General features: G+C 39.3%; 5 protein-coding genes and 1 non-coding gene across 10 annotated transcripts; 3 read left to right on the top strand and 3 right to left on the bottom strand.

Moving 5' to 3' along the window:
• Window positions 1-297: 297 nt before the first annotated feature.
• Window positions 298-33,743, top strand: Scoc (short coiled-coil protein). 2 transcript variants are annotated; one of them, XM_074041192.1, is made up of 5 exons: window positions 331-435; window positions 19,739-19,847; window positions 30,172-30,243; window positions 30,590-30,673; window positions 32,130-33,743. In XM_074041192.1, exons 3-5 carry the CDS (start codon window positions 30,222-30,224, stop codon window positions 32,270-32,272), a joined length of 249 nt encoding a protein of 82 aa, XP_073897293.1. In that variant the 5' UTR covers window positions 331-435; window positions 19,739-19,847; window positions 30,172-30,221; the 3' UTR covers window positions 32,273-33,743. The 2 variants fall into 2 exon arrangements, with proteins under 2 accessions (XP_073897292.1, XP_073897293.1); XM_074041191.1 differs by lacking the exon at window positions 19,739-19,847 and having other exon boundaries at window positions 298-435.
• A 5,625-nt stretch (window positions 33,744-39,368) lies between these two features.
• Clgn (calmegin) lies at window positions 39,369-84,426 on the bottom strand. 2 transcript variants are annotated; one of them, XM_020171497.2, is made up of 15 exons: window positions 84,287-84,426; window positions 73,635-73,787; window positions 71,241-71,317; window positions 70,537-70,595; window positions 66,198-66,339; window positions 58,184-58,265; window positions 56,503-56,695; window positions 52,868-53,057; window positions 47,000-47,113; window positions 46,726-46,876; window positions 45,270-45,485; window positions 44,096-44,221; window positions 43,743-43,902; window positions 41,942-42,042; window positions 39,369-40,156 (listed from the first exon to the last, which is right to left on the bottom strand). In XM_020171497.2, the coding sequence occupies exons 2-15, from the start codon at window positions 73,776-73,778 to the stop codon at window positions 40,076-40,078; spliced, it is 1,836 nt and encodes a 611-aa protein (XP_020027086.1). In that variant the 5' UTR covers window positions 73,779-73,787; window positions 84,287-84,426; the 3' UTR covers window positions 39,369-40,075. The 2 variants fall into 2 exon arrangements, with proteins under 2 accessions (XP_020027086.1, XP_073897294.1); XM_074041193.1 differs by having other exon boundaries at window positions 84,137-84,399.
• Mgat4d (MGAT4 family member D) lies at window positions 84,320-144,598 on the bottom strand. The gene is made up of 12 exons (XM_020171501.2): window positions 144,505-144,598; window positions 131,293-131,451; window positions 128,352-128,489; window positions 124,064-124,197; window positions 121,223-121,269; window positions 109,979-110,092; window positions 108,313-108,388; window positions 104,084-104,198; window positions 101,263-101,393; window positions 97,653-97,760; window positions 96,250-96,394; window positions 84,320-84,630 (listed from the first exon to the last, which is right to left on the bottom strand). The coding sequence occupies exons 1-12, from the start codon at window positions 144,596-144,598 to the stop codon at window positions 84,320-84,322; spliced, it is 1,572 nt and encodes a 523-aa protein (XP_020027090.1).
• Window positions 140,029-140,148, top strand: LOC141411236 (small nucleolar RNA SNORA28). The gene has a single exon (XR_012436050.1). It is a non-coding gene; the product is annotated as a small nucleolar RNA SNORA28 (small nucleolar RNA).
• Window positions 144,599-153,721: 9,123 nt separating the features above from the next.
• On the top strand, window positions 153,722-173,917 carry Elmod2 (ELMO domain containing 2). 3 transcript variants are annotated; one of them, XR_012435582.1, is made up of 11 exons: window positions 153,722-153,876; window positions 154,921-155,068; window positions 156,895-156,923; window positions 160,114-160,211; window positions 161,444-161,573; window positions 164,220-164,353; window positions 165,934-166,002; window positions 166,689-166,822; window positions 167,410-167,490; window positions 170,246-171,142; window positions 171,691-171,827. XR_012435582.1 is itself a non-coding variant. In XM_020171472.2 (9 exons), exons 2-9 carry the CDS (start codon window positions 154,927-154,929, stop codon window positions 171,834-171,836), a joined length of 882 nt encoding a protein of 293 aa, XP_020027061.1. In that variant the 5' UTR covers window positions 153,722-153,876; window positions 154,921-154,926; the 3' UTR covers window positions 171,837-173,917. The 3 variants fall into 3 exon arrangements, 1 of the variants encoding a protein (XP_020027061.1); XR_012435581.1 differs by having other exon boundaries at window positions 167,410-171,142; XM_020171472.2 differs by lacking the exons at window positions 167,410-167,490; window positions 170,246-171,142 and having other exon boundaries at window positions 171,691-173,917.
• Window positions 173,918-178,519: 4,602 nt separating this feature from the next.
• On the bottom strand, window positions 178,520-185,029 carry Ucp1 (uncoupling protein 1). The gene is made up of 6 exons (XM_020171500.2): window positions 184,681-185,029; window positions 183,953-184,151; window positions 182,475-182,675; window positions 182,270-182,371; window positions 181,358-181,538; window positions 178,520-179,034 (listed from the first exon to the last, which is right to left on the bottom strand). The coding sequence occupies exons 1-6, from the start codon at window positions 184,804-184,806 to the stop codon at window positions 178,920-178,922; spliced, it is 924 nt and encodes a 307-aa protein (XP_020027089.2). The 5' UTR covers window positions 184,807-185,029; the 3' UTR covers window positions 178,520-178,919.
• Between the last annotated feature and the right edge of the window lie 21,601 nt (window positions 185,030-206,630).

Consider the following 206,630-nt stretch of genomic DNA (forward strand, 5'->3'; position numbering starts at 1 on the left):
TGCTTTTTTGGCAATTTTATCAGATAATCCAGCCCAAGGAGATTGTCATTGTCGATTGAAGGCATGGCTTGGTGTGTGGCCAGGGTACAGCAACAATGCCAGTTCAGCCTCAGGTAAAGGCCTGTAACTCTTTAACTCAGGTTGTGAATCATTTCCTATTGAGAACACAGCTCTCAGGTAAGAACTTCCCAGGTGGAAAGCAGGAAGAGGGTGCGGTGCCGGGTTCAGATAGCACCTGCCTGGCTGCTTGCTTATTAATGATTGAACAGGGGTAGTCACGTAAGTCAAGCCCTCCTCCTCTCAGCCCTTGTTTTCTTCACTACCTGGTCTGAAAGGTGAACAAGATGGATGGTTCCAGCAAAGAGGAGGAGGAGGAGGAAGAGGAGGAGGAGGAGGATGGCATCTTCACCAGCATTTCTCTAGGAGATGACACAGGTGAGGAAGAAACGGATGTACTTGCAAACAGACCATTCAGCAACTGCTAGGCAGCTTTCTAAAAACTGTAACTTTCATTATCTTTATTAGAATGGCAAACATTGTAGAAGACTTGGAAAAATATAGCTACAAAACCAGTTTTTAATTAAGAGCTGTTTTTCTTCTTCCTTTTAAATTAAGTGATAATTTTTAAGGTTCCTGTGGTTATATTACATGAGCTTTTAAAACTAAATCAACAAACAAAAACATAAAATGTTCATTTCCTAAAAGTTCTGGAAAGAGGCCCTCAAAGTTGTGACTAAACTTATGCTTTTATTACCATCTGTATTCAATGATAGTCAGTTTCCCCACTTTATTAAATAATTTTATCATTTTTGAAAAATGACCTAGAATATGCTACAACTAGCTTTAAGAATTATTTCAGAAAATGTCTGATTTTTAAGCAAGGACTAAGTTTTCTAAATTGAACACAGGAGAAGGAAGAAAAGTGGGGGAGTGTTTGGAAAATAATGACAGAGGGATAAGTGCAACTCATTCAACACCTCAGAGAAACTAGACAGTGGTGAATCTTACAATGTTAACTGGAGACTCTCTAAACCTATAAGCACCCAGATCTTTCTTGTGTGTGTGTGTGTGTGTGTGGTTTTCTAGCCAAGTGACTTTAGCTCACTCATAGCAAGAAGCCAGCAAGACTGCAGCTCAGTCATGGGGTTACTGATGCTGATTAACAGAGAACAGAGCATGACTATTTAACATCAATTGCTCTTTCATGCAGCCACACTTCTCCGCTTTCTCCCTAAATGCTCAGGTACAAAAAGCATCTTTCTAAAGTGTAGCCAGACAATTAACACAAACCGCCAAACCGCCATCCAGAACTAAAGCCTCCCTGCCAGCACCATACAAGCACGCTGGCGGCTTTGCAAGTCAAAGAGGAGCGTTCTCAGCCTTCTTCAGCGGAGGAAAGGTGCAAGGGGTGGGGGCTGCTGAGGAAATGGGCTCCCATCAGGGAGTTTTAGGAAATGAAGGAGCTGTGGAAGACTGTGAAGGAAACAAAGGCAGAGGGAAACCTGCTTCTTATCTTCTAGAAGGCACCATGAGCTATGATCCTGTGCAAGTGGTTCCTAGAAAGTGTTTGCCTGCTTGAATGCAATTCAGTCCACAATTTGTCCACGTTGTAATGAGGTTGAGCCTGGAATAAGGGACGTTTGGTGGCGTTGAGCCATTGTTACAGCTAGTGCTGTTTTCACAGAATCTTGAAAAGCTGTGGAGTAAATCTTCCTGTTTTCTTTCGTTCTTTTGCAAGATTTTGGAGGGGCAATTCTTGCCTCTATACACATTTCTGTATAAAATTTAGTATATTACATATGTAGGTGAATTTCTGGAGATTGAATGTTTTAATAATAATTATTCTTTCAACCCAAAAAAAAAAAAAAAGTCAATCTCACCTACCCCATTGCACCCCCTCAATCATACCCTAACACATATATTCATATGCTTATCATTTTTTTGTAATGAGAATCCTTAAAATCTATTCTCTTATCAATTTAGAATACATATGTCGTTTTAACAATAGTCATGTATATACAGTAGATTTCTTGAACTTTGTTCTTCTGACTGAAATTTTATATCATGTATTCAACCTTGTCCTCAATCTTCCTACCTGCCAGCCACTGGTAACCCCTGTTTTATTTTCCATTTCTATGGGTGTGGCTTTTTCTAGATTCCATCTGTAGATAAGATCATGTAGTATGTCCTTCTGTGCCTGGCTTATTTCACATGATATAATAATCTCTAGGTTCATCCAGGTTGTAACACCTGACAAAAGTTCCTTCCTTTTTTAAGACTGAATACTATTCCCCATTACTCTACACCACACTTTCTTTATCCATTTAGGTGCCCATAGGCTTGCAGGTTTCGTCTACTTCTCAATTACTATGAATAGTTCTACAATGAACACAGGAGCACAGATGTCTCTCTGACAAATTAATTGCATTTTCTTTGGTTATATACCCAGTGGTGGGATTGTTAGATCATATGGGTAGTTGATTTTTTAATTATTTGAAGAAACTCCACACTGCTTTCCATGATGGCTGGATTAATTCCACCATCACTGTGCAAAGGTTTTCTTTTCTGCATGTTCCCATCAGCACTGGTTACCTTTCATCCTTTGGTGATAGCCAGTCTAGCAAGTGTGACATGAGATCTCACTGTGATTTAATTTATACTTCTCTGATGATCAGTGGTGTTGAACATTTTTTTCATATACCATTGACTATTTGTATTTTTTTTAATGAGAAACACGATGTTTTTGCTGGTTTGAGTTAAGATAGCTACACAGGGAGTTTTCTGTGTTGCTTCCATGCACTTGTGTGGTCAACCCATGTTGGTTCATCTTCACCAGTCCTCTTCACTCCCTTTAAAGTGTCCATTTAGTTACTCTGCCCATTTTTAAATTGCATTGTTTTCTTGCACTTTCTACTTTTGGTTGAGACAAGGAAAAAAAGGAAGAGTTTACTTGCCTCTTAGCTCTGCTGAAGTTAAAAAAACAGGGTAACAGTACTTTTCAAAAGACACCTGGGAAACAGGAGATTCATGTGGGATGGAAGGCTTCCTCTCAACCTTGCCGGCTCAGGTGTGTGGTCAGAGGGAAGGTCTGTGTCCTGGGTTCTTTGTCACATGAAGCTAAAAATGAACTTCACAGACAAGGAAGGGTGAGCATAGAAGTGGGAAAGTTTATTATGAGAAAGAATGAAAACTCCTGTGGGAAGAGAGGGGTCCCGAGTGGGTTGCCAATGAACCTGCCATGTCTAGCGGTTTTTACTTACCAGAGGAAGGTGTTACCAATTTCATATGCCAACTAGGCATTGAACTAACGCAGGTTGATTGGTTCCTTTTATGGCCATGTCCTGAGTGATCCCTGGGATTTGGAGAGGGCTGGGGTCTTAAACTCTGGCAAACAGTCCTCAAACAGCTTCTCCTCCTGCCTGCTGCCTCCCCTTCTGCATAGGCTTTAGATCATCCTGCTTTGCTGCCCCACTCTGGAACACTGCTTTTTGGTGAAACAGGGGTGGAAAACATTCTAACTAACTTTATTTTATTGTGGGCCTCTCAGTTAGTTGTTGAACTTTTTCCCTACTTGTCTGGCTTTCCTGACGCCTCATTTCTCACTAGCTATTTTGATTTCTTTGTGTGCAATGTTCTGACTTTTTCCTTGGGGGAAAAATCATTTTTCATAATTTGTTGTGAATTTTTCTGTTTTTCACTTAATCCTGATTAAAAAAAAACAACAATAAGGGGTCCAAACATAGCACCTATACAGGACAGATGTGACCACGGAAGAAACTATTTTCAGACTTCTGTTCCTGATTCCTTATCACTTGTCTTTTTATCTCTTCTGAATTTCTGATTCATAATCCAATTACTTGCTAGATGCCTGGAGATCACCAACGTGTTATATGACCTTGATCCCAACCTCCCAAATCTGTTCTCACTCCTGTACTCAGAACTTTAACGAATGGTCCCACCACCCACCAGTTTCTTAAGCTAGAAATGCATGCCATTCCCTCCCTGTAACAGTCCGATCAACCACTGGTGCATGTTGACTTGACCCTGAAAATGCTGCTCAAATAAATCTGGCTTTTCCATTCCTACTACCGCTTCCTTGATCAGGCCTTCATTCATTCCCCATAAACCACAGCACCAGCCTCTCAGCTGCTTCAATTCGTATCTGTCCTCCACGTTGAATTCATATAGTGTCACTCCCTGCAGAGAACAATCGATGCCTCTCATCCCTTGCTGGATGAAGCCCAAGACGTTGGACTGGCATTCAAGGTCTCCCTTTTTCTGGCTCTTCCTGTCTCTTCAGTGTCATTTCCTGCCACACGATGTGGGCTCAGGAGGAGACACTTATGTTCTGTGCACACCCTGCCTGGTTCACACCTCTGGGCTTTATGCTGCCTTTCCCTTTGCCTGGAATAATACAACAGAACTTTCTCTTTGCATATCCAGTTCCTACTCATCCTTTAAGACCCCTCCTTAGGCACATCTCCTCCAGGAAGCCTTCCTTGACCTCTCCAGGCTGAGTTAGGTTTCCTCTTTTCTTCCTGAGAACTCAGAACTTACCTCTATCAGTACTGTTCTTCAGTGCATTGTGCTTCTGTGTATAAATACATACACGTGTATGTATACACATACATACTTATATGTATGTATATATATATATATATATATATATATATATATATATATATATATGTCCTAACCAACAGTCAAACAGTCTGCAAGCTTCTAGAATACAGAGCCTGGGGTTTATTTGCCTGGCACCTAGCACAGTGTCTGGAATTCCATGGATTTACAACACATTTTTGCTAAAGAACTCTGGATCAATTTGTGTGTGCTTTGGTGTAAGGGCTAGTTAGGTCAGCCCCAAGTAAGAGTCAACTTCTACTATGGTCCACTTTTGCTCTGTTTTCAGAAAGCATTTATACATGTGTCTAATACATGCTAGATGTGAATGTGATCTGGTTATTCAAAGAGTTGGCACAGGGTAGTGTGGCAGGAAGGGCCTGAGTTTTGGAGGAGGAAATGCCAGGATTTGAATCTCTTACATCTGAAGGGTTATTTAACATCCCTGGGCCTCAGTTCCCCCAGCTGTAAAATGACCACAAGGACATCTCAGTCCCTTTAAAGACTGAGACAATGCAGGTTTCTTGGACTAGTCTGGCATGCACTGAGCACTTGGTGCATTTTATTTTCTCCACTGCCCACTTCAAGAAGCTCACACAAAAGTTTCTTAAAAGGCTCCAAGGTGTGCGTCCATCAGTTCTCATGGTAACCACCATGTCCTGTGGACACTGTGCTGTAAGTGGGGACTGGCTGTTGATGTCATGGTCCTGATAAGGAGACTTGGAAGGGAGGGAAGGCGAACAAACCCGTTCCACAAGAGCACAGTTCTTTTCTGCTAAGTATAATAAAGCCATGCTTTCCCTCTTCATCTGGGCCCTCAGTGCTTCCCCGCCAATGTCCTTCCTGCCGCTCTCCTTTGTGCCTCAGCCTGCTTCCTGACTCTGCTTTCTAAAACCTCTTGAATAATATTCAAAGCTGTGTCTGTGGCTGCTTTTGGCTTCAGCCAATTAGCCCCCATTGTCAGGTTGTAATATGCTTCCCAGACAAGTGGCAATTGTTGTGTGCCTTTATTCAGTGCTGCTTCCTACCACTGTGCAGAAAATATAACAATACCCCTCCATGCCTGCTGAAAGCAGCCAAGGTTTGAAAGCTTTCAGAAGGCCATCTGCCACCTCCTTGGCCAACCCCAGGATCAGACGCAGGCCCTGTATTAGTTAGCACTCTGAGGAAAGGTACCAAGGGCCTGTGGTCCTTTTCATTTGGCCTGCCAGTAAAAAGCTGAGAGAGACCCTGAGCCCTCCTGTGAAAAGGGAGCAGGCCTTTCATTTCTGGAGCTGAATGGGAACACCATTTGCAGCCAGTGTCAGGCTCCCAAGTGTGTGGCTGTCAATAGCTTTGCTTGATTACCCTGGACATCTTGGGAGACAACTTTGCAGATGACAGTCCCAGAGTGGACACATCACTGAGTACGTACACAAGGATGTGGCAAGTGTCGGCTGTGTACACACACACACACACACACACACACACACACACAAGCCAGAACCAGCAAAACTCCCCTGTGCCACGTCTATTTACACCCCCAATGAACTTGACCATGAATATTAATTTAAAAGATTACTCAGTCATTCTTAAGAGTGACCAAAAAAGATCATCTCTAGTATGGTGGGAATGTGATCTTTAGTGCATTCATTGCACCAGCAATGCAGAAAGTTTCAACAAATCTTAACTGGCTTTTGGGGTCCATCTAAGTATGGATAATTGTAGGGAGCTTTCTCGAGCTCAGTTCTTCTGACATAACTGGGGGTGACAGGAGACTCAGAAAGGACAAACGATAGAAGACAAAGCTGGGGCCAGGTGTGCTGGGTGCTCGGATGGATACGAATAGTGGCCTCGTTGCTTCTTTTCTCTATAACTCTTCTTTTATTTCTCTATCCTTTAAGGTCTTACTTCTAAAGTCTTTCTTTAAAACTTTGCTTCTTTTCTATTCTTTAAAGTCTCTTTCCTTAGACTCGCTCTGTCCCATGTTTTATTTAATCTATCTTAAAGTCTTCGTGCTCAGGCTTGTGCTGTCCCATGTTTCCTCTAATCTTTAACATAACTCAGCAGCAGCAGCAGCCAGCTGCTTCAGTCAGTGGCAGTCTCCTCACAAGCTGCCAACCAATCAATCCATCCCCCATCAAAAAAACTCTTGTCCTCCTTCAGTGAGTCTTTTATATCCAGTGGTAAAGAAGGAGGTGGAGCAACAGTTCTCAGAGAGGAGCGTGACATTGTAACAAGAGAAGACTGCTCTTTACTTCTCCCAATGTAAACCACTTAGGAAAAGCAGCTGTGCTGCATTTTGCCTTTCACTCTCTTCTGCAGTTGGGATGGTGCCAGACTCAGCCTGTCAATCATTTGTTACAGCTGTGCTTATGTCACATTCTCATAGGTTTCTCATAATTTGCTCCCCACAGATAATGATGTTGACAGAGTGAAATACCTGTTCTTGGCAGCTGAATATAATGTGGATGGTGGCATAGGAATATAGAGACTCAGCAAGAGAGAGTGGCTTGGCTCTGGGTCACTAGTGTGTCATTAGAAATTGAAAATACTCTTTCTATGGAAACATCTTTAATCAGAAGAAATCCACTTAACTGAAACCAATGATCTAGTATAATGAAAACAACTAGCTTCAATAAACAGCCATAAGAAAAAGAGTGCTAGGGCAAATCTAAATGTTTTTAGTAATCTAGCATGTGCTCTCATTTCCTCATCAAGGATAAATAGTAATGTTTTGACTTTTCCTTTAAAAGACAAAACCATCCATCAGTTGCCTCACATCAGGGGTGTGATTTTTTTTCTTTTTCACTAGCTTAGCAACAAAAAACCGAAACCCAAAACACAAAAGAGCAGGTTAGAGTTCTTTTGATGTGAAGTTTATGTGAAATCCTTCATAATTACATTAAATCTTTTTCCAAAGATGATCCCTCAAGCACAGGTGAATTTTTCTTTTCCCTTGGGTTCATGGGCTAATGGGTGCTGACCTTTCTTGGGTCTGTCTCCTACAGAGAAGGGGGTGAGGTGGCATGACATGGGGACTTTGTTTCACAAAGGACCAGTTGGATTGGAACTTGGGCACAAGTCCCCTCCTGCCTGCCTGCCTGATTTGCTCAGGATTTGAGGGTTAGAGCCTAGTTTCTTTTGAGTCCCTCAAGATAGTTTGGGGTCAGAGAGAAGGAGGACATCACATCCCTTCAACAGGACAAACTAGAAGAAGTAGCTTCTGGTGGAGCTACTTAGAAATAAAAACTTTAAATGATGCAAAAGCTATGAGTGATTACACAGGAAATAATATGTATGTCAATTGCAGAACCAGAGTTATGTGAAAAGTGTTCCAGAAAGACACGTTTTCTTTCCTATATACATTTTTTATATTCATTTTGAATCCTCAACATTAGAAACATTAAGGGCCCAGTGGCAGCACACATGAATGGTCATGGGTCCTTCCTCCAGCAGCCTTCCTGGATTGTACACAGTCCACAGCTGGTTCTTTTCAGGACTTTTTTCCATGTAACTATATTCCCTTGTTTGTTCTCTCTCCACCCCCACCCCAACTTCATTGTCAGCTTAACTGGCTCACAGCATTTGGCAGTGTGCAAGTGTGGTTCTCATTGTTGGTGACTAACGGTACTGAAAGTTGTTTGAGAAAGTTCACATTGAAAATGCTTTTGTCTTACTCTGTCCCTCCTGCATGTCTGCACCACTTTTTCCCAGTCAACAAAAGGCTCTGCTATTATTTGTTCTTCCATGTGAATATCTTGTGTTCATTTTCAACCTTGCTTACAAGGTTAGGGGGTTTTCTAAGGTCTATTTAGAAAGCTTTGTTTGTAAAAAAATATTTGGAAGATTTTTCAGCAATGTTTCTTATTGTCCTTTTTTCTTTTGAAATTCTAAATGACTTAAGCTTCCTGTGACTGCAATCACCCTCAACTTACACAGTGGATTTCTGTCCCTTCTGCTCAAAGCCCCTTAGCAGAGTGTAAAAATGGGATTTCTATAAATAAAGTGACAATTGATGTATAATCTGAGAGACTCTTCAGTTTGCAGGAGTGTTGATTCAAAACACTAAATTTCTCAGGCCGCCAGCGTGCCTGTATGAAATACTCAGTGACCATCCAGCACTCATTGCCCAGGGAGAACCCACATTTCAAAGAATTTCTCAAAGAACATTTTTTTTTGCAGCCTTTTTTTTCTTTTAAGACAAGTACTAATTCCTTTATTTGTCCATTTTGTAATTTGGGGCATTATCCTTAAATTGGAACATTATCCTTTTTCCATAATGTGTAATGGTCTGATTGTGAGAGGAAACAGGCAGGTTCATTGCTAACTGATATTGCCTTATTCCAATTTAGTGTTTAGACTTATTTTGAAAAAAACTAAAGAAGATGTTATAGACAGGTGATTTATCAGTTGTCATTCTAGCTTTCCTGCTGGGTCTCAATTCTGGTGACCATTTAGGTAACCCGATGGTTTCTTTGGAAATGCCATTTAGCTCTTTGGATATTTGATATTATCTAAAAAAAAAAAAATCACAAAACAAACTAAGAGAATCATGGAAGAAAATGTCAGGAGCCCACATTTAATTAATTGGTCATTATCTCTTAGTGGGACGATGGTGATAACAAGCAATTCCTATAAACTTCGCACGTGCCAGGCACTGGGCTAAGAACTTCATCTTCACGGTTTCATTAAATCCTCACAAATACCATGGATAGGAATATTAACCTTGATCTTGGGTTGAAAACAGGCACAGAAAGGTTTAGGGACTTGTACAGAGCAGATCTGAGATTCCAGTCCAGGTCTAAGTGACTTCAAAGCCTTTGTCAAATGACAGCACATCAGAATAGAACTTACTAGATAGATAGCACAACTACCTTATCCCGGCTGGGTAGAAGCAATAAGGTGCCTGCACTGTAGGTATTGAATAATGAAATATGATCCTATAGTTACACTATGGGGTCAGTGCTTCAAAAATGTAATCACAGAATCAGAGGGCAAGAAGAGCCCCAGAGACTCTGTAGCAATATAGGGACATGCTCAGACAAGAAAAGTGGAATATAAAATTGTATCTATGTTGTGATCACAAGCATGTAGAAGTAATTTAGGCATATGGACTAGGATGGGAAGAAAACCTGGAAAATGTATTTATTAGTATGAAGGGACTACAGGTTATTAGATTTTCACAGTGTTATATTTATGCACTTTTTAAAAATAAGGTTAACACTGGAGTTTTTCTAATACAGTGAATGTGGGAATGAAGTATGAATCCTAACATGGGTGTTGATTTTGAGAAGCATTTGAAACTATCAGTCCTTAGATTATGGACATCTATCAACACAACTGCCCTTTGTATTTTTAGTGAGGAATACAAAAAGTTGTCTTAAAAAATAAAATGTAGAAAGTGGGACGTGTAGCTACAGCATACACAGGTCAGGCATAGAGGGTCTGGAGTTGGGTAGGGGTGAGGAGATAAGACACGAAGAGTAAATGCCACACTTAGAACAGTCACAGCTCATTAACTTTAATTTTTTTCTCTTATTTTAAACAATCTCAAACTATGCCAAATTTGCAAGTACCTTATAAAGAATTCTCTTTTTCCTGAATTATTTGAGTGTGGGTTGCCAATCTAATACTCCCACACCACTAGATACATTAGGACTTTCTCCTTCATAACCACCATATAGTTAAAAAAATCAGGAAGATAACAAGCACACATCACTCTCACCTAATCTTCAAAGTTCATTTAAGCTTCACCATTGTCTTGAGAATTGCTTTACAGTCAAGTTCCCAGTTGGGGACTCACACACTGCATTTAGTTCTTATGCCATTTTTTGTCTTCAGTTTGGAACAAGTCCTCAATCTTGATACTTGTGAAGATTGTAGGGTACTTATTTTGTAAAATGTTTTTTAACTTATGTTTGTTTAATGTTTCTTCATGACCAATAAATTTGGCAAAAATACTGCAGAAGTGACACTGTGTTCTTATTGTATCTTGACAGGTGAGTCAGAATTTCTTTCTATCCTTCTACCATTGAAGCTAACTTTGATTAACCATAGGGTCAATGCTTTACTCATTTTTCCTTTTGTAATTAGCAATTGTTTTGGAGGAGATATTTCAAGACTATGTGAATATTTCATTTCATGTCAAACTTTTGGTCTACTTATTTATATCATCATAGACTCCTGCTTTCCTAATTTATTAAGTGGATTATAATCTCCAGTATATCCTAAGAGATGGAGAATGGGGAGAGCTATACAGTGTCTTCAAATCTTTTACATATAATTTTACCTTACAAAATAGCATTTTATAATTTTAAAACAATATTTTAATCAAGTGAGCATAGATTCGATTCCTACTGCCCTGAATTATTCAAATTCTCACTTGCATTCATTTCCTTTCTTCTCTTGTAAATCAGCTTCCAAATTTGCTGCCACCACAGATAAGATAAGTGGAAAATATAGAAGAATTGAATACAAATATTTAGTGACAGTGTGCTTTGTACCAGGCTGTAAATTCAGGGTATCTGGTTTGAGTCTCAGACTGGCTTCTCCTGCCGGAAGCAGGAGACAGTGGGTGTAGTCAGCATTTGTTCCTACACTCATGTAGCTGGATTCCTGGACTCAGGAGATAGGATGGCATCTGCACATGTGTGTTATTCGAATCTTTTTGTTGTTGTTGCTGAGACAAATACCCAAGAGAACAGTTTAAGGTGGTACAGTGTAATTTGGCTTCTGGTTTCTGAGGTTTCTGCCCATGGATCACTGACTCCATTGCTCTTAGGCCTGTGATAAGGCAGAAGGAGAGTGTTGGCAGAGAAGAGGTGATCACTCTATGATGACCAGCACGCACAGAGTGAGACAGGAAGGGGCCAGGCACCAGATATCCTTTGAAGGCGTGCTCCCAGTGACCTACTTCCTCCAACAAGGCTCTGCCTCCCACCACCAAAAAACGAACCTATCAATAGACTAATCCGTTGATGAAGTCAAAGCCCTCATGATGCAATCATCTTCCAGTGCTTGGATCTACCAGCTGGGAGCAAGCCTTCAACAAGTTAACTTTTAGGGAACACTTTGTATCCAAACCTTAACAATACAGACCTCAAATCCAGCTCTACATCACAGGATCACCTTGACTTCTTCACACCAGCTAATACTCCTTTGAGAAAATGGTGGTGTGGAGCCCAGCTGTCTTTTGTGATTTAGCCATGCTACTTTTCCTAACCCTTCCTTCTTCCTGTGTTTCAAGAAAAGCATTTCATCGCATTTGTTTCATTTTCCTCCTTCTAGCGGAGGTTATGAGTGGAAGTGTCTTCAACTTACACCTCATGGCTTCTCATTTTCTCCTTTTTCCTCAGTCCTTCCACACTCGGGATGTCCACTCTGTCTTTTATCTTTACCTGCCTCTTGTACTCTGCCCATTGCTCTCTACAGCCTTGTCCCCTTCCCACCACTGGGTTCCATCCTTGCTCCTGTCCACCTTCCTCCTCATGGCGATGTGTTCTTCAGTCCCCCTCCTTTCATCCTGATCTCAACCTGACCTTTGCACTCTTTCTCCTCTGCCCCTCATTCTCCCCCCCTTCCCGTCCTCCCCACTCCTGATGGCTTCCAGGCCTGGGGGATAAAGCAGCACTTCACTGATCTGAGTTGAATAACTGTTATCTTTATTAGTTTAAGTACCAGTTACAAAGTTACAATCATGGCTGCCAAACCCATTAACTATTCATGTACAAACATTGCTGCAAAGGCTAATGTTTCCTTTGTTTATTATTCATTTGTGGTGCAAACCTTTTTCTTGGGAAGCACCTAGCAGTGATTATGTTTCCAAGAGCTAAACATGAAGGCCCTGGAATCAAATCCTGTTTGGCTAGCTGTAGTTAGTAACACCGCGCAGGTTACTTAACCCCTCCAGACCCCGGTTTCCTCGTTCAGCTGACAATTGCACTGCATGGCTTGGTTTGCCTGTAGTACCTTCCAGCCCTTCTCAGCCTGAGTCCTGAGAGGAAAGTAAGCCTTTCAAGAGCATCTATTGTATGCAGTGATTTAAATTCTCTCTGTGCTAGAAGGGACATAGTTATACGGCATCTTTCAAAATGAAATTTCTTCAATAACCTTTGTTCTGGTGGTTACTGCTGTGTGTAACAGCTTACCTCAGTACCATTTTATTGTGCTCACTCTTTGGGCTTAGCAGTTCAGGAGGGACTCAGCTGCACAGTTCCCCATTCACCTGTCTCCTGTGGTTACTGACAGGTGTCAGCTTGGGCTTCAGTCACCTGCAGTTTGATGGGCTGAGCATTCATGATGTCTCTTTTCCATGGTCATCAGTGGATGCAGGCTGTTGGCTGAGAGCCAAGCTAAGGCTGTCAATCAGAGCACCTACATGTGGCCTCTTCTGGACAACAGCCTCAGGAAAGTTGTACTTCTTCTTGGAGGCTAGTTTGCCCCAGAACAAGTGTTCTAATGGCCACCAGATGGAGGCTGTATGTCCTTTTATGACCAGTCACTCAAGTCACGTAGCATCTCTTGCATCACACTCTGTGGAAGGAAGCAATCCCACAGCTGTTAGGATTCAAGGGGAAGGAACGTGGGAGAGAATGACTCACAGTGAGAGGATGGTGGTCAAGGAGTTGATGGCCATTTCTAAAATCACCACAGTTGGTCCTTTGGACACACTGGAGGGACTATTTACACCCTTCCAAGTTTATATCCTTCAAAATGCAAAATATATTCATCCTCACTCAAGTCCCCCAAAGTCTCATTGAGTGTGACATTAGTCATAGGCTAGAGATGTAGGGTCTCAGGATGCAGACACAGTTCAGTTTGGTTCTTCAGAGTTCTGTCCTTTCTGGGGACTTGAGATCAGACAGACAGATCCTGTGGGGTAGAATAAGGACAATACTCTTTCTAAGATGCCCTGGGTTCATAGAACTGGCAGAGAGTGCTAGAATGAAAGGAGCTTTAGAGTTAGAGTGTCAGTCCCACCCCTGTCATGAGGCTTCAGGTGAAGGCTGAGTCTCTTTCTATACATGGTGAAAAAAACTCATAAGCCCTTTTGAGAGCTCTTCAGCTCAAAAGATCTGTGATTCTGTGAAGCGCCCAAATCATACTACTTGGATATGAACAGACATAAGCTTTACTGCATACATTTAAGGTCATTCTACAAGTAGGAAATGTTACCAAATAAAAGATAGGATAAATTATGAAGCAACAAATAAAATTTTTGTGAAATAAAAACTGATTTTGAATCAATTTTGCCACTAGAGGGCAGCAGTGTACCATCTCAAAAAGAACAAAAAGCAGGCCTGTGCATGGCCCCTTCATAGCATCAGTGGTGTCTTTTCCTTTTCCTGCGAATATTTCCCAAGAGTTGTGAGTGATATGTTACAATGAGGTGCCATCAGCTGTCACTCTAGATGTCTTTCCATATGTGCCTCATTTTCTGTAAGTGTGGAGAGCCATGCTGTGGTAAGGGGCAGTAATTTGGTAGAAAGGAAAATGAGCTGAGGTGAGAAGACACTGTGGAAATCTGGCATAAAATGTGGAGAACAGACATATGTTCTCATGACATAGAGACAGCAAGGAGCAGAAGCAGAGCATTCATTCCACCAGTACTTCTGGATGTTAATGGACAAGACATAGTTTCTGCCCTCCAGGAATTTCAGAAACCAAGACTAGGAGCTTTCTATTCAGATCACCCCATGCAAGCAACTCTGCCTAGATTTTCTTAGCTTGCCTTCCCTACAGACTTACAGGACAAAACTATAATTTTGTTTGCATGGATGAGCATGTGCAGCACAGGAAGGGCCAGTGGAGTTTTAAGGGCTACCATTTTTCTCTCAGGTGATGCTAAGAGGACATGACACGCCTTTTACACTTCACTCCCCACAGAACCACAGAGCTGCTTGCATGAAAATGTTAAAATGTTGAGTTGGGTTGTGTCCTATGATGCTTTTTAGGAAAAACTTGTTAAAATTTATTTTTACATCAAACTCTGGGTGGAAAAGACACTATTCCAACTGACACCAATGTCCTGAAATACAACAATGTATGGGGACATCCTCAGAGGGGATTTCAGTAAGTGAGAAAACACAGACTCCAGCAAATCTCAGAAGGCTGTGTCAATTTTCTCCACCAAATGAAGGTTATGTGATTCTTGCTTATAATTTGTTTCATGGTGTACATAAAGAAAGCCATCTTTCAACTCCAGAGTTCACAATTCTATCATCAGCAGTGAATCAGAGGAATTCTGGGCTCTTTCTATCTCAAAGAGTTATTTCTTCTATAGCTCAAGAGGACTTGAACTGAGTTAAACTAGTTGTCATCGGCCCTTAGACCAGATGCTGGGGCTGGTTCTGAGCAGGGCAGGGGCAGAGCCTCTCTGCTTTAGCAACAAAGCTTTCTTTTATTTTCTATTTCCACAGAGCAAGTAGAGGGGAGCCTGGCCAAATCTGTCCTTTGAGCTGGGGAGGCCTTGCTCTGCATTGCTGTGACAAATGTTACTCATTGTCCAGCAGTTCTTAATTTTTAACCAATTGTTTTAAAACACACTTGACACAGTCTTGCCTTTCTAATTGTTGCAGAATTTGATCAAACAGTGAAAAAAAAGGAAGGTTAGGAGTGAGCTATAAACATACTGCTTGATTTAGTTGAAGAAATGTTACTAATGTGTCATCTACCGACACTTCTTCAACCTCTAGCTAGTGTCGTTTTCTTCTCTTGAACTGTAGACATCACACTGATGCTTTCTGAGATGTCTTAGGATACTCTCTTGAGATATGTATAGGGAAGGTTGGAGAGGAGTAGGAATTTGTCACAGAACATGGTTATTCTGGGTCAGAGAATTCTGGAAGAGGTGCTGTGCCATCAGCCGTCAGTGTCACTGCATTTCTTGTTGACACACCAAGAGCACCATGCCCTGATATAGACTTTGATGGAGTGTGTTTGCAGAGAGCAACCTTAAGGGCTGAGGTAGCGCCTCCCCCGGTTAATGAGTGAGGTTGCTTCCATTTGCTGTACAGCATTAGATACCCCTGGCTCAAACTTCCCCTTCTGAGCCACCCTCACTGCATATCTTCACCTCACTCTCCTGGGACCTGAGGGGCTGGGGACAGATGCTCATGCTGCTTGTGAGCTTTGTCTAATAGCTCTTGGACTCTGACCCAGGCATCCCATGCCTTCTGCCAGCATTCATGAAACAGGACACTTGTTAGCTTGTGAGTGTCATAGAATCCCAGATCCTGACAAAAGCCTGTGGAGGAACTTTCCTGAGCTGATTCTTTTTATCATAAATACTTAGCAGGGATACAGAAGACTATGAGGATTAGGTTTGTCAACAGAAATTAAGAAGACCCATTAGCAACCTAGCATTTTAGAGCCTTGTTAGCTACTCAGAACATTCTATTATAAAGTACTAGTTATCACTGGAACCCTGATTTCTGTGCCCTTCAAACCATCACTCTATGCTTAGTAAAAACAGAACCCAGATCTAAATGATTAGCCTTCATTTTTAAAGACGGATTATTTTATAAAATTTTAGAGGCACATGTACCCAGGTAAAATGATGGAAAATGTAGGTTTGTGTACAGAATCACAGAATCAAAAAATCATGAAATCCGAATGGGAAGTTCAAAGATAACTCAATAAGGAAACATGCTCTGAGAACCTGTGTCAGGTAGGGTGCCTAGAGCTGGGTGGTCGGAGACAGTCAAACCACCAGAGGTTGGCTCTTAAAAATGGGGAACCATCCACCAAGACTCACTGCTAGTGCTAGATGCTAAAATTCTCAAGGTTCTTCTATATGGTGTTAAAGAAGCTACATTGTCTCTATTCCAAGCCCTTGTTTGAGGAAACAAGGGTTTACAGTAAAGTGACTCACCTCTGCCACCGTCTTATGGTTGACCTCAAATATTTGCATGTCCCATAATACCTAGCTCTTCATGGACACCCAACTAACCTAGGTAATTAGCAAATGAAGGAAGAATTGGACAAAGATCTCTAGGCTGAGCCTGGGCTGAAATCCAGCTTTCTTCTTCTTGCAACCAATGCTTACTGCACTGTTGATAGGGTTTTCCAAACCAGTTATTTGCATAACAATATTAAAATTTTGCCACATTAGATTAACCATTCAGTTAAAGTCATTTTTGAACTTGGCTTTGTTCTAAGCAGCCACATCTAAGAAAGAGATTTAGTTGTGTTATTCACGTATTGTCTGTTATTACAAAATAAATGTCACTGTTTTTAAAGCTCATTTTGTACAGCTAGAGGTGTAAGCACCAATCTTTAGAGAGCGCTGATTAGAAAATATTTTGTCCAGAGAAAAATAAGCACCAAGACTCACAGGATGATTTCCAGTTATTTTCATTTTTTGTTGTAAAGTTCAAAGCTTTATCCCATGAAGATCTTAAGGTCCCTTTGAATTTAGAGAGCTTGGAAACTCTTTAAAAATATTTTGGCAATTTCTTATTGCCTCTACCTTTGGTACAAATAGATGACAATGCTCTTATCAAATTAACCAATTATTGGTTATTAAATTATAATCTTGAGATAAGTATACATAGCCAACTTAATTTACCAAATAGTAGTGTGGTATACTGTCCAGTATTGTACACTACCCCAAAGGATGCTAGTATAGTATTAAGTCTAATTTTCAAATCAAGTTTCAACAAGTAGGATATATTCCTTAATCACCAGATTCAAGACAGCACTCATTCTCCAATGAATTCAATAACCTTTCAAGTGCAAAAAATAAATGAAAAGGAAAATGTGAGTTCTTATTTAGGAAGGAGATGAAACATGTTTTGCAAATTAATGAGCTTAAAGTATCAGGGAACACACCTGTCTACACTTGAAAGTTATCAAATCCTTTCATTTAGCATATTTCACCTGAAAATATCCACGGTATGTTTAGAACCCTCTAATTACTGCAGACAAGTCAGAAGTTTTTGTGTGCATGACAAGAATGTGTCAGACTGGAGCATCAAAATGATCCTGGAAGTCCACACTTTAATTCTGTATGTTCCTTCTGTTATTACACTGCCATGTCACAGCTTCAGTTTGAAGTTCCTCCATTGTCTATGAAGAAAAATTTAATTTTGTGCTTTCATTTAAATGAACTATACTATCAATATTCACACATTCCAGAACATATAAATGTTGATCCTATCATCAAAGTTTCTATGCAATCTCCTTGGTTACTATTTATACTTGTATCTGTTCCTTATTTAAGGGAAGGGAACTTTCACAGCCAAGAAATTTTTAAACCATTTTTAAATTGAAAATTATAATGCAGATATGGAATCTTATATGAAATAACTACTTAGTTTAATGAATATTCACTTTGTGACCTCTTTGCCAAAATTTCAACTCCCCCCACCCCCGACTGTTTTTTAACAACTTAGGCAAACTCTCCTTTTATGTCACCTCTTTGTCATTTCAAGTGGTTCTCACTCAGGGGCACAGCTTAATGATCAACATTTTGATAGATCTGAGCATTTGCAAATGATGTATCACTTTCTAGACCTTATGATTATCTTTTTGTGCTACTGTTTTTAGATAGTTTTCCTAAACTTCTTCCTCTTCCTCCTCTTCCCTCCTCCCCTTTTCCCTCCCTTTTTTCCTCCCGTTCCCCCCTTTCCCCTTCCTCCTCCTCCTTCTTCTTCATTCTCCTCTTCTCCCTCCTCCTCCCCTTTCCTTTTCCCCCTCCTGTCCTCCTTCTTCTTCTTCCTCCTCCTCCCTCTCCTTTTTTTGATATGGAGGTCTTACTATGTTATCCAGGCAGGGCTTGAACTCCTGGATTCAACCAATCCTCCTCCTTCAGCCTCCTGAGTTGCTGGGACTACAGGCATGTACCACTGAACAAGGCTCACATATTTAAGACATATTCTCAATCACTTTCTCCCGCTATGAAATTGTCTTTTGCCAAACTTGGAAAGTCACTGTTTCATTAAACATCTTCCAGTACCAACCTGCTTTTCATTCATTTCTTGGACTGATGACACAAACATAGGATCTTTTTAAAATTTCCTCTTTCTTTTCCATCCTGCCATTGAGTCTTTGTGGGGTTTTAAATTTCATTGAAATTTAAAATTTTAATAATAATATTGTTTTTTCAGGTCTAAAATTTCCATTTGATCCTTATGTATAACTCCTACTTATAATTTATTTCAGGGTTTTTCATTATCACTTGTTCAGCTATTTTTGTAATAGCTGCTTAAAATAGTTTTCAAATAATTTCAATATCTTTATCATCATAGTGTTGGTATCTGTTGTTACTTCCATGGGAATTGAGGCTTTCATAGTTCTTCATAAGGTGAATAACTATGGCCTGAGGCTTGCATGTATACATATACATATAATATATTATATACATTGCATATTGTGTATATAGTATATAAATAATTTGTTGCTATTGTTTGTTTTGTTTTTGAGACAGGGTCTTCCTATGTAGCTCAAGCTGGCCTCAAACTCTTGATCCTCCTGTGTCAAATTCCTGAGTGCTGGGATTACAGGTGTGTACACCACACCCAGTTTTATCCTGGATATTCTGACTAGTGCATTGTGAGCCCCTGGCCTCATTTAAAACCAGAATGTTCATATTTTGGTTTCAATGGGAACAGGAGTTGGTTATGTTGAGGTGACAAGTTCCAACTCCTCTTCTTTGGGTTGTGGTTCCAAAGTGCTTTATTTGTACTTGATTCTAGCAACCCTAATAACAGTTGAACAGAGCACTCACTGTGCTTCTCACCGTACAGGTGAAACAGTGGGTCTGAGTCTGCCCTGCATCTCTAGCGCTGTGGTGTTGCACAGGGCGCTCTGAGCCTTGATTTCTTCAGCTGTGGAATGGGGTTGCTAATTCCTAGCTGATCAGATTGTTTGGGAGTGAGTAAAACAACACATGCAGCATGCTTGGCACACTACAGACCATAAAGAAATTCAGGCTAGTTCTCTTCTGAATTAAAGAAAACAAAACATGAATATTGAGGAAAATTACAAATTGCACACATATTTTATGTTACAAATGATGACTTTGACAATCAGATGACAAGCCCAGTCAAGAATTCTAGGACATTTCCGTTACTCCAGAAAGTTTCCTCATGCCCCAGTAAAGTCAGCCCAATTCCCACTTTTTTTCCTTTGGCAGTACTGGGGCTTGAACTCAGGCTATGTAGGTGCTCTACCTCGAGTCACACTGCCCCACCAGCTGCTGCCTCCTGGACAACCACTGGTCTGACCGTGCTCTATCACAACAGGTAAGTTTTATTTGCCCCAGAATTTTATATTAATAAGATAATACAGCCTATATATTTAATGTTTACCTATTTTAACTCAGCATAAATGTCTTATCTTTTTTTATGGGACTGGGATTTGAACTCAGAGCTTTGCACTTGAAAAGCAGGCACTCTACCGCTTGAGCTACACTTCTGGTCCTGTCTAAATACTTTAGAATTATCCATATCAAGGCAGTTCCTCCTTCTGCGTGCATCAGCATCTCTTTTTTTTTACTTATAGTGTTCCATTGTTTTGTTGGGATGTTTTTCTGATTTTGATTGAAAGAATTCTTAGATATTCTGTACTCAAGCTATTTGTTAAATAATGTATTGTGACGTTTTTTAAGTCTGTGATTTATATTTTTCTTATCAGTATCTTTTGAAGAGCAGAAAATTTTAATTTTTACAAAGTTCAATTCAGTTTTTTATTTTCAATTATTGTTTTTTGCGATCTTTCTAAAATTTTTTCAACACCAAGCAGGTGAACTTTCCCTCTCTTGTCCTAGAAAATGGATCATCTTAGCTTTATTTTAGACCATGACCCACCATAAATTAATGCTGTTGTCTATGCTGTGAGGTGGGGTTGAGGTCCATTTCTGCCCACATTGATCTAGCACTATTGTTGGAGAAAATTATATCTTTTCCCATGGAATTACCTTGGTGTCATTATGAAATGTGATTGGTCACATATGGATGCTTGTGTGGGCTGATTTCTAACCCTGTTATTTCATTTCTGTTGGTGTTTATGTTTACACCAGTATCCCCATGATTTTATTGCTCTAACTTGGTGTAGCTTGTAGTGTGCAGCTTCTTTGTTCCTTCACAAAGTTGTATGGCTATTCTAGATCCTTTGTTCTTCCTTATGAATTTTTAAGTCTAGTGCTTTATACTAGAATCCCTGAAAGAAGTGAAGCCACAATCTCTCACTTTCTGGTTAATTCTGTCTAGAAACTTCTTATTCCTTTGAAAGAACCATCTTGGGCTGGGGGGAATAGCACATGCTAAGCATACATGAGCCCTGGGTTCAATTTCTAAGTCTCACATTTAAAAAAATTCCAAACCCACCTTTTAGTTTCGTTGCTTTTTTCCCATTGTTTCGTGGGTTTCCCATCAGGTCTTGACTCAGTATTTTCTTCTGTCTGCTTGCGTTGAGTTTGATTTGCTCTTCTTTGTGTAATTTCTTAAAGTGAACACTTGGGTTCATTTTTGTAGGAACTTTATATTTAATTTGAAAAAGCATTTTTATTAGCATACACTAGTTGTAAGGGGGAGTTCATTGTGACATTTCCATATGTGACAGCAGTGTTACCCTCCATCCTTCTCCCTCACTCCTCCTTAAAACAATTTGAACAGATCTCATTGTTCTGTTTTCACTCAAGAATGCAAAGTACATGAACCACATTTACCCTCCTTTACCTCTCCACTCCCCCTTCCCCTCCTACTAGTGCTCACCCCCGAACAGGACCTGTTTCACATTTCTGTCCTTCAATATTTTAAAAGGATATTAATTGTTCAAAGGGGTTTCTCTATTGTGTTTTGCACATGCATGTATTATTCCTTTTCTCTTTTTTCTTTTCATCGTCATGCTGGGGGTACATCGTGGTATTTACAAAAGTTCTTACAACATATCAAATATACCATTATTGAATTCACTCCCTCCATCAATCTCCTTATTCCCCTTCCCCATTCCTGGAATAGTTTTTCTTTATATGAAACCTTCCTTGTTTTCCCATACAAGCACATATTAGTAAAAAAAAAAAAAATTCCTTCTAAGTCCTACCTTACTTGAATCCCACAAATTTTGTTATGTTTATATTTTAATTTAGCCAAAATAGTTTCTAATTTCTCTCGTGACTTTCCTGTGATTCATGAGTTGTTTATAAGTGCCTAGTTTGATTTCCAACTATTTGGGGAGTTATAAATACCTTTCTATTATCAATTCAAGTTTAATTTCTTTATGAGAAAATATTTTGTATGATTCCAATTATTACAATGATTTTAAATTTTTGAGATTTGTTTTATGATTAGATTTCATGTAAATGACTGTTACACGGATATTACATAAGAATGTCTTCATCAGGTATTGGGAGAATGTTCTGTAAATATCAATTAGATCAAGTTGGTCAATAGAATTGTTCATGTCTTCTGTATCAATAGTTTGGACATTTGCCAGCTGTTTGTTGAAATCACCATGGTAGCTTTCCCAAATTCAAATGCCTGTATCCTAGACATGGTGATTTAATTAATCTGAGGTATAGTCTGTTCTTTGGAATTAGTAAAAGATTCCCAGGTGATAGTAATGTGTAGACAAGTTTGAGCCTTGTGTTCTATATCTTCACTGGTTTTCTGTAGGTTTGTTTTACAAATTATAGACTGGGGAATGATGGATTATCCAATTATAGTTGTGGGTTAGTTTATTATTTCAGTTGTATCAATTTTTGCTTTATTGATTTCGTATCTTCTTGATGAATCGATCCCTTTATCTCATTGTTTTAATATGAGAAGGTAAAACAAAAAAATCACCTTTCAGGCCATTCATTTTTCTTCTTCAGTCAGCTGCCTGTTTATATTATTTGCATATATTTATCTTGAGTTGTTTTTTATTTACTTATTTGTCGGGATTCTTATAGTTTCAGAGTTTTATTATATTCTTTCAGCTTGTGGTTTATTTTTAACTTGATTAAGGATGGCTGTTCTTCTGATTAAAAAACTTTTAAATTTAAAGTAATCAAAATTTAAATCTTTCCTTAATGACTAGTGCTGTTTTGTCTGGTGATGTCATAAAGACATCTGTTTTTCTTCTAAAAGTTTAGAGTTTAATTAAGACATTACTTAATTTAATTAAGGTATTACCTCATCTGGAATTTAGTTGGTGGTGTGAGATTAGGATCTAATTTCATATTTTTATATGACTAAACTACAGAACCACCATAGTTTTTTTTCAATAACCAATGAAAAGTTATGCTACAAATTTATACTCGCAAGAGTAGTGAATAAGTGTTCTTTTCCACTATTCAACAAATACTCCCATCAAACATCTTTATCATACACCAACTTCAAGGTATTTGCCTGCCTAATTTTCTTTTTGCCTATGCATGCCAGTACCACGTTTTAAAAGATTGCTTTAAAATACAGTTACCATATGCAGCAATTCCCCTACTGGGAATATACCTGAAAAACTGAAGAGGGTCTTGAAGAGGAATTTTCACACCCCCATGTTCAAAGCAACATTATTCACAACAGCCAAAAGGTAGAAAAATATTTAAGTGTCTGTTGCTGGATGAATGGATAAGCAATGTGTGGCATATACACACGAATATTATTCAGCCTTAAAGAGACATTCTGCAACACGCTGCAACATGGGTGAACATGGAAGAGGGTGATTCCACAGTCTGGAATATGTAGCAGTCCAGCTCATGAATAAAGTAGAATGGTGGTTGCCAAGGGCAGCAGCCAATGGGAAATGAGAATTGTTTAATGGGTATGGAGTTTCGGTTTGGGAAGAAGAAAAAAGATCTGGAGGTCGATAGGAGAAAAATAGAACACACTTAATACTGTTGAGCTTAAAAATCATTAAGATGGTAAATTTTATGTCATGTGAATTTTGCCACCACCACCACCACAAAAACAAAAGATTGAGCAAAACAAAAGTTGTTTTTAATAGTTTTTCTTGGTCTTTGGTGTTCTGCAGTTTCACAGCTGCATGAATTCTTCAGATCAATCCAGTTTAAGAATAAGTCTCTTGAATTTGAGACTCAATTATTTCACAATATTTGAATCTTTTGACTCCTGCTCACATCCATTCTCTCTGCTCTTTTTGGCACTCCTGTTAGACTTGTGTTGATTTTTTCTCTTCCTTAATTTAGTTTCTGTATTGCATTCTAGCAAATTTCCTCAAATTATGTATCGTAGTTCCAGCCAAATGCACTGTTCTCAAAGACCGAATGAAAGATTCCTTTTGTCCATAGTCCTTAATAGGATCAAGGCCGGGTGAGTGCAAGTTCTGCCAGAAGTAAAAAGCCAAGGTACACATACGGCTCACCCTACAGCTCAGGAGACTGTGTCAAAGGCAAAGCAAGAATGTGAATGTCGCTGGTGGAGTGGCTCAAGGGCTAGGGCGCCTACCTAGCAAGTGTGAGGCCCTGAGTTCAAACCCCAGTGCTGCCAAAAAAAAAAAAAAAAGTGAATGCCCACCCTGCCAATGAATATTAAGTCAGTGGGATGCTACTTTGCTTCAAGTGCTAGATCAAAACGCAGCGCCACGACGGTCACGTGGCCTGGAACAAGAAAGAGGTACTCTGAAGCTGCGGGTTGCTGTGGGATCAAATGGAACAAGGCAAGGGAAAGGGCTGCACCGCGGTACCGTTAGGGCTTTTTCTCAACCCTAAAGCTTCGCTAAACGGCCCGGAGCACTAGCGATTTCACAACAGTCTTGGGGCGGGAGGAGCTGATTTGGGAAATGGAAAAACAAAACGCCCTTTCCTTGAATTTGAACGGTGTCTCTCTGGCTTAGCGTTTCGTTATACCAACTTCCTCCCAGACAGCAGTCAGGGTTTCCCTCCAACTTCCCAACGCAGATTCTGGGGCTCCAGAGGAGACAAGGGCTGCTTGGGGAGGGTCTAGTTTCTCGCTCGCAGTTCTGAGCTGTCATTGGCTGTTGCTTTCCCCGGACCCGCCCACAATCCTGATTGGGCGTCAATGCCCTTTTGTTAGGCCTGGGCACTTGGAGATGGGAAGATTGAGGCGGCGGGCGGCTAATGCGCAGGCGTGCACTCTTGAGTCAGGATTGGCGGGCGGCGGGGCGGGGCGGGGCGGGACGGGGCGGGGCTTCCCGCTCGGCGCACGCTCAGTGGGCGAGGAGGGCGGAGCTGCCAGTGTCAGTTGGTCCCAGTGTCCCGGCTTCAGGCGTCCTCGGGATCCCACCCCCTCCCGGCGCCTCCAACGGAAGGTGAGGGCGGTCCTGGTCAGCGGCACTCCTGGCCCTGGTGACTGGGGTGGCGGCCTTGGTACAGCCGAGGGCCTGGAGAGCGGGACGGGGTTCGCGGCCCGGCGCCCCGGGGACCAGGGGGCGCGGCCTTGGGTCTGGGCGTTTGTTGGATTGCCGGGGCCTGGCTCCTTGCAGAACCCCTGCGCGTTCCCTTTTCCTCATGATCAGGCGCAGCGGTTCCTTTGGGGAGGGGACACCGGCGGCCCCTGATGCAGACCTCTCGCTCTCGGGTCGGGGCCCCTGGCCACTGTCGACCCTGGAATGGTGCTGCAGGAGGACCTGGCGGCCTTGACTGGCCCAGGACTGCCTTGCGAGAACCCGGATGGTGGGAGAGGCCGCCGGGGTGGGCAGGGGGGCCGGCCTCACTGGCTAGCCCCGAAACGTGAGATGGGACGTCTTTCCAGGAGCTGAACGCAGCTTCTGGCCCTGTGTCTTTTCTCAGGAGTCCTACACAACAAATTTGGGGGAGTAAGGTTTGGAAAGGACAAAGAGCATCCATTCCCGAAAGGCAAGACTTCTATGATACAGATACAATGTGTCAACCTAAGACTGTGATGTAACAATATTAAAGATAGCTTGCTACATTGTGTCTACCTATACCGGGGGAGCCAAAGCTACGCTAGCAGCTAGCAATCCTGGTGCTCCGGCTCCTCCCTGATTAAACTGCGTGCCGCTAGCTGCTCTCTGGGGATCTAGCTTAAGTTTATATTCCCATTAACCAAGTGTTTCCTTGATCTTGTGGAATTTGAAACCCAAAAAAGTCAAAGCAGAACTTGAACAGATCTGAACAAGCTACATTGAAGCTGAAGCCACTGAAAGCAAACGAACACCAAGGAAATTTGATTAGCAGGGTTTTGGTTTTGTTTTTTGTTTTTTCAAAATCTTCACCAAACTTAGATTAGGACAATAAAGTTTCTTCATTACATAATGAGAAAAGCAGGGACTGTACAGACTGATTTGAGGTACAGACATTGGCTGTGAAATGTGAGGCAAGATAACCTATCCTTTTTAAGGTTTAGTGTGCACATCTGTAAATTGCAATTTCCTTCTGTTTATTTGATGAAAGACTGCATGTAAAGTGTTCAGCATATTAATGCACGGTGCCTTTAGCAGTCTTACTGGTTCACTAGCAAATGGCTGACTGAGGATGAAAATCAATTTTAGATGCAGAAAAGTTGGGTGTTGGAGATTGGATGTCTCAAAGCCTCATATCGGAGTTGTGAGCTTAGCTAAGGTGGGAAGAAACAGTCTGGGCTGTAATCTTGGCACTGTGGGCAGCTACTTCTGTGATCTTCAGTATGTCATTTTCATCATTGGCCTTGGTTTCTTTCTTTATAAAATGAGACAGCTGGACCAGAACGGTTTTTCTGAAATTCTTTCTGTGGTCCAAATTAGAGCTAAAAGGTAAAGAAGAGAAGAGCGAACAATTGTTAAATATCTACAGGTCTGCAAACGCATTACATGATGAATCTATTAAGTTCTCAGGACAAACTCACAAGGAACATGCTGTTATTGTCTCCTTTTGACAGATAAGGAACTAAGGCTGAGATTTTTAACTTTGCCTGAGATTGAATCCTATATCTAACTCCATGTTCTTAGTCACTGTGCTGAACTTCTTGAGAAGAGGAATTATTAAAGAAGATAGAGGTATATTTGATAAGATGGCAGGGTGTGAGCATGGAAAAGATAATTTATTTACTTAAATGGATCATTTCCTAATGCTTGTTACACTTCCTGACAGGTGTTCTCTTCATACTCTTTGCTTTCTGGACTTAAATTATCAAAAGTCATTATAGATTATATTCTCTTCCACTAACCAGTGCTAGATACAAATAGGAACCTAAATGTTCTGTGGTTTTTGAGAAAACTTTAAAGGTCTGACCTGAAGAATCTCAGAACCATGCTTATTTCAGAACCAAGGCAGGATTCGGATAGGCAGAGCAGCTTCAGCATCCCAAATTCACTTAATTGTTTCCATACTTGAGATGCTTGGGTCTGGATTCTCCTCTCAGATTTACATTTATGCATAGGAGCACACAGTTTAAAATGAACGCTTAAAAGCATATCGACCTAGAATTGATATAACAACTACAGGTTAAAAAGGGATTTTATGTGATAGTTGTGATCTTGAACTAAATATCTATTAAGGCGTAGTACACTGGTGATGTAGACATTACCAGCTTGACATTGTGCAGTTTGAGGACTGATCCTATTTTGAAAGAAAATTAAGTCAATCCATGACTGAAATACTTTGACGTAAAGAACTCAAACCTTTCCATTCCATATGAATTCATTTCTCTAAACCTACTGGACTTTGAATGTATACAATAGTAGCATTTTGTGGTTCTTCTTATTTTAATAATATCACAATAAAAGAAAATCACTTATTGTTTACTTATTGTTGTGGAGAGGCATCAGTAATGCCCTGGGCTACTTTCTTTAGTAGAATATGGCTTTGCACAGGGCTGCCACACAGAGTTGGGCAGGTTTGCATTTTGCAGAGGGGTGCAGGCTTACATAAGACTGTTGTGAATGGTGTTCTCCTGCCTTGTGGTGTCTCCTAGAGCACTGTCCTTGGCATTGCTTTCGTGCTCCTGCCCCCACTTTATGTTTTTTAAGAGTAATTTTCCTCTAATAGGTCCTCTTGACCTTGCTTTTCTGCTTTCTTTCACTTTTTCAGATGAATTCAAACCATTAACAAGTCATGCGCAGATTTTTCTATTGTCTGTGTTATATGTGGCCAAAATGTCAGAAACTGGCTACTTTTTCTTTCCCTACTGCATTTATCAGCTTCAAATGCTGTGCTTTTGTAGGCTTTTTTGCCCTAATTTTAGTATGTGAAAACTGAATACCCTACTCCTGTTCTATATCAAGATGTATTGATTTCACACTACATTGTTGTGTTGGCTTGTATATCTTACATTTCTTCTCAGCTATCAGGAAAACTGTTTTAATTGTATTCTTAAAAACACTGGGTGTTAGGAATGTTTATTATTCAGCAAGGGTGGTAGCCAAGGTGCAGCCTACAGTTGCTGAGCAATCCTAAGTCACTCACTGTTGTTGAGGGTGGCCTCTATCTTCTTTGCCAGACCTGCTTTAGCCAGATTGGGGCTTGAAATGTTATGAAAAGTGGGGGTGACTGGTACCTTATTATCCCAGGGAAGTGTCCAAACAGGTTTTCATTGTCAATGGAAACTGAGTGTTCTCACCACAAATAAGCTGTGAGGTAAGGCATATGTTAATTGGCTAGATTTAGTCATTCCACGATATATACTTTAAACCATGTTGTCTTCAATAAGTCCATACACTTTTTGTGTCAGTTTAAAAAATAATAAAAAGACATGTTGATTGAATTGAGAGAAATAATTTTTGAAGTGTGATCTTTGAATACTAAAAAAATTAGTAATTTGTTTGAGTTTACATAGATGGACTAACATACAATTTTTCTGAAGTGCAGAGAGCCTAAGAATGAAAGCCATGTGAAAACCAGGTGGAGAGAGTAGCTTTGGTGCTTCTTGCATAAGGGAAAGATGCTAAGAAGACTTGGAGCAGGTTTTTGAAGCATCATTGCTATCAGGATGCAGAATAGCTTTCTCTGCACTGAGTGATGTCTTGCTTGGGGAGCATTCAGTCTCCACACTCATGCTAGGATTATACCAACTGTAGCTGCAGAGAGGGGAGAGCAGAATACACCATGTCCCTTGACTGTGAGTCTAGTTCTAGTGTGTGGTTTTGTAGGCATATTTGTTGGACAGGTCTGGTTTGATGGTTCCGCATATGGGAAGTGGGCATGGGGGATGTTCAGTAAATCCTTGTGGAGAGAACACACTGGCCAGACAACGCTCAGTTCTGTCAGTACAGAGTGCATCGGCTGACAGGCGTGTTTTCCTGCCATTCCAGTAGTGGTTATACATTTTTAGACACTCTGAAAAATGGTAGAGCAAAGCATGCATCATAGGGATTTTGTGCTCTAATACTTTGGAGTCTTACTGAAATGTTGATATTTATTTACTTATCTATATCCCTGAAACTCTTGTTTCGACTTAAGCATAGCCAGGTGACCAATGAACCTGTTTTTAGTCATTCCATATTAGGGTTCCAGATGCCTAGTATTTTTTATGTTTCATATTTTATGTATTAAAAATTAAATAGTACATGTGAAACAATACTTAATGAAGAATGTTTTGAAAAATATTTGCCTTCTCTATGACCATCCCAGTGTAAGAACTGTTTTCATTTTCCTCTTTTTCTCCCTCCCTCAATTTTTTTCTTTTTGTTTTGTCTCCTTTTTTTGTTTGTTTTTGAGACAGTGTCTCACTGTGTATCCCCAGCTGACCTAGACCTGTGATACTCCTGCCTTAGCCTTGCAAATGCTCTGAATACTGGGATTATAGGCATGCACAACCATGCCCAGCTGCTGTGTTCTCATATTTTTGTATATTTTATATACCTTATGTTGGTGAATATGAAATTTTGTAAGGATTGTTCCAGGTTATTATCATAATCATACTTATTTCTAGTAGTCTATTAGAAAGTAGAATTGCACTTTGCTAGACTGAATGAACAGTTGTTTCTGATTTATTGAGTTATGGATAAGATTGAAGTAGAAACTTTTTTTGTATACAACTTTTTCCATTATAATTTTCCTTAGGCTAAATTTCTAAGAGTAAAATTCTTAGTAAAGAGGATTTAAAGTTTTTCTTTTTTTGGCAGTACTGAGCTTTGGACTCAGGGCCTTTCTGCTTGCTAGGCAGGTGGGATATGATTTGATACAAGCCCCTCCCCACCAGCCTGTTTGGCTTTAGTTATTTTTCAGATAGGGTCTTGCAGTTTTGCCCAGGGCTGGCCTCAAACCAGGAACTTTTCAATCTCTGACTTCTGAGTAGCTGGGATTGCAGGTGTGCACTACTATGCCTGGTCATTAAAATGTTTTTGTTTTCTGGATCTTGTTTATTATTATACTGCTTTGCCAAAATATGACATGCTCAAGATTTGTGTCCAATATTTGTGTATTTGGTTTTCCATAACTTTGCTAGCATTTGATCGCTGTTACACCTTTGAAAAATAATTAAACACACAGTGTTTAATTTTATATATTTCTTTGGTTGCTGAGAAGAACATTTTCTCTTTTTAATGCTTCTCTTTATAAAACAGTATTGTTTGTATCCTTTGCATATATATCCATGGGTATTTGCTTTTTCCTTTGAAGCCGTGAAACATGTGGGAGGGTTCTGGGTCACATCATTTGACTAAGCCACCATCTTGTGAAAGTTAAGCCTGTCTTGTATTGCTGTAACGTGTCTGTGTTTCTTGTTGCAGACCATTCATCAAGGATTTTTTATCCAAGGCCTAAAAGTTTGTTATCCAAGATGATGAACGCTGACATGGATGGTAGGTTCTTTCTCTTTCTCTGTATGTCTCCGGTTTTGTGGATGCTTTTGCTTTGGTGATGGGGAGAGCAGAAAAGGTTTGGGCATTGGCTAATTTCCTTACTTGTATCCCATCTAGTTTTAGAAAGGGTCTAGGAAGCCTCCGTTCCTTCACTGTGCCACATGCAAGTCATTTTTAATCTTTGCCTCGGTGTCTTCATTTGCAGTGTGGCAATAGAACTTCACAGGCCTCTTGTATAAGTCAACTAAAACAACGAGTTGAAAAGGCTTTGTGGATTTTGAAGTGCTGTGCTCCACAAGTGGTACCTGATGTTAATTAATAGTAAATCTGAATCTTTTCATTACAGCCGTCGATGCTGAGAATCAAGTGGAACTGGAGGAAAAAACACGGCTTATTAATCAAGTATTGGAACTCCAACACACACTTGAAGGTTCGCTTGCATTTTGTAGTTTTTATGAGTTACGTCTAGTCAATTGAAAAATGTGAATTTCGTTAGTGTGTATAATGTTTAAAACCATAAGGTTCAAAGTCCAGTTAACAGTCATTTGGTCTTTGTCTTTTTCTTTTTTGCCTCCTGCCTATTGCTTTGGTTTTAAAGAACCAAATAAGAGAGTCCAACACTGTTCTTAGGCTTCACTCCGTTAGGTCTAACACCATGCTCTTTATGGCCAGACTCTTTTTAAGTCCCAGCCACATGTAAGGAAGTACACCCCAGTCAAACTTATGTTCCGATGAAAACAACATTAACTTCAGAGATTAAAAGGACATCTGAGTTTTTTCAATTTCTAAATGCCTTGCATAAAATCAATACTACCATGGAAACGTCTTTTGGTGTTTAGTGAAATTAAGAGGTTGTGTTTTTTTGACTTTTGGCACCAGGGTGAGGAGTATGTCACTCACAACCTTCCAGTGGCTTCCCGTTTGATAGAATTAATAACTCCCAGTGTCTGTGAGTTCCCTGGTACCTTTCAGAGTGAAGTCACACTCTTGCTTCCTACACCCACCTTGAACTGTCTAACCCCTTACTGTTCTTTGACTTTGCTGTGCCTGCTTCTGCTCCAGAGAGCTGCTGTCCTCTGCTTTGACCCTCTTCCCTTAGATACTTACCTGTGTGGCTCATTCCCTCACCACCTTTAGGTCTCTGGTCAAATTCCCCTTATCAAAATAGCCCTAAGTACAGCACCTTCTTATGACCCGTGCTATTGTTGCTTTTTCTCACTGTGTGCTGTGCTGTGTGTTTACACATTTATTTACTTGTTTGCTTTGGACTTAAGCTCCACATCCTCTAATACACACATGCCCACACATACCTTTTTTGTTTACTTTTGCTTCTAGAACAGTGCCTAGCAGTTATTTGTCAGTATATATCTGTTAAATGCCTGAGTGGAAGTCATTTTTTTTTTTAAATGTGGTCATTAGAACCTGCATCTTTTGAATTTTTAGCTAATATAAAAATACAAAAAATGATCAGTTGCTTAGAAACTGATACCAATATCCAGTACCTGAATTCATTTCTGTTAACCTACTACATATCTTAAATATTTATAGAAAAGAAATGGTTTTATGCTGGTGAGACATTTACACTTTAACCATTTTAAGAGTTAACTGTACAATATAAATGCGACTGATTTGCACTCAGTTTACTTTGTTTACCCGAACCTTTCTAAAGTAATCTAAGTTTAAAATACAAAAAAATTTAATGATTGTGATTTTTTTTGGGGGGTGGTGTGGTGTTGGAGATCAAACCTAGGGTCTCAACATGCTAGGCAAACTTCTACCTCTGAGCCATACCCTCAGCTGACCTTTAAGAATGAATCTTAAATATTTTGTAGCATGGGGTCATTGCCATCATTTTACTGATATTGGGCATTTTTGTTTTTATATAGATCTCTCTGCAAGAGTAGATGCAGTTAAGGAAGAAAATCTGAAGCTAAAATCGGAAAACCAAGTTCTTGGACAATATATAGAAAACCTCATGTCTGCTTCTAGTGTTTTTCAAACAACTGACACAAAAAGCAAAAGAAAGTAAGGGATTGACATCCCTGTGTTTCATGGAATTGCTGCTCTCTCTCTTTTTTTTTTTCTTTAAAATTTGGATAGATTCCAAAAGTTACAGTACCTTTGTTTTGTTTGTGGCTTCATTGAATATTTATGAAGATAATGTCAGAACTAGGCAAAATTAACTGCATAGCAGGAGACTTCCCTGAGTGTGTGGATTATGTTAGTCTATGGAAATGTGTAAATGTAGACACTTTATAATTAGAATTGCATATATTTATGAAACTTGAAGATGAATGTTTTACTGAATTTTCTTTGCTATATAAAGTTAGCAATGTCTTTTACTATAGGTTTACTTAGTAAGACATACAAGAAAATAACCATGTTGTGGAAAAGTGACCAAAACCATGCACCGAATGCACAGCTTTATGTATCCTGTCTGCCATCTTGTGCCTCTTCTCCATTTGCCTCCTCCTTCCTGTTTCCCTCCCCTAAAGAAAAAAAATCAAAAAACAGTTTCACATTTGTAAAAGTAATTTTAATAGTTAATCACCTATGAGAGTAACCTAAACTGTAATTGTTGAAACTTAACCAAAATAAGGTACTTTCCTAGCTAAGGCTTGTCAATATTTAGTAATGAGACAGGATTCTGGTTTCTCTTTAATCAATTGAAATAAATTAAGGCTATAAAAAATGAGGATCTTTTCTTTGATGCTGAATTGTCAAAGTGAGATTTGTTAAAAACTTCTTTTTGCACAAAATAACCCACTGGGTATCTGAAGAGATAGGAACTGTGGTCATATTCTTTAGAAATGGAGAACCTTGAGGAAACTAGAAGTAGGGTGGGAAAGAACTCGGTCAAAGTAATAGCCACACTCAAATGTTTTCACTCCAGATTTCTGTGATCTCTGGCACAGAGCAGAGCTTTTGGGGAATAGGTTTGAGTGGATAGAGTTTGACTGACCTTACGTTGGCCACATTGGAGAGACCAGTCACAGAGTTTGGTCTCAGATTTATTTGTAGCACTCAGCAGATTACCTTTTGCAGAATCCATTCAGAGAGTTAGTATCAGAATCTTGAATAAATGGGAGAGTTTTATATGTAGAATAATTGTAATCTTACTCAGTATTTTATCTCACCTATTCTCCCAGAATTTTCTGTAACTTCAACTACTTGGTTTGCAGAGTCTTAGTTATTCTATAACAATTTTTAAAAATATAGTTTGCAGATTTCATTTGGTAAAGAAATCAATATCAGAAATAATATTAAAATGTTATAATAGGAAAAGATTCACTTAAATAGCTGATGGTTGTTAGATTTGAGCTACTTTTAATCATGGAATAATTATGTATTAGTGTAGGATTTGATGAATGACTTTAGCTGTATGAAGATGTAATGGTCATACTGCAAACATTTTGCATCCCTTTTGTGGCCTAATATACAAATATTTAAAATTGTGTTGCAATTCTGCTTTGCCGTTTAATAAAAATCTGTTTCAGAGATTTGTGTGTTTATTTATTTATTTATTTTATTATTTTTTTCTTTTTTCATTTTTCTTTTATTATTCATATGTGCATACAAGGCTTGGTTCATTTCTCCCCCCTGCCCCCACCCCCTCCCTTACCACACACTCCGCCCTGTGTGTTTTGATATAGTTGCCTGAGTGAGCTGGCTGTATAGGCGTCATGGCATATCCAAGTTTGTTCAGTGACACAGAATAGTGTATCTTATTTAAGTACCTGGTTACTGAGTGTTAGAGAAATGATACTTTTATCAGTACCCACATTATAGGATCTTCTACATTAGATAAAAAAAATAAAAGCCAAGTGTTGAAAGAACAGGATCCATGATATCTGGGGGAAAGGAAGGCTGTATGCTTTAGGTTAGGCTAAGCTTTGGTCACACAAGATCCCGCGATTCAGAGTATGAATGCAGATGCTCCTTCCTCTGCAGTGGCCCGGGCTCAGCATAGCAGGCCAGCAGTCTTAGCTGCACACACTATTTATAGTAACTGGGTAGAATTTGGCTCTTCCATTTCAACTCTGGCTTCTAAGCCACGCTGCTTACTGTTATTCTAGTTTGCAGGCAAAGAGAGCAGAAGTGCACATGTGCACAGTTTTATGGGCTGGGTCTGGAAATGGCCTTTATCTTCTTGCACCACAGTTGTCAGGAGACTTCGCCACACCGGAAAGCAAGAATGGCTGAGAACGAGTCTCCTGGCTGGGATACCGTATTCTGGCTACAGCTTTATTACTGTGAAGCAGGTGAAGGATTTTGGTGGCCACTAGCAGTCTCAGCCACAACCTTGTCTTGTTACTAATTATCTGTGCACAGCCCTCTTCCTCACACAGAAAGTGCTCCAACACTTCTCATCTAGCTAATGAGTTAGCTCAAAATCCAGGATCTTTTTTTTTTTTTTTGGTGGTGCTGGGGTTTGAACTCAACTCAGGGTCTTTGCTAAGCAGGTGCTCTACCACTTGAGCCACCCTGCCAGCCCCAGGATCTCTATTAAGTGCCATCGGTTTAGATGTGGCTTCTAATAGACTGACAGCCTCTTAACTCATAGGTAAAGTAAGTGCTCTCACCTCTGTCCCTCATTTGTAATGTGGGATGGATAGCCAAAATAAAATCTCCCAATTTAGAAACTGGAATAAAATCACTAGAATTCAAAGCAACTATGGAAAGCAGCTTGGAGGAGATCCATCCTTACTAGTGAACAGGTTCCTTGATTAGACCTTGATTCTGATCTCCCTTGTAAGGACTTCCTTTTTCACTGACCTCCATGGCTTCCTGTCTGTAGCTGTTCTGTATGTTTTCCCTCATAGAGTTGTGAAAGTCCGCTTCAGCCTGAGTTTGTGCCCATCATTGCAAAGCCAAGCTCATGTTTCTTTGGCAGTACAATTTCCTGGAAAACTCAGGTCTTTTCTTTATGCTTCTCATGCTGTGTGCCAGAAGCCATAGTCCAGCTCTTTTCTAGGTCAGATTTTCAGGGTATGCTTTCTTGCTTCAGGACCCTGCTGCTTTTCAGTGGGCCAACTGAAAATATGACTGCCATGGGAACACCATAACCAGATTATTGCTGCACGGCCGGTTCCTGAGGCTCAAAAGTTGCCAGGGAAGTCTTACGGGGCTTCCCCTTTGCCTCCCACACCTAAAAATTACCATTTTGAACCTTTCCTGCTATTCCCTGTTAGGGTCCTAGTAAACCAAACTTTCTCTTCTCTTCTCAGTCATTGGCAAGTTCTTTTTGTTTGTGCTAACTTGCTAAAAGCATCATGGAACAACCAGTTCATTTCTGCCTTTTTTCCAGCTACTACCCCTAGTGCTATCAGCTTAGTAGGTGACAAAATGCTGCCCTTGAAATTTTTTCCCCACTTTCTTGTCACATGAATGGGCGAACCAATGGCATATATTTGTTTTTGTGTGGCAGTACTTCACTTCACAACAACAATTTCTGTGTTGAAAATATAAGCACGAAATAGTGTACGTAGAGACTGTATCTAGCTTGACAAAGACTCTCCCTGGTCAAATTCCACACAGGCTCTTCTGAGCTCTGTTCATGTGGGCCTCAGTTTTGGTCCGTGGAGTACAGATTTAGCAGGAATACTGCTAAATCAGTTTAGAGAGTCTCACCACCAGTGACCACCCTGGCCTGCCTTCGCAAGAATCTAGTAATTTCCCACCCACCAGCCCTCTCACTCTGCTAAGCATAAATTTCTGGGTGTGTTTGCTATATTAGGAGTTGGGCCTGGTCTCTTTGCCCAGAGTGACCATCTTGACACCTATCACAATAGTCCTGAGTACAGGAAAGTATCAAAATAATTTTTCTTTCAATACTTCCACCTCTGCATGCTGGTGGGGATGGTGATTGGCAGGAAGACTCAGCAGGCTACTTGTAAGAACTAAATGTCTGTGTGCTTCCAGAAGAAATCCTAACATACATACAATGTGATAGAATTAGATGGGGCTTTAGGGAGATCGTGGGGGTGGAGCCCTGAAGACTACAGGCTGGATGACATGGCACATGCCTGTAATCCCAGCTACTCCAGAGGCACAGGCAGGAGGATCGTGCTTGAGGCTGGCCCTGGGAAAATGAGAAGCCCTATCTGAAATATAATTAAAGCAGCAAAGGGCAGGATGTGGCTCAAGTGGTAGAGTGCCTGTCTAGTAAGCACAAGGCCTTGAGTTCAAACCCCAGTATTGCTTTTCCCCCAAAAAAACCCCCAGATTACTCTCTTGCTCTCTTTCTGCCACTTGAGGACACAGCAGGTAGACCGCAGTCTGCATCCAGAGGAGGGACTTCACCAGACCTAACTACTGTGAGCTGTGAGAACTGGGTTGTGGTGTTTTGTTAAAGCAGCCTGGACTGACTGAGGCACCCCTTTTCTTTCCCAGGGCTCCCTAGTAGGGCTTCCTTCAGTACTGACACTGCCGCTCCATCCAGAACATCCTGTTTCCCTTTGGTCATCACGTACAGCAAGTTACTACAGACCACAATCAACTGCAGGGCAGCTGTCTGAGAGTTTGGCATTTTTCAGATTTTATGAAGTAGTATGACTTATCTACCAATATGGTTTGGGGGAGCATCTGAAATCAAATAAACTAACACTTCTGCAGCAAATCATACGAGTGTTAATACAAAGTGGGGTGAGGAATGACTGTAGGTGCATAGCAAAGCCCATTTCAGAGCTCAGGACTCCCTGCCAAGTGAGTTGTGCCACCCTGGTGGAAAAAACCTTTCTCCAGAGATTTTTTATTTTAGAATTGCACTTGTAACAAAACCTTTTGTACAAGAGTAACCCGAATCATGTAAGCATTTACCTGTAGTCAGTTAATGTTGCATTTTTATTCCTGTTATTCCGCTCTTTGATACTTTGTTCAATGATGCCATAACCAAGATGATCACCAGTGAACATCAGAGACTGTAAGTCATGAAGGCACAGAGATTGTCATTACATGGAAGACTGTTTAAAAATTGGAAGAATGACTTAAATGCCTCCTAGCTACTGTATCCAGAAAACCAGCTACACTGTTTCACTAAAATCAGATAGGTATTTAAAAGACGAATTTACTATAACAAAGACTTCGTGTTGTCCGTAGAACATAATTTATCTTATTGAGGGCAACACTGAGCCGTGATGACAGAAGCTCAAGTAACAGTATAATCAAGCGTACAATGTATTTGTTCCTTGTTTTAAATTTCATAATTATTTATAGATGGCTTATCAGTGTCTATTATGAAAACTTGAAAATACTACCCTAACACATTTAGAATGGATGTTATATTCATTTAACAAACACAAAATATGTGCTAAGATACTACATGAGGTGTTAAAAGGTCATTTTCCCATTGTCCTTCTGTCCATCTTCCCCCAAACCACCCTTATTCTTCTGTGCACTGGGGTCTTAAGAGACAAAGTCTGATGTTTCCAAATGCATCCTCTCCCTCCCATCAACTTGCCTCATCTGGCCTGTCAGAATAGGAAAATTTTATTGCCTAAGCTTCTCATAGCTGCCCTATTATGGAAATGCATGGGAGCTATATTCTTTTGGAAGAAATTATTGAAATTTATGGAGAAATGCCATTCTGTTTCAATAAGTTACTTACATGAAAGATGTAGTTATCTTAGTCATCTGATACCTCCTTTGCAAATCTTGCTAAAGTTAAAACAGTCAAAATTGAAAAGAGAACCCAAACCTTCTTAAATGTGTAGTGTAGTATACTTGTGCTCTATTGTGAATAGGTTTTACTGAAATCAAAACCTCTTTGGGACTAGAATTCTCAATGTTTATGGTGCATTATTCATTGGCAGCAGTTTGTTTTAACATGTCAGCCCTTACATCCCGTGTCTCCTCCAGATGAGGACTTCAAAAACCCCCTACATGATGTCTTCCCAGAGAAATAATCACTGGAAGCAAGGCTGGCTGAAAAACATTGTCAAGAAAAGGGAAATTACTTGAGCCTGATAAAGTTAAAAACACTCTAAAAAAGTATAACTAAAAGGAAAGCACAATACATTTATTGTTCTACTTTTTAGAGAAAAGGAAAAAGAAGTCATTTTAAGCAGTAAACTTAGATTGGGCCACTAAAGGAAGAAGCCACTGACAAGGACTCTGCATAAAGCACACATGTGATCACAGCGTTTGAGTTTTGGTTCAACTATCAACTGTGGTGCATCCAGAGGGCAACATGCACAGGAATCAACAGTCACCCGGCAAACTGGCTCAGATACTGCCACTGCAAGCTCTGGAGTTTAACCAAATGTTCAAGGAAACTGGATTTACAAATAAGAAAGTAAAAACGGCTTTAGTCAATCTTTAGAAAAAGTGTTCACATACAAGACACTCATTGGGCAAGGAATTCATAAAGTTAAAAACGGATTTATCTCCTGAAGTAGCTGCTTACTTTGAGAAATAGTCTCACCTAAATTATTTAATATGTCTAGTTCAAAGCAAGAGAGGGGACCGGGTCCTTGCAAGATGTGTGAAGTTCTGTTAATGTTAGTAAATACCAATCATGGTTAAGCTCTGTATTAAACTTGCTAGCACCGCTCTGTGAAAGTGAGAACCTGGGAACCAGGGATATCTTGCACCCCTGCACTTTCAGTCCACTATGAATTAAAGAGCAAGAGCTGTTGCTGACCGAGCTCAGCTTTGGTGAGGGACAGAACTGGAACCTCACTTTCCCTACATGCAGGTTCTGAATGTACTATGGGAATGAGTTGCCTGGGAACGTGGATGGGGCTTGTCCAAAGATGGGGTGCAGTGCCCAGAAAGGATCCCACATCTTCCCCAGCTAGCCTAAGGTTTTCTGGAGACTTAGTATGAAGTCAGAGTATTGAATCCTGTAGGCTTGAAGATTTAAATCACCTTCCAAAGGGTTTACAACCTGCTCCTCGAACATAGCCTGTGAGGTAGTTCAGAGATTCCTGATAACTGCCCTAAATGAAGAGCTAAAGGAATAGCTGTTCTTATGGGAGAACACCATAAAGGTGATAGTAGGTTTAAGATAGACATGAATTTGTAAGGGGAAAGCAAGATTCAAAGTTAGCCACTAGAATCTCATGATAATTAATAAAATAATTTAAAGCCTTCCCAGTAATAATCTATATGTAAACAGGGCCTAATTTAGAGAAGAAAAATGTTTAAATTTTATTTCCAAGAGCAACGTAAGCACAGAAACTTTGTAAATGGGAGAAGCCACCTTGGCATGAAGCATCTAAAACAGTTTGAGAAAACTCTGTATGCCATTTGGTTTTGACAAGTTAGCATATTCAGATGTAAAGTATGTTGCAAGATGACCTGCTGACACTTAGACATCTCTTTTGTTGACATGAGTGCCAACAAAGCACGCTTTTAAAGGAATCTATAATTTAAGTGGATTAACATAAACTAGGTGGATGTGGAACACTTGCAACACCTTCAAGAGAACCATAGGAAACTATCGCACTTAGCTCTGTACAACAGAACATTCTCGGTTGTACAACAACTAGATGTCTCCTGTGCAGCCACTGAAGCAGAAATTCCAATAACCGATTTTTCCATTACTAGTGAGGCTGCTGCTCTGTAAAACGATCTTCAAACTGTTAAAACTATAATTTGTAATGATATGAATCTCAAATTTGATATGTAACTCTTGCCACTTTTATTCTAAATTCAAAGACCAGGTAACTTCAAAGTTGCTTTTCCCCCCTTGAAAAGAAAGACTAAAATATCTGGAAGAATAAAATTGCTAGGTGGTCAGCAGGTTTGCACAGGCTGATTCAAGGTCAGTCTGGCACTCCAGTCTTATAGTGCCGAGTAGCACTCAGGAGGCGGGAACGCCTGGGTTCAGTCAGTCCTTCCGCACCCTCCTCTTGCGTACGGACTTCACAGGCCCGTCTCCAGAGCCTGTGCTCTCATCTGCTTCTTTCATCTAGCAAACGAATTATAGAAATGTTTATTTTAGTATGATACAACTCAATTGACCATTTTACTTACGAGTGAGAACTTGGTCTCAGCGGCATGGCTAGTTAAGAGTCATGATTTTCCGTTGTGGCACAGTAAAGCACGCAACGTTCAGCAAGATACTTCTGTAAGGAGTGAATCGCTGAGCTGCTTGCACAGAGACTTAAAAATTTTTGGCACATAGTACTTCCAGAAAAATCAGCAGAGGAGAAAAACAAAACTTAATGGCTTGACTTTTTTCCTTCCTTTAACTCTTTTCCTTTCACAATATGTATTGGTACATAAAGTGAACTTTTGGGACACTATTATATAGCTTTATATAAAATAAAAGCTATTTCACGAGGGTACACTATGCAAAAGTCAACTTATTTCGTTTCAGCTTACTGACAAATATGTGAAAAGACTAAAAAACTGGAGGATGGAATGAAGGTATTGTTAACCTACATGTGTGCGCGCACACACACAACACGAAGAGAACATGACTGTATGGGTGACTCTATGAGGGATCATGGAGGTGAAATACTGAAAGACAACCTTAGAGTGAAAGACGCTGAAACATAGCATCTGTGCATGAAGACAACATAAGGTGATTCGAGTAAGCTGCTGAATAACAGGACAGCAGGGAAGGGAAGCAATGGGGGGTAGTCTGAGTAAAGCACAATATACACATATCTGAAATGACAAAGCAAACCCCTTGAGCTGTCGATATACACTTTAAAAATATGAAGGACAGGAAGGGAAAACAGGTTCTGTTGGGGGTGCATACCAGTGAAGGGGATAAGGAAAGGGAGTGAGGGAGAATCTGGTGGATGTTTTGTATTCATGCACTGTAATAGAAGAATGAAACCTGTTGAAATTGTTGTAAGAAGGGGGCAGAGGGGGAAGGAGGGCGAACATGGAGGGGGCGAATCTAATTAAGATATATCTCAAGCACATGTGAAAATGTCGCAGTGAAACCTCCCTATACAGTCATTATATGCTAATAAAAAAAGAGAAAAAAAGGTATTTTTAAAGTTGCACAAAATGCTTTGTGGACAAATGCACTAGAATAGACTGGAGTGTCCTTGCTAAGGGCAGGCTGAGCAGTGAGTGCCCAAGGCTCTGGCTGGAGGGAACCCTCTTCCCTCTCCCGTACGCGCGATTCATGCCACGTGGTGACCCTCAGAGTCTCTTTAAGTTCCAGAGGCAGTTAAGACCACAACCACTATGAATATTGTGAAAGTTCTGGAAAATTTACTGGGGCTGTCCTCCAACAGACACAACAGAAGGCTCATTTCCTCCCATGCCCTGGACCAGGTGGGGCACACCTCAGGTCAGCAGCAGCATGGCCACTGGCGACTGGGGCAGGAGCAGCTCTTAAAGAGCATAGGCTGGGCTGATGCTGGCTGAAAGAGAGCTGCCGTTCTCAGTTGGACTTGGATGATTTATGATTCTGTAAAACTGGTTAACTTTAAAAAGGCACTGTGGAAGCTCCATCTTATATCAGGAGGCAAAGAGGGGTAAGCATGTGAAATTAGTCAGAAAAAAAACGTAGGTCATTAAAGATTTGAGAAAACACTATCAGGCAGACAGTGCTCAATGTCCAGTACACAAAATATTTCAACAGGTGAGGGCACTGAGACAATAAAACAGCTTAATATTATAATATGAGCACGTTTTAAATGTTTACACATTCTGCTTTTATGGAAGTGGTATTTTGTGGATAACAATTAGACATACAAACCAGCTTGTTTCCCTTTAAGGAGGAGCTCACCTCATCCTCAGATCCAGATTTATTTGACTTATTACCCTCTTCTTGCCCTTCGACAATTTCCATTTCCTCTTCACTCTTTTCCTCAGGTTCACCTTCCTCTTCTAGAAGACAGATTTTATTAAACGTGAAGACTCAATGAATTAGAGTTTTGCTACCAGAAGGTATTAAATACAAGAAGGGGGATTTCTTTAATTTGCAAATTTTAAAAGCAACTTTTCCCTTCAAAGTTAAATGAATTGCAAGTATTCATTATGCCCCATTATAAACATAAACTATTTTTGAGACAAGGGACAAATTTATAGAATTCCATATGTAATATGAAAACCAAAGAATAATCATCTATATTATTATGTTCATGTCTCAGTAATGAGGCAGGCTATAATTAGGAAAAGTTTGGGACTCATAGAAAAATCCTGCATTTCAGATTGGCCATGCTTTGGCCCAGGCACCACCCATGCTCCTCCCCGCCACCCCCCCAGCCCCCCCCCCCCGCATTGATTATTGATGGGAATCACCTGGCTCCTTCCTTTTAAAAGCACCTGGAGAAGAGAAGCGCCCTCTCCACCTCCAGATTCCACCTGTGGCCACCAAGCTCCCTTTTGTGTTTCCCTTCCTAACTTTTAATAAACCCCATTTATACCACGTGTCCCACCATGGACTCTTCCCGGTGGGACACAAAGAATTTGGAAATCTGATTGCAGGCTCCACCCTGCCGACAACAGTAAGATCAAGGGAACTTCATTTTTGGTGTCCTTTTTGTCCTTTGACATGCTGTTCATTTATGTTTGCACTTTATGACATTGTCACCATCATTACAACAAGCCCTAGGAGCTGCATAAAGTAAAGACTCCTACTCCAGCACAACTGGGATGAGGGGAAGCTGACTAACCATCACAGCTGCCTCTTCCCACGTGTTTACACAAGGTGGGTGTGTACTTCCCAAAATAAAGCCCTTGTGATGCTTAAATATCCAAAATGAGGTATTCAGAGATGCCCTCCGAGGCTCATCAAAACATCAATATACAAGCACTGGCATTTTACAAAGATGGGCTCTGAGAACTTACAACCTAAAGGATTTGTCTTACATCCTGTGATGCACAAGCACGAACACACACAGATATATATGCACATCTGCACACACGTACATATACATATGTAAATGTGCATTTTGTTTAGAAAGTGGCTTTAAAATCAATGTTTCATCAACTACTAAGTTAAAAATAATGCTTCAAGATATAACGTGTAAAGGGCTCAATTTGGAATTTGGCTTGGGACACCTGGCACAACAATAATTTTATTTCTACCTAGAGGTGCGTAAGGAGGCCTTAACTGATAAGATACTAACAGCCTCAACTCCTCAGTTTGAAAACCTTCAGGAGTTCAGTGTGGGGTGGGAAGGGGCACATGCTTCAGCGACACTGATAAACTATCAGATAAACCACAGCCACAGGAAGACCTGCATTGACTTCATTACCATAGTCATCTGTCTTTACCTTTTCCTCTTCCTCAGAGGCCATGATAACTACCTTGAATGTCACTTGCATTCTCAGAAGCAAGTAAAGTCCTTGCAAAGAGCTATGACATAAGGGATTCAAAGTGCTAGTTCTAAAGCCAATTTACCTTCCAAAAACACTGGGCTGATAATGGGTGGTGGGGAGGGGTGCTGCCCAGGACTGTTACTTCTTGCTGAGGAAGTTGTGCTCCTGGGAGTTCAGTCATATACATTTCCTGATGAGTAAGTTCAACATCTAGTAATTTCAAGACATGAGCTTGGTCCAGGCCCAGTCACAAACAGTCTCACCTTTTTCAGGAACTTCACCATCTCTGCGCTTTTTTTCCTCTTCTGAGTCCACTGGTTTCTCCAGCACTGGTTTTTCTTCCTTTACTTCTTGTTCCAATGCACCCTTTGTTTGTGGTTTGCATATGTCAGTTTTTTTATACTCTGTGACTTCATATTTTTTCTGTGATAGTTAAACATAAGATGTTTTTACTAAAACCAGTATTTAGAAAAAACAACTTTTTTTTTTAGCACTATCAGCAAAATCTTACAGGAAATTTGGTTTATTACAATTAAGAATCACTTGTTCAATTCAAAGAACTCTTAAACATTAACAAATTTGAAACAGAAAGTTAGGCAAAATTCATTTTCTTTACCTTTCCTTTTCTTGGCCAACAAAATGAAGTGATCAACACTACTGGCAATCCTGCTGCCACAAGATAAATGAGCCAAAGCCATGGGCGCTCTCTGGTAGCTTCCAGTAGCTGCTGGAATACCCCAGGCTATAGGAGAAATAAGTGTAAACATGCAAATCAAAATTTACAAAGCTCCACTGGGAAATACTGCCTACAAAATACATCCTACCTAGGTATTTTATACTAGGGAGTGATAACTTGTAAGCCAAAAATTTATTATTTTCTCACATTATACTCAGTAAGGGCCAATTTAACTATTAGCCTAGGAACTATGGTTGTACATACATAGAAACTGCCAGCAAGAATAGCGACTTTTCTTTTTTGGGGTAAATTTCAGGATAGCACTATTTTTTATGGGTATATTATCTAGTTCATTTAGAAATATGACAATTTAGCAACTCTGACAATTCATTCTATACTTTAAAATCATATCTCAGAATTATTGTGTCTTTTTTCCTTTATATATAAAGAAATTTCACAAATGACCCTAAGAAAACTGTTTTTCTATTAAAATCCAAGTGTTTTAGTTCAAAAAAAGTTTCAAAAGGAGAATTCCTTTTTGACTCTTTTGATGACCAATGCCAGTGTCCAAAGAACCAATGTAAGATAAGAAATTTTCTTTACAGCTGACTGACTCTAAAGATGCACTGCATGTGCTGAAGATTGAGCTTAACCTTTTCTATAGTCTTTAGGACTTGGAAAAAACACAGAGCACAATTTAATAATGTTAATTTTGTTTTGTATTTCTCTAAGCAAAAGGTAGTAAAAGTGAGTATTGATTACTACTACCACTTAGGCCTTCAATTGGCAAGGTGATGAAGATATAAGGAGTCTTATTTCTATAACCAACAACTAGGCATTAAATTCCATTAAAGCTATCATAATTCAATGAATACAATGAGAACTTAGACATGTGAATACAGATATTATTACATAGTCAGTCTATAATGAAGTTGAATAACACAGAAAGGCTAACTTTATTGTCTTCATTAACTCAAGTACATTTCCATGGCATTTAGTAATTATTGCACATTGATTTGCCATTATGGGGGCCATTTGTATAACCTATAGCCAGGACCACGTCCTATCACTACTGTACATAGTTACATCACTACCACCGTGGTCACTACCATACCTCATTAGCCTTTGCTACCATTATTTTGAATCTCCACCCATCAGTAGCCCATCGATCTGCTACTTCCTTTTCTGAACAGATAATAAAATTATCAAAGTAGATGTCAGGGGTCATAGACCAAAGCTCTAAACCCAGAGCTGTAAAAGAAGTCAGAAGAAATGGATGATCATCTTCAAAGTAATCCGGATTTGGAATTTTTTGTGGACTCCAGATTCCCTGGAAGAAACAATAATTGAAGACGTTTTCAAATGAAATAATTGTATTATAAATACTGCTCAAGAAATAGTTGCTGCTGAATGAAATTAGCAATAAATAAGTGAGGGATAGGAAAACTGTCAATGCTATCAATTCGTTAGTGATTTACTGGACACAAATCTTGTTTCTTCTCTTCTTTTCATGATGTTCTTCATGAATATTACTAACTTTAAACTCTAAAAAAAAGCAAAGTAAATCCAGCACACAAGGAAACATAGGCAACTAAATTTCACAAGTTAAACTATTTTAAACAATTTGTTAGATTAAATAAAGTTAGACAAGGCAAAATGTCATTAAAGTTGCCCAAATCACATCATTTTATAGCAAAGAATGCAGATAACTCCTCTTAGCATGTACCCACGACAGACATCACTAATCAGCATGGTTGAGTCTCAGAATAATTATTCAATACAAAAGTCTCCTTAGCTCTTAATTGACTAAACAGTCAGTTAAGGCAAATAAATTCAACAACATAATCATTTCTCGACTCACTCTGTCACCAATGTGTCTATTCTGTGCCAGGTCCTGAGCCAGATGCTCGGGATGCAGAGGTAATCAAGACAGACATGGTTCCTCAATTATAGCATTTAAGGTCTCGTGAGGGAGACAGTCATTAAACAAAGGCCCAAAGGAAACATTTTGTGACAAACGCTATGAAGAAAAGCTCTAGTGAATAATTAGAAGATGTAATGGGATGTATGATGTTAGAAAATGTCAATGAATACTTACAAAGATAAAACTAGAGGGTTAGATGATAACACAGAGAATTTTAACATAAATAGCCAGGTCTACACAAAAGATGTCTGATTCATATTTTAAAAATTCTGAATTTTAATAATGTTAAAAATAAGGAGCACGTTAATTAAGCACAGGCACTAATTATTGAAATGTACCATGTGAATCCTCTTGATCAGAATTCATTTACTTACTTCTAAGGAAAACTTTATTCCAAAGTGAGCACCACTTGATTATTAGGGGAAATATAGCATGAATTGGTTTATCTTCAGTGCTTAATTTCATTACCCTACAAAATTCTATAAACACTGCTTTACTTTTAAACATAAACTAGCTGAGGTCTGTTTTCTTTGACTTCATACAATTACATACAATCAAACCTATAAAAGCTAACTGAATGTTACTAATAATGAAAATACCAAGGTGTTTTTAACTTTACTAAGGAATTGGGACAACTGGTTATTACCTGGTAGTCAGGATTATTGACCATTGGCGGCCTCCATATTCCTTTGTATTTTGGGTTATCTATCATGGGAGGTTTCCACTCACCACATCCAATCTGACAAGCTGGATTAAGCATACGAGGTGCCTCCCATTCCCCATCCAGGTCTTCATTCCTTAAGACATTAGAACACAACAAATAGAGTAACTTTCAACTCTCCTGCAAGCTACATAAGCTCGTAAACAAAAAGCAAGTAAGAAACTTTTGCAGCTGACATGTGAAGATACAGAATGCCTACCAGTCATCAGGTTTTATAGCGTTAGGATTCGGGATGAATTTTGGTTCATCATCAAGCCAGCCATTAGGTTTAGTAGCACTGAAGTCTTCTATTTGGGCAGGTTCATTTTCATCCCTGTTGAATACATTATTTTATGTTAATCAATAGTTATCCAGAAAGTTCTAAAATGCACATCATGAAATTCAGAATGTACTGTAACAGCACTTACCACAGGCCACAAAACAAGGGAGCCATGCAACCGTGGACTGAAACTTCTGACACTGTGAGCCCAAATCAAACTTTCCTCCTTATACTGCTTCTCTGAGGTATTGTGTCACAGTGATGGCAACTGACTAAAACAAAAAACTGTACTGAGAAGTGGGGCCATGGCTGTGATGATGCCTGACTATGTGGTTCAGACCAGACTGCTGATCTACAGGAATAATTTGGAAAGGTTTGGAGAAGCTGGCTAGGAAAAGCTTAGAAAGCTGTAAACAGAGCTTAGTGGATGATTGTGATGAAGCTCAGAAGACCAGAGTGTTGACAGGAATGCAGACAGAAAAGTGTGCTCATGAGCTTTCTGATGGGAGTAGGATTCTCTTGAGGACTGGACTAGAGGCCATTCAGGTTACATTCTGGCCAAGAACTTGTCCACATTCTTTTCATGCCCTGAGACTTTGTGGGAGGGCTGACTTGAAAGGTTACTGACTAATTAATCATGTGTAGGAAATTTCAGGGTGGCTCAACATTTAGGCTTTGGCAAGGGTATTACTGGCTGCTTTTAACCAGACTTATAGTGAGAGTCAGTTGCAAATAGCAAGCAGAAAGATTGGAAAAAATTAGCAGTTTGGCCAGAAAAGAAGTCTATATAAAGTTGCAGCTAAGGATGGTTGCTAAAAAGGTTAGTATCATTAAAAACAAGTCACATATTTTGCATCAGTAGAATAGGAAAGATGTCTTGAGGGCAGCTCTGATATTAGCAAGATGCCACCCATTGTAGGCTCAATGGTGAAAAACTGTAAACTTGTTTGAACGACTTTGCTTTGAGAAGAGAGCCCCAGGACAACACCCTATCGGCACAGAGCCCCAGGTTGCACCTAGGGAATTGTTTCCCTGGGATTTACTTCTCCATGTTCCTAGGCCCTGAGAAGCTGCTGTAGCTACAGTCCAAGGGAGCCTGGCTACTGCTCCTGCTGATGACAGACCTTGGCGTTAGTGCTGGCTTTGCTGGCATGCAGAATGCAAGAGTTACAGGGTCATGGAGGCTTTCTACCATGACTTCAAAGGATAGCCTGAGCGTCTAGACAGTCTGTGTGTGGCAGGGTTGGAGTCCCTGCAGGCAGCCCCTGAGAGGGCAGTGCATGAAGTTGTAAGAATGAAGATGCAGTGGAGATACCAGGAGGCTGGAGATGCCAGGAACAGGGGACACCTGCTGAGGGAAGCTGCAGACGGCCATCAGAGTTAGCCCAAGAAGGATGCCAACCAGCACAGTCACATAGTGGGGGCTGCCCAAGTCTTTTGGAGTTTGCATCACACCACAATGTGCCCCAGGTGCCAGAGACAGAGCTACAGGGTAGTGTTTTTCCTCCTGGGTTTCAGTCTTGCTTTAGGCCCCTATTCCTCCAATTGAGAATGGAATATTTACCACATGCCATTATATCTTGGGGATATGTAACCTATTCTTTTGACATTTTACAGGGGCTCACAGGCAAGATTCTGCCTGAGTCTCAGAGGAGATTTTGGGCCTGGACTTTTGGGGGCATCTATTAAATTGTACACAGTGAACTTGGACTTCTGAGCAATGCTGGAACTGTTAAGACTTCGATGACTCTTGGATACAGACTGAATGCATTTTGCATCGTAAGATGGACATGAGACTCTGCGGCATAGGGCAGAATGCTCTGGTTCACATCTTAAATACCCTCCAAAAGCTCAGGTCTGGTCCCTAAGGCAGCGAGGTTCCGAGGTGGGACTTTGGGAGGTGGCTGGGTCATGACCTCACGATTGGATTAATCCATTTTCAGAGGCTTAGCTTAATGGGTTTCAGGGAAAGGACTTTGTTACAAAGACAAGCTCTCTCCCTCTCCCTCTTTGCTTCCTGGACCCAATGAGGTGAGTAGCTCTGCTCCAAGATGCATCCTTGCCATGGTGTTCTGCCTCAGAGGCCCAGAAACAAAGGGGTCAAGTGACTGTGGGCTGAAAACTCTGAAACTGTGACCCAAAATAAATCTTTTCTTTGTCTAAGTTGATTATCTTATGTATTTTGTCACAGTGGGAAATCTAAAACTTCTACTATGTGTCAAGACTGTTCTAGAAACTCCATTTTTCTACACACACACACACACACACACACACACACACACACATACACACCCCTTCTTCATGACTTTCCAAATAAAATTTGAGTTGCAAACTAAACTGAAATCAACTCTCCAGATATACAGACTTAAACTTGCCTGCTGATACCAATGTTGAGTCTCTGAGTGCTCAGAATAAAGAGGTTAAAATTTGAAGAAGCCTTTCTTTTATCACCTCATAAAAGAAATCTAACACATTTCACCACCCAGAATAAAGCTGTTATCTGGACTTTCTCAAATTTAAGGAGAAATTTGCTGTCTGTAAGCAAACAGATGTGAAACAATGTTAGTTCAAATGGAAGGGGCAGCCCTACCTCTTCTGATAGAATGAATGCATGAAAATGATGCACTCAAAGCAACTTTTTATTAATTTTGTTTAAAGTCAGACTGCAATTCCTATCTCATACAAACTACTTTGCCTTAAAAAAAGACATTTTTACTATAACCAGTCTTTCTCGATCCATACAAGAGTTAACAAGTTCACATGTTTGGTTTTCCTGGAACAACACACTACATTCAGAGCAGACAGTAACTCCAATGTTTACAAACAAACAAAAGCATAGTGAAATGGGAATGAAATGAAGCACAAAGGGAAAAACTGATTTAAAAACAGTGAGCAGATCCTCAGTGATGTGTGGGACAATCTAAAGCAGTCTGACATATTTAAGTGCAGTCCTCTCAAAAAGGACAAAGAGGAATGAATGAAGATTTGAAAGAATAATGGCTAAATATTATTCAAACGTGATATAAACTATAAGCCAACATTCCAAGAAGCTCAAAGAACCCAAAGCAAGATAAATATAAAGAAAACTACATCAAGGTACAACAAAATCAGACTGTTGAAAATTGGTAATAGTGAAAAAAAATCTTAAAAAATCAAACAAATGACAAATTAGTTAGAGGAGAACAAGGATGAGGGTAATGGCTGACCTCCCTTTAGAAAGGACAGTCTGTTTAAAATAGCATTAATGTGTAGTTGTCAGTGAAAAGCCCTTCAAAAATGAGGGCACTGTAAAGAGGCTTTCAGACAAATCGAAGCTCAGAGAATTCAGTGAAGCAGAAACACACCACCATGTGTCAAAGAGGTTTTCCAGGCAGAAAGGAAATGAAAACAGATGGGAATTTGTGTCCACACGAAAGGAAGAAGAGTAGCAGAAATGGTACATGTGTGGGTAAAGTAAAACCCATTTACCCTCATGTTGAAAGGACGCTGAGTAGAGGTGGATATGTGTGGCTTCCACAGTGCAGGCAGATGTAAATGTAGGAAAACAGTACAAAGGAGGTAAAGGGGAATTATAAGACTCATTCAAGGTTATTTACATATGAAGTCGACACTATTTGAAGGTAGATTAGATCAGATAAAGATGTACTGTAAACCCCAAAGCAACCACTAAAACAAACCAGGAAAAAATACTTAGAAAGTCACCAGAAAAGAAAAAAATACAGAATACTACAATAAAAGAAAATAACTGAAAAGTAGCCAGGAAAATTTTTTTATAAAGGACTGTAATTCTGTATGGTACAAATAGAAACAAGTAATGAGATGGTAGGCTTGCATCTAATTATATCAATGACTACACTAAATGTATAAAGCTTAAACACTCCAATTGAAAGGAAATACCCAATTATAGGTTGCCTACAAGAAACTCACATTTAAAAAAAAAGGCATGTATAGGTAACAAGTAAGGACTGTGAAACAACATGCAACGTAACCAGGACTTAAAAGAAGGGAGGACTGCTGGTTTCATGCCAGGCTTCAAGATAGAGGGTATGGTAAGAGTTTATAAATAAACATGTTTTATAACAATTAAGGGTCAGCTCCTCAAGAGATTATGAAATACTGTGAGTAGATCTAAGTAACTGATGTTCAAAATACAGGAAGCAAAAACTGTCAGAGCCCAAAGTAAACAAAGACAAATCCATAATTACAGTTTATGATTTAAATTTTCTTTTCTTAGTAAAGTGATCAGGTGAAAAATGGTATGGATACAGGATCTATAAACAATATTTATCACCCAACCTGATGTGAATTACATTTATGAACAAAATTTACAAAGCCTGGAATTCTACAGAATATTTTCTCCTCATAACAGAATTAAATTGAGAGTCAAAATAAAAATTGAAAAATCTGAAAAATATTATAATAAAGGAACACATTAAAAAACACAGGCATCAATGAAAAAAATCATTAGAGAAATCAGAAAACAATCTGAACTGAATGCTATTCTAAATGATGTATTTATGGAATGTAGTCAAAGCAGTAGGTTAGAGAAAAATTAACAGCTCTTTCAGTTAGAATAGAAAGATTTACTGTCCTAAAAGGTAGAAAAAGAGCAGCAAATTAAACCTAAGGTAAGGATGGAAATCATGAAGTAGACAAAGGTCAAAGAGGGGAAAAACTAATACAAAAGCTGGTTCTCCAAAAAAGATAAAATTAACATACCTCTATCTAGAGAGAGAGAGAGAGAGAGAGAGAGAGAGAGAGAGAGAGAGAGAATACAAATTACCATACTCAAAATGAAAGCAAGGATTCCAGTGAATATCATTATAGACATTAAATGGATAACAGATGCTAGAAAAATCAGACATCTGTGATAAAAAAAAATGTATCAGGCCAGGGGCCTAGCAAGTATGAGGCCCTAAGTTTAAATGCCAGTACAGAAATATATATATATATATATTCATACTATATAAAATATAAAAAATACATATATATTTCATACTATATAAAACAGTATAGTGAAAATTACTTACTGCAAAAAAGAAAATCTCTGTGAACTTCATTTAGGAAAAGATTTCTTAGGTAAGATGCAAAAAGCATGAATTTTCAACAACAACAACAAATCTGACTTCATAAAAGTTTAAAACTTCCATTATCTATTGAGAAAATAAGACAAGCTCCAGAATAAAAAGAATGTTTTTACATATTATATATCTGTACTAATGGCTTATTGCTGCTTAACAATTGGGCCCAAATTTACAAGGTTAAAACAACAATTCAGTCGCAAGAGAAATCTTGCAGGAGAACCACCTGAGTGAGATTGAGCGTGGGCCCAGCCCAAGTTGAGCCCTAAAATAAATACAGCCCTGGAGGATACCTTAATTGTAACCTTGTGAGAGATACCAAGCTGGAGGACCCAGCTAAGCTGCCCTCAGATTCCTGACTCATAGAAACTGTGAGAAAATAAAGGACGCCTTAAGCCACTAAATTTTAGGGTAATTTGTTACATAGCAATAGACAACTGATACAAAATCTATATCCCCCAAAAAGAACTTATGCAAAAGTTAATTCACCTTCATGTTTTCTCTCTTACCATCTCCCTTGCCTCATCTATTCTCATTAATAAAAAACAACCCACTTAAAAAATGGTCAAAATTGAAATAATAATCCATCAAAGAAATGATATGAATTGCAATTACATGAAAAGGTACTCACAGTCATTAGTCACCAGGGAAATATAAATGAAAACTATGATAGGATGTCACCACAAACTGGACGGCATGTTATTTTGCAACTGAAGTCTTTGCTTACCAGTCTTCTGGCTTGACGGCAGAAGGATCAGGGATCTTTGCTCTGTCGTCCCACTCTTCGGGTTTTTTATCATTGGGATCATCAATTTCTCTGGGAGGGTTGATAGGAGGAACCACATCTTCTAGCAGGCTTCCTTTGTTCACGACCGTTTGATCAATTAATATTTCAAATGTGTCATCTGGATTCACCACTAAAGAACAATTTAAATGTTTTACACTTACCATTTTGATAGACATTTAAAAGATAGTCTTCTAAATCATAAAAATACCTAAACTTCATAGCTAAGATCTCTCCTCCTTCTGGATAAAATTTACATCTTTGGAAAGAATGATGAATGAAAAGAGCTATCTAGCATTTCCAACCACAAATAGAAGAATAGCCAATGCATTCAGTCAAAATATGCTGTAATCACTAGACATAATGCTTTCTAACATAAAGATAAAATTTTTTTTAAACTGCATTTTTATGGTCAAATGCTCCATTACTTCTCAAATAAGAAATACCCATTAGCTAGTTCTGTTTGGGACTCAGGACCACTGAACTTCCTTTTGTTATAGTTACAGAATACACCACAGTTTTCCTCAGTATTAAAAAAAAATTTTTAAAACAATCTCAAACTTACAAAGTTGCAAGTACACTGTAAAGAACTCAATTTTTTTCTGAACTTGAGAGTAAGTTACTGACACATCACCCCTGAAAAGTGTTAACATATTTTTCCTCTAAAGAAAGACACTCTCCTACCTAAAAAGTCCACCCAGTTGCAAAATCAGAAGAGTACCATTGCTATATTTCTATCATTTTAGAAATATTTAAATATGAGGTTCAATGGCATTTCAAATTCAATGACTCAAACACTGTAAAATTAAAGATTAAAGATAATTTTAAATATTCAAAGTTATACTTACTGGCATCTTTGTTCCCAGGTAAATTCTAAGCCCTCTAAAATCCCAAAGCCAAAAATTTCATAAAGGACTCACTTATCCTTTGTAATGACAAAATAAAAGATCTCTCCTCCTTCTGGATAAAATTTACATCTTTGGAAAGAATGATGAATGGAAAGAGCTGTCTAGCATTTTCTTTCAGTAAGTGAAAGAATGCTTGGCATGGCAGGGCACACCTGCAACCCCAGCACATGGGAGGCTGAAGCAGGAAGATCTCAACTTCAAGGCCAACCTGGGCTACACAGTGAATTCCAGGCTACCAGCCTAGACCACATAGCAAAACTCTGAAAAACCAAAAAGAAAAAAATGAAAGAAGTAGGTGTTATCAGCAAACATTGGGCTCATCCTAACTTAACCAGTTATGTGGGTGAGCACTTTCTGAAGAAGCAAAGATCTTCAGGGGTTTCAACCACAATAATGACCAATTATTTCCATCAAAATCAAATAATGCAATCTGTATACAAACACAAATAATACAAATCCACACTCGGTATTTTAGCACTTCTTTTTTTCTCCACTATTCCCTCTTCTATTATAGCCAGGATTATAAAAAACTGTTTTGCTGCAACAAAGGAAAGAAGCTACAAGACAGAAATAGCTAAGCATAAAATGTGAAATGCAAAAAAATACTGGGCCATCCTAAAGTCATTCTTGAGAAAAGCCTTGAAAAGGAAACTTTCTGAACAAATTTTGCAGCTGAAAGAAATATTTTAAAAGTACAGCTGAAACAAGCATTTGGAAAGCAGGCATGTGTGGAAAAAAAAAAACCTCAATTCAAAACCTTTAGTCATAGGCCAGGAGACCTGGTGACACGCACCTGTAATCCCAGCATTCAGGAGACAGAGGCAGGATAACAAGTTAAGAAGCCAAATTAGTCCACATAGTTACGCCCTGTCTCAAAACCCAAACTAACCAACCAACCAAAAAAAAAAAAAAAAAAACCCCAAACCACCCTTAAATAGAAAAAAATCATTCAATAATCCAAGCTGTTTTTAGTTTATTGTGTTGTATATATTAGTAAGAGAAGCAAACTTTTTTTTTTGGTGGTAGTAGTGTTTGAACTCAGGACTCCCTGTGTGCTAGGCAGGTGCTCTACTGCTTGAAGTCAGACCTCCAGCCCAAGAGAAGCAAATGTTAGAGTCAGACTTGAAATTCCATTTCAGCCCTGCTTTCCAGGGCTACCTAAAAAAGTCAAAGCAAAGTAGAGAGACCACGGTTCACCTCACACGATCATTCCAAACAAAGGGTCTACCGGGGACGGGGAGCATGGTACATCACGTGGTAAATACAAATTAGTCCTTTTCTAGTCTTTTCCTATTGCATTTGCTTGCACTGTTTGCCTAGTGACCACCACAATATGCCTACAATGATCTTGATTTCCTCATTTACTGTTACACGTTGATGATATCTTATGTAAAATATCATGTAAAATGCTGAGACCAGAAGTGCCCTACACTTCAGGGGCTTTTGGATTTTGGAGCACTGGCATAGATTTTATTGATTGAGCATCCCTAATCTGGAAATGTGACATGCTCCAAAATCCAAAACTTTCTGAACGCTGACAGGACACACATTTTAAGTTTTGGATTTCCAGAGAAGGGCTACTCATCCGGATAAGCATTTCCCCTACTGCTAAACTGTTCATGGTTATCATCCCTTTATTGTACCAAAAACTCCCCTAACGGTAACATTTAGGTCACTTCAAATTAGTACATCTCTACACACAGATCATCTTCTTTCTTTGGGTTATTTTCTTTGGACAAATTGCTGAAAGTGGAATTTTTGTTTCAAAGGACATATAGTTCTTATGACCTCTAATGTATACTACTAATTTGCTTTTGATCAGCTTCGTACAAAGCCAAATTAATTTATTCTATTCCAATTGTAATTTATTACATAAAGTATTTCTATAGTTTGTATTCCTCAAAGTACTACTTTCCAACTATTTCAGAAAAAGAGCTTTTGATATGATATCTGTGCTTAAAGATAAAACTGGGCACTGATTTGACAGAAAAATGAATGCTTCTGCAATTGGAAGTATCTAGAATGGATAGAGTTGAAGTTGAGAAAGGAAGGTGATAGCATCATTGCTAGCTTCTGAATCGCTGTGATTACTTAGAAGCAGAAGAAACAACCCCTAATGGTGTTCCTTTCCCCCACATCTATGCAAATTCTTATTTGCCTACGCAAAGCTACATATGTTAACACATGGAGGCTCAATGTTTTCCTTATGTTTTCCTTTAAAAGTTCAGTATGAGCCACAACCTCCAGTTTCTAACAACAATCACAACCGCCTGCAGAGTAAAGTCTTCAACTCTTTAGCCTGGCATTCAGGACCTTCTCCTTCATCATTCCTGCTTGTATAGCAGAATTGTCACAGTGCCTAAAGGGTCCTTTCCTCTCTTCTCTTATGCATTCTATCTGTACTTGAAGACAAGTTCAAATACATTCTTCACTAGTTTTCTCCAAGTCTTCAAACTGGAAGTAATATTGCCTTTGAAGTCCTAATTGTACCTTATCTGTATTCTCATGTAGCATTATTTTCTACTTGTGCTATTATTATGTATAAATTATTTTCTCCAAAAGATAAGCTTCTCACAGGTAGATGAATATTTTCTCCCAAAAGCACTTGCTATGAATACATCTGTAATCAGCAAATGTTTCTTCATTAATGAATAAATTAAAAGGATATACCAAGGGTATAAAGATGAGTCTTCCTGTCTGTAAAGAACTCTTTAAGATCTACATCTGGAGGTTTGGCATGCTTTTCTTCAAAAACTCCAGTTTTGGGATGTTTATGTCTGAAGATAAAATGAAGTTTATAATCTTCTCCACATTTATCTGGTCCAAACATAATGGTATAGGATGTTTTATCATAAAAATTTTCCTTCAAAGAGAGATGAGTGTTGGAATTAGTCCAGAATTACATAGTATTTAATGAATTTCTCTATTCTATCCAAATGGGTAGAGTTTACAAAATGTATTATATGCTAATTTATCAAAGAATCACTTGACACAAATGGCAATAAAGGATATGAATATTTACATATTTTGGCAATACTGGGGTTTGAACTCAGGGTTTTGTACATGTAAGGCAGGCGTTCTACCACTTGAGCCTTATCTCCAGCCCCCCAATTTATTTTAAGGCACACACTATTTTCTTCCTGAAGATGTTGGAGAGAAGCAACATCACAGAAAGCTTTAATCACTTTATGTAAATCTGTATTAATATTTCATGGAGAATTAAGCATTGAAAGAAAGTGTATTTATGACCTTAAGACTTAAATTCATTGCTATTTTTCAGGAAGGCCCTGAAAATGACCTTCCTGAGCACAAAATGAAGAGAGATTTAGACACAAAGCAGATACAGAGATATGCTCCCGTTTCACTACTCCAAGTTTATCTGGCATGGCATTCTGGTTAAGAGTGTGAAGTCTGGAGTTCAATGCTCCCTCCCATTGCCACTTAACCTAGCTTTATCTGGGGAGTAAATGTTCTAACCTCTCTGCATCTGTTATCACCTCGGAAATGTGAAGATGATTGTACCAACTTGCCAGGGACTCTCTGAGGACAGGCTGAGTAAATCAGATAAAGTGCCTATGAAATGCTTGCTAACTGACATCTGTCATCTTACCTGCCAGAATCATTACGTTATAACACCTAAAACAAGAGCTTCAACAAATCCTACAAATGGCCTCTCTTTTACCTGATCCTAAAAGTAAACAGTACATGAGGAAACCTTTAATTGACATTTCATAGCCTGCGCCTGGCCAGGCAACCTGACAAATATCTTGCTGACACCTCATGTATCTTATTTCTGTTACACACTAAAACCCTGACTCAGTGCCTACTGTCACCACTCTACTGTAGGAGAGTACTGTATGAAATGTCCGCAACCCTTAAATGGTCTTATTACAACATCTTAGAACTTTAAAGCTACTTCATTGTGAAAAAAAATTTACTTGTTTTCTCTACAATGCCAATGCCTGAATGGACCCACTTTTAATTCAGTTTTCTGGGTTCTTCATTTCACTGCTTTGCTATGCTTTCTTACTTCTCTAAACAAACATATAACTCTTATTTTATGAAGAACTCTAAACTGATATTTCATTAGCACTTATAAGCACCATGCTATTTTTTATATATTGATGTGGTAAAGTTTTTATGTAACTAAAAATTACAACATTGATGTCTTTGAGTAACACAGCTTCATGTGGAACTTGAAGACAAACTGTAAAAGCTATAGAAACTCATGTTGGAAAAAGACATTAAAGGTTCTTTGCAATTGCAGTTGACAATGAAATTTTCAGTTGCATCAATTATTCCTTAAAATACTGACTTTAATAAAGTTTTCTTAAACATTAAAATATCATACCAGAATCAAATCACCAGTGTCTGCTAGGAGTTTAATGTATGCACCTCCACAATCAATACCATCTTGAAAATTTACTTCATATCTATATGAAGGGAAAAAGAACCACACTGCTGATAAACAAAAATTACTAATTGCTCTTTAGAATCTAACATATTACTCTCAATTCATTTAAACAGAAATATTTTATATCACTAGGAAGTTCATTCGTATAACGCATATCCACAACACATAGGAAATAAGCAGAAAGGCTTTTACATTACTGTAAAATTCAAACATTGTTAGATTATCAAAAATAGAATCATTATAATCGCTTATACAAAAGCCAACCAATTCATTTCAATAATATTTGCAAGAAAACTGTTGAGGATAAGATATTTTTAATTAAAACTATAACAAGAAAATTCAGATTCTGGTAAGGTAGGCACTACCCATGTTCTTTACAAATTAAAAGACCAAAAGCTGTGACACACATGTGACCATGGCTATGACAGCTTTCAAAGAAATTGATGATGACCTCAGAGATTCAGAGCTCACTACTAATCATTTTTAGTTCAACTACACCTAAGCCATGCTCAATGGATTGTGTATTTAACTACATACTGCAGCAAAGAGATTTCATAATTTCAATCAGTAACCTGGAATATGTATTTCATAACTAAACAGCCAGGAGATATGGGAAATTTCAGTTCTTTAGTATAATAGCTAAAAAAAAAATGAGTCTTCTTATGGATTTATAACACAGTGTAATTCTTTCTTTCTTTCTTTTTCTTTTTGGTGGCACTAGGGTTTGAACTCCAGGCCTCATACTTGCTGGGCAGGTGCGTGCCTTTTTGAGATTTTTTTTTTTTTCAAGTTAGGATCTCACAAACTATTTGCCAGGGGCTGGCTTTGAACTGTGATCCTCCTGATCTCTGCCTCCTGAATAGCTAGGATTACAGGTGTGAGCCACCAGTTTCCAGTGCTTTTTTTTCTTTTTCTTTTCTTTTTGTTAAGGAAATAGGCATGTTAAGACAATGAAACACAGACTTAGAAGAGATTTGTGAAAACATTAAAAAAATTATAACTCTGTTAAAGGAACTGACACAAAAGAGATGAAAACTAAAGAAACAATAAGAAATTGTGGTAATTTGAATAAAAGATGATAGTTTTAAATGTTTCTGAAGAAACTTCAATGCCAAGAATATGAAAAATAGCATACACAATTTTAATAGCTTGAACCCAATTAGTGTATACATTTTGGATCAAAAAGAAGAAACAGTAACATTTTAAGTGACTTGCTATCACTTGTAAGACTGTGGGCGGTCCCCCTCTGCTTTCTGTGATGCTGACTTTGTTTCCCATGGTGTCTGTGATAGGAATCCCAAGCACATAGTGGAAGTCAGAAAGAGCTAAGATTCATTCCGGATTCTGCCACTTGCTTTAGTGACACCTTGTGTAAGTACAAGCCTATCTGCTCATCCATAATATAACAGGGCTGGGGACCATAGCCCAAAGAACTGCAATGATGATTAAAGGATGCCATGCACAATGAAGGGCAAATAAATCCTGAACAGTGTTAGCTGCTGTTGTCCTTAGCAGAAAGGATTTCTTTTATTCTTTTTCATTTTAAAAATAAAGGATAACTTTTGTTTTCCTCAAAACTTTATTTTAAACAACTATTGAAAACTTTTTTCAATAAACTTATGTCTTTGAAGACTAAATGTAGAAGGAATGATGCATGATGTGAGTTAAAATTTTGGGAGAAATGAGATAAAAAGATACTACTCCATTCCTGGTGATTTAAGGACAAAGGGTTTTATAGACAGGTAGGAACTGGAAAGGAAGATTTTGTCAGGTGGCTTTATAAATGTGAACGAGCCTTGTTGAACTGTTATGCCTAGCCTCAATCACTTTGTCCATTCCTTTCACTGCAAACTTTCAGAGTTTTGAAAACATTACCTTGGGCCTGGTGTAACACACAGTGGGCTAGAGGATCAGCAACTTTTCTATCACGTGACTGAACTTCAAGTCACACAAACACTGAGAACGAGCAGAGTGCACACCCATTTCTCTAGAGCCTCACTTCCCAACATGCTGTATGAGAGGCCATTATTGTTAAGAGGAAACAGAAACCTATGTGGTCACACATGTTTGGGGAAAACAGCATGAAAGCTACAAATAGGTCTTACTGGTAGGACCTCTCAAAATCATCAAGGCACTGAAAAGAAATTCCAATTATAAATACTATACTCAGAAACATATCATTCAGAAATGAATGAAAAACTAAAGATCTTCTAAAACAAGCAAAAACTAGGGGAATTCATCAGCATGAGACCAGTCTTCCAAGAAATGCTTAAGGGAGTCCTACACCTAGAGGCAAAAGGAAAAAACTACCTGCCATCATGGAACATGAAAAAGTGCAACACTCATTTCTGGAGAACATACACAAGACAAAATAATCAAACCTGTCAATGCAGGAACCACCCAACAACAAAGATGAAAATGAGAGAGAAAGGAACAAAACGACCAGAAAAACATTAACAAGATGACAGAGGTCCTTATTGATCAATGATAACCTCACACATAAGCAGATTAAACTCCCCACCTAAACAATTTAGACAAATCTGGCTGGGCACCACTGGCTCACACCTGTAATCCTAGCTACTTGAGAAGCTGAGGTTGAGAGGACTGTAGTTCGAGGCCAGCTGGGCAAAAAGTTTGCAAGGCTCCATCTCAACCAATAGCTGGGTGCAGTGGCACAAGTCTGTCATCCCGACTATGGTAGGAAGTGTAAAACAGGAGGACTGTGGTCCATGCCTGCCTAAGCAAAAAGCAAGACCCATCTCAAAAATAGCCAGAGAAGAAGGGGCTGGAAGTATATGAAACAAGTGGTAGAGCATCTACCTAGCAAGTGAAAAGCTGAGTTCAAACCTCAATACCACCAAAAAAATTGGACAAATAAATGTTGTCTAAATCAAATAAATGTTGTTTTGAGTGAAACAACAGCAATAAAAAAAGACCAGATAGCACACTCCATACAAGAAACTCATTCACTGGTAAAGACTCAAATATCGAGTGTGAAAAGATAGAAAAAGATATCAGGCTAACAGAAACTAAAAGTGACCAGGAGTATTTACACTTACAACACATAAAATAGACGTTAAGTCAAAAGCTGTAAGAAGAGACAGTCACTATGTAAAGACAAAACAGTTCATTAAATGAGAGAAAATAACAATTATAAATAGGTGTGTACCTGCCAGGAGCAATCCCAGTTATGTAAAGAAAAAATGAAGATGGAAACACAATACACAAGCATCCATGCAATACAGCAAAAGCAGTACTAAGAAGGAAATTTATAGCAACAAGTGCCTACGTCAAAAATAAAAAAGAAAACAACAAAAAAGGACAAATAACCTGTCAGTACACCTCAAAGAAGAAGGCATACAAGAACAAACCAAACCCCAAATTAGTAGAAGGAAAGAAATAATAAAGATCAGAGCAGAATAAAAAAGTAAGACTAGAACATAGAGCAGACTAGAAAAGCAACACAAGTAATCAATGAAATGAAGAGTTGGTTTTTTGAGAGGGAAAAAACCAATAAAACAGCAATACTAGCCAAGAAACAAAGAGAAGAAACAAAGATATAAAATCAGAGTTACACAAGGAGACATTAAAATAGATACCACAGAAATAGAGAACATACATAGGGAATATTATAAAAACTACATGCCAAAAAATTAGAATACCTAGAAGAAATGCATACATTTCTTGACACCAAAATTGAACCATTAAGACAGAAAACCTGAGTAGACCAATAATGAGTAAGCCATGAGATTGAATCAATACTTAAAATCTCCCAGCCAAATAAAAAAAAAGAAAATCCCAGGATTAGACAGCTTTGTTGCCGTATCTCACGGACTTTTTTTTTTTTTTTTTTTTTTGGTGGGACTGGGGTTTGAACTCACGGACTTTTTAAAGAAGGACTAACTCCAGGCATGTTGGCACATGCTTGCAATCCTATCTTGGGAGGCTGAAGCAGGGAGGATTGCAAATTTGAGGCCATCCTGAGCTATACAGTGAGACCCTGTCTTGCTAAAACAAAGCAAAAATAAATAAATAAAAGCATAAAGAAGAACTTAGAAAAATCTTCTCAAGACAAGGGAGCAATCCTTCCAAACTAATTCTACATGGCCAGTATCACTCTTAACTCAAACAAGGACACAGCAAACAAAAAGAAAACTACAGACCAATATCACCCAAATTCTCAACTACTATCCACAAATGTATTCAACAGCCCAAGCAAAGATCACGCACTAGGACCAGGTGGGACTTATTCTAGGGATGAAAAGATGGTTCAAGCTACGTAATCAATAAATGGAGCACCTCACATCAATAGAATGAAGAACAAAAACTACACAATCACCTCAACAGATGCAAGACAGGCATTTAATAAAATTCAACATCCCTTTATGATAAAAAACCTTCGACAAATTAGGCTTCAAAAGAAGATACCTTAGTACAAGACAAAAGGCTACATATGATGGCCCTACAGCAAACATCATTCCAAATGGGGAGGAACCAACAGATCTGGGGGAAGACAAGGGTGTTCACTTTCAACATTCTCATTCAACACTTAGAACTCTTAGCCAGAGCAATAATGCAAGAGAAAGAAAAAAAAAAGATCATCCAAATATGAAAGGAGGAAATCAAATTAGCCCTGTTTGCAATATCATTTTACATATTGAAAAACTTAAATACTCTACAAAAAAACCTTTAGTACTGACAAATTCAATAAAGTTGTATGATACAAAGTTATATAAAAATCAGTAGTATTTTATACACAAATAATGAACTTTCTGAAAAATAAACCAAGAAAGCAATCTCATTTACAACAGTCACAAAAATACCTAGGGATGAATTTAACCAATGAAGTAAATGAAAATTATAAAACATTGATAAAAAAAATTGAAGAGGCCATTAAGACAGAAAAACAAGGGCCAAGCACAGTGACTCAAGCCTGTAATTCCAGCACACAGAAGGCAGAGATTGGAAGGACTGTGGTCAAGGCCAACCCAAGCAAAAAAGTTAATGAGACCCCTCAACAAACAAGCTGCATGGTGGACATACCTGTAATCCTAACTACTCAAGAGGCAGACACCAAGAGGATCACTGTTCAAAGCCAGCCAGGCAAAATAGTTAGCGAGACCCTATCTTGGAAAAAACCCATCACTAAAAAGGGCTGGTGGAGTGACTCAAGGTGAAGGTCCTGAGTTCAAGCCCCAGGACTACAAAAAAAAAATAGATACAACAATCCTTAACTTCATATGGAATTACAAAAGACCCCAAATATTCAAATCTTGAGCAAACAGAACAAATCTGGATAGATTTCAACAGCTGAAAATTTCAAAATACACCGCAAAGCTATAATAACCAAAACAGCATGGGACTGGCATAGAAAGTGACACGTATCCCAGTAGAACAGAATAGAGAATCTAGAAATAGGTCCACATTATCTACAGCCAACTGTAAAAGTGTAAGTTACAGAATGACAGTCTCTCCCTTCAGTAAATGGTGCTGGGAATTGAGACACACAAGAATGAAAGCAGGTCTTACCTCCCTCTGTATACAAAAATCAACTCAAATTGAGTCAACTTAAAATGAGTCAAAGATCTAAACTCTGAACTACTAATGGGAGAACACTACAAGACATCAGAACAGGTGATGATTTTTTTTAAAAAGCAAGAGCCCATAAACATAGACAACAAAAGTACCAATAGGTGTACGGAACTCTATGAAGCCAGGAAGTTTCTGCATAGTGAAGGAACAGCTGACTGACAAGCAACTGGAAAAACCTTTGCAACGGTTATTTGACAAGCAGTTAATATCCAGAATATATAAGAAACGCAAGAGCAAAACCCCAAATAGTCCTATTAAAAATGAGCAACAGACCTAAGCAGACATTTCTCAGAAGAACGGAATTCTGTCATTTGCAGCAACATGGAAGGAACTAGAGGACATTAGATTATGTAAAATAAGCCCAGTACAAAAAGTCAAATACTGTAGGTTCTCACTCATATTTTGGAAGCTAAAAATGTTGATTTCATAGAATAAGAGTGGTCATGAGAGGTTAGGAAGTAGGGGGCTGAGGGGAAAATTGGATATCAAGTACCAAACTACAGTTAGATAGGTAGAATCAGGTCAAGTTTTCTTAACCTGATTTCTAGAACAGTAGGATGACCACATATATATATTAATGAAGAACTGTAAGAGAGGGTTTTGCATGTCTCCAACACAAGGTGTGGTGTTTGTGACAAGTACCCTGTAAATATGTGCAATTATGAACATTTAAATGTGCAAAAAGGTATTAAACAGAAAAAAACATTACAAATTGCTATTACAGGAAGAAGTGATAACAGAGGTTGACAAGAAAAGCTTCAAATCTCAGAGATTTCAGATTTCAGATTTTTGTACTAGTCATGTTCAATATGAGTTAACTTTTGCAGAATTTGAAAAGGTACAGTTCTATCATAAATACATGATATTTGTAGGACTTCATATAAAAATCTTTTCATTGCATTTGGCCCATTTGACTTCTCTCATTATTAAGAGAGGACGCTCTCCTTTGAATTGTTTTTAAGCATATGAAGACTGCTCTTCTTTTCTCAGAATAGTCACTTCACTTTTTTGTAAATGTTTAGACTGATTTTCTGGTCTTTGATTCCACTCTTCAAGTCGCCATCTTCTTACTTCCCTAGTAGTGGCTCATACTGAAGATACTATATTTGATTTGTTTGACCCCAAATTTCATATTATTTTCCTTTATCCTTTTTTAAATGACCAGCGCAAAGGCTCGAAATAGAAAGTGAGATTATATTCACCTTCAACAAAAACCAAACCAAATTGTCATTAGCAATAAATAGCGCCAAGGTCAAAGATTCATCCCAGTAAGTACCTGTAACAATACATTAAATTTATTCAAATAATGGTCATATTCTCTCTGACATTAGTTATTATTTGAAATTCAGTGAGGTGACTAAATATAGAGGAAGCCAAAGCACTGCAACTGAAATGTTCAGCCAGTGACAAACACCGACTATGGAGAGTCTCTAGGGTACTGGATGGAGTTTCAGCTTCACCAGGCGGGAAAACATGCTCAGCATCTCAGCAGACAATGAAGGTTTTCTGGAGTGGGAAGTCCGGTAGTGATGTTCCTTATGCGGTAATTAACTTCGGACAGCCATGTTTTCTTGGTGATACGTGAGCATATGATATATGGTTCAAGCTAACATTTATACATTTTCTGTTCTTTGTTCATAATTTGGATTTTTTGCGTTCTGTAGCTATGTAATTATATAGATGAAACAAGCACAAGGCATTTATCCCTTATTTTGTGATAGGACACACGCAAGGAACACCACCGGTTTATGGCAAACTGGGGGAAGAGGGGAAAGCTGCAACACCAGCCTTCACAGTCCCACACTCTGAAGATGCCCATCTACCTAAGTAAATCGACTGGGGGAGGGGGACAAAGGAAAACAAGGGAGGGGGTGAATTCAACTATGATATATTATAAGAACTTTGGCAAATGTCACAATGTACCCCCTGTACAAAAATAATTAAAAAAATTTTAAAGAATATTAAAAAGGCTAACAAGAAAAAAATAAAATAAATTTGCTGCCTTTGGATCAGAGCCCTGGCTTATCAGCAATATTTACAGTTATGTCCTGAATATGTTGCAATTGACAGCTTAGCAGAAAATAACTTTAAAAATTAACATTAAAATGGCAATTTTACTATGCATTATAAGTTATGGTGGCAGAACTGCATATATCACAGGATATATTACATAAAATTTTATCATTAACCTGTTATTCACTGAAAAACCCCAGGGATTCAGGTGTATATGTGCATTTGTATATTTAACTACACAAAAGTAATTCTTATTATGTTTTTTTATACCCAACACCAAAATCCAAGCTATGTTCAGATGCCAAATTAATGCAAATTCAGAAAGGTATTCAAGAACAAAACTTACTGAACTATCAAAGGCTTATCAGCAAAAACAAAGGGTTTTGCTAACACAGCAGATATGGCATGATGTTTTGCTTTAGATTTCATGACCAGTCCTCTGTCACCAGGTACCTGGTTGTCTTTCAGCTCTTCTAGTTCCCATCTTCCTAAAAAACAAAGAAGAGCAAATTAAAACAGAAAACACTGATGTAAGAATTACTTATCAGTAGTTGGAAACAGCAATTTTTTCAATGAAGCCTGATTCAGAAAAAATAAAACCAAATTATAACTGAGGAAAAAGTTATAACTTTATGTCTCCTCTCATCTCTGTTCTCTGCTTCCCTCTCCTCTCCTTTCTTTTCTTCTCTTTATCAGAAGATGGTTTCAGAGCTGAGCACAGGTGGCTCACCCCTTTAATCCCAGTTACTTAGGAGGCAGAAATTGGAAGGACCACTGTTGGAAGCCAGTCCAGGAAAAATCTGGTAAGACCCCAACTCAATCAATAAGCTAGGCATGGTGGTACATGTCTGTTATCCCAGCCAGACCGGGGCGGGGGGGGGGGGAAGGCATAGGTAGGAGGATCACAGTCTAAGGCTGGCTTGGGTAAAAATGCAAGACCTTACCTGAAAAATAATAATAATAATAAAAAAAGCTGGGGCCATGGCTCAAGTGTTAGAGCACTTACCTAGCAGGTGTGAGGTCTTGAGTTCAAAGTCCTAGTACCACAAAAAAAAAAAAAAAAAGGAAACTAAAAGAAACTGGTTTCATTTCCTTAGATAAAATTGTGAAACTAATAAATAATCTGGTTGCGGCTCTCTGAAGATAGATTAGTTTGGTTTTCTTAACACACATTTTAAAGAATTGTTAAGATTTTCTCATAGGGTCTCTCAACACTGGAATTTTAAAATGACATGAGACAAAAGGCTCCAGCACAAAGCAAGCAGTCTGCATGTCCTTTACTTTCAAATGATGGTATTCACAAGCTCCGTTTCTTACAGCAGTTACTATAGGAACTGAAGTTTTTTTTGAAACTGCATGCTCCATTCACAGCAGCTGGGGGAACTCTGGCCAGGAAGGCAGCGACGCCTTGCGACGCCGGGCGCTGACCACCAGGGGGCAGGGCTCTGCCATCGGATCAGGAAAGGTGAAGCCAGGTGCACTGAGCCCAGCGGTGTGGCGGCTTTACTCCAGTCCTCTTTTACAACAGAAAACCAACTTCTGTTAATTCACAGAACATGTAGCAGTTTTGAAAATTATAACATTGTCTATGAGAACTAAACTCAATTCAGCAAAAAACTGCTTATTTTTCAGTAATGTGTCCATTCAAAATATTTTTAATGGGCACTAATGCTCTTACTTTATACTTTTTTGTTCCTTCTAAAAAACAACAATGCAAGAACCGTAAGTCTTATGATCAAGGAAGTAGGATTTTTAGTTTAGCATTATGTATACTTTATTGGCCTTTTAAAAATGCTCTTTAAAAAAGGTTGTCAGGTTTCTCTCCCCTGGCCCAATTCCAATTGAATTGTACTGTACTTCTCTAGAAAGATAAATTTACTTGGTATTTCTTTTCTCACACTGACAATGAATTGTATTACCATTACTAACTAGCTCCCCTAAAAGGACTTATTTTAAGAAGTAACAACTTTGTATTTCCATTTTCAAGATTTTTAAAACTGTTGTTTTTCTTGTAATTAATTTGTATACATCTATCAGCGATGGCAAGGCACCCCCATAGCACTTTAATTTTGGAAAACAAGGAAATTATCTCTAAGCACAGGCTTAACCCAACTTCAAATAAAATGTTTCATTAACTAGCTCATTTAAAACTAAAATCTGAACAGCACTAGATAATAACAATTCTCTTATAAATAAAATTTCACAAAGAATTTATATGCTTTTCCAAGATAATATGAAAACTGGTCAATTAAAGAAGTGCAATTTCAATGTAACACTTATACTTTTGTTAATATCTTTGGTTTTTTTGGCTGTACTGAGATTCTGTACTCAAGGCCTTGACTTGCTAGGTTAGTCCTCTGCCACTTAGGGCATTTTTTTGTTGTTGTCTCCTGTTTATATCTGGACAGCAACCCTCGGGATGATGGCAGGTACCACCATGCCTAGCTTTTTACTGATTAAGATGGGGTCCTGGGAACACTTTGCTGGGGCTGGCCTCCAACTGCAATCTTTCTCATCTCCACCTGCTGAGGAGGTGGGATTCCAGGGTGAGTCTCCCTGCACCCGGCCTGTTGTGATCTTAATCTGAAACACTGAATAATTCTCCCTTAAATGCACAGCATTTACTCTCTCCAGCACTTACTGTCTCATACAGATCCGCAGAACTCTAAAAGCATCGGCATGACCTTTACTCTGGTGGAACTGGCGAGATGAAGCTTGGATTGACTACTGTGAATACCAAAAATTCTTGCAAAGAAATGCAAGATCAGTTTCAACTAACCAATATGGAGCGCATCCCCAAAACACCTTTGTCAGAACCTGCAACCTTAAGAGATTCCATGTTTTCCAAAGAAATTGAAAAAAGTCATAAATCAGTTAAATTTAATATGCCAGAACATTTTTGGGGGGTAGTCCTTAATTTTTTAAGAGTAAAGTAATATTGCAAAATCACAAAAGTTGAGAGTATATAGAAAATATTGTCACTCATAGTTCTGGCATCCCATCTACATATTTCAATTGTGTCACTTCTCAGGAGACTGCAGCATTTATAAGCACTCTGCATTTGTATGCTCAGTAAAATCTCTGTATTTGTTGAAATGATTTGAGGAAAATTATTACTTGCATATTTAATGTTTAATAAAACAACAGATAAAACATGACTATCACAAAAATGTTTGCCTTTACTTTCTTTTTTTTTTTTCAGTTTTAAGCTGGGAAAGAATTCAAACACTAAAAGCCATGTTGGGCTCATAACAAATAGAAACTTAGGGCTGGTGGAGTGGCTGAAGTGATAGAGTGCCTGCCTAACAAGCATGAGGTCCTGCCTTCAAACCCTAGTATCGCAAACATCAATCAATCAATAATAAATAAATACAAGAAACCGACACTTAAAACTCATCCTTAAGATAGATTATATCTTAGCTGGGCACCATAGTGCAATCCCAACTCCTCAATCACTTGGGAGTTGGAGGCTGGAGGATCACGAGTGGCGGCCAGCCCAGACAGAGACTGTTTTCAAGACCTTGTCTCAAAAGCAAAATGAAAACAAAAGGGCTGGGGATGTAGCTCAAGGTGTAGAGTGTTCAGGTGTGGGACCCTCGGTTCAATCTACAGTACCCCTTCCTGAAAAAGATAAACAGTATCTTAATTTTAGGGGAACTCTGTCAATGCCATCTTATAAAATACAAATAAATGTAAAGCAAGTATTCACCAATGTTCTTGAAAAAACTGTAAAGCACCTAAACAGAGATGTCTGAAGCAAGGCACTGTGGTAAGCATATTCTGTGTTGATCTGGATTTATTTTAGGTAGCATAAGGTATCTGTGCAGACTCACTGCTCCTCTGGGGAAATCATTCTTTTGGATAAGTGGATTTAGACTGGATGTAACGTTGCCTGTTCCATGCCTATGAGGTGTTACTTTTGGAGCATATTAGCATATATAACTGGAGTGACTTGCATGGTCTTTATCACACACTGCTACAGAAACTATGACAAGGTAGTGAGAGCTGAAGTCCAGCACGAGCTAGCATCTGTTCTGCTGTTGTTCTGCTGTAACTGCCTGTGGGGTCTGAGTGATGTCACATGCTTATGAGTGTATGAGGTCCTCTTACAGAGAGGATATCCAACTACTGGTCACCTTGAGAAGAGGCTGATTTTCCACAAGACATTATAACTGAGGAAACTGGTTTTATACTAAAAGGAAGAAATTAATTTGCCATTCTCCAGGGTGGCCCTGTTAGGGAAGAAAAAATGACCCTTGTATATAGGACTTTTCTTTCTATAGATAAGCCTGAAGAAAATGCTATCAGAGATCCCATGATAATGGATGTCGGTCCGGACATATGGGCTTCAGGGGTTAGCTTCTGTTTGGTACTTGTTAGAAAAATCTTATCACAAATCATAATTTGATCTAGATGTGCCTATGCTTGAGGTGACACTGTAGAGAAGAGCCTGGGAAACTTCAGGAAATGAAAGACTAGCTGCAATGAAGTGAAAACTCAACTGTTTGGACTTAGAAGGCTGAACGGTAGCTGAAGGGGGGTTTCCAGCAGTATTGATAAATACCAAACATTTTATTGTGATGCAGGGTGGGGCCTCTGGCCAACATAATTTAATGAAATCTATCTCAGAAGTGGATGAACTCTGGCTCACACTGGTTACAGCTAACATTTAAATAAACGCTTACCGTCATATATAGAGATCTCTGAATCCATGTCATCTTTCTTTGCTTTTGATAATACCCACCTAAAAAGAAAGTTGAAAACACGTTTGTCATTAAAATAAGATTAGCAATTTATAGAGACAGTGAATATTAGAAACACAACAAAAGATTACCTCATACAGATTTTTCTCTGAAAAACAAACTTCTCTTTAGAGCCTAAATGAGAATACCTATATATAATCCTATATGGCTAGAGTTAAAACAAATCAGGAGCCTGTCACCTACCAGCTGAATGGTAATAGGAATGTACACCAAACCTCAGGTTCTTCACCTACAAAATGGGAAACAGGTGAAGAAAGTACTTGTCTACCTACTTGGGATAGTGCTTGGTACGTAAGAATCAGTAAATGGTAACTTTTATTTTTACCATTATTTACATTGCAATAATAACTCAAGTTTGTCATCTGAATATAGATTTTTAGTATCTATCCTAGGAATGAAGAAATGCTATGTTTTGTCTTTACATTCAGAATTTGTATCTTTCTTTGTATACAGAAATAGCTATTTAAAAATTTCTATCAACAACAAACACGTGTGACATACTGGTTTACATGGGCAAAGTGCTTTAGGACTTTTTATAGATCTGGAGTAGAGCTAATTCTTACAGGCCAATAGCTTCAAAAAAGCTTATCAAATCAAGGGAAATGTTCTCCTCAATGAATACTCACCCAGTCAACTTTCCACTATCAAACGTTTCTACAAAATATACTTCTCCTACAGGTTGTGGCGTCTTGTATTTAATAATCTAGAAAACAGAGTTTTAAAAATCTGAAGTTACCCATCATCACAAATATTTTGATTAAATAATCTCACAAGTTAAGAACCTAGTACACAATGCTTATGGAGGTAACCTGATGTGAGGTGGGCAATAGTCTCAAGACTTTGTGTCCAAGTAATGGTGAAAGAGAACATAACAAAATGCCATTGTGACAAAAACACTACACACGAAAACAGAGGACACACTGACCTCTCCTAACCCTGGAGGAATGGGGGCAAGGAATTAGAGAAGGTCTCATGGCACATCTGACGTGGTCTCAGGATTCTGATAAGTGACAATATTTGGGGATAAAAATAATTAGAAGCAAAGGAAATAGCATAATGAAAAGCACCTAAGGTGGAAAGTTTAGTGACAGTACAGGCTAGTTGAAATCAACTCACATTTCACTGCTAGGTGATTAAAAGATGATACCATTTTCAGAGATTAGGAGACTAGAAAAGAAAGCATTCCTTGTATGTAGCACTGCAAAGCACTGCTTCAAGTGCCATGACTGCTGTCCTGATGATCATGGTGCTGGCTCCCTGCCTCCCCATAATACTTCTAAAAGGAAGTACTCTTATGGTAGCCACTTCACATATGATGACATTGTGGGAAAGAGACAAAGTAGCTCACCCACAGTTTACAAAGATAACTGTAGGATTTATACATGAACCCAGATTGTCTAGTTACAAAGCTCATATAACTTTACCATGCTAAACAAAATTTACCAACAGAATAACTTAAAAGATTTATTGATAAATTGTCAAAAACTAACTTGAATTAATGATTCATGAATAAAATTTTGCTTAACGTAATAGCAAATAGCTGGTTCCTTTCATAATCAGCCTTTTTTGATTTTTATCTGTACGACATTATGAGATTTCTACTCCAGCCTTTAGGGAAAAGGATGCAGAAACACTTTCTCTTTTTCACTGTCCCACTCCTGCCCTGACAGCACAACACTTCCTATCTTTTTGAGGAAGAAAATCGGTCAACAAAATTCCACATAATTACTAAAGAGGCTGATACTCAGTTACCAAAACTGCCAATCTTCTATGAAGTTTATTCATTTATAACTTTACTGTTCTCTGTACTTTTGTAGATTGGCAAAATGGGCAACGGAGTCATAAGAGGCTTCCTGCTGTCAGACCCTTAAAATCATCAGCACTGTGCTTTGCCCTTTGTTTACACTTTACAGTACTGTGACTGCTCTTGCTATAAAATTAGAAGCATTGAAAATTGTTCCTGTCAGGGACTATTTAGGAAGAGGAAGGGGACCAATGTATGTGGAGAACAAAGGGAGTAATGGGCGGTAAATACCAAAGTACATTATAGACAAAATTGTACAAAATGTCTTCTTGTATAATTAATATCAGCTAATAAAAATTTTAAAAATTGTTCTTTCTTGCTTCTTATGACCTCCTCAAACTTTCACCAAATATAGTCAGGTGCTGTGAGCATCCTGTCAAGTTTTTTGACCTGCTAAAGACTTCTGCAGTACTATATTTATGTCAGTTCTCTGCACTTTAAGCACTTACTTTGTGTATCATTAGGTTTTAAAAAGAAATACCCTTGCAGAGATGCAGAATGTTCACCTTGAACACAAACAACACATATTTGCAAATAAAAAGATGTTATTAAAGATTAAAGGAAGCAAAGAAGTCTCTAAACTAACACTATATGATTCCCCTGGTCCCTTAAACAGTGCCTGGCACACGCAATGCATGCTTTCTTACCATCAACAAATTTCTGCTTGTCACAATATTAGATATGAATATTCCTCAGTGTGACAGTTCCTATAGGTCGTCAAGGCGCCTCCAAATCTCTGTAAAGTCCCTGGACTCCCGCTGTCACTCACTGCCACACAAGACACTCCTCAACAATGTTGAGATGGAGACGCTGGGCAGCCTTACCAAACATCCACCTTGTCATTACTTCCCTTCCTAATTCATTGCCCCTGCTAGCATTTTCTTTCCTCAGAGAAGAGAAGAAAAGCCATTTACTTTACTTCTTGAAGAACCACAAATTATACTACCTTTTATTTTATTTGAAAAGGTGGAAAGGTTTGGCAGTGTCAGAAATAAAACTAAAAATCCTTACTCTTAGCTAAAGTACTTAGCCTTCATGGTAATTCCTGTTATACATAGGCACTCTAAAAAAACACCCCCAAAACCACAGCAACAATACAGTCGGGAAAAAGCAAAATTTTCCTATCTTTTAGAAAATGAAGACTATGTTAAGAGATCAGCCACTCTTATGTATCTTGCACAGGAAGGATTTGTGACTCATTTCTCAATAACCTTACCCCCGAGGGATGTTCACCTTCATTAGCATCACTCTCTTCTGCATTTTCACTCAAGTCTTCCACCTCAACACCATCATCCATAAATTCTGCATTAATTGAGATGAACAGAAGACCCAAATATAGTCCAAAGGCGTGGAAATGCATATTCACTATCTGTGAAATTGAGAGTAGTGGAAATAAAACAAAATTGTGACTGATGCACAGTAAGTACTGTAGGAAGAGAATTTCTCCTTAATATTTCCTTTTTCTAGGATAGTTTTTAAAGTTAATCATTAAATAAAATTATTTAAATCATGCTTTGAATAAGTAAAACACAAGCTACAAATCTTCTAGCAAGCAGATTCTACAGACACAGGTCTCTGTCCAAACAAACAGCCAATGGCATAAAACCTAAAGATGTAAATAATGGTAATTACCAAACTCAGAGAATATGCAGACCCCTTAAAAAAACTATTATAATTCCTGAATATTCACTAAAATTATTTTATATAGTGTTGATTATGTATATGTGTGCAATTGGAAAATTTATAATCATAAAACCAAAATACATTTACATTTAAGCTCCCAAAAAACTAAAGGGAAAGAATTTTTATCACACAGTTAATGAGGTTGGGTTTGCCAAAATCAAACCACAGTTGAGCAAATATGGGGCTTACAGAAATCAAGTTGACTGCTACAGAAAAAGTTATGTTGTGTTCATCATTCCTATAATTCTGTGATCACATAATTACTTACCATTCCTGTATCTAAATACTGTGGAATTTCTGCTCCTTATAACATTAAGGTGAGCAAAAGCCAAATGCAATTTGACTGTTTCCTAGTAGAGACACACGACTTTATGACTACACCTTCCTCTATTCCTTTAGCACATGAAAATATGACTCTTGCTTCTTGGTACCAACAGACTTTCAAACAAGTATATGTGACTTGAGACAGTGTGGTTATAAGGTGGTCACTAATCTAGACAATGTACAATACAGTTATATTACTCTTTTTCCAAAGTTACTGTCAACATGGAATTAAAAAAAAATTTAGAACTCTTGGACCCTTCAGAATATAGCCATAGGCCTATCTGGATCTGTTTGACAGGATTCACAATGAGATAACCAGCAGAATGGTTATAAACATAGAGACGCTATCAACTACTGGGAGCAGGTGGAGAAACTAGAGCCTTTGGACACGGTTGGTTGGGAGTGTGAGAACGTAAAATGATAGCCAGTAGCTCTGGAAAATAATATGGCAGTGTTTCAAAACGACAATAGAATTATCAATAAGCATTTCCACTCCTAGATGTACCCAAGAGAAACTGAAACAGATGCACACACAAATACTTATAAACAAGTGTTGAAAGAAACATCTTTCAATATTAGTCAAAAAGCAGAAACAACTCAAACATGCAACAAACAAAATCCAGAGGACCCTCATGGAGTACCACTCAGCAATGAAAAGACTCAAAGTCGTGATACATGCAAAAAAATGTACAAACATCAAAAATATGCAGAATGAAAAGTCAGCCACAAAGACCTCCTCCCCACACCACTGCATGGTCTCCCTTAAAAGACATGAGCAAACCCACAGAATTAGAAAATGGGTGAGAGGTCCCCAGAGCAGGGCAGGTGGTGGACAGGTTCCCACACTAGAATATGAGAGTGGTTGCCCAACTCAGCAAATCAACTAAATCTCACTGACTCATACACATTAAGCAGATGAACTTGATAGTATACGCTTAGGTACCAACACAGCTGTTTAAAAACAGCTAATGGACCATAAAAAGCATTTTTACATAATTAGCTCAACTGATAAAAAGCCTTTTTATTTATTTATTTATTTTATTATTCATATGTGCATACAATGCTTGAGTCATTTCTGCCCCCTGCCCCCACCCCCTCCCTTACCACCCACTCCACCCCCTCCCTCTCCCCTCCACCCCCTCAATACCCAGCAGAAACTATTTTGCCCTTATTTCTAATTTTGTTGAAGAGAGAGTATAAGCAATAATAGGAAGGAACAAGGTAAAAACCCTTTTTAATGAGATCAAAACTTTATATGAATGTGACTTGATTTAACGAGTCACTAGTTACCACCCTAAAGTTTACCTTGAAAATGCATGTTTTCAGAAAAACCTCAAGGCTAACCTACCGTAACAGTTTTCTATACTCCAGGTGCCCTTCAAGGACAGAGACAATGCAAAAACAATGTCCTCTGTTAAGAGTTGCTTGGTTTCTGAATCATAAAAGAGGTGTGACAGGCTAAGAAGTAAATATAAAAGATCCACTTGACTCAGTACAACAAAGTAAGCTTATTTTCTTAACTTTCCACTTACTGGCACCGAAATTGTCACAGGCGCTTCAAAGTTGCTTTTGCTGAGGAGCACTAACTCCTACTTGAGCTTTAACTCCAGACAGGACGCAGATTCGAGCAACACCTCTATCCATAGACATGGAAGGATTACATGGACGGTGGGGAAAATGTAGCCAGGACCACAAAAGGGAAGAGAGCTAGATTATAGCCAATTTGCATGCTGGTCAGTTCATTCTGTTTCTGAATTAAACTGACCTCTTTCCCTCTTTGTCTACAGGGTTAACTCCCTCTGCTCTTCAATTAACCTGGGCTCTTACTGACTGCCTGAGCAGTAAACCTGCCAGAAAAGACATAGCTTTCGAGATGTGGTGGGGGACACCTGGAGAAGCAAGGCCAGCGCCCATGGCGGACATGCATCTGGTCATGCAGTCAAGCTGAGCCCCTGAACTCCCCTCTAAAAGGCAGACATATTTTCTCTCAGAAGGGAGACCACAAGCTTGGAGAGTTGACTCTCCCTGTCTTCCTCTTTGTCTGACAAATAATGCATCTTATTTCCTTTTCCTCAAAAATCTTGCTCTTGTTATTTGTGAGTTGGCACTGAGGTCAGGGGAGGGGCATTCTGGTAACACTTTGTTTTTCTTTTTATTGGTACTAAGGGTTGAACTCAGGGTCTTGAGTTTGTTAGCAAATGTTCTATTGAGGGTTTTTGCTGTTGTTTTGTTTTGTTGTGGCAGTACTGGTGTTAAAACTTGGGAGCTTGCACTGCTAGGAAGGCATTCTTCCACTTGAGTTACATCCCCAGATTGTTTTTTTTTAACTTTCATTATTTTTTAGGTAGCATTTCATGTTTTTGCCTGAGGCCAGCCTCAGACTGTGATCTTCCATACCTGTGGCCTCCTGCATAGCTGGGACGATCACAGGCAGACCCCACCATACTTGACTTATTGATTGAGATGGGGTCTTGCTGACTCTTTGCATGGGTTGACCTTGATCTCGATTCTCCCCTGCCCATCTCTGCTTCTCAATTAGCTGGGTGTACAGGTGTGAGCCACTGAAATCAGTCCCTTCATTTGATTTTTTGAGATAGGCTCTCATTATGTAGTCAAAGATGGCCTTGAACTCATGATCCTCTTGCCTCAACCTCTTGAGTGCTGGGATTACAGGCATGTACCACCACACCCAACATGCTACTGGGTTCTTTACTGATGGTGATCTTGATCCCTTATCATATATATGGTTTATAGATTTTTTTTCTCCCATTCCCACAGATTTTTCATTCTATTTATTATCACTTCATGCATAGATGTTTTTGTTACTTTTGAAGTGTTCCAATTTAGTAAATTTTTCCTTTAGTTGCCTATGCTTTTTGTTACATCCAAAAAATATCATTGCCAAATCCAGTGTCATGATGCTTTTCATTAAGACGTCTATAACTTCAGCTCTTGTGTTAAGGTTTTCAGTCCATTTTGAGTTAACTCTGCACATGGATAGCCAGTTTTCCCCAAGAACACTTGAAGAGAAGACTGTCATTTCCATAGTGACTGGTCTTGCTACTCTTGTTGAAACCACTTAAATAACTATGTAAGTTTATCACGGGATGATCTACCCCTGGCCTATCCACCAACTTATATGCTAGTACCACACAAATCTGATTAGTGTAGCTTTGCAGTAGGCCTTGAAATCACGCACTGTGAAACCTCCGACTTTAATCTTTCCCAAGGTTGTTTCGGCTGTTGAGCGTCTGTTGAGATTTGTGTGTGTGTGTATATATATAGAACAGATTTTTCTATTTCCACCAAAAAAGTGCCATTAGGATTGAAGTAGGGATTGAATTGAACCCGTATCTCACTTTGGGTGGGACTGATATCTAATATTAAACCTTCTAATCTATGAACACGAATGTCTTTCCATTTATTTGTCTTCTTTAATTTCTATCCTCAGCATCTCGTAGTTTTCAGCTTTTAAGTATTTTGCTTCCCTAGTTAAGCTTATTCCTCTTTTAGTATGACCTTTATCATCCTGAAGCAGTTTTCTTCCTAGTTTGCTCAGAGTTTTATACTGAAATAGTGTTGGATCTTGTAAAACGCTTTTTCTGCATCAATAGAAACGATCAATAAAAAGATTAAAAAAAAAGGTTTTTTTTCCACACGCACTGTTTTTTTTTAAGGCTCCTCTGTATAATGACACTTACTGCCTGGCATGGGGATTAATCCCAGTTCTCTCCAGCCAAGTGAGGAGAGCGGTTTTGCTAAACAAGCTTTATTTGTTTATTTAATTTCTTTTATTCATATGTGCATACAATGTTTGGGTCATTTCTCCCCCCTTCCCCCTGCCTCCTCCCTTTTTCCCTCACCCACTCCCTCCCCCCAACCCCCTGTTTTGCCTTTATCTCTAATTTCCCTACACGCACTGCTAATGTGGGGTGGAGAATCATTTTAATAGTCAGGGTTCTCTACAGAAACGAACAAGCTGGCATGGGTGTAAGAATGCATTAATTATGTGGAATTAGCTCATATGATTACAGCGCCTGAGAAAGTTCCATCTACAATCTGAAGTGGATGGGGGAGACCCAGGAGAGCTGATGGAGTAATTCCAGTCTATGTCCAAAATCCCAAGAGTCAGGAGAGCTGATGGTGTAAGTTTCCATCTGAAAGCCAGCAGACTGGAAGCCTAAGAACAGTCAATGTTTCAGGCAGATTTCAGAGGCAAGAAAAGACTGATGTCCTAGTCACTCAGTCAGACAGGAGAAATACCCTCTTCTTTGAGGGAAGGTCAGATGTTTTCTTCTATTTAGGCTTTCACCTGCTCACTTTACGCAGGGCAATCTGCTTTATTCAGTCACCAGTTCAAACGTTAACCTCATCCAAAAATACCCTCATAAGACACCCAGAATAATGTTTGACCAAATGTCTGACTACATCATGGCCCAGTCCGGCTAACACGTACAATTAACTAGCACAGTCATCTACTCCTCAGGAAAGCCAAAAACCAGAAACTGTATCAAGTCTCTGAGATTTAGAAATTTCTCTGTTTGAGCTTTACCTTAACTAGTACATACTGTTAACTAACACTAGACAAGGACCTAGAAATAAAATACCTCAAGAAATACAGCAGAAAGTACACAAAGAACTCCAACAGCAGGAATAATAGTTGAAAATACAACTTTTCGAGGTTAGGTTTAGTAAACAAAGTCCTACAAAGCAATTGAAGGAGTCTGAATAGAATCTACTAGAGTAAGAAACCACTGACAGTCTGAAAATGAAGCAATCCAAGTTAAAAAGAGTATGATTGAGTTGTACTAATTATATGAAGACCAAACTATCTCTACACTAGGTTTTAAAACCATAGTAACACACTAAAATTAAAATCAAACACTAAGTAGCATCATTTTCAAACTAATATGTTTACATAAACATTATAATGATACATTTACTTATTTTTTAGGATTTATACAATCTCTACATAGTCCAAAAAAGTAGAATTAGACAACTTGCAAAACAGACAAATATCTAAGCTCAACAGAACTAGAATACTGTCTCTCATTTCTGTATCCACAGTGCTGCAAAGCATGCTGGTGTATGATAACCAGGAGTAGATGAAATTTATAGAGTGCATGACAGAAAGGAAGAAGGTCAAAGGAGGGAAAGGAATACTATCAAGTAACCAATCAGGATGAGTTTGGTGGCACTGCAAAGCAGAATATTTAGCACAGGGGTTCCTAGGCAATTAGGGGGAGATGAGAAGTTAAACGAGTCTACAAAACCCTTTAGAATCCTTGGGATAGGGTATCATTTTCTACAAAAAAAAAAAAAAAACTCCTACAAAAAACTGAAATGTACCCCTTGCTCACCCCTTGAAAAATAGTTATGGCAATGCTTCTCACACTGGTATATTATGAAACCTTAAGAGTGAAAGCATTTCTATAGAGAAAGAAGATAATGGTCCAGACTTGCAGTTTTATGACCTAATTTAATACAGATGAGTTAATCCTATTTAAATTGAACTCTGCATCTATGAAGAAACATTCAATGTCAGTTTTTTCAGAGTTCTGCTATAGACAGCCTATATATTGATAATTATAATTGTAATTTAGTAGAAAAAACTATAAATTGAAAAACTAGATTTAAATGGATTTGTTGTCACATATGCAAATAATACTGGACACATTTTTATCACAGTTAGAGGATGTTCTTGGAATTACTTGACCATGTAGCATACAAAAAATTCCCTGAAGGATCACACATGAGATGGAGAGGTGTAGGATGGTGGCATCTTAGAAAGGCAGCCTCTTCCTAAGATGCTGAAAGACTTGCTTTGAAATGTAGCTCGTTTCACAGAAACAACTAGCACTAGGAATTTATTTAATTCCTGATGGCTAATATTTCACCTGGGAAATTCAGAGGTCACCAGCCAGGAGGGAGAAAAACTTACCATCCACTCACTCATTCAACAAATACTTACATGATTGTCAATTCTCTGCCAGGCATTACTACCATTATAGTAATTAGCAAAATGTACATGGTCCTGAGTCTGAAAGAGTGTGTAGTGCAGAATGGAAGTAACCCAAGCACACTATGTAAACAAAGGTGTGATTGTAGGTAATCGGGAATTTACATGGTGGGGGAGGGGTCACTCTGAGAAAGTAATATTTAAAGATGCAAAGGACAAAAAGGGCTGATTTCCATAGGCCAAGGACAAAGGCAGTACTGTGCGATAAAGGCGCTGAAAGGCATGAGCAGAGCGAGAAGAATAAGAAGTGCTGGTTTTGAATGCATACTGTTTCAATGTGAATTCCAGTCATTACGGCATCTTAAGATGAAGGTTTTAGTATTCCATCTTACACATAAGGAAAGGGAGGGTCAGGGAGATAAGTCATGGAGCCAAGGCTACACAAGGTTACCGAACAGAAGATAAGACTCCAAGTCAGGTTCAACTTCAGGCTCGACAGTCCTTCCACTAAGATGCTGAGGTGAGAAGATTAAATTATTTAATCCTCATTAAATGTCATTAAGGTTCCAGGTCTATAAAATATGGGCAAGGTGAATATTTTCTGTGTTCAATCATTTAGACATACACTCCAATTACTTTGGGTTTTATTATTTTAAAGTCACACTTTGAGGTTTATTCAAATTATATTTTATGTGCATTTACTTAGTTAGTTGGTGTCATGGCCTTTTTCCAGCAAAGATTTTGAAAGCAGCTTAAAAGATACATAAAATTACAAAAAATAACAACTTCATCATATTTCCTTATGTTTGTATTGGCATTAACACTCTAAAATTTTATAAAGGGTGCTCACACAAATTTTAGGATAATTAAGCAGAGAGTTTCATTTCTTAGCTAAAAAGCTCAAGGTTAGACAGTAAAGTTTACCGTTGGAACTAAAGATCACCTGCTAGATAATATAAATGCTTCTAGGTGTCTCTTTCCTTAACGGCAAAGTTTCCAGAAGGACTGTCTCCACTGACAGTACTTCTACCTTCCTTTAATGGGCTGAATTGTTCCCCACAGCCATGCATATTTGGACCCTGCAACTGTTACCTCACACAGCAAATGGAATTAAGGTTGCTAATTAGCTCACCTTAAAATAGGGAGAAAGGCCTGGATTATCCTGGTGGACCCAGTACTATTATAGGGTCCTTAAAAGTGGGAAAGGAGTCAGAGAGAGATAGGGAAGAGAAATTTCAAGAGTGAGAGGGAGTCTACCCACTATTGAGGGTCTTGAACATGGCAGAGAGGGACCAAGAGCCAAGGGATGTGTATGGCCTTGAGAAACTGGAAACTTCCTTCAGTAGGGAAATAAGGACCCCATTCCTACAACCATATGGAACTGAGTAAGCAAGGAAGTGGATCCTCCCAGGATCTCTAGTAAGGAGGGCTGCCCTGTAGACACCTAGCTGTTGGTGGGGTGAGACTTGTGTCAGACTTCTGACTTACAGCACTGTGAAAGAATAAAATTGTGTTCCTTTAAGCTGCTAAGGCTGCAGGAATTTGTTATGGTAGCAGTGAAAAACTGATATTCTTCCTGTACTTCTTATTTATTGCTTCTTTGAAACTCATCTGTGACACTTCCACTAACCAAGCATCAGCTGGCAAGTGCAGTAGCACCTTTCAAATCTTCTTTGGTGTCACCCCTTCTGACCCCGCTGCCTCCTTAGTCCTTGAGCCTTCTCCCTTGGTGTCTGTGGCACCTTCCAGGTCCTTTCCTTCTAGGTCTCCTTCAAGGGCCCCTTCCCTAGTCTTCTGAAAACGTTGCTGCTCCTCAGGTGTCTGCTCTCAGGCTCTCCTTACATGCACTCTTGGCTTGTCCCTATGAGAGCTAAGGATTCTCAAACCTCATTCACAGCTCAGAGGTCATTTTTTTGTTTCAAAGAACTATTCATCTTCAAAGATGCTCCAGCACCGCCATTACTGTGAACTTACTTGTTCTTTTCTCTAATTCCTCTCTCCTACTACCTGCACCTCATCAGTTGCCATCTCCCTAAGAGCATCCTCTTACTATTCCCCTACATCATGGGTATCTAAATTCACTTGGGTATTTCTGGAATATCTCCATCTTCATCCTACAACATTCAGTTAGGAACCCATCCCTTCTGAAAAGTATTAATAATTTGCCACTTTGGGTCTTAATTTCCCTCTTCCTTCTTGTAAGCATGCTATTTCTAAAAAGTCTTCATTCATATCCCAATTATGAAAATTTTCAATGATTCTCAGCATCAACTGCCTCTTCTAAGACCCATTTCTTTCACTTCCTGCCCTCATCTATTTATCACACACTCCTGCATATGTGATTTCTTATAGGTGAGATGTCCTTCTGCCTTTATTCAGTTCCTGATGGCTGTCTCAGGACTACAGCATCCTTGGCAAGCCTCTGGAGGGGTGTCCAAAAATTAATTATTTTTTGATTATTTTTTGAAGTTTTGGCTGTCATGTGGCCTCAGAAACCCACCGGTAGAATGTGACAACAGACAGCACCCTGAACTTGACGGCCATTGCACCAAGTTGCTGGTTCTGTGATTAAAAAGGCAAGCGATTAAACTATTCTGGGTCTCGTTTTTCATGTGTGAAGTGAAAGGGCTGATCTACCAGTCAGTCCATCAAAGTTGACAATTCTAGTGTTCTAATTAAGACCACTAGGATTATTAGATACCAAAAACAAGTAGTAAAGCTAATTTACAGCTCTGGTCTATTGGCATACTTCATTTACAAATAGCAGTTAACCATATTACTAAATTAACGAGACAAAGCATACAGAAAATCCTGTTCTAAGAATTTGGGAGAAGGTCTAAATGTGATTGGAAGACCAAACCAACAAGACAAGAAAACAAAAGTGTAAACTGAAAAGACGTAAAAATTACAATTACCAAAAAAGAGGGCAATCTAGGGTGACACCAAAAGTTCAAAGCAAGCAAAACCGTAATAGTCGAGTGCAGTTTTGTGGGCTTTTATGCATCAAAAGTTTCAAAATAAATTAACCCTCTTCTAAATCCGAGACTCCTCAGTGGGGAGGTGTAATTCACATCTCTCTCCAGCTCCTGGGGTTTGTTGCCTCTTGCTTTTAAATCCCAAGCAAACGCCTCCTCCCCGTTGCTTGGGCAGATGCTATAAATAAATTCAACTAAAGAATCCGATTGATAGTAAACAGGCTTTAAGAGATAATGTGTCTGGAGCAATTAGGGCTTCGCTGGCTTCAACACAACCCTTTCGCTGCGTCCCCGGGGGCGCACACTGGGCTCCGCGCAGCGTATCCAGGGAGTGGCCAGTAGTCACTGTAGCTGCTGTGAGGCTGGGTCCACAGAGGTGGGGCTGCACAGGGAGGGCCTATTTTGTTTGGGTTTGCGTTTTCGTGGGAGGGTGGGGACAGGGGAGCCCGCAGCGCCAGGACGCGCCGGGCCCCCCACACCCCTAGGGAGCGCGCCCCGGGGCTCGAGCGTGGAACGGGACTGAAATGGCAACCGCTGGGGTAACGGACCCTCTGGCCGCCGGGCACCTGCGGGCTGGGCAGGACACCTGGCCTTCCCAGCTCCGGCCCCAGCCCCAGTCCCAGCGCAGCAGGTGGACTTCGCAGTCCCCAGGACCCTTGGAAGTGCCACCCACTCCCTCCGCCCTAGGCTGGCCTTGGTACCCACGAGGCCAGCAGAGTCCACCCCGGGGCCTCGCTCGCTGCGCACCCTTCCTCGAACTCAACATCCGCCCCTCACCTGGCCCCAACCTGTTCAGCCTTCGGAGTCGCAGAAGGAAGGGGTGCGGCCGGGGAACCCCACCCTGGGGGAAGCAGCAAGGCCTCGGATTCCTCACCCCTGCCCAAGCGCAGAGGCAGCGGGAAGGCAGGTGGCCCGCCGTCCACACACCTGTCTTGCGGGCCCGTGTGCGGCAGTGACAGCTCAGGTGTACGACTCGCTGCCACTTGGTCCCCGCCGTCTCCCCAGACCAATCCCGCCGGCGGCCGCCCAGCAGCGACTGCTAACTGCGCGTGCGCGTGCGGCGCGGGAGGGGAGGGGGCGCGGCCCGGGCGCGCGGCGCGCACCGCTCGGCACCCCGGGGCTCAACGGCCGCGGACGGCGCTGCCCGCCGTGACGCGCGTCCCCGCTGCGCGCGCCCGGCGCCCCCCGGCTCACCCAGGAGTTGTCCCTGCGGTGTCCCAGCCTGTCCCTCCTGTCGCCCAGCGCCTCCTCGGCGAACAGCGCGCTTGCACCTGTTGCACCCTAACTGAGGCCTAGATTTTATTCAATCACGGTGTCCTTACAGGTGCAAAATTAATGCTCTAGGTTTCTTCTAGACAGGTCAGCAGGCAGTCTTCCTCGTCTTCATGTATTTATAATAAATGTTAGCATAAATGCATCATATCTGAAACGTGTTCTTTCTCTGGCCGGCAGTTATTAATAATTTACCCAGCGCACCTGATGTCCACTTGCTCCTCATTGGTGTTAAGTTTGCACACTTGTTGAAGATGTACCCTGCTTTCCTCCTGTGTAGTTCCAATTTTATTTGTAATTAAGCAATGCGGGTGTAGACACTTTGAGACTGTAAATGCCTTGTTCATCAAACTTTACTTGCCCTTTCCCTCTACCCTGGAATTAGGATCCATCAGTTATTTTCACCTGAATTAATTTTACCATCATTGCAATATTTTTTAAATGATTTTTAAATTTCATCTTCCTTCTATATTTGTTAGGCATCTTAAATATTCTACTAAAGACCTTTTTCTTATCCATTCATCCATCCTATCTATAAGTATAGAATGATAGTTTATTTTATTCAATGAGTTCTAATCCATGACTGTACTTACTTATGGTGCCCAGACTATCCCACATTTGATCAGAGGAGGTCACTTCAAGTTAGTTCCCCTGCCCTTATATCATGATGCCATCATTTTTCTTTCAGATTTATTGAAGTAGGTTTGACATGCAATCTGATGACTTTTGGCATATGCCTGCACCCCAAAACCCAACAAATAACATATCTCCAAAAGTTACCTTGCCAGCAACTTTTGACTAGGTTGCATTTTGTAGAATTTTATAAAAATAGAACTATCAGCAGCATATACTATTTTTTGTCTGGCTTCTTTCAGCCAGCATAATTATTTTGAGATCCATCCATGTGTTCTATCCATAGTTGCTCCTTTTTATTGCTGAGTAGTTTACATATCTACCTCTTATTGGACATTTGGATTGATTCCAACTTGGGACTCTCAACAAATAAATATGCCATAGGTATTTCCTGCCCAAGTCTTTGGTTGGACAGATGCTACCATTTCTCTTGAACAACTAGCAGTGGAATGGGTGGGAAGTAGGAGCCATCTGTGTGTTTAAGAAAGTGTTGAGCTGCTTGTTCCAATGTGGCTGTACTATTTGTTCCCACCAGCAGAGTGGGAAAGTCCACTCTCTCCATATCTTCTCCACTGCTTAGTATGGTTCAGGCTTTAATTTTAGCTCTTCAGGTTGTCAATCAGTGTTATCTCAGTGATTTAAAGGCTATATAGTTTTGTTGTTTGCAGTCCTGGGAGAATGCAGGGACCCAGTGCTTGCCTAGCAGTCACACAACCCAGCTTCTTTTCGCTTTATTTTTCATGTAGTCTTTTGAGATTTTGCCTGGGCCAGCCTCTCATTTCTGCTTTCTGAGTCCTGGGATTACAGGCATGAACCTGCATATCATTTTGTATCCCCACAGCAGTGTATAAATAAGAATGTTTTTCTGACCTGTTAAGGGAGTACCCACCTGTTCATTGCAAATTTCTTTAGTGTTTTGATGGAAATTGTGTTGAATTTTCTCAATGGCTTTTTAAGCTTCTGTGGAAATAATCATATGATTTTTCTACTTAGAGCTGTTAGTATTGTACAGTTTAATAACAGGTTTCCTAATAGAAACCTAACAGGGCTTTTATACTTATGCTGTATATACCAAGTCATGGAATACTCTTTTTTTTTTTTCCACTGTGGGTTGGAAATCTACTTTTAATATTGCAGTTAGGACCTTTGTGCTGCTCATCATAAATGATGTGTGTGTGTGTGTGTGTGTGTGTGTGTGTGTGTGTGTGTGATCGGTATCAGGATGCTATATTTACATCATCAAAAGAATTTGGAAATTTTCAGTATTTGCTACGATGTGAAACAATTCAGAAATATTGTGACTATTACTATTTGGTTTTTAAAACTTTGGCTTCCTTGTGCAAGCCCTTGAGTTCAATCCTCAGCTCCAAAAAGGAAAAGTTCAGTAAAATTCCCTATATAATCATTTTGGCCTGATGTCCCCTATGCTTTTTTGTTATTTCCAAACAACTCTCTCTATTCCTTCTATGAAAATTGGTTGGTTTAAACTTTCTGTCTCTACTTGTATGATTTTTTCAGGGTCTCACTCTTTCTAGGAAGGTGCAATTTGAGTCACTCCGCCAGCCCTTTTTGCATTAGTTACTTTTGAAATGGGTCTTGCTCTATGCCTGGGCTGGCCTGGCATCCCTGCATAGCTGGGATGACAGGTGCGTACCACTTGCCCAGCCATTGGTTTTGAGGAGGGGGGTCTCATGAACTTTTTCTCCTGGGATGGCCTTGACCCATGATCCTCCCAATCTCCACCTCCCATGAAGCTAGGATTACAGGCTTGGGCCACCATGTTCAGTGTCTCAATTTTGATAAATTGTAGTTCTAAGAAATTATACATTTCATCAGGGCTTACAGAGAGAAATATAATATCAGAAAAATCTATCAGCTCATATAAACTTCCTCATATTCATGGTCCAAGGGTGGCTATGAAAATCAACACAACAGCTAAAACAGATGCCAAAATTATTGAGCAATGAAACATGCTTCCATTCAAAATGGCTTTACCCCCATTACATGTTCACAACTGGCACAATTCTTCCTCAGGTTGAAAAATGCATCAACACTCTGGGCATCTGTACACACCTATAATAATACAGGGTATCTCTTTCACCTTGTTCCAGGGTGGGGCCTTATTTATTACTATTATTATTATTTATATTAGTGATATTACTACATTGCTGGTTACTTCATTCAAATAGTCTGCTATAGTTTGCATCTAAAATGTCCCCACAGTGTGCATGTGTACGGGTGAGAACATGTGGGTTTTAGTGGCCTGGTCCTCAGCTTGGTCCAACTGGGAGGTGGTGGGGTCTAGTAGGAGATGCTTAGATCATTGGAGGGGATGTGCCATTGAACAGGTCATGGGGACCCGGCCCCTTCGTCTGCCTCTTTTTGCTTCCTGGCCCTGAGCTGATCACACACTGAGTCACCTTCCCCCTCACCCCCTGCCCCAGAAAAAAGCCAGTGGAATCTCCAAAACTGTGAGTTAAAATAACCATTTTCTTTTTATAAGTTGATGATCTCAAGCATTTGCTATATTATGGAAGGCTGACCAACTCAATAAATGATAAAAGATGCAGATGTTGATAGCTTTATTATCCCAATACTTGAGAGAAATTTTGTGAGCAGAAAATTCCACTCATATCTGCAGCTTTGCAGAGCTTCTATTCACTTCAGAAGTAGAGTTCAGGAAAAAGATTGCAGGGGGACCTTGTTTCTTCAAACTGACCTGCTGATATACTGAGTCAGAAACTTAAAAACAGATTACCTACATATGTATGTTTGAAGAAAAGTGATTTTAGTGAAGCAAAATCAGTATGATTGCTAGAAAACAAATACCCAAACCAACCAATGAGGCACTATGTGCTCACATCCACCCCACATGGTGTCCAGCTCCTCCAAATCTCCTCCTCCTCACACACCTTAGGCCCGAGATCCTGGGTGGTGAATGAGAACCTCCAAAGTCCACCATTTGGACCAGCAGAGATGAGGGGAGGGACACTGGGGGCATCTCTCCTGGCTAATGCTTTGTGCTGAAGACCCAAACGCTTATACTTAAGAATCCTTTCTTGAAGGGTAGTGGTAACTGGGTGGATTTTTGAGACATTTTTAAAAACTCCCTTCTCTTATTTCCTTCTAGCATCTGCCATTCTGGACATATTTCAGTTGCGGCTTAGATGCCTCATTCTGAGCACCAGAACAGCCCTGTCTTGGAGCCATCTCAGCTTTCTAGTAACGCCCAGCTGCATGCTTGGCAGCTCTTTCAGTGCCACTCATAGCCCAGCCTTTGCTTGCATCCCTGACGGTGGGTTAAGAAGTCCATGTAAGCTCCTTTTCAGGAATGTTGAATTTTGAGAAGAACTGTACTGGAATATAGTTTTCATTCTCCATGCTAGCTTGGGATATGTTCTGGAAAACCTTAATTTTAAAAGCTCAAAATTTAAGTCAAATGGAAAATTTTGAATTTTTTAATCTTCTGTTTTCTACCAGGAGAGAATGAAACAGACACACGACCAACTCATCTTTCATATTCTCTTCATAAACTGCCATGCGACTCAGCTCACTCTGAAGCAAATGTATGAAGTTTTGGTTCTCAAGGATAACACAGCAGTATGAAGTTAAGATTCATAATATTTAATTCAAGACTAAGAAATAAGAACTATCTTATTTTTGCTCAAAATAAGTAAAATTCAATAGAATAACTAAGAAAAATAATAGGAGATTTTAAGAGGTCCACATGGAAAACTGATGGATGGGCAGACAAAAGCAAAGATTTAAAGAACAAAATGAAATTTGAATTATTTACAAATTAAGTGAGCATTTAAAATTAAAATTAAGTAAGACAACTCTGCATCCAATAAATAGAAATACTTTCAAAGGTCACTTTCAATGCACAAAACTCAACATTTATAAAAACAAATACAGCATATTTTAAAATTATACAGTCTTTCCAAAATCTTATGGCAACACAAGGATTCCTAAGAGTTCTCAAACTTTATCACACACTAAAGTTCTCTTAACAATAATGCAACTAAATTAGAAATCAACAATAAAGGTTGAAAAAATAATATGTTCACAAAATAAACACACTCCCAAATAATACATGGAGTACATTATGAAATTTTTAGAGTGACTATTGAGCACACGTTGCACATCAAGAAGTTGATAACCAACTGGGGGTCACTTAGAGAGTGTGTGTGGCCAGATCCAGACTGGCTCAGACCTGTGCTGTTTCTTTAGGTGTCTTTGCAAGAACAGGTAAAAACACACATCCAATTACACAGAACCTGTCCATAGCACACTTCTGAGCTTTTAGCTACTTATTGACATGGGATGTGGCCTGGCTATCTAGGTCAAAAAAAAAAAAAAACCAATTCACAATTATTCAAAACTTCTCTGCCTTTACTGTTTTAAAATTAAGTTATAATAGTCAAGATAAAACATCACTAGCGAAGGTTCTACTTTTCTTGACATAAGAAGTTATGTAATACCCTGGAGTCTATGAGTTCGTTGTTTTTTCCTCTTCTAGATAATTATGCATTTCCACTATTACAATTTCTGAGATCAAGGTCATCAGAAGTTCAGGCGCTATAGAGTTTCTTCTTTTTATGTTTATTATCTTCAATTTTCTGAAATAAATATAAGAAATCTGTACTATCTAAATATGACATTAATTTATACAGGTGAAATTATTCTTGTAACAATTTCTTGGTATTGTTGCCTCATCATACCCTCCTTGGTGCCACCACGTCACTCCTTTCCTGGGGGTGAACTCAGGGCCTCACGCTTGCCAGGGAGGTGCCCTACCACTTACGCACTCTCCCAGCCCACCTACCCCTTTAAATAGAGAAGGTGGTTTTTGCATTTAACATGTATTATTAGATACTTCACAGGTGTTATTATATAATGACAATTTCACTATCACCATGCTGTTGAAATATTGGAAGTAGACTTTCACCTACAGGGTTCCTAGGAAATCGTATATTCAGATTACCATTATGGTCAAAGAACTGTTATAGACGATGGACAAATAGTTTAAAACACATTGTATTTTATTTTTATAATTTAAAACAACTATATAAGAGATGGTAACTTATAATAAAAATACATATAACAATTCTTTAATGATAATATATGAAAGTAAGAGATTAAATACAAAATTTAATGAACTGAAGCAATTTGGCCACCAGTATAAAATACTATGGATGTTTACCTTTCATATGAAAATAGTTTTGAATTTTTTGTGAGTCCAAGGGAAAACAGCCCACAATGGGCCACAGGAATCATGATGGTTCTTTGGGAAAGAATATTGTTTTCTAGCCACTAATTCTAACAGAAACTAGTCTCATGTATCTTTACATAAAAGAGGAACATGAAAATTTAAGTAATAGCTTGTAAGAAAAGGCAACAATGATGCATATTATTCTGTTTTTTTTTAAGTCAAAGGCATAGCTTTAAATAATAATTTGGTGAAAGCATTTTAGTGGAAAATATCCTTCTACCCTTCCTCCATCACCTCCAAACAGATACATCAGCTTTAGTTACAGCAATGACAAAACAAATGGGGTATAAAAAACCCAAATTTCAGTTGAACTGAAATTTGAAGCTATTGTATCTGGCAACTCTGCCTGTGACACACTGAAGGGTTTGTGCTGCATACAGTGTACTGTGTTAAAAAGAAAGTGACTTTTCACAGTAGATGGAATGCTAGCAAAGCATCAAAAAGCCATGGCTTGCTTATCAACTGAAAAACAGCCCCTTGCTTTGAGTACTACACTTGAATTTTCAGAAATCATCCTTTACTAATACAAAAATATTTTAGTCATTTCTAAAAGAATCTTTTTCTGTTACAGATACACAGCATGATATGTTGAAGCAGATTTACCTAAATAGAAGATCTTGGAAAATTTCAAAAAAGATTCATCACAAAAGAATGTATTATTTTTCCACTATAACATAAATAACATAATTTTTTTCTTAATAAAATTGCAGTATAGAAATTCATCTTATATTTAAAAGGTTTTATGATAAGTGTTATATATAATTTAACTGGTTAAGGAACAAATTTTCCATAGAAGTTTTTTTTTTAGGATCACTTAAAGGAATGAATATTAAAGAAAACAGCAACAAAAAGCTGAATGCATATAAAACACAATAAGTAAGATCAACAAATATCCAATAATTGTGTATATGTAGCAATTTTTACACTTACCACTTTATTATTGAAGGCTTAGTTTTAAAAAATATAATGTAGTCTCTTATCCACTCTCTAAAAAGTTGAGAAAGTCTTATTCTTGCTATGCCATTTTTTCCAAAGAATGAGTCTGATATTTTTAAAGAAGTTGTTAGACTTATGAAACTCCTAATAAAAGTTATCCTGTTTGAAATTTAAAAAATAATTTAAATATGACACTTGACATACTACTAAATTATTGATCTCTATTTTTGATAGTATGAAGTATAAAGCGAAAAAAGCCAAGATTATGACATTAAAACATGAAAGATTGTGTGTACATTCTTTGTAATTTGTCATGAATTTACAAAGGTGATTAAAATATCTTACCTATCAAAAATATATAATGTTTAAAAAGAATCCCATTATAATAGCACCAAAAATGGTATAGATCAGTTTCTTTCTGAAACATTTGCTGCAGTGGTTTATATGTTTTGATGGTGTTATTATTATTTTTGCATAAAGATTCCCAACAGTTAGATTTTCACTATTCTGGTCACTTCTTTGTCTTGTCTGATGCTCACATTTATTGGCTTCAGAGCTAAAATAGGCCGAATTTCCCCTATGTGCCAGGATCTCCTCTGATGGGTGCAGCAAAATACTAAAGACAGAGAGGAACTAGCAGAAAAAGTGTAGATCATGAATGATGACAAAGATTGAAGCAGTCATTTTCTTTGTTGCGTGAAGATGCTAATGGTAGAGATGCCAACAGTGTTTTATGACCATAAAAGGGCTATTTAAAATTTTATTTGTGTATATTAATTGTACAAAGGGATTTCACCATGGAATTTCCAAACAGTATATATTGTTCTCTGGCCAGACTGACACCCCGTTTCACTTTCTTTTCCTGGTATCCCCTCCCCTTACTTTTAACAGTTTTTGGTGAATTTCTTTGTATCTGGACACAATATGCTTATTTTCCCTCCCTTCCTGTTTGCCTTACCCAACAATCCCACACTTACAATTATATTGTATATCACACACACACACACACATTCTGTATAGGGGAGAGAACATGTGATATTTGTCTTTCTGGATCTGGCTTATTTTGCTTAACATATTTGCCTGCAGAAGACATGATTTTATTCTTGTTAGTGGCTGAATAATACTTCACTGTGTATGTATACTACATTTTCTTTATCCTTTCACCTGCTGACGGGAACCTAGGCAGAGTTCATAGCTTGGCTATTGTGAATATTGCTATAGTGCACGTGGGTGTGCAGGTGTCTCTATTGTATCCTGACTTACATTCCTTTTGATATATAGTCAAGAGTAGTCTCACAGGTCAAATGCCAGGTCTCCTTTTAGTTTTTGAGGAGCCTCCATATTGATTTTTGTAGGGGCTCCACTAATACATTCCCACCAGCAGTGTATAAGGGTTCCGTTTTCCCTCACACCCCTTCTGACCAAGGTGACATGCAATCACAATGTTGTTTTGATTTGCATTTCCTTTATGACCAGGGATGTTGAACACTTCTTTCTGTATTTTTTAGCCATTTGTACTTTTTATTTTTTTTGTAGTACTAGGGTTTGAACTCAGCACCTCACGCTTGCTTAGGCAAGCGCTCTACCACTTGAGCCACTCCTGTACTTCTTCCTTTGAGAAGTATCTGTTCAATTCATTAGCCCATTTATTAATTGAGTTATTGGGGTTTTTTGTTTAGTTTTTTTAAGGTCTTTATGTATTCTGGTTGTTATCTCTTGACAGATGGCAAAATTGTCTCCGATTCTGTAGGTTGCCTCTTTAGTCCAGTGACTGTTTCCTTTGCTGTGCAGAAATTTTTAATTTGATGCAGTTTCATGTGTCAGTCTTTGTTCTTATTTCCTGAGCTTTTAGAGTCCTAGGCAGGAAGTTGTTGCCTATGCCTCTAAATTCCTGCACTATAACTTTCTTTTTTTGTTACCTGATTTTGGAATTAGGATAATCCTGGCTTTGTAGAATGAGTCTGGTAGCATTGCTTCCCTTTATATTTTTTGGAACAGCTTGAGGAGACATTGGTGTTAGTTCTTTTCTAAAGATCTGGCAGAATTAGGCAGTGAATCCATCCAGTCCTGGGGTTTTCTTGGTTGAGAGACTCTTTATTACTGCTTTAAATTCATTGCTTTTTATAGGTCTGTTTGGGCGGTAGAAATCCTCTTGGTTCAATTTTGGTAGGTCTCATCCATCCAGAAACATCCCTTTCTTGTTGATTTTCCAGTTTATTAGAGAACAAGCTCCCTGAATTTCATTGCTCCCTAACACTCCCTGAATTTCATTGCTGTCTCTTGTGATTCCTCATTTTCATCTCTAATTTTATGAATTTGGATCTTCTTGCTTCTTCCTTTAGTTAATTCAGCTAAAAGTTTTCTCAACTTTGTTCATCTTTTCATAGAGCCAACTCTTTGTTTCATTGATTTGTTCTACTACTTTTGTCTCCATTTCATTACCTGTTGCCCTTTTATTATTTTTTAATTTTAAAATTATTTTTTATTAATTTTATTATTTCTTTCCATCTACTGATTTGGGGTTCGGATTGTTCTTGTTTTTCTAAGTGCTTGAGGTACACAATTCGTTAGGTTTTTTGAGATCTCTTGATTTTCTTGGTTGAAAGTTATTTTCTTTCAGAGGTTGAAACATATTGTCCCATTGCTTCTCTAGTTCTTAGGTTTTTTGTTGAGAGCTCTGTGGTTCCTATGTGTCTTCCTTTGTATGCAAGGTGGCATTTTTCCCTTACAGTGTTCAATATCTTTTCTTTGTTCTCTACCCCTGGCATTTTAATTATGACATGACAGGGCAAGGTTCTTGTCTGGTCATGTCTATTTGGGATTTGAAATGCATCTTGTACACTGGTGTCTACATCTATCCCCAAGACTTGGGAATTTTTTGGCTATAATTTCTATGCCTTTAGTTTGTATGTCAGCTCCTTCTTCCACCTCATGGATTCTTTGGTTAGGTCTTTTTATCATGTCCCAGAGTTCTTGACGGTTGTGATCGTGGTTGTTTCATTCTTTTTTCTTCATTGTTGTCTGAGCACAATATTTCCTTGACCTTATTCTCCATCCCTGCTATTATGTCTTCTACTTGATCTTGTCTGTTGATGATGCTGTCTACAGTGTTTTGATTCATTTAGCTTTTATTTCTAACATTTTTCATTTTCTTTCTCACAATTTCAATTTCCTTGCAGAATTTCTCACCCATGTTTCTGACTTTGTTGTCTAGGTCTTGAATTTATTTCCTACATTCATTTATCTGTTTGAGTCCTCTTTGAGGTCACTGATCATTTTTCAAAGTAGATATTTGAATTCTTCATCTGGCATTTCAGCCAATTCAGTACCTTAGAATTTGGAAATTAAGTTGTTATGAGTTTTGGGGAAGTGATATTGCCTTGCTTTTTCATATAATTTGTTTTTCTATGTTGTGACTTCTATGTTGTGGGTCTCTCTTTTACTCTATTCAGATGAGAAAGAGCTAAGAGCAGTAATAAGTTCAATAATTCAACAACAAACCAGATATTTAAGTGTGAAAAACCATTGGAAACCTCAACTACCTCCTCAATCAGATGTGCAATAAAGTACTTTGGGCGCTTATGGAGCTTAATAAAGGATGAAGGTGTTGGTATTAAAAATTAAGTCATATGGGAACATGGGTGGGGAAGGAAAGAAATAGGAAGGTAGAGAAAGAGGAAAGACAGGAAATACTAGTGTGAAAGCACTGCTTAGTTATTATAGAGAAATACACAATGGTTGGGGTTGGGGAAAAAGGGAAACAAAATAAACAACCACCACAAAAACAAACAAACCACTCTATGTTACTTGCTGAGGAGAAGTGTGAATACACACTGGGCCCTGTCCTGTGTCTGAAATTTTCCTTCCATCCTTGACCCTCAGACATCCATGTGGGGCTCAGCCCCCTGTGTTTGGTACTGACTCCCTCTGGGCAGGGGTCTGGAACAATTCCCTTCAAGGTGCAACCTGCCCCTGTGGGTTGGCGGTGGGAGCTACAGCAACAGCTTCAGGGGGTGAGGCTTCCTGCAGATGGAGTTCCTTCAGAAGCATGGATCCAAGCAAGTGGTACTTTACAGCCATGCGACATTTTGGCTCTTAACTCCACAGTGAGGCTGCCTGGAGGAGTGCAAAGTGTGGCCTTCTCAGCATGGTGGCTTGTCCAGCAGGCAGGGACGATTAATTCCAGGGCAGGGAGGGTAGGGCCCAGGGGCTTAGAGAGTGTGGGTTGCTCATCCCCCCGAGGTTCCTGCTATGGGATGCCTGCCCTCTTCTTCCAAGTGCTAATTTGTAGGCCAGTTGTGAGTAGTATGCAGCCTGCCATCTCAAGCAGCGCTGTCCATGAAATAGTCAAAATCCCCACCGGTTTGCTGGGTCCACACTGAGTCTCTTTTGGATCTTTGCTTGATTAGTAGAGTTGAGGAGATCTTTGGAGGTTAATGGTAGAAACGAGCAAAAACAAACAAAAAAACCCAAATAGCAACAACAAAAAAGCCCAGAACAAAGAAAGGCAAGGTCTTCTGCTCTTTCCAACTTGAAGGTTTTCTTTACGACCGCCCCTAAGTAGACCCCCCAAGGCAGATCCAGTGGTAAGTGAATCCTCCAGGAGCTCCTTCTCTGGCTTGTGACTGCTGGGAATATCCTCACCTCTATGGAGTGCTGCACATTGGGCCAGTCTCTGTCTCACCAAATCCCTGTACTGGGTTGAAGGTTTGTCAGAGGGTATGGGCTTATTTTGCAGTTGAAATTGCCAGATTGTCACTAGGGCTGTTTGTTTCACCTTGTACCATGTCTTCAGCTTCCCCTCTTCCCCCTCTCCCAGGGTTACTGGGGTTGGAGTTGGAACTCTTTGCTTCTTTTCTCTGTTTCTCTGTGCTTTTCTGCTGTCCTGCCACCTCATTGTGATTCCAGAAGCGCTTCTCTTTCTATTCCGAATAGAGTCTGTCCTGAATTATCTGACTTTTCTCATTCATGGAGTCAAAATGATGAGTGTTTCTAATCTGCCATCTTGCATCTAGTAAGGATTATTTAACAAACTCTTCATCTTCATAGATGGAGAAAGCTTAGAGGAATGTCAGGGCTTGACCAATATCACAAAGACACTCCTAGGTCACTGTGACTCAGAATGCCTTGCTTATTCTACTCTGCCAAGATGTTGCTATGCTTTGGATAAGCATCCCCCAGAGGCCCATGTGAAAAGGCTTGGTCACCAGCCTATGGCACTGTTGGGAAGTGGTGAAAAATTTAAGAGGTAGAACCTAGTGAGAGGAAGTGAAGGTATGTAGGGATACCATTGACAAGGACAGTGTGACTCACCCCTTTGTTTCCCAGCCACCACCAGGAAGTGAGCAGTCCCCCTGCCATGTGCTCCTGCCAACACAGGCCCAAACAACAGGACCCAGTGAACACAGAATGAAACCTCTGAAACCATGAGCGAATATAATACTTAGTAAGTTGATTACCTCAGATATTTTGTCACAGTGAAAGAAAGCTGACTAACACAGAGGCTCAGTCAATTATCAGTAATATTGTTTAAAAAAATGATGTAGCGTTTAAGAATGACTATCCATAAAACAATGCTGAATTTTTCTTCATCTGGTAGGCAGTAGTATAAATAAAAATAATGATACGCATAAATTAAATAATAAAGGTTTTTTATTTTTGAAATATTTTTATTTGTAATTTTGAATTTTAGACTAAAGAATATTATTATGATTTTCAATGCACTTTTTGAGTCTTACTATTTGAATGTCATAGCTGAAAACCGTAAGACAAAGAGATGTAGGCTGAATTTTTCTGACTGTTATAGACTACTTGGGTCCTTAAAAATGATTTGTAAATTTATAAACTCTTTTCACAATATATACTTCTGCTAACATAACTGAGTATTACAGTTTCATGTCATCCCTCCATTTCTAAGTTAGATTTTGTAAGTTCAGCTGGGAACTGGTGGCTCATACTTGTCCTAACTACTCAGGAGGCAGAGATCAAGAGGACCGCAGTTCAAACCCAGCCTGGGTAAATAGTTCACAAGACCCTATCTCAAAGAAACCCATCACAAAGAAGGGCTGGTGGAATGGCTCAAGGTGTAGGCCCTAGTTCAAACCCCAGTACCAAAAAAGAAAAGATTTCATAGGTTCAGGAAACATTATATATTACTGAAGGTATATTTGAAAATCTTACTTTAAGATGTTGTTCTTTTCCAAACAACGATGAGTGTATACCCACGTGCTGGAAAAGAGATGGTTTATACTGGACTCGTGTTTCATGATTTCGTTGCACACAGTTTCTCTGGGGAAAAAGACAAACAATAATCTTCTGTAAAGGCTCAAAATATTCCTTTTTACTGAATTTCCTGATTGCAATTTTTTTATTATTTTTGCACCAGCCATAATTTTCCTCTCCTTTCTTTGAATTCTACTAACTTAAATGAAATTTTAAGTATTTTTTACTCTATCCATTTATGTCAGACTATATAATTCTGCATTTTTCTTCCTGCATTCCTTGATTAATTCTGTATTGAACTATATCCTTCTAAATCATTTCTTAAATAATAGAGGTATATGATTAAACTACTGAGTCTATATTACATTTATTGGAAAAGAATTTGGATTGTCTTCATAAAAATAAAAATAAGGAAGATGGCCTGAGGCAACACTCTTTTTAAAAAACAAACAACATTTGAAATGATTATGATCACTACTGGGGAATTATTTTACATACTTTATATGACATAAATTCAGAAAAAAGAATCCCAAGTTGAGCTACAAAAGCACTTTTAGAGTAGCAGGACAATTTAGATGCATTTCCATCTACCACTGGCAGGTAGCGAAATTTATTTAGGGACCATTTTTATAACTGTAAAATAGCTTAATGATCTAGTGGCAAGTGAACTTGAAGCTAAATTAACATCAAATAAAAGTGAGGAGTTAAAACTCAACTGACATGATAGTATTTGCTAAGCTGATAGTGAAATCCCAGTGTGAGAATACTGTCACATTCTGGCTGTTGATAAAGCCAAGATGCACCCCGCAGAACAGAAGATAGTCTTCACAGTAGCATGACTGTCCAAGTCCTTTGCCTATTTTTTAATTGGGTCATTTGTTTAACGATTGTTGGGGTTTGAGTATTTTATATCCATTGTGACCATAGCTCTTTCGTTGTATACAGGGTTTAGCAATCTCTTCGCCTAGTCTGTGGTATCTTTTCATCTTTTAGCAGTGTATCTTTTTCAGTACAAAACCTTTTCACTTTGATGAGGTCCTGCTTCCTTTCTATTCCTAGTTGGCTGGGAGTTTTTAATCATGAAGAAGTTGAATTTTGTCAAATGAGGTTTCTGCCTTCATTGATAGTAACATGTCATGTTTCTTCCTTAGAATCTTAAATCCATGGAGCTTATGGTATGGTTTTCATATATTAAACCAGTCACATAGTCATAAGATAAACACCAACTGGTATAATGTATTATTCTTTCTATATATTTCTGGATTCAATTCACTGTTCTTTGGTTGAAGGTTTTTTTGTGGCTGGATTAATGAGGAATATTTGTCCTCAGTTTTCTTTTCTTTCTTTCTTTTTTTTTTTTTTGTGGTTTTGTTTGTTTTGTTGTGGTTTTGTGAGACAGAGTCTCACTATGTAGCCCAGACTGCTTTGAATTCACAAATCTCCTGTCTCAGCTTTCCAAGTACTGGAATCTTGGTTTCCTTTTTTTATACTGTCCTTGTCTGGTTTTCAAATCAGAGTGATACTGGCCTCATAAAATGGGTTTCCTGTTCTATCCTATTTTCTAAGAGATATATAACTGACATTATTTCTTCAAGTGTTTAGAAAGAATTTACCTTTGAAGTCATCCATATCTAGAAATTTCTTTCTTAGGTTTTTATTAATTCAATTATATGATTATCAGCTTGCCTATTTCATCTTGGATGAGTTTTGATAGATAGTTTGTGATTCTTTGATGAATGGTCTGTTTCATTTATAAGTTTATGAATTTATGTACATATAACTGTTTGAAATATTCCTTTGTTATCCTTTTAAGGTCTATGAAGTATGTCAGTATATTCCCTCTGTCATTTTAATATCGGTAACGGTGTCCTCTTTTTAAATGTTAGTCCTGTCAGCAATTTATTAGTGTCATTGCTTTTCAAAGAAGTAGCTTTTGATTTCATTGAGTTTCTCCAGGGATTTCATGCTTTAAATTTTATCATTTTCTGCTTTTATCATTATTATTTTTTCCTTCTACTTACTTTGAGTTAATTTTGTTCTGGTTTTCTACTTTATTAGTGTAGAAGCTGAGATTATTAATGTGAGATCTTTCTTCTCCTTTAAGATTTAAATTTAATGCTCTAAAACAGTTGTTGGAGGCACTGGGGTTTGAATTTGGCCTCACACAAATTCAACAGACAGGCAACTGCTCTACCACTTGAGTCATATCCCAGGCTTTTTTCTTTTATTATTATTATTTTTATTTCTAGAATTGTTATTATCATTTTGCTTTAGTTATTTTTTAGGTAGGGTCTTATGTTTTAGCCTGGGGACAGCTTTGCCACATGAACCTCCTACCTACAGTCTCTCACATAGCTGGGATTACAGATATAAAATACCATGCCTGGCTTATTTGTGGAGATAGGGATGTCACTTTTTACCCAGGTTGGCTTGAAATTGTGATCCTCCCAAACTCTGCCTCCCAAGTAGCTGGGATTACAGGCCTGAGCCACCACACCAGGCTAATACTATAAATACCTATGTAGTGCCTTAGCTGCATCTGTGGATGTTGACACACTGTGCTTTCTCGCAGTTCAGCATTTCTGCATTTCCTTTGAGGTTTCCTCTTTCACTCAGGATTTCTGGAAAATGTGTGGTTCCATATTCAAGTTACCTTTCTGCTATTGATCTCTTATTTAAGTATACTGTGGTCAGGGAACATATATCTTATTATTTCAATTTAACTTTGTTAACTTTTTTCTTTTATGATCCAAGACACAACTATTTTGGTGACACTTCTATGGGCATTTTATAAGAATGTATTTTCAATTGCTGTGGGTGTAAGTGGTTTTTAGACATCAATTAATTCCAGCTGGTGCATGTTATTATTCAGTTCTTTTATTTTTGCTTATTTTCCCTACTAGTGTTGTGGATTACTGAGCGAGAGGAGTTGAAGTCTCCAACCATAATGTTAGATGAGTCCATTTATCCTTTCTGCTCTGTCTGCTTCTGTTTCATGTATTTTGAGACACTGTTGACAGATGCATATACTTTTAGGATTGCTATGCTTCTGGCAAAACCATTTTATCAGCATATAATATCTTTTGTGATCCCTGTTTTGTTTTTGTGGTTCTGAAGGTCACTTTGAGTTTAATAGAGGCACCACTACAAATTTCCTTTGATTACTGTTTGCATGGTTTGTCTTTTTCTCATCTATTTCTTTTAATCTATACTTTATAGTAGAACTGAATATAGATACCATAGTGGTACCATTTTAACAGATCCATCCTGATGATCTCTTAGTTGCTATATTTTGACCATTTATATTTAATGTAAATATTAGGATGATTGAATTTATATCCACCATTATCTTTTGTTCTCTCTATCTTTTGTCCCTGTGTTTACATTTCTCACTGTGTTTTGGTCCTCTCATTACTTCATCTAATATATGGAAATGTCAGTAAAATTTAGGATATTAGAAGTTTGAAAATTTAATGCACTCATCAGAGTTTTTAGGTAATTTTTAGGTAATACATTAGACAGTATTTTCTTAAAACATTTCACATTTTTAAGGTAAAGAAATACTCACAAGATTTTCTCCTTTTCCACACATTTTTACCAGAAAAATGTCTTCCAGGAGCAAATCTATGGGTTTATCTTTGTAGAACATCAAAAAAAAGCGTACAAAGTCAGGTATGTCTTCAGATCTAAATAGTTTTCCTGTGGAGAAAAAGTAAATTAATGTAAATAACTCACAGATAGTTGTCCATTCCATTACCATGAGAAAAGAGCAAAATGATCATAACTTAAATACATCTTATTCCTTAGAAATAAGATTGGAAGATGACAAAGTAAAGCACTATATCTGCTTAGGTATTCATTACAGTTACCAGTTCTGAAGGGGAAAGTGTGTAAGCAAGTTTAGAGCAGCCAATATTCTCAGAAAATCAACTTTTTGATACCTAATGCAAATTGATTAAGTCAAGTGATAAATAAATAAAATGGAGAGTTAAGAGCTCTAATCTCCTACTTAACTTTGTAAGCTATGATCTTTTATCTGACAGTTGTATCACTTAATCAATCTATGAAATAGTTACCATCAGTGGGTAATTTTAATTTAAAAATGTGTTATTTCAATATTGGAGGTTGCATGATAAGAATGCTATATTAATGACTCTTAAAGACTTACTATATTTTCAGAATATGATTCCATTAAATCCAATTACTTTTTTCTAATACACTGAATCTTTCATTTTCAAATGCAGGTGAAGGGAAATAATTCAGTTAAATGTTCACTTCAAAGTCAATAATGTAAAATATCTCCAGTTATTAAACATGACAGTAGGCTGGAGTCATGTTGCATTTTCCCTGGGACCTTGGATCTCTGTGGATCAGTTGAGCAAGTGTACACTTGTATTTTAGCATGTGCACTCATTTACATGGTAACCAAAGCTAGTGACTGAGTGGTGGAAATAGTTGATTCATTTCCTTATCTGCTGTCAGCTTACTGTAAATTTCTACTTAGCAAGTGTGTATTTTTGGTAAATGGTAACTAACAGAGGTGCTGTTGTGATAACAAAAAGCAAAGTCTTTGTAAAGTTAAGCCTACATCAGACTTTGGAGACACATATATAAGGGATCCTTGTTCAGCATACTTTTGTGATGATTAGGATATAAATATTCTCTATGCCTCTTGCACTTGACTTTGCTGAGAAAAACAAATTCCTGGAGAATTTTAAATTCCCAGAGTAATGCTGCAATGAGATTACTTCCTCTCTGAGCCTCTCGTCAGGTAAACATTTACTCATAATTCTTACTTTAACCAAGGCTGAGGAAAAACATTTGAGGTCTTAAATTGTGTCAGAAAGTGGCCAAGTAGAACATACGGACCTCACTAGCAATCAGAGAGAAGTTTATACCTCTCAGATTGTCCAAAAAAAAAGAAAAAGAAAAAGAAAAAAGATGAAACCAATTGTTGACAAGCATAAGAGGAAGATGAACTCAAATGAGAGCCCAGGTGATTGGCAAAGCATTGGCAGTACCATAAACCAGCTGTATTTGTCCTCAGTGACCCCTCTGCAGGGGACATATCTGCCATTTCATTTTCTTTATGGCAGCAGAAAATTGGCAATAATGAAAGCTGGTCACTCAGAATAAATAAGTCAAAGGAATTATTATGCAGGATGTTAGCAGTAGTAAGAAACATAAGCTGAGCAAACATAAAGCAACATATTGAGAGTTTAAGATCTACTTTTAGCAATAAAAATATAAGGAACAGAAATAGGTTTATCATAATCCCAGCTACTCAGGAGGCAGCAATTTAGAAGACTGTGGTTTGAGAACAGCCTGGGAAAAAGTGTGGAAGATCCCCATCTCAACAAACAAGCTTGGTGTGACAGTACATGCCTGAAATCCCAGTGAGGCAAGGGGCATAAATTGGAAGACTGAGGCTGGCTCTGGGCAAAAAGCATGAGCTCCTAGTTGAAAAAAATAACTAAAAATAAAGAGGACTGAAGGTATGGCTCAAGGGCCTGAGTTCAAACCCCAGTAACACCAAAAAAAAAAGAAAGAAAGAAAGAAAGAAAAGCTTATTGTATTACAATTTATGAAAATTTAAAACAGGTAAACATGAGAAACACTAACTATTTTACACATACACATGAATACTTATATTTTGAACACTGCTGCACAAGTTCTCTACCACTTGAGTTACACCCCCAGCCTATATTTTGACCATATTAGAGTGAAAACCTCTTAGGAGGAAGGAGAAAATGAGAGGCAGGAGAGGAGTTTCAGACATGTAAAATAAGAGCAACTGCAGGAGTCACTAAGGTCAACTGCTGTGACATGGGGAGCACAGCAACTCACCTGGCCTCCCGGAGGCTCAAAGGAAAAAAGAGAAAGAGGACAGAAGGCCAAAAAGTCCATAGAAGACTTGCATCAAGGAAGAATCACACTACAGGCATGGTGTTAGGAACGTTTTATGACCGGTACAAATCATACCCTATTTCTATATTTATTAAGAATGGCGGCCTTGACATACTGGACACTGTAGAGACTTTAGGGTCCAATATCCCTGAGATAAAATTCCTATAAACCGAGCTACATTTCCCCACCCTCAGTGTTCTACACTCTGATGTTTTTATATGTGCAGTGTATATTTTTATAACATATATAGGTTGATTTGCTCATTTATAGTGTCTCGCTAGAAAAAAAAATTTTCTTTCGAAAGTATATTACCTGCAATTCAGATACTTGAATCTGACTTTGCTATCAAAATTCCTGTAATCTATGCAGGAACCACAGCATTCCTTTCAATTTAGCAACGACCTCTTTGATAAGTCCTTAAAAAGATTTAAGGATATTGTGCATTAAAAAGCTTGATCCAACAAAATCGATCTATTGCTTACCTATGAATCCAAGCTCTGAAAACTCAACAAAAAACCAGTTCTCTGGAGCAATATTATTTACAAAATATGCCATTTCTGTAAAGTACATCTTTTTAGCTATGATATCATCTTCCAGCTGAAAAGAAAACAAAGCCAAATAAACCCAAAAGGCATCAGTACCCTCAATATTTCTTTTGAGTTAATATTAGCTTGAAACAGAACACTTAAAATAGAATACACTGAAAAAAAACTTTTTATGAGATAATACTTTTATTTTTTAAAAATAAAATCACTAAAGAGATTTCCAGTCAGCCAAGTTTCGTTCTCTGATTCTGAGACTAACAAGACCAAAGAGCATCTTTTTCTTTTCAAAATTCTAAACTGAAACATTCAGCTTAACTCTTCCTAGGGAAGCTCTACTAGCTCCAATCCATTTTCATCCTCACAAGTACTTCAGTTTCTAGTTTAACACTGTCTTAGTCCATTGGGGCTGTTCTAACAAGACACCATAGCTGACTGGCATATGATCAATGACCATTGATTTCTCAGTTCTGGAGTGTTGGAAGTCTGAGGTCCAGGCGCCAGCAGATGTGTGTCTTCACGGATAGCATCCTCTATGGCAAAAGGGCTATCTTAGCTGTCTGGGGACTCTTTGATCGGGGTACAAATCATAATCATGAGGGATCTGACTTCAGGACCTAATCATCTCCCAAAGGTCCCACTTCCTACTGCCATCACTTTGGAGGCTAGGATTTCAACACAGTAACTTGAGGCACAGAGGCACACGTCCAGAGCACAGCAAAACTAACTGGCTTTGTTCCTGAGGTGAGGGCTCACATGTTCTCCCTCCAGCTATTGTGGCTGACAAAGTGGTTCTTGACAGAGAGGTGATCAAAGGGAGCTGGGAGTGCACTCCTACCCATAGCCAGTTGCTACAAAAATGGAGCAAAGGTTTAGACTAGAGAGGTGAGACTGAAAAAGGGCTTTCATTTTGACTTAACATGCATTACAAGTAATCTGTAGACTAAGAGCCCCCTGAATGATTGAGAAAAAATGTGGACATCCTCAGGTATGTTATGGGGAACAAAGCAGATGTGGAATTTCACACTGGAAAGAAAACACTGGATAGATCTTGTGTTTCTATTGTACTGCCAAGCCAAAAACGATTTTTTCCTCTCAATAACAGCAAAGACCTTTTTTTTTAAAATTTGTTCCTTCTTCTTTTTATTTTAAATTTGTTCTCTCCTTTTATTTTATCATTTTTACATTTACTTACATGTGTATACATTGTTTGTTTGTGCCACCTCCCCTCCCAACCCCAACAACAGAACCCGTTCTGACCTCCTCTTCTCTGATTTTGTTGAAGAGAAAACATAAGAAGTAATAAGAAAGACAGTGTTTTCACTAGTTTGAGATAAAGATGTCTATACAGGAAAATTCCTAGTGTTGCTTCCATGCACTTGCATACTGCAACCCACACTGATTCATCTCTACCAGATCTCTTCACTACTTTCTGGTCTCCTTCCCATAGTGGCCTCTGCCAATTTAAGATTACTATATTCACTCCTCTACAGTGAACACATCAACCATATTCAAGTTTTAGGTTTCCTTCCCTTTCCCTATTCCTCCCATGCACTTTCTCCTTTTAGTGTGTGACCCATGGCCAATGATATTACTGCATTTGTTTTGGGTCTATAATACGCATATGAGAGATAACATGTGATTTTTGACTTTCTGAGCCTGGCTTAACTTCACTTAAGATGATGTTCTCCAGTTCTATCCACTTGACAAAGAAAATACCACATTTTCTTAATCCACTTGTTAGTAGTGGGGCATCTTGACTGTTTCCATAACTTGGTTATTGTGAATAGTGCTACAATAAACATGGGTGTGCAGGTGCCTTTGGAATAACCTGAGCCACATTCCTTTGGGTGTATGCCTGGGAGTGATATTGCTGGATCGTATGGCAATCTATGTTGAGTTTTTAAAGAAGCTTCCATATTGTTTTCTAAAGTGGTTGCACCAGCTTACATTCCCACCAGCAGTGTATGAGGGTTCCTTTTTCCCTCACATCCTCACCAACATTTGTTGTTGGTGGTGTTTTTGATGATGGCTATTCTAACAGGGGTGAGGTGGAATCTTAGTGTGGTTTTAATTTGCATTTCCTTTATGGCAAGGGATGGTGAGCATTTTTTCATGTGTTTTTTGGCCATTTGGATTTCTTCCTTAGAAAAAGTTCTGTTTAGTTCAGTTGCCCACTTCTTTATTGATTCACTGATGTTGGGGGAGTTTAGTTTTTTTGAGTTCCCTGTATACTCTGGTTATCTGGTCTGATGTATAGCCAGCAAATATTTTCTCTGTGGGTGGTCTCTTCAGTTTAGAAACCATTTCTTTTGTTGTGCAGAAGCTTTTTAATTTCATGTAGTCCCATTTGTCTATCCTTTCTCTTTGTTGCTGGAGTTCTACTGAGGAATTCTTTGCCTATACCTGTAGGCATAGTATTTTTTTTGGCTTCCACAGTATTCCCTGCTCTTTCCTGTACTAACTTCATAGTTTCAGGTCTGATATTAAGGTCCTTAATCCACTTTGAGTTGATACTAGTACAGGGTGACAGGCATGGATCTACTTTCAGTTTTCTGCAGGCAGATAACCAATTTTCCCAACAATATTTGTTAAAGAGGCTGACTTCTCTATTGTATGTTTTTGGCACCTTTGTCAAAAATAAGGTGGGCATAGATGTATGGATTCATATCTGGATCCTCTATTCTGTTCCACTGGTCTTCAAATCTGTTTTTGTACCAGTACCATGCTGTTTTTATTGCTATGGTCTGTAATATATTTTGAAGTCAGGTATTGTGATACCATAAGGGCATTTATTTGAGATATTTCTGCCTTTTAATATATGCAGTCATGGCTATAAACTTTCCTCTTAGGACTACCTTTTCTGTGGTCCATAGGTTTTGGTGTGTTTTCATCTTCATTAGCTTCTAGGAAACTTTTGATTTCCTCTTAATTGTACTATGACCCACTGATCATTGAGCAATGTGTTGTTCAGTCACCAATTATTTGCATGTTTTCTGCTGTTGCTGAGTTCTAGTTTAAATGCATTGTGATCAGATAGAATACAGGGGGTTATTTCTATTTTCTTATATTTGCTGAGTCTGCTTTGTGTCCTAAGATATGATCTATTTTGGAGAAAGTTCCATGGGTTTCTGAGAAGAATGTATATTGTGTTATTGTCAGATAAAATATTCTGTAGACATCAGTTAGATCCATTTGATTTATGGTGCCATTTAGTTCTAGGACTTCTTTGATTTTTTGTTTGGATGACCTATCTCTTGGTGATAGAGAGGTACTAAAGTATCTCCTGCAGCCACTGTGTTGGAGTTTCCATGTGCTTTTAAGTCCTTTAGTGTATGTTTGGTGAAGTTGGGACTGACATTGGGTACATATAGGTTGATAATTGTTATTTCCTTTTGATCAGTCTCTTGTAAACAGCAGATCTTCCTTTTTAATCCACCTAATAGAAAAGATCTTGAACTTTCTGTAACTTTCTTTATGATATTCTGAAAACTTTGCACAAGTGTACAATGACTGTGTGGTGAGGCACATACTTACCATTGGGAATCTAACACTATATTTGACAATACGCAGTTATTGAGGGGATCCAAATCACAAATGACTGATTTATCTTGACAAATAGTAACGCACCATAGAACTGTGTGACTCACAAGTGTGAGGCAATATATGGTAGTAGTGATAGGCACATACCGTGTCTGACATACAGTAAGTGCTCAAATTACATTTGCTTCTGAGCCAGGCATGGGGTGCATGCCTGTAATTGCAGCACCTGGGAGGCTAAGGCAGGTGGGTCATGAGTTCAAGTCCAGCCTGGGATACTCAGCAAAGCCATGTCTCAAATAAATAAATAAATAAATAACAAAATAAATATTTTTAATCTGTAAAATTGTGGCAGAAATTGCATTATAATTTCTACTTCCCCCATCATTTTAGATTTTTCTTTTCTGTTTGCTTCAGGTAACTATAGTTTTCTTTGCTACAGTGAACCCCACAAGGAGATTAATAGATAACCAATTTTAATCATCCTGTGGGCATTTTAATATAATGACTATTTTATACTTTCTTGGTACATAGTAAGGCAGAGAAACACATTGAGGAAGGAAGGAATTCAAGGAGGGAGGGATTAAATAATAGTTTCATTTAAAATTGCCCATATACCACATTTTTACCTGTAAATAATATATGGCCTTGGGTTGGGCATACAGCATCAAAATACAAAAATCCAATACTTGTTTCATTTGCCACCTAAAGATAAGCAATAAAATCTGTTAATATTTCTCATTATTAGCAAACTTTAGTTTACTAACAGCAAGTGTTAGGCACCTTAAATAAAATTGAGTATGTTTTGATGAAGAAGTTATACTAAAAAGCTTCCCATCTTTACTCAGTAGACAGTGTCTACCATTGCTAAACTAGGATAAACATCATCTACATATCTTATGTTTTGGTTAATTAAATTTTGTTCTGTGTTATAAAGTCACTATTCTTTCTGGTCTTAGATATTGTTCATATGAAAGTTTAAAGAATTGTTATTACAATTTAATACTGAACTGGATCTTAGGCCATGTTTCAAATAAACAAAGAGCAATAGACAATGCAGTTTTTGCCCTTAGGGATCTCATAATGTAGTATGAAAAGACATAAAATTATAAGATTAGAACAATTAGATAATTCCTATATGAGGACATCAACAATAAGGGCTGTCTTATGGTGTGATGGGGCATGTGGAGCAGAAACAGCCAGGGCACTGAATGTGGGTGAAAAACACTGCACAGGCCTGGAGTGTGGAAAGATGGAGTGACCTTAGTGTCAGAACTCAGAGGGCAGACAGAAGAGAGGCCGATGGTGGCCTGGTTGTCAGAGGCCACATCATGAAGGATATTTTACAACATGAATGAAAGAGTCTTCTGGCTGTAGTATGGAGAGTGGATCTGAGGAGATGGGAGGCTGGGCTAGGATTGGGGAAAGCAAATTGATCTCAGGTGAAGGCCTGAGCCAAGTCCCAGCCGGTGAAATGGGGATGAGAGGGAGGATGGCAGAGATAAAGGGCTGAGGGAAATCAAGGTTGGGGTTGACTCCCAGCCTTATGACACTACAAACTGAGCATATTAATGTCTAAATATCGAAATATTTCTAGATTCTGACATGTCATATATAATTTAAAACAAAGGAAAGCTATTATATTCCAAGAGAAGAGACCTTTTTCTGATTTTCTACTTGTCTTCTCTTTATTAAGTTTTGAGGGACCCATAATACATTTCCCATAATACCTACCCCATGCATTCCCAAAAATACATAATCCTTTGTAGGCACACAGAGGTTTTCATTTTTGAGATTACTATCATATTGCATTCTCTTTTCTTCCAAATATGTAATTCATGTTAAATATTACGGTTATAATATTTTATTATATACATTGGGAAGTTTAGGAAACTAACAAAAAGTCTAAATTACCTGCCCAGTATGGCCAACATATAGGGTGGCTGGTACCAGAACCCAGGTGCAATGAATTATAATCCCAGGCTCTCTCACCTCATCATTATTCTTTTCCTGATTACTGTCTATGAACGTGGTGTGCTGGCACATGGTGGGGGTGGGGGAGAGATGGGATGGAGATCCCTGCTATACAGTTTCTGCCCACTTCCACTCCCATTGTTGCTGATGCTCTGTGCCTCTGACACTGGGCAGGGAAGAGGCACAGGGGCAGCTCTTGCAACCAGCAGGAGCTAGGTCCAGCACACCACCAGGTTTGAAATAGTACCTCTCAGGTGCTGGTGTCAAGATTTCAGCAGATCAAATGAGTTATTTAGGGTGCTGTTCTTTAATGTCTCATACCTTTTGATTTTTTCTGAGTTCCCGATCGTTTGGTTGGCAAGTAAAATGTCTGGATAAAAAGAAGAGGGTATTGATATGATCTCCAATGACCCAAATTTCAGTTGCCTTTTGAATCTATAAATGGAAGTAAATGGAAGTTTAGCTGGATATTTAATTTACCAAAATAACATAAATACTTACAAATAAATTCTTTATGCATGTTCATATAATATTTTGATTTGAATTATTTTTTATGTTGGTACATGATATCAGTATCATATAACTACCACTTTTTAGCCAAAATACTTATTTTGTAAAGTAATAATATATCAAATGGCATACCAAAAAATTAAAATATACAATCTAAAATTAATTTCCTCATAAAAAATTGCAAATAACAAGCAATATTGTGAAAAACAGGTCATGCTAAGGGGAGGTCAATGACACAAGTTGTAACCCTACTTATTCATTAAATCATTATTTATTTAAAAAAGAATGTTTTTACAGTTTATACTAAGAGATGTACTCTGACATTCAAGATAATGGAACTGATGGATTATGATAATACAAGAAAGTAAAGTATAAGTTTGAATTTATTAAGAGTTCTACTAAGCAGTCATGCAGCTCCTGAAACCAGACAGCAATGTGGGTTAGTCTAACTCTAATCCACAACCCTTTGGAAGATTATTTGTGCCTTTTAGCATCTATACTTTTGAAAGTTAATATTGCTAGACCAAAAAGTACATCATAAATACATAAAACACTACTCACAAATGCTAGGTAAGTACTCTATCACAGAGCTACATCCCCAGCCCTCTCATATAAATCCTGTACTATTGGGGCAAAGGATGGGAGACCAGGTAGAACATTATAAATGGGCTTCCTTCAAAGATAAGTAATATGATCTTAAGTGATATTTAAATTTAGGCATTGTGATGTTTATTAAAATGTAGTATCTCAAGAAAATGTTTACCTTTTACTACATAATTTTGTTTTAAATCAAGGACTGGAAGGGTGGCTTCAGTGGTAGAGCACTTGCCTGCCTCACAGGAGGCCCTGGGTTCAACCCCCAGTATTGTGAAAAAGAAAAATGACAAATCAGAGTAAGTTTTATATACATAATCCCAATAATGTGAAAAATTGGAAATTGCAACCATTACAACCGAATGTATAAATTGCCATCATGTTTAGTTACATAACAGCATTTTGCCTCAGTGACACTGTTCACATTGCAGTCACCATGGCCACCAACTGTGAATAACTGAGCAAAACACAAACTTCACCGCCAGCTCTTCAGAGCACAAGCCACCATGTAAAGAACAGGCGTGCACTGCCACTAATGATGTCACTTCCGTCAATGTCTGCTGGGGACTAGTCATGTGATCTGTTGTCCAGTTCCCTTACAGAAGGCAGAAAAAGGATTGTGTTGCTTTCTCCCAATGGTAAGCAAATCCATGTGACATTCATCAAAAACAGGGAACTGGCTGACAGATGAAAGCACAGAAGCGATAATACCAAAAGTGAATTTGGATGTGGGAATATTGACACCTCCACTGTTTGAGTGACTCTAGCTGTGCTGCAAATGAAGATTTGCAAAGGTGAATTCAGTATAAATATGGGAAGTGGTTGACAAGACTGCTGCATAGGAATCGATGTGTCTAAAACTGCACATTGAAGAAACTCATAGACATTTCACGACACTAAAAATGCAAATGACAACAGAGGGAACCTGATTCAAACACAGAAAGGGGCAGCACAATTTTCCAAAGCACCCAAAAGATGCTCACTCATGACAAGAGGAAGCAAGCACCCCTTCATAAGTTTTCTAAATGCAATAAAACGCTTTAATGCTCAATAATTTTAATGTTTTAAACCACAGTGTAGTAAATTAGCTTTCCAATATTTTTCACTTTTCTATACATTTATAGTTCACAGTAAGAGAATACTATTCTGACAAATGTTTACAGATTATGAGATAATCTCACAATTGTTGATGTTTAAGATTTGCCTGATATGGTTAATTCCTTTCTTTCTTTTTCTTTCTCCCTCTCTTTCTTTCCTTCCTTCCTTCTTCCTTTAGTGGTTCTGGGGTTTAAACTCAGTGCCTCACACTTGCTGGGCTGGTTCTCTACCACTTAGCCACACTCCCATTTTTTTTTGCTTTAGTTTATTTTTCAGGACAGTTCTCACTCTTTTTTGTCTTACACAGATCCTCCTACCTACACCTCCCATGCAAGCTTGCACTACCAGGCCCCCTTTATTGGTTGAGATGGGAGGGGTCTTTCTAACTTTTTGCCCAGGCTGGCTTTGAACCAAGATCCTCCCAATTTCCACCTCCTAAATACCTGGGATTATTGGCATGCACCACCATACCCAGCCCTCATATGGTTTCAGTTTTGCACAATCATGTTAAGGTTCTAAAATAGCTCATAGATCAAAGATTGCCTGGATATGTGAAGAAACACACACACATAGAAGAATGTGAGTATTATGTAAGAAGTATGTATTGTGATTGGGATAAGAACAGGACATTGTGTTAAAGAGAAGGTGGGGCTTTAAATCCAGAAAATTCTGTACCAACTTTGCCACTGTCACTTACAGACTTTGAACAGGTAATTTAATCTCTCTGATCTTCAATTTCTTCATCTGTAAAACTGAAATAGTAATGCAAGGAATAGATTTCTGGGGTAAGATGTCAGGATAGAAATATTCCTCATGTGACTGCAAGTGAGAAGGCTCAGGGCAACAAAGGAGATTCTATATTCTGAGAGAAGAAAGAGAGGAAGAATTCTGAGAATCAAGAAAGAGGTGATGGGAAAACACAGAGAAAAGTCTGAAGTGGTCCTTTACTCCAGTGGGCTCCCAGGAGAGGGGAGCTGGACCCACGGACAGCCCTGGAGATAGACACAGAGCAGACCAGCACTCATAGCCATGGGAGAAGCCCACAGCATTTTACAAACTTTACATCCACTCCAGGGATTTGACTGAAAGTGACTGCTCCACATGGGAAGTGGGCTCTGAGAATAAATTCATTCTTTTGCTGTCCACCTCTCAGTGCAAAAAGCAGGCACCATCTTGAGAAGAGGCCTGTTGCTAGGGACTAACCCTGAGAGGATCAGGAAACACAGAACAATCACTATTCAAATCTCTGGGGAGCACCCTACACAGTGACTGGTGGGAGATAGCCACCAGTGACAGTCATAGAGAGGAGGAGGGCATGGGCTATGGAAGGTGCAGTGGTCACCAGCCCTACCCTCTGTGGTGAGGAGCAAGACTCACCACATATGATTTATTGCAGGGCTGGGTTGGAAAGGAACAAGACCAAGGTCAGCAATTGCTCAGTTCCCACATCCCCATCCCCTAGTGCAGGACTCAATGTTCTGTTTGTTCTCTGCTCCCTGAGGCATTCAGGAATGTGTCACGGCTTGGACATTTTCCATAGCCTGGGGTGCATGGGCTGAGGACCTCTGGAGCAAATGAGCACCTGCCCACCATTAGCCCTGAGGCTCGGTAGGGGCAGTTGTAGTTCCAGGTGCACATAAAAAACCTTTCTGGAGGCAATGCAGCCCCACCACTGACAACATACTCTTAATCTGCCTGACAGGAACCACAGGTAGGGCTCAGCCTACCTCCCACACCAATAACCAAACTGGTAGAAACGACAGGAATTACCACAAGCCTCACCTTTGCCTCTCCCCACCCCAGCTCTCTACCATACAGATTTCAACATTAAAAGACTTAGCAAGATACTTCTCCAGTCCAAATACCGTGGCTGGGAGGAATTTTTGACTCAAGTTTTTCCTTCTCAATATATTTTATTTTAATATAATTTTATTTATTGGATTAAGTTTTTTAAACAGGTTTTACTATGTAGCCAAAGTAGGTCTCTAACCTGTAATACTCCTGCCTCAGCCTCCCAAGTGCTAGAGATTATAGACATGAGCCACCATGCCTGGCAGTTTTTTAATTCAATTTTTTTTGGCAGTACTGGAGTTTGAACTTGGGGCCTTGTGCTTGCTAGGCAAGTGCCCTACCACTTCACCTATACCTCCATACTTTTTTTGCTTTAGTTTATTTTTCAGATAGGGACTTGTGCTTTTGCCTGGGACTAACCTTGGACCATGACCTTCCACCTAGCTGGGATTACAGTTGTGTGTTACCATGACCAGCTGAGTTTTAAAAATAGGGTCTTCCTGACTTTTTCCTGGGCTAGTCTCAAACCCCAATCCTCTTTTCTCTGCTTCCCATGTAGCAGGGCTTATAGGTACATACCATGATGCCCTCTTAGTTCTTTAGTTGAACTTTTATCTCTTCTTCTTTTTCATTTTTTCTTTGTCTTTATTCTTTGTTTTTTTCCCCCTTCTCAAACTCTTTAGTTCATTTTATATTATTTTTGCTCCTTTCTTTTCTATTGTTATTGGTGGTATAGCTTTTGTTCTTAATTTGTTTTTCCTATATTTCTGTATCTGTTTATTTTTGTGGTGGTGTTGCTGTTATTGTGGTTTGTTTTCTTCTTGTGAGCAGTACTGTGGACCAAGCCCTCAAGAGAAAACTCCCACATAAATGGGAAAGAGAATGCTGGTTTCCTGTGGCTCATGACTGTGATCTAACTACTTGGTAGATTGAGATCAGGAGGATTGTGGTTTGAAGCCAGGCTTAGCCAGTAGTTCACAAGACCCCATTTATGCTAGGCAGGTGCTCTACCACTTGAGCCACTCTGCCAGCCCCCTTCCATGTCATATTATAGCTGAACCACCAAAGATACAGAAAAATGAAGACTCAAGAGAAAGGTGCCAAGTTACTTACAAAGGCAAACTCGGCAGAACAGCTGCAGACTTCTCTGCAGAAATGCTAAGGCCAGGAGGAGATGGAATGATTGACTTCAAGTCCCAAAAGAAAATTGCTTCCAACCGAAATCACTATATTTGGTAAAGTTATCCTCCAAAATTGAAGCAGAAATAAAGACCTTTCAAGATAAGCATAAAATGAAGCATAAACCAGCATTAGGAAGATATTTAAAGGAATCCTACACACTGAAAAGGAGGCAAGGTCAACACAAGCATTGAGCATAAAAAGAATAAACCCCATGAGAAGAGTAGATAAGCAAACAAGAATTAGGAAAACAATAACCATTATTAACTCAGTAAAACACCAAACCTCTAAGCTAAGTAAGGAAGCATAGATTATTCAAAATAATCAGAACAAAAACAATGGCATGAAAGGAATTAATGCATTATCCTTCAATAATCACCTTGAATGTAAATGCTCTTAATTCCCCAATTAAAAGAGACAGACTGGCTGACTGAAAAAACATGACTGTTTGCTGCCTGCAGGAAACACACTTTAACAGCAAAGACAGACATAGGCTGAAAGTAAAAGGATGGAAAATAATATTCTAAGCAAATGGAATCTGAAAGCAAGCAGAAGAGTTATACTTATATCTAACAACACAGACTTCAAGCCAGAATCAGTTAGAAGAGATGAAGAAAGTCACTACATATCTATAAAGGGAATAATCCATCAAGGACATGATTATGAATGATTAAATATACACTAAATGCTGGATCACTCAATTTTATAAAACAAGCACTTCAAAACATAACGGAGGAGATATGCCCAATAGAACACTAGTGGGTACCTACAATGCTGTACTCTCACCAGTAAGTCAGTCATTCAAACAAAGGTCAACAAAGGAATGTCACAGTTAAATTCTGTTTTAGATCAAATGGACTTAACAAAATATTCCATCCAACAGCAGCAGAGTGCACATTTTTTTCATCAGCACATGGAACTTTTCCCAAAATAGTTTATATTTTGGCTGTAAAGTAAGTCTTAACAAATAAAAAATGAAATAATTTCTTATAGCTTATGAGACTGTAATGAAACAAAACTAGAAATCAATAGCAAGAGAAACCACAGAACTTATATAAACACATGGATATTGAACAATACACCTTTAAAGAATGATGGGTCACTGAACAAATAAGGGGGAAATTAAAAAATTCCCAGAATCCAATGAAAACAGAAGCACAACACACCAAAAGCAATGGGACATGACAAAAGTAGTTCTAAGAGGGGAGTTATGAGTGCCTACGTTTAGAAAATCAATGATCTCAATGAATCATCTAAAGATGCATTTCGAGCCAAAAGTAGAAGGGCAGAAATCACAAAGATCAGAGTGGAAACATGAAATCCAGATTAAGAGAATACAAAAGATAATGAAATAGAGTGAGTTCTTTGAAAAGATAAACAATATTGACAAAACCTTAGCCAAACTTGCCAAAAGAAAGAGAAGAGCCAGCCACAGTGGATCACATCTGTAGTCTCAGCTACTTGGGAGGCAGAGATTGGAAGGATCATGGTTTGAAGTCAACCTGGGCAAAAAGTTAGCAAGACCTCATGTCAACAAATAAGCTGGTTGTGGTGGCTCATATCATTTGTAATCCAATTTATGTGGGAATATTATGGTCCAATGCCAGCCTGGGCAAAAATGCCCTATACAAAAATTAACTAAAATGAGGAAGGGGGATGGGAGTCAGGATGGCTCAAGTGGTAGAGTGCCTGGATTTAGGAAGCATAACTCCCTGAGTTCAAATCCCAGTACCACCAAAACCAGACAGATAAATAAGAGAGAGGACCCAGATAAGATTAGAAGCAAAAAGGGAATGTTACAACAGATACCACTGACATCCTTCGGATCATTAGTGAATGTTTTGAAAATTATATGTCAATAAAACTGAAAATATGGAAGAAATGGGCAAATTTCTAAATGCATATGACACACCAAAACTGGACCAGGAGAACATAAAAAATCTAAATAGATTAATAGCAAACAATGAGATTAAAACTGTAATAAAAAGTCTCCCACCAAAGAAAAGCCCAGGACCAGACAGATTCACAGCTGACTTCCACCAGACTGTTAAAAAGCTAACAGCAATGCTGCCCAAAATAATGCATTAAACAGAAAGGGAAAGAATGTTGTCAAACTCATTTCTGAAGCCAGTATTACCTGATCCCAAAACCTGTAAGGACACAAAACAAAGAAAATAATTCACCAATATTTTTGATGAAGATAGACATAAAAATCCTCAAAAAACTACTTGCAAATTGATTTCTGCAGCCCATTAAAAAGGTCATATATCATAGTTAAGTTGGTTTCATTCCAGTGGCACAAAGCATGATTCAGCATACACAAACCAATAAATGTAACACAGCACAGAAATAGGATCAAGGGCAAAAAAATCACATGATCCTTTCAATAGATGCAAAAAGCCTTTGATAAAATTCAATGCCCCTTCAAGATAAAACTCTGGAGTGCTAAATAAATTCATCAAAGTCAACATGTGAAAATCAGTAGGTTCCCTACCCACTAATAATATGCTGAAAAAGAAATCAAGGAAACAGTACTTCTCATAATAGCCTCAAAAAATGTATGAATAAACCAAGAAGTTGAAAAACATCTACAGTGAAAATGATAAAACACTGAAGAAAACACTACAACTGGAAAGACTTCCTATGTTTATGGATAAAGAGAATTAAAAGTAGCAGACTCGATGCACTCCCCATCATAATACCAATGATGCTTTTCACAGAACTAATAAAAACAATACTAAAATTCATATGGAAATACAAAAGACCACAAATAGCCAAAGCAATCCTAAACGAAAAAAGCAATGCTAGAGGTGTTACAATACCTGTTTTCAAAATAGATCACAGAGCTACAATGAGTGTCAAAGACAGCATGGTACTGACCCAAAAACAGACACATGGACTAGTGGAAAAGGGACCCAGAAACGAACCCCTGCCTCTGTAGTCAACAGATTCTCAACAAAGGTGCTAAAAACATACGTTGGAGAAAGGACAGCCTATTCAACAAATGGTGATTATAAAACTGGACATTCATATGTAGAATATTGAAACTAGACTCCTATCTCCCACCTTGTACTAAAATCAATTAAAAAATGGGTCAAACACTAATGCAAAACCTACAACTTTGAAACTATTAAGGAAAACAAAGGGGAAGTACTCTGAGATACTGGCACATGAAAAGGAGTTTAATAGCTCAGAAAACAAAAGCAAGATTTGACATGAGATTACAACAAATTAAAACACTTCTGAACTTTGCATTGTCAATTGTCAGTCTAGCATAGATGGCAGTCATTTGAGGCTAATGTCACCACTGGGGGGTACTGGGGAGTATCCTTAAATGCATTTAAAAAAAACCTCAAAAAACCATCAGGTATAAGGCAACTTTTTGTGAAAGCTAGCCATAGATGGTATTTTAGTCTTGCCAACTCCTTTCCTCTTTGGTATAGAACCCACTTCAAGCCATCAAGACCTTTGTCAAGTTGCTCCACCACCATCAAACCCCATTCTCTCCATAGGGTCTTATTTCTGTAACAGAGAAACAGGAACTCTGATTCTACCTGTCTTCCTCAAGCAAATTAAATTTCCTGCTTTTTCGTTTGTTCTTATCTTTGGTCTCAGGCCTGCCTAAAGCAGCTCCACCTGTTCCATGCCTCCAGTCTCCCTGCCCCACCTCCTAGAGCACATGCAAAACTCAGCCAGCTCCCACCTCAACACCTCCCCACTCGGGGAGAGTGTATTAGGGCTTTTCTCCGTGTCTGTTAAGCTTGTGGAGAATAGCCTACATTCAATCCTTTACCTTTTTATTAGAAAAATTACCAAACATACATAAAAATATAAACCTGAAGAACCCTCAAATCACTGGCTTTCAATAACCATCATTTCCTGCCACTTTTCTATCGCCTTTGCAGTTCTACCTTGACAAAATTTTGCTGAAGTATTTTAAAACAAATCCCTCTCTGTCATTTCACCCTTAAGTTTCTCAGCAATGATATTAAAAAGCACATTCTCTTTGATAACCACAAGGCCATAAACATTCTTTACAAAACCGAAGGTAATGACTAAATATCACGTAATGCTTGGTTTGGTACTCAAATGTCACCAATGGTCTAGAAAGTGCTTATAGCTGGTCGTGGTGGCGCACGCTGGTAATCAACGAGGCGAAGAGGATGAGGCAGGAGGATCACGAGTTTGAGGCCAGCCTGGGCTACACTTTGTTATGCACATGTGAATAAATGAACAACAACAACAAAAAGTGCTTACAGCTGGAGGCAGGGTCTCCAGCCAGCATATGAATAAGGTTCTCTTTCTTTTTTTTAACTTAACATCTAGACCCGTCATCTTTACCCTTCTACTGTCTTTTTGAAGAAACTGGATCAACTGTTCTACAGAATACCCCCACCTTAGTGTTTTCATCCCAGAATGCTTTTTTTATTTGCTGTGTATACTACAAGCTGAGATTTACTTCTAAGGCTTGATTAGAACTCATGGTTGTTTTATTTACTTGGGTCTTTTTGATTAATAACTACAGTTATTTCATTTGTGTATTTCACACGTGTGATCTTTATTGCCAACTTTTTAATGACATGGGGTTTGCTTGGAGTTGCAGGTAGCCAACCTTTCTGCTTCCTGCCTGCTGTCTGTTAGCTCTGAGTCCACAGCCTCACACTCCTGCCACCCTGTAGCTCCTGGGCAGATCGCAGTCTGCAAGTCAGCTTCCCTTTCTAGCCAGCTAGTACTTAGCCTCTGCCCCAGTGAAGTGTTCGGTGACAAGAGACTGGGAGGCAGAGAAGAGGAAGACGATCTTCTTCCTGTGGAGCCTGATGTCATCTCCAGCAGCAGCAGGGACATCAGCACTGGCAAGAGCCACTGTGCTCAGGTGTAGCAGCAGAAGCAGCCCAAGGTCTAACTTCTTGTACTTCTCTGGTCCCCTTTCTTCTTTCTTTTGTTCTCTCTGCCTTTTCAAATCTGTTTGGATCAATTCTCTGTAGTAAACTCCCTCTCTGTGAACCACAAAGGGTTTTCCTGCTTGGCTGCTGAACCACTCACCTTCCTTGTAAACTTCTCCACCAACCTACCCTTCCTAGTATTGAGGGAGAACCTGCCTCACTAATTCCGTTTTGTCCCCTAGGTTGCTTAACCTTTTTTCCCTCCTGAGTCTGCTCCCCAAAGTTACCTTGGGACTTCAGGAAATACAGGATTATTGAATACACATCTGTGACAAAAGCCAAAGTTACCCCTGGGACAACAATGCCTTTTCTTACCACAAACTCATGTCACCAGCCATCCTGGGATGATGGTCAACTGGACTGCATCTTTGACAGAAATACTTAATTCCTCATACTACTTGCCCTGTATCCAAATTCTTCTATTTAAACCTAAACTTCATGTCAGTAGCCCAAAACCAATCTTGGGGTCACTGAATTCTTTGTCTTCCCAATGCAGCCACATTTGGTTGAATCTCCTTTCTCTCTGTTCACCATTACTGGTCTCTTCAGTTAGCATATTGGGGACAGGTGGTCAAGCCCAGTTCAATTGGGATTCCCAGAGCTAGGGCTGTTCACCCTAAAAACTCAATCAGTTATGTTTCAAGGTGGGGATTTTCTAATTCTATTTATTACGCAGTTAGCTGAAATTCTTTCTTCTAGAATAACTGTCTGGTCCACTGCAGCTTCTTAGTCAGGAAACACAGAACACCTTTTGCTGGAAAAACATCTATGAGCTGGGCTCAGCTTGAAGGACACCATCACTGTGCTAGTCCAGAGCACAAAGTATGAGTTCCTTAGCTTGGTACAGAAGCCCTTCTTGATGACTGGGTCTGTCTGTCTCCCACCAATCCTTCCTGCTTACCGTCAAACATCCGTGTTCTGAAGTTACTTAAACTTCCAAAAATTTAGCCTTTTCGGGTATGGTGACAATAGCCCCCTTGCTGTGATGTGTTTTGGACAACTTCTGTTACCCACTTTAATGTGAGAATTTGGAAGCCTGGGCCTATTCCATAGATCCCTCCTGACAGATCACTTTGTATTGATGCAGTCACAGGAGCTCTGGCCACTCACAGCAGCTGGAAGTAAAGGAGGTGAGGTAACTTTATGCAGTAGGGAAGGCAAGAGTGTTTTAAACGTGACTTAATAGGTTTCTCTCAGGGGTGATTTCATGAAGGTATTTTAACAGCTATAACTTGAAAAATATGAATTGACATAAATAAATAACCTGCAAAACTGGGGAGACTCATAAGCTATCCTGCATTGCAGTTTAGAAAGAACTATGGGTTCACTCTGCATGGCTCCACTCACTAAAAAGAATGTAATTATTAATACATAATAATGCAATTGGACAGAAAAAAGGAAGAGCAAAATGAAAGGATGCTAACTTTGAAATTTATCAGACAGTACTTACTTTTTCTTAATCATGTCAACAACAGAATTTAAATACTCTTCATTACTCTAAAAATGAAAAAAAATTTACTGAAACTCAGCATTCTTCATAGTTTTTGTAATACAACATTTTTACTGCATGCAATTTATGTGTGGAATGTCATCATGTCCTAATAATTTCTGGTGTTTTCATTTCTATAAGAGAATTAAAAATATCCATGTACTTAAAAAATCTTACTTGAATACAGAAAATATCTCATTCTTCTCCCTTTGCTGTAATATGAAATATTATTATCCATTGATATGTTTAAAATTAGTATACAAAATCTTATCTAAAAATGCTTCACTCTAAAAAAGGTTGTCATAGAATGGCTTATTTTAAAGAATTAGTCTTTGGGAAAGCACCTTCAAAATGAATAAATTTATTGCACAGTTGTACCCAGATGACCAGATGGTCATTCCCAAGTTTTCTTCTGTCAAGGAACTTCATGGACCTGCTCTTTGAGCATCAAATAGTGTGCTATACTAGATGGCAGACTGATTTGCAAAAAGCTTCTGATGGTTGACCCTCACGGGATGAATTTTTAAAATAGTTGATGTCATTTACCTGATGTGATCTCAGAGTCCATTAGTTATCTCCAATATAAAATTCTGAAAGTATCTTGAAGAATGACAGTGCTATTTTCAAAGCTGGAAACTCTGAAAAGCAACTCTGAGTGTGTATAATCAGGATGTTTATTTAAAAATATCAGACATAATGTAGGTAAAATAATATACCTAAAATTCTTAAGGTAACCGTGAATGGTTATTTTGTAATTTAAAGACATATTTTAAACACAGCACTAAAGTTAATTTAAGTCCTCCATATTCTATTTTAAAATTTGTTTCCTGATATCTTTTGTGTCTCAACATTTTACACAGGTGTGCATTGCACCTTGTAAACATGTCAAAACATCTTGGAAATTATGTGTATGCTTTCAGTATTAAAAAATGAAATTGCAATGAACTGGAAAGATCATTTAATCTTTTATTGTATTTTTCTAATAGTTATCCTATTGCAAATTTTGTTTAGAGGTTTTTTATGTTTCCCTATTCAAATACGTCTGTATGATAAGAAATTCAAGCAATAAATAATAAAGGATAACAGACTCCTCTACCTTCCAGCATTCAGTCACCATTATTTATATTTTGGAAACCATTATTCCAAATGCTATTGTTGGATTTTGATTGTCCTCCAAAGATTCATGGGATGAACACTTGGGTGTGAGCCTGTGGAGCTACTGGGAGGTGGTGGAACTTTTAAGAGGCAGGGCCCCCTGAAGAAAATTAGGTCATTAGAAGTGAACCCTTGAAGGGGTTATTGGGACCCTGGTCCTTCCCATCTCTGTCTTTGCTTCCCAGCCAGCCTTCGATGAGGAGCTTTCCTTCACTGTGCTCTTCCTTTCCACATGCCCAAAAGCAATGGAGCCAACTGACCATATACTGAAACTGAGCCAAAACAAACCATCCATTCTTTGTGCTGTTTTTCTTAGGTATTTTGTCACAGCAATAGAGCTGACTAGTGATCTAAGGTTTGCTGAGTCTCCTTTTTTCTCTTTATACATTTCATCTGTCTGTACATCTTTTCTCCCTTCCTCCCTCCCTTCCTTGTCATTTTCCATAGTTAACATTATGTTAACTTTTTTCACTGAACAATAAATGGATATGATTTTATACCAATATGAAGAGATAATCATTCTTTCAATAGCTACTGGTTATTGCATTATAAATAAAGTATTTAATCAGCTTTTAAAGCAATAGTGCACTGAAAATCCCTGAAATAACTACTCATTGAACATATGCTCTGTGTTATTCACCATTCTAAGTACAGGTGAATAAAGTATAGTAGCTAATGTCATCCCCAAACACTTCTATGACATAGACAATACTATCATCACTGTCTCAGATAAGGAAAGTGTGAGGCACAGAGAAGCTTTGCAAGCTGCCCACGGTCACAAGCCAGAAAATGGAGAAGCTGGCATTTGAGTCTTGCTAATATAGATCCAGAGGCTACATTTTCAACTGTCCTGCTCTACTGTGCTGTTTTTATTGTGGTTAAACCCTTGCTTGACTATTGTCTGATTAAATCCAGAACTTGCATTTCTGGGACAAAAGAGATCTACATTTTAAATGTGATACATGTCGCCAAATTTCTCTCCAGTAGGTTTATGCTGTTTATACAGTACTTTATAATTTTACTCAAATTTTCAGAAATTATAGTGATTACCATCATGGAGTAGTCGTTAGAGCTAGATCTGAAGCTATTAATTACAGGGTAAGTTACTTTCTTTTAAGATCCACTCCTTCAGGTGTGAAATCAGGACAGTGAAACTTACTTTTCAGAGACATAATATAAGTTGTAAATAATGTCTAGAAAAACCATCTACAGACTCGTGGGTATAGGAAGGAGTCCCTCAGTTGATGGTAGTAGTTATTGTTACTTAATAGAAATTATCTCTGGATTGATATACCAACCTTTCATTGGGCTAAGCAGCTTTTATCACTATAACATAAAGTTTAGTGCTCTGTTTGTAAATAAAATTGTTGTCTCCTATAGTATGCAAGGATTCTCTATTGAATGCAATTCAAATTTAGCAATCTTGTGTTTCCCACATTAAGCCATTATGTTTTCTCTGTAAATTTACACATTTAATTCTTGGTAGTGCCAAACAAATACTAAAAAGATTATCTGCAATCCCAAGAAAGGTATTTATAGATAGCTTTTCCTAATTTAGGACAAAAATTTCAAAATGATATAGTGATTGCCATTGATGGGGATTCTGACACAGGGAGAGAGTAACAAGAACTTCTCTTTCATGCGTACCTCTGCGATAGCAACAATCACCACCGAGTCCTCCTCTTCTGCAGGTGTCATCCTGGAGAGAAGGGAGGTCAGAGTTTGCTTCAGGTAAGTGTGGTTTCCTCTGTTTGTGGTGGGGATCCCCAGCGCAAAGGAAACTGGAAACACAGGAGTGTGAAGCATCATTTCAAACCACAGAACCCAACATAATGTCACACTAATTCTATGCTTTTTCCTATGTTTTGGGTTAGTCTTACGGTTATAAAAGAGTGCTTAGAACTGTATTACAAAAATAATCCAAACTATGTTCATCTATACCACATTTTTCAAGTGCAGTGGACTGTTAGCAAATGCATTAAATAAACCACAGTGTTCTTATGTTGGAGGAGTTTGGTGTAGTGGAAATAAAACTAGCCACTTTGCATTTATTATAGTTTTCCTCTATCAATTCATTGTCCCACAATGGCTGATTTGCTCCTTTTTCCTAAAGAGATGCTGGAACCCCAAACAGGAAAGGCACCATGAAGTGTTTTCATCTGTGGAAAAAATTCATAAACTATTTTCTAAATGGTTCGAAGGAATAAATCCAGTCCTTGGATGTCTTCTGTTGCCCAGTGATGAGTGAAGCACTGAGGAGAAGAGGAAGCTTCTACTGGGAAAGTCTGTCCAGACTCAATCATTGCCGCTCCAGTGCCTGGCTGTGACACATAGGCAAGATACACTGTTTCCTACTCTCTTGGTTTCCCCACCTCTAAGATGGAGCAAAAACTTCCAGAATGCCTAAGCAAAGAACTTAGAAAACACTCTTCCTACAAAGCAGTAGTAAAATTGAAAAAGAAAGTGTCAAAACAATTATTGTAGGCCTATGGTATGCAACAACTGAGATTTGTTTAAGAAAAACTACTACACTTTGGAAATAGCAATAAGAACTAGTAATTTACCAATTTCCAGTGATTTTGACATTTTCTTATATGTGTTGTCCTTAGTGATTTCTCTGTTGAAGCTTTTTTCTGTTTCTCTACTCAATTGTTTGCAGTTTCAAAATTGATCTATTGATAATGGTCTTTATATATTCGGAGTATGAGCTTTTTAGCAATATGCAATATAAACATCTGTCTCTAGGTTCCCTTTTCAATGTTTTGCCTCTTGACAAACAGAAATTCTTGATTTTAATGTAGTGCAATGCATCAATTGTTTCCTTTTTGAGTCTTTTTGAGAACTCTGCCTAATCTTCAGGTCATAAGGATATTGCCCTGGGTTATCTTCTAGAAGCCCATTGTTTGTGGCATGTATGTATGTATATGTGTATGTAGGTTATGTGTGTGTATATGTATTTAAGCAGTATGGGGTTTTGAACTCATGACCTGTGCCTGCAAGGCAGGTGCTCTACCACTTGAGCCATACTCCCGATTCTTTTTTTACTTTAATTATTTTTCAGATTGGTTTTTATGCTGGCCAGCCTTGGACCATGATCCCCTTAACTATACATCCTGCGTAGCTGGGATTTCAGCATATGCCACTTCTCTCGGCCCTGTATTTCATAAGAACCTATGATTCACCTGAAATTAATTTTTATGGGTAGTGTAAGTCAGGAATCAAGTTTCAAGTTCCACAATAAATGGAACTCCTGAAATGGCTTTTCATGCTTCTGGATTAAAAACAGTGCATTTTCTAGAGTTTATGAGGCCCTTATGACCTAGTCTTGATCTGTCTCTTCCGTTTCAACTACCTGCTTTCTCAAACTGACCAAACACCACTCCCTCACCTCCAAGCCTTTGCACTTGTCCTCTCTTTTGGACTAGAGCATGCTTCTTCCTCCGTGCCACTTTTACTCATGCTTCAGCGTTCAACTGAGTAATCATTTTGATGACAAATTCACCTTTGCCTCTTTCTCCTTAGGAATGTATTCTGCCTTCATCTTCCATGGTACCCATCACCCTTTTGTTGGTTACCCATTCCCAGCTGGGCTCAGTTCGGTGAGGACAAACACTGCTTCTCATGGTCACTATCATAAATCCAACACTCACGTAATGACTGACACAAAGTAGTGTCAATAAACTTGGAGCGAATAAGTGAAGGGTCAGAGTCTTCTCTGTTTGGCCTCTGCTCTTTAATTTGCAACTGATAAACTAGCCTCAATTGTGCATGCAAGCCACAAGCTATTTTTAGTAGATTTCTTGCTGTTAGAGACCTGGATGACCAACTTCTACTTCTTCACTATCTACTATTCCTATCTTTTCCCTATTTAGTCTATTCTAATTCTTTTTACTCTCATGTCACTTAGGTTCCACTTCCTCCAGAAAAATTTCCTTAGAGCTGGTTGCTTGCCCCACTCTGGCATTTTCCATGTGGCAGTATAATCATTTTACACTATTATGACCTTATCATTTGTCTCTGTCTCGGAGAGCTCCATGTCTTGTCATGGCCCAATGAGTGCCCAGAACAAAGAAGCTTGCTAACTGAGGGGACATGAAAGACTTCCCAAAAACATTGTCATTTAAGTTGTGATGTCATATCGGATAAGGGAGTCACATTACAAATGGAGCTGAGGAGTGGCAGGAACGAGTATGTTCGGTCCATGTGAGGCAGTGAGCAGTACACGCAAAATCCTGTTGTACATATGCCCTGTTGATGAGCTAACTTCATTTTAGGTGCACCAAGGAACTAGTGAGGCAAGAGTCAATTTTAGTTAGAAAACTTAGTTGCAGTTAGGAATTTTAGTAACATATTGCTGAGGAATGAATAGAGAATGGATTGACTCTAGTAATACAAAATCCAAGAGAAAAATTACAAATTCACTTCAATGAGCCGGGCAAGAAATCTTGGTAGACTCAATAAAAAATACTTATGGGGAAGAAGCTACAAATAACAGAAATGATGTGAGATATACTTAGAACATGGAGTAAATGAGATTGATAATGGAGTCTCTGTTAGGACATGCCATAGGCTTCTGCATAGATGTCATGTCTTAGGCTCATTAAAAAACTCCTTTATGTTGTCTTTGCTAATTCAGAAAAGGCACCAGAAGGACCTCAAAAGAAGGATTTGTGTATACAGCATGTTTTGTGATCAGGACATAGTTGAAGAATTGAGAAATTAGTCTAGATTTGACACAGCTCTGATAACTGGGTTATCTTAACACTCCAAACCTCTTCCAAAGGAGTTCTGTTGCTCTTCTAGCCCCATCATCTCTCTCCTTTCTTCCTTTCACTCTGACATGGGTTTCTGCTTATATTGGCTGATGCTTATTGAAGGCTATATTTAGTCTTGGTATCTAATATCTTATGGTTTTTAGGTATTTATTTTTCTGTTGTCATGCTGCCTGTAAACTCTAGCTTTCATCCAGTATGTACTCTTTCATTACTCATGCTCACACACACACGTTTATGCACGTCCACCAACATATCTGAATACTGTGTTCAAAGCACTGGCAGGGGAATCTGATGCAATGAAAGACATTTACAGGGTGAACTCAAAAACTCCCTTGGGTTCTGAGGATTACATGAGATAAGAAAAGAACACCTAGAGCTCAGTCCAGGAAAAGCAATAAGAATCCAGCAGATGGTTAACATGTCATGAGCACCCCATCCTAACACAACAGGCTTGGGTAATAGCTTGGAGGCACGTGACAGAGAACACTACAGAGAGAGAGCCTAGTGGCATACTTTTTCTGTAAAGGGTCAGATGGTAAATATTTTTGACTCTTAGGTCACACAAGAGGGTCTCTATCACAGCTATTCAACTCTGCTGCTATAGCACAGAAGCCATATGCAAAACCGGGCAGCCCACAGGCCTGACCCAGAGTCCTTTGCTCACTGGAATGTATGAGGTTTATGCAGATATTAGACAGTCTGAGACTTGACCTAAAATCCTTGCTTCAAATGCCAGGGTTCTCTCTTGTCTTGCACACCTGCTTAAGATTTACACGCTTCCAGGCTGAACTCAAGCACCCCTTCTTCTGTAAATCTTTTGCTGACCTTAGCCCCAAGAAAGATGGGGAAATAGGAAAATAACCTGGTAAGAATAGATTAATCTAAATCCAGGAGAAAAAAGATTCTTCAAGCACTTAGCGTAAGTACACTTGACTCCTATTGACTTATTTTCAAAGCATCTGCAGTAAAATTGAATTTGATTTCATCCACTAAACATTTGTGGAGCTATTATTTTCTGCCAGACAGTCTACTGACTTCTGGTAGCTCAAATTCATGCTAGTGGTCTACATATCCATTGGGGAATGATGTTAGTGGATTACACTTTGAAACATAAAACGTATACTCCCAAAGATCAATTTTTCAATTTGAAGCATTTGTACCTCCTGTTCTCTGTTTGCCAATGATTACGTGAGGATAAATTCTTTCAACTTTCCTTAGATGTGGAAGGAAGAACTTTATGTCTTCAAATCTGTCAGGTATGGCTTCATTCTCACTCAGTGTATCCACTTTCTTTGCAACTGAAAGAGAAAAAAATTAAGGCCTCTGAGTTTACAACTATGGGGATTTTCTTTCGCTCTGATGCAATTTCTTAAATGATGGTTAATGAATTCATCCACAGACTAATTTTGTATTCAAGAGGAATATATTCTTTTTATTAGCATATATTAATTGTACATAGGAGTTTCGTTGTGATAGTTCCACACTTGCATATAGTGGAGGAGAAATACACTCTTAAATGTGAATTATCACAATCATAATACTATGAAGTATAGCTTGCACATGACTGATTAATATTTATTTTAAAGCAATGCTTAATGTAAGACTAGCATTGTGAGTTATACCAGAGGCCAACTCAACTGTCCTTTCCACATGAAAAAAGCATAACTGAAGCGTTTTCTCTCTACCCTGATTAATATTACTTATTAAAGTTTCTATCTTCAAACTTGCTTTTGTAGCCTCTTAACATTTAATGGCTTGATTTGTACCATTCATTAGAATTTCCTTCTACAATTTCAAAAACAAAAACCAACTTGGAGGATTTCATACCATCCTATTTTAACTATAATACCCAATGCAGCAACCAAAACAATGTGGCATTACATAAAAATAGATACACAGACCAATGGAGCACACCAGAGAAAACAGAAGTTCTTTTCTGGTGGTACTGGACTTTGAACTCAGGGCCTCACGCTTGCTAGAACAGGCACTCTACCACTTGAGCCACTCTGCCAGTGAGACTAGAAAAAACAGAAATAGGTCCCCACATATATGGGATTAATGTTTGAGAAAGATACGAAGGCAATCAATGCAGAAACACAGTGGAAAAGATGGTGTTCCATTTGCTGAACACAAGGGCACTTGTGTGGAAAAAAAATTTGAACCTGCCTGTGCTTCATGCTGTTTATAAAAATTAATTCAACGATTTCATAAACATAAATTTAAAACAAACTATGAAATTTTAAAACCAAAGGAAAATCTTCATGACCCTGATTCAATTAAAAAGGTCTTAGATACACTATAACCATACATAAAACAATAACTAGAAGAAAAATTGATGACGTAGATTTCATCCCAAATTAAAAATGTTTACCCTCTGAAGAACATCACAAAGAAAATGATTGCCAGGTGCTGCGATCCACGCCTGTAATCCCAGCTACTTGTTAGACAGAGATCGGGAGCATTACGGTTTGAAACCAGCCTGGGCAAAAAGTACACGAGATCCCATCTCAACAAATAAGAAAAGCTGGGTGTGGTGGTGAGGGCCTGTCATCCCAGCTCCCCAGCAAGCGTAAATAGGAGGGTCACAATTCAGGCCAGCAAGGGGAGAAGAGTGAGACTTTATAAGAAAAAAATAACAAAAGCACAAAGGGCTGTGGAAAAGTGCCTGTGTGGCAAGAGCAATTTAACTCCTAATACTGCCAAAAAAGAAAGAAAGAAAATGAAACAATACGCCAGGAACTGGCAGAAAATATTTTTAAATTATGAATCCATCTGATTTGTATCTAGGATAATATATAGAACTCTGAAAACTCAGTAAGACAAACCACCCAATTTAAAAATGGCTGAAGATTTGAACTGACCTTTCTCCAAAGGAGACCTCTAGATGGTAAATAAACACATTAAAATGTTCAACATCAGCCTGGGAGTAGTAACTCACATCTGTAATCCCAGTTACTCAGGAGGTAGAGGTTGGGATGGACTAAGGTTCAAAGCCAGCCTGGTTTGAGACCAGCCAGGGCAAAAAGTTAACAAAACCCCATCTCAACAAATAAGTCAGGAGTGGTAGCATGCATCTGTGGTCCCAGCTATTTTGGAAGTTGTAGGTGGGTAGGTCATGGTCCAGGCCAGCCTGGGCAGAAACACGAGACCCTATCTAAAAAACAACCTAAATCAAAAAAGACTGGGGCATGGCTCAAGTGGTTGAGTGCCTTCTTAGCAAGTGCAAAGCCCTGAACTCAAACGCTAGTGTCACCAAAAAAAAAATCCAACATCATTAGTCAGCAGGGAAATACAATGAGCTGGGGTGACGGTGACTGAAACTGTCCTACATCACTGCAGAAAGTGCGAAATGGCACATTCACTCTGGAAAACAGTCTGGTAGGGTCTTATAAAGCCAACCATATATTTGCCACATGCCCTATTAATCTGACTGCTAGTAGAAATCCTAAAAAAAAAAAAAATGAAAATGTCTCCTCATATCCAAAACATGTACATAAAACATTTATTTGTAATTGCCAAAAAATGAAAGCAACCCAAGTGTTCTCAATTGGTGAAAGGATAGACAAACTCGATCCATTGTGCCTCCATACAAAGAAATTCCAGCCTGTGATCAAAAAAAGAACAGGTGGTCTTGGCAGAGTGGCTCAAGTGGTAGAGTGCCTGCCTTGCAAGCATGAAATCCTGAGCTCAAATCCCAGTACTGCCAAAAAAAAAAAAAAAAAAAAGGAAGACGTGAAAGAAGTCAGACTCAAGATCACACATTGACTAATTCCATTCCTATGACATCCTAGAAAAAGCAGTACCACAGCAACAGAGGGAGAAGAGGGGTCAGAGGTGATGCCCAGGTTTCTGGCTACATCTATTGGGGGGTGGTTCAATTCAGAAAAAAAAAAAAAAACTTAGGAAGACCACTGTCAAGGTAGAGATGAGAGAAGCATGTCTTATCTGATTTTTGCATGTCTCACAAAGAAAGAACCAGCACTGGTTGCATTATGTTTATTGAGAGGAAATGCCTGAAAACGAGAGGTTTTAAATCTCAATTTACAAAACTTACATAAAAGAAACAAAGCACCACACACAAAACCAAAAAGCAACACAAACCTAAGTTTTCTGATGAATCTCCTCTCAGTGTAATTTCATACTTCATGTAACTCAATGCTTTCATTAGATCTTTGAGATTAGCTTCACTTTTGTTTTTTAAACGTAGTATAGTCTCCTTAAACTCCGAGATGTGGTTTCTGCAGTTAATTAATTGGTTGTCTGCAAAGAAAAATAAAGGTACATGTTTCTAAGTATCACACAGTTTTCTGTAATAGAATGCCAACATCTGTGCTCCAATATACTTGCATATACAGCACTGTGTATGTATTACAAGTTTACATATATGAACATGTAGTGAAATAGACATGTGCTCTGTACATACATAAAGACTGGAAAGCAAGAACTGAATGTCAAAAATGGTAATACTTGGGAAATGGAATCTTCAACAATTTCCTTCCTGCCTTACTCCTTTGTGCTCCTCCATGTTTTCTCAATTGTTCCATATTGTACATGTAGGAGATTTGCAATTAGAGAGAAAATCCACTGGACCAAGAACTGTACTAAGAATTAATATGAAGACGACAACCAGGAACATGCACACAGTTCTGGCCTGAGGATGCTCAGCCCAGGCAGGTGTAGAAGCCAGGAATGGAGGCTGAGCTGAATTAGCTGGCAAAGCAAGAGTAATCCAGGTGCAGAGACTAAGTAGGGATGTGTTTCAAGTTGGCGATGGGGATGGATCTCATCACCGTGATGTGGGTGGAGTGGATCCCGGAGATATCACGGGAGATTTAGGGACAGCTCTTTCTAGGAGTGTTGCTACAAGAGAGAGTAGAAAAGCAGAGTGGACAAGAGTGAGGGTGGGCTCAAGAGAGAGGTTTTCATTGTTCTTTTAAGATGGGAGAAAAATAGCATTCTTGTGTACTGCTGGATATGATTCAGGGAAGGGGGGTGATGATAAGACATGTGACAGTAGACGAGAGGGGATGGGATCAGTAGCCAAGCACAGGGGCTGCCTTTCACTGAAGCATGGACAGATGCAGCTCTACAACAGGGCGGATCACAGAGGGGAGGCCCTTAGCCCGGAGGGTTAGGCTTTCCACTGAGCGTGGACTGCCTGGAAGCTCTGTTCTTACGGTTTTTACTTCTCCCTGAAATGGAAGCACAGTCATGGGTTGAGAGTGAGGCTGGGGGAGTAGGTAGTGAAGGCCTGAAGAGAAAGAAGAAATATGAGACTTTTCTAGAAAATTAGGAAGGTGGGTGGGACAGGGCAATGAATATGATGTTGAAGAAGCGTTCGGGGCCGTTTGAGGTAGTGTCATAGATTTGAAGTGAGATGTCACTGTAACTACTTTATTCCAATTGCATTAAGTCAGGGTACAGATCCGGTGTAAGAGAAGATTTTGCTAGACTCTGATTGAGTTGCATCAACACGCTGTGAGGGGAACTTTTGCACCTTTTAAGATCCAGCATTTGAAGAGAAGGGGTGCTCTTTTCCCCCCTCTTTCCATCTGTCCCTCTTGTCAACTGACACATACTAGATCATGCAGATGAAGACAGTGCCCTAGAGCTGGAAAGCCTCCACTGAGGTGCAAGGAGGTTCTTCATGCCAACCACTGTCTTATTTCAACCATTGTTTTGTGTTCTTGCTACCAGGAGCACAACCGAACTTGGGCTCCAAGTGATTAAAGAATCTAGAGTGTGACCCAGAGAAAATGAGGGCACAAAGTAGCTTCTATGGTTGCTTTGTCAAAATATTTAGACATCTCAGTAGAGAAACAATACATGGAATAAAAAAGTTATGGGCACAAGTGAAATGTAGTCCCATGTTTTAAAGATAACCACTATTAATGTTTTAAAGTTTTCATTATATGATGTTAGACTTGTACCTACTTTTGTTTCTCACTTTACCATATAAACATCAGATGCAATACTCCAGGGAACTAATGCACTAAGATAATGTAGTTGGTCTTATATTGAAAAAGGTATAATCTATTTAAAAACAAAATGATAATTAAAAAATTTTTATTTTTAATTGATGAACAAAGAAAAAAGTCATTTACATTGATGTACACAATATGTTCTTTTGAAATATGTATACATTGTGAAATAAGCCAGCTCAAATGAGCTAATTAACATATGCATTACCTCACATACTCACTTCTTTGTGGCGAGAGTACTTAAAATCTACTCTTGGTGATTTGTGAGAATACAACACATGGTTGCACACTGTAAGCACTGCCTTGTTCTTTGATGGCTAGTAAAGTGTCAAAATATGCAAAGAAATTACTAGAGAAACAAGAATAAGGGAAAATGGCACTTTGCTGAACAGACAGCATAGAAATAGACCAATGGTGTGGGTGGAATAAATCCGAGATGGATTTTTTAAATTAAGATAAGGTAACTCTAACACTGAATGTTTTTTTCATCCGTCTGCCTTCTATGAACGAGAACACACATGTGAACAGACTGTGGCAAAACTTGAATATGTCACTCCTCTGCTCAAAACTCCCCAAGGGTTTCTCACTTTTTATGTTTGTCTTCAGAATGCTCTAGAACGTAAACTTGCGAATATTAAGAACTTTACTTTTACTACCAAATTTCTGATGACTTGAGCCACGGCTGGCCTACAGCTCTCCCACAAATAAATGTCAAATGCAGTAAATGAATGGACTTCCCCAGTATATGGACTGATTTTAGTGACTATTGAACCGAATTGTGCTTTAATCAAAAGAACCCTAATTAGCTGGATAAACCTTGTCCAGTGGTCACTATCTGAGGATGCTTAAAAGATTAGAGATGGATGTCATGTAACCAGTCAACTCCTATGCGATTAGGGTTTCCCAGGTAATATTCCCTTTGCAAAATGGGTCCTGTGTTTGGAGTTGGTATATCATGGGTGATGCAATATCCCTGGGTTTCCACAATGTAAGATAGTCCCCAAAGGGTCAATTTGGTAAACAAGAAAAGCAAGAGTTTTCTCTAGAGGAAGCAGTATTTACAGAAACAGTCATACAGAAATATTAAAAGACAAGATTTTTAATCTTAGGTCTTCTTGTATATTCATCCATGAATAACTGAGGTCCATATTCCATTTAAAATATTTTATTGCTTGCTGAGTGAGGACAACTTGTTGCAAAACTGTTTTGCAAAGGTCTGAGATTAACAATAATTAGAAGCTTTTAATCAACTGAGCATCTTTGTGGTAAAATTGTGAAACTCAACAACAGTACACGTGTGCGATGGGCCAGTGTGACTTCCACCAGTCTACAAAGGTTGCAGGTAAAGTTCTAAGTACAACTGACCCTTGATTTCTCACAGCAGGAGTCCAAAGCACTGCTCTCTGCTAGAAACACAGTGTAAAACACATCTTAAAAAGGAAAAAATAAATAACTGTGAGCAATCTTAAATAGTATATTTTATTTAATGTGTTAGATCCAAAATGCTATTTCAACACAAAAATAATCAGTGGGGTGTTTTCCATTCCTGTTTGGTCTGAATTCTGTGTGTATTTGATACTTACAGTAACTCAGATGCTGAACTTGAATAATTAAGGTGAAATGTCAGCCCACCAGAACATAAAAGTTTCACTTGATGGAGAAATAGTGTGTAGTACTTCATCTTTAAGTATAAATTTATACTACTTAAAATGAGATTAAAGTAAAAATTCAGTCTCTCAGCTGCACTAAGTGCAGAGTGCTCAGCCATTATCTGACTGAAGGCTACCATATTGGAGAGTGTAAGTCTCTAGCAGCAACCACAAGCTCCTTCCAAAATTTCTCTCTCCACCTCCTCACCCCATACCCACTGAGTTCGCATCTGCATTTTAATAAGATTTACAGGTGATGGGGATGCACATTAAAATCTGAGAAGCACCATGTTTTATTTCTGGTTTTATCTTTGTTGTCATTGCTATCAGACTCTAGTGCCTCTAGCTGTATTATTATAATTGCCTCTTAACTGGTCTCTCACCTCCAGTTCATGAAACACTGCTCAAAACTGTATGTAGTTCCCTGATGCTTACTGAATAAAGCATCATAACGTATACATGGTCCACTAAAAATGGCCATGATCTCACTCCTCTTGACTTCGTTCATCCCCTGAATACCTCAGTACCAACAGTCACTCTGAGAGTCACTCTTTCTTTCACCAAATACCATGTGGCACTCTCTGCGCCATGTTGCAGGAAAACAAACGTGGGTAGAGTCAGGTTTCTGCTCTACATCACTGGCAACCAGGCTGCAAAGGAGGTGGAAAGGTGCATGTATTTAAACAACTAATTGTATTTTTTTAAGTGGAATTACCTCCAAAGTGCCACAGGCACAAGGAGGCAGGGATAACTAATTCTTAAAGAAGAAGAGGTACAAAGGCATGAGATAGGAAAGTTTTCAGAGAAAATGGGGTATTTGAAAGCTTAAAGAAGGCGTAGCATTTTGTCACACAGCAAAAGGCAAGGAAAGACACTGCAGACTTTGTCAGTGCCTGCACAAATGTACAGCGTGTGGAATATTCTGCTGTACCCAGAGGAGCGTAAGTAGCTCACTCAGGGAACAAGAAGAACAAAAGGAATGTCATTCAAGCATTGACAGGCTACTTTAAATGTGTCACTCGTTCATGGGGCCCAGTGAGTTTCCAAAGAAAGAATATTTGAGGCAAGTAATGGGAGGGGAACCTAAAAAGGAAAAGTATTTCAGATTCCTCTCTCCAGCATTCTTTGGAATAACCAAACCACACTATGCACTGATCCCTTAAAATTCCCTCTAAGGACGCCTTTATATATTAGGTTTTACTGTAAAATATATCAGACATGACAAACAGCATATAAAATAGCATGAAAGGATAATAAAATGAATATTCATGAACTGACTCTTAGAAACTTTACGAACCCCATCTGTGTCCTTTCCCAGTCACATGTCTCTTCCTCCTCACCCTCAGATTAGCAGAATCCTAAATATTTTGTCTTTCTTGTCTTTATTTTTACTTTTTATTTTGGTGGTACTGGAGATTACACTCATGGCCTTGAGCTTCCTTTTCCACTTTGTTTTTCAGGTGAGGTCTGGTGCTCTTTCCCATGGCCACCTAAGATCAGGATCTTCCTACCTCCACCTCCCAACTATCTGGGACTACATGCTTATGCTGCCACACTTGGCTTGTTTTTGAGATAGGGTCCTGCTAACTTTTACCTGGGCTGGCCTAGAACTGTGATTCTCTCGTCTCTGCTAGCTGAGGTGTCAGGCATGCACCATGGTGCCTATCTAGAATCCTTAGTTGTTAATTAATCACCTTGTGTTTGCCTTAAGACCTTTCAACACTTTTGCAAATTTACTTACACTTGGTTTTAGATATTATTAAGTGAAATAAAATATACTTATTCTTCTATACTTGCTTCTTTTGCTCAATTTATGCTTTTGAGATTTGTCTATAGCCAAGCTCAAGTTCATTCATTTTTACTGCTGTAAAATATTTCACTAAACCAAATATGCCACAACATATCCATCTCTCCTGTTGTCGATAAGCAATTATAAGAATACTCTGATACTGCCGGGCACCGGTGGCTCACACCTGTAATCCTAGCTACTCAGGAGGCAGAGATAGGAGGATCTAGGTTCAAAGCCAACCTGAGCAAATAGTTCATGAGACCCTATTTCAAAAAAAATCCTTCACAAAAGTGAAGCGGCTGGTAGAGCGGCTCAAGGTGTAGGTCCTGAGTTCAAACTCCTGTACCACACATACACAAAAAGAATATTCTGATATATGTTTCCTAGTGACATGTTCACATAGCTCTCCAAGGATATACAGGTAGTAGGGCTGTTATCTGAAATATTTACCTCCCTGTTTGGTACAGGTGCTGATCCATGAGAACAGAAGATAGCCTAAACCATTAGTCAGAACATACGCTGATTCAGCCCTGACTAATACATGATGGAGTTGTTAAGATGTACAGATTCATGTGCTTCAGAACAGAACAGATTGAATGTATGGTTTGCCAAGGGAAGTTTGTATAAATTCCTAAAATTGTATACCCCTCCCAAGTATCCAATTTCCTAATTAAAAAAATCAGAATGGTATGAAATGGTATCATTTCCTTGACTGCTAATGACTTCTATGTTTATGCAACATGTATGTTACATTTTGCTTTAGAGTTTTCATTGCTGATATTACTACAATTATATCAGCCTTCTTTTGGCTTAGGTTTGTGGAGATCTAGATTTTTTTTTTGGTGGGACTGGGGTTTGAACTCAGGACTTCACACTTGCAAAGCAGGTGCTCTACCACTCGAGCCACTCTTCAGTCTGTGGGTATATATTTTCCCATACTTTTTCTTCCAACACTTTGGACCACTACCTAAGATTCAGATATTCCATTTTTAAATTTTAAACGTGTTTCTTACAAGTATCATCAAGTTAAGTGTTGTTTTGTATTCAATCAGAAAATATTTGAATTTTGGTTTGGAGCACTTAATATAATTATTGATATAGTTATATGTTACTTTTACTATTATTTTGGTGGTTAGACTGTAAACTTCTCAGTGATTCCTTGACTTATTATAATCTAATACAAATTCTGACATTCTTACTAATCAATAGTGTTAATGTTTAATTCAACTTAATTGCACACCTCCTTACCTTTCCTCGTAATGCTTGGTATATGGTGATGCTCTGAATATATCTGAAATTCCACCAGACACTTCAATGATTGTGTTGAATAGCCCGTGCTTGGACCTGGGAGCTCCTCTCCTCTGGCTCTGCTCCATGGATGTTAATACTGATGCATACTGTTGCCATATTCCCACAGGTTCACACCTTGGTGGCATTTCTAGACTCCGTTTGTATGGGGGTGAGGGTGCTTTCCCTCTGGCAAAGGGAGAAAGACCCCAAGAAAAAGTATGGGTGTTTCAGGATGAGGTCTTTATTTTCTAATTCATGCTGAAGAATGTTCTCCCTGAAAATGGCAGAACCACTGGACCTACAAGAAGTCTCATGCTGCCAGGTGAAGTGCAGGAAGAGAGTTGGAGAGAAGCTGCTAAGCCAAGAGGGGACACCTGTGATATAAACTGCAGGCACATGGCTTGAGGTGACAAAGACCCATGACTTGACTGTGGCCCAAGGCCACATTGCAGGATGATCCAAGGAGGGTGCTTCCTAGGCAAGATTCCCAGCAGCAGGGCCTTAGCTAAGCCAGAGGGAGGAGGAAGAGCCCAAGCAGGAGTGGAAAGTCTACACCAGGAACAGGCAGTAGGAGACCCCAGCAGGCCCTCAGAAGGGGCTGTAAACCACCCCACTGAAAAGCCAGCATTTGATGTCTGCCATACAGAAGCATCTTCCAGAAAAATCAAGCCATCACTCTGCTACCAGACAAGGAGATTTCTGCCTCCCTGATCCTTCCCACCCTAAATCCATCAGGGAGGCACAGGAAAGATGGTCTTACCACAGATGGTTACAGCAGTACCTCTCCATCATATGTGCTCTACAATGTGCCCTCGCCCACCATTCATCAAGAAATAATCAGTTTCTCAAGACTTTCTTGAATCTGGGTGCACCTACCATGTGTCTGCTCTGACTAGTAGGATATCACAGAAGTAGTGCAATGCCACTTGCAAGTATAGTCTTTAAATGACTTGGCAGTTTCTACTTCTTGCCTTTAGAAGGGTAGCAGACTTGTTTTTACAAATATCATTTTGCTAAGACCGCAATGCCCCAAGAAGCCCAGACCACATGGAGATGCCTTGGAGGATGAGCCAATGTGCCAGCTGGCACCATTTCCCTTCCTGGACAGAGTGTTCCATCAGCAGAACCCTTCCTGAATTCCTGATGTCTAATTTGAGAATTAATCAAAATTATTGTGTTGAGCCACTAAGGTTTGGGAAAGCTTTACACCACAGCAAGGGGCCAACAGGTAGGAGAAAAAAAAAAGCTTTTACCTGACAGTGGCCGTTGATGTCTTTAAAGAATGGGACCAGTCTTTAAAAACACAAATGAAGCCAAGTGTCTATGGCTCACCTGTGTAATCTTAGCTATTTGGTTGGCTGTGATGGAGATGATTGTGGTTCCAGGCCAGCCTAGCAAAGAGTTCAAGAAATCTCATGTCAATCATTGCTGGACACAGTGGAGCACACCTGTCATTCCAAGCGACACAGGAGGCTGAGATTGGTAGAATGACCAGTTCCTGGCCAGCTGGGGCAAAAAAGTTAGTGAGACCCCCTTCTCAACAGAAAAAATCTGGGAGAGGGTGCATGCCCCTGTCATCCCAGCAATGGTGGAAAGCATAAAATAGGTGGATCAAGGACCAGGCCAGCCTGAGGAAAAAGTGAGACAGTGTCTCCAAAATAACCAGAGCAAAAAGGGCTTGGAAGCGTGGCTAGCAATAGAGCACCTGCTTAGCAAGTACAAAGCTCTGAGTTCAAATCCCAGTACTTTCATAAAACACAAATAAGACTTTAATAACCAAAAGTGATCCCAGGGCTTAGTGGTAGAGCACTTGCCTAGCAAGTGCAGGGCCCTGGGTTTGATCCCAGCAGCAAAAAGGAAAAGAGAAGAAACAAAAAACAAAAAACAAAAGTGGCCCCAAAAAGACATGGACTAAGTTTTATAATTGCTGTAAACCTTTATGATTCAGTAGATGAGGGAGCTCCAATAGGACACATATGAGCAATTAACAAAAAAAAAAAAAAGGAAAAAGTTGCTCATATTTGAATCCCAACAAGTGGATTCCTTTCCCACCCATCTCATGTCACCCTCTCCTAAATTGTGTCTCCTCACCATTCCTTTGCTTCGTAGAATATCATTTTATCTTTGCAAGCAACACTCTGTGGCAGGTGATTGAATCTGTTTGACATAATTTGAGCTTGCTATAGGACAAAGTCTAACCTATTCCTGTGTTCTGTATGTGACAAGCCATTATGTAGAGTTAAACAGTATTCTCTAAAAAAAGGAATATCATTAAGTCAACATTTATATGTAACACTATACAGTATGCTGTTTAATTTTTATTGGTCCTAAGCTTTCTAAATATTTTATCTGCTGACACTCTTGAAGGTGCCCTTCTAAACCCTTTTTTCTTGTGATTACTAGGAATCAGATAGTCACCCCAGGCCCCCTTGCAGGTGCTGTCCTCACACCCTGCCGATGGGAGGCAGCTGTGTGTGGAGACTGAGTTGCCCTTCTGCCCAATGCCAGCCCTTGCAGGAAGGTCAGGTGTTCAGGCAAGAGAAACAGTAGTACCAAGTGAGCTGCAGGTGTGCACAGCAGTGGCAGAAAAGTGTTGACCCTTCCGAGCGAGGTAGCTAGCAGGTGATCAGGGGCTCCTGGAGTGGCTGCCTTACCCAGGAAATACACTTGCAAAGAAGAAAATCCCAGGATTGGTTACCTGCCCTACTGGACCTGAAATGCAGACAACCTACCACACAGTCCGTGGGAAATGGGGTAGGGGAACTCTGTGATATGCATGGGCCACACACTGTCTACATTAGGGTTGACTGGATGAACCACCTGCTCTATCTGAGGCCCTGGAGGCGCAACGCTGCGCATTGGCCTGTGACTCTGGAGTGATGACTTCAAGGACAGTGGGTGTCATGGCTTTTTAGTGCCTCACTGGAGAACTGAGTCCAGCTCTCAGCACCTGTTGCACCCTCCTCCTTGAAACACCTTCTTGGCTTAGTTCTTCCACTTTTTTCACTTTTCTCTTGCCTTTGAAATATTGGACTCCCCCAAGGCTGACTCTTTGGAACTTTTCATCTCTTCCCGAGGTGATCTTGCCCAGTGTCATGACTTTAAATACTGCATGGTGACAGTTCCCAAGTTAGTACAGCCAGTCCTAATTCACACTGACATAGCGGTACTTTCACTGGGATGTCTAATAGGTCCCTCATGCACAACAGAAAAATTTTTTTATTTGTTTATTCATATGTGCATACATTGTTTGGGCCATTTCTCCCCCCAGCCCAATTTTGATGTGACCCCTTCCCCCAAATCTGCTCCTTCTCCAGATGCCACATTTCAGTAAGTAGCAACTCCATTTCTGTTGAAACCAGTGGTTCTCAAACATGGATTGTCACAGCTGGGGAGGTGATGTTGGAACTGGCATCCGGTGCCAAATGTCCTACAATGTACAGGACCGTCCTTCTTCCATGCCCTTCTTCCCAGTTATCTGATCTAAAAGGCTCTTTGTGCTGAGGTTCAGAAATCCTAGTTTAAGCCAAAAATTCTTGGAGCATTCTGTGATTCTTTTCTGGCCCACATCCAAAAATCATTTAAATGTGTATGTGAGGTCATGCCACTTCTCTGCCCCAAACCCTTCCATGGCGTCCTTACTCAGATTCCAACCTATTGTGGCCTCTACAATGCCATCCTTCCGCTTCACATTGACCTCCTGACTGTTTCTCAAACAAATCAAGATGATTCCACCTGAGGACCTTTGCACATGCTTTTCCCTTTGTCTGGGATGTTTGTCCCCCAAACATCTACACTCACTTCATCCAAGACTTTGCTGAAAGAGAGCTTTCCCAGGGAATCTTTCTGCCAACACCTGCCATCCAGCAGCTATGTCATTTATGCTGGTTGTTTGTTTGGCCAAGTAGAATGTAAACTCTGTGAAAACATGGGTTTTTGTCATTTACCTAGTACCTACAAAAGGAAGGGGTACGTAAGAAACTTGTGCATTCTCTCATTTGCCCATTCATTCTTGTTTTTGTGGTACTGCGGTTTAAACTCAGGGCTTCATGCTTGCTAGGTAGGTGCTCTACTTCTTGACTCATGCTTATAACCTTTTTCCCTCTGGTTATTTTAGAGATATGGTCTCATTTCCCACCCCCCACCCCCAGGTCAGCCTATTTTCTGCTTCTTGCCTTAGCTAGAATGACAGGTACATGCCATTGTAACCAGCTATTGATTGAGATGGGGTCTGTCAAACTTTTTGCCTAGCAGGCCTGTAACTATGATCCTCCTGTTCTCAGCCTCCCAAGTAGCTAGAATTACAGGCATGAGCCACTAGTGCCTGGTTCCAATCATTCACTTTTTCAACAAATATTTAGCACTTATTTTTCCAGAAGCTGGGGACACAAGTGAAAAAAACAGGCCGAATTAAAATCTTTGTCCACAGAAGTTTAAATATTTTTAAACAAATTAGTGAATTATTAATACTATGAATTTATAGAAAAGCCAAAGGGTTATCTACCCATAAAGTTAATTAATTTTAAAAAGGAGGAAAGGATAGGCACTACACAGAGGCTATATTTCTAAAAACAGTTCCAAATTCTTACCGATAATAATTAAAACTGTAGGTCAAATGTTTAAAACATTTTTATAAAGCCCCACATCAGAAGTTAAACAATGCTGTGTTCTCTTTGGTTGAAGTAAAAACATCTCATTTTAGGGCTGATTTCTTTGTTATTTCAGAGATAGGTTCCACAGAAGCACATATGTAGAAAATGAAAACTCTGATTTGTCTGCTGTTGTGAGTGCTTCCTTCTCAAGAATATCCCACTTTCTGAACTTGACTATGTGAGTGACAGGAATATAAGAACCTCGAGGAACCAAAGTTTTTTCTCATCACAGCTACAAAACACACCGAAATGTTTGCATGTCTCAAGGCCTACAGTTTCATCGTAAGACTAGTAATTGCATTAAAGTGTCTCTGGAGGCTCCTGTTCTAAATTACCTTCCAAAACTACCATCAAGTTTATATTTTGCTTTCTAGTTACAAGAAACCATTTTTAAATAAATGTACTGATTGTTTTTCTAAAATGTACAAAACCACATTTGAATAATGTTCTTTATAGAAAATGCAGAAGAGGAACAGGGTGTAATAACAAAGATTAGTAGAAATCTTATCAGATAAATGGATGGGATGTAAGGTGTTTTGTGTACCTGAAGACAAAATGTAGTATCAACTAGAAGACTCAAACACAAAACCACTTCCAAACTCCAACTTCAGCATTGCTGCTAAGAATACCTGGGATGCCCCATCTCAGAAAGCATTCAATAAGAAAAATGAGGCACAGTGGGGAGGCTCACAGCCTGTAATCTCAAGAGATGGAAATTAGGAGGATCATGGCCAGAAATTTCTCGGCCAGCCCAGAAAAAAAGTTGCTGAGACCCATCTTAACCAATAAAAAGCTGAAAATAGAAGCACACACTTATCAGACCAGCTACTAAAGAAGTAAAAATAAGGAGCTTGAGGTCCAGGCCAGCCTAGGTGAAAACAGGAGTTCCCATGAGAAGAATAACTAAATCAAAAAGTGTTGAGGGCATGGCTCAAGTGTTAGAACACCTGCCTAGCAAGCTTGAGGTCCTGTCCCAGTACTACTGAGAAAAAAAAAAAAAAAAAAAAAAGACTGGATGCTGTGGTTCATGTCTGTAATCTCAACACTAAGGAGGCTGAGGCAGGAGGTTGTGAGTTTGCTGCCAGCCTGGGCTACAAAGCAAGACCCTGTCTAAATAAATAAAGAAAAATGAAAATTTTAACTTAAAAACAACCCAACAGAATTCTTGGAAGCCTGAATTAATAATTTACAGTACTTCTAAATCCTCAATTAAAAATTTCCACTATATAATTGAACCTCTAGGGTGGTCACACTAGGGACTTGTAGGTTGAAAGAAAAATACAGGACACTTCAGTTTCAGATAGCAAGAGACAAAACTGCACAATAAGTATGTCCCATGCAATTTGTGTACTACAAAAAATGCTTATCTGAGATTCAAATTTAACTAAGCAGCTTTCATTTGTTAAGTTGATACTTTGATAGAGATAAATTAAAACCTCGGTGTGCTTTAGAAAGTTCAAGTGCTGACCAGGGCCCTAAAAGTCATCATCGTGCCCCTTTCAGCTTCACACACACACACACAAAATGATAATAATAATAATAATAATAATAATAATAATAATAATACAACCACTTGGGGCAGCTGGGACTGCGGCCCATTGTAACCTGCACAGGGAAAAGGACCGCTGTTGGCGGTGTAGGAGTTCTTAAAGTCCCACATTCACAAATGTCTGGACATGATAGGCCAGAGGGGAGAACAGGATAGGAGGCCAGCGGGACACAGACTGGTCGTGAACCTTCGGAGGGGCAGAGGGGACACCTGCGGCCTGGCCAGGAGGCCCGGCGGGCCAGATCCGTTAGCGCGCGTGCGGGGCGCGGGCACGGCCGCCCATTGGAGTCAGGGTCGCCCGTTGCCCCCTAACCGCCGGTGGGACAGCAGTTTGAGCGCTCGATCTGTAAGGCGCGACGCAGATGCCAGGTTCCCACGTCGCCTCCCCCTGCCCCCTGCTTACTGGTCTGAGTCATCCTGGAGATGCAGAAGCAGGAGAAGGCGAAGAGCATGAAGGCCACCAGGGCGATCAGCAAGTTCACGTGCTTGGACCTCATGGCCGAGGCCCCGCGGCGGGCGGCGGGCAGCGCGGTGGACGGGGCGGCGGTGCGGGGCACAGGTGGAGCGCGCTCCTGCCCTGCGCGCGGGTCGCCGCGCCCCCGCTGGTGTCCCGCACGCGGTGGGCGCCCACTAACGCGCTGTTCATCAGACTTTTACCCAGGCCTGGGAAACCCCGAGGGAACGTGGCAGGGCCCCTGGAGCCGTGTCCTGTGCGGATCGTGCACCCCGATCGCTCTTCTGAGCGACTCGCTGGCCGTGTCTGGGGATGAGCCATCTCTGGCATCAGCTGGACTGGTTTCTGACCTCTTGGGAGGGAAGTAAGATTCGAACACAGGCCTGCCTGAGAATGCCCTTGTAAGTCTAAATGCCAGGAGTTGTGGATCCTACAGGAGGGAAGAGGAGAAAGAAGCACTTGAACTTCATGCTCCCCATCCTGTAGGTCACTTGCCTGACCGTGCTGGCATTTGCTAACTAAGCTCTGCTGGAAGCCACAAGGCAGGGAGGTTCGGTTGATGCTCTGGGTCATGAGCAACCTGCCTCCCGGGTGTGGAGCAGCAGAGAAAGGCCTAGCATGGGTTGGGTGGGAGAAGGAAGCACCCAGCAGAAAGCAATCTCCACTGGACTTTGTCCTCTAGTGAGAGGTCAGCAGCACTCTTGCTTGCATGACCCTTTCAAATTCAAGGTGTTCAAACCCCCACCTGGCAAGCTATCTTTCCAGACCCCTTGCTTTGATCAAATCACCAGACCAATTTGACTCTTTTATGTATCCCATCATTTATAAAATCTTTACTTCTTTGAAATGCCTGTTTCCAGACTTGCATTTCCGCTGCTATGAAATCCCCAGCACCCAAACAATTAACATGGCATCCACCCTCTGCGGGCCACCCTTCACCCAACTCCTCAGTGATCTTCCTAATGCACCACAGTCCTTGTTCCTCCTGCTCAAGAAGCTCCTCTCTTCCAGGGTGATAAAGTCCACTCCAGCAGGCCTCCCTGTGCTTTTCCATGAGCAAGCTCCCTTCTATGCCTCTAGGGGCTACTAGACCCTTTAATTGTACCCTAAGTGTGTCTTGTTCACTTTCCTCTCTCTGCCTTTTCTCTCCGTGTCCTCCCTCCGTACACCACATCCAGGATCCCCTCTGGCCAACTCAAATCTTTTCTGTATCTCAGGGTCTCATATTTTATGTTTCACAAATCCAAAGCTGACAACAGCAGACCACTCTGATTTTCCCTTCTTTGAGTTCCTTTAGTATGTGGGACCACTACCTTTCATTTTGTTGGGATATTTTTATACTCTGAGGGTCAGGGGCACCCCCAAATGATCCTAAGTTGAGCCCCTCACAGTTGAGGGAGAACTATATTGAAAGTAGATTGAATTATTGATAGCCATCCTCAGAAATGTGCTTGTACACATTAGCATCGAAGGGTAAGAGGGGCTGGGTAAAGATGCTTGTGCACAAGTGCCTGGGAAAGAGGGCTCACTGTCCCTTTGTGGCATGCTGTTGAGCTGGTTGTGGGCAGGAGCTGGGTGGCCTGTGTCTACCAGGGAGCAGGGGAAACAGCAGAACAACTCCCTAACCAAAGTATCCATCAGACAGGAGGAATAGCTCTGGTGGTCTCTTGCACAGCATGGTGGCCCTGTTAAAATACTGCATAGTTCAAAGGAGTGGATTTGAAATGTTCTCCTCACGAAGAAAGGATAGATTTGAAAGGTAAGGACTATATTAATTAGCCTGTCTTAATCACTCTATATTACTGACATGTATCAGAGATCCCGTCATATTCATCCATGTATACAATCACTGTTTATCTATTAGAATAAAGTAAAAAGATAAAATTTTTGAAGAGAACTAATCCTTTCCATTGAGCAATAAATTATTGAAAGAGCCTGCATGCATAAACCTTGCAGGTAGGCTCAATGAAAATAACAGGAGCCAAACAAAATTTTAGGAGGTATAATTATCTTTAAGGTTTACAAGGCTACTACTGTACATATGAAGAAAACCTCAGTGTAAATAGGCTCAGTCAGACAAATACATATGCCCCACAAAAGGAAAGTCTAGTATTGCTTTGATCTGCTAAGATAAGGAAAAATAATTTAGTAACTCAGAGCTTCTAGTTATTAACTCTTTTTAAATTGAGTTCTAGCTGCTTCTGAGTATTGGACGATTTTCCTTGGTGTCAGAGGGAGAAAATTTGGAAAGGAAATGGAAGAACAGCTAGTGGCTTAATTTATCTACACAGCTCAATGCATTGAAAACTTACAAAGACCAAATGCTAAGCACAGAAGAATAATTAATTGACTGAAACCAGTGAGACTTTGCATGACAAACTTTGAGACTGCAGCTATAAATACAGACAACTTTGAATGGTACTGATACTTTTAGATCTAAAAGATAGAAAGGCAAGTTTACTGCTTTTTATAAGTTTCTGTACATTTTAGCATTTCATTACAAACCTTCTGTCATTACAAGTCAAATCTTTGCACCTTTGTTACAAATCCTTATAATGAATCCAAGCCACAAATCCAAATGAATCTGCTTTCTTCATATTCACCACTTATTTGCTTCATAACTTTGATTTAAACACATTTTTACAACTGATTAGTTACAGTAATAATGGCTCCAAGAACAAATAAACTCCCACCCCTCTGTAGCTTAATAGAATAGAAGTTCTCTGCCTCAAGTTGTCTACTCTAGAGTTTCCAATTGGTTGGCAACTGCTCATGTGCTCTTTTGGAGTCCTGGCCCCCCCCCCCCCCCCCCGTTCTGTGGTTCCTCTCTCTAGGGTTTTTCAGCCTTCCCCATTCCACTGGAGGTGGGGATAAGCGTGTGGAGGAGAAATGATCAGAGCTGACATGACATATTCCCATTCAAATTCTATCATTGAGCACTTGAGGCAAAAGAACCGAAAGGCGTTATTGCTGACTGGCGGCTGCTTCCATCAACACCGGTGCCAATGGGAGATTAGAAGCCTTCCGTTGTCAGCTGTCCTTCTCTGCCACATCACCTTAACCAAAATCAAAATGTGTTTCTCAAGACATTTAACTCTGTGTGAGGCACTGTGTTCCATCCCCAGCACCACAATCACCCCCACCAAGAACGACAAAAACCTTCCTGTTCTTCCAAATAAGTGAATTACTAGCTTTTGGCATTAATAAATAGAAGAATCTGGAGGCTGTGCAGTATTATTAAAAAGGAAAATACAATATGCAAATTAAATATGCAACTTTTTAAATAACGGGTTTGAGAATAAACAATGTCTGTCTTTAGCAGCCATGTAATGTTGGGAAAGTTTTCAATTCTCTCCAAGCTTGGGTTCATCACCAGTAAGATGAGCTGAATAACACCTGTCCAAGATTGTTGAGTTTAAGTAAAATAGCATTCAGAATAATTTGACATAATTCCTGTCCTAATGTAAGCACTAGTACATTTGCAGCACAAATTCCTTGCCCTTTGCTCTCACATTTTACTCTTTCTGAAACCAGAATGCCTTCCAAGGGATAGTTACATTTAACATAGTATTATTATTTCTTCTTCTTCTTCTTCTTCTTCTTCTTCTTCTTCTTCTTCTTCTTCTTCTTCTTCTTCTTCTTCTTCTTCTTCTCTCCTCCTCCTCCTTCTGATATCCTTCACTTGTTTTGTTTTTTTCTGACTTTAATATGTAACCTCTTTTCTATTTATTACTGGAGAGAATACAGACTTGGTTTCCCAGGCAGGGATTTCTGGTTTAGTCTTACTGTGAACTCATGAAGAAGGCACAGTAGGAAACTTTCCAGGGCCTCGTCTATTGTCCCTTCTCAGCAAGCAGTGGTAGAGTTGCCAAGGTCAAGTACAATATGTTCCCATTACATGGAGCGGGTGGGGAAAATGGGTGGGTTAATAGTTAATTCTAATTTGGTCATATGATACGAAATCACTGTTCCACACAGGGCTTTCCTAGAAAATGCACATTTGTGTTTAAAGGAATAGAAGTCATGTATTAGGCAGCAGTTTTCCCTTCTATTGGGTCACCAATGCACATCAATCCCTTAAACACTAGATCAAATTGAAGTTTTTATGGTGGGAAAGAGAAAGTTGTATCAGAGCATCATCCTCTACCTCTTCATTCCTACTCCCAGCACCCAACAGCCTTTTAAAAAATGCTCCTTTACCAGCCCTCGCATTTGGACAAAACACACATTCACCCAATTGAGTCAGCTGGACCTTCTTCTCCTATACTGCACTTTTCATTCTAGTACCAATTTGACAGCTACCTAGTACCTATTTCCCAGGAAAAATATGATGCACCTATATTAGGTTGGGATGCTTTGGGCAGAGGGTAGCTAGCTCTGCACACTGGTTATGTAGAATACATCCTTTGATCCAGTGAAATGTATGATTGGGAACCACGTTGTTACGTAGTGCATTGTTTTAAGACTTTGACAGTGTTTGCAGCTCCAGTTTTGCCCAAGATGAAATAAGCCACTTCAAGGGGATAGCTGCTCATACATTGGCATTTTATTTACCTTTTGAAACAGTTGGATTCCTATTGTGGGCATCTATGTGGCCTCCTATCAGTCTCCCAGAAATCTTACTGGGCCTTCCACAAGTACATCTTCAGCAGCGGGGTATTCCTGACGTTAACTCATCAAGATGATCATGCTCTCAACCATGAAGGCAAGCATTCAGTTACTGTCCATGATTCCTGTAAATTTCCAAACATTTCCCAAAGTAATGAAATAAGTTCTTGCTTCACTGCCATGCACACTGCTCTCCGTTCAACCTATTCCATGAGCTTGATTTTGCATTATCTGGGTTGCCATTGATCATTGGGACAATAGGAGCAGACTTTTATACTGGTGTCCTGGCTAAGTAGGAATTTTTATGCATAAACCAGAAACTCATTCTATTTTGGTGGATAGAGTCTAGAGGTTTAACTCTCCAGAGACACTGCTCTTGACATGAATTTTTTAAAAGAATTTTGTAGCTTTCTCTTATTGTAACCTCTTTCTGATATTACCAGTGTTATAACAGGTAGTTCACGTCTTTATGTAATTTGATGACTTTCCTGGAGGAAAGCCCAACAGCAAGCTGGCAAATAATTTCCGCCCCAACATCAGGCACTATTGAAGTACAAAGATCCCAGTGGTAGCCACAAGGTGGCAGTATTGTGTTTCAGACAAAGCGTCTAATTTGCATGTATTCTGGGGTCAGAAACGTCCAAGATTATTTGAATTGTAGGGGAATCCTAGCTTCCCAGTAACACGCTTGGGTCGTTACTATTATATATTTCTCACAGCTTACTAAATAGCTCCTTAGGTGTTGTGCCTCTTTTTCATCGACAGGGTGCTGGAGGAAGTGTAATTTATTGTTTATCGTTTATAAAATATCTCTGGTGGTCCAAAGTTATTTTTAGGCATTTTACTAATTGGGTCAGTTCTGAATCTTAGCTGGATTGATTAATCATTTGGCTAGTCATTTTGCCACCATCGCTCTCAAATCTTTCTGCGTTTCTCCTGGCAAGGGGAAAGACATCATCATTATAATGAATTAACTTGATTTTTATAGTAAGCATGTCTAAATCCAATCACACCAAATTGTGGCAGTGAGTTGGAGAGGTCAGATATCCTTGGGAGAAGGACCACAGACATACATTACATTTCTTCTCATGTACAAGCAAACCATGCTTGACTCTTCTGAGTGAAATCAGAGAAAGCATTAGCCTATTCTACCATGAAGATACAGTCACATTTAGTTTGCTGGACCGCTTGTGCAACTTGTACAAGGTCTGGCACAACAGACACTTGGTTAAGTCATGATTCTTAAGCGTTATCTCTGAAAGAAGGCCACACAGGATTAACAGAAAGCCTTAGTAGAGATTAGCATTTCTGCTCCCACTGTTTCTTAGTGAAATACAACATTTCCTGTGTCCCACACTGCTAATATCTACTCTAAAAGGGCATTTGAGCAAGTCTCAGGGCTTCCATTTTGCATGTCTAATTTAAAACTGTATGAAAGGCATACTTATTTGTCTCTTAAAGACATTTGACTTAAGTTGGTAATGACAAGGTCCTTTATCATGTATTCAGGTAAAAGCAAGAATTAGATTTTTTTCTTTCTTATTTCTTCATCTGCAGTTTCATAGTGATTCTGGTGCTATGCACTATAACTTTTCTGTGTGGTCTAAACTTCCGTTTTCATACTTCATACTATCATTTCATTCTCCTGCTTGTATTATGCTACTTTTTCACTATTTAATACCACTTCCACTATATTACTTATAAATATTGAGATGATTTAAAATACTGACATTATATGCAAACACTACAGTATTTTATATAAGGACTTGAGCATCGTGGATTTTTATATGAGAGGAGGTTCTGGATCTACTCCCTCATGAATGCTGGGGACAACTGTATAACATTTTTCTTCTCAGGATAAATTTGATGCAGTCCAGAGTTCTCACACTCCAAAGGAACACTGAAATTTAATCTGGGTCCTCTGTACATCAAATGCTGGACTCTACAATAAGTGATTGATTGGTAGTCATTCCAGATAACTCTTTTCATGCAGCAATTTCTAAAATCAACAGCCCCATGGTTGTTTAATTTCAAGAAAGCAGTTTTCTTTGTACTACTAAAACATACACCATAACCCATCAACTCTAACCTTTGTTTTCCATGCAGGTATCTGACAAAGGTGAGGGAGAGGAACAAAGTGAGTGGAGAGACCTAGACACTTAGATGAAGAAGGTCACCTTCTCCAATAAGCCAGAATCTTAATCTTAGGATTTCATCAGTCCTTAACTAGCCACATGGAAGAAGGAAACCAAAGAGAATATTGAAGGAAGGGAAAGGAAGAAAGAGAGAGAGGGGGGAGGGATGGGGAGAGAAAGAGAGAAAGACAGACAGAGAGAGAGAGAGAGAGAGAGAGAGAAGAAGAAGAAACGAAGAAAGAAAGAAAGAAAAGAAAAAAGGAAAGAAAGAACTGATTTTCCTTGAGGGACAGGTATTGGTTTAATATAAGTACCAGCAAGTGAATTAGTTGAAATGTGCAATGTCTCTGCTTCCAACAAAAGCTGTTCAACAAACTTCTCAAGTTCTGACTAAGCAGATTAGCGTTGCTTTCTCTTGGGGAAAAACGAGGATGAAAGTAGACCAACAGACAACAGAGAGACAGAGGACAGAGTTCCTTTCTGCCCTGCCTGCACTCACTATAGCACTCTGGAAGGACAAAAGGATTGGATATAGAATTATTTCACTTTTTATTGTATAAATCATATGTATCAATGAAGAGACTCCAGAAATAGTAAATAGTTTGTATTTCTTAATTTGCTAAATTGGCTGTGTCCTTCCCCTTTCTGAATCTTCTAATCTGCAATAAAAATATCTAATTAGATAATTTCTAAGTTACCTTCAGGACCCAAGATTCTATAATTTTACTGTTACTGTATAATTCCAGACTTCATTACCAGCTTCAGTGTTGGTTGCTTCTATGGGGCAAGTGTGTCCTCTGAGTCACGTGTCCTTCACCTGGCTAGGGTTCAACAAGTAGTTTCTGTTTTTATACTTTTTTTTGTGACACGGGGGTTTGAACTCAGGGCCTCATGCTTCCTAGGCAGGCGCTTTTACTGCATGAGCCATTCTACCAGACCCTAGTTTCTGTTTTTTAAATACTGGCTGAGATATGGAAAAGGGTGTATTGCTTGCTTCAATTTGTGCAAACAAGGAGACAGAGGAAATATACATATTTATACCCCCATATATAAATATACACATTTATATATAAATATAAATTTAATAAAATAAATAAAAACTTAATAAATTTATAAAATATAAATATATAAAATATATATAAATATATAAAAAATATATATATATATACATATTTATACCCTCCATAGAATATTTCTGGAAGTTTAAGCAAGAAAAAACAAGAAACTAACACTGCTGAGCAAGGGAGGAGTCTTGGGTGAGTGGGTATGAGCGGCTTTTGGGGGGATGTTATTTTTTGATACACATTGTCTTTTGTACTCAGAGTTTTCTCTCCTCTCTACCTTGGTCTTTCTTCTCCAGTCACATTGGCCCTCTTCCTGTTCCTCTGACATTTTGACTATGCTCCCAATTCAAGGCCTTCACAGTTGCCATTCTGCTGCCTGAGAAAACTCGTCTTCCAGATACACTGCCATCATTTGGGGTCAGTGTCACATGGTTACTTTGACTTTTTGATTACACTGTATGTAATGATTTCCCTCACTCTCCCTAATGCTCTTTACCTAATATTCCCTAATGCCCTTAATATCTAGCATCACCCGACATGCTAAATACTTGCCTGTTGGCGGTGCATAATTGGTGATCAACAACTATTTATTGAATTAATGAATCTATCTTCAGAGATTTTTCCTTCTAAAAAGAAAATCTCTGGATACTGGTGGCTCATGCATGTAGTCCTAGGTACTCAGGAGGCAGAAATCAGGAGGATCGCAGATTGATGCCAGCCCGGACAAATAGTTTACGAGACCCTATCTCGAAAAAACCTACCACACAAAAGGCTGGTGGAGTGACTCAAGTGCTAAGAGTACCCAACCAGCAAGCATGAGGCCCTGAGTTCAAACTCCAGTAACGACACCCACCCCAAAATTCATATGCATAATTTAGTTCTTAAATCAAAAGTGAACAATTGAGGAAGGAACGCTTGACGAATTAAGTGTTAGACTATTTTATTATTACAGGAAAAAGTCCACACTTTTTTTCTCAGCATGCAGGGCTCTTGACTCAAGTTCCTTTTCGTCATCCATAAAGTGAGACTGACTTAAGATCGAATGCAAGTCACAGTGCTTTTGGAACCTTGCCGATGGAGGATTACCAAAAGCACACCGCTGCTTCTGGGCTCGGAGCCTGGAAGTACACGGTCGCGACGCGTTGCAACATTCAAAGTGAGACGCCTCCAGAGCAGCCTCAGAGGACCACGCTAGCGCTGGGCGTGGCTCCCCGCCGTCGTTGCCGGGGAAACCCTCGGGGCGTCTGGAGACTTGAGCACGCGCACTCGGGCCACTCTGCTCGCCCCTCCTTCAGCGTTTGCAATAGGCGGAGCGCGGGCCAATCAGAAGAGGCAGGAGGGGCGGGGCTCGCGGAGTCCCGGGAAGGCGGTCCCGCAACCTCCCGTCCTGACTTCCGGGTCGCGGTGTTTGCAGGGAGCTCTCCGCGAACAGGGTCGTTTCCGTTGCCGGCTGTTTGCAGTTGGGGAAACCGAGGCAGCTTCTGCTTTCCCCTTAGTTCTTCCGCTCCTGAGAGGTGGCTGCTGTTTTCTTTTCTCTCGTCCCGCGCTGCTTTCGTGCGGCTGCGCCGAGGGCGCGTGGCGTCCTGCGGAGAGTCCCCCGGATGCCCGGGCCGGCGGGGCTTTGTGCGAACCGTTCGCTCCCGTTCCCGGGCAGCGCGCGAGCGGCTCGACTCGCGCAGCGACGCCCCGAGGCCTGGGCGCCGCCGGGGCCGCGCGGCCCGCGCCGAGCTGCCTTTGTCCTAAGGAGCCCGTCCGCCCGGGGACTTCGAAGTGACAGGTCCCCAGGCCCCGGCGCGGGGCATCTGGAAGTGGGGGTGGTCAGCGAGCACTGTGTCTGCCCCCCGCACTTGCATCTCTCCCCTCCCGAAGAGTTTTCTTACGAGATCCAGATTTAGCTCTCGAGCCTGTAGGTTTAGGGCTTTTCTTTTGTTTTAACCTCTCAGTATTTCCACCTTTCACCTGTTGAAGGGACAATCATGAATTCGCCAGGATGTGAGCTACTCTGTTTGCAGCGTGGTTACATCGATTTGTAAGCCATTTGTATTGGTTTTGCTTGCTGGCATCAGCTGACTGTGGCACAGCTGTCACAGGTCACCCGGAGGGGCGAAGAGGAGTTTATTTTTACAAAAACGGTCCTGGGGTTGGGTGTATTGTTGCTTAGTTGAGATCCTCTTGTTCGTAAACTGTTTACTCCCAATTCTCAGGGAAGTTAAAGTAGGAAGCTAACATGAATATCATTATTTGGCAAAATGAAAACCATTCTAGCATTCTTTTAAGCCATTAAATAGCTTGGCTAAGTTCTTTGGATTTTTACAGTTAAAAGAGATAAATTGGCCAGGTGTCAGTAAACACAATCACAAAATAGACATAATGGGTTAATAGATAACATAATTTTAGACTTGGGGACTGAAGGTGTGGATCAAATGGTAGAGCTCAAACCCCAGTCTCACCAAAAAAAAAAAAGATAATTTGAGATTTGGTGAGTAGATAAGTTTTTTTTTCCGTTTTAAAATTAGATGTAAGGTCATTAAGCTTGTCTTACATATTTCCTTCTCCAGGAAAAGATGTTTATTTCTCTGTGGGAGTTCTTCTATGGGCACTTTTTTCGTTTTTGGATGAAATGGCTCTTACGACAGATGACTGGAAAATGTGAATTGCAGCGCATTTTTGATACCTATGTAGGTGCACAGAGGACACACAGGATTGGTAATGTTATTCAAAAAATATTAAAAACTGATAAAAATTTAACTCTTTTTTTTCTCACTTACTCATAGTGATGATATATGTTCCTTACATATTCCGAACAAGTCTCTTAAACCTGTTCCATAATCTTTGTTTATCTCTTTGATTTTTTTCAACTTAAAAATTGGATTGCTTTATAGAAAAGGAAACTAATTAATTCCACATCTGTACAAAGAGTGATCTAATCTGGCTCCTTAAATTTATCAGTAGTTCTTTGATTATATAGGTGTACCTATTTATGGAAAACTTTCTATAGTTCTATAATCCCTTTGAAGCTCTTTATACAAATGAATGATGGAAAGAATAAGTACCAATGGATCAGTCTAGATCCATTTTTATACTTAGCATCATTCAGCACTCTTTTAATTTTTTACTCTTATTTACAAAAGGGTAGTTATTAGGTGCTTAGTGTCTCCTTGAAAGATTGAGATCAGAATCTCACTTCAGCACCAGAGCCAGCAGCCACACTGATTATTAAACTCCTGAAATGTGACTGATCTGAATTGAGATGTGCTGTACCTGTCAAATACACACTGCATTTCCAAGTGTTTATAGGAAAAAGGAATGTAAAAATGTCTTACTAATCATTGTTCACATTCACTGCATGTTCATATTCATAGGTGATAATATTTTGGATCAATTAAGTTAGAATACATTAAAATTTATCTTTTTTTAACTCTAATGCTGCTATAGAAAACTTTATAGTACTCATTTAAGTCACATTTTGGCTGTCATTATGTGTTTGTTCTCTTACCTTTTAAAATATACCAGTTTTTCAGTGCTTATGCTCTAAATTTAGAGCACAGATAAGTGGGAGGTATGGCTTGCCGTTACTTTGTAGCCAGGGTGAGAAGACCTGGGAATGGCTGCCACTAAAGATGCTGTGTTAAATGGAAAATGCTGAATTAACCAGATCCTTTTTAGTGCTGATCAAGAGTGCTTGAGGCTGGGGGAGTGGGTGTTGGCAAAGGGAACCCTTATCCAAGGCGATATTGGAGGAATGACAGAAGCTGCCTTAGAGCTGCTGAATGATTGAAGTTTAATTAGTTTCCCAGTTCTCTTACAATTTAGGGCTGACTTAAATTATTGCCTGCTCTTTTGATTTGCCCTTTTGACTGCTCAGAAGAACAAAGTACAGCTTGATAAGAAATCTGCAGCGGTATTGGTTGGTGTTTTATAGTGTGGGGGAAGAATATACACTGAGGCTTTACTGTATGGCAAAAGCATTTTTCTTGCATTTTTTTAATTGCTGAGAAAAGAGAGGCCATTAGTAAATGTGCCAGACAAGTTTTTAATAGACTAATAAAAATGTGCTTGTCATTCTTGAAGCAGAAACCAAGAATGGCGAAGCTGGATTGCTCTTTGGCTCCTGGACAATTGGCCAGATAACCTGAAGTCTTTGCCCGTTTGTTCTTACACTTCTCCTTTGCTTGCACTGGAATCTAAACACTCTTTAAGGCTAAGAGATAATGAGAATGTAGGGGACCATTCACTGTAGTCTTCACATAAGTATCTCAGACCTGAGCTATTTGACACTTTGGGGTCTGCACAGAAACAGAAGATCCTGGGGACCTTTTTGACATGGTATGTTGTGTTTGTTTGAAATCTTTTGAATGATAGATATCTTCTTCTCTATAAAAACCGTTAAATGTTTGCAATACTTTCCATGAAGAAATAGTATCTTCTTCAATTGTGAAAGTAACTTACTAGTTGTTTGATATTTTTACTACTTGTCTATGAAATAATTCAGAAAATGCATGTAAGTGGTAACATTCTATTTTTTTTTTCAGAAAATTCCTTGACATATTCCAAGAATAAGGTAAGATGATATTAAGGTGGTAATTCTAGAAAACTCAGTATATTTTTTTCTTTAAAAAGAATGTTTCAATTTTAGAATTATTTTTAGTGTCCTGCTAGTATCTTTGCTGTAAAGAATATTGAGTGAAATTTTCCCTCTTTTCAAGTAATAATTCTTTTTTTGTGTGTGTTTCTCATGTACAAAGAAGGTCTTTGAATAATATGTCCTGTTAATTTTGCCTAGAGTCTGAAGTCCTCTTTTGTTTAGAATCTTAATGGGGCTTTCTAGACCCCAAATGCTTAGGAGTCTAGAAAGCTACCATGTTTCTGGTTCAAAAAATGTGCTTATTCCTTGTCCACCCACATAGTTTCTTTCATTGAAACTCGTGGTGCCATTTCTCCAAGGAATGATATAAATCCCAGCACTTGGACAAGTGCTGTATTTCAGATCCAGTTCAGCAGTTCTCAAACTTGAGCAAGCACAAGAATCTTCTGGAGTTGCTAAAACAGATTCCCAGGCCCCACCCCCAAGATTTCCGGTTGAATGCTGGCTTGGTTTCTGAGCTGTGCCCAGGTGCTGCTGCTGCTCCTCCTGGTGCTTGGGCACTGGTCTGGGGCTGCTCTTCGTGGTGGCTGCTCTCACTTCGCTCTACGCGAGGCATGTGCGCTTTCTAAACTGGCCACAAGGAAACCGTGCTTCAGAATGTCACAAACTTGAAACTATTTGGGCGCTGAACTCTAGGGAGAATTGTCCTGTGAAATGTGCTCTCTTGTAGCTTTGAAACTGCGATGAGAGTAAAACGTAAACGAAGTTCTTTTTTCTACATGCACAGTCCCCAGGAGTGTGTCCCTTCAGATACTTCCATACCTTTCTGCCTGGAGATGTACACACACTACTACCTCTGTCAGCTGGAACCCTTGTTAGCTCCTCTACTCTGCTCCGAGTCTACTGCTGCTCTTGCCTGGCTCACTGGTCCTCTTCAGCTCAGTGCTGCTTAGTTTCCAGACACGCTAGCACCAGCCTGCCTTAGGGCTTTGTGCTACTTCTGTTGAACTGGAAGGTTCTTCATGCAATTAAAGGCTTAACTCGCTTCCTCATCCTCAGGTCACTCATTTATAACCTTCAACCGTGAGCACTCTGACCACCCTCTCCTTAAAATGATACCGCTTGACTCTCCTATCCTCTTTCCTTAATTGTTTCACCATATTTAACTTTTTTGTTTTCCCATGTATTTACTTTTCTCCTGCCCAGAAGAAAGGAACAAAACCTGGTGGTTTTCATTTTTGTTGTTGTCCACCTATGTATCCCTAGTACCTGACACAGTGCTTAGAATATGCTAAGAACTCTGAATATTGAAGGGAAATATGAAAGAATAAAGAGTAGTGAGAAAATACTGTTTTTCCAGAAATATCCTTCTAGCATTTCTTTCATTTGCTAATTCACTTGAAAAAGTACTGAAATTGACAACTTCATATCATTGTAGTTACTAACAACTATACTTGCTTGTCACAGCATCTTTGGTCTTGGAAAAATTATGCCAAGCTTAAGTGAGCAGAACATAAGAATCTCAGTTTTAAAGAACCCAAGTAATTGTCAGTTCCTTAACCAAGGATTTGAATGACTACCATGTATTCAACATTCCACCAAGGTTTTTGGTACATGCAAAAGAAAGACTGGTATTGAGTGTAATTATAAGTAGGAGTTTAGAGAAGGAAGTGCATACGTGGACTAGAGTGTTTGGGGTTACCATAGTGGAGACAAGAACCATTCAGACAAATATAATAAATGAAAATCACAGTTCCGTTTCCTTCATGAGTGTAATTTACCACATCAAAAGAGTAAATTAGAAAAATACAATCATTTCAATAATTACTGTAAAACTGTTGACAGAATTCAATACTCATGATTAAAAACTCTCAAGTACCTAGGATAGTGAAAACTTCCTCAAGCTATTCAAGGCTACCTATGAAAAACCTACAGAAAGCATGACAGAAACGCTGAAATACTGGATGCTCACCACATTTGCTTTAGGGGCAAGTATGTTCAATCTAGTTTTATTCAGCATTGTGCAGGAGGCCCTGGCAATGCATTAACAAGAAAAACAAGTCTGAGATGCAATTGGATAGCAAGAAGTAACACTATTTCATTAATGCGTGACACAATTTGTGAGTCTGGAAAATCCTAAGGAGTCTACGGAAACTACTGGCCTTACTGATAAATGAATTTAACAATCACAGAGCAGAGCATATTCTATTAGCAACAAGCTTTTGGACAAGAAGAATGCCACTTACAGTAGCATCCAGAAACAAATTATTTAGGATTCCATTTATCCCTGTAAAAGATAAATAAGTTTTCTGCACTAAACTATTTGTGTGTATGTGTGTTGTATTTGGCGTTTGAACTCAGGGCCTTGTGCTATCTAGGCAGGCACTATACTACTGAGCCATACCCCCAGCTACACTAAAACTTTTGGAGGATGTTTTTGAGAAAAAGTAAAATGGAAAGATAAACTATATTCATTGATTGGAAGATTCAGAATTATGAAGATGTCATTTCTCCAATTGACCTATGGGTTCAGTGCAGTTCCAGTCATTATCCCAGCAAGCTATTTTGAATAGAGTGACATGCATATTCTAAGTTTATATAGAAATGGAAGGGACACAGAGTAGCCTGAATAATCTAAAAGAACTAAGATTTACATTACCTAACTTAAAGACTTTCTAGATAAATAGATATGATTGCAGTAGATGAGAGACCAGAAACATAAAAGGACATGTAATTTTTACCAGGTTGTGAAAGAAATTCTACAAGGAGAGAAGAAAGTTCAACAAATGATTCTGAAATAACAGGCCATCCACATGGGGCAAGAAAACAGCTCCCAGCTCCTATTTCTGCTTTTCTTTTATTAAAAACAATAACAACAAAAAGCTGAGCAGAGTGACACATACCTCTAATCCTACCATTCTGAGACAGAGGCAGAAATATTATGAGTTCTAGGCCTGCCTGAACTACCTAGCAAACAAACTTTGTCTCAAAGGTGTGTGGGGGGGTGAGGGGGTGATTTTTAGCTGTGGAGAAGATGTGCAACAAATTTGGTTTCCTTTTAAAATTGAATATCTGCTTTGTAAAGTTGATTAAATGCCTCAAAAATGTAATTCTTTTTCAACTATCAGGGATTTTTTTCTCATTCAGCTTTCTTCCATAATAATAGGTTTTACAGAAAGCAACACGAGTTGTTGAGGATGAAGTGGACAAATGTGTTGAAGGTATAATGAAGGAGAAGAATATTAACCCTGAGAAGGATGTCAGGTGTGTTGCTTTCACATTTTCTTCTGGGTTATACATTTACAGCCTGTAAGGTATAGAGCTTACATGCAGCTGTAGAGCTTCAGAGGCGAAAGATTTTTGATGATCTAATTCAACCCTCTCATTTCACTGAGCAGTTGAGGTCCAGAGTGGTGAGTGTTAGACATTGGGGTAAAGCCTGTGACTCTAGGTTCCCAGTTCAGTACTGATGCCAGCATGCCATCTGCGTTCTTCAAGGTAGTATGTCATTACTCTACCAAAGTTAAATAACTCTGGCTACCTTGTTCTTCAGAATTCAGTTCCTGTGCCCTTCTCTAGCCAGGTCCTTCCTGGCTCCTCCAGTGTGAGTCAGGTGTGTTCCTCTGTCCTCTCACAGGGCTCTCTACCCTTATTTAACCACTGCTGTTGTCCATATGTGATGTGCTCTTGTTCCACCAGAAGAGGCAAGTAGCATGCTAGATTGGTACACTGCAGAGCTCGTATGCTATACCGAGGGATTTAGGTGTTATTTTCTGTGTTTTAAGCAAACAAGCTACATGTCAGATACGTATTTAAGGAAGATGGAGGGGAGATTTGGGGATGAGGGAGGCTGACAGAGGAATAAAGATGGAACAGTTAGGAAAGTTGAGTTAGGAACGAAGTGACAAAGCCATACATACAGCAGGGGAAATAGTGACTTGAGGATTGCTTTGAGGGACATATCAGAGAGAAGGTCAGGGCTTGGGGGACCTTTTGCTGTGTGTATATTGACAAGAGAGGAAGATAAGAATTTAGAGGGTCCTAGCTTAGAGAATTAATAGAGTTAGAGACTCAAGACTCACTTCAGCAAAGATAAGTTGTTGGGGAAACTGAGATAACTTGTTAGGGAGCTACTTGTTGTATATATACTTGGAAAACTAGGTATGTTGGTCGTATGTGTCAGTAAAGATTTGGGAATATTTGGGATTCCCCAGAGAAAATATGAGAAGAAGACAAATCCTTATAATCTCAGAGATTGTGATTCATACCACATCTTGCTGTCTTTCCAGACCCTGTTTGATCATGGCCTGCAGAATACTTTTTATAATGTTTGGTGTTTAAGGAGACTCTTGGTGCTTTTTGTGTTAAACAAAAAGTTAGGAAATGCTTTCTGTGTACACACATGACCACAGACTATGGAAGGCATTGCTTTATTATAATGTATAATTTAAAAAATCATATTATAATTTTAAAAATCATATTGTTATCATTTTCAGTTTTAAAATCTGCATGAGAGCGTGCTTACTGCAGATAGCTGGCTATAAACAGCTCTTCTTGGATGTAGAAAGTGTGAGGAAGAGGCCATATGATTCTGATAATGCACAACATGAAAAGCTGCTCCTGAAGGTAAGTCTTTGTTTTCTGTGTTGGGAGTTGTTGAACACTGGAAAAATAAATCTTGATCTGATAAGGGTCTGTGAAGATTCTAGATGCTTAATCAACCGTCTGGTTTCTTTGCCCATTGGGGAATTTTATTGTGTTAAGTTTCATTGATAGGAAAGATTTTTAGTCAGTAATTTTTATAATTTTCTGATAACCATCATTAAAATCTAGTCAAATGAATTTCATTTTAATTCTTTTAATTTTGGAATAAATTATGAATCTATAAAGGATGACCTGTTCAACCAAAAAGTCCACAATCCCCAGGTTTTACCCTGCTTTTTATATAATTTGGACTATATTCAACATTTTTTTTAGCTACTCTCAAATCAAACTGTGAACATGAATTTCCTTTTATAGGTTGTTATATCAGATCTTTTTGGATTTATGGAATGTTAATTGCCAAAAAGTGCCACAATAGATTTAAATAAGAAAGTGAAAAATTTACTTAGAACTGTCCTATTTCTTGTTACTGAAGTATATTTATGCTTCATAAGGCCAATGAGGTATAATTAAAATGTATTAGTCTTAGACTAAACTACAGATTATCTATCTAGTCCCTTTGTTTTGGGGGTAAAGGCAATGGAGTGATTCACATTAGATACTGGAAGAGAGCTGAGTTTCCTGCCCATCCTGTGTACCTATCAATTGTGTCTCAATGGTTACATAACTGTTGCACTTGAAGTCAGGAGTTTTTTTAACCAGAAGTACTGTGGAAAGAAACATTGACAGTATCTAAGGAACAGTAAGAGATGAGTTTAAAATAGAAATAGTATAAAAAGCATACTTTACCTAATTGTAAAATTAAACTATAACTTGATTTTGCAAAATGTGGATAATAAAAATAGGCATGTCAAAGGACTGTGTGTGGATTGAATTTTTATATATGAAGTGTTTCAAATAGTGCCTGGCACTCACAGGATTAGCTCTGTGTCTGTCCTCAGGGTCATCACTGTTTTCTTAATTTCAGAGTCTATTCAATACCTTACCTCTTGAAGCCTTCTAATCCAGGGAATTCTTTCAGTAATTCATTATGAAATTCATTCCTGGGTGGAGAGCCCATTGCTGGCAGTGACTTACCCAACACACACACTCAGCAGTCTTCCTGGGTAAAGCACTATGGAATCCATGTTGCTTTAAGTATCGTGCAAGGACCACCTTCAGTAGACATAACCACTGTGTAATAATAGATTGCAAAGATTCGCCTTGCCCCTGTGAGATCAGAATCCCCAGGGGTGGAGCCCAGAAATTTGTATTTATGCATATTAAATATTGAGTACTAGTGTTTATACTGCAGCCCTCTCCACATCACACACTTAATTATTGCCGTAGTCAATGCCCTGCTGACTTCAGGGGAGATGCTTCTGTGAGCAAATCACATGCAATGACAAAAGTGGTAGGAACAAGAAAAAGCCCAGTGTAGTGATTGGATATAGCTTCAGAGCCTGAGTCCTGGTCCTGTTTTAAAAGATCATAAGTATTCACGTTTTAGTAACAGAATACCTCTTTTGTTAGGAGTCCTATTTCAACAGTGCCTGAAATAATACTGAAATGAGGGGAATGCAAATGTTTCTGTTTTGCAAGTTTTCACAGTTTTGGTTTTTTTTTTTTTTTCCCCCCGGCAGCACTGAGGGGTTGAGCTCAGTACCCCATGTCTCCTAGGCAGTAGCTCTGCTGCTTGAGCTCTGCCTCCCCAGCCAGCCCTTTTTGCTTTTGGTTATTTTGAGGTAGTCTAGCTTTATGTAAGCATTGGCTGACCTGGACCACAGTCCTCCTGTTTACAGTCCCACATAACTGGGGCGACAGGCGTACCCCACCACACCCAGCTTTTATTGGTTGAGATAGGATCTCATGAACTTTTTCCCTAGGCAGACCTTGAACCATAATTCTCCCAGTCTCTGCCTCCCAAGTAGCTAGGATTATAGGCAAGAGCCACTGTATCTGGCCAAAAACTTTTTTTTTTAATCAACTGCTGTTTGATGACTTAAGATACTGAATTTTGAAAGTGACTAAATTTTCTTAACTTTATTCTGCATTGATTAGTTTGTTGGCATCTAACATTTGATAGTTCTTAAATCCTCAGTGTTGAGAGATTGTATTTACTAAAGCTAGTCGGTTGTTTCTTTTAAAACTGAAAAATCTTGAAATAGTGATTATATAGATTGGAATATTATCAGTGTCATTTATTCATGATTCCCTCCCTTCAACCTATTTTCTTTTTTGCATTAGGGATTCATCATCCACCACTATATAATAGAGCCTGTTTAAGAATATGAGAACAGTTGCCTAGTCCTGTATTCTTCTCAAGCTGTTTACCAATTCTAGTACATGTTATTGATTCGTAAAAAAGACATCTCGTTTGTTTAGATTTCTGTGTACTATGTGCTTGCTACCTTTCCAAAATTTATTCTTTAACCTTTGTAGTTGGAATAATAAGTTACCTTATTTGGATAATTGAAAAGTTTTCTAAACGTAGTCTTTGTTGAACTTATGATTCGTGTACAAAAGTTGTTTGAATGTATTCACTTACTAACTACGTAAGCTATGAGAAGAAAATTATCTTGGTAAATGAAGAACATCACTATCACGTAACGTGAAAGCATGTTTGTGCAGCTTTGGAATCTTCTGATGCCCACGAAAAAGCTGAAAGCAAGAATCTCCAAGCAGTGGGCTGACATTGGTTTCCAGGGTGATGATCCCAAAACAGACTTCAGAGGCATGGGCATACTCGGATTAATCAACCTTGTGTAAGTGAGAATAAGCTTTCTCTTCTTCTCTGTGGTTCATTGATTACATGTAGTTAAATTCTAGTAAGAATTGCTTCACACATCTCAGAATTTTAGTAGCTGCAGTGCTTGCATTAGCTAAGGTGCTGATGAAACAGATCATTGTGTGAACGCTTCCTTTACTTACCACTACTTTCCTCTCCTTTCTCTTCCTGACCTCCTTTCCTATGCCTCTTAAAAATTCTTTGCACTCTTTCCTTACTGTTATTATCCTCTTGTTTCTCTTGGGGCTCTGATTCCATTTGGGGAAATACAGCCAGATAAGATGGTAAAGTCTCCTCGCATGCGTCCTTGACTTGCATAGTGCTTTTTTCTTTAATAGTGATGACTGGGCACAGGATGAAATCCTGTAGTATGCAGCTAAGTCACAAGTGATAACCAAAACTCTTTTAGAAAATAACTGGAAGATTAATTTCCTCCTATATGGATATGCAAATGTAGGTTCAAGTGATTGAATCTGTGGATTCTGATTCACAGACTAGAAAATATCTAGGATGGGAAGAATTATTCAAACTGGATAATTATGTGAAAAAATAAATTCTAAAGTTAAACTAAGTTTGGCTCATATTGAAAAAAAATATCCGTCAACACGGATAAGGCAGTAGGATTGAAAATTGAAGACAGTAGGATTTGAGTATTTACACTTTTTTAAATTATGAGAGTAACTTTTGTAATACTTAAATTTTATAAGCATTTAAGTGCTCTATAATTCTAATTCTGAGAGGTAAAAATTAATTGCAAAAAAATTATTTCTTAGCATCCATCAAAAGAGTATTTAGGTAATAGGTAATAGGATTTGGTAGAACTTTAAGTGACTTACAGATATTTTCACTCCAGTTATAATTGGTATCATTTGAAAAATGACCCAGATTCACATAGCAATTATTTGAGTGCCAGCAGTGCACTAGAAATGACCAAAACCCATAAAATTAGCTCCGATTCCTCTATGATGTTTGTTGTGCTGTATATGGAGCTATGACCTTCAGGAGCCAAATACAGAGTAATGTAACAGGGAGGCTCTTAAAACACCCCAAAGTAATTTATAATTTTTAAATTTCTTGGCCTTTGTCATGTAATCTCTTAAGATAGTTTCTTTTTTTTTTTTCTTTTATTCATATGTGCATACAAGGCTTGGGTCATTTCTCCCCCCTGCCCCCACCCCTCTTAAGATAGTTTCTTGGTTTGAAGGCTAGTTGGTGGTTTGATAAATAACAAGACTTTAGATGAATGAGTGGAAGGCAGGTGTAGAAGGAAGGATGTTGTGTGGAAAATGAATTCAAGGGAAATGGAATAAATCTGAGCAAATGAGGGAAAAGCCACAGTACAGTAGAAGAATCTGCCAGGAAAAGCCAAAAATGTATGAAGGAAGGAAGGCGGGGAGAGGAAGGGGAGGAACAGTGGAGAGAAAAAATAAAGGCAGTAAGAAATTCAGTGTAGATTTTGTGAAGATTAGTTTTCCATGCTAATGATAGCAGTTGCTTCTGGATCTTGGTTTGAATGACATATGCTCATTTCATTGTTTTTTCTTTGAACTTTCTTAGATATTTCAGTGAAAATTATACCAGTGAAGCCCATCAGATTCTGTCCCGCTCAAATCATCCAAAATTAGGGTAAGCTGGGCAAGCATTAAAGAAATGAATCTCTCCATTTAAGATGATTAGACAACTATGAGTTTAAAGGTATTCTTAAAATAGATTATTTTAAATAATAGTAACTTTATAAAGGTTATTGTATGAGACATTTTTAAGGGAAATGTGATCATAAATTATATTTGTATATACTTTTGTCACAGGTATAGTTTATAAAATGAGGTTAAGGGCCTTTTAGATTTGACAATAGGAATAGAAAATAATTTTGAAATAGGAATAGGAAAATCAGAAGTACCTTTCAAAATTATAATGTGAAATGCAAATTAAGGTCATTTTATTACATTATCACGATTTTTAATTGTGATGATTTAAAAATCATGATAATGTTAGATCATAAAAATAAATGCCTTGGTAATGGAGAAGAAAATGCAAGATTATCCAGTAGTTTAGAAACCAATGAGATTTGGTGAATGTAGTTCTCTTTTTGGTTTTATGTGTCACATGAATAGAGCTTTATTTTTATTTTTTTGGCTTCTATCCAGAAAATCAACAGCTTTAGAAAAAAGTTTTGAATCCATTTTGGTTTTTCTTAATGTATAGAGATTATCATAAAGTCAAAGTCACTTTTTCCTAATTTCTTCCACAATTTTAAATTTAATTTCTGAGCTATCTGGCTAGCTGTTGTAACTATAATGTTTCTGACATAGGTATTCTTATGCAATAGTTGGGATCAATCTCACAGAGATGGCTTACAGCTTGCTGAAGAGTGAGGCGCTGAAGTTCCACCTCTACAACTTTGTTCCAGGCATGCCCACACTGGAACACTTTCATCAGTTTTACTGTGAGTACCAGGATGAGCAAGCACTGGATCTCACCAAGAGAAATTTTAAACCATTAGGAGGTCTTACTATGTATTGTAATCTAATATCTGTATCAAGTGTAAAACCTATCCTTACCATTTTATTATTTAGGGTCCTTGAAAGCCAGAGAAATAATGGAAGATGGGACCCTAAAAGCATTTTTTTTTACATCACTTTCTATATTTGCTGACAAAAAAACAATGCAAATTTAGAATTCATGCAGTTTTTCTGTAGGCAGTCATTTCCCAATCAGATACAAAATGAATTTTCCCCCTTGAATACTGGCTAATGAATGCTGTGGGATCAAGTAGCATTTGCAGGTTATTTTTTGTTACTCTTTGTAAAGAAAATCAATTTAAAGAAACTTTTCACCCCCTTTTTTCAATGTCAGATTTTCTTAATTTAGCAGTTGTCATAATCACTGTACTGTAGTGATAGTTAAAATGGTTTGATTGAATGAATCCATCTTCTGAAGCTATTGCTCAGAAGCAAAGAGTTCAAATCTAGCTTAGCTTCACACTCTAGTTTTCTCAGGGTTTTTTTTCTTTTTTTCTTTTTTTGTCTTTAGAATGTCCGTTGCATGTTGGTCAGATATGGGAAACGATTTAGACTATAAATGGCCAAATCATAATTTCAACCACCATTGAAGGTATCATCCATGGCTCCCTTTGCCACACCCTATCCCACCTTTACTTCAACCCTTCAGTTTCCTCTACATCCTAAATTTCTCTTGAATTTGTCTACTTTCCATCCCTTTGTAATAGCGTGACAGCAGGCCTTTGTTACTAGGTTACTATAGTAGCCTTTTAATACTGTCTGAATGTCTGACTCTCCACACTGGAAGTATAGTTACTTAAAATGAAAATTAATCATTTTAGTCCACTGTCCAAAATTTTTCAGAGGGTCCTCATTACAAGGCTCTGCATAATCTGAACCTTGGTAACCTTTTCAGAATTACTTTTGGCTACCCACCAACCCCCACGGTCTAACGTCTAGGCAACTGGTAAATACGGCACTTTGACTGCACCTTTGGAGTTGACACTCAGTGGGGAGCATTGCTCCTGCTCCCTCTTTTCTTTTCAGATGGTGCTAGCTCATCTTTCAGTTACCTGTTTCTCGCCTGTTCTCTGTTGGAGTGCTCCCAAAGACTACAGAGCTGCCTCAGTCTCTCCCATTCACTCACTCACTTGCTGCATGCCAGATGCTTTTCTGGGCATGAGGGATATGGCAGAGAGTAGGGGATAATCCCTGCAGGTGTGTAGCTTTCCTCTTTAAAAATAAATTCGAATATTCTCTTTGTGCAGCTTTCATCTCCAGACCCCACTCCATTTCTCTCCTCCCCTTCATCATAAAACCTGTACAATAAGTGCTGTTTTCACTTCTGTACCTCCAGTTTTGTCTCACTGCAGCGTGTGTTCTCTCTCCACTGCTCTGAGAAACTGAGTTTCTCAGTGTTTTTTGATGTCAAATACAGTTGCCTTGACTTTCCTTCATGTTATTTGATGCTTTTGCAGCAGTAGGCATCAGTGGCCCTTCTTCGTGAAATATCCTGGCTTTTCTTCTGCCCTGCTAGATTTTCTGTAGATATCCACTCCATGTCTATGTGTAGGAGCACTGCAGAGCCAGACCCTGGGCCCACATGGTTCTCCCTGAGTGACCTCATCTGATCCCTGGTTTGCGATGCATCTGTGTACTAACAGGGCCAATGTGTACAGCTCCTGCCCAGCCCAGCACTGTGTCTGGACCCTTTGTTTTTTTTTTTAATGGGTAAGGCTTAAGGTTCCTGTGGTTGTGGTTATCCAAGTCTTCTGATGAAGGGATACATAGGTTTCTAGATTCTTAAGGAGCAACTTTGATGATTCTACTGTGAAGGTTCTTCACAGGCAGAAGAGCTTTCCTGTGCCATCCCAAGATCATCGTATTTTATTTAAATAGCCTCTGGCCCTTCCTCACTGTACTAGGGAAGCTGGCTGCATTCCACACCTGCCCTTAGAGATGAGTGACTAAGCCAGCCGTATGTGATGGTTCATACCTGAAATCCTGACCCTCGGAAGGCTGAGTGAGGCAGGGGATCACAGATTAAGGCCAGCTGCATAGTGAGACCCTGTCTCAAAAAGCAAACAAAAAGCTGGGCATGATAGTACATGTCTATAATCCTAGCACTAGGGAGGCTGAAGTAGGAAAATCTCACGTTGGAGACTGGCCTGGGCTAAGAGCAAGACTCTGTCTCAAAAAAACCAACCAAATAAATAAAGAAAATACAACAGAACTGTCTGGGAATAATCCCAATGTGTCTACCTGTAAGTATATACTGGGTGACTGTGTTTGTACTATGATCTGAGAAGAACACCTTCCCCTCACTGAGCTTTAGATCAGACATTTTACTAGATTTCCATTTAGATCTGCATCTCTCCATCCTGCTGTCTCTTCTCTTTCACCTCATTGTCGTGAAACTGGTTATTTACCGTCACTTGTCTTATTTGATTTCCTGTCCTAAATTTATTCACCTTTTTAGCATGGTGCCTAAACCCCTAGATTTTGCTAACTTGCCTTTGGTATTGTTTTCTCTAGTGAAATATGTCCCCTGTTTAATACCACCTATAACATAAGACAAATTTAATAAGAAACAAACCAAAAACTCCCTAAACAAGCAATTTAATATATTTAAATAAATACAGGAGGATGATAGATAGGAAAGCAGTAAAAAATGACCTCTGTTTGATCCTTTTTCCTTAAAGAGTGGTAACTTGAAGCTCCCTGGGGACTGTTGGTCTCCAGTGCCCTCAACACGAGCATTCAGTTACCTCTTGTCTGGAAAGTGCATAAAAGTCATATCCAAGATGGAAAGGCCATTGTACTACCATTTCAGTTGCTTCTTCCTGTCAGTTCAGATCCATCAGAGCTGAGAATCATCCTGGAAACAGTGATGCTGTGACTTTCAAATTTCTCAAAACATTTAAACACACACACACCACACACAGATACACACACACACACACGTATACACACTGACCCCTTTTAAGCAGAAGTTTCCAAAAATGATTTTCATTTCCCGTATCAGTGGATGTTTCCTGTCTTAATTAAGGCTCTGCTTTTCTTCACAGAAGGAGCCCATTCTAACTAGAAGAATAACTTGAAACTTTGGCTTTTGAGTACACACACATTTTGCTGTTATTGGAGGAATAGCCCAAGTAGTTTGCACAAGTCAGTTCCAAGCTCGTTGTTTCTGCCCAGAAGAAAGAACTACAAACAAACTAGCTTTCCATTTTTTTTTTTTCTCTGCAATCTGCCTTCATTTCTCTTTTTCCCTTTATTCCCCTACTTTTTTTGTTTGTTTGGTTTAATCTGTGTGGGAGAGGCTGGGCACAGTGAGTGGTAACTTATCCCCATTGTCACTTTCTTAGCATCTAAACTGTGAACAGGATCCACCATCAGCCAGGGAAGCTGCTGACCAGTGGCCTTACAAGAGGGATCCCAGGACCTCTACCTTCCAGCTATTACTGTCTCCATTCTAATTTTTGAAGGCCATGGTTTTAACAGGACTTCTGGTTTGGTGGGTTCCAAAAAAGCACCTTAAGTTTTTATAACCAAGAAGTTATACCTTCGTAAGTTTATTGAGGTAAAATTTATGTACCACAAATTCACGCATTTTAAGGAATGAATCCAATGAGTTTTTGTAAATTTATCGGTCAGCTGTCATCATTACCCAGTTTACATTTTTGTCACCCCTGTACGACCCTTCATATCCATTTGCTGTTTAGCCCCTTTTCTCTGTTTTCCTTATTTTTAACACTGACAGTAGAAATATGCAAGAGATTTTTCGTTTAGAAGTTTTCTCTGGTAATTTCTATTGACACTCACCTCTTAGAGTTAAGTTTGGAGTCTTTAACCAAGATGGCTCTGCCAGCTTCCTAGAGTTTTGATACTCTTTGTTCCTACAGATTTCTGATGCCTTATTAAATCAGCTTAGCTATTACAGTCTTAGCTCTTCAATCAGTCTTTCTCAGACAGCTCGTTCACATTGTAGACCAACAACTTCACTCTGACAACAAGAGTTTCTAGTGTTTGAGCAGTTCGTTCCAGGCCTAAGTATATGGGCCACATTACTGATGTTTATGAAAGAGCAGTCTACAGATCATAAGAAGGAAAATAACAGCCGGAAATACTAAAACAAATGGTATACCATAAGTTTTGTATGGCTATCTGATTTTCTTTCTTACCTAGAATAATCGTCTCCAATTTTTTTATTGTATGTGTCTGTCAGTGTTTTGGAGGTGGAAATGAAGGCGAACACAGACTTGGTTTGTATATTTATGGATAATAACTATCCATATTTTATTGTCCTAATGTATGCACAAAGTACAATTTAATTATAGGTAGAAAATAATATTTATAAATAATTGCAAGATTGTCATTCTTAGCCCATCTTTTGGAACCAAGACGCAGATAGTATTTTCCAGAGACTTCATTCTTTTATTTTCTTATATATCCTGGTTGTCAAAACTGTTTCATCAGGTGTAAAGGGATTAATCTGAAATCTTTTTAAAACTGACCTTGCAAAGTAATGTGTAATATTGAAATGTTCAGGTTCCTAACTATTAATGTTTGCTTTATGAACAATCTTATCAAAATGGAATAGCCATGTTTTTTTCTCATACTAGACAATTGTGATAATCTAGCCACACTTAGTTTGAAGTCATTGACTTCTTCCCCTGTTTAGCTGAAATAAGTCATTTTCATCTCTTACTGAAAATAAATATACTAACATGGATTTTAAAAGGTGGTTATGTATTTGCTAAAAATGGTTTTAATATTGAGGATGATATGTTTTGTTTCTCTTTAATTGCAGGTTATCTTGTCTATGAATTTGACAAGTTTTGGTTTGAAGAAGAACCAGAAAGCATTATGTATTTCAACCTGTATAGAGAGAAGTTTCACGAAAAGATTAAAGGACTGTTAATGGATTGCAATGCAGCACTTACTTTAAAAATATGAACCATTCATAGTATCTTCTATTTCTACCACATTTTGCACACACAACAGAATTTATATGTTGTAATAGAAATTATTTGATCAATTACACTCTTACGTATAATTTCCTACAAAATACTTCAGAAATTCTATTTAAGAAAGCTAGTGGACAATCAGTGTATGTTTACAATTGTTTATACACTGTTCTCCAAAGGTACCTTATCCTTCCAAAGACCCCCTCTGTAGAGTCCTGTGAACTTCAGTTTGGAACTTGGAACTTAACCTGTTAGTGTAGAAGTATAAATCAGGTATTAATGTTAAATTGGTTGGTTAAGTGGTATACAAATCAGTTTTCATGTTCATGTGTTGTAACTATCAAGTTGGTATCTTTCTCAAAGCTTTTTGGGATTTGTTTGTTTAGTCTGGAAGTGGATGTTTTTAGTTGGCTTTGTCCTTTTTGTTTTTCCTTTTAGACAAATAGCAAGAACAGTTCTGTGACTTTCTCTGTCTGCCTCTCACTCACTTGTCATAATGCCACATCATAGTAGCAATAGTAGCATAGGTGTCAGAGAGGGTGAACCATCATGGCCTCCTTTTTGGTTCCTCTGATTATTGAGCATAACAGAAAATGAGAGAATGACAGTATTAGTGACAAGCTTTTTTGTTTTAAAATATCCCAGTATTACTTTAAGGTTTAAAGACATTTTGTTCATCCTGAGTATTCACTTTTTACTGATTATAGACAAGAACCTTACTTAGTTAGTGCTTTGCTGTGAGGACCGCTACTTACGTGTTTATGAAAGGGAATGTATTTGCTAAGAAAATCTTAGTTGTATTCAAAAGACACTGTCCTTTAAAATAAAACTGCCCTTGAAACTTAAGAAGAAGACCTAAAACTTTTTGTAAATTTCAGTTAAACATTGGTTTGACTGTTAACTTTTGCTTCTCTTTGCTGTGACTCCATAGTGTTTCTGGATGATGTGTGGACCTTATGTTAACAGTCTGTGGGATTCTCAGTAGCTTGAGGATGAGGACTGTGCATTTAGTATAGCTTTATTCTCTAAATTCTCAGGAGAGCAGCAAGTGCTGTCAGGGGTTATATGTGATGAGGTCTAATGGGGATGATTTCTTCTGGGTGTATTTTAGACATTTGTGCTCACAACAAACCCGAAAGAGCACGAAAGTAGGAAAGTCCATCTGATTAGTTACCAAGTTCTCCCTAAATCCTACAGAAACCCACTTGTTAAAAATCAGAATTTAATCTAAAATATGGTATTTGTATACCTTTTAAAGTGGTCTACATTAGTGTTTAAGGACTGGCTTGTATGTGATATGCAAGACTTTGTACTTTTCTACTATTTGCGCACTCTTCAGATTTGTCTGAGAGAAGGGTGGTCAGAAAGGTCCTGTCAGGAAATAGTGGATGCTGTGTTCTATAGCACACACATTAAAGTGCACGCATTAAAATTAGTTTTCTCAATAAGAAAAAAGCTATTTTTAAAACTTGATTCATTTTATTATAATAGTAGCAATTTAGCTTTTCAGTGTTTATAAGAATTTAATAACTGACTTCTTGTAGGAGACTTCTCACCCTTGGTAATATCTTTATTCTGTTTTTTATTTTTGATGTTTTCATGCTTTATCATCCAATAGAGTTTTATAATTTGTAGCAAAATTCCTAACAAGGATGAGGTGTTAACCATTGATGCTTGTTATATTAAGTTGTTACTCTTCAGTGGGAAGCAATTCTGCCAGTCTTTAATTTTTGTTCTGACTATACTTACCTTTGTATTTTGATTGTTAAACAGCTGAAATCTTGAACTGATTTAAACCTTTATCAGTATGATTAATAAAAGACAGCTTCAAGTATGAAAGGGGAAAACTTTTAAGTAATTAAGTTTTTCCCCTTCTAGGGAGGGAAAAAAACTCTTAATGATGTTAAGAAAATGTCCTTATAAATTGTTCTCAATAATATGTTCCTTAAATCCACCTCTGTTTGTACACTACAGATATTGTTTTGTTTTGCTTTATTTATTATTAACCATTTCAGATAATTCTATAACAAATTGATCCAAAAGCCACCAATAAAATCAAGGATTTGATAAGTCTGGAGTCCAGTTTGTCACCAGTTGTATATTAGAATGTAACATGAGCCTCTGACTTACATGTCATAGTGACGTTATTGCTTCCGCCTTCCTACTTCCCCTTGCTTTCAACATGTATGCTAGAATTTTATGTAGTTTTAAAATCCATATTTAGAATGGTACCTGTCTGCGGCCATACCACCCTGAACGCGCCCGATCTCGTCTAGAATGGTACCTGTTTCTACAACTAGTAAAGGGCCAAAGTAGTGATAGACTATTGTGGCACTGAAGTAGGAAAATTATGTTAATTTTAGCATCGAAAAGTAGAATTGATGTGGAAATGAAATTTTGATTGTGCCAGTGACAAGAATGGTCTAAAAATACATTTATGACATTTACAGGTTGAATATTTTCTGAAAGACAATCTTTAAAGAGATGGGAGAAATCAGAGGGTGTCAGTGAACCCCAACCCACCTTTCTTTGTAAATAAATGAGATGATATAGTTAGATATAATCAGTGTGTTAAGCTGGCACCGTTTGAAGTTTAGAAAACAGAATCTTTTTCTTAAAAATGCCCATCCTGATTTGTTTCTATTTTAAGAACTACTTGGATTTGTATGTATTTTTCTATGTGAAAATGTAGGTGCTGTTTATTCTCATTCCAGTGTTCACAATTGCCCATATATGGTTTCTCCCCATTGAGAACATTTCCGAGAAATAGAATTTGGGCAAAGATTTGCTCGAAGGAAAAGTATTACATGAGTGTAGAAAGTAGGTGCTTAGTTGTAGAACAGAAAAGTTTACATGGTATTATGGACAGAGGAGAGGAGATTTGCTTAAGGATGACAATGTTTATTTCCTTCTTGAAATAGTGATTGGGGACCCACAGCTGATTTCTCAGGAAAAATACCCTACTTCTCTGGGGAGGATTAATTTCCATTTTCTTATTCATAAACCTCTCTACTCCACACAAAGCAAATTTTAAACAAAGATAAATGGAATGGTTAACACTCTGAAAAAAATCATGACGAGTTTTGGTTTTTTCTGTCTTCAGCTTTAGATGAAAAATAAAAAATGTGCAGGTACGCCCCAACTATGACGTTGTTGTTACTGAGCGATTCTGTGTTTTCTTCAAATAGTCAAAACATATTTAAGTGGTATTGTTCCCTGGGGGGAAAGTGGTGGTTGGCAACTTAGTTTTTTATCTTCTTTGGATAAATCTGTTGAATTTTAAATAAAAGCAATGGTGTGAAATGTGATGTCGTTTTGTTTGTGATACTATGTGAGCAAATAAAAAGCACATTAAAATTGTAATCCTTTCTGTTAATACTCTGCTATCTTCCTTTCCTTCCTACTCCTTCTTTAAGTCATGCACATAGGTTCATGAAACAATGTTTTCTTTAATTTTCTATTGTGTTGCCACATAAAAAATCAGAATATACAGGAATTTCTAAAATCTTGTATCTTAACTCATATGCTAATTACCTATTTAAGATGTTATTGGATGAGAATAAGTAGTTCTAAGACTGAAAATTAATTTGTTTTATTTTAAAAGAAGTCACCATTTCCATCCCACCTCATCCCATTCTTTCAAAGGGTAGGAATAATTCATACTAAACTATACTTTTCCCTTAACTTTACAGTGTCTCTAGTTCTGTTTTCATATTAATACATAGCTTCCCTATTCTGTTTTCTACAGATGCAGTATGTATTTGTATGTATGTATCTTATTTTGAAATAACAATACGGTGTATAGAACTGATTGGATAAGGCTAAGGCAGTAAAGTTGTTGCTTTAAAATACTGATACTGTTGTTAAGACTAATCAAGAATAAGAGGAGACTGGTGCTGACTGCCTAGCAAGCGTGAACCCTGAGTTCAAACCCTAGTACTGCCCCCCAAAAAAGAGAAAGCAATAAATAATGTCAAGAATGACATCAGTACAGATCCTACAAATACTAAAAGTAATCATTTTTGTCTAGTTAGAAAATGCAGATAAAATACAAAAATCTCTTTAAAATATAACTTACCAATACCGTGCAAAAAAAAATAGAAAAGCAAAAGCCTCAAACCTGTTGAACTGAATTAGCAAAAGAATTAGCATTAAAAACTCTGCTTGCACCAGTGAGTTAAACAACACATGTAAGAATAAAATGATGTCAGCTTTCACAAACTCTTCCAAAATAAGATTGTAGACTGCACAATTCATGAGCATTACTGTCAGTCGTTGCTCAGAGGGGACAGTTGGAAAAGGGAAAATTGTATGCCAATGCCACTTTTAAGTGCCATAAACCCAAATATTAGCACACTGAATCCAGAAACAGATTTAATACATGAACAATGACCTAGACACATATAAGATGTTATCAATTATTTCTTGATTCAGTTAATGCCCAGAATGAAACTAATAATTTGTTACATTAATATTTGAAAATCGTGATATTGGCTGTAGGAAAAGCATTTGATAAAAAGCCAACATCCATTCATGTTAAAACCATTAAGCAAAAAAAAAAAAAAAAGCAAATGAGAAACAGTGATTTACCTTAATTTTACAAAATGTATCTTTAAGTTACAGCAAGTACACTTAGTGACAAAACATCAGGATCAAATTAGGAAAGAATTATCATTTGTGTCGGCTAACACCACGGTAACAGTCCATAACAACTATGAGACAAGAAACAAGTCAGTGGCACACCACATATTTATTCCTCATGTGTCAGGGTGGCTCGACAGCTTTGATAATCTTAGCCGGATCCAGCTGGACTTGGGGACGGGTTTATGACTTCTTGGGGGCAGTTCCATGTGGCTCTAATTCTTTTCGGACCGACGGGCTGCCCAAGACGTGCTCTTTTCGTGGTGATGTCGGCAGAAGCACAAGAACTGGCCCAAATCCAAAATTGACATCCGTTAATATTCCATTGGTGATGGCGAATGGTAAGGCAAAGTCCAACCTCAGCAGAGCCGGGGAATGCACTCTCGGGAAGGGGACAGGACTGAATATTTTCTGAATATATCCAAATTGTCACAGCATATCTTTTCAACATTGTGCTCGTAATCCTAGCTAGCACAATAAGACAAATGATGGAAAGAAGGAAAGTTTTGAAGACAGCTAGAGAGGGGCTTAATATTTAAGGAGCATGCCACTGTAACTGAGTTTGACCGACCCGTGGTATTTCACCCGAGGGTTGAGAGAACTGACACTGATCGAACATTGCAATCAGCGATTGGTGGGGGTGTGCAGGTCTTACATCGTGCATTGCTCAGGTGGACTGAGCTGGCTGGAGGTATGGACAACAGGAAGCTAGGTCAGCATGCACTCAATGTGGTAAGAGCGACACAATGTGTACAGGACACTGAAGACACCTCCACAAGATGCTTTACAGGTAACAAATTTGCTGTTAATCATCTCCCAAAGGTTCCCGTGCTGGAGTTAAGTCCTTCCTTCATGTGTACTGGTGAGCTGGTGGACCCTTGAGGAGGTGGGGCCTGATGGAAGGAATGTCGGTGCTGGGACTCCACTCTTCTGAGTGGATAAATGGTGTTCTCAAGGAATGAATTGTCTCTCGGGAGAGTCCCCTTGAGGATGAGCTGGCCTCTCCTCACTGCATGGTCTCTTTTTTTTTTTGGAGGGGACAGTACTGCAGTTTGAATTCCTAATTTCTGCAGTTGCAAAGCAGGTGCTCTACTGCCTGAGCCATGCCCCCAGCCCTTTTTGCTGTAGTTATTTTGGAGATATGGTCTTGCTTTTTGCCTAGGCCGGCCTAGACTGTGATCCTCCTGGTTTATGCTTTCTGCCATTGCTGGAGTGACAGGCCTGCTCCACCATACCCAGCTTTGTTGTTGTTGTTGAGATGAGATTCTCAAACTTTTTTTCCTGGGTTGATCTGGAACCGCACTTCTCCCAATCTGACCCTTTCAAACAGCTAGGATTAGCGACTCCATGTTCTTGAATTTCTAACACCGTGAGATGATTAACCATTCTTTATAAAGTACCCGTCTTCACATATTTTTGTAATAGCAACAAACTATTACAGTAAGAATGAAGACAAGGGGCAAACTCTAATAGTGAATGTAATGTGAAGTCAATTAAAACACGGAATTAGGCTGCCCGCCTGTAGACCTCCTGGTCATCCTGCTGCCAGTTCTCATTTTTATCTTAAAACAAGACTGGGATTTATAATTCCTTTAATCTCTAGTGTACTCTTTCCTTGTGTCTTCTGCACTCAGTTTGTAGACATGAAAAAGCTCACTACATGTGCTACTGATCCGTGTTGCTTTGGTGGGAAGGTGACTGAAGATTCACTTCATCTCCAATGTCTACCACGACTGTCCCACCAACAATTTTCAAATGAATACAGTGCCTCAGATTAAAAATTGTTGTGGGTGTCAGAAAATATGGACTCTCAAAACCTGTACTAACATTCAGAGTCAGTTTACACCTTTTGATTCTAAAGACCCTTACTTGCTATTGGACATCTTTGTTTTCTAGGAGAAACCCCTACTCTTAAAATGCAAGTGTGGGTCCCCAAAGACAAACTTTACACAGTATTAGCAATTCTTTATTGAATATGTTAACTGACAGTTGCAGTTAATAAAAAAAAGAAAAAAGTAATATTTTCTGTAATAACTTCATTTTAAGCATTTATAAAAGTCAAATACATCTTCAGTTTTCCTGATCCACTGGGTTTAGTTATAATTATTCTTCATAGTCAGTCATACAATTCTATATCCAAAATAGTCAATCAAATGCAGTAACTGATCTGGGCATTGCAAAAAATCTCCAGGGTCTATACTGAATGCTGCACTTTTTCCTCAAGTCATTAAGAATAAAAATTATGGAAAAGCGGTATTGGTTTTCCTTTTATTTTTTTTTAAAGAAAGTCCAAAGCTCTCTACCAGAATTCCTTCATCATTTCAGGGTAAACAAAGTGAGGGGTTTTGCTTTATTTTTTGTTTTGTTTTTAGTAGTGGTCTAGCCAGCAAGGATTCCTCCACTGGTGTGTTACATCTTTTCTTGAAGCTGACTACGTGGCATAACCCGCAGTCTGCCTCGACTTCATCAATTCCCGTTTCAGCTGTTCAAAGCACACAAACATGATGACGTTCCAGGATCCAAGTCGTAGGAAGGAAGGCATGAATCTAGAAAAGTGTGCACCACCATTCTGTTAGTTTGTCTGAAATTCTTAGTGCTTATAGAAAGGCAGCTCACGCTTCTCATTTTGCCATTTTCAAATGAAGATGGATATGCTTCATCCTTCCTCAGCCCAAAGTTTCCCAAAGCTGTCTCTACTGCTTCCAAACAAAACCTAATATCCCATTTATATAAGTCCCTAAATATCCTCCACTCCAGCAAATCAAAGTGCATCTTCTTTCTGACATAGTGTTTGTCAATAACTCCTTTTTTGAAGGAAGAGAAAATTTTTGTTTTGCTTTCTAAACAGAAAGTAGGAAATCCATAAAAGAGAAAGCAGAGAGAGAAAGTAAAGCAGTGATGAACGAGTAAGGGAAGCAGTCAGGAAATCAATGTTGTTTTCATCTTGGCAATTTGTTGACTTCAGAGAGACATCGAGGTTTAAATGTGTTTTGTTTGTTTTAGGGATATTTGGTCTCTTGCTTTTGCTTTCTAAAAAGAATTCTGAAGTATGCAAACCAAGTGATTGATTTTAAACATGTGTTTACCGCAAAGAAATGTTTCAGGAGAAAAAGATGTGAACAATTAAATCTGTTTGCATAGACTTTGAACAGAAATCTAGTCTACAAAAAACATCCCCCAGCTGTTCTGCTCCCCAGATTTCCTAATGTATTTCTCTTGACTACCATGTGCATGGAGTGTTTTTAATTGTGGAAAAAATAAATAATGTAAAACTACCATTGTAACCATTTTCAAATTAAGTACATTCACACTGTGCAGTGAACACCGCCATCTGACTCCATGGCCACTGGATCATCTAAACACGCTCTGTCCCCATCAGATACTAACTGCCACTCTCCCACCTCCAGCCCTGGTTACTGCCGTTCTATTTTCTGTTCTTTTGCATTTGAGCCGGGTTACTCACTTAAATGGAATCCCATGGAATTTGTCTTTTTGTGTATGACTTATTTTATTTAGCATAGTGTTTTCATATTGTAGTGTGTCTCTCTTAGAAGGTTTTTAAATTTGAAGGCAAGAAAAGTGTTGTTGATGAATAACTGGTACATCCATTTGAAGTTAATTTTACAATGCATATTATTTGTATTAGTGTGTAAAAAGTGGAGATAATCTTGGAGCTTTCCATGTAATGTATATGGTACATTCATGCTTATTTTATAAGGTTTGAAGCATTGCTTTATAATTTTAAAGGGGTACAGAATTTTACTATTTAGCTACCATGTAGTCTTGTTGAATCTATCCATAAATTAGGGCTGGAGGTGTGGCTCAAGTGGTAGAGTACCTGCCTAGCAAGCACAGTCCCTGAGTTCAAACTCTGATACTGAAAAAAAAAAAAAAATATATATATATATATATATATATATATATACATGTGTGTGTATGTGTGTATCCATCCATAAGTAAGTTCACCCTGTATTTTCTTAGGAAGGTGATTTCCAATATAATACAATGTAATATAGTATATAACATATAATACATATTCAATTATGGAAAATGCAGTCTATTAGCCAGTACTACTTCCTAGGTGAGCATCACCATTACCCACCCCACAACATTTTCTGCATGATTTTTCTAGATCAGTGGCAATGACTATCTCTAGTTTTGCTTTAGTAGAATTTTAAAAATTTGGCTGGGTGTAGCCCAGTGGTAGAGTGGTACCCTGAGTTCCATCCCCAGCATGGCCAAAAAAAAAAGAATTTTAAAAATTGAGTTTATTGAATTAAAATAATGAAAACTAAATGATACTTTTTTCATAGCCCTCTGCTATCCCTTCCCTTTAGTTACAGTTCTCCTTCCCAGTGAAGCATGTGATGAAAAGAACACACTCTACATTCCCAGTTGAGCGGGTCTGGTTTTTAACAAACTCTGAATTAGGCTGGGAAAGTTCCACCTACCACAGCTTTTTATTTTCTAGTACAGTGGAATTGGTGGATTAGAGACATTTGTGGCCAGGCAAAAACATGTATTAGCCAAGGGTCAGTAGCTCATGCCTGTAATCCTAGCTATTTGGGAGGCTAAGATAGTGAGGTTTGAGATTCAAGACCAGCCTGGGCAAATAGTGAGACCCTATCTTCAAACTAACAGAGCAAAATGGACTGGAGGTATGGCTCAAGCAGTGCAAACATGAAGCCCTGAGTGAGTTCAAACTTCAGTTTCACCAAAAAAAAAAAAAAAACAAAAAAAGGTCATATATTAATTCCACTGCATATACTAACGTGGTAAGCTAAGTGCCCATTGTTAAGCTAAGACAGTGTCCCAAAACACAAAGGCACCCTAAACACAACATTAAAGATGCAGAAGATCACACCCTACCCTTTGAAAAAAGCCGTTGGTCCTTCCTTAGTGAACATTGTCATTGCACAGCTAGGCACGCTTATGTACTGTCCAGCTGGAGAATTAATAAATCTGGTTTTTACCACATCCACAGGAGAGGACAGAAGTGTTGTGCAAAACCCAGCAATAAGAGCCGACAGTAAGTGACAGGGGACGTCATCTAAAACGGATCAATGAAACAGGTCAATAACATACTTTGGAGGGAGTGTAGTTTTACTTATCTGTCAGGTCCTTGTAAACCTACTAATAACAAGAAGTCAACATGTCTTATAAATAAATAAAATATAGCAAGCAAGGTTATACTTGTGCTAGAAAAAGATGGCATAATGGATTGCAAACACTTGGGGAAAATAGCTATTTTCTCTATGTCCTTGGGCCTGGCACAATGCCTGATAGATGGGCATTTGCTAATGTTTAATTGTAGTAAAGCCATTGTCAAAGCAGAATTTCAGTTTCTCTAGAAACTGTTAGACTTTTATTTCAGGAAGCTGTCCTATGCTCACTGAAATCAGTGTTGAGTTTGGCGTACAACAAGCTCTTTGGGAGTGCAGATGGACTTACCCCTGATTCCTGCTGTACGAAAAAAAAGAGTCTAACAAAGTTCATATATTAGTATTAAATGAGAATGATTCTGATGCAAGAATGCAGTTGGATTTTGGTTTTGTGGTAGCAAAATAAAAAATAGTTGCAAAAATTTGTTGTAGCACAACTTTTTAAAGTTTGAGTTTCTTTGTGCGTCTCAAAAAGTTAGATTTAATGTTCAAAGTTACATAATTTTTTTAAAAAGAGAAGTCTATCTGAATTAAGAGACTCAATATAACATGGATGCAGAAGCTCCAAGATGAAATTATACAGGTACTAGCATGTTTAGTATAGAAAATTGGAAGCTACCTGCTAGTATTTTGTTTTTCACAAAGAACCCCTTCATCAGGTCATATGTCACTAGCTCTGTACAATTGATGATGATATTTCTCAGTAGGTTAGGAGTAGTGCCTAGGGGGGAAAAAGACAATATTTAATAAGTATAGTATATGATAAGGTGCTCACTGGATATGTGTATTTTAATGATTATAAAATCTGCCTAGAAGTTCGTCACCTTTCCAAAGAGTTGTCAAGCTTTCTGTTGTGGCTATAATTCTGTAAGCATTGTAGGTTCCAGTGTAGCGAGGTTTCAGACCATGTAGATGGCTCTGTGCTTGCAGCCTGACTTTCACCACCTCCGTGGGTTGCCCGATGAACACTGCCACGCCTCCGGTCATTAAGCCAGCAGCAATCTTGTTTCCCAAGCTAGGTGCCTCTGTGCAGAGAAAAACAGACTTATTAAAATGCACCCACACATCTCTGTTTAACTTTTAGTGGTTAGCATTTTTTGTATCTTTTCTTCTTCCCTAATGTTTGTGCATGTGTTTATCGTGTACTGAGGATGTATTAAATTATAGGTGGGATAGCAAAGGTCAGTTATCTGAAATTTTTTTTTATATAAAAAAGAAAGCTTTCTAGGGAGAAGAAAGCAATGCATAGTGGCTTGATCCTTCCCACTGTCCAGCTTGGTTCTTCCCATGTCCAACTGTCTGTCTCACATTTCCTGACTTCCAGGGGGCCCTGTCACCAGTGATGCTTGGTCTTCTTCCTATCAATAGCGATGCTAAATCTTGGACTTAATGGTCTTCAGAAAAACCCAATGGACACATTGCCTTAATATCATCAGGCAGCATTAGCCTACCACATATGAAGGACAAAGAGAGGAAAAAGCTAAGAAAGTGATTCTTGTCATAATCTTGAAAAATTATCTTCTGTTACTTCAGACAGAAATCACTTAATAAAACCAGAGAGTGAAATACAAAGTTATGATGCAATAACCTGTATTCATAAGGGCTTCCTCAGTCTATTCTGTCTCCTAATCTGTAAAACAGGGACGATAAGATCACCCTCACAGGGTTGTTGTATGCAGTAAAATAATATTGTGGGTGCCTGTGACTCACGCCTGTAATTCTAGCTACTCAGAAGGCAGAGGTCAGGAGGATCATGGTTCAAAGCTAGCCTGAGCAAATATAGTTTGCAAGACCCTATCTTGAAAATAACCCATCACAAAAAAGTGCTGGCAGAGTAGCTTAAGTGATATAGAGCCTGCCTAGCAAGCGTGAGGCCCTGTGCTGCTAATAAGGAAAAAGGAATACTGCCAAACACTTGTGGCACTCCATTCACAGTCTCTAGATGGACTCCTAAATTAGACACAAAACTCCCATAAATGACTGGGTGATTTTTACCATATAAACTCTCAGGTTAAACAAGATCAACGTGCGTACTTTCTTTTTTGTCCTTTTTCTTTCTAGGAGCAATGAACTCATATTTGGGGAAGGGAGACAATTCAGTATTGACGTTTCCTTGCCATTCTGTTATGAAGGCCACTACCCTGTGATCCTGTGTGGTACCTTTTTTTGGTGCAGGGACAGAAGCCAGGGCCTCTCCCATGCTAGGCAAGCGCTCTACTTCTGAGCTACAGTCCCAGTCCCTCAGCACTTAACAGAACCAAACCGGGGTGCATCTGGGCCTCCCGGGAAACGCTGGGCTTACTTCCTTCCTCTGATGTGAAGTACTCCTGGACTGTGTCATACAGGCCGATCCTGAGGGAGGCGAAGCTTATTTGCCTCTGGATGCCAGCAGGCAGCCCGCTGTACAGCTTCATAGACCCTTCTGTTTTCGCCAGAGTGGTGATGGTTCCCAGGACGCCTTTGTACCTAATGCCACTGGATATCTGGCTTTCCCCTTGTATCTGGAAATGAGAAAAGGCAGTGAAGAGGGAAGTGGTGAGGAAAAATCAGAATGGCATCTGGAGGTCGGTGATGGAGAAGCCCTAAGCCGAGGCTGTCCTGTCCCCAGTGGGCTCCTAGTTTCTCCTCCCTTCTCAGCAACCTCTTCCCCAGTCACCCCCATATTTGGTGTGTGCATATATGTCTATATACAGACATAGCCAAGCAGGGCTGCCTACAATGCACATTTAATCACCCCGCAGCTTTCTAGACCCCAAGGCAGCAGGCCTGGAAAGTGCCTGGAAGAACTGGGAGGGGGAACGCACCTGGTTCGCAGCCCTCTTAGTGCGCCCTAGCCTTTGGAGGGTTGGGTGGCAGTCGTGGTCAGCCCACCATCCCTAGTCCTTGTGGTTCTTCAGCTAATCCCGGAAAAGCTCCACCTTCCCATCCTAAAGCATTCTCCCAGGAAGGGTAGTTACACCAAAGGGCCGCACACAACACAAGCGATGTCCCCTCTCTGCCCGAGCCGCGCCATCCCCATCTGGCTGCTACCTGTAGCCTGACTTTGGCGGTGTCCAGTGGGAAGGTGATCACATCCGCCAGGCAGGCGGCCACTCCGGCCGAGAAGATCTTGACCCCCGTGGTCGGGGGCACTTCCGAGGCTGTGGCGCTCACCATCTTCACTCAGGGCCCAGCGGGGCGCGGGTGCGAGAGCCCAAGGTGGCAGCCCTGGAGGTGAGGCTCGTCTCCCCCCCTCTCGCTCCTGCGGGCCGGGCAGGGGACCCGCTCTCCCCGACCTCAGGGACGGCCACCTGGCGGTGCCCTTGGGGCGCAGTGGTGGCGGCCGGGTGTGGCCGGGTGTCCTCCCCACGCCGGTGCCCGAGGACCCGCTGCGCCCCTGCCGTCTGCGGTGACCTATATAGCCCGGCGGTGCCACGCGAGGTCTCAGGAGACCCGGGCGAGGGAAGTGGCAGGGGCGTGCCCTGGGGTGCCGGTGCCACCCACCCATCCCCACTCGGTAAGGAGGGCGCCCTGGAGTTCATCATCCTTCGGGGGGATAGTAATGCCCGAGACGAGCACGGTCTCGGTGTCCTGGTAAAAAGTCCGGTCCCGAGATCTTGAGGCAAGAATGGGGCGCGGGTCCCATTCTAACTCCCCAGGCGCCGCGCAGTCACCGCGCAGCCTTCTCTGCTTCCCTTTCCTGTCCGCTGCTGAGCGTCTCCTCTCCTTTCCTCCCCATTCCTTCCCAACCACCAAACTCAAACTGGAAAAAAATCCTATGCAAAAAACAAAAGGTCTCTGAACTTTCAAAAGAAATTGTGCATCCTGTGATCACTTTTTGTAGGGAGATGTCAAGTGGGATTATGCACAGACTAGAGAGCAGGTAGTAAACTGACAGTCTGTACAAAATGAGATTCCTTTGCTCCTTTAATTACAGTTCTTAGGGGGGCAGTGGAAGGGACACAAGAGGGTAACTTGTGGGAGTCGGCAATATAGGTGTGATGGAAGACAGCACCCTTCACATGGCAGTGAGAACAATGGCTCTGGGAAAGGGGACAAGGGCCAAACCATAGGACACCCGGAGTTATGGTCTGGGAAGAAAGGCTTGTCAATGGTACAGCGAGGGCAGCCTTAGTATTTCAGAACATGATCAAACAATGGCTGGGTTTGACCAGTGTCAAGTTTGGAATAAATGCTAAGGGGACCTAAGCAAAGGAAAGCCCATTGACTTTGGCTCTCATTTTCTCAGTGACCTTAGGGAGTCCATTGATGATGGACTCATTGTGTTGCGAGGTGATGGCTAGGCGGGGATTGAGAACATTCAGCACAGTACACTAAAATGAACAGGAGGGGCATTGATCCTTGCTGACTCCAGTGAACTCTGCTTCAACTGGTTAATCCCCAGCTCTCACCTGAACCCACACCTGAAGCCTTCACAGTGTTTCTGTCTGAAATGGTCTTTGAAACAGAACTACAAATTCATCAACTTCACCCTCCCAAACAGTGAGGTCCCCATCGTTTCCCCTTGCATCTGGCAGGCTTGTGAATGCTGTAGAAAATAGAACAAGGCAGAACTGATGCCATCTGACTTCCAAGACTGATTACAAAAGTCCTTGCAGCTGCTTCCTTATTCAGTGAACACTTGCTCTTGGAGTCCCGCATCACCACATAAGAAATCAAATGTCCCCAAGGCTGTCATGCTAGAGAGGCCTTGTATAGACAGTTCCATCTGTCCCCACAAGGCACCAGACATTCAAATGCAGTTATCTTGGACCCACTTCCAGATGACCAGCACCAAGTTATCTCTATCAATGTCAGTAGAACAGAAGAATCATCCAGCTAAGCCTTGTCCAAATTCCTGTGTGTGTGTGTGCCCAAAATCCAGTGTGAGATAAAGCCAGGCATGTGGCTTTTGTGCCTGTAATTCCAGCACTTGGAAGGTTGAGGTAGGAGGATTGAAAGTTTGATGCCAGCCTTGGTTACAGTCAAGACTCCATCTCGAAAACAAAAAAAGCTAGGTACCAGTGGCTCACCCCTATAATCCTAGCTACTCAGAAGGGAGAGATCAGAAAGATTGTGCCTCAAAGCCAGCCTAGGCAAATAGTTCATGAGATACTATCTTGAAAAAAACCCATCACAAAAATAAAGGTCTGGTAGAGTGGCTCAGTTGTAGGCCCTGAGTTCAAATCCCAGTACTGCCAAAAAAAAAAAAGATATAACAAAATGAGATATGGGGAGGGGGAATAAAGGAAAATGATGGAGGGGGTGAATTCAAGTGTGATATATTTGATATACTGTAAGAACTTTTGTAAATGCCACAATGTACCCCACCCAGCACAACTATAAAAACAATAAAAGAAGAAAATGGGAGGAAGAGAACAAAGTGAGGTGTAACCTTGTCATTTTAGGTGGCACTGGAGAGCCAGCGCCCCACTTCATTTGGAAAGAGGGAGCACACACTGTCTGCCTTTCCTCCAGCCCTACCTTCATGACAGGAGTGGGATGTGGGTGTAGAGGTTTTGCATGTGGAATGTAGAAAGGAACTCGTAATACACTGTGAACAAGAGGCAGGGTGCACTAAAAGTTGTCTCTGTTTCTATAAAGCACAGGTTTGAATGTTTTAAAAGCAGAGTTTGACAAACTAGAGCAGAGGGTGTAAGGACTGTTAAATGGGGATTAGAAACATAGCTCTGTTAGCAAATAGGACAAGGTTATGGGTGTAGTTTAAGAGGTAGAGCCCCTGCCTTGCATGTGCAAGACCCTCGGTTCAATCCCCAGCACCAGAAAAAAATAAGGAAGAAGAAAAATAAAGAAAACAGGAGAGGTCATAGTCTAGTGCAAGTCGGGTCAGGACAAGCACGGAGTAAGGACGTGGAAAGGTGAAGACTTCCTTGAGACTGCGAGGCACAGCCCCCTGGGTAACTAGTTTCAGGCTGGGTGTAGTCAAGAGGAGACATCTCCAGGAGATAGTGTCCCTTGAGGTCAGTGGTAACAGAGCCCTGTCATGTCCTAGGTACCAAGCTGGCCTTGAGGATTGGAGGAGACGCGGAATCCAAACCCTCCCGCAAGGCGACCCTGTGAGGTCACAGAAGTTCAAGACAGAGCCTCTGAGATGCCCCAGGGACAAGGAGAAAGCTTGCCTCAGGGAGAGGGTGGTAACGCCAAAGGTCAGATTGCTGCTCTTCTGGCACAAAGAAGAAGAGAGGTGAGGAGCGGTGCAGTGTGAGCAAGGGTGAATGATCTGTAGTCAAAGAGTGACAGCACGGTCCGAATGTGCGGAGTCCTCATTTTCCTTCTTTGAAAATGGAGAACATTTACAAAGCACTTGCCCAACTGTGGTCATTCGGAAATCACTGACAAACTGTGCTTGTTTTTAATACAAAAGTATAAGAAAGCTTTGCATTTGATTAACGTCTACACTGCGTGAGCTTCTCAGTCACCAGTAGGAATATCATGAGTTATGCAAATGCATGTTCGAATGGCAGAAGACATCACTTATAAGAAAAGAAAAACAAACTTAAAAAATGTGAAGGGGGAGCCAGGCACCAGTGGCTCACGCCTGTAATCCTACCTACTTAGGAGGCAGAGATCAAGAGGATCTTGGTTCGAAGCCAGCCCGGGCAAATAGTTTGCAAGACCCTATCTCAAAAAACCCTTTATAAAAATAGGGTTGGGGGAGTAACTCAAGGGGAAGGTCCTGAAGTCCCAGCACCGCAAAAAAAAAATGTGAGGGGGGGAAGGCTTGGCATGGTGGTGCATGTCTATAATCCTAGCTACTCCAGAGACAAAGGTAGAAAGAAGGATTGCTATGGCAAGAGTGCAAGACCCTATTTGAAAGACCAGGGCATGGCTTAAGCGATAGAGCACTTTACATGCATGAGGCCCTGAGTTCAATCCCCTGTTCTGTCAAAAAAAAAAAAAATTCCCCAAACTATGAAGGGAATATATATATATTACATATATAGATCACAAAGATATATAATACCACATCTTTCGCCTAATACATTCATATCTCATCCCTGCTGTTAAAATTGTTATAATTATACATATATTTTTAAATTTAATGTTACAAATATAATTAAATCAATTATCAATATTATAATTAAGTATTATGGATGTTAAAAGTACAATATTATAATTTCAATGTTATATTAACGTGGCATTTTAAATTGGCATGATTCTTTTGAGAACAATTTGGCAATACGAATTAAGCTAAGAAAATGTCATATCTTTTGATCCAGCAATTCTTCTTCTTGATTTCTACCTCAAAATCATTAGCCCAAATATGAGAGAGGCATATGTAGAGTGATGCTCATTACAGCTTAATATCAGCTTGGACAGTAGGTGTGTGATCTGGGATTGTCTGAAGAGCCACACGTTTCAGTGGTCCACAGTTGTCTGCTATTAGGAATTGACCTGGAAGTAGAAAGGAGACTGCCCTTAGGGACAGGGAAGGACAGGGAGAGGAATGAACTGGGTTTTCTTGGTCCAGCCCATCCCAAAGAGAAAGGGACTATCAAACTGTGTTAAAGAGAAAAGACTCCACTTCAGTTCTGATTAAGGTGGTTTAGAACACAGTGATTAAGAGCCCATGTCCAAGTTCTATCTAAGATACTTGCTGACTGGGTGCACATGCCAAATTAGAAAGCTGGACCTCAAATTCTTTACATTTATGGTGTATATTCCTGCAACATTAGGTTCTTCCTTGGTAATGACTCACTCTTCTGTGCTAAGCTCCTGATGTGCTGAGGAGCAAAGGGAGGAGCTGCCTGGTCTCCACACTCAACTGCTGACATCCGTATGACATGCTACATTCTCATGATTTGAAGACACTTAGTGACTGGCTATCCTGATGTATTTTTTAGTTTAATGTATTTTTTTGGTTTGTTTATATAATTAAGGGTCTTACAAAGTCAACAATAAACATATTATAACACTTTTAGCTTAAAAACACTCCAAAAAAATCTTCAGTAGAACCTAGTGGAAGAGATGGGACAACACAATTTAGAATCGTGAGATCTACAAGGGTCAAGGCCCATGGAGGGACTAGACAATGAAAAGGAAGAGGTGACGTAGAGGACAGGACATTACTGTCCTGGAGGCAGACCCAAAGGACAAGGCTAGAGCTGTCTGTGCACAACTAGGAAAGGAACTCATGCTGAAGTCCTTGACAAGGGTAAAACATGTGGTGTGGAGGTGGACCATGGGGTCCTGTGTCCACTCTCATTGCAGATATTGAATTTCAGGAAGTCTGGTGTAATATTAATTCAGAGCATCAGGTTTATTGTCAAAAAGGCATCGATTTAAATCTGAACTTGCTACATTTGCGAGCACTTCTTTAATCTTTTTATGCTTCTGTTTTCCTATCCGTTCAATGGGGATAGCCATCATAATTATAGTCATATTACGAGAATATAATTAAAGAATACCAGTGAATACCTTAACATAATAACTACAAAGTGCTTCTAAAAAGTGGATGACAAATGACCATTACAATGATATTTTTTATTAATACAGTTTGATGACCACCTTGTATTTTGTTGCAAGGAACCAAAACACCAAACTAAAGAGTTCACTAGCAGATGTGGAAGGCCTCTTCACACCCCAACATCCTGTGGACCCATGGTTCCATGGCCTACCCTGAGACTTGCTCCCAAATCTTTTATTGAGTACAACCAGGAGCGACAAGAGGTTGAAACTGGGACATTCCAGCCTTGCGACCTCTGATCTGTGGTGACCGCTGGGCCCTGTTAGATGAGGACATGGTTGCCAGGTCAGAGGTCACAGACCTGTACCAGGGTCCTCCCCTATCGTCCCTTCTTTTGAGTTTTTCAGACAAATGGACATTGTGAAGTGGTGCATTCTGCCTGGCAGGAAGGACTTGGTGAAAGGTGAAGGATTGCAGCAACAATGTGAATGTGACAGGCACTGGGGCAAGGAGCAAAGCCGACCCAAGGTGACACTGAAACTTTCTTTGGGTGTCTATGCCTATCAGCCTATTTCCAGTCGTATCTGGAAGCTGAGGGACAAGCCAGGAGGCCTTGTCAGGCCAGGCCTTGCCTCTGCAAAGAAACCCTGCAGGCCTCTGTGTGGCCAGCTATGGATATAGACTGGGAAATAGGGCTCAGACACCAGAAAAAGATAGATTCCTTTCATCTATAGCGCCGTGGAGCAGGGCAGAAGGAAGAGAAGACTTTGTTGCTTGAGCTGTTATATGGAGGACAGGCAATGGGTAACCTCCCAAGAGAATTCAGTGCCTCCACAGCTAAGCTCCACAGAGTGCTCTGTTTGAGGGAAAAGAACAGGGGAAAACCATGGAGGGTGCCTGCGCACCTCATAACAGAGAAACAGTTGTGTGCTAAAGATTCCAGAAAACTCTCTTATATACCTTCTGCGTTGTTAAAAAATGAATACTTGGCAACACTTAGGTGACTTGTCTATAATGTCTCAGTCTTGCAGATGAGAGGCTATAGCTCCATTGCTGTTATTTTCCTAAGATCTGTGGAATGACCTTTGGATCGCTCTCCAGGAGGGTTTCTTAGCACAGCTGAATTTCATAATGAAATAGGTCATTTAGAAGCTGACTTTCACCTCTATGTTTTGAGGACTTTGATCTTTTGGGGGTATGCTCTCTTTGTTAAGATTCTTTGCTAAAAACAACTTTATTCAGCCTTTTTTGGTGAGGTGTGAAGGGGATTGACGTTTGTAGTAGCTCTCCGTTGGGCATTCTTGGAGTAATCATGTATTTACTAAGTGTCAAATTGCACACACATTTATTAGGTAACTCCTGCATACACTGTGCCCATACCCATCTGGGAAGCTGAACACTTGAATAGATGTTTAAGATCCAAGATGGTAAGTGCAGTGTTCTTAACATACAGAGAGGTGAATGGGGGTTGAAAAAATACCTGATCCCTGCTGTGGGCATTTAGGAGACTTCCTGAAGAACATGCAAATGGATCCAAGTCTTGAAAACCAAGTAGGGGTTACCCAGACCAGGAACAGAGGCATGAGAGAGGGGAAGTAGGGTGAGGCCTGGCCTGACATGGAGCCAAAGATCAGCAGAGCAAGCTGGATAAATAAAATCTCACTGGTATTTCTGGATCATAACAGGCAAGGCAAGAGAAAGCCAGAGATAAGACTTGAGCCTCAGAAGACAGGGCAAGTCCAGATGTTTGATCCTACTATCTGCTAAGTAAGGAGGAGGTTTTAAATGGGGAAATGGATATACCCAAAAGACTGTTACTCCAGAGGCACCTGCACATCCATGTTTATTGCGGCACTATTCACAATAGCCAAGTTATGGAAACAGCCAAGATGCCCCAGCACTGACGAATGGATTAAGAAAATGTGGTATCTATACACAATGGAATTTTATGCAGCCATGAAGAAGAACGAAATGTTATCATTCGCTGGTAAATGGATGGAATTGGAGAACATCATTCTGAGTGAGGTTAGCCTGGCCCAAAAGACCAAAAATCGTATGTTCTCCCTCATATGCGGACATTAGATCAAGGGCAAACACAACAAGGGGATTGGACTATGAGCACATGATAAAAGCGAGAGCACACAAGGGAGGGGTGAGGATAGGTAAGACACCTAAAAAACTAGCTAGCATTTGTTGCCCTTAACGCAGAGAAACTAAAGCAGATACCTTAAAAGCAACCGAGGCCAATAGGAAAAGGGGACCAGGAACTAGAGAAAAGGTTAGATCAAAAAGAATTAACCTAGAAGGTAACACACACGCACAGGAAATCAATGTGAGTCAATGCCCTGTATAGCTATCCTTATCTCAACCAGCAAAACCCCTTGTTCCTTCCTATTATTGCTTATACTCTCTCTACAACAAAATTAGAGATAAGGGCAAAATAGTTTCTGCTGGGTATTGAGGGGGGGGAGCGGGAGGGGGTGGAGTGGGTGGTAAGGGAGGGGGTGGGGGCAGGGGGGAGAAATGAACCAAGCCTGGTATGCACATATGAATAATAAAAGAAAAATGAAAAAAAAAACCCACAATAAAAATTCTTTTCTTGTGCAGTTGAAAAAAAAAATAAATAAATGGGGAAATGACAGAGGTAACTTTATGATTTAGCGAGGTCTGTGTGGTTTGGGGATAGAAGTGTGGGCTAGTGAGACAGAATCCACTCCAGGCTTTTTTCCCTTCCTTTTTGGTGGTTGACTGGCAGTCTTTGGAGCTTCTTGGGTTTGCAAATGCACAACACTTCTTTTCCTCTTGGCTGTGTGTGTGTGTGTGTGTGTGTGTGTATGTGAGAGAGAGAGAGAGAGAGAGAGAGACAGATTGTAATAATGATGTTTAAGTGACACTGAGATTCCATCTCACCCCAGAAAGCATGGCTATCATCAAAAAAAGATGCAACAACAAATGCTGGTGAGGATACACTGTCAGTGAGAATGTAAAGTAGTGCAACCACGTGAAATTCAGTATGGAAGTTCCTAAAAATTAAAGCTAGGACTACCATATGATCGTGCTATACCACTCCAGGGCATGTAGCCAAAGGAGTGTAAGTCAACATACAGTGGAGATACCTGTACACCCATGTCTATAGTAGCATTATTCCAAACAGATGAAACATGAAATCAGCCTAAGTGCCCACTGACCAATGAATGGATAAAGAACATGTGGCTGAGTACGACTCAGCCTTAAATGATAAAATTAGGTCATTTGCAGGAAAATGAATGGAACTACAGAACATCATATTAAGTGGAGTAAGCCGGACTGAGAAAGACAAGCACTACATGTTCACCCATCTGTGCAATCTCATCTTTAAAAACGAGTAGTGGTATGTAAAACAAATCCCATTTGAGGGTGAATATTAATGGGGCGGGAAGGGTGAGAGGAGAAGGCAAAGTGGGGTGAATACAGTTAAGCACTCTACACCCTGTATGAAAATAGCTCTATGAAACTTGTTCACGTTGTTTTAAGAGGGGAGAGTGGGGAGGAGGGAGAGAGATACAGGGGTGAATTTGATCAAAGGCATATGTGTGTATGAGCGGAAATATCACAATGAAGCCTTTTATAATTTTTCTTTTGAGGAATGTTCATTCAGATTATTTGCCCATTTTTAATTAATTTTTTTTACTTTATAAAGAAAAAAGGCTTATTTTCCTCCCAGTTCTAGAGATCTAAGAGCATGGTGCTTGCCTCAGCTTTCGGTGAGGAGCAGTGGTGTGTAGCATCACCTGGCCAGAGCAAACATGAGAGAGGTGACAAGAGGTGGCAAGAGAGCCATGGGACTAAGCCTGCCTCACTTTTAACAACCTGCTCTCCTGGTTCCTAACCTATCCAGGTCCTTGACACCTAACCCACTCTCATGGGATGGAATTCAATCCCTTCTGAGGGTGGTGCCCCAGCAACTCCCAACTCACACTAAGCTCGGCCTCTTAAAGTTTCCACCACTTCTCAACACTGTTACATTAGGGACTCCACCTCTAACCTGTGGGTTACCAACCATACCCAAACCAAGCCCCCTGACCATCTTCCATCTGTAAACACGGGAAGGCAGGCTGTGCCCAGAAAAGAAGGGGCATAGTGGGACTCAAACTCAGACCTCTGTTCCCATATCCCATGCTTTTTTTTGGCATGTTACTGGGTAGAGAATTTGAGGTTTTACATTTTTATGTTATTTTTATTAGACATTCTTATATATCTTATATATTTATATTTACATATTTTATTATATTTTCATTAGTTGTACAAAGGGCTCTGGCCAAGCATTTTGTCCCCATGTGGCAGGAGCTGCTTCCACCTGCAGAGCAAGTGGAAAAGCATGAACCCTCTCATACCCCAACAGCCAGCCATGCTGACATAGGCCACACTAGGTGATGTCTGCTCCTGGAACCCCACCTGGGGCTCCAGCCCTGTTGATCCAGGAGCAGAGCTCAGACGATCAGCACCTTAACATCAACAGCTTTCAGGTATGCCAACACTGAAATGGGTAATTAACCAAGAAATGCCATCTGGCACTAGAGACACCCGTTGGAGAAGTCAGGACACAGAAAACAAAGCACTGCAATATTATACTCGGATGTGTTTCAGCAGGACATCACAAACTCAACCAAAGGGGTGTGATGCCCCTTCCTGGGAGAGCTGTTCTTTTCAGTACCAGAGCCATCTAGTACAGGTCTCCCAATGACGGCTACCTGGTGTTCTCCATTATTCTTGGGAAACAAGTGGTAGGGTGTGAAAAATGTCTGTCAGAATGTTATGGAATATTGTGTGTTGCAATAACATACACTAATCTTTAACTTTCAGTAAATATATCCATGATATAATCTCATGAATTTGCATACTTATGGGATGAATTATTAAGTAGCTATCTGTTCAAGTTATGCCCTTCATTTGTAGCTTTTTACCTTAGTAAATTGATTTACTACCTAAACTTTTCTTAAATCTACTGTTTCTCTATAGATACCTCTGCTATTTCTTTTTCTTACAGTAACTTTATTTACTAACCCTACATTTGTTTTGGAGGCCCAGCTGCCTATCAGTCTGATTTCACAGTATAATTTTTGTCCATGTCTTTTTCTATTATGTGAGAACTTTCTTATATGTGGCTTCTAGAAGGAAAAGGGGTAAAGGACCAAGCCATCGGTGTACCCAGAGTCATGGGCTCATAGAGCAGAAGTAGTACCCTGGTACAGTTGAGTAGACAGTATTGAAGGAGGCTGTCTCCTGATGCAGTCTTTTCTACCCCCCAATAGGCCACATAAGAAAGGGTCTTGAGTCTGGAAGACTTCCTCTCCCAGAGAGAAAGAGTCTGTGTTGGCTTGTCAGCAAGAGTGAGAATGTCCTTGGGGATATACCCAAAAGACACAGGTTACTCCAGAGGCTCCTGCACACCCATGTTTATTGCGGCACTATTCACAATAGCCAAGTTATGGAAACAGCCAAGATGCCCCACCACTGATGAATGGATCAAGAAAATGTGGTATCTATACACAATGGAATTTTATGCAGCCATGAAGAAGAACGAAATGTTATCATTCGCTGGTAAATGGATGGAATTGGAGAACATCATTCTGAGTGAGGTTAGCCTGGCCCAAAAGACCAAAAATCATATTTTCTCCCTCATATGCAGACATTAGATCAAGGGCAAACACAACAATGGGATTGAACTTTGAGCACATGATAAAGTGAGAGCACACAAGGGAGGGGTGAGGATAGGTAAGACACCTAAAAAACTAGATAGCATTTGTTGCCCTCAATGCAGAGAAACTAAAGCAGATACTTTAAAGCAACTGAGGCCAATAGGGAAAGGGGACCAGGAACTAGAGAAAAGGTTAGATCAAGAAGAATTAACCTAGAAGGTAACACCCATGCAGGAAATCAATGTGAGTCAATGCCCTGTATAGCTATCCTTATCTCAACTAGCAAAAACCCTTGTTCCTTCCTATTATTGCTTATATTCTCTCTTCAACAAAATTAGAGATAAGGGTAAAATAGTTTCTGCCGAGTATTGAGGGGGTGGGGGGGAGAGGGAGGGGATGGGAGAAGGGGGGAGAAATGACCCAAACATTGTATGCACATATGAATAAAAAAAAAAAGAGTGAGAGTGTCTTTCCTGGTTTCAGCCTCCATGAACTGTGTCCTGTGTTTTGCTTAAACGTGCATTCTTGGCCCTGGCTTTCAGTATTTCAGACTCCACTAGAGAGGATTAGGGATTTTTTCTTCTGCCCCACCAGAGGGATGCATGAAGAAAAGGCCCTGCTTTGGGTGTGGGAGAGACCTGTTGGTCACTAAGGACCATCACACACTGTAGAAGCCAATGTTTGCTGTATCTGCTCTTTATATAAATAAAACATGGTTCCATCCTGGGTTAACTGGGTTGATTTTCCTTGGCTGCTCTGATGGTGAGATGCAAGGGCAGAAGTACTCAATGTCTCCCCTGGATTGGGAACCAGCAGATGATTTTCTGCTATCCTGGAATTGATATTCTTTGTTTGTGTGGGTGTGTGTGCTAGGGGTTGAGCCCAAGCATTGCACGCACTAGCAAGTGCTCTACCACCGAGCCACACTGAATCCCTTATTTTCCTTTTGGATGTGACTCTATACTGTGATCTTGCCATGGTTTATCTCCTTAAAATTGGACACTATAGCATTTCATAATAATCATTTTTCGTGTAGTATCATATACATTTTAACATATTCTGAGATAAACATCCCAAGCACATGTGTACACACACACACACACACACACACACACACATACACCCATCTAAGCAATAATTTTTTTGTTTTTACACTTTACTAGTGTGTTACAAGTTCAATTTAACAGGCAAAGTATCACATGTGGACACACTAGCTCTAAGTAAATATTTATTTTATTTAAATTCCATGATATTGAGTAAATGGAAAAACTTAGATAAAAATAATCTATCTATAAGTTGCCTATTAAAACAAAGCAAAAGAATTTGTTATACTTGATGGTTGGAGGGCAAGCTTAGATATTTTGCATTGAAAGAGAAAAAATTCTAGGGCCTCCTGAAAATGATGGTTCACAGCATATAAAAATACCTGCTGGGACTGAGGTGATGCTCTGTGGGAGGACTACTGCTTAGCAGGCACAAAGCTCTGATTCGATCCCATCATCTTAGATGACGAATCAACACTCACAGTACAGTGGTAATTGTGGCATTCATACTTACAGTTTAAGAATTAAATTCGAATTTAAGGTTTTCTTCCCATTCCCATCTAGTTAAAAAGTACTACTTGAAATTGTGATTGTGTTTGTAAAACAAAACAAAACAAAATAATTTCAAAAAAAAGTTTTATACTTGTTCATGAAAGCTCTCCAGCAAAATTTGTTTTTAAGACAAACGTGTAGGGACTGTGTGTGGCTGTGCACACCTGTAATTCCAACATTCAGTGTGCTGACGTAGAGTTTGATATGTGAGAAGATATTTAGACCCCCCAGGGTGCTCAGGCGTCTTTTCAGTGAGTTCAGATCACCTGCACATGTCCCTTCTATCATACTCCCCCTTGCTTTGTAATAATTTATTCATACCCGTGATTCCTCCAAAAGACTGAAACCTTCAAGATCAGAATGTCACGTGTCATATCCACTTACCTGGCACACATGAGCATGGTGGATGCTTGAAGTGAGGTCATTTTTGTAGATAAGTGACTTGATTTGGGCCAGGTGGCAACTTAACTAAGTGTTCCTTTTTCCCAAGGTCAACCTTTTGTTCCAGGTATGCTCTTAGTAACTGGCAGGGACCATGCACTTCAAAGATTCTAGGGTCGAATCCTCTCTAGAGATTGAGTCACTTGGTTTCATCAGTTGTTTTGGAAATCCCTATCAGTGAATGTATACTTGTCATATATGATTCAGGGCTTCAATTTCAGCCAGTCCTTTAAGCATTAACAAAACTTTTACCAGTATGAACCATGACTTTTCACAGTTTTGGGGTGCTAACCTGGAAATGGTTACTTAGAATTGCTAACTAGAGAAATATATTAATTTCAGAATTTTTTTATCAATGTGACTATAATTAGAAGGAACAGAAAACTAGTCTCAGGAAAGTTGGAGAAAACATTCCTTTTCTGGTACATGTTCTTAAACTCCAGACACCCAAGTTCCAAGTTTCCCCAAAGACTCTCCTGCTCTGTAAATGGGTTGTTCTGAGTTCCAGAGGTGTTCTTTTTGAAAATTTAAGTCTACCTGTGGAATAAAAATGTGACAGGAGAGGAAGAGAGAGAGAGAGAGAGAGAGAGAGAGAGAGAGAGAGAGAGAGAAAGAGAGAGATCAAACTGCATTTTTGTCCACAGCATTATCACTGGAGATGAGAATAGTGACCCACTGAAGTTGGAGATGGTATGAGGAGACACTTGTAATGTTTTGTCTCCAACATGTTCCTGGGATGGAAATGTACGTGGCTCCTCAGACAGCCTGCCCTCCTGGCCCTAGAGTAGGCTTAGACCCCACCAGATGTTGCCTCAGAGGATGAGGCTGGACTCTAAGACTTTACATAAACAGATATGATGACTTGTAGTCAGACCTATAATTCAGGAGGTGATGTCAAGTGTAGAACCAATCCAGAGACTGGATTGGCACAATGATGATCTGGGAGGTGATTACACTGTGTGAGAAGGTCAAGGCAAGACAGAAAACCCTGAACTTGAATCTTGGCTTCGTTGTTTGCTTGCTCCATGAAATTGGGCAAGTTCTTTACTTCCTTCTTTTGTCAAATAGGAATAATAACCACTTGCCTTGCAGAGTTGTTACAGAATTCGGAAGAATGTATTGTATGTAAAGCTTTTGGCACACGTGTACACACACTAAGTGGAAGCTGTTGTTATTGCGATAGATAAAACTAAGGGCTACATCAGACCAGACCCTTTTGCTTAAGCTATGGATGGAAACAAGGGCAGAGGCAGAAGAAGACAAGGCAGGGATGAACAACTAGGCAATTAGTAGCTAATGAATGATTCAGTAGTGGACCATCAGGACAAACCAAACTCTGGGAGGACTCTAGTGCTAAGGAAATTTAGGGGGTCATTCCTGTTCCCTGAAAACCTGCAGAAAGTCTTGGTTTTCGCATAGGCTGCCTGGCAGTGATCTGGCTGCCTCCTGGGTCACCTGACCTTGCTGGACCAGGGCACTGGATAGTGGAACTGCCTCACCTTCATGAGTGCTGCAGGCTCTATATGCATGTTTCTTCCAGCCAGAGGACTCTCCACTGTGTTTGTGTCTGGTGGGATGGAAAGCCATGATATTCAGGCTCCAAACAGTGTGGCAACTGTGGTTAAATTTAAAAGTCCTTTTGGGATTTCTCTTGAACTTGCTACATAAGCACTACCAGTGTTGACCTTGAAGAAAGGGTCCAAACTCTTGGTTTTCATGCAGATTAAGCAGCACCATTTATTAAGACCTTGCTTTCACCAGTGCTCTTCATTGTGACATTCCTGTAAATCAAATATTTTATGCATGGTCTATTTGTGCACTCTTTATTCTGTTCCTTCAATCCACTTATTGGTGCCAGTTCCTATGCTGTCGGAATCATTATAACCTTAAAATAAGGTTCAGTATTCAGTAGTTCTGTAACGCTGCCCTTTAAGACACACTTTTGCATTTCCCATTAATTTTGAAACCAGCTTTTATTTCCCTTAAAACAAATTAAAAACCTAATTGGGATTAGATTAAATTCAAGTTTCCCCTGTAGATCAATTTGGGTGAAAGTGGACATATTTCTAATGGTGAATCTTCTAATCTATGCATATAATATGTTCCTTCATTTTTTTTTACTTTCCTTCAACAATATTTTGTAATTACACCATCACATCATCTAAAAATGATGGCAGTTTTGTTTCTTCTTTTTTTATCCTTACACTTTTATTTTTCTTGTCTTATTGCCTCAGATAGGACTTTCAATATAATACTGAAAAGAAATGGTGGTAAAGGTCATCCTTATCTTTGGTCTGATTTTAGGAGAAAGGTATTTACTATTTCACCAGGGTTTTGGAAGTGATGTTCTATATAAGCCAATTATACCAAGCTTTTTAATCATGGTTTTCAAATTTTCTATATGCTCACTTCTGGTTTCTGTTTCTATTAGTAGTTGAGGAAAATTCAAAAAAAGATCTTCCAATGAGTTTTTCAATTTTCCTTTTAATTCTGATAAATTTTGCTTTATACGTGAGACTATTTTTATTAGGTACTTGCAAATTTTCAATCATGAATTCTGATGGATCACCTCTCTTGTTGTGCAATGTATTTCTCTATTAATAGCAATGCATTTTGCTTTACTTTAGTAGAAGGTATTGTGGTGACATCACCAACATTCTTCTGTTATTATTTGTGTGATACAACTTTCATTATTTTACTTTCAACATTTTTGGGCCCATCTATTTTAGACATATCTATCATAAGTAGCATATAGTCAGATTTTTTATAGTCTGAAAATCTTTCCCTTGAAGTGTTTATTCTATTTGTAATCAATGTAATTAGGAATATGCTTAGATTTAAAATTCATAATTTTTGATTGATTTTGTCTGTCTATCCTCAAAAGCTGTTTTTCTTGCTTGTTTTGGGTTAGTCAAGATCTTTATTATTGTTGTTATAATTCATCATGAAACTGGAGTTTTAGACCCCAGACCCAATCTCCAGAAGTTCTGTATATCAGGTTCACTCACCCCAATACACCAAATAAAGAGACAAGTAATGATAAAAGAAAGAAAAGGGAGGTTTATTGTATGACACAGGCACACTGCAGAAAGAGAGTACTTACTTAGCCCATCTTCAGGGTACAGACAGGAGATTGTGGTTTAAATAGAAAAAGAATTAGGGCAGGGGTGAGAGGTGTGCATAGTTAAACAGTCCCAGTCACAGGGGGATCATTATCAGTCCTGGTTTTGGAGGCATTCCAAATGTCATCACTTGAGGGGAGCAAGCTTGTCAAGATAAGCAAGTCGTTGCCCAGCAATGGTCTGTCCCAAGAAGGCTCTGCTATTCCCTACTTGGGAAAGGGGCATTTTCCTCCAAACCTCCTTGTAAAGATGTTATAGATCAGTCCTGTCCTTCCTGGATTCCAAGGTGGCTGCAAGGTGAATGGCTCAGAGCAAAGACTGATACAAAATGGAGACAGTGATGCCAAGCTTGTCTCCTGCTTAGTTAATTCATGAGCCCAAGAAAGGAGCCAGTGCTTTTCTGCAAAAGCAATTTAAGTACTGTGACTACCTTCCCTCCTGTTAGCTTATGCATTGTTGTACTAATCTTTCATTCATTTTTGTATCTTCTTTCATAGAGCTTACAACATATATCACAGTGTTTAAAGTTAAATAACAGTACTTTTAGCACTTTCCAGAATATGCAAATTCATTAAGAACACCTGAACTCCATTTGCCCCTCTCTCACCTTTCCTCCTATTGTTGAAACCCATAAGACATTTTTAGAATTGTTAGATTGGTCTCCTATTTATGCGTTCTGGTATTTATCAGACCCACCTGCATTTTAAATATCCATTTAGTATCCCTTCCTTCCACTTAAAGTAACTCCTTTTAGTATTTCATTTAGTGTCTATCTGTTGGTAAGAAAATGCTATTCTTGGGTTGGTGGAGAGGCTCAAGTGGTAGAGCCCCCTGCCCAGCAAGCATGAGGCCCTGAGTTCAAACCCCAGTACTGTCTTCATTTTTGAAGGGTATTTTCACTGAATATACAATATTACTTTACCAGTTTTTGTCCGTCAGGACCTTAAACTTTCCATTCTGTTGGCTTTGGGCTTCCATCACTTCTTCAGAAGTAATGGTCAGTCTTCTTGTTGCTCCTTTGAAAAGTAATCCGACAAATATTTTTAAGGTTTTGCCTATATCATGACTCTTCGACTCTTTTATAAGGTCTAGACTTAGTTTTCCTCATATTTGCTCTGCTTGGGGTGGCCTGGATGTTTGTAGTCTTTAGCCTGAGGTCTTTTGTCAATTTGTAAAACTCTCAACCCTTAGCTCCTCAAGTATTATTTCTGTCAATTCTCTTTCCTGTCCTCTTCTGGGATTCCAGTAATGTGTTTTACACTTTTTCCCTAAGTCCCATTTTTATTTTATATTATCCTCTGTGTCTTTCATTCCATTTTTTCCCTCCATACTATTCTGCTTTCTGGATTTTTTTTCTTCAGTACTAAGGATTGAACCCAGGGCTTTGTGCTGTAAGCAAGTGCCCTACCACTTTGAGCTTCTCTCCTAGTCTTTTTCTTTGTTTTTGAGATGGGGTCTCACTAACTGACCTCAAACTCTATCCTGTTTCTGCCGCTTGAGTAGCTCGGATTTTAGGTGTGCACTGGCACACTTTTCTTTCTGGAAATGTTTTTATTGACCTATTTTTTTTAACCTCATCAACATATTTTTTATACAGCTTAAATGTTGATTTTTAAGTTTTACTTATTATTGGTACCGATTATAAAATTTTAATTATATTCTTACTTCATTTCTTTTATAAAATTCTCCATCTCATTTATTCTCATAAGCACAGACTTTTGATAATTTCATATGTGGATAATCCTTTGAGTTTGATTCTATTGTCCTTTTTTTTCTCCTAGTCTTATCTCACAATACAATTGATCATTTTAAAATTTAATTCCAGGCATCATATATGAAAACTCTGTAGCTTTGGATGACACCATCTACATCCGGACAGAATGCCCCCCTAGACTGTGATCCTCCTACTGGTCCTTTGTGAGTGGCCGGTAGGACAGGTGCACACCATGCCCAGTCGTTGGTTGAGCTGGGGGAATCACAAACTTTTTGCTTGGAATGCCCCCCAAATGATCTTACTGATCTTTACCTCCGAGTAAGTAGGTTATAGACATGAACCACCATGACTGGCTCGTCTTTTAATATTTTAAAGTAAGCTTTGGAAAGAGCACCCGAGGCTGCATACTTTTTGCAGGAAGCAAAGCTGGCATCAGTCCTAGGGTCCTGAGAGAGGCAGGACATCTTCCAAAGGTTGGAGGGTGCATTTACGCACAATTGTGGGGCACGCAGAGGAAAACTGCCTTCCTGTGAGCTTACAGCTGTTAGCGAGGTCACTGGGGAGTCGCCTGGGTCCTGGCCAGAGCTCTGACAAAAGAATGCTAGATATGTCTGGCTGTGGGGGCTCAGTGACCATGAGACAGCTTGCCCTGGCAGAGACAGGTTTTGGCAGTGGCCTGGCAAAGGATTTGCCAGCTTAAGGCCATGAACCCAAGAGGAAATGACATTTTAAGCAGAAATACAGACCTGTAGAAATACTTCATGTAAGTAATGCTCACGTCGTTAAGGGAAGTCTCTGTTCCCTTTCTCTCTCCTCCTCCTCTGACTTCGTGCCATGGTAATGACTGCAGTTCAGGATTCCTGGCCGAGGGCTCCCTGGAGCAGATGTCCTGGTCAAGCTCCTCGTGATGATTTCTGTTGTTCTTGCATTCAAAGTTCTGCTGGCTTTTCTGCCATACTTGACTCTAGCAATATGGTGAGGAATGCCAGTTTAGTTTTGATCAGAGAAGCAAAACTTCAGCCAGAATATATTGAATGTGGGCTTCAACGTTAGCCACAGGGAATGGTCTTTAGCTCAACATCGCCCTGAGTGGGCCAAAGTTGGTTAGATACCAGTGAGGAAAGACTAACTTTCAGGGTTGGGTTAGCCATATGGCAAATGCTACTAAGAAAATCATTGAAAAATGTGTCCTCCACCCCATTTGGTAGGACTCCAGCCTTCAGTGACAGTGAGGGAGTTCATTCTGCTTAATAACCTCCTCTTTTGCTTTCACTTGATTCTCTGCTGTGATAGCAAGTAGCATTTAAGAAGTGGAGAAACAAACAAACCCAAAACTATATATAAAAGAGCAACAGATTAGACTCCATGAAAATTATACACTATTATAAATGCATGCCTCTAAAAAGTTAGAAGACAAATTAAAAAGAAACTATAGGACCGATAAACATTTCAAGAAAATTCTCTCTCATTACTGAGAGAAATTCGAATTAAAATGAGATGTCATCTTTCATTCATCAGATTAGAAAGAATTAAATGATTGTTAATACCAAATGTTCGAAGTGTTGGTGACAGCACTAGCTGCTGCTGGGAGTGTAAATGAGTGAGCTATCTTGAAAGAAAGTTGTCAGTATCTAGAATGATCTTAAACGATCATTGCTTTCATCTAGCAATTTTACCTTTCAATTCTACCTCAAAGAAATAGCTTACGTATGTCCCAGAATTCTTTATAAGGATATTCTAGTCAGAGAAGCCTACACAGGGTAGTAAACCCATCATCTGGTTTGGGGGTCAGGGTAGGAGGGGAGGTGTAGTTAAATTATGAAATTTAACTTGAACTTTTTCTATGAAATACTGTATTGTCATTAAAGTAAATGAGATGGAACTCCACATGGAAAGATCTCCATGACACTTTGATGAAAAATAAAACCACAGAGTAATTTTTACTTGATTCTATTTTCGTGTTTAAAAAATGTGTATATGCACCAATATGTGCACAATAATCCCACTTTATTAGTGGATTTATCATGCACAGTTTTGACCAAGTGCAGTCAAAAAATGAAGAAACTTCAAAACAAACTGTTAAATTCCTATGCACATTCCACAGTTCAGTGCACTGAGACTGAGATGCTCTCAGTTAGTCCTGCATTCTAGTCAGTTGTGTTTAAATACTGTGGGATCTGCTGAGTGTTTCTCTGCCCTTCATTTTGTGAAAATCTGCCTTCCCCCAAAGCAAGTGGTGTCCCAAAAGCAAGGTAAAAGTGAAATGTGTTTAACTAAAGTGATCAAGTGAAAAATTTAGATTTGTTGAAAGGCAACCTGTCTTTAGTGGAAGCTGGGTGGTATTTCGGGAAAAGTGAATTAAGAATCATAGCTTTGAACACTCTGCATCTTGAGCAGGTGTGGTTTTTCTTCAATGCCAGCCTTCTTGGGACCATATCCCAGAAGATACCAAGGGTCTAGAATATAAATTTTAGAACAAATGATTTCCAAACTACTAATAATGCATGAGTCCCCTGAGGGGAATAGGACTTGGGGTGGTAACAAAGGAAGGCTTTCTACATAACTTCTGATTATTAGATTTTTTTCATTTTTAATATCTCACTTTATTTCAAAATACCTTTCATTTTATTTAAAGTACTGCTCACTTTGGATTGCTGCATCTGTGCATTACTTGTATGAAAAAAGTAAATAAAATAGATATTACAGAGTGATGCACTAATGTTTCAATGAGACAGCTCTGCTGTAGTATACAGTGGCTAAATTTATCAGCAAGGAGATGCCCAGTGACAAGTCTTTCACCAATTGTCATTTTCCAAGAAACCTCAGTATACAAGTAAACATTTTTTTAAAAATTAGAAATTTAAACAAAGGCTGCCAGAGCATGGGGGCCTTTTCTGGACTCATGGCTGCCTGGGTCATCACTGTTTTCTTGACTTCCTTGGTGGAAGATGTGGTGCAGTGGGTCTGGGGAAGGTAAGGGAAGTCTGAATACCCCATCCATTTGTCTTTTCACAGCCAGCACCTCAAACCTGGCCATGGCATGGGAGACACAGTGGAGATGGTTTGCTCTAAGGTGGACCTTTTTGCTCATCTCCATCTAGAAAAAAGATGTAGTTTGAAATCTCCAGGTCAATCAGTGTGTGAGTGATTAATGCTGCTTCATCTTACTCATTTTCAAAGGGATTTATAGTTTTATTTTATTTTGTTGTCTTTTAGGAACTCCCTATGTCTACGCAATTCCACAGCTGAACATTTTTACAGATTGCCTTCCTCTTTACGAGACCAAGCTGTTGGAGAAAAATCCTGTGGCCCAATTCCAAAAGATTTTGTGCTCTTGTTTTCTTCATGGTCTCTTCCATATGTCTTCTCTGCTTAAATGAGCACTTTTTTCAAGAAGGATGTAGCAAGTTCCAGTGCTATTTTGTTATGAATTACAGCTCTTTATTTCTTCTCATGAGCAGAAGAGATCTTGTGTTGCATTACAGTAGAAGCACTTGACCACTTCAATACAAATTGTGGACGAGTACTGTCCAAATTCTTATGCTAAGGTTTCATTTTTGGCTTTTAGCATTTCATACTGATCACATATTGGTTTATACCAAAATTACTTTCACTTCCACTCCTTCTCTTAGGTCTACTTTGCAGCAGAAATTGAGGGAGGGGTTGAAATGTCACACCTGGATCATGGATTTTGACAGTATGACAAAAGATGCTGTAAATAATATACCAAACCAGCAAGAGGGAAAAATACATACACTATTGTATGTATGTTTTGTTCCTTTTCGATGAGTGCTGTGAAATTAGTGCACAGAGATGTACTCAGTGTCTGGTAAGAAACATTCTTATTGCTTGTTTGTTACTGTGGGAAGTTGGGTTGATGAGAAGTTGGAAACCTGGAAAACCTGATTACATTGACGCTTTGGAGATCACACAGGCAGTGACTTAAAAGAGTAACTTGAGGGTGTAAGGGGAGGAGCTAGGAGCAGAGAAATGAAATGGCAACCTCTTTTGTAATCTACAGGC

Source organism: Castor canadensis, chromosome 9 (assembly GCF_047511655.1).
Source record: "Castor canadensis chromosome 9, mCasCan1.hap1v2, whole genome shotgun sequence".
Classification (NCBI taxonomy): domain Eukaryota; kingdom Metazoa; phylum Chordata; class Mammalia; order Rodentia; family Castoridae; genus Castor; species Castor canadensis.

Excerpts from the sequence above, each read along its gene's own strand:
- Scoc (XM_074041191.1), top strand. The coding sequence starts at position 345 with ATGGATGGTTCCAGCAAAGAGGAGGAGGAGGAGGAAGAGGAGGAGGAG. Across the intron at positions 436-30,171 it reads TTCTCTAGGAGATGACACAG|ACCATTCATCAAGGATTTTT; the intron begins GTGAGGAAGAAA and ends TTCTTGTTGCAG. Across the intron at positions 30,674-32,129 it reads ACTCCAACACACACTTGAAG|ATCTCTCTGCAAGAGTAGAT; the intron begins GTTCGCTTGCAT and ends GTTTTTATATAG.
- Clgn (XM_020171497.2), bottom strand. The coding sequence starts at position 73,778 with ATGCATTTCCACGCCTTTGGACTATATTTGGGTCTTCTGTTCATCTCA. Across the intron at positions 53,058-56,502 it reads GACTCATCTTTATACCCTTG|TGGTGAATCCAGATGACACA; the intron begins GTATATCCTTTT and ends ATTGTTCTTTAG. Across the intron at positions 40,157-41,941 it reads AATCTGGATCTGAGGATGAG|ATGAAAGAAGCAGATGAGAG; the intron begins GTGAGCTCCTCC and ends TTCGTTTGCTAG.
- Mgat4d (XM_020171501.2), bottom strand. The coding sequence starts at position 144,598 with ATGAGGTCCAAGCACGTGAACTTGCTGATCGCCCTGGTGGCCTTCATG. Across the intron at positions 124,198-128,351 it reads TGGCAAACAGAGAACAGGAG|TTTCCTTTGCGCTGGGGATC; the intron begins GTACAAATGCTT and ends CTGTGTTTCCAG. Across the intron at positions 97,761-101,262 it reads GTGGAAAAGGAGAAAATCTT|AGAAACTGTGTGCAACGAAA; the intron begins GTGAGTATTTCT and ends CTTTTTCCCCAG.
- Elmod2 (XM_020171472.2), top strand. The coding sequence starts at position 154,927 with ATGTTTATTTCTCTGTGGGAGTTCTTCTATGGGCACTTTTTTCGTTTT. Across the intron at positions 166,003-166,688 it reads TCAAATCATCCAAAATTAGG|GTATTCTTATGCAATAGTTG; the intron begins GTAAGCTGGGCA and ends TTTCTGACATAG. Across the intron at positions 166,823-171,690 it reads ACACTTTCATCAGTTTTACT|GTTATCTTGTCTATGAATTT; the intron begins GTGAGTACCAGG and ends CTTTAATTGCAG.
- Ucp1 (XM_020171500.2), bottom strand. The coding sequence starts at position 184,806 with ATGGTGAGCGCCACAGCCTCGGAAGTGCCCCCGACCACGGGGGTCAAG. Across the intron at positions 184,152-184,680 it reads CCGCCAAAGTCAGGCTACAG|ATACAAGGGGAAAGCCAGAT; the intron begins GTAGCAGCCAGA and ends TCTCATTTCCAG. Across the intron at positions 182,372-182,474 it reads CTTGACAACTCTTTGGAAAG|GCACTACTCCTAACCTACTG; the intron begins GTGACGAACTTC and ends TTTCCCCCCTAG.